This window comes from Lissotriton vulgaris, chromosome 11 (genome assembly GCF_964263255.1).
Source record: "Lissotriton vulgaris chromosome 11, aLisVul1.2, whole genome shotgun sequence".
Taxonomy (NCBI): Eukaryota; Metazoa; Chordata; class Amphibia; order Caudata; family Salamandridae; genus Lissotriton; species Lissotriton vulgaris.
Window position 1 is genome coordinate 437486546 of NC_141699.1, and position 288358 is coordinate 437774903.

The window sequence follows — 288358 nt, forward strand, 5'->3', positions numbered from 1 at the left end:
ACCTGACTTTGTGGACCCTGGACAGATTGTACTAGGTGAAAGTTACCTAGTGACCAATGCAAGCAACTCCACTACTTCCCATAGTGTGGCTGTTGTGAACTTCTCCTGGGGAGGGGTAGATGGCCTAAAGAAAGTTGTTGTGAGTGCAGACCTCCCAGTAGACTGTCTGTTAGGCAATGATCTTGAAAGCTCGGTTTGGTCAGAAGTGGAGTACAGGACTCATGCAGAAATGCTAGGGATTTCAGCTCATGTCCTTGCAGTGACAAGGTCTCAGGCTAAGAAGTGCCTTCCTGAACCAGTGGTGGATCTTGAAACAATAGACCAACCACAACCCAAGAGAAGGAGCAAGAGGGTTAAGGCTGTGCCTTCCCACTTGCCCCAGGCTGAGGATCAAGTTTCACAGGAAACTGATTCTGCAGTCCAAGAGGAGACTGTCTCAGAGGAGCTTGAGCCTGATCAGGTTGAGTTTCTGGGGACAGGGGGACCCTCAAGGGCAGACCTGGGGCAGGCCCAATTAGATTGCCCTTCACTTGAACCCCTCAGACAGCAAGCTGCTGCTGAGGCTGCAGGGAATGCTCAAGGTACCCATAAAGTGTATTGGGATGAAGGGCTCCTTTATTCAGAGGCTAGAGACCCCAAGCCTGGCACAACCAGGAGGTTGGTTATACCTTTGAAGTTTAGGGGCTTCCTTCTTACCTTGGCCCATGATATTCCCCTTGCAGGACACTTAGGCCAGAATAAGACTTGGGACAGGCTTGTTCCACACTTTCACTGGCCTCACATGTCAGAAAATGTCAAGGAGTTTTGTCGCTCCTGTGTCACTTGCCAAGCCAGTGGTAAGTCAGGTGGCACAACAAAGGCCCCCCTGATACCACTACCTGTGGTGGGGGTACCCTTTGAAAGAGTTGGAATAGACATTGTGGGTCCCATGGATCCTCCAACAGCATCTGGGCACAGATTTATACTGGTGGTAGTGGATCATGCCACCAGGTATCCAGAGGCAATTCCCCTGAGGACCACCACAGCTCCTGTGGTGGCAAAAGCCCTCATTGCAGTTTTCTCAAGAGTGGGCTTTCCAAAGGAGGTTCTTTCAGACAGAGGTACCAACTTTATGTCTGGATACTTAAAAGCAATGTGGAAAGAGTGTGGAGTAAACTATAAGTTTACCACACCCTACCATCCACAATGCAATGGGCTTGTTGAAAGGTTCAACAAGACCCTAAAGGGAATGATAAAAGGTTTACCAGAGAAGCTTAGGCGGAAATGGGACATCCTTTTACCCTGCTTGCTCTTTGCTTACAGAGAGGTCCCACAGAAGGGGGTTGGCTACAGCCCTTTTGAACTTTTGTTTGGCCACCCTGTAAGGGGTCCACTGAGTCTGGTGAAGGAAGGATGGGAGTTACCTCTCAAAAAGCCTAAACTAGACATTGTGGACTATGTACTTGGTCTCCGCTCCAGGATGGCTGAATACATGGAGAGAGCATCCAAAAACCTTGAGGCAAGTCAGGAACTACAGAAAGCCTGGCATGACCAAAAGGCTGTTCTGGTTGAGTACCAGCCAGGGCAGAAGGTGTGGGTGTTGGACCCAGTGGGGCCAGCAGCTCTCCAGGACCAATGGACTGGACCCTACCCTATCATTGAAAAGAAGGGAGAAGTCACCTACTTGGTTGACTTTGGTACCCCTAGGAGCCCCCACAGGGTGCTCCATGTAAATCGTTTGAAAGCATTTGTTGACAGGGAGGACATGAGTCTCCTCATGGCCACAGATGGGGAACAGGAGGAAGAGAGTGACCCTCTCCCAGACCTGCTTTCCCAGAACCCTGATGATGGTTCAGTTGATGGAGTAGCCTTGGCAGGCAGCCTCACTGAGCAGCAACAGGTGGACTGCAGACAGGTGTTGCAGGCCCACAGACATTTGTTTTCACTCACACCCAGTCAGACTAACTGGTGCACCCATGAGGTGGACACTGGTGACAATCTGCCTGTGAAGAATAAGATCTACAGGCAACCTGACCATGTCAGGGATTGTATAAAGGCTGAGGTGCAAAAGATTTTGGAGCTTGGAGTGATTGAGCCATCAGAGAGCCCATGGGCTAGCCCAGTGGTCCTTGTGCCAAAACCTCATACCAAAGATGGGAAGAGAGAAATGAGGTTTTGTGTGGACTACAGAGGTCTCAATGCTGTCACTAGGACAGATGCTCATCCCATTCCAAGAGCAGATGAGCTCATTGATAAATTGGCTTCTGCCAAGTTTCTGAGCACATTTGATTTGACAGCTGGCTACTGGCAAATCAGACTAGCTGAAGAGTCAAAAGCCAAAACAGCATTCTCTACCCCTAGTGGACATTATCAGTTTGTGGTGATGCCCTTTGGTTTGAAGAATGCACCTGCCACCTTCCAAAGGTTGGTGAATCAAGTCCTTGCTGGGCTGGATGACTTTTGTGCAGCATATCTAGATGATATTGCTGTCTTTAGCTCCACCTGGGAGGATCACCTGATCCACCTGAAGAAGGTTCTGGAGGCCCTGCAAAAGGCAGGCCTGACTATCAAGGCTACTAAGTGCCAGATAGGGCAGAGCAAGGTTGTGTACTTGGGCCACCTAGTAGGTGGGGGTCAAGTTCAACCACTGGAGAGCAAGATCCAGACCATACAGGACTGGGCTCCTCCAACTACCCAGACACAAGTCAGAGCCTTCTTGGGCCTGACTGGGTATTACAGAAAATTTGTAAAGAACTATGGGTCCATTGTGACACCATTGAATGACTTGACATCCAAGAAGATGCCCAAAAAGGTTCAGTGGACAGTTAGCTGTCAAAAGGCATTTGATGACCTGAAGAAGGCCATGTGCTCTGCACCTATCCTGAAGAGTCCTGACTACTCCAAACAGTTCATTGTACAGACAGATGCTTCTGAGTTGGGGGTGGGAGCTGTGCTTTCACAACTTAATCAAGATGGTCAAGACCAGCCCATTGCTTTTATTAGCAGAAGGCTGACCCCCAGGGAGAAACGTTGGTCAGCTATTGAGAGGGAGGCCTTTGCTGTGGTTTGGGCCCTGAAGAAGTTGAGGCCATACTTGTTTGGTACTCACTTCCTAATTCAGACAGACCATAAGCCCCTCTTGTGGCTAAATCAGATGAAGGGTGAAAATCCCAAACTGCTCAGGTGGTCCATTTCCCTACAGGGGATGGACTTTACAGTGGAGCACCGCCCAGGGACTGACCATGGTAATGCAGATGGTCTCTCCAGGTACTTCCACTTAGAACATGAAGACTTATCTGGTCAAGGTTAAGTTTAATGTCCCTGCGTTTGGGGGGGGGGTTATGTAGGAGAGTAGGGTCTGCTATCCTATGGTCACCCCAATTTTTGCTTTTTGCTTCACTGGTTTTCGACTTACTGAGGCTGTGGGCCTGCTAATCAGACCCCCAGCCTGCTGTTCTCTCTCTAAATTTATAATACATGTGCTATAGGTACATACCACAATTGGAAATGGACTCCTTGTCAGCCCCTGTACCATGCACTATAGGTGCTCAGGGCATAGGTGCCACCAAGGCCTACCAGGGGCTGAAGCATAGCTTTTGCCACCCCTGGCTGGTTCTTAAATTGACACAACTGGCTGATCACTCAGCTGGGGCAAGTGGGTGTAATCACCCCTTGCTTAGATATAGTATACCTATATCTAAACCTATATCTGGACACATATATAGCCTGTAAGCCACTCCTATGGAAGGCCTCATCAATCCTGGAGGCAGAGTGCGTGGTTTTATGTGAGATGGTGCTCTGGCATGAGCTGAGCCTGTCTGCAGCTGTCGGGAACAACTCCCTAAGCTGATCCGGGATAATGCCATACCATATACTCTTAAGCGCCTTATAATCCTCGCGGTTATATAGCAACTTTGGTTTGGCTTTATCAAAACATGTCGTGTAAGGTGTCATATGAATTGGAATACTACCCCCTCGCCAGTTCTGGCGACGGAGGTAGCATTCCACCCTTCTAGAGGGAGAAGACATGTTACTTTACTGAAACGCGGTTGATTTAAAATGAGCCTCAGATCCACAAAATGGATGCCCCTGCCACAGACACGGGTCTGGCCTCCTGCTGCTGACCGAAACCCGGCAGAGGAGGCCTGGACAAAGAGTTTCCTGTCACAGGGCGGTGTCAAACCACCCCAGACAGGAGATAGTGGATTGGAGTAGGGAGGTTTCAAAGAAACCAGACACTGCCTGGGGAGCACAAGGCTGCCCCTTGCAGGATCCGGCCAAACCGGTTCTGGGGCCTCCCAGCCCCTGTCCCAGCGCGGCCAGGATCAAAGGAGAGGGGTGTAACCACCCCCTTCCTGGGTCCCACCCATAGGAGGGGACCTAGCAGGATGTCCAACCCCCCAGATTCGAATAAGAGGGGGAGCAGTCCCAATGGAACTCAGATCATCCTGAAGAAACATAAGAAACGAATTCTGGACCCTTCGACTTTCTGCACAACGTTAGAAGACTGAAGAATCTCCCTTGTGGTCAAGGAGTGACCACCCTGTGCAAACAGGTACCAACCAGCCCTCGACCCTTGCTTTGTTGCAGTTCCCGCCGGAACTCGAGCGACAGAGATCGACGAGATCAAGCTTGCCTGCCTTCTACCTGCCCGATCCACAGTCCCTGCAGAGCTGAGACCCGTGGAGGCGACCGGAAGCGTGGGGCACGCCATCTTGAAAAGGCCACGAGACGCTGACCGTGCAGCCCACGAGTGATCCTCGAAGCTGTACACCGGGGTTTGAGAAGCCCCAGCCCCGAGCTCCACTTGCACCAAAGCTCACCCCTCCACACTCGACGAGTGCTGCGTGGGGCCCTTCTGCTTGTGTGGGCTCGACGCGTTGGCCCGGTCACTTGCCAGCTGGCTTGTGGCCCCTGTGCCGACGAAACTTGAAATACGACTCGCTTTTCTGGTTGCTCCAGATCTGCACCAGCTCCTGTGAAAAGGAGCCCCCACTCTGACCCTCCTGGTCCGAGTGATAAGCAATCTCCCGGTTCCGCGTGGATTGCTTTTGCCAAGTGCTGTTTGCTGCAATCTTGAAGCCGACGGTGCTGACGGTGAGAGCCTACGTGGGACAGATCGTGACCTGCTCCTGGACGTCGCAGATGCCCCAGAGCCCACGTGACAGCGGAGAGAAGCCTATCGACAACCGCCTGATTGCGCCCGACATTGCCTGGTTCCGTCCTGGTTCCACCCTGGTCACTGCTGAGTGACCCAGACTCTGTCCCCTCTGCTTTCAGGTACTTTTCTACTTCGATCCACCCTTGGATCGCACCGGACACTTCTGCTTCACAGCGCCTGCAGCTGCAACAGCTTCAAGCACCAAGAACCTGCGTGTCAGAACCCGACGCCACTTCGACCCTGTGCACCCACGGCCTGTGGGTGAGGTAACATTGCAACGCCGGTGTCTATACACTGGTACACACCTCTAGGGTCTGTGTCTAAAGTTTTGTGTTCCTAGGTTCAGCGGAAGTATCATTTAATTCACTTTAACTAACTTTTACGCACCATTGACAGTGCATTGGTGCGCGCCGCACTTTCCGTGCTGCACCCGTCTCCTGTGGGCTACTCCCGACTTCATCATTGCTAGTCCTGACTGCTCCCAGCGAATCTCTAGGCCCTAGGCCTAACCATTGTTCGATAAGTGTTACTTATACCACTTTTTTAATATATGGTCTGAGTGGCCACCCGCCCTCATCCATAAACGTGCAACTTTATATGTGTAACAGTGCTTGTGATTTAACGCTTGTGCCCCTTTCCTTATAAAGAGTACTGGGGAGTAATTTAGAAATAAATACATATATTTTTATAATATATACTTGTGTGGTGTCCTTTCATTTGATTACAGGATTGTATGTGGTAAAACAGCTCGCTTAACACGACCTCTTAAGTTAAGCCTTTAAGGCTGCTTAGTCCATGCTACCACTAGGATAGCTTGTCTAACAAGGTTGACTTACAACCTGACATCTTTGGGGTTTGTTTGGACTGATACCCAGTGGTTCCAGAATTGGAAACACTACATATCAGGCCAACAGGCCAACTTCTCACAACCCGCATGAATGAATTACACCCTAGACCTAGGTTGACACAGTACGAAGCCCTGGAGGAATGGGAGATTGAGGCTGCAGAGCGAGATAAACCCCGGATGGATAAGGGAGTGAGTAAATGGTATCCGAGGGTTCAAGCACAGACCAAAGAGCAGAAAATGAAACAGTGGAGGCAATCTATGTTGACTGAAGGACTATTTCCTATGATGGGGGTATTAGAAGAGAGAAAAGGAAAATGTAAAGAAAAGACCCATCACCTAATGCCCGTAGGGGACTCAGAAGATGAGCACCTGGAAGATTTGTTAATGAAAAATCCACCTCCCTATGTTGCAGAGTCAGAGCCTGTGCATTCTCCAAATCCCTTTGCAAAATATCCCAGATGTGGGAGGGATAGTGATACAGAGGGAACGGGTACAGACAGTAAAACCAGTGAGGGGGATGGGTTTTGCAGACCTAGATCCACGGTCCCAAATTATCAGCCGTTCGGAGAAGGTCCACCCCGATTGGTCACTCCGACTGCCCCAAGTATTTATCCTCCCTTGGTACCTCAGGTATTGCATGACAATTCTGCAGATAGAGTGTTGCGGGAAAAAGAGAAAGAAGCCCTGGCTAGACAGCGAGAGGATTTAGTTCGAACCATTGCCCAGATACATCCCCATCCTGATTCCCTGACTATTCCAGTAACTATCGGTCCAGCTATCCCACTGTATAGAAATGACCTGGCTAGTCCCCATCCTCCTGTTATCACCCCAATACTGCCTACTCCTAGCATCCCGTCCCCGAGGAAAGAAGTAATCATAGATGAGGATCAGGAGAGTGAGTGTGAATCTGTGGTTCTGATGGATTTGCCCATTAGAGAGCCTAGGACTAGTACCTCGGGGGCTAGAAGCCAGACAAGACCAAAGGAGGTGTTGATTGAAAGTGCATCTGGGGTTAGGAGTGCCACCGTAGTTTCCCCAACAGAATTGGACAGATGGACAAAGGAGCTGGAGAAGGAGACCACTCCCCAACCTAAAGCATTGGAAATATATAAATTAAGAATAGAAATAGAAGAAATGATGGCTGGAAATGTAGGAGTTGAGCGCTTAAGTTCATATAATGAAGAAGAATTACTGTTTATCAGTAAAAATCTTACCCGGAGTGCTAGGTTGCTCCATGAAAGGATAATGGATACAGCCACAGAAATGGGAATTGATGTTAGTCGCTCCAAAATTCTTCAGAAACCCTACAGAGTAGATTTTTCAGACAAAGATTTAGAAAGCTTAAATGTGATGGGAAAACAGATCCAAGTAAAAGAATTATTGAAGCTTTTGCAGAAATGGGGCGAGGTGGGAAAATGGAGAACCCGGTGGGCAAAGAAAAAGGAAGACAGCAGGGCTAAGTCACAGGCTTCAGAATTCGTGTTAAAGGAAGTAACACCAACAGAAAAATTGTGCCCCATGAGAGAGGTCCCGGGAGGGAAGTATGTCCATGTCCCTTGGTCTCGACAGGATATTATGTCATTTACAAATGACTTCCCGAAATTGCGGGAAAAGCCTGTTGATTGGTACAGGCAGGTAGAACGCTTCATAAAAGTTCAGAAGTGTCTGCTGAAAGACCTGGATGGGTTTTTCGACATTGTGGTCCCTGTAGATTTGTGGACCGACTGTAAAATTGAAATTGATTGGCCCAGTGAGGAATTCCCCAGAGATGAGAAAACAGGAGCTCCCGCACCTGAAGTAATGAGGAAATATGAGCAAGTCATACAATACCTCAAGAAAAAGGTGCCCGCAAAGGAGACAGATTGGACCAGAATAGATAGAACCACCCAAGACCGTGATGAAACTGTACATTCCTTTTATGAAAGGTTACTGCAAGTATTCAAGACTTACAGTGGAATCGACAATGTAGACATGAAGGACATGACCCATTTCAGTTACAGATTTGTGCTAGGATTAAGGCCTGAAATTTCACAATGGATTCGAGATAATAAAATCAGTTGGCAGGGAAAGCCCATAGATGATGTCCTGAAATATGCAAAATACTGTGAAGATGAAATCGAAAATAAAAAGAAAGCCCTCAAGGAGAAAGTAATGTGGGCACAGGTGAAATTAGCCGAACAGCAGGAAAAACAGTTAAGTAAATTGACTTCTAGTAATAATGCTCAGAATGCCACTACTGGGGGAGGAGGAAAGCCCCGAGCTAAAATGAGTCGGGAAGAAGCCATGAAAAAGTTTCCGTGCCATGGGTGCGGCCAGATAGGGCATTGGCGAGACGAGTGTCCACACCTGCAGGCCGGTAATGCCCCTGTAAATGGTTTAAATCCACAGGTGCCGAAAGAGGGGACAAGAAAAAACCAGCAACAGGTAAAATTACCTCCAGTACCCCGCGCTCCTAGACAGAATTTTAAGAGTCAGGGTCAGCAGAATGGGAGGGCGGAAGTATGGGAAGTCGAGAGTGAAAGAAACGCAATCATTCCACAGTACTTGTTAAATGATACCTTCCTCTGTGAAGATCAAGATTGACGGGGCCTGAGAGGGGAGGACGAGGAGTGCGTGCTTGGCGCCTCCTTACCGGTAGACCAGACTGGACCATACATTGAAGGAAAGGTTGAGGGAAAAGACGTCACCTTTCTGTTGGACACTGGTGCTACCAGATCTACTGTAAGAACCGTGGATGTTCCTAACCTACCCCTCTCGGGAGAAGCGATCCAAGTAGTGGGCGTCTCAAATCAAATAATAAGTACTCCAGTAACTGAACCAATGGAAGTTTCTATAGGAAATTTCAAAGAAATGCACAGATTTGTGGTCTGTGATTCTAGTCCTGTGAACCTGCTAGGACGTGATTTGTTGTGCAAGATGCATTGTACCATCTATTGCACACCAAAAGGCGTAGAAATTCAGACACCCGATGAAGATGGTTTGTACAAGCTGATGTTAGTCAGACAAGATTCTGATATCAAACCTTTAACAGTTGAGGATTTACCTGAAGAGCTCCAGTTAAGAGTAGTTCCAGAGGTATGGGATTTCACCGGAAAGGATGTAGGTTTAATGGCAAATGTGGACCCAGTTAAAATAGCAATTAAAACAAATGCTGTATACCCCAAAACCAGACAGTACAAAATGAGTGCAGAAGTAAAAGCTGGAGTAGCGACTGAAATTACCCGGCTACTCGAAGCAGAAATAATAGAGGAAGTGATGAGCAGTCCCTGTAATTCACCATTCATTCATTGGGATCAAAAAGCCTAGTGGAAAGTACCGGGTGGTGCAAGATTTACGCAAGGTAAACCAAATTGTTGTGCCTTGCTGCCCTGTTGTGCCCAACCCTGCCGTGATACTATATCAGATTCCCTGGAATGCAGAATGGTTCACTGTCATCGACCTGTGCCATGCATTCTTTTCCATCCCATTGCATCCAGAAAGCAAGTTCCTTTTCAGTTTTGAATTTGACAGTCATATCTATGTCTGGAATCGTGTCCCCCAGGGGTACACCGAAAGTCCATCGATTTTCAACCAGATATTAAAAAAGTGCCTTGAATCCCTAGTGCTGCCAAGAGAGTCTGTTTTGGTGCAGTACATAGATGACCTGTTGGTGGCGTCCAAAACCCAAACTGACTGTGTCACTGACACAATTGCCTTGCTGAATCACCTAGGAAAAGGAGGACATAAAGTGTCACCTGACAAGTTACAATTTTGTAAAAACTCAGTGAAGTATCTGGGGCACCAGATCGAAAAAGGAATCAGGAAAGTTACTACAGAAAGAATCAAAATAATTAAAGCAATGGAACTGCCCAGAACTCAGAAAGAGGTGAGAATGTTCTTGGGAGTCGTGGGTTACTGCAGACAATGGATTGTAGGATTCGCAGCTCTAGCCAGACCCCTGATAAAAATGACAAAGAAAGGCGTAGAAGACCCCGTCAGTTGGGACAGTGAGAGCATGAACGCTTGGGTAACTTTGAGAAACTGTCTATGTTCCGCTCCTGCATTGGGTATGCCTGACTACACCAAGCCTTTTGAGCTATTCTGTGACACAAGAGAGAATTGTGCTCTTTCAGTCCTGACCCAGGAGCACGGACTAATTAAAAGACCAGTGGCCTATTTTTCGGCCACCCTAGATCCGGTGGCTGCTGGATTACCTGGATGCTTGAAAGCAGTTGCTGCTACTTGCGTCAGTCTGGAACAGAGTGAGAACATTGTCATGGGACATCACGTCACCGTATATGTTCCTCATTCTGTTGTCATCCTACTGACTAGAACTAAGACCCAGTACCTCACACCTAGTCGGCTGACTAAGTATGAGAGGATTTTGATTGGTGCCGAAAATGTCACTATTTCCCGGTGCAATGTCCTAAACCCTGCGACTCTGTTACCTATCCCTCTGGATGTAGAAATTGAAGAGGAAGGGGAACATAATTGCATCGATCTAACTGAGTTCAGTACCAAGCCCCGTCCGGACATCCGTGAAATAGCGTTACTTGATGGGGATAAAACAATGTTCGTGGATGGCTCGTGTTTAAGACATGAGAGTGGGAGTCTGAGTGCTGCCTATGCTGTGGTTACATTGACAGAAACCATAGAAGCATCTTACCTGAGCGAGGTGAAATCTGCACAAGTGGCAGAGCTCATCGCGTTAACCAGAGCATGTAAGAGGGGTAAGAACAAAAGAATAACTGTTTACACAGACAGCCAGTACTGTTTCGGGGTTGTTCATGACTTCGGCCAATTGTGGCTGCAAAGAGAATTCATGACGTCCTCAGGCACCCCTATCAGAAATGGAAAGGTGGTGCATAACTTACTGGAAGCTATCCAATTGCCCAAAGAATTGGCTGTGGTCAAGGGTGCGGCCCACAAGTCTGGAAATGATGACGTGACTGCCGGTAATAGGTACGCTGACCAAATTGCACAGTTTTGTGCCCGATACCATATGTCACTCCAAATTGCGTTGTGGGATGGAACCAGCTGCCAACTTATGTTGTTTGAGAATGTGTCAACGTGGGAGGAATTAAAGGATTTGCAACAGGCAACAGACAGACAAGAGAAAGGAAGGTGGGCAGCAGAGGGATGCAAACTGAGAGATGATGGTGTGGTGGTAAACTCGACTGAGGTGCCTGTATTGCCTGACAGCCTGATAGACCCCATGGTCAGAATGATACATGAGCCAACACATATGGGAAGGGACGCCATGTGTCGGGTGTTTGACAAGGTGTTCTGTAATTCAAGGTTCAGGAACCAGGCGGAAAAGCTTTGCCAGAGGTGCCTAGTGTGTCAGCAGTTCAATGCAGGAAAGAGGACTGTGGTAGAACAGAGTAATATCGGAAAGGCAATAGGTCCCTTTGTCAGAATGCAGGCAGACTTCATAACAATGCCTAGATGTAAAGGGTATAGATATATCCTAGTCATAGTTTGCCTATTCTCCAGGTGGGTGGAAGCATATCCAGCGAAGAAAAATGATGCTCTCACCACAGCCAAGTTATTGCTCAGGGAGTTGATACCTAGGTATGGAATTCCAGAGACAATCGAAACGGACCAAGGTGGGCATTTTGCCAACGATGTCCTAGAAGAACTCTGTAAAGCATTCAAAATGAAGCAAAGACTGCACTGTGCCTACCATCCAGAGGCTTCTGGGGTAGTAGAGCAAATAAATGGCACCCTGAAATCCAGACTGGCCAAAATGTGTGATTCCACAAAGATGAACTGGATAGAGGCTTTACCCCTTGTGCTGATGAGTTTGAGAAGTATCCCGAACAGAAAAACTGGCCTAAGTCCCCATGAAGTGTTGATGGGAAGAGTGATGCGACAGGCATGGGTACCCGGACACAAACTGCTAAGCATTTCTGATGATATGGTATTAGAATACTGCAAGCAGCTGGGTGACCAAGTGCGTTCTCTCTCTCAGCAGATTGGAGAGACTGAAGACGAGTGGCCAAAGACTCCGGCACATAAACTGCAACCAGGAGATTGGGTGGCGTTAAAGAAACACACCCGGAGCAGTTGCCTGAAACCCAGGTGGGGAAAGCCGCGACAAGTGATCCTCGTCACTACAACTGCTGTAAAGTGTGCTGGTGTACCGAAGTGGATCCACGCCAGCCACACAAAGCGGGTAACTGGAGAAAACGCGACTGGAGCTGAAGGCAGCGCAGCTGAAGAAGCTTCCGAGGAAGAGAGTCCGGAGCTAGCTGACATCAAACTGCCGAGCACAAGTCGAGACGTTGAATGGTACCCCGCCGACGACCAGGTTCATGACCCAATACGAACCAGGAAATATTCCTACTTAGACAGTGAGTGGGATAGTCCAGGTGAGTTAGAAATAGAGGAAGAAGGTCAGGTCAACGAAAATCACAACACACCTGATCAGGACGTAGGCCAAGCAGGGTCAGATCAAGACATCGAAACTCCTCCTGGAACTCCAGATGTTGGAAAGGGACAGTTAGAAATTAGAGCTGACGTTCATGCAGTAGAAAGCGAAGAGTTCGAAGAGCATGAACAGGAACAGATAGAATTAGATCAAAGTGCTCAGACAACAGAAACAACAGTAACCAGAAATAAAAAGCAAGTACGATTTGAATCTGAGCAGGGACAGACTAGGGACCAGGCCGAAGAGATAGACGAAAGACCTGGAACAAGTCAGACAGGCAGGGAAACAGAGGTGCCACATCAAAAAGTAAAAAGAGTGCACAAAGAAGGCCAAGTTTCCTCAACGACTGGGAGGCACGGAGGCAGAAGTGCACCCCGATACGTCAAGAGACTGAGGCTCAGACTAAAGACAGTCGAAGAAAAACTGAAAGACAGAAAAAGGGCTGAAAGTGAAAGAAAGGCAGCCCAAGGCAAATCGCTAAGAAAGAGCGACAGACTAAAGAAACAGAACCGACTGTATCGGAGCCCTGAGTGGACTTACTTTGTGTTGGAGGAAATAGACGAACCACGAAACAGTGGCAACAGTGACGAAGAGTCCATCGCTGATCGGAGTTCTGACGAAGACCCTCCCTGAAGAGAGCCCGAAGTGAGCCTTTGGTGCAAAGAAACGAAGAGGAGTAGCAAAAGCCACCTGTAAGCTAAAAATGTCTGATCCGAGTGTCTCTGGAAGATCCAGGTGTGGGTGTCTTAAGACCTGTTGTAAAATATGCTTGTGTAGTGTAGCAATGTTAATAGTAATGTGGATAGGACTAACAGTTTTTCTACCTTTTATGATAAGTAAAAATCCCAACTTGTCCCCTACTGAACCCGAAGCAGTAGACGTAGGGGTTGTACAGACTGCAGAAACACCACGAAGCCTAGAAAGACGCGACAAACGAGTAGGACTGACACACACACGACCTAATTTAGAAGCATCAGATGAGGATGGACTACACTTTCACAAAATGAGAAACAAGACGCATCTAAATGTTTTTGCTAACTTGTTAGTGCATTATGTAGAAGCTATGGAAATAGAGGACTGTTATGTCTGCATGAAGCTACCAACTTCAGTGGCTGAAGGCGTGACATATCACCATCTACCTTTAACCTATGGAATTTCCTGTAGTATATTAGCTAGCTTGTTTTATAGGAGCACTTTGCAGTATTATTTTTCCAATGCTGACGTAGTATTTTCTGAACTTCCTATTAGAGGACACTTGAACCTTGTACATACTAAAAGTGACGTGACCCGTTATATGGGAGAATATTTTCTGACTATAGGTAACATAGATTTAGATGAAGCAAGACAAGCTAATCTGACCTGTTCTCTGCAAGAGCAGGAAAAGATGTTCATAAAGATGGCAGACAGAAGGAGAGAAAAGTTTCAGAAGAAGGCAAATGACGAAAAGGATAGAGTCCCTAGGTGGGCTGAGCACATGGATAACACCTCGCCAGGCGAAGCTAGTCCTGCCTTGTTGCTGGATTTTGAACGAAAGGGGAAACTTTGTATCCATAGGGAAAAGACAGAGTACTATAACAATGTATTCATCGGTTCCAGCGAGTGTGAACATAATTACAAGGTAATTGGAGGTTGGGGTTTCAAAAATGGGTCAGAACCTGTGTTTCCCGGAATATATTATATATGTGGGAACAAGGCTTATTTCAAATTGCCGGATCACTGGTATGGAAGCTGCTACTTTGGCATTGTTTTCCCGAAAATATACCATGTGAACAATGCAGCTGGAAGCGATGAAGAAACTAATGGCTTAGTGCGTAGTAAACGTGAAAGTGTAGGTGAAATTATAGGTGATATTTTTAGTGCACTGATACCTGGAATGGGGGTAGTTCTGAACACCCATAGAATCTGCAAATTGTCTACAGTAGTGGACCGGTTATCAACGGACACTGCTGCTGGATTCCTGATGGTCAATACCGAAATGGTTGCGATCAGATCAATGGTTTTGCAAAACCGTCTTGCCCTTGACACCCTATTAGCAAAAGAGGGCGGAGTCTGTAGAATGCTGAAAGCGCAACATTGTTGCACTTACATTCCTGATAAAAGTATCGAACTCAAACAATATGTGAAAAACATAACTAATTTGGAAAAAGAACTCAAACCATTGGAGGTTGACAGTGCCTGGACGAGGCTGACTGGAGGTCTCTCCTCTATAGGTAGTTGGTTTACTAACCTAGGTAGAAATCTTTTGTGGAAAATACTGATGCCAATAGTTGTAATAGGTGTAGTTGTATTGATCATTTTTATCTGTTGCAAATGCCAGAAGTGCAAAAAGAAATATACTGTGAATCAGAGGGGGGTGAAAAGAAATATTGATGACCTAGAATTAGAAGAATTAAAGAGTGCAATTTACAAAAAGGCGAAAAATCACCACTCTCATAGGGAAGCTGAAAGAAAACTCAACAATAAATTTGTTGAAATTCAAATGAGTGATGTGGATGAATGAAAAAAGTTGGCATCTGTTTCCTTCTATGTGGTGATGATAGTAAATATCATCAAAGAGGGGATTGATGGAGCTGGGACTCGCGTGTAAGCGCCCTGCTCTCATACAAAACCCTTGCCTGAACCGTCTAATCACATTAACACTATTGTTCGTCATTTATTAAGTGTTTTCCCAAACACGCGGGTGTCCCCAGGATGCTTGCTTGTATGTCTTTTCTCATACTAACGAAGCTCGCACTAAAAAACGGCTGCTTCGCTGAAATTCAGTCTGCGCATGCGTCGGTCATACCCATGTGATGTGACGCACTCGCATTCTGGAGGGAATTTGTGCTCATGCGCACTGTTGCAAACATGGCCGCTTGTCTCTCACCACGCTCTCCGCTTGCTACCGCTGCTTCAGCCTATCTGTCTTTTCGCACTAAACAGTAATGCTATAGTCATTATAAAATAAGGGATGTTTAGAATTTCATCATGGTATACCGTGTGATCATTTTATGTGTGATATTAATTTGTTCTCGCTTACTTTTCATGTACCGCGTCTTTGTGGGCTGGGGCATACATGAGCGACGCCATGCTGAGGCTCCTCTGAACCCTGTCATGTGACCTGGGAAAAACCTCACTGCGCAGAAGCTAAAACTAGCCAGCTGGCTCCTGAAGCTCGATGCGCCTGGGAACCCATCCCGAAGATGCAGTATTGCACCTTGAACTGTCATACACTGTTGCTATATGCTGTACACTTGTATTGTATTTTGTATTCCTATGCCTGGGAACGTGAACCCGAGGGGCGGGTGTGCAAAATTGAATAGTAATGATGTGAAAGCCGAATTCTAGGAGGTGGTAATGACCGCACCACCTCTCCTGACCAATCATAATGTGGGAAACTGTCATTTGCAACATTAGTGGGTGGTCTGAGGAACCCCAAAACAGTATAACTGCCCTAGTTTAGCTTAGGAAAATTGTCCGACTTGTCCGAGTAGCAGACCTGTCACTGACCCTACGAACTCTATAGGTGCTCAATCTGAAGTGCTGCGGAGCACTCTGTCCATACTTTCCACAAACTCCTAAGGGGTGGAAATAATCCTAAGTGCTGGCGAAGCACTTTGCTGGGAATTCGAAAAACCCAATCGGGGTTACTGGCGGATTACTTGCAGAAAGGGGTAACGCTGGCGTTGCTTCTGAAGCTGTGGGTGTTGGTCGTACCTTGGTGAGCCCAGTCCTGATCCCAAATCCTGAGGGGTATCCTGTCTTTACTGTCCGTGAGCTGTACCTGCTCGCATTCTGGCATTCCTTCCTGAGGGTCCTTGTCCCCGTCCTTTCAACTGACCCGTGGCCTGGGTTAGTCTTCATTCTGAACTAGGTAATTATCAGGCCTTGAGTTTGCGTCTCTCTCTCTCTCTCTCTCCTTCTCGTTTTCCCTCTCTAGTTTCTTAATAAAGCACTCTTGCCTGTGATATTGCTCTATCACCTTGAGAACAAATTATGTGCAATTGTTTTTAGAATTGTTCCACTTCTCTCCCCTCCCTTAGAGAATTATCAAACTGTTATATTGTATTAGTATGTTCCAATTTTTCCCTTTCCTTTAGCGTGATTGCGGTGAACTTAGTAAGAATAGTTTGAACACTTAGGTTAAGTACATGTTCTAGGTCTCAACCCCATCTTATGTTCTAGTATAAAGTTGCAGTGACTAGTTTTGTTCTAAAAATTCCTACCTTTTAGTCTTCCCATATACTCAAATGGTCTTAGCATTAATCTATAGCTATTTTATGGTGTTGATTTTGATGTTAGACGCATTATTCTGCCTATCACTTATTGCCTTGTCATATTCTCTTTGAATTTTTATAAAGCTTTAAACATCCTCAGGTGTCTGTGGTCATTTTACAGGAATTGTGGATAATTATTGTACTGATTATAAAGAGTATCTGATCTCAGGCCTGTCTACTATTTCCCTGTTAGCTCCAGATCTGTCATAAGAATTGTGCCTGTGGTAAGTCAGGTACATGGTAAGCAGAGGTGAAACCAAACCTTAATTACTCATAACAGCGTGCAGGAGGAGAAACCAAGTAATCCTCACCCGGTTCACCCAAATTATTAGTGTGGTATTTGAAAATTTGCACGCCAGGGCCCAGTGCGTGTAAAAAATTTGGTAACCTCGGTGGCCCGGGAAAACTGCGCGCTCTATCAGGTACACTTGACCAGGGTAGGCTTGGATATGTTACTACTCAACACAGTGAGGGTTCTAGAGCAGGTGGAGCAGAAAATAAAAGGGGGAAGCGAGGGGGGAGCTCCAGCCAGTTGGTAAACCGTCAGCAGCATGGCAGAGGCTGCCCAGAGAGATACCAAAAGGGGAGAATAACATTGGTAGACGAGCTGCTCGCACTGTGTCCTTGGGATGCCTCATGGCAGGGACAAAGGGTGAACAAGTGACAGCACACAACCAGAGCCAGAGTAGAAGAGCTGCTCACACAGTGCCCTTGGGATGCCACACGGCAGGGGCACAGGGCGAACAAGTGACAGCACACAACCAGAGCCAGAGTAGAAGAGCTGCTCACACAGTGCCCTTGATGCCACACGGCAGGGGCACAGGGCAAACAAGTGACAGCACACAACCAGAGCCAGAGTAGAAGAGCTGCTCACACAGTGCCCTTGGGATGCCTCTTGGCAGGGACACAGGGCGAACAAGTGACAGCACACAACCAGAGCCAGATTAGAAGAACTGCTCACACAGTGCCCTTGGGATGCCACACGGCAGGGGCACAGGGCGAACAAGTGACAGCACACAACCAGAGCCAGAGTAGAAGAGCTGCTCACACAGTGCCCTTGGGATGCCACACGGCAGGGGCACAGGGCGAACAAGTGACAGCACACAACCAGAGCCAGAGTAGAAGAGCTGCTCACACAGTGCCCTTGGTATGCCTCACGGCAGGGACACAGGGCGAACAAGTGACAGCACACAACCAGAGCCAGAGTAGAAGAACTGCTCACACAGTGCCCTTGGGATGCCACACGGCAGGGGCACAGGGCGAACAAGTGACAGCACACAACCAGAGCCAGAGTAGAAGAGCTGCTCACACAGTGCCCTCGGGATGCCACACTGCAGGGGCACAGGGCGAACAAGTGACAGCACACAACCAGAGCCAGAGTAGAAGAGCTGCTCACACAGTGCCCTTGGGATGCCTCATGGCAGGGACACAGGGCGAACAAGTGACAGCACACAACCAGAGCCAGCGTAGAAGAGCTGCTCACACAGTGCCCTTGGAATGCCTCATGGCAGGGACACAGGGCGAACAAGTGACAACACACAACCAGAGCCAGAATAGAAGAACTGCTCACACAGTGCCCTTGAGATGCCACACGGCAGGCGCACAGGGCGAACAAGTGACAGCACACAACCAGAGCCAGAGTAGAAGAGCTGCTCACACAGTGTCCTTGGGATGCCACACGTCAGGAGCACTGGGGAGCGGGCGAGTGGCCAGCAAGGGTCCAGGGCAAGCAGAATGGCACTTGCAGCCCGGGCCTGACCTAATGGCCACCCACATAGTCACAGTAGAAAGGGAAGGCTAGGCCCCGTAGAATACTGAGACACTTGCGTAAGGGGGCCCTCGCGCAGGGTAGTACTGTCAGCCAGGAACATAGGAAACGATTTGGAGGGCAATGTGTTACATGAATGTAATGTAAAATGATCATGGGTTGCAAATGACCAACAAGTAAATTGCGAGATGTATAATCCATGTTCTACAAATTAAATTGCTGCCTTTTTGATGCACCACAACCAGTTGTCCCGGGAATGATTTATGTGGAGAAAAGGATGCTGTATGACGAGACCAGCTAGGAAGGGGGTGAACTAGCCGCCTAGAAGGGGTGTGAACATTTACAAACGCAGTGGTGAAGTTATCTAGGGTTTGTGGGGTGCAAAGGTTATGTTACAGCAATGTCATCATTATTCCTATGTGTAACTTTCATTTTAAGGGCTATCAGCCTGATTCATGAAAACCGAATTCTGCGATTTTTAAATTGCGATTCACAGCGAATCGCACTTTAGAAATCGCAGACCGGCATTCATCAAAATTAGCGAGAAAATAAAGCGATTCGCACGCAGCCGCAAAAAGCGTTAGCGATTTTTAAAAATCGCAGATACATCGCTATTTCCGTCAAAATCCGTGTAGGAATTGCGATATCGCAAATTGCGAGATCGCTAAATGCGAACTCGCAATTAGCGAGATCGCAAAAACGGGAAGTCGCATTTCGATCACAGTGATGACATCACAACCAGGAAGCAGGCAGTTCCCACCCCCATTCAGAACAGTGAGGCTGATCTCGAGGCTGCATCTCACAGAGCTCCTTCCAGGACACCTCCAAACTTCCAAATCCTTTACTTTTTTGACTGCAGCAATGGCAGAGGATGCAGCACCAGGGCCCAGTGACACCGGGCGCAAGCGGAAGCTCAAATTCTCTGAGCAGAAGTTGGAGCACCTGATTGACGGAGTGGTTGAAAACCACCCAAAACTTTTTGGAAAGGACTCCAGGAGGGTGCCTGAGGCGGAGAATTGCCGACTCTGGCTTGGGATAGCCGCAAAAGTCAACGCTGTGGGCGTGACACACAGGTCACTCGAGGAGCTTAAAAAGAGGTGGTACGACCTCCGAGGTCGTGCCAAGGAGAGGGTGGCAGAGAGGCTGGGCGAGACCCTGGCTACTGGAGGTGGAGATCCTACAGTCCTTCCCAACACCCCCTTGGAGGACCGCGTAGAGGACACACTTGAGCGAGAGGCGTGCACAGGGGTCATCAATCTGGACTCATCCCGACCCACCCAAGACAGCCAAGGTAAGCGGCATGCGACTGCGACCCTGTCCCCTAACAATGGCCATGACCCTATAGCCTCCCATAATCATCCCAAGTCATGCAATCCATGCACATTAGGTCATGCCCAAAAGCATTGTGGGACATGTAGTCTGCCCACAATGTACAAGAACCCCAATGCAGCCAGACATGTCCCAAAGTACGCAATGCCACAGCCAGTCAGGGAATGTCAGCCAGCACGTATGTAGCAACTGCACGTGTGACAGATACATGCAATTAATCTACGTCCACTTCCCCTCACAGGTGGCGCTGACAACAGCAGCGACAGCGACAGGCTGCTCATTGACGAGGCACCAGAGGATGCAGAGGAGGTGCCAACAGCCACACATCCTGCACCATCAGGCGCTGCACCTATCCCGCAGCCAGGGCACCACCATCTGCGCCAGCACCATCAGGCGCTGTACCTTTTCCCGCAGCCATGGCACCACCATCTGCGCCAGCACCATCAGGCGCAGCACCATTGACAACCACAACTCCACCACCAGCGGGACCCTCTACATCTGGTGCTGCTAGTGCGGTGACAGCGCGCTCACCCACTGTGGCCAGCCAGCACAGCAGGCATGGTAGGGATCACCAGCAGAGCACAGCACGCAGCGGCAGGAGGGGATGGCTGTGCGCGTGCCAGGGCTCAGCATAGAGCGCCGGATGCTGCGCATCCATCAGTTGCAGGCACGACGGCAAGGGGCAATACCACTCCAGCTCCACAACATTGGCCGCAATGTCGCAAATGTGTCCGACAGGATAGAGCGCATGACAACTGCCATGGAGGCTAACACTGCGGCCCTCATCTCACAGCGCAACACCGCCCGCCGCCGCCAGCTACTTACGCAGCTATCAGCCTACACCCGCTCAAACTATGTCATTGGGAATGCCACCTCTCAGTTCTCACGACGGTCCCTGGCTATGCAGCAGCAGATGGTGCAATGCTGCGAGGATGTGGCACGAGTCTTGGAGCAGGTCACCAGTGCCGTACTGGCACTACATCCTACTGGGCCAGCCAATGTTGGTGGGGACGACTCCAGTGAGGGCACCTCCAGTGTCAGCAGCCTGTCTGCCTCACAGGTTGGTGTGCTACGCCGCAGCACCAGGCCCACTGCAGGGTCACGTGCCGTTCCAGAGGAAGAGCCAGAGAGGCGATTGGGTGCCGCGCGCCGGAGGCGCACTTTACTTTACTGTACATTGGCAGGGACATGCTGATGATACAAGCATGTCCTGTGTATTGTTTGAAGCAGTATGGCGCAATACTGCTTGCATGTAAAGAATAGCAAAATTACATTATTATTGTGCCTTCAACAATAATATTTATTCTAGCATCGTACATCGGCCTCCTGTCATAATTTCCATTGGCATGCAATTGTGATTTGTTGGGTGAGGGGAGTGGGTGCACTAGAAACTGTTCATTGTGATGTGGTTGCGGCGTCTGTGTCCTTCAGCTGGGTTCTCCCTGAGTGCATGACGCACATGTGCAGGTGGCCGGTCGTCCCCTTCCGACTCACTGCCAGAGATCTCTACAGGTATCCGGCGCTTGGTAGCAATGTTGTGTAGTATTGCACACACAGCCACAATGCGGCAGCACACATCAGGACTGTAGTACATGGCCCCACCAGTCTTGTGCAGTATGCGGAATCTGCTCTTCAGTAGCCCAAATGTCCTCTCAATGCAATTCCTTGTGCGTATGTGTGCTACATTGTAGCGCCGTTGCTGTGGTGTAGCAGGGTTGAGGTATGGGGTGAGGAGGTATTCACGGAGGGCATAGCCACTGTCACCTGAATGAGAGGAGCAGAGGGTGAGTGCCTGTGCAGCGCAGCTACTTCATCGCAGTGTAACATTGTGGGCCAAGTGTACTTACCAAGTAGGTGTCCTTCACCAAAGTCTCCCCTGGCCAGTCGTGTGTGGAGGCCGCAGTGCCGGAATATGAAGGAGTCATGTGTACTCCCCGGGTACTGTGCCACTATGTCCGTGATGTATGTCTTAGCATTGCAGACCATCTGGATGTTGAGGGAGTGGTAGGACTTGCGATTGCAGTACATGTACTCCGTTGCAGCTGGTGGGCAGATGTGGATGTGGGTACAGTCAATGCATCCTATCACATGTGGGAAATGCGCAACATTGTAGAATTGATGCTTGGTCTCATCCAAATCCTGTTGGCTGGTGGGAAATTTGATGTGGTGGTGTAGCTGGGTCAGCATTGCGTCTAGGAAACTCCTTAGGCAGCGGGACATGGTGGGCTGGGATATCCCCCCAGCAGCCGCAACTATCCTCTGGAAGCTACCGGAGGCCAGAAGGTGCAGGCTACACAATACCTGGACATGTGTGGGCACGGCATTGGTCCGCCTTGTTGGGTGCTGCATCAGGGGGTCAAGGTCCTGAATTAGCTTGATGATCATTGGCCCATTCAGGCGGTACTTTGCGTATATTTGCTCTCTGGTTTGGCCCAGCAGGGTGACCCGCTGGCGGAATATCCTGTCCTGGATTCTGCGTCTCCTCTGTGCTGCTCGCTGTAGCCTTCGCCTCCTGACCACCATGTAGAGTCCTGGCATTGTGAGACTCCTTATGCTGATGCTGCATCTCCTTAAGTGTGTTTGGTCAGGCCTGCACCTGTTACTGATTGGGCAACGGATTTTCAATTTTTTTTTTACAATGGCTTTGATGGTTACCACCTGCTTTGGGTTGTCCTTAAATTGCGCCTCGCAAGCAGCGATTTAGTTTTTTTTTGCTATTTGCGATTTTTCATGATTACCGATTGCGATTGTATTGCGAATTCGCTATTTTATTCGCAGAATCCGTGGTTTCTCGCAAATTCCGATCCGCTAATGGTCTACTGCCGGGATTCTGCGAATCTTTTAGCGATTTCGCTATTCTGTGTTTGCGATTTCGCGCTTTTCTTTGAGAATACCGATTTTGTGAATTGCGCTCGCAATAGCATTTTCGCAGCTATTGCGCTTGCAATTTTGCTTCATGAATCAGGCTGTAAATCCCTCGTTTTTTTCTGAATTTTGCATTCCGCAAAATGTGCGAAATGGTCACCATTTCACCGGATGAGAAATTTGATATGAGTTTTGCCCGCAAGAGATGGGTTTGAAAGAAAATGTTTTGCTGTCTTCTGCGGTATCTTGAGTAACTTCTCTAAGAGAGGCCCTCACCAAGAGAGGTCACACAAGATACCAGCCAAAAACATTTTCAGAACTTTACGTAATTTTTATATAATTTTTCCTAAAATTCCCTGAATTATTTACGGTAAAAATAACTCAGATTACCCTTTATTTATAATTTTAAAAATGTATAGGGATGAAGGTTTCGTTACAGCAGATTTTAGGGATGTCACTACCAAGACCCTTTCAGCATCATAGGGTCTTGAAATGTACACATATTGCAAAATGTAAATTGTATTTGGTGGGGAACTACTGGTGAAACAGATGCCAGAGGCCAGAGCCATAAAGAGCAGAGCTTTCATTTCTTTCTTGGAGGTTATGATATAGGCCGGCATCCTTACGTAAAGTGGAATGTTGTTTCATTCGGATGGGAGTGAGGAAGAAAGCTTGTTAGCCTGCCAGTTTTCTCTTTTTGTACTTTTGGAGATTTGATGTATCAATTGGTTGGTGCTACAAGTGATGCAGAAAGAGCAGTGAAAATACCCTTTTAGCCAGGTAGTCTTTTTGTGTGTGAATGGCTTTTTAAATTATATGTATGGGCTAAAGCTTTCATGCAAACTGGGAAGTAGAGACAGCGAATGCTGCACAAGGAACGAGGGGAGATAGGACTGAAGTGTTATTATCCAGTTAAAAAGCATGTAGCTACCTACTAGGTTGCTTTGAGTGGAACATTTGTAGTGTCTGGGCTGCAGCACAGTATGGCGTTGCCACATCGAGGTGGGAGAGTACAATGGCTTGCTGATTGTGTGAAAGGTAGATGGGGCGAAAAGGTTTTACCTTGCAGAGAAGGCTGGTTTGATTCCAGGCCGTGTGGTACTACACTTCGATGCAGAATCGCTTAGAACATTGTTCACTTTGGGGCACTCTGATACTGTTCCCAGCATCATTTAAACATCCTCAGCACAAAATGCTGCCAATCGCCGGCTGAGTAGGTTGTAGCTCACTTTCATGGGACTCAGGTTGTAGCTGTTTTATAGCACTTTTTTACTACTAAATAGATATCTTTAGCTATTAAAAAAAACAAGCGGGCACATTATTGTGCATCCAATGTTTTGGAGGAACAAGTCATAGACACCACATTGCTGCGATGGCATCCGACCTTAGAGAAACTGACTTCGTTGATGTTGCCTTGTGTCAACTTTAGAAGGACTGTTGTGTGTGATCTTATTGATGAACATACTGGCAGCAATACTTTTAAATGTTTTGCATTGTGTTTAAATGTAAATATGACCGAAAATCTTGCCATCAGTGCTTAAAATGGAAAAAATAAGTGCAGGTACCAAGCAAATTGAGCTAGTGTGGCTAGTGAGTTGGACTATGGATGGGGATAGGGGTGGTTTATTATGCAAAGGCACTTCTGCCATCTGCTGAGCATTAATTTTGCTCTTGTATTGCCCTTGTTAGTAGTCTGAGATTTTCCATATGTGCAGATTCCCTCTGCACACGATGCATACCACATACATTGGGGCATATTTACGAGTTCGGGCGCATCTCTGCATATCAGCAGAGATGCACCAGAACAAATGCGTCATGCAAAACTACTCTTGCGTCACGGCAGATGCTCCGTATTTAAAATGCGGCGCGCAGTGACACAAGGGTAGGCAGATGCGTGACGCATCGCGTGACATAAGGGCGGCACATCGCTGGAGTCGCATCGCAAGCGCGACGCAACTCCAGCAATGCGGCAGTCCTTACGCCTGCTTCAAGCAGTAGCGTAGCATCGTCGCAGAAGTGCCTGTGTGAAATCTTGTAGATTTCACGCAGGCACTTTTGCGAGGCGCACAGGCGCCGGAACGCCCACCCTGCGTGGGAACGCCCCCATTGTGGCGCTGGGCTTTATAACGTGACGCAGCTCCCTAGATGCGTCACGTTGTAAATGCCTCGCAGGGGTGGGCCACGTTTACGCCGCTTTTGCGTCACGCAAGTCGGCGTAAACGTGGCGGAAGGGGCTTGTAAATCTGCCCCATTTTACTTAAAAGCCAATTTGCTTCTATGACCCACTAACATATGTATGCAGCAGAAGGAAGGTAAATGTGTTATGACACACGACTAGAAGGTCAAAGCTCCTAGCGTCATAGTGGGTTGGGTGAAATCGATTGACTGGACATTGATGATATCTGCGGAATGTCTGTCGGTTATCATTCCCCTGGGAATGGGGCGCAAGAGCCAGTGCCCATGTATAGTGTGAAATGACATAAACCTCACAAACTTGAAGGGAATTGTAAAGTAACCACAGCAAGTGTGTCTGGTCAACTGATAGGAAGTGAGGGGGAAAGTTTCTATATGGCCCCTTTTGGGATGCCTCGGGAATTTACACAAGACTGGGCTAGAGCCTTGGGTGGACAGGAAGCATCTACAGTTACCATCCCCAGTATAACCAAATTCCACTCCTGGAATCTGGCCAGTATTGAACCTAAGCTAAGCTGGGTGACACAGTGTGAGACCGGTTCATGGATAGACATGATATCTGTCTCTTTCAGGGGACCTGGAGCACAACCTCGGTCACCAGGAATGGGTACTCCACCTTCTGCATTGACACCACCCAGTCACCCAGGGGAAGACCGTTAGGAGGTTTAGTGATATGGGTTGGGGCAAACCTCCATTGCGTAGTAAGCGAACTACCACTTAAGTCCCAGGATGTGCTGGCAGTTAGGGTGGACTTTCATTGTGCTATCTTATTAGTGTTGTTTAAGGAATGCTGTCAGGTGGTGAACAGGAATGAAGAAACCAAAGCCATAAGCACACTGAAGGATTTCCTCTCAGAGTATAAGGGTAAAGGGATATTCATGGTATTCATGGTAGAGGGTGATTTTAATCTGAATCTGACAGGTGACCTGGATACTACAATGAAAATACCTCACATAGATCTTCCTATAGTGAAATGGACCCCTAGGAAACCACCGTTATTGGCACTTTCCTTAAAATGGTAGATTTAGGTCGGATGGGAAAGGCATCCATACGCACAATCGACCTGGCCACTCTAGTTTGAGCATGGTGGCGTGACTGTCAGGCACTGTGGTAGCTCCAGCTCCACAAGATTCTATGACGCCTGCCCTAGATGGCACTTGGGACTGGGACTGGAGGAGTCACGCATTGTTGGGAGACAAGACTGTGATCAGTGTGTGCCTACAGATGGTCACACTGTAATTGTCAAAGCTTTGAAATATTCTTTAGGGTCCGATATACATCTCTCTTTTGCGTTTGTACGTTTGTGCAGAACTGGAGATACACTTGCTGTGGTGCCAACTAACTTTTGCGTGCAAAAATATTTAGCTCCGAAAAGTAGATGCATGTATACCATAAAATGGCAGCTGCACACTGACATAATTTACCATGTTGCTCAATACGTAATTTTGGAAAATTATTCACAATGGGCAATTAACCATGACTGGTAGTGTTGCAGCCGGGATTTCTGTGGAGTTAAGAAGTTAAAGGTTCTGCTCGAAGTATCCTCCGACTCCATGCCTTCCCTAATAGTTTGTCTTAAGAGTGGTCAGTAAATCAAAAGTGCCATGAAAAGATGTTGAATAAACTGGTTGATTGCCTTCTTTTCTACCTGTAAGTAGCACACACCTCCGGCTGGCACACATAAGAAATGAGCCCATAGAGTAGACTTAGGTAAAGCTCTTTAATAGTGCCATTTGTGCTTGTAAAGTATTGTAATCGTACCTTGATATGTATTAACCCCTTGGCTTCGGGCGTTTTCACCCGCTGTGCAGGGAGGAGGGGGGCCGCGCGTGACGCTGCCGTGCTTGTGACGAGCTCAGCTCATCATGAGGCACAGTGGAGCTGCACTCATGACGAGCTGACACTTTCTGGCGAGCAAAATCAAGCAATGAAGACGAGAGAAACATACAAGTATCAGACATTGTACCCATTTGTGCAACGTGATTGTCGAATCATATGTTTTGAGCTGAATGATTTGAGCACCTGCACTTCATATTTTACAAATTAAGCACTGCAAATTAGCTCCTTAGAATGCCAGGAAGCTAATATATGTAATCTTTTGTTTTTATAGCCATAAACAAAGCAAGCACCAAAAACAGGATCTCCACTCACCATGGAAAAGATTATCAGGTAAGTGTTGGTTAACAAATACACATCACTTGCTTAAAAAAAACGTTACCGCATTAATAGGGTACGCTGTTTCTTAAAAACATCTCTGCTTCTCAAAATGTATTTGTAGGAAATCAGAAACAAGAAGAGGTTAAGGATATGCTGTAAACAGCACCCGACAACAACAGCAGCAATGGAGAGCAGAATGTCCAACGCGGTAGGAGTGAAGCATCGGCAACCCAGAAGGACTACTAATTGTCAAAGATCGAGACGGACGAGCGGGGTCCAACCAGGAAATCGCCGAAATGCCCGTGGACCCAGAAGGATACAGGTAAGTAAGGCAGGAGTAAGGAGGGGCGAGGCGTAAGGACTTGAATGAAGCGGACCTAAGAGTGAAGCACGTTCGTACAGATCTCAGTTTCTTTTATTGCAGCTTGACTCTGCCTTGTGCACAAGAGCGACTAGGAGCGGACCAAGGAGCGGACCAAGCATGAGTGGCAGAAGAAATGGATTGGCTAATTGGTAAAAAAATTAAATATTCAGTGCCTCATTTATGAGAAATGACGCATCGCTGCGTCACTTCTCAGTGCGCACTCCTAGCGACATAACTGATGCGTCATATTTAATGTATGACGCACCATGTCGCAAGGAGTTACAGATACGTCAGTATTTGTGACGTATCTATGAGCGCAAAAGTGACGCATTGCTGGAGTGTGTCACAAAAGTGACGCAACTCCAGCAATGCGTCCTTTCACATGGGGCAGGGCCTGCGTCAGCCTTACGCCTGCTGTGAGGCAGGTTCAAGATTTTGACGCAACGGCGTCCTAGAAGTGACGCAGTGAAATCTCATAGATTTCACTGCGTCACTTCTACAAGGCTTTTCCCCATATACATTATACCTGTCGCAGGTATAATGTAGTGCAGGGGTTTACAAAGTGACGCATCTGTTTAGTTGCGTCTCTTTGTAAATAGTGCGCAACAGGAGGTATGTTTTACGCCGCCAATGCATCACAAAAAGAGACGCATGGGAAGGGCAAAACTGACGCAAGGCCTCATAAATGAGGCCCTCAGTGTTTCTGTTCTGTGAAATATGGAGAGCAGCACAGATTAAGAGAACAAAAAATATGTCCCTCCCCATGCCTATGAATGTATGGCAGTGCTGGAGGTGAGACACTTGCTTGTCAGGCCGGCTGCATTAAAGCACCTGCTTTTCAGAGGCAGAAGCTGGAGTACAGTGATACAGAGGCACAGAAGGGTAAGTGTGACAGGAGTGGTAGCAGCAGGAAAGAGGGACAGCAGGATAAAAGGGCAGCGAAGGAGGATAGAAACAGTAACAGACAAAAGGGGTAAGGATGAGCAAGGAAGCAGTGACAAGAGATATGAAAGAGATACATAACTCCCATGGTTCCCTGGTCCATACATAGGTTGCTGGTACAGTCCAGGTTTTTTCTTTGTATTCTAGGACATGTAGTATTGGCTTCATGATTGGCTAAACCAGCCCACAAGTCCCACAATGCAAAGAAAAACCCTGGGCTGGAGCAGCTAGTTATGTATGGATCAGGGAAACGTGGCAGGCCTGCAAATAGGAATCCTAAACCCATATGCGTACACACACAACAAGCAAGACATTTGGCAATAGCACAACAAGCTTCAGCCACACATAAACAGCAGATGTTCAGGTTTCTCTCACTGAGGCAGTATCAGGGTTAGATTCACTGTAAGAAGAACATTGTCAGCAACAGTGCAAATTTCACTCATAAACCACAGGTACAGCAGCAACAAAGCTTCTCTCTACACACACCCACAACATACCACACACACCCCCAGTAAAAACAGAAAAGGTAAGGTATTGATAATTGTCCAATTTTTAATGCTTTTATATTAATTATAATGTACAGAAAGTCAACAGAATTACATTGTTTCAGTAAATTTCCTTTTAGCTGACACAAGAAAATTAGAGGAGACCGACCTAAATTATATTACCTTTAGGGAGACTTGATAGCAAAACGTTTGAAGAGCACTGCCCTAGTACCAATCGTCAAGGGCGACAAGGTTTGTTGTTACCCCCATCCTAACTTGCCGAAGAGTAGGGAGAGCTATTTTTGTTCACACTCCATGTGATGGCCAAGGCCTTGAGGGAAATTGTGCATTCACTGCCGTGCCCAGCTGCAGGTAGGGGACATTTTGACTTAGAGGAATGTTCTGAGGAAGATCAGACATGTTCTATGACCCTAATCACATTTGTGAGTCGTGAAAAAGGACTCTGTGGCTGTTGTCACCAGCTCAACCTCTCTTTTTATTTTTAAAAACCTTTATTGTGCAAAAAGAAGCATACAAATACGGGCCTACAACCAATCAGGCCGGCCACGACACATTATGAACGCACATGAGTCAACATTGAAGTTCCCCAGCAGTCACCCAGTAGTATACAGGCAAGCAAACATTAAAGCCGAATGTGACCGCTGGAAGCAGGATTAAGTAAGGTTAATTTTATAAATAATAGGAAGTATAGCAGAATCAGTTGCAGCTTCCGACATCCGAATTCCCATGGCGGGCTAATTGTAAAGCATCAATACAGAGGGCCATTGATAAAAGAAAGTAATAGCAGCAATTGACAGGAATCAACTTATAGTCGCCCCGTTGCAAATCAGTTCCTACCACAACCCGTCACACACCCGTCACCGCCTGAATGCGTGCTGACACAAATCAAAGGTATCAGAACAACAACGTAGAGGTAGCCATCTACTATACTAACCCAAATAAAGAGAAAAAGAGGGGAGGGGGAGAGAAGAGAATATCAGGAAGAGGGAAGAGGGAAGGAAAGAACGCAGCGCCACTGCACGCGCCCCACGGCGAACAAAGCACGTAGGACCAGGAGGACCCGCTATCGAGCAAGGCATGGAAGACATGATACATGTGCAGTCCATATCGTGGAAGCGGGAAAATCTTCCCCTTCACTACCAGCAAACACTCCATGGCAGACGCGCGCAGACACAGCGTCTCGAAAAAGGGATACAAAAGAGCCATAGAACTAAAGAAAAAAAACTAACAATATAAAGACCCCGTCCCTCCCACACCACCCTGCACCCCTGCAAAAGGCTACGGCCTACCCCCTCAGCAGCGTGCCTGTCGCCCTAAATAGAACCCGAAATATAGAAGAATCAGAAAGGAAAAAGAACACTACAGACAAAAGAGAAAAAAAAAGAGGGAAAGGGATCCAGTGGGAGAGGAGATCTGCAATCGGTCATTCAGCTCCTACCCCCCGCCTTAACACAACTAAGACCCACAGCGAAGCGAGAAAGACACAACCTCAAATATCAGGAACAGGAGAAGGAATCGGCCATTTTGTCACAGCTGCGGGTAGTCCCCATCTTCATACATTAACCAGTAGTCCGCCGAGGCAATACTGTCTCACCCCTGTCCTCTCCTGATCATAGCCTCCATGCGCAATAAAGTGGTAAGCAACAAGCAGTTCGGCATGGAGTGCACCCAGAAGCGAAGCAGGGCAGGCAAAGGGCGCGATCCAGAGGACCCCAGTCTCAAACAGCAAAGCAAGCAGTGGCTGCGGCAGACCAGACTGTCGAATGACAACATCAGGAGCAGCAAACAAACTAGGTGCGGTCCCGCCGCCCAAAATAGCGAGGTGACCCCCGCGGGGCAGCCGCGGGACCTCACCAAAGCAGGTTGAGTCGAACATCCTCCGAGCTTCGCAGTAAGACTGACATGGACGGGCCCCGACGTGGGGCCCTCACTCATGTTCGCCACAGTCGAAGCCTCTTGGGGATTCAGAGTTGCAGACCCACTGTCTCGCAAATGCACGGCGGCAGCAGTCCTCACAGCAGCCAAGGGGGGCAAAGTAGTACACACCATCAGTCGAGCCGCACTCATCGGGGATGGGCCAGCAGGCATGGCGGCTGAACCGCTATCTTGCATAGCAGCGTCGAAGGCCATGGCCGCACGCAAAGAACATAGGGCGACAAACACATCACCAACCGTGGGCTCACGCCCACAATCCTCAGCCATCGTGTATTTTGACAAACCAGGTTCACCGCCCCAAGCAGGTCCGGGACCCGGGGCGCCGGCCGCCATTTTGCCAGTGCAGCAGGGACTCACCGCTCCTCAACCTCTGGACCAGGCCTTCGAATAGGGCCCACCGGAGTCTCCTCGAGCCCCAGTAATGGCAATCTTGGTGCAGAAAGATGGGCCACCAAAATACAGGGGTCGCCGGCGCAACCGTCCCACGGGCGCCACCCGCCGAGTCCGGGCGAAGGGCTTCAAGATGGCCGGACAAGGCAACAAAGGGGGGACAAGCCTCCTGTACGGTCCACCCCCATCCGAGGCGGGCCGCGCCCCACCACAGAGCCCCCGGGCCACCAGACTGGGCCAGGTCAGTCATCACCGGCACAACCGCACAACGGCCTCTTCAGCCGACCCCTCTCCTCCACCGGGGGCCGGCGTCAACACCTCACTCCGGCCGACCGTCACAGGCGAGTCCCCGGCCTGCACGCCGCGGAGGCTCCGGAACAAGCAAGGGCACAACTTCAGATCCGCGGCACCCAGGAGCCCCCGGGACAGACGGTAAGTGCGAGCAATGCGTCACCTTCCCATGTGTTGCCGAATGTGTCTTCTCGGGGCAGGATGAGGTACAGGATATGCGTTTCAGGCAGGAAGGTTGACGGAGCCGAGCTACAGTGCGGCCATCACGGTCGCGAGCTTGGCTCCTCCCCCCCCAGCTCAACCTCTCTTACATCCAAAAAAGAATGATAGTGACCTGTTTTCAACTGCAATTAGGGCACATATCTCCTCTTCGATCCTCTTCTACAACATGTTTTGAGAGTGAAGAAGGCCAGGACACTTGGCAACTGCTCTAGTGTCTTGTTTTTATTGCTACCTAGGAACACAGCTTTCATTTGTATCTTCAAGCATATGGGATAGTGCCCAATTCACAATCGTGAATAAGACACAGTAGCAACTGACCATTGACTTTGTGTCTTGTTTACCATTGCAAATAAAGGCACCATGGCTATTGTCACCTTTTAGAAAGGTGTGGGTGAAGGAGAATCAGACAAACGCAAAGAGACGATGGACAGAGTGCTGAAACTTTTCAGACACTCACCTCCCGACCCAGATCTGGGTTGGATCCGCCATTGTTCTTTAGCTCACTTTCAGAGTTCAGACCCAGCAGTATGCAAATTAGTCTTGACCTTGTGCCTCATGGGAACAGTCCAGCCTGAAATGCCATGCCAGGTCTTCCCTGGAATGGAAACCAGCATTCTAGCATCGGTTTTGGGGTAACACCCCTCATCAGCCAGGCTAGCTCAAATCCAGTGGCAAAGTTAGCAAGGCACCCACGTCTGGGCATACCCTTCCAACTAAAGGCGAACAAAGCAAACACAAAGAGATGATCGACGGAGAACTGAAACTTTTCAGACACTCACCCCCAATCACAGATCTGGGTTGAATCCATCATCGTTCTTTAGATCACTTCACCACCCCAGTTCAGACCCAGCTATATGAAAATCAGTCTTGACCCTGTGCCTCATGGGAATAGTTCGGCCTGAGCTGCCAAGCCAGGTCTTCCTTGGGCCAGAAACGAGCCTCCTGGGAACGGTTTTGGGGTAACACCCCTCGACTGCCAGGCTTATTTTAATCCACTGGCAAACAAAGCAAGATACAAACGTCTGGGCATACCCTGTCAACTTAGGATGAGCAAAACAAACTCAAAGAGGTAATGGACGGAGTGCAGAAACTTTTCAGACAACACCCCCAGTAACAGATCTGAGTTGAATCCGTCATCGTTCTTTAGCTCACTTTGCTACTAGGCCTAGGTGATAAATATCATTCCACTTGTGGAATTTACGGAATTTAGGTAATTTTGCGTTCCGTGGAGAATGCAGAATTGCCAAAAATTCCAAGATCCGGGGCTTCGCGTAATTTTTTGCTTGTTCGTGCTTTCAACATGCTTGTTTGTGAGATATTGCTCCTGGAGCACGCAAACAGCGTTCGCAAAAAGGAAAAAAGCATCGCAAACGGGTGGAAAAAGCAATTCCACATGTTCGTGGAACTTTTGCGTGCTTGCTGAGATTTTTTACCGTTTCGCAGAGCTATGCGTAACGCGACTATGCAAATTCTGCCCACCCCTAATGGTGAGTGAGGATTTTCCCAGAGTGTCAGTAGCACACCCATTGGGTGTATCCTCTGGACAGAAAGGTCAGGCATTCTTTTCCGGGTATGAGACCAAGAAAAACTTTGGAAAGCTTGCACCAGTCATCTCGGCTTTAAAGATACTGGGGAAAAGTTACAGAGGGAGCAAGGCTGTACAACATTCGGTCACTGTTGGACAGAAATCTTTAGCAGGGACTTTTGATCACCCTTCACTGTGGGGCCAGGATCCCCATACCTCGGTGCCTCTGACACCATTTTGTTACCTCTGGATACCACCGTCTCATTACCCCTCAAATGTTCCCTTCTGATACTCCAGGTTTGGTAGTGTACCAACCATGTTTCAATCCTTTGATTGACCACAAACACCCTTCCTTTCTGTCCTCCATTCACATTCCATCAGTAACACAGCTGCTTCTGTTACTGTGATGTTTTTGATGCACATTGATTGGGTTGTATACAGGCACTTACCGCTCTGTACTGCCCCTCACAGCACACGTAGACTACATTTCTTTAAATCATAAATACATGTTCTGCATAAAATAAAGGCCTGGACTTACCTCTGTGGATTATTCTCCCATAAGGAGGACAAGTAAATTGAAGAGCATGCCAAACTCTCCACAGGCGCTGCCAATCAATGCACTGCTGCCTATTTGCATGCCATGATTATTCTCTATGACCCATCCAACCAAATGCCACAGGTACCCTCGCCCTGCCCCATTCATCTGCTCCACTGCCCTCTATATTTAGCAAGTGTTAGTGCTCTCAGATTTCATGGAGGGAAACTATACTGTTTGTTTGCAATAAAAAATCCCCAAGGGTCCCTATGACATGCCACACAGAGGGGAGGAGAGGCAGCAAAATCTTGGGGAGCCCCACCTGCAAAAATATCACCACATGCTCCTTGTTGTACCTTGCAATACCATAACCGCAGTACGATTGTACAGTGCCCCCATGTGTTTGGTCATTTAAAATGTCACAAACCTGTTCACCCCAATAAAGCCATCTCTAGCCCCTATCCTTTTTGGGGTGCACCCCATAATGGAGGAGGGGAGCACTTAAATCTAAGGATAGCCCCCCAAAATTTCCCAGAAGCAATGTCATTCTGTGCCCCATCGCCCTTCATAGTGCACCCCCAAACCCTTTTAATACTGCTCCCCAAAATGTGATTACCCCTGAAATCATAGAGTGTAAGGGGGTGCAATTAAAACAAATATTGGGGTTCCCCACCATAAGTCCTGATCTTTTTAATCAACCCATCTGTGAGCAGCAAACACTACATGAGTGCCCATCTTTGCCCCATTCTCTCTTCCCCTGACTTGCTGAGTGCCCCAGCCCCCCCTACATCTACAACCCCTTCTTAGTCACTTGGGCCCCTACCACCACCCCTTGCTCTCTCCTACACCTTTTCCGCTGCATTCTGACTCCTCCCACCCAATCAGCCTAGGCCCCTCCTCACATGCTACCCCTTTTTACCTGTAACTGTTCCCGACTCTTGCTCGCATCACAACCATTTTAATTACCGACCACTCTGCAATGCACAATTCGCCTGGGGTGACATCACTCTTACGATACACACACATGTTTTACTTACCAATTGGCCCGGCAGGCCCCTCTCTAATATATCTGTGCTGCACCACCATCAGTCACATGGTGCCTAAACAGGGATTTGAACCCTGGTTGTCTGGTTGGACGTCAGGAACTTACCCACTGGACCACACTTTCTTCCATGTCAGTAACCTATCAAATTGTCCCTATTTCATGGTCATACTTTTCATGTGCAATGGAAGCCACAGGCAATGTCACCAGGGCCTGTGTGTCGCTTATATTTACTACTGTAAAGGTACAGACCACCACGGAGCTATAGCTCAGTGCAAGTCTTGTGCCTTTGGTGGCAAAGTATCTCACAGGATAGGGGTTCAAATCCTGACAAAGCTCTCAACATATCCTTAGGGGGTAAAATTTCAAATTGTGCTTTTAATTTCATTTGCTAAGTTTATTTTCACTTTGAAAAATAAAGGAGAAAAGTGGCCAATCTTTTTGGCATGTGTGGCGCCCCAAAATGTAAAATATTTTCCCTTGTGACCTCCCACTAACCCCCTTTTTCTTAAGTAGGGGCAATAGAGGAAAAACCTTATGTTTCTTTATCAATGTGTTCATTCTTTGCCCTTTAAATTTGGTGTATTTTAGAGCACAAATGTGGCCTCGGGGAAAACTGAGCACAAGAATGCGAGGAAGGTGCTACACTGAGAATCAAATAAATTGGATGGTGGTGATTTTTCATTTTGGTGTGATCCGATATCTTAAATCAGGGGTTTAGTGTCTTTGAGGTTGGCTAGGAATAAAGGTAATTTACAAGCTCTGGCTAATTAAATTATGGGTAAAGTTTGAGGCAAGTTAAACTCCCTTTATTATGTGCAACAAGAAGCTAGATAGGTTGTTTTTTTCAAGAGACAGAAAAGGGCATAGTCAGTCCTTTGCTCTAGCAGGTCTGCATCATGCCTGCTGCAGCAGTTGAGGTACTGGAGCATCACAGCGCTGGGCTGGGCTGGGCTGGGCTTGGCTTGGGTTTAAACATCCTCTTCCTTCCTTTGAACGAAACCCTAAAAGCCCGTGTTCTATATAGAGGACGACTGCAGGCCTTTTGGGACCCTGCTAAATGAGGGTGATGTCCCCAAGTGCGGCCTTTGAGTGCAAAATCCTTAAGCTAAGATAGGTTGCTTTTGAATTCGGCTGAAGATCTAATGTTGGCAGCAGCATCACGGCACAAGCTGGCGACTGTCTCAGAAGAAGGTATGCATGGGAGGACATTATTTGCATAGGACAGCCCTCTTCTCAGTCACAAAATTATGCTGCAGTTGCCATGTAGCGTTACTAGAGGGCAGCAGTAGGAACATAAAAGCACACTGAGACTTTTCTTCTGCTTGCTGACATACCTCTTGATCATGTTTGTCTTGCAGGGCCTACCGAGTGGAGGTCTGTGATGACTGAGTAAATGATTCATGAGGACTGGCCGGCCTATATTTATGGTGAAAGGGGAAGGTTTGGTAGGTAAAGAGCAAGATGAAAGTGTCTAAGCATACATGTTTGCTGAGTGATTGAGCGAGTGTGTCATCTCTCTTTGAAGGGACACGTGCGAGAGGAACAGCAGCTTCATAGTACTCAGTTAGGAGAGGAAGCATAGATGAATATTTCTCTCAAATAAAAGCACTTGTACCGCCTCAAAGCTGACAAGTGCGATATGATGTTTTGCAGGTGTAAGTATTTGCCATGTAGGGTGCATAAATATGCCTGGTATTGCTACCCCATTTCAGACATTGATATATGCAAATCAGTCTTGAACCTGTTCCTTATGGAAACAGTCCAGCCCGAACTGCCAAGTCGGGCCTTCTCTCGACTTGAAACAAGCATCTTGGGACCGGTTTTGGGGTAACACCCATCATCAGCCAGGCTAGCTTGAATATAGTGGCAGAGTGAGCAAGGGACCCACGTCAGGCATACCCTGCCAACTTACGGCAAACAAATTAAACATTAAGAGAGGATGGACGGAGAACTGAAACTTTTCAGACACTCACCCCCTGTCACTGATCTGGGTTGAATCCAACATCATTCTTTAGCTCACTCCGCCACCCCAGGTGAATCAGAATAGGTGACAACTGCCTTGGTACTTTGTTTGCTATCATGCAATAGAGAAACAAAATCTGTTTTTTAAAGGTACACATTTCGCCCTCCATCCTTGGATAGATTGTTAACTATCTCCATGTTAAGAGTTTAAAAAATCGGTACAGATAGCTATTGAAAGAGATTGATAATCATTTCCCCCTGTGTGATTTAGCTCTGTTATAGGCCAGAGTTCCATAAAAGCAAGGAATCTGGTTAAAACCACAGAAAGAATCCAGCAAGATTAGGTAAGGGTTATTGAAGGTTGGAGTATAGTGCCTTCCAAACAGAACCTCAAAATGCATAAAATAAATTTGCTATAAATTAGTAAAATATCAAGCAAAATGAGAAGACTAAGCTGTACAAATGTATATAAAACTTCATAAAAGTGGAGAAAACGTGAACCCCCTGCACGCAATGTTGAAACTACACATAAATTAACTCTCATTACAGTTACCCTCTTAATATTAATTTGGAATCAAACAGGATTTCCAAACAGATCAGAATCAGGATGCATGCAGCAATACCTGGGACAAATCATCTTGGCTAGAAAAATTTGTCAGGACAAAAAGGACTGGAAACACCAAATAACATGCAATGTTATACTAGAATAAAACCATATCCCCCATTTCGTGAGCAGTTTATCCAATATAATTTATACCCCCATGTCATACAACACCCTTGCATCACTGAAAAGTGTGTTATATCTAATACCGGTTGTAGTATTGGCGCATCACCATTGTAGCAGGTCTCATAACTGAAGTGGCAGCATTCAGGTTGAGAGCTGGCCAGCCAATCACATTGCTCCCTTTATAGGTATTGTTGCCAGCCCACACTGTGAGCATTCTTAATGTCACTCTCGGGTGCTGTGAGACCCTCTGGACACTGATGGATCAGAAAATGTATTTTCCCTGAAAGATAGAGTGTACCTTTCTTTTTATTTATTTTTTATTGGATGAGTTGACTCTTCTTTGAGCAAAATTAAAAGGCATACATTGGACAACTGTCTGTGAACCAGAAGAAGCTGTGGACATCAGTGGGAGAATGAAGCTACTTTTCCCAGTCTTTTAGATAAGATACAGCTCCTGACCCCACAGCAATCTGTAATTCTGTGAGAGGCCATTATTACCCAAACATGCAGGGCAATAATGGCTACTAATTACCCTTGATTCATAATGGGCCCTCACTTGCAGCTCGGGTCATAATTGTAGGCGTAGGTAATTAATAACTATTATTGCTGCAGGTGCAGGCAATAATGGTGAATCTAGAAGGGCATTTAACAAGCATGCAAAGAAATCTACACATCACGTGGACAATATGATATGCTATGAGCAAACAATAAAGTGCACTGTCAAAAAATGTGCAAATGGCAACTGCATTTACATATCACTCTGACAACTTACTAAATGAATCAATGAAAGTGTCACACAATGAGTTACATTCACACTTAGTACCATATGTTTGCCACATTTCGCTCATCATAGAGGGTATGGAAGCTAATTTACAACCTCAAGTTTAATATTTCCCTTATGAAAACAGGTGCTGAAAAGAGCCTTTTTAAATGTTTACCTGGGCGGTGCTTAAGGAGTGTTTCTTCTTCTAAATGCAAATTGTAACCAATCCATGTATATTAATAACTTGAATGCACTAAACTCCTTTGACTTTACATGTGTTTTTGCTAATGTCCAAAATAGGATACTTTTGAACTGCTATATATGTTGTAGCATGATGATTTCCAGTGTGATGTAGAATTTCATAAGGAGTATATCAGTGGCTGGAATTACCAATACTGGCTGGTATTCAAACAATTACCAATTAAAACCCGGAGAATGCAAAAGAACTGTGCAGAACCCATTTGTCCGGCTGGTATTCCACATGAAATGTCTGATTCCAATGTGTTTAACACAGACACTTAACTCCTGCTCTGATCAGGTCGGTGGGGGGACTCCTGACACCGGGTGGGAGAAGGAAAGCATTGCATTCTCATTTATCCCCTCTGCGCTTTGGCAGAGGGTCTCATGGGGCTGGGAAACAGGTGCAGACTCCAATGCAGCTCTTTCCCAAAGTGATTTTACGGACTGCAAATTCTGGCCAATAAAATCAGGTTCGGTGTTCCCACACCCAGAAAATCTAAGTTTGATAACAACAGCTCACTCATAATTTTGCAGAGGAATTCCACACAGGAACTACGCTGAGAATAACCCAGAGCCGTAGAGTTGAGCACAGTACAACTTTGACAGTGGCCCTTCTCATTTTCAAGAGGCACCCCACTTTCACCTCCTCAATCAGGGCTAAAGTTTATAATGAAGCTGCAATGGAAACTTGGTAACAAAAACAGGGGTACAGGGATATATAGCCAGACACGTGACCTTCTAAAGTAGTCCCTATTGGTATTATAATAAGAAAAACGTCTCAAAAGGAGGTAGAACTTCGCATTGGTCACATTTTAACTTGTATCTCCACTTCTTTTTACTCTTTGTGTTTTTTCTTAGAGCCACAATACTTCATGTATTTTCATTTCTTGAAAATTCTTTTTTTAGCACCATGGTGTATTTTATTATTATTATTTCCCATATTGTGTGTATTACTTACAGTCTTGAGAAACGGGGTGTCCTCTGTGTGTTTTTCGATCAAACATGAAAGAATTTTCGTGAAATGAAAATACATGGACTATTGTGACTCTATGAAAAAATAAATAGCAAAAATAAGTGAAGCTACTGATTGAATAGTGACCAATGAGACGCTGTACCAGCGGTAACACTGGAATGGAATCATGTCAGGTGATCTCCCAGTCCCCTGTCAAAAGGGACATTATTTTTACTTGGATGACTAAACAATAAAGTGAAACGTGGAATACTTGAATAAATCTCCCCCACTGATAATTACCTGAGTGCATTCCCGTTCATTTATTTATTTATATATTTATGTATGTGTTTTTTAAAATTTTATTATTATTATCATTTTAGAATGCTGCACTGTCAGGCCCATCACAAATGTTTAGTTTGTTTTGCAATCAGTTGTTGTCAGTCTGCCTGAGAGAGGACTGACAATATGCAACACAATATGGCATCACCCTCGGCACCCCCAATGGCAGTCTCAGCATAAATGCTATGTTTTGAGAGTATTGGGTGCAAACTTCTCTTTTTGCCATTTGAGTAGGTCGGGCACTTACTGTTAAGAAAAAAATGTACGGCTTCAGTTCACTTAATTGTCTAATGCAGTCAATCTAGTGCTTTTCACCGTCTGTAGAGTCAGCAAACGTGGGTTAAGGCGCTTTATTTGACGATGCTCAGTAATATAAAGAAATACTACGCATTTAACACCTATATATAATAAAGTTTCTGCAACCGCACATATAACTAGCATTTTACAAGCCAATAAAGAGATTCATAACCTTATAGAATATGCTATCATTGGCTTTATAATGTCATAAAAAGAATAATAAAACTGTGGAAAGCTGCCTGCCAATGCTTATATCTATTTTTGTCTCATGATGATACAGACATGCCTCATATGTGGCAGATTATTTCCCAACACAACACACCTTTCAGAAGCAGCAGCTTAACATGGATTTTCCCTCGTCTATCTACCCCAATGTTAATTATTATTATGACCTAAAAAAGGAAAGCGCCCAGACAAGCATGCTCATCTGCCCAGAGTTCAGAGACTTGTGAATACATTTTATTATTTAAAAATGTTACACATATGAATACGAATACATTTTTTTCTCAATAGCAGGATAACAGACTGAGACGACCATGCCATACTTCAAACATTTGATATGTGGCTAAAAGGCAGAGTGTTGCAGCAGAAGCATCAATGGGGATTACCTCAATCTACATCATTTGGTTCAACGGAAGAAAAATAAGACTGCAAGGTCCAGAATGCATTGGGGTACTACACAAAAGTCCACTGATGGAAGCATTGTCTGTGATGACCCGGAGGGAGGTGATGATGCTAATCATCCCACTGGGTTATTGTACAGCAAAACTTATTGCTCTCTACTGTCTGATGTGTACCTTGATCTCATCTCCTTCACCTTTGCTCACTCACTGCTCCTCCTTTGTGCAGGTCTTTCTTTGGGACTTAAACCAAAAACGTGTGGCTCACATTTCTGAATTGGATATTTTGTGCAGCAATGCAGAGGTTGTAATAGAGCAGAAGAGGGTGAAGGAGTATACTAGGACTATGCAGTGAGGGCAACATGACATTCAAAAGAGGCACACAGCACAAATGATGGTCTGCGGAGCATGGATACCAGTGAGACTAATTTTACTGAAAGAATGGAAAGTGATTGTAGTTCAGGGTAAGGTGCATTTCCTTCAAAATGTATTTTTTAAATGTGCCTTTCATATACAGGTTCCCACTCCCTGGACCTTCTCCAGGTTAATGTCTGGGTTGGCAATTTGTTTTGCAAGAAAAGGCAAATGGCTGGGGCTATTGCTCTAGGACAGGAGAGATTTTTATCTTGAGAACTGAAAGACTCTTGCAATGGTGCAGGAAGAGTCTTATGCTGGTCCAAGAGAGCGTCTGGCTCTGGAACAGGAAATATACACTGTATGAGGGGTGAGTGTGATATTGAAGTCAGGGAGAGTTTCATACTAGGAATAGAGGTCCTGGCACCGGGGTTCAGTACGAAAGTTGGAAACTGAGAAAGCAAAACACAATGAGGACATGTGGAATGCATGGGAATTAATGGGAATTATACTGAGACAGGAGAAGGTCTGATGCTGATATAGCAAAACTCTTCCACTGTACCGGGCACACACTGCCAAGAGAAACATTTTACACTAGAACAGGAAGACCCTGATTTTAGACATATGCATATAAGTGGAAGGACTTCTGGACAGAATCTTATGGCTTAACACTGTAGGAAAATTAGAAAATCAAGCTGCCAGAACCACATAACAATAAGTACAAAACAACATAACATTGCATATAAAATATTCAAAGATGAATATCGAAAATGTGCATTTGGCTCTTTCGAGGACTTTGTATACATTAGCCTGGAAATGAAAGACAGTCTCTTGAGTTACAGACCGCTGCAAGAGACCCACATACCCAGAGATTGGGTGCTGCACTGTTGAAGTGCTGGGAACCTCTCAAGAATGTATTCAGATATATTATATACTGCAGCGAATGCCTCTAGTGCAGAACCGCCTGCTTGGCAAGGTAAATGCTGTCTATCTTCATTTGCAGATGCTCTACTGCATTCATTTCATGTACAGTTTTTTACTTTCATTTCCATTGTATAAAACAATAATTACATACAATGGGCAGAGTATGCCAAAACATGTCAGTACATGGATAAGAGCATCCAATGTATGTGTAGATAAGTGTATGCAGCGAGACGAAAGGAACATCAGGTGTATTTACACACACACATTGAGTATAAGATGCATATACAAAAGAAGACTTTTTTTTCTTTCTGTACTAGAGATGATGAAAATATATTTAAATCATATTCCTCCTGATTACTATATACATACAGTCCATCCTGTTTTATTTACATAAATACAGCTAGTTATCTTGTTACATGTCAGAGAGGTAATTTATCAAAGATCAAATGGATAGTGAACTCTAAAATCTCCCTTGTTCACGCCCTTGTCAATGCACAATCGAAATCATATTATCATAAACACACCTTGAGCTTCAATGCAGTTTCTCTCACGCCACTTCAGTGCTACATACCGTCAAGGGCAGTGGCACAATAACTATTCCCAGTAAGCCGTACAATTCGGTTTAGCCCAACCATGTTATACTCAATGCTAAGGAAACTTTAAAGCAGCCTTGAAACCAGCCTTGCTCATCTCATCATATACATACATTGAATGGGACCGCTCTTCATAAGGAATAAAATCACCAAACACATTCATCATAGGAACCTCCACTCTAGGGTGGCACCTTGCCTCAAAATCCCAAGATACAAGAATATTGTATAGTAGGTTTGGGGGAGGAAAGTTTCTGGGCATAGGTCCTCGCCTCTGGTCCCGGTCGGTCTCGGACAGTCGCAGACAGTCTTGCCTTTGTCGCGCCTTCGTCGCGACATTGGCGCGACCGCTGAGCATGACCGCTGCGAGTCAAGACCATGGCTCTTAAATAACAGCAGTGGTCGGCCGGCGTGCCAGGACTGAAAGGCTGACCTCTGTCAGCGCGCGGCAATTAAAGAAGGCCACCAGGGACGAAGCGTGTCCCGAAAAAGATGTACTAGTTCCCGTAATTCAGCCCCCAAATGCAATGCCATTATGAGTTCCAGAGTAGCATGGTACTCACCGAAAAATGCGCTTCAACTCCTTATTAGGGGTACCAAGCACTATCTAAATGCAAACCTTTTTGCCCTCTTCTATCCCCCTGATATCCTTCTCAATCCAAATAACTAACTAAATTCCACCACTCAAATTAATTTAATTTTTCACTATACTAATTCACCACTAATCCTTCATGGGTTCCCGAGTAGCATGATAATCGCCGAAAAAGCACTTTAACACCCCATCAGGGGTAACAAGCACTATATATATATATATATATATATATATATATATTCTAATTGAGAAAGGCGGTGGCCGAAGCGCGTCTTACGAGAGTGTTTGTCCAATAAACAGATATTGGAATTGTCCCCGTGAGTGCTGCGTGCTTTTTGCATCAGAGCCTTTGTCTGACTGTGACCAGCGTGGCACTGTCACCCGCTATCAAGAGCACCCGGTTGTGAGTGAAAGAGAGCATACGGACTAGTGAGCTTCAAAAAAAAAAACGAAATATATATATATATATATATATATATATATATATATATATATATATATATATATATATATATATATATATATATATGCAAACCTTTGTCTCTCTTCTATCCCTCTGCTACTTTTCTCAATCCAAATGACTGACTATCATCCACCACTCAAATTACTTTCATATTTCACTATACCAATATATCACTAATCCTTTAATGGGTTCCAGAGTAGCGTGCTACTCTCCAAAAAAGCACTTCAACAACCCATCGTGTGTAACAATCTCTATATAAATGCAAATCTTTTTCCCTCTTCTATCCTTTCACTATCCTTCTCAATCCAAATAACTGATTAATACCCACCACTCAAATTACTTTCATATTTCACTATACCAATTCACCACTAATCCTTATGGGTTCCGGAGTAGCATGCTACTTGCCAAGAAAGTCCTTCAACACCCCATTAGGAACACCAAGCGCTATATAAATGCAAACCTTTTTTCCCTCTTCTAGCCCTCCGCTATAATTCTCAATCCAAATAACTGACTAATATCTACCACTCAAAAAATTACTTTTATATTTCACTATAGTAATTCACCACTAATCCTTTATGGATTCCAGAGTAGCGTGCTACTCTCTGAAAAAAGCACTTCAACACCCCATCAGAGGTAACTAGCGCTATATAAATACAAACCTTTTTTCCTTCTTGTAGTCCTCCGCTATCCTTCTGAATCCAAATAACTGACTAACCTATCCACCGCTCAAATTACTTTCATATTTCACTATACTAATTCTACACCAATCCTTTAAGGGACCTGGAGAAATGTGCTACTTGCCGAAAAAGTGCTTCGACGCCTTGTCTGGGGTATGAAGTGCTATATAAATGCAATTACAATTACAAAATATTCTGGGGCAGGTATTAAATCTGTCCTCATAATGGTTGGCACCTCAGCAGTCTGAACACTGTATTCACTTTCCCATACATGTTGTATATAAAATTATTGATGGGTGTCTGTGAGTTATGGGTATGCTTCTCACAAAGAGCTCTGAGTGACATCAAATAGACAATAGTAAGGAAACTTGAGTTTCCTGTGATGTCACTCCGAAACCTGAGCTGAAAAACATCCCGTAACTCAGTCACCTGTCCTGAAACCCATGTGTATTTTAAACTGTACCTCAGGCACTCTACCTGCACACTCTTTCATTTTTCTGTACTCCAAAATGTATGCCGGGCTCTGCAGTCACAAGAAAGTGCGGCAATCATATTCTCGCTCATGCTGAGCCGTAGGGAGTGTGACTCAAAACATATGGACATAGTTGAAATGCTGAGTAATAATGCAGAATTGTCAACCAAGGTCTTTCATTTAGGTAATCTGTAAATTTGTCCAAGCTAATCCTCAATTTTCAGCCCACAGCATCTTAGTATTTTGAGTCCATATATATTATGGTTTAAATTAAGCAATACCTCCCAGAATGCAAAGTGCTGCTGACTAAAAAGTAGGAAATTTGCTCAAGGCGCCACACATCTGATGTACTTATGTTGCAACTGAAATGCCCCCTGAATGTTAAACAGGTCTGTACCTTTGCTCCAAATGCCTGTGAAAATGACATTCTAACTTTCCTTTTCTTTGGCTTGGCTAGAAGACAAATATATTGTGTGCACTGACGCCTAGTCCTGTACAGGATGATTTTGAGGCCCAGAACCAATTCTGTGATGTAGACCTGTACCGAGCATAATCCTTTTCATGAAATGGGACAAGTGATCATGTTTTGGGTGGTTAACAAGAAACCGTGGTGTTAGCATAACATTATTTGTGGATTACAGTACTGAACTGACCTTGTACTGACATTTCTCGTGCAGGTTGTGTGTGTGTCCTCATAGTGCCCACACCGCCATCGCTCACTCCACATGCACCCAATACATTTACCCAAGAAGACTCAAGAGACATAATTGTGGGGAACGGTGGTGCAGGTTTATTTGCATACAAATAGCAGATAGGTGGGTCAACTTACAGGCGATCCAAGACGGCAGCCCCTCGCTGACCCGCCTGCCTAATTAGCCAATTTGCACGGTAAGTCGATGCTCTTGACGGTGCAATACTTTAATAGTTCTCGTTTACTCCCGCCCCCCCTGTCGGGGCGGAGCGATGAGGCACACCCCCGGTCGGTTTAGGCCCCCCGACCGCCCGAAGGACTAACGGGGCGCCGACGTTGTTTACTGGAACCCCCTCGGCTCCAGGTTCTTGGCTCGGGCACCCCTACTGTGCCAGGCAGAGGTATTGCTGTCTCCTTCTGCCGCAGAGGTACCCTTACTGTCCATCTGCTTCCAGATCGCCCTGTGACTCCGCCTGCAACACAAAACAGACCATTAATTGTTCACACCAACCTGCTGCTCTGCCGCTGGGTCTGGGCCAGGGTGGGAACAGCGCAGAGTAGCCAGGACGAAGCGCGGCGGAAAGAGGAAGGACAGAACCAGGCTGGCCTACATAAAGGCCCTAGGACCGCCCACCACCTAACTTGCTCGCCCTGCATTGGCCACCTCCAAAAGGGGGCGTTTTGCTCGCGAGGCATGTGTCACTAAGACGCTGTCTCGCGTTATCTCCCCTTCGTGTCGCGCGGCCAGCGGCATAGCATGGGCAAACCCTACAGAACCGTACTGGGAACACAAAGCAGCCGTGCCATTTCAGCTGGACCGGCCTCAAGGGGCTGGGGGAATGCAAATGAGAACCACAGCTGCAGCTTTTGTTACAGGGAGGCACTGCTGCAAATCTGCCTCCCTGTAACAAAAGAAGACCCCACCGCTCCAACACCGCCCCCCACCCTTCCAGCCCACCGGGAAAACGCCCGGTGCCCGCTAAGGCGAGTCCGGCTCTGAAGCCCTAACAGAATCAGACTTGTGAGAACAGGTTCGTTAGGAGGACCGGTCCCCGTAGTGTGTTTAACCCCTTCGCTGTGGGGGTTAATCCCTCGCTGTGCTGGGGGGAGGGGGGCGCACACAGCGCCCGCATGCACATGACGGGCTGAGCTCGTCATGAGCTACGGCGCTCCTGTGCTCATGACGAGCTCAGCTCGTCACAGGTGTATTGCCTCCCGTGGAACGCTCAGCACAGCGGGGGAATTCTCTCCGCGCCTGAGCGTTCAATGGGCCATGACGAGCTGAGCTCGTCATGAGCACCAGAGCGCCGTGGCTCATGAAGAGCTCAGCTCGTCATGAGCATTCAATGTGTTAAGTAGTGTCAAGCGAGTGTGTCAAAAACAAAAAGTGCAGATATATTTGCCTCATTCTGCTTTATAACCTACACTACTATCAAAGCGCCTTCGGAATTAGAATAGTAAATACATACTTCATTACAGTCAATGCTGGGTAGTCATAAATGTTATGTTTTGTGTGTGTGTATGTGTGTGTTTGTGTGAGAGAGAGTGTGTCACACTTATTATGGGGAATAAGGGTGTGTCAGTCAGCAGGGACTTTCTAGACAAGGCTGACCTTTTGTCTTTCCTTGATGACTGCAATGCATTACCTGTGATCACCTACCACTGTTAGATCCACTTACTGTGTTACCGCAAGGATAATGTAATAATATGGAGTCTATACATTGACAGTATCTTTGATAAATGGTGGAGATCTGAGGATGAACTAAAAGGTTTCAATGAATGGTTAAACCACCCATCACTCAACCTGAAATTCACTATGATCAATAACTGCCATCAAGTGAACTATTTGGACCCATTGATTAAGTCACAAAGTGGCAGACTTATTATGGGACTTTATTGCAAACCCACAGACAAAAACACCCTCTTGCACTTTAAAAGTAGCCAACCTAGGAACCCTAAGTGAAAATCTTCCTTTTGGACTGTTTCTGGGGATATGCAGAAACTGTAACAATAGGGAAGAGTACTTCCATAATAGCCACATGATGTGCCAAAAATTGATGGCGAGGTGGTATCCGAAGAAGCTTGGTATACTTCAAGGAACTCTCTCTTGACAGGAGAGAAACAGATCAGACTTCACCTTTTTGACATGGGCATTACATATGACCTTAATGCCAATACGATAAAGAAAATCATCTGAAAATTACTGTCAGAGGCCAACTGCCCTGATCCCTGTGTTTCCTTTAAAAAAAGGAAAGAAATGGGGGCATGGCTTGACCGCCAAAGATGGCAAATGCAAACCCTTAAGCTACGCCGACCACCTCACCATTAATCAGACCCAATCTGGTGTATTCCTGCAGGAAGCGAACTGCTGTGCGATGGGCCGAAGCCAAAGAACAGCACTTGCAGTCCCTCTTGGCCAACTTTGAAAGGCGCATGGAGGTTACCCAGCTTGATCCGCGGCCCACCTCTTCACTCTGTTCACAACAATGAACTTTGTTCTGAGATATATTAGCTTGGTGAAGCTGCTATGTACTGACCTCAGGGTGCAGGTCAAGAAGGGGGGAAAAGTGACAATGGTGCCCCCTTTCCCCAATACCCGGTGCACTGGCAATTGAAGCCTTGTTGGAGTGTATTAGGGTGGACATGCAGATACAGGGATTTCAGTGGAGCCTGGGCATGTTGAATGAGATTTCACTATACAGCGACAATTACCTGTCACACCCATCCTGATCAGGTCTGCATGATTTTAAAATCCTGCAAATTTTCAGAGAATACTCCAGTTTGCAACTCAAAGTCACTAAATCCTCATATGCACAGTGGGGGTTGACCAGGGGTATCAACCTGTGCCACGGGCCTGGCAATATACACTGAGGGTTTCCAGTATCTGAGGGTCTTCATCACGGAAGATAGCAGGGGAGCATGGGAGGAGGATCACCAACCTCACTGTTACAAATTACATTTGGACTTTGACTTTTGGTCCACACTCCCACTCTCACTTATGGGAAGATCAGCAATAGATACATTGGTAGGCCCCCGTCGTATACTATGCCAGTTGCAAAACTACTGATACCCAGTCCCACAGACATTCTTCATGCATCACAAAAAGACACTGCAGAGCTTCCTTTGGAATCGGCGACCTCCCAGAAAAGCACTGGCCAAGTGCAACAAGTTGACCTTCGACTGGGACTTGGCCACCCCAGAACTGGTCTCCTACTAAAGCGTGGAACACCTTGTTGTGATGAACGAGTGGTGGTTTGGGGAATGAGAACCCATCTGATGCATCAGAAAATTGGGTGACAAGCACCGCAATCACTCACTACCTATATGGAGGGCCCGTCCCACTAACGCTTCCCACAGTGACAAAGATGGTTTACCAGTTTTGGTGAGGTGCATTACATGAACTGAGGTGGAATAAATGGCTTGGGGAGGAAACCCTGCTATGGGCTGGGTACTGGACCCTGGAGGGATTCATGCAGTGAGACCAACTTGACATCACTACCCTGGAAGACATCATGAGGTGAAGGACCATTAAGTCCTTTTCAACTCTACACACAGAGTACACACTTCCCAAAACTCAATTTTTCCCAATATCTACAAATTAGAATGCAGTCTTGGCCTTCACTACCAATCTGAAGGAACTGCTAGAGTTTATCTCAATGGAAGCCCAGGTGCGGCTCAACATGCCCTCCTTTAGACATAAACTGTCCTTTAACTTCAAATCGTTGATGAGTCTCACACTGGACTCTTTCCCAGACTTACGTGCCTCATGGATGAAGGACCTTACCCATACAGACGATGACAACTGGTGGGAAGCCTTTAGTTCTCCTGGGGAAAAAAGCCATATCCACACAATTACGATTTAAGGATCTGCACAGAGTATATCTCACATGCCACAGTCTTTTGCGCGTGGGTGTGACCATGTCCCCCAACGGCCCTGCGTTAAACTTCCTATCAATGGGAATCATACACACAGTTTAGGGATGCCCTGCCCTTAACACTTTCTGGGCAGGCGTTGGGACCTCATTTGATGGACACTTGGGATGGCCCCTGCATCGGCCCTCAGGCTGGTGCTGCTGCATGTCACAGAGGGTATTGTGGGCAATAGGTATAAAAGAGCCCTACTGTGAGTGGGACTGATAATTGCGAAAATGGGCATAGCTAGATATTGGAAATCAACAACGGCCCCATCACTGGAAGAATGCAAAAGCGGGCCTAGATGGGTGCATGGCCTTGGACAAGCCAATCTACGTGGTCAGGGGTTGTCCACAGAAGTATGAGAAGATCTGTGGGGAGTGGGCCCATCACCGTGTGGTCCAACTCAAGCTACACCCTAAGGGTTTCGAGTCCCTTGACACTGTGAGGCAGGCTTACAACACAAGCTGAGGGGGTCAGGGGCGGTCCTATCAGCACAGGAAGGGAACCGGAAGCAGACCGAGCAGCGGGAAAGAGACTGAACGCAACAGTTGGGATACCCTATTTGCAACAGACTTCATCCCTTTTCAGCCTTATTATCTTTGTATTATTTGGGAGTGGACTAGAATTGTAATAATGCTTGGCTCTATGGACATTGTTACGTTTTTGTTTATTTTAGGTGTCTGAAAGACCAATCAATTATGTTATACAAATAGGAAAGAGTATTAGGCAGCATATAATCCATGCAGCTCGCAATACCACCTGGGGGTTTAAGAGAACAATTGAATCTACCCCCTATCAATTATAGTTGTGGAGCTTTCACCGGACATCAGTTAACTATGAACTCAAAAGAAATTACCATCAACATGATCACCATTCCCCAGAAACAACATCGTAATAGTAACAGTTAAAATGTAGTACATTACCTTTTATTTACCTGTAATAAGTTCTATGTTTGACTGACAAGCCAACCAGTTAAAAGCTGCATACTGCATCACAGATCTAGGCTCAGGTGTAAGACCTATGGCGCCCCACTTACAGTACACAGTACAATACTGTGAAATCCACCAGCTTATTGAAAATCATATCAAATGGTCAGTAATGTTTAGGGCAACAGAAATGAAAGGGTGGGTGGAGTGAAAATACACGCCTAAGAATGAAGGCCAGATTCTAGGAAAAACGTACAGCTGTGGTGTTTGGGGAGATTTTGAACAATGATATTTAATACCACTGCTCCGTTTGTCATGTACTTTCTTCTGACCATCCATGATGTATTGTGTGCCCATTACCGTTGGCACACTTTCAGGAATAGCTCAGAGAGTGGCAGTAACATGCATTGACATTCAGGGGTTGTAATAACATGATGCAATGATTCCATTACTATATTTGCAGAATGTATTCAGTGTATATGGTGCATAGGCTTTCTTATTCTTTCTTTCTTTCAAATTGTGAGTCATGTGCACTTCTATTTTGGTCTGTAATGACTTCACTGGAGGTAATTTCTGTCAGGGTGTATTGGGTCCGGGTCTTTCCTGAGGAGGTATCCACAAAGAGTTTTGGGCTGGCTAGCTGGTTGCCTTTTTTGCATGACTTGTATATTTATACTACAGGTAGACTTACAACAGTTCTAATATATTCCCAGAGATTTCTTTGGCACCTGACATTGTTGCATCCTGAAGATGCCTTTACTCATTGGTCGAAACGTGTCAACCTTGTTTTGTAGAAATAAGATATATGTTATAAAAAAATGAAAGAGGACATTGTCTGGAGGATATCTTTTGGAGAAACTGATTTTCGTGTACATCTATGATGAGTTGTTGTGTGACCTGGAGACGGGCCACAAAACAACATGACATAGTGGAAGAATGTGCCAACAGAAGTTTGTTTTGAATTAACTATTGATAAATAAATACATTATTAAAAGTCTGTAGTTTGATGAATAATGTCTCCAACATTCTTGTTTTGTTGACACATGAAATAGAAGGATGGGCAGTTTGGGGTGCAACATGGTGCAATATGGTATAAGTTGAAATAATAGTGCCAAATTATACGGTTGGATCAATCAGACAGATTACACTATTGTTGACCAAATAACATACAAATCGTTCCTATCAGAGATTCTTTTTTTTGATATGTTGCGTTATGTCCAGGTTCTCTTAGGATACTTCCCAGAGAACAGGCAACATGCAGCCTGGAAGGAAAGACTGGCTGTCTGTGTCTTCCAGGCAATACATGTAAACCTGCAGGTTAGGGAGCGTAATGATTGCAAGTGTAAAATCTTTTGCTCAAAAGATGCAGAAAACTGGCCTACGGGTTACCAAACCTGATAATTTCTCGCACAGCCTAAAATGTGAACTTGCACCAGTGCCCTATTCCTGCCTAAAATCTCTTTGTAATGTTGCTAGAGCTCTGTCATTGAGGTGGCGGACATTGTAGAAACTGTATTGAAATCCTATGGTTGTTGCAGAAATTGTATCATTTGTCTAGAGCCCTCTAGTTGCTTTTGTAGAACCCTATAATAGAACCTGAATAATGTGTGCAGTATTTCATTTTTCTGTAGAATTAAAATGCTTATTTTTTTGCTAAGACAGCTCCAGAGGTTTGTGCATTTATGCCTCTGCACTATACCCATTATAAGCCTTTTAATGCTTTCTCTCACTACCCGGAAAGTCAAGTGCATGAGGAGTGTATTGGTCACAGTTTGCAGCGCCATAGTACGAGGTGCATAAGGACATCAGAGGCAAGGAACTTCAAAGAGCACAGACGAGGTCCAGTATCCCTTCCTTCCCTTTTGTACCCTGACCAGGTTCCCAGCCTATCAACAGCAGCTTGTAGTGTGCCAGCAAGACATTATTAGGGTGCACACTCATATCATGGTTACATCTGTATCCTCAGCGATACAACTGATCCTGGGCCATGCACGATCTCTAATGCAAGTCCACAATATAATGATCTTAAATAGCAAAGGCAAAATAGGCAACGTACCCATATTTCGGCAGCATTACTAGCCCACAGAACATCCCTTTCAAAACCGAGCAACTCTCTGACAGAGTTTTTTGCACAGTGAGCATTATTTATTTAGGAACACTTCAGAATATTTGAGCAGCACTCTAGAAATTTCGAGCACCATGTTCAATTATTGGATTTTTCCTGGAAAACTATGACAGCACACTCATAATTTTAACAGAAAATAAAATAGGAGATTTTCTTCTACTCTACTGTAATCTAATTAATCTGATGGGACTTTATTTTCTGACAAAAGTGGTGCGGTAAGAATAATGAACACATAGGGGCTCATTAGGATGACGGGCAGACTTTGTCCGCCCGCCATCCTGTCGGAATTCGGGACCGCCCGCCATTGGGGTGGGGGTACCGTGGGGGGTATTAGGATGTGCCCGCGACAGTGGCGGGCACATCCTGCATTTATAGCATTGTGGCGGGCGGTGCTCTCTGCACCGCCCGCCACAATGCTATAAATGCATTAATGCATTTGCATAAACAAAGCGGCAAGCACCGTGCGGTGCCTGCTGCTTTGTTTATACAAATAAAGGGGGGGAACCACAGGTACCCCCGTGTGCAGCCCCCACCTCTCCTTCACTCTGGGGGCCTGCAGGGGGCCCCCAGAGCGAAGACCGCATTCCTTTCTGTGGTGGCATCGCCGCCACGGAAAGGCATCTCCCTAAGCCGATTGTAATATGGCTGGCGGTGTCTAATAGACACCGCCACCATATTAATCCTTTTCCACCCCGGCCGCAAGGCGACCGGGGCAGAAAAGCGGCAGCGGTCTTTCCATCCGCCGAGGTCCCCCCCGCCATACTAATATGGCGAGGGAATTTGAATGTGGATGTCGGGCAGATTGCCCCCGCCACCTGGGGGAAGCTACCGCCAGCCTGGCGGGGGCAATCCGCCCGACATCCTAATGGGCCCTATAGTTTCAGGTACAGCTTTACCTGAGGCACAAACATCTCTCTGAAAAGTAACACCTTACACTAATTTAATGGTGCTCAATTTACAAACCTTGGAATGGAAAAAGGCTGGCTCTTGTGACATAAGGATCACTGAATATCTCAGTAGTGAGATTTCAACTCACTGAGCCATCCTAATGATGCGGGCTATTGTGGCAGATGCAGACATACTAGACAAGTCTGTTAATACCCCTTTAGAACGATCTCTGAAACTGCTAGGATATTTCTATCAATATATTTTTGGTAGAGACCATCCCCAAAAGAAAACATAGGGGTGTGTGAAATTTGTGTAATTTGCTTTCCCCCAATTATGTGAAATTTGGGGGAAACTATGTTAAAATATATTTAATTACCAGAAATGCACATCTGGCATTTAGTAGTTTATTTTAGAACAAAATGAGTCCTTATATACGTTTTTGACATGAAAAATAGTTTTGCGCAAAAAAAAGCCCCAAAAACACTTTTACCACAAACAAAACCCCCTCGTATTCTGGTTTCTTCACATTGTTCCAGCACCATTATGCTATGGTCTTGCAGAAAACAGAGGTTTAACTATGCAATTTGATGTAATGCATAATTTGGCGGATTTCATATAGCAAGAATAACACAGAATTCCCAAAATTATGCAAATTACAGTGACAGAATTTGAATTTCACCCTAGCATCCCCAAAACCCTTGCAAAGAGTTTGAGTGGCTCATTGCAGTATGGGAATGAAGATTATACCCCAACCGTCACAATTACAATATGAATTGCGATTCTCATATTAACATGACTAGAGAATCTGGATTTAATTAAATCACGGAGGCTGACATTATGCATTATTCCTTTAATGCGGTTCAAGCAGCCGCATACATCACAATAGTAAAGTTCCAAAACAGAATAAAGGCAACACATAAAAGGCATGAGCAGCAACAATCTGCCTCGTCTAAATGTGGAATAAAATAAGTTCATAAAAAACTTGAAAGGTCAGAGGAAAAAATGTCAGGACAATCTTCAGATGAACCAGCAGAAAACGTCGGAAGAATGAAGAAACGACTCCAAAGGAGATACAACTGGCAATTAAGGATTACCTGAAAAGAGAAGGAAAAATGCATAATGTCAGCCTCTGGTCTTGTAATGAAATCACCATTTGCACTGCTAATTTCACCACAGTATGTAACCAAAGCACATGTACATGTCACTTTCCGGAGCTGCACACATTTGGCGAAGAGAGAGCCGAAATGAGTGTCCAGGATTTGTTTGCCACTTAGCGACTAGGTACAGTTTTTTCCATTGAGCATGTATCTTAAGACCTAGCACGTAGGTGACACCTCACCATGTGTATCATTCTTATATAAAAAGAACAAATACTTAAAAGGCACTGCACATGAGAATATATCAAGGTCAGAATATCATCTGCCATAGATATTGTGCATTAAATATCGTATACAAAAATATTGCCTCATGGAGTTAATAGAATATCTACACCAATTGGAACGATATTTTGAAAATAAATATTTAGAATAGCGCGTTTATATTTTGAGAGCAACAAATTTAATAAACCGTACCTACCTTGCCACAATTGAAGGTCATATTTACAATATTTTTGCATAGGGTATCACCACAAGCCTTCTAGCTGCACTGCCCAACATCAAAAGAAAAGGGCAGGAATGCGCTGTATCTACAAGATATGGCTCATTCCTATCTTTTCTGCTTGCATTGGTGCACAAACTGCAGCCGAGCGCCAATGCAGGGACCATTGCACCATGGTGTCTGTATTGTGGGCATGATTGTTTTTCTGCAGGAAGGGACACCTCCCTGAATAAAAATAATCAAAAGAGGCTTTTTTCTTGTTCTAGGAGAAAATTTGAAATGTAAAGATTTCTCCTCATTACGCCTGCTTTTAGTTTTGGCGCTGCCCCAGGTTCATGCTATGTTGAAAATCAGGGGGCAGTGTCAAAAAACATGGGTGTTGCATGGAAACATCTGCATCAACACCCATTGAACTCCCCTTCCACACAGAGTAATGCATTGCCTTATTCAATATTTACAAGGAGATGAAAAGCCACACAGGTTGGGTTTGCATGGCCTTGTAAATATGGGCTGGTACACTGGGCCTCCGGAGAGTCACAAAAGTGGTGTTCTGGCAGCATGAAAAAGTGCAGCTGGGGTATTGTAAATATGCCGCATTAGTGTCTAGAGGACCAGGAGTTTGCATTACTTCCCTTTATACGTCCTTCCAATCAATGTCATAATAATGTCTTCAATGACATCAGCTGTAGGCTGCACATGAGTGCCTCTAGAGCGGAACTGCCTGTATGTCTTAGAAAATGTTAGGCTTCTTGGTAAATTGCTTCATTTGAAGATGCTCGATTGCATTCATTCATGTTAGTCCTATTGTATATTCCTATTCATTGTACAAACATATAATCACAGGCATAACATAAGAATTGTGTCAAAACATTTCAATACTTTAGCAAGTAAAGATAATTACATATAACAAGTATGAGGAAACACTGCTGTATTTACACACATGCTGTGTATAAAAGAGGCGCCGTGAACGGATTATGTTGTGTAGAAATGAATATTGGAAACTGCTAAATAACATTGCAAATTATATGCAATTTCATTATTCTATAGAATAAAAACCATTGCCTTTATGCTGCTAATTGCAGGTAAATGTTTGCGACATTACAGAAATGTGATTTACCAAAGTTTTAGTAGATGATGAGATTTCAGAACTCACTAAGAAGACGCAGTATTTGGATGCGGAAAAATGGACGGTGTTCACTACTGCATTTTCACTATCTTGTTTTTTTGTCCTCTTTCCGCCATAAGTTTATTATTATTATTATTATTATTAAATTTGTTTTGTAACACGTGCAGCTACCCAAAAAGGGTTTCCCGGCGCCTAGCACACAAATTGCTAGAAAAGGAGCAGTAAAGAACCATTTGCTACTAAAAGAGCCAAGTTTTAAGATTTCTTTGAAAGCTGAAATAGGACGGGTCATTCTTTAAGGACACCGGAAGAGAATTCCAGATTTTGGGGCCAAGACAAGAAAAGGAGCAGCCACCCATTCTTGCAAGTTTAAATCTGGGAATCACGAAGTGTCTGTGGGCTGTAGAGCGCACGAGACGAGAAGGAATGTAAGGATGGATGAGCTCTTGCAGATACGCTGGTGCCACATCTTGTTTGATTTTAAAGATGTAACACAGGGCTTTAAATTTAATTCTTTGATCAATTCGAAGCCAGTGAAGGTCACGTAAATACGGCAAGATGGAAGCCTGTCTATGAATTTGACAAAGAAGGCGTACTGCAGAGTTCTGAACTACCTGTAGCTTTCTCAGTACCGTTAGGCAGCTACCGAGATAATGATGCACAGATTACGGATGTGGGTGACAGGTAGGGGAAAGGAACCCATTTCGTGAGGCCAATGGTGAGGGCCCCATAGGTCCTTGTGCTTACCCAGGATAAGGACCTCAGTCTTATCCCCATTTCACTTCAAAAAGTTAAGGTGCATCCACTCTGTCACTTGCGGTAGGCCACACTGAAGGGCAGATGTCGTAGCGTTTTTAGTAGTGGAAAGCGAAAAGACAATCTGCGTATCATCCGCATACGAATATAGGGAAAGACCCGCCTCTTCCACAATCTCTGCCAGAGGTCTGACATAGAAGTTGAAGAGCAGGGGGCTTAAAATGGATCCCTGTGGGACTCCATGTGCTGATACACAGATCTTGGATGATGCCTTAGCAGAAAAGACTTGAAATGTGCGACCATCAAGGAATGAAGAAAACCAGATAGGGCAGTGCGGTCCAGCCAAAGAGACCTAAGGGCGTTAAGCAAGATGTTATGCGACACAGTGTTGAATGCGGCAGTCAAATCTAATAGAATGAGTGCCGAAGTTTCCCCTTGATCTAGATGCTGGTGCAGTTTCTCAGTAACTCCAAGCAGAGCGGTTTCAGTTGAAAAGTTGGCTCTGAACCCAGATTGCAAATAATGAACTTTGTCTGTATGTTGTGTCAGTTGAGTATTGATATATTTCCCCAAAATTTTGGAGAAGGACGGAAGCAGAGATAAAGGTCTAAAGTTAGATAGCACAGATGGATCTGCTCCAGCCTTTTTCAACAAAGGGATGACCATGGCTCGCTTCCACTCGGGGGGTACCAAGGCCTCCCGCATAGAGGCGTTAGGAAGATCGATGAGGACGCCTTTAGATGTGGCAGAGAACTGACAAAGAACGTTAATAGGCAAAGGATCAAGAGGAGACCCAGATTTAATACTGTTTAAACAATTTTGGAAAGACGCCTCTTCAAATGGGTGCCAGGAAGAAATCTTGGCTATCTGGTCACAATTACTGTGATGTGTAGGGTCAAATACAGAAGCCATACTACACAAGAAAGGGGAAGGAGCAGAGAGTGACTTGTAAATAAGTTCAACCTTCTGACGCGCTGAACCACAGAGACCTTGCCGTAAGGTGAATGGCCAAAGTTAATTGCCTACCTGTTGCCCGCTTGGGAGGACACCCTGCTCATTCCTGCCAGTACCACCGCTGTGAGGGGAACGGCTATTGATCATCTGCGCCAGCAGCCCCCCCATGCCTACAACTCCCAGGGGGCTGCGTGAGGCACATTCGTCATGCGTCAGCGGAGGGCGCGGGAGGCACAGCCCTCCCGTAGCGCTGGACGTGCACGGGCGAGCCCGGGCGCTGCCCAGGCCAAAGGCCAAGGGCAGCCGTCGGCAACTCATCGGCGACCGGAGGAGGTTGGGCTTGGCCGCCCCCTTTCACCTGGACTCTGCCAATTGTAAGGACCTTTAAGGACCTGGTTAGTGATATTTAGCTAATTTTATTTTTTGTGGACTTTGTTTATTTTACCAATGGCCACTAAACGTAAAATAATTGGGCAGAGGGTTGGGGTGGTGTGGCAGGGACCCTGGATGCTTTTTCAACCAGGTCTGAATCTGTCTTGCAGCATGAAAGACTTCTAACGGAGAAAAGACTCTCTTTGGGCTTGTCGATGGAGCATAAAAGATCATCCCTAGGGGCTATCAGTAAGGCCAAATCCCCAGTAGTAGTTCTTCAATCTATAAATTGTGCAGGCACAGACCAGCTTGATGAAGGGACGGCTAGTACTGTCGCCACTGAATTTAACTCTGAGGTGGATATAGTTAAGGTGGCAAACTCGAGTGACTCAAGTGGACTGGCTACAGGCCACTCTCTAAAACTGGTTGATACTTTGTATACAGTACCGATGAGCCCAACAATATTGGTTTTAAATTAATCACGGCTCTCTAATACTGCCACTATTCTTCCATTAGATATGCATGATGATTTGAATAGAGCAACTAGCCCTGGTATGTCATCTAGGTTGCGTAGACAAAGGCCAACCTTGGGGAGTAAGGCAGAAGATCAACAGGCAAAAAAGAAAGCTCATCCTCTTATGAGGAATTCTAAGGCGAAGAAAACAGGGGGGGTAGCTCATGTGACAAAACCAGAATGCGAGCTAGTAACTCAAACAGTTAAAAAAAATCAGTGAGTACACAGACTGAGGCAGATTATGCACCACATACTCTATGGATAGAGGAAATAATTGGAAAGTTAGAGAACACAATATAAAACTCTCCTTAGAATTTGGGCTTAAAGCAAGGTTGGATGAAGTAGAGGACCGTATGAGAGTGAATCTATGTCAGTTAGAAAACAAGATTGAGCAGCTGAGTATTTTAATGGGGCACACCGGAAGGAGTAATGTCCCCATATGCTCAACTGCTCAGGAGGGAGGTGCCCAAACACAACTCCAACTACAACACCATGGGGAGGGTGGAATTTCTACTGACAAGGATAAAAGAGATGGGATGGATAATATGCACAGAGATGCCCGCCGGGCAAAATCAAACAATATTGTCTATCATACGGAGGGGTATAATAAGGGCGGGTATCAGGGTACTCATGGCACTCAAGGGAGCTCAACAAGAAGATTGCAAGTACAAACAGTCCCCGAAAGCTCAAGCACTTACCCTGATAGGACAATAATACATAGCCCAAAAGGCACGGATTTAATACCTAATACTGACGTCCTACATTTATCACCTGCATCTTGCCCCTATGTATTAGTGTTAACTGGAGTCCCGACCCTAAGAAGAGAACAAAAAGAAACTTGGACCACTTTACGGAATAAAGTAGTGGATTGGTTAACAGAATTCAAATGATTTCATCCAGCAAATATTGAAGATATCCTTATGGTCCGTAGAGTTGTATGGCTGGGGGATTTCCCAAAGAATATCAGCGGAGATTGAGTGGTGATGCATTTTAGATGCCCACAGTTGGTTAGGAGAATATTAAAGTCCCGAGAAGAGTCCACCCCCCAAAATACGTGTATTGATATCCTCCCACTGGGTTATTTTTATAAACCATCTGTTGGAATTACTACTAATAATCTGGTCCCCCTTGTTCCATTAACAAATAGATTTGAAGGATTATCTTCTTTAGACGACCAAGATTGACTATGCAGTTCAATTATTTCTGCAATTTCCCAGGCAAATTGTCCCGTGGTACCTGGACAACCTCAAAACGCACTGAGCATATCTACTCTACAGGGGACAAATGATTTACTCATCAAGGGGGTTTAGAGGTTGCCTCGATTTTGCAAGCTCCTAGTTCAGAGCTATATTCAGGGTACCCTGAGGACACTAATGTACTAGTTGAACTGGATGAGAATATGGGTTCTGAACAACATTCAATTATAGAATTGAGCAGGAACTTGGAAGTGAAGCTCATCTCCTGGAATATAGCAGGCTTAAATAGGAATCTAATTGATATGATATGGAATGATTATATAGAACAGAGTGATATAATTCTCTTACAGGAGACATGGTCACTGGAAACCCCTCACAGAATGGGCTTTAAAACAATCAGTATGAATGCTAGCCCCTCTGTTAGGGGAAGGCCATCGGGGGGGTCAAGTAATTTGGATAAGGATTACCCTCGAAATAGATATCATTCCATTGTATATTCAGTCGCAGGATCTGGTGGGTGTTAAAATTATTACACAAGATGGTATAGGATTATATGTAATTAATATTTATAACAGGCCAAATGCAGCCAGTAAAGAATTGTTGGTAATAGAGCACCTTGATTCTTTTTTAGACACACTAGGGCCCATGTCGCGGATAATTGTCGGTGGCGATTTCAATTGTAAATTTGAACCCATGTTGGGTTTTGATAATCTTTTCGAAGAACAAGATATGGCAAATAATATTCCGGCCATAGAAAGTAACAAAGAGGTAAAGTGCACTGTTGCAGCGGCGGATATTTTGAAGCTCACAGCAGGCCATGATCTTAGAGCATGTAACGGGCGCCTGCCCTCGGATAGATCAAATGTATACACATTCTTCCGAGGTAGCTCACGGAGCCAGATAGATTTTATACTGGTGTCAATAAACTTCTAGCAATATGCCATTGATTTTAAAATTGACCCCAGAACGGAAAGCGATCACCACCCCTTACAATTATCACTAGAATCCCAAATCTTTATATCCATTCCAGTGGGGACCGAAGGGAATGATACAGCTGTCTGTGAGCTCATAATAAGTAATAACAGACGAGCTGTAAAGTGGCCCCATATTCTAGCTAAAAATCCAGTGATGACAAACATTTATAATTCTTTTGCTTATACTATTACACCACTACTAGATTTCTCAGTAGGGGAAAACAGAGTATTAGACTTACATAATAACTTGGTAGACGCTCTGACCCCGATCATAAGTAATACATTCAGAGAGAGGAACGGAGGAGGTAATCACCAGAGCGGGTGGGAAACTCCTCTACAATAAAGATTGTAGAGTAGCTAAGACCACTCTAATTCAGGCAATTAAATGTAAAAATATATTGGAAATAAGGACAAAGAGGCAGAACTACAATAGAATGCTCGTAGAAGCCACAAAAAAACCTGGGATGAGGATATTTGGACTGATTTAATAAATGCAGCTAAGTCCAAAGTCCAGGCTGCCTTCTGAAGATTAATTGCCAAACGAAACGTTTGTACTCTGATACTACTGGGGATCAGGTTGTAAAAAATAAAGATTTGGAATCTGCAGCAAAGGCCTCTAATATGCATTTGAGCTTAAAAGAGACTATAAAAGCAATAGAGGCCATTAAACCGGGAAAAGCTTCTGGACCCGATAAAATCCCTGGAGACTTACTGAAGCACGACATGGAAGTCTGGGGTCCATATATAGCATTTTTATGTAATTCAATAGTTGCGGGTACCCCAATTCCTGAAACATGGAAATGGGCAGAGATTGTGACAATTTTTAAAAAGGGCAATCGTTATGATCCAGCAAATTATCGCCCAATTAGTTGAATTGATATTTTACAAAAAGTTTTTGCTAGGCATATTTTAAATAGACTGTCAGAGTGGATAGAAGAAGCAAACATATTATCAAAGTACCAAGCGGGGTTTATAATCAAAACTTGTACCATTGATCAAGTTTTTAGATTCACATGTATTTGTTGAAAATATATTAATTTAAGGAAGGAAAACTTATATATTGCCTTCGTAGATTTAAGGGCAGCTTTTGATCTGGTTCCCCGGGTCCTATTATGAGACCTGTTAAAACGTACCAGGGTGCCGGAAGAGTTACTTGTGCAACTAATTAGGCTCCATGAAGGGAATTATGCAAGAGTAAGATGGGGGCCGAGGGGGGAACTAACTAAGGCAATACCAGTGAGAAGGGGTGTACGACAGGGGTGCGTGTTGGCTCCCACGCTCTTCTCATTGTATGTAAACCACATCCCTAAATATTTGGAAAGCTGCAAACATGATTCTTCACAGCTAGGGGGCGAAGCGGTTTCAGCATTATTATTTGCTGACGACACAATTTTAATCCCGCAAACCCCCAAGGGATTGCAATGCTTAGTGGATTCTTTTAATACGTATTGCACTTTGAAGGGCCTTGAAATCAACTCAAGCAATACCAAATACATGTCAATAAACCCACATAAATCATTTAAGAAGAATTTAGTATTAAATAACCCAAAACTGGAATATGTGCAAAGCTTTAACTATTTAGAGATTACTCTGGATACTAAACTGTCCTGGAAGGAGCAGTTGGAAAAGAATAGGATAACTTTGGTCCAAAATTCCCTGTCGATAATGAAATATTGAAAAAACATGGGGCCAGTGCTTCTAAGGCAGTTTCTCCTGCTTTGTAAGTATTTAAGTTTAAAGCCCAATCAGCATCGCTCTATGGAGCAGAGATATGGGGACCATATTGCAAAAAGAACTTTGAACGGGGAGAAAATAACTTCTTCTGGAAACTATTAAATCTCCCGATTAGAACACCATTAATCCCAGTAGTTATGGATCTTAATATCAAACGCACTGATTATCATGCAACATTAAGACCATTACAATTTTGGGTTAGGATTAGGTCAACCCATGAGCTGTTACATTATAGAGAAGGCCTAGAGTAGATTATGAAGATCGACCAAAGTAAGGACATCCTTTGGTTCAAACACGTGGTATCATGGATGAAGAAGCTAGGCTTATCCCATTATTGGGAGGAACCATTACAGCTGACCCCTATTTGTAAGAAACTATTAAAGTCCTCTTTTTGGACCTATGTAAACAACAGTGTGTTACATGGTTTCTCTGTTGGGCCTTTAACCCTGACATTTATAGCCTTTAAAGATGCTGCTCAGTTTGAACCCTTCTTGGATGAGATACGTCCCCAGCTAGCGAAATCTTTGTTTTTGAAGTTTAGATATGGGGTTTTGCAGACAAATGTAAACACATCTAGATGGGGCAAAAATAAGGAGGACAGTAGCCATGACTGGTGCTCCTTATGTACAAAAGAGGTCAAGGAAAATGATGTACATATATTCTTCTTCTGCCCTGTATACGAAATAGCAAGAAAAAGATGGATTAGGTCTCTCTGTAGAAATGTGGGTTTTAGAAGCTGCAGTGAAGCTGAACGCATATTGAAGACAGACACATCACAACTGGTTTTCTTCAGCATAAGCAGGTTTTTATTTAATGTATATTTAATAAGGAACAAAGCAGGGGTAAAACTCTAGTGCTAAAGACTTATATGCTCCTATTAAATATTCCACAAAATAGTATTGCACTTGCACTTTTCAAATTGGTTGTGTTCCTTGTGATTTATGTTTCTCTTCTCCCTGACAGTATTCCATGTAGTTTTTGAATGGATGAATTTTAGGATGGTATATAATATCTTTTTTCTTTTAAAAATGCCCAGCTTTTAGATGTTTTTTAACATATTTATGATATAGATAGGTTTTATTGGCATATTTGGAATGGATCATATAAACTGTATAGCAATTAATGACCTTGTTGTTGTGCCGCAACTCTTGGATTAACTTTGGATATTGTTAAATTGTATTTTAAATTGTATCTTTTATGGTTGCAACTGACCGAAAAAAAAGATTTGAATTGAATTGAAATTGAATAAAGAAGTCAGCAATGTTGTTACATTGATTTTCATCAAGGACAGTTTATACCCAACTCTAGATGTTGGCCATGTTCTCTTCCTCTCAGAGAACTGACTGTATGCAATTGCTGAATAGTTCATACTGTTGTGTTGGCTGACTCTTATTACAGCTGTGTTAAGCTATAATCATTCGATAGGTATGGTTCACTTACCAGGCTATAAAGGGGTTCTTCGCACTCTCAACTGTGTTGATCTAATGGGCCAAAACTAGTTGACTAACATAATGCACTAAGTTAATCAATTCGGACGCCAACTGAGCTATAGGTAAAATCAATTTTCTACAAATTTCTCTTCTTGCTTAAAAGATCAGGAAGAAAATCAGGCTCTGCTGATTCTTGCTCCATTTATCACACAATAAATCTCTCCCAATTAAAATTATGCTGCAGCTTACATTGGAAATAATATAGTTGAATCGTCTGAAGTTGGGTAGAGAGAGCCAGCATGCACAGGGCCAACCGTGCCTTCCTCCAATCCGCTTCATCAAGTCATATGGTGCGTTTGCAATTAATGATAGATAAACCTGGGAGTTTGCACCACTAGCAATGTGACTCCTCCACAACTTGGCCTCCAAGGGAATACATTCTGGTATCTCAGTGTCCTGAGGCATGTTAGCCAGGAGTGTGTGGCGTCACTGCAGATATTTATTGAATTGAACAGTGTTAGATTAAGCTCACAGTGATCCTGCAGTTCTTGGAGGAGCAAAATATGTTTTCCCGCATATATATCTCTGAGGACCGCAATGCCAATCATGTCCCATTTATAAAAGCTATCCATGCCCTCTGGGTGGTGGAGTGTGGAAGAGCCAGAGCCCCCTCCACAGCAGAGTCATCCCCGTCAATGTACCGTTCCAGTCTAAATATCACAATGTGGAATTCCAGCGAAGGAAAATCACACGAGTGATATCAGGTAGGCTGCCCGGTATTGAAGTTCCATACAGCATATCCATAATGTGATCAAAGCTCAAAGAGGAAAGTTCCCATCAGTATTTTAGATCATCCCACCCACTGCTAAGCCACTCACTGACCACAATCAATAGGAAGGCCATATAGTAACATTTGAGGTCCACCATCCCCAGCCCACCTCCATAGGTAGGCTGTTGACCTTTGGGAAATGCTTTATGGAATCATCTGCCCGACCAAAGAAAGGAGTGGAGGATGGAATTAAGCATGTGGAACCAGCTCATCGGAATTGAGAGTGGTAAATGCTGAAATATGGAGAAGAAGTGGTGGAGAATCATCACTTTAAAAAGAACAACATAATCCATCACATGTAAGGGAAGCCGCAACCACTTCTGTATGTCATTTTTTTTATTTTGGACACCAGCGAAGTCAAATTAAGGTGCCTCGTGAGTTTAGGAAGCAGGGAGAAATTAAACCTGAGGTACTTGAAGTAGAGATGTCGCAACAAGATACTGGATTGCTAGAGATGGATGCCATCGTCAACTATGATCGGAACCAACAAAGGCTCGTAAGTGTTCACCTGGAGGCTGGAGGCCTCTCCAAATAAAGTAAGGAGTTAAAGACAATGGGGTCCCGAGATGGGGAGATCAGCCGAGTACAACAGAACATCATCAGAATAAAAAGCAAAGCTCTCCTCTGGTCCTTCCTCCCGCAACCGCCTGCTAAACTGGCATTGCAGGAGATAAACAGTGCAAGGGACTCAATTGTGAGGGCAAACAATATTGGAGTCAGCTCTGGCGCATACCCCACTGGAAAGTGAGCCATTGACCCACACGTGGGCATAGTGAAATCACTGATACAACATTGACTCCAAAAACATTGCACTACAAAAATATCCAGACATCAATATTGTATGCAGAAATATCGATACACAATACACCAAACAGAAATGACACTAACATTGATACAAAAATATTGTCTAAAAAAATCTAGATGACAAAAATATCGACGACAAAAATAAAGAAAACAAAATATTGATAACATTAAAATAACATTAAATGCTTCGAAAACATTGATATTAACAATATCAACAACACAAACATCGATAACATGCATATAAACGTTATCAAAAATTATATTTAAACATACAAAATACCATTTGCAACAATATAATAAAATAAAATATACAAAATATTTTAAACAAGAAATTATTACAAAACAATGCAGTTCATTAAATAAATAAAAAATCCTAAAACAAATAAATAAACAAACAATACAACATTACAAATATATCACCACTACTGAAAATAAACAAACACAAGCATTTATCAATATCAAAAATATTCCACATTTATCTACGTATAAATTTGAATAACAATTAACAAAACAAATCAAACAATAAATAAACATAATAAATGTGAAACTAATAAAATGGTAACAGCTAAAAAATTCAAAAAAAAACTATCATAACAAATAAATTTAAACTACAACAACATAAACCAATTGAAAACTCTAACTAATTATATAAACACTATGAAACCTATCAATTAATTAACCTAAAATTTGCCATATTACGGACAACCATGGAGAAAGACCAAACTACACATACAACTATTCCGAAAATCCCTCAATAAAGATAAGCACAAAACTTTGTAGCTAAATAAATATATTTTATCCTAAAAATAACTATAACATGTTTTCCTTTACGTATCACAGATTTAAAATCACGAAAATTCCACCTAGAAAATTGATCACAAAGATTTATGAACACAAACAATTATAAAATCAACATTATAAGAAATATATAAGAAAGCAAATATATGACTTAACCAACAAATAAAGTAAACTATTTCAAAGTAATTAATTCAATAAGAAATAAAAAATAGCTAACAAATATTTTTTTCTTAAAAGCTTTTACAGAAATCAACAAAACCACGACATCAATAAAAGACACTTCATCAACTAAAAAAATTTAATATATTTTTTATTTACAAATAAAAAAATAGAGACTTAATAATAAAAATGATCCAATTAACCAATACTATAACATTTTCTTTTATGTTTCACTGATTATACTTAACAATAATGCCACCTCAAAAACTCAAAACAAATATAAAATTTGAAAACAAGTATAAAATAAACATTAAAAAAATATAATACTATGGGGGTCATTACAATTGCAGTGAATACGCCACCGGCTGCCTGCCGGTGGCTGATTCACCACAATCTTGCGGCCAAAATGCGCCCGTCAGATTGAGATGGTGGGTGGTGTGCGTGGTGGATGGGAAGTCTGTCCACCATGGGTCCGATAGCAGCAATCATAACAATTGTCTGTTGGACCGCAATGCATCTGTAGTGCCTGCCCCGCACTGTCTGTCATATTACGATGCTGCCTTCCTGCCAGCATTTCTATGGCAGTGAAACTGCCATGTAAAGGCTGGTGGGTATGTACTTTGGGGCCCTGTTGTGGGCCCCCTTTGTGCCAGGGGAGATTTATTTAGCCCTGGGGAGGCACCTAAGGTACCCCCTACATTTCCCTGCAGCAGGTGGCAGGCGCCATGTAATCCCTGCCACTTAGTGCAGGGAAATGCAAACAGCGCATTTAGGACATTGCGGCGGGTGCTGCAGTCAGAAGTTCCCATCACAATGTTAGAGAAACCCGATGCAACCACCACAGGGTCGGTCACATCATAATCTCATGTGCGAGACCGCCACATTATAGGCGGCGGGCCTCAATCTCCGTAACGATGGCAGATGGACTTAAGTCCATCCGCCATCGTAATTGCCAGTCCGTCCGCTATCGTAATCACCCCCTAAGTATATAAATTAACCAACAAATAGAGCTACCTATTAAAAAAGGATCATTAAAAAGAACAAATATCAATGACAAATACTTTGCTCTTCATAGCTTCTACAAACTACAAAATACAACATGAACAAAAAGCTTCTCTGACTAAAATTAGTTAGTATTTTTTTCTCAACTAAATAAAATTAAAAACGAAATAAAGTAAATAACATAATTAAATATAACATTTTAATAAAAGAAGTAAAATGTTGGTTTTCAACCAATAGAAAAAAGACAGTGAATAAACATCAACAATTAATAAAATATACATCAAGAAAATGAAATCAAAACAATTGTAAGTGTACGTTCAAATATAATAATAATGGAAACATATTTACTATTCAAAACTGTGTAATTACCAAATATATATAAACATATATTCACAGATTCCCAAAAAATGGCAGAAGGAGCAAAATTCATAACTTCAGAAAAGAGAAAACTACTTCTGTGCTACATGGGCTACACCTATACGCAAGAAAAAATAACTGGAAACAAAACACATTGGAAGCACAGCATATATTACTCCAATTGTCACCATGGGAGAGCCACTTCAGTAGAAACTAATGTAGTTAATATCAGAGAACACAACCATCCACCCAATGTGACTGAAATTGAAGTCAGAGATGCCCTAGAAAAAACAAGAGAATCAAGTACCAGCTCCAAACAGACCAGTACCCAAATACTCAAAAATGTGTTAACTAGGGTACCTGAACATGTCACAGGACGACTTACATCTATCCCCACTCTGAAAAGATTAATAGCCAGAACTAAAAGAGCTACAGTTCAAACACACCCACCCCAAGACTTTTGCAGATATAGAAATATTACTAGAATATACCATCACCCTCAAAGATAAAACAATTCCTTCTTCATGACAATAAAAGTAATGGAAAAAATGATCATCTTTGCCACCAACTACAATTTACAAAAACTAAAAAGCTGTGAAACATGGATGAGGGATGGCACATTCAAAGTTTGTTCTAACCCTTTTTATCATTATATACCATCCAGGGCAAATATAAAGACACTAACATGTCCTTCATATACGCACTATTCCCTAATAAAGAAAACACCACCTACATAAAGCTCTTTGAGCAAGCAATGATTCAATCAATGAAAATATACCAACACACTGCAATACAAGGTTGCTTATCACCACTTTAACCAAAGTATCTCGAGACACCTACAAAAATCTACTTTAAGTATATATTACGCCACAATATCAACTTTGCCTACCAAGTGAAAAAATTAATAGCCATGGCCTATGTACCAACAACTGAAGTAACCAACCATTACAACATACTTCTTGAAAGCCCTTTCTATCAAGCAAACAAAACTAAACTAACTCCCTTCCTAGACTACTTTCAAGACATTTAGGTGTGAAGGCTACATACGTCAGGGCACCGTAGACAACCCAAGTTCCAAATCCCCTAGTGGAACGTCTACAATAGCAGTCTAGCTCAAAAAGCTAAAACCAACAACGCAGTGAAAGGATGGCATGCCTTCTAAGCCACAATAGGACGGGGACAACCAACTCTACATGAAGCTATTGAAGCTATCAAAATGAACAGAGCTATGAAGAGCTACGACTAGAGCAACTCCCTAACTAAAATCTGCCCTAAACTCAGTAAACAAATTAAAACAATGTATGAATACCTACAGCTTAAAACTCAACTATTTCCAAACACAACATGGCTAGAATACATAGACATGATAGCTAAGTCCATACTTTAAATAAAATACAGTGCTGAACATCATAAACATTTTAAATGACAAAACACCCGATTACGATGCCTGTCGGAAAAGGCTTCCGACCGCCGCACTCGCAGCAAAAATCTACCCACATGACCATCGGCATCTCTGTCGGTCAAATTACGATGCAATGGATGGAAAATCCCACCACGTGGACGGAACTCACAAATGGCCATACGCCATGCCCGGAAAAGTTGCAAATATGACCGCTGCAGACTGGGAAATCAGTTCAAGGGACTGAAAAGGCTGCTCCTGTCGTAGAATGACCGCACAGCCAATTATGATGAAACCGCGGAGATGGAGGACGGAGCATTGCATTCCGATTCCCTTGCTCGCGCATAGACCAAATGAATGGCAGTAGTAACAAACTGAACAGTGATGCACAAAGTGTGCCTGCACTCGACACTGCCCTCAATCACATTGCACACGCAACAATGAAACACCTCAAATGTCCATTGGCAATGAAAGCCATGCCCAGCATGGATAAACACCTGGAGGACATCACTCATTTGGACACACCCACATACAACAGCATAAAACCAATACCTTCCTGGACCAGCATCCTTTGCACACCAGAAGCTGACACAGAAAGGCAGGACAGGTGAGAAAAAACAAGGACCCCCTGGGTATCAGTAATACACAGACTCCTAGGGCAGGGTAATAACCAATGTGGGTAAAAAATCCTAGGCCATCAACTAAGTACGTGAACAATTAGTCTAGAACCAGTGGAGAAAAGAAATGTCGAATATGAAGTGTATATTAAAAAATATATATTTAATTAACATCGATAAAAATCATATAGAGACTCAAACACACTGAACATTGACTTTGTTGTAAATCCGATCCCACATTGCCACAAGGATAGGAGTGTACTGTTGGACTGTGGAATCCCACCATTGTGTGTTCTACCCAAACCATCCATGTACCATCACTTTCAACTTTAACCCTCTCCTGTCACTCATTTATAAATAAACACAAATCACACCTGTATGCCTTTGTGTCAAGAGGAATATTTATCATAGTAAGTAGCATGAGACGTGAATGTGACAATCCGTTGAAAGAGTAGAGGAACCTGGAACCACACAAGAAAAAGAAAATGATTTGACATATGATGGCAGTACAGCAAAAGCACTGCATTAGGCAACACTGTACAAGATGCATAACAGTTAACACAGGCCAACACCATCAACATGGACAGAAGGGGGGTGGGAGCACACAACTTCACCTCCCAGCACAGTTTACCACTCAGCATCTTGGTAAATGCACTGCAGTTGAGATGCTTACTTCTTTTTCCATGGAGGTGAGTCACCACGGCTGGATGCAGGTTAGTTCTGTCAATCCCTAGACGCATGTGTTGCACAAAATTATACCATTGAGATCGGTATCTGCTGAGAAAGATGCCACAATACACTAATGTCTCTGTACCTCTCACTGCCCAGTTCAAGTGAAACACTCAAAGTTACATTGCAAGTAAGCATTTTTACCGAACTGCATTCACCAGAATGCCAAGGGGTGAACTGTGCTGGGAGATGAAGTAGTGTGCTCCCATCCCCTTAATACCATCAATATGGATATGATGTAGGTTGTTACAACACACACAGTGATGATCAATGAATCCCACAAGAGCCAGCATCAAAACACATCCTGTCATGTGGCCAAAGGTGACATTGTCACATTCACAAACTCAAGTACAGTTACACAGGACATTTCAGGGGTCATGTCCAGCCTTTTTGCATTTGTTACCCCATGAACAACAGTCACTGATGACATACCCATGCCAAATCTCCTTCGCAACGGAAGTTATCTTATCCTGCATTACCACAACTGCTGCAGTTTACGGGAAGGCATCCCGTAAATAGGAACATTTGCACTACATATTCCTTGCTGTAGCAAAGTTATCTTTACTTCCCCATATGTGGTGTTGGTTGTGCAAGGAAAGCAGACTTCAATTAGTGATGCAGGCTCAATGTGCTTTTGTTTGAACACGTAGTCACTCCCCCATCAGGCCGTGAGACCTTAGAATTCCAGGTGCCTCGACCATCCCGCGCAATTCCCTATCTGCGAGACACAACTCTCCCACTTGTTTTTGGGCTACTGACACAACAAATACCAATAGCGTCTGATACTGAGGACCTTGCATATATTTTCTGCTTGTAGGCTCTGGCCTTGTCACTTCATTGCACACTATTAGTGGAGCCCTACGGGTGTTACTCCTCATATTTACCGACTGCATTTGGCGGTTTCACATCAACCCTTTGCTAGTACTGCTATTTGTTGGTTTTCCAGCTCCTCTCACGCAATGGCAGCCCGTCTTGTGGTGCTGATCAACGCCATTCAGTTACAACTGTACCAAGAACGGATGCAACTCGTCTTTGGATTATACCATTTTAGGCTGACCTTCCACTATGCCTGTTTCACATTCGTGCAACCTGTGTTCTACTGTCACCGATGCCCCTTTCAATTGGCCATGGATCTCTGCCTTCGCAACACATCTCTTGCTGATCTGGATTATGACCTGTGGGTGAGTCCTTTGTTGGCCTGCGACCAGGACCAGGATAGCCGTTTAGGGAATGTCTTTCAACATGTGTGACAGGTTGCCTTCTGCACTTGTGCGTTTGCTCAACAGTTCCTGTGCCATGCCCACATCCAGCCACTTCCATCTTGCCATGAAATGCTCCTTTTGTCCGCGTGGTGTGAAGAGCACATCTGTTCTTTCATGCTACTGGATTGGATGGGTTGGTTTTTGCTGAAGCTGATTTGGACCACCAATAGCTCCCACCACATTTGGGATGCCTCCAAGATCAAAGAAATCCCCCTTCACAGCTGGCAATTCATCCCGCCTTGGAAAGTGTACATAGCTGACCTTGTACAGTATCATTGCTGACAGGACGTCACGCAACACCATGCTTAACATAGACTGTGACATCCCACCGGCACTGGACACAGTGCACTGGAAAGAACCAGTGGGGAAGAAATGCAGTGCAGCCATCACTTTCACTGTAGCAGACAATGCAGAAGGATATGTTCGCTTTGGCTCCAAATGGGGCTCCAAATGAGCGCATAGCTCTTGCAGTGTGAGGCGATCCAAAATAAATTTCCTGATGATGTTGATGTCCTCCATCATTGCCAGGTGTGAGACAGGTCAAAAGATAGGTGGTCTCCTCCAACCTACACTGTCAGGGTACACAAGCATGAGATGAGTCAAAGATAAGAGATGTGGTACACAGCTTAAGCGAAGACTAACACAAGCACAACATTGCCTTGAATCTTGGACACGTGACAAGCACAAGTGACATGCATACACTTTTCTTCACCCATTCGACATACTCACTACTTCAACATCCATAGTAGCTCGATGTGTATGGCATATAGTATACTGCTACATCAAGGTTGGTCTGCCCTGTGGTTGATGCCACAGCACTTCTTATTTGCAGCATCTATGCAGATTTGCATGTGGCTGCTGTCACTGCACAGCCTCAGACTTCAGAATTCAGTCCCACAATGCACAACGACATTTCGGAATGAGGGCAGTGAGTGTCAGCTGGACAATGATACATGTATATTCAGCACGGTGGGGAGACAAATGTGAACATTATGGGGTCAGTACATCGTGACTTTGTGGTGATTTTGCGTGACAGACATTGCCATGTTCACCTTCATAAGTTATATAAACACATGGATTGCGTGTACATGCATACATGGATTACGTGTACATGCGCAAATGGCTGTGAATGACAGATGATGTCATCCAGGCAATGATTTTTTGCTACACATGTGCACTCCTATGACGTGTGTGAGACATTTACAGGCAATATCAGCTGGGCACACGACATGCCACACCAGTACATGTGTTGTAAGTACTAGGGATTACCAGTGTGTCTGAGTTGCAGAAAATGGACACCTCGATTTATCAGCCTACATCACTGGCCCCTAAGAAAACAGGCCATGGCCAAGGGTTCACTAAGCACATAGCAAGAGATCTACAGGCAGTGTTAACAGGTCGTTAGTTTCATTACACTACATTGGTACAGTGAGAGAGCCCTTTGGTCTTTTCTACTCCTTTACTCATTTAAAGCTGTGCTGGCCATGAGGCATGACAAAGAATGTCATTTCACTCTCCTTTTCTTGGACAAGCCATGTGTGTGCAGACTTGAATCAAAGGTCACACTCTATGAATCCTTCACTGGGTGCACACATCACTTTCCGGTGATGTTTTGGGGTGTGTGATGCAATTTGCAAGGTGACAATGCAAATGCAGGCGCGGTAGCTGGCGTCCACAGCGTAAACTTGCATTGGCCCCAATTGAGTGATGCAGGATTGCAGACTGCGCTTCCTGGCCGACGCGGTGTGGCACCTTCTATGTGAATGCGCCATCTGCCAATGGGAGCCACCAGCTTATTACATTTTTGAATGTCGCGGGGTGCGTGCTTTGTATCTGCGGGGCACATTATTGGCCCCACTTGCCTTCAGGAGCCCTGAGGGTGTCGCTCATGTGGATTGGGTGGGTCTCGCACATTGCAGTTCGCAGGTTGCCTCATACATAGTGGGGCGTGGGGCCGGCCCGGCCTGCATGCTTGCTCGGAGTTGTAGTTGTACAGGGGTTGCATGTGTGGAGGTGTTTTGAACGTACCTCTGCTACAGGGTGCTACGGTGTTGGAACTGGCCCTTCTTGCAGGGTCATCTCCCTTATTTTTCCTGACCCGTGGCTGTTGGCAATAGGACTCTGCGCACTTTACCACTGCTGATCAGTGCTAAAGTGCATATGCTCTCTGTGTAAATTGTTATTGTGATTGGATCTACATGATTGGCATATTTGTATCACTAAGAAGTCCCTAGTAAAGTGCACTCGGTGTACCAGGGCTGGTGATGACAAATGCTACTAGTGGGTCTGCAGCACTGATTGTGCCACCCACATGAGTAGCCCCAAAATGGTGTCTCAGGCCTGCCACTGCAGTGCCTGTGTGCAGTCTGTGAACTGCCATGTCCTCCTGGTCAGTGTCCCAACTGATCAGGCCTAACTCTTCCCTTTTTGTGCACATTGGTTTCCACCGCAACTGTAAAAAACTATGAAATAGTATTACCAAGGGAGTCTCCCCCCCCCCTATTTTTTAAGCAGGTTCTGCATGAAAATATTTTACAGGATACAGAGTGTTTATACCAGAGTCTTGAAAAAGATGGATCTATAAGGTTTTCTCCATCGAAACGCGTTGACGCTATATTTGTATACACAATCTGTTTAGGGGGCAGTGGTGCCTAAAAAGCTAATTATAAATTGCTTAACTCCATGCCCTGAATATGACATTATAACAGATGTGTAAACTGTTAAGACTGAGTTGTTTTGTCTAACTCTTTTTCACTATTTTTATACCTTCATGCACACTGTGATTTATAATTTATTGTTTCTTGTGATTTTATGAATTTTTGTGATACCAATTGCATTGTTTGACGGGATATTTCCGTATTTTCAACCTGATAAATCCTGTATTGTGAATAATAAATATATGTCATATATTTTTTACTGAGTAGTAGAGCGATTTCCCTTTTATATATGGCTGAGTTTTGAAATGTGTGGCTAGGAATGAATGAACACAAGAGTGGATTAGGGTGACTGTATCCCTAAGCCGGGTTCTCTGTTAAGAAATTTACCTAAGGGAAACTTTCTTTATTCACTGACATATGTGAACCAACAGAAATTTCAGTCCGCAACCGGAGAAACACTGACGTTCCGATCACGTACAAATCACAATGCCGCAAACAGCCCATCACACCGCAGCAGAGAACCCAGCCACCAAGAGATGGCGGAAGCACTACTGCAGAGAGCTCAACTCAACTCCCGGTATCCTCTGTGTGGTCCTGACCGATGTGGATCCAGCTCTTCAAGCTTTGCCGCTGATTTACCTCATCCACTCCCAGCAAATAAGAGACCACCGCGGACAATGCCACAGGTACGCAAAAACACAACTCTGCATACAACCACAACACCCAACTCCTGTGCTGACATACGGTTCCTGTCCACTTCAGGAACTCTGGTGGGGACAGGTGTACTCACACATGTCCTACCTGATAGAAACCCACACCTTCGCATCCCGGTCACCCATCAACCGCAAAATCACTGCAATCTCCCCGGAAAGTCACAGCAACGGTGAAGACTCAGGAAACCTGTGCACAATGTAGTAGGCAGGGGCAGCAGCAGGCATGGGCAGTCTACTCAGAATCTGGGCTCTACCCTCACCCTTCCCACAGGACGCATCACACACCCTTTTGGGCACATGCTGTGTGCCCCTCCTGTGCCCCCCCTACAAAATTAATCAGCCAGGTACAGCCAGACCTCACACCTCTCTCATCAAAGGACAAGGGAGATTGATTGGGAAGGTGGGGGTAAAGAGGAACACCCTGCACAGAAGCTCAGGGGCTGGACAACCCTCCTCCTCACACCTACCTTCCACTCATGTAACTCAAACTGAGTATAATTATAAAATGAAGACTCACATTGCATATGAACATCCACTGAACTGTTCACACTGCCTGTCAAGTCCCTCAGAAAGACACCACACTGACACTCTGACACATACTCATAACGTAGGTCAGCAGCAATGGTGAACAATAAATGTGCTAACCAAAAGTGAACTGGACAGTGCTGGAAAGCCATGGAGCAAGCCACATAGCATGTGTACATCACATGCAAGAGGAGGAACATATCACACCAACCTTACGCCCTCAAATCAGACATGGGTGGCACAGTGAGTGAAATTAAACCAAAGTGACCTCTGTCCAACAACTCAGGGATCCATCAAGGCAAGCCATGCATAGGCACAGGAATGATAGGAAGTGTCAGAAGTCATACAGTGACCAGCCATACATCTGTGTCAACTTACTTGACATGTGTATGTTATCAGCACAACACACATGGCTCACTGTCACACTCCCTGACTGTCAAACACAAGTAGGACCTTCACACATGCCCCTCACCTACACACATCACACCTGCAACAATAAACACCTGTGTGAAACACACATAATGGTGCAAATAATGTCCTGTGAGTTCACTGACAACAAATCACACTTCCTGTATTGCATCTACTAATATCAGACTCACACTCAGGGATGCCTGAACCAATGCTGACACAAACAAAATAGCCAAACACAAATTTCACAAGCAACATCCACAGAAATCCATCAAGCCCAGCCATGTGCAGCCAAACAGTGGAAAGGCAATGTGACCCTAGACAGAACAGGAATACACAACATTATCACTCAGGACTAAAGAACAGACACCATACCCAAAAACAAACAAGAATAGCCACCTCACAAGGCAATCATGAACACGAACTGGGATCAAGGGGACAATTCAGCTAACACACACACACACACATACACACCACACCAGTCATCAAGTGAACATGGTGTCAAAGTGTACCACAAGCTTGCACATGTACAATCTTTAAAAGTGACAGACCCAAAATATGAGGACAAACCACTAGTGTGCACTCAAAGCAAGTTAATGGACATGAATCCACATTGCTGCATGTGACATACACACAAGAAATGCACACTACACATGCAACACACATATGAATGTATTACAATGCACAAACTACTCAAACACAATGTCATGCAAATAGAACAACACACACATTGCACCTGCCAGCAGAAAGAGCCAACACAGGCCAAACACTGCATACATCCACAAGAACAACAGGACAGAGGCAAATACCAATCCATCACATAGCAAACTCAGCTGGACATCAGGGGCATGCACACCAAGCAAGTACAAGGCAACATACACTGACAGCACTGCATGCACACCAAACAGTGTGTTCACAACTACAAAACCAGTAGCACACATATCTGAGTGCCCCACCATGAATTCCCACAACACAAAACATCAAAGCACAAAGATAACATCACACTCAGGAACGGTAGCAGTACCTCAGCAAACACACATCCATGTTAGCCTTCACCCACAGTTGCACATCTTATAGAAACCCAGATGCAAACAACATGACTAGAGGACTGGGATGCTCAAACACATGCATTGCACATGAGCTACCATGACTGCAAACCAGTAGAAGAAAATATCATAAAACTAATGTGAAACTGTCCTGAGTGGCAAATTGGTCCTGTACACAGATCATCCACACACAGCATAGTGTCACAATATGAAGTGGTGGGGAGGCTCACACACTGGCAAGCCATGGCGTGGAAGACATGAGATTGAAGTGGTGTGTACTTCACTAGTGGACAGGTGAGGAGTGCACAGTCCACAAACACATATTGGAGTAACGCACAATGTGTAGAGTTAAGAAACACATATAGGGGATGGTATGACTTCACATACCGTACTGGAGCCAAAAGTGGGCCGTGACAGCAATGCATGAGAAAACTCACAAATAATGTCAGTGTGGCTGAGCAGGTCTGCACAGTGAACACAGACAGAAACAAGACACATGGCTCCTCAACAAAACACAACACAGACTTGGCAATCACACAATCTGCATACTCAAAACTGACAGTGACAACAAGTAGGTGTCTTCCAGGAGTGCAAGGACACACCAGCACACTGCACAGTGCCCAACCTACAACCTCTGCATGTGCCCACAATCTGAAGCACGTGGCTGACAATTTAAACAAACAGGCACTCATCACCTGGATTGTACATATGTGTACTTGGCATTGCAGGGGCACACACACATCAACACTACTGAAAATAACAGCCCATTTACACTGTATGACTATTCAAGTTCACATGTTCAAATGTACCCATGTGACTATGAAGACATGCCTACACAAGATGACCACACATCAACACTGTTATTCACACATCAAGAGAGATCACACAGATATGATGGACCCTGGCCACCCCGCAAGTAATCCTGTGGATAGAATTCATCTCTGTTGTGGTATTGCATCCTAACATGACATGTGTACAATTTAGCAAACCTGACCATAGATTGATTAGGATAACAGTAGATCATCACAAACAACCATAAGCCTCAGAGTCAATAAGAAAAAAAGTGCCTGTCACCTCTGTGAAAGTATGAAAAATTAAAACTAGCAATTGGCAATGTTAATGTGGCATCCAGAATGTGTATCACATGCAACAATTCCCATACATAAAACATTTTATTTAGCAAGGACATTGACAAAGCAGACAACAGGAGTAACTGTCTTTATTACAGATAGGCATCAAAAGTACCAAACAGCAAGGCCATTGGCCAGTAAAATTCAAAGTATGTACATGTGTGCATGAGAAACTGCAAAGGGAATGGGCATCCAAAGTGATAAACAGCAAGGCCATTGGTCAGTCCATAGTTCTGGTGTGCACATATGTGCATGAGAAAGTGCAAAGGGAAGGGGCAACCAAAGGGACAACCAGCAAGACCATTGGCCAGAACAAGTTCAAAGTATGTATTTGCATGAGAAACTGCACATGGAATGGGCTTTCAAAGTGCCAAACAGCAAGGCCATTGGCCAGAACAAGTTCAAAGTATGTACATGTGTGCATGCCAAACTACACAGGAAATGGGAAACACTGTCCACTGCCATGTGAATCTCCCCAGCTCAGGGGATACAGATGGGCGGTCCAGGTACTGCTGTGGGATAGATGGTGTTGGGAGGGGGACTTTGCCTCAGGACTGGCTATCAGTTGAACTGGGAGGTGGCTGATTGTCGGGGCCAGTTGGAGGACTGGACCTGGGAGGGAGAAGACCGGCTAAAGTAGAGGCATCAGTGGCCATGGGAGCCTGAGGGCTGCTTGCACTGGGTGGTGTGGTGGCACGGGGAGGTGGAGACATGCTGCCGTGAGACACAGTGTGTGAGGGTGAATGTTGATGGCTGGGTCTCAACTTCGTGGGGATTCAATACCGAACAATTGTCTTGGCAGCAGTGGGAAGTGGTGAGGGCACAACAGACGCACTCTCCACCAAAGGTGGATCAGGTGCAGGTGGCTCTCCCAGTGGGGATTTGGTGGATCTGGTGGTATGCTTAGTGTATCCTTGCCTTTTCCCCTCCATTCTTTTTTGTCCAGGTAATCCCCCCACTTTGCTCTACTGTCCCAGCTTCACAGGGATGTGGGTGGGAGTTGACATTGTGGGTGAATCTGTCTTAGAGAGGTGTTTGTGCTGAGTCTTTGCAGGCACCAGTCTCACAACAGACAGCGGAACTATTTGTTTGTCTTTCGGAGCAGGTGTGGGGATGGGAGTGTCCTTGGATGGGGGTGATTTGGTGGAATGTGAGGTTGAGGTATGCTTCTTGGCCTGATGCCCCCCAGTGTCATGTGAAGGGCTTTTGCCTTTGCACTCCTGTATGCCTGTTTTGTGTTTTGGGGATGGTGTCTCTGCTCTGGGTCGCTTGGAGTGCTACTGTTGTGTGCTGCATGTGGAGGACTTGGCGCCTGAGGGCTGTGATGTGTGGGCACTCTCATCAGGTGGTGCCACTGGCAGGGTGGTTGCTGAAGGGACAGGAGCTGGACTGGGAGCCTGTGACAGCTGAATGGCTGCCGTCCCTGTGGAGGATAAATACTGGACAGTTCTGTGTAGCCCACCCACATCATAATGAATACCCCCCATGAAGGCAACTACCTGTGCCAACTTATTGTCATGATCCTGGAAGGCATTTAGTAGAGCAGCTTAACCCACACACAGCTGGTGCAAAAGGTCCACCGCCTCCACACTGAGGGCAGCAGGGGAGACAGGAGCAGGAGCAGCGGTGCCTGGGGGAAGGACACTCTACCCTTCCTAGGGCTGTGGGCACGGACAGCACTAGTGGTAGCAGCCGGGAGGGTGCACACTGAACGATGTGTGGTGGAAGAAGAAGAAGGTTTTGAACTTCCTGTGCCTGCCAACATCGAGGAGTCACCGCTGAAGTCTGATGATGTTGAGGTTGGTGTTTTCAGGAGTGTTTTTCCAGGGCACTCCTGTCCCCCTCCCAGTGTTAATGAGCTCATGTGTAGTAGTAGTGGCATGAGCTTCACCACTGGTGTCCATCCCCTGTCCTTCTGTGCCTTCGGTCGATGCTGCAATAGACAGATACGTACGTTCAGTATAGTGCCATACTCACAGGCATCATATGCAAACAGTAGAAAATCAGAAAATGATAGCCCCTGTTGCCCACCACCATGAGCAGTCTGGATGTGCAACCTTTATGCAATACTCAGAAGATGCATGGAAACATGCATAGTAGACATTAATGACCCATGTGACATTGACAGAGCCAAATAGATGGCCTGGGTCTCCTTGTAGCCTAACATACTGATCTCTGTAAGCATATCTATGTGCCTGTAGGGGAGATAGATATACATCTCAACATGTTGTCTCTGTCACATATGTAGTCACTTTAATGAAACAACACAGATACTGACTCCCAAATATCCTTTTGTTATGGACATGAGCTACTGATACCCACCATGTTGTGCTTTGAAGGACAACTACAGTTGCACATTGGTGTCAGATGTGTAGTTATCACAATTTCCAAGTTAAGCACTGCACACATCTACAAAAGCACACTAAGATGATGCACACTGTTGTTTACTGCCTGGTGATGTCTATGACATCCATAATGCAGCAGATGTCAGAAGGCCACAACTCATCTTGCAATGTCAAGGGCCTTTGTATTAAACACATGAGCAAGCATATGTGGCGAAAATGCATGACAGCTACACTCACTTACAAGCCATTGCATCACACTAGAAACATCACTGAGCTCTGCACTGCCTCAGGGTTGAGATATATGCAGTCACTTGCACCCAAGTCACCCTTCGCAGAATACTCATTCCCAACTTGCTGCTGATGGGCCCTCAAATGTCCACCCAGCTCTGACTGTCTTACTGCCAAGATGCGGGCCATTAGTGGTGTCATGCTCCTGCTTGCCAACATTCCAGTCCGAGGGAGCATCCCCAGCGTCATCTCTGCCACATCTTTGCTCAGCCAGCAGATGACATCCCACCTCTTGTGACATTGTGTGTGGCATCGGTTGGAGACACCCAGAGCCTGCACCTTGCATGCAATGGCCCTCCATATGGCCTTACACTGGTGGACTTTAAGTTGCAGGCATGGGAAATAAGCATGGGCGAATTTTGCGAATTCGCGATTCGCGAATTTGTGGATTTGCATTTCGCGATCCGCAAAATTCGCGAATTTGTGCGAATTTGCGGATTTTTTTATTTTTGAGTGTTCGCGGGGTGCTTGGCGTGTTCGCGGGGTGCTTTGCGTGTTAGCAGGTTTTTTTTGTGCGAGACCGCGATGTGCCCTCTGGTTCATCACTGCCACCCTCTCGTTTTTTGTGCCCTTCTGCCCTCTGCCCCACTCGTTTTTGTGCCCTTCTGCCCTCTTCCCCACTCATTTTTGTGCCATTCTGCCCTCTGCCCCACTGGTAGTTGTGCCCTTGTGCCCCTTGCCCCACTCGTTTTTGTGCCATTCTGCCCTCTGCCCCACTGGTTGTTGTGCCCTTGTGCCCCTTGCCCCACTCGTTTTTGTGCCATTCTGCCCTCTGCTCCACTCGTTGTTGTGCCCTTGTGCCCCTTGCCCCACTCGTTTTTGTGCCATTCTGCCCTCTGCCCCACTCGTTGTTGTGCTCTTGTGCCCCTTGCCCCACTCGTTTTTGTGCCATTCTGCCCTCTGCCCCACTCGTTGTTGTGCCCTTCTGCCCTCTGCCCCACTCGTTGTTGTGGCCTTCTGCCCTCTGCCCCACTCGTTGCTGTGCCCTTCTGCCCTCTGCCCCACTCTGTGACCTTCTGCCCTGTGCCCCACTCCTGTTTTATTTTAGAATGGCGCCGGCAAGCTGCCAGCGCCATTCTAAAATAGTTACTAAGTTAGCTTCATCAGGAAGCACTAATAGATAAAATAAAGCAGGTGCTCAAGCCTGTGTAAATAAGGCTACACACCCTATTAACATGAAGTCAGCATGCAAGGCAATAGATCACACATATATATTACGCAGTATCACACCAACATTTGTATAATGTTTTACTGAAGAAGGACTGTAGAAATGTCCATGTTGCCATCCTCCCCAAATACTAAAGTGCAATATTTACCTGGCCATGTATGGAGCATGGTTTTAGGAAAATGAGGATGCGTGGACATTAACTTGCACTCACAAACACATACTGCTGCAGAGCAACATCATGTGAGCACTGTGAGCACTCTCAAACTGTCACTCTGAAACACTTACCACTACATCTGGAGCACGGTATAACTTCCCATACAGTGAAAGCACCTCATCCACCAGGACCTCCACCACTGTGGTGAAGGGATGGGCCCTGATGTTCTCAGTTCCCGCCATCTCTGTGGCCAGGAGAGCGCAGCAGCAGCAGTTGGGGAAGAAGGATGGCAGGCAGCAGTGTCTGGATGCAGTGGAAATGTGTGGCTCTCTCACAGACATATATAACCTACTGAGGTTGATTCAGTGGTACTCCTGCTGCCATTGGTGTTCCAGGTCAGCTTGTTTCAAATGTAGCCAATGACCAGGACCGCGGTGGAGGTGCATGCCTACCGTGATTTTCAAATGTGTAATTTACTACTGGGATCGTGGTTCCCATTGGTTGAAAAGGCATTGACGGTGTCACACCGCGGGGCCCAGGCGGTCACTACCGCAATCGTGCATCTTTAAATTGTACCCAAAGACCAGGCCAGCGGTAGTGGAGCATGCCTACTGTGGGTTTCAAATTTGAAATTCATTACCGCGATCGCGGTTCCCATTGGCTGAAGGGCATGGGCTTTGGAGGTGTCACACTGCTGGGCCCAGGCAGTTGCTACTGAAATTGTGCATCTTTCAATTGTACCCAATGACCTGGCCCGCGGTAGCGGAGCACGTCTACCGCGGGTTTTACATTTGTAATTCACCACCCTGATCGCGGTTCCCATTGGCTGAAAGGGCATGGGCATTGGCGGTGTCACATCGCGGGCCCAGGCAGTCAGAACCGCAATCATGCTTCTTTCAATTGTATCCAATGACCCGGCCTGTGATAGCGGAGCATGCCTACCCTGGGTTTTAAATGTGTAATTCACTACCGGAGTCATGGTTCAGATTGGCTGCAATGGCATGGGCACTGGCGGTGGCACATCACGGGATCCAGGCAGTTGCTACCGCAATCCTGCCTCTTTCAATTGTAACCAATGACCTGGCTCGTGGTAGCAGAGCACGCCTACTGTGGGTTTCAAATGTGCAATTCACAACTGCGATCGCGGTTCACATTGGCTGAAAGGGCATGGGCATTGGCGGTCTCACACTGCGGGGCCCAGGCAGTCGCTACCGCGAATGGGCATTTTTCAATTGGTGTCAATGACCGTGATTGCGGTGGCTGTGCATGCATACATCACCTATGGACACATCATGCTGTAGCAATGGCAATGGCCAGTTCTCTTCATTGAACATGTAGACACTTACAATGAAACATGTCACCAGATTGTTAAATCCAATGCTAGTGTGACATTGAACTCTCTGATGACTACACATGCCATGCCAGTGCACAGAATTACATGCATTGGCATGTACTTTCTCACATGTCACATATCATATTTGTGTGCATGTCCACAGATCTGTTGTGTTATGGACTCTCAAATTTGTAAACATGTCAATGTGTGAGATGGCTGATCAACCCACAGTAATGATGGACTGTCTACATAATGTGCCAATTTCACTGAGTTGATTGCTGAACTCATTTTGATAGTTGATCTTTATACACACACTGTGCTCATTGTGATGTTAATGTGTGCTCTGTCCGACATACCCAAGAAGGTGTTCCAGGTACATCAGCTACATAGAAGGCAGCAGTATTGCTGTTTCAAACATCTGCTGTGTCAACTACTCTCATGGCTGGTGACACATGATGTCAGATTGTATCATTTTTCATTCATATAGTCTGAATCTGTTTTGGGGGTACTCTGTATATACATACTGAACACATGTACAACTACTTGAGATCCAGTTGTCTCTGCATATGACTTGCGCTGTAAGCTGTTGCTTCAGTCTAGTCATTGTTGGCACTGTGTCAGTCAAGACGTAAGATGTTGGACACATCTCATAGGGGAATTGAATTGACATGGGTCCACTTTTATTTTATGTAGGAGACAACCAAATGTGCATTGTCCATTCACATTGCTGGGGGACATGGAGGATGAGGACATCATACGTAAAGTCCGTTTGGATCGACCTACCCTTCAAGAACTATGTGGTTGGTTGGAGCCCCATCTGAGGCCTTGCAGAACCTATCCAACTTCTTTGACACCAACATAGTGATGGCAGCCCTGTATTTCATTGCAACTGGTTTGTTCAAGTACACGGTGTCCAGCGCAGGTGGGATGTCTCAACAAATGTTCAGCATGGTGCTACGTGACGTCCTGTCCGCAATGATGACATACAAGGACCGCTACATACATTTTCCCAAAAGACATGAATTGGCAGCTGTGAGGGGTGATTGTTATGACCTTGCCCTTATACCTAATGTTGTGGGCACCATCGACTGCACACATGTTGGCCTGGTTCCACCACAGGCATGTAAGCACATATACAGGAACAGGAAACATTTCCATTCCATAAATGGGCAAGTAGTATGCCAAGCGGATATGATTATCTCCCATGTCTGTGGCAAATTCCCTGGTTCTGCACATGACTCCTGCATACTGCGTAACAGCATCATCCCACAATTGATGGCAAATCTGCATCCGGACGTGAGTAGATTGTTGGTGAGTACGCAGAGTGAAGTAGTGTACTGTATGTGTGACATGCTGTCCTCAGCTACTGTTATATTACAAAATTGGTCTGTGTATCTGACACCTAGGTGACTCTGCATATCCCAAACGGCCTTGCTTGCTGAGCCCACTGAGGGATCCCAGGACCCCGGGTGAAGTAGGCTACAATGATGACACCCCTTGTGGAGGAGCGTTCTTTTGGGCTTCTGAAGTCGAGATTCCTGTGTCTGGACAAGAGCGGAGGTGCACTATTCTACTCTCTCCAAAAGGTGTGTCAGATCGTAGTTGCATGCTACATGCTCCACAACCTGGCCTTGCGCAAAGAGATCCCCCTGCTCCTGGACGATGAGGAGAAGCAGATGGACACCCCTACAAACACACACATGTCCAGTGACAACAATAGTCAATGATAGTCAACAGCTCATCAGCAACTACTTCCCTTGAGAGTGAGTGACATTGTACAACAGTGACATTGTCTGCTGTCTTTGATGGTAGTGACAGGGCCTAGAAGACCTTTTTGACTCCTGCCTGGTGTTGGCTCTGTGCTGATGGCTGATGTTTGTGGCACAGGGTAGTAATGACCAGCCACATGATGTTTATCTTGATATTTTTTTCTCATTATAATATGTGAGAGTTTGTGTACCTTGACAACTAGTGTTGTGTACTGGCTGTGATGCCATCACCTGACAAGTAAGTGTCGTTCCCTTGTGTCTTTCTAGGTCCCTTCACCCTCTCAATGCCTTGTCACAATCCAAGCTTCTGGTACATTTGAACATACTGTGATGAACATGGAGCAGGCACAAAGACATAAGTGTGTAAAGAGTGTTTATTTTCAATGAGTATTTGTGACAGACATGTGATGTTTCACAAAATGGTGCTAAGTGAATTAATGATTTGTCAGTGATGGTAAATGAGACAATAGAGTAGTCACCGCATTGATGTAGAGACTCAGGCCAAACAGACACCTGCCATCAACATGGAAGTGTTGGTAAGGATAGTCAACAACGTCAGTGGCAAAGGGAACAGAGGTGCCATCATGGCTGGCCCTCCGACTGGCGTTTGGATGGTGCTTTGCCACGTGATCCTCCTGTGGTGTTTCTCGGACAGCCCCTTTTGTGTTTTTCAGGGGGGCACTGCTGCGGGCTCAGCTGTGTCTGAGGAGTTTTCCTGTTGCAGCTCACCCTCTCTGTGGCCGCAGCTGAGGTGGTGGAAGTATCATCCTGAGGGCCACTGGTGGGGGGTTAAGCTTTCCTTTGGGCCACATGACTCTCCCTCAGAACACCCACGAGCTGGCCCAAGAGGTCCACAATTTGGCCCATAGAGTGTCCATGGACCTCAGCAGCAGGCAGAGCTCACACACTTCTTCCAAAACCTGGCCCATTTGTCCCTGTGTCTGCTCATATGCCCCAAGGACTCTGGCGATGTTGGCCAGGGTTTCTGTCCCAGTGTCCTCTTGAAATTGTCCCCCAGTTGCCCTTCCACCTGCCTTGCTGTCCCAGACCTCTGACATTGCCACTCAATGCACCCGCAGACTCTCCCTGCCCTCCTCTTATTGTGTGATGGTGGTGGGAACCACTGAGGCAGGGAGAGTGTTGCAGGCACACAGGTCGTTGCAGGAGGGGTCAGAGCTGTTGTTGTTGCTGAGAAGGTGGTGGTGGGGACAGTGAGGGCCTGGGACGTGGTACGCCCTGGCAGTCCAGATGGGCCAAGTCTCCTCATCTGGGAAACGCAGCGAGTTTGCATCCTAGAGTTTATGTTCTGGGGGGAGGCTGGCTCTGCAGGTCGGTTTTATCATCTGCAGCAGTTGCATGTGGATCTCCTGTTGAACAGAGGTGAAATGGTCATTGAAGTATACCCCTTAAGCTTGGTGTTGGACGTTTGGATGTTACATGTGATACACCACACAGTTTACATTGATATCACTTTGTAACTTTGCAAGGTACTGCGCATCATGACATGATGTGGAGGTACCTACATTACTTGTCCATGGTGTGACATGCAAATAGATACCATGTTGCACTTACAGATTTTGTGATTTCAAGGCCATATCATCTAATGACTTTCAGCACATCAACTGTATGTGATGCATCTTTTTGATTTGCTCTGCATGGAAGACGTTTAATCTGAACAAGAACTAGCCACTGTAATCTTATGCATACCTTTTAGGCCTGGTCAGTAAATTCCGTTCCGCTCACGGAATTTGGGTAATTTTGCGTTCCGCGGAGAATGGAAAATTGCCCAAAATTCAGCGTTCCCCGACTTCGCAACAGTTTTTTGCTTGTTTGCGTTCAAAAATGCGTGTTCGCGAGATATTTCCTCCCGAGCACACAAACAGCGATTGCAAACAGTAAAAAAGCAACAAGCAATTCCGCATGTTCGCGGAAATTATGCACATTCGCAGAGGTTTTTTACCGTTTTGCGGAGATTTGCGTAATGCAAATTACGCAAATTCTGCCCACCCCTAATACCTTTGTCATATCTTGTATTTTACTTTCTTTTACCAACTGAAATTGCATGTTTGGTGTTCATGTGGGCCTTTATGCTCTGACACAATGGCACTTACACATAGCATTCTGTGCTGTGCATGATTGGGCCTCGAATTTCTTCCACATGGGACTTGTTGAGTCAACGTTTAATATCTGTGACACTTACATACGCTTTGCTGTCTGCACACTGAAAGTGGCTTTTGGATCTATGCCAAGTTGAGTGACATGTGAAGGCTGGTGCGGTCATATGGCTCCATGCCTTTTGGGAGGGATGGCAGGGTGCATGCACTGTCTACCTGCCTGTTCTGTGACACAGTGGAGGGAAATTCCTGCCACTTGGTTCTGGGTGTAGGGGGTGTACCATCCTGCTTAGTTGTGGGACAAGGAGGCCTGGTGTGAGTTGGAGTGCTGGCTGCCTGTACATACACACCCCTCCCTGTTAAGATGGCTTCCTACCTGTAAGTTTGAAGAGACCAATTCAATGGCTGCTACATGGTTGTGGGTGTGGGGAGTGCTCCATCCTGATGGGCTGTGGGACAAGCGTGCCTGGTGGGGGTTGTATTGCTGGCTTCCAACCCACAAACACCCCTCCCTATTAAGATGGCTACCTACCTGTATGTTTAAAGGGAGCAATGCAAGGCTGCCACATGGATGTGGGTGTGTGGAGGGTTTCATCCTGTTGGGCTGTGGGACAAGGGTGCCTGGTGGGAGTTGTAGTGCTGGCTTCCCACCCACAAACACCCCTCCCTGTTAGGATGGCTATCTCCATGTGAAGTGGAACAGAGGAAGGAAATAGGTTACACATGGCTTTTGGATGGGGGAGTGTTCCATCCGGCTCAGGGGTGGGACAAGAGTGTAAAAGATGGCTACCTACCTGTAAGTTTGTAGAGAGCAATGTAATATCTGCTACATGGTTCTGGCTGGGGGTGAGTGTTCCATCCTGCTCAGCTGTGGGACAAGGGTGCCTGTTGGGAGTTGTAGTGCTGGCTTCCCGTCCAAAAACACCCCTTCCTGTTAGGCTGGCTACCTACCTGTAAGATTGAAGGGATCAATGCAATGTCTGCCAAATGGTTCTGGCTGGGGGGGGAGTGTTCCATCCTGCTCAGCTTTCGGGACAAGGGTACCTGTTGGGAGTTGTAGTGCTGGATTCCCACCCACAATCACCCCTCCCTGTTAAGATGGCTACCCACCTGTAGGTTTAAAGGGAGCACTGCAATGCTGCCAAGTGGATGTGGGTGTGGGGAGGGTTCCATCCTGTTGGGCTGTGGGACAAGGGTGCCTGGTGGGAGTTGTAGTGCTAACTTCCCACCCACCAACACCCCTCCCTGTTAGGATGGCTATCTCCATGTGAAGTGGAACAGAGGAAGGAAATAGGTTACACATGGATTTTGGATGGGGGAGTGTTCCATCCTGCTCAGGGGTGGGACAAGAGTGTAAAAGATGGCTACCTACCTGTAAGTTTGAAGAGAGCTATGTAATATCTGCCACATGGTTCTGGCTGGGGGAGTGACTGCCATCCTGCTCAGCTGTGGGACAAGGGTGCCTGTTGGGAATTGTAGTGCTGGCTTCCCATCCACAAATACACCCTTCCTTTTAGGATGGCTACCTGCCTGTAAGATTGAAGGGATCAATGCAATGTCTGCCACATGGTCTGGCTGGGGGGGAGTGTTCCATCCTGCTCAGCTGTGGGACAGGAGTGCCAGGTGGGAGTTGTTGTGCTGGCTGCCTGTACACATGCCCCTTGGGAATGTTACTTTCTACCTTTGGGGTGATTCAGAGGAAGGAAATGTTAGACCTGTGAAACATGTGTTGAGAAGAGTGTGGTGCACATGAGTGGATTTGGGCTTAGGAGGTGTAGCTTTGTAGCTGTGCAAGACAGTACATAGCAGTGTAATGGTAGACGTTTGTTGGTACTTACCAGCCTCCACTCCCCAGCTATTCCTGTGAGATTCTCTGGATGCAGTATGGCAAGCATCTTTTCCTCCCATTCGGTGAATGTCAGTGGTGGAATGGGAGGGCCACCGCCAGTCCTCTGAGCCAGCTCATGGTTCTTGTTGGCATGCTCTTTCACCCTGGTCTTGATGTCATGCCACCTCTTCCTGACTTCCTTCTGGGTGCCCGGGGGCCCTACTGCATTCACTTTGATGCCCACATTTGATTTTTAGTAGCTAATGGTGTGTGTTGGATCATGTTTCCAAACAAATGTGGTTCTACTCTGATTACCTCATCTACCATCACTGACAACTCATTGTCAGTGAATTTGGGGATTTTTTTCTTCTGTGACATGGTGTGTGATGTGCAAATGTGGGAAAAGTGCAGTTGTGAAGGTGGTAGTGGTGATGTGTGTGGTGTGTGTGAAGTTGTGAGGGTGTGATGTGTGCAGATTTGCCTCTCCTTTGTGCTGTGGAGTTAGGCCCTTCAGTTGTGGAGTTGTGCAAAGGATTCTTGTCAGGGAAGGGGCTGGTCTTTTACTCAGCTATATGGGTGGGTCAAAATGGAGTATTGCTGTCAGGTGTGTTTTGTGGGTTGACCTGGGATTTGTATATTTTAGTTGCCAAGGGAATGTGTCATTGGGGTGTGTTTTTGAGGCTGGGCCACATTTTCACCTACTCCAGGCAGTCCCAGCAGAGTTTCGCGTGATCCATCCGCCGCAGTCATATTTTTCTGGCGGATCATCATCAATTTTCCTGCCAGTTTTCCAGCGGTGCCTGGGACGGTTAATTTTCGCTGCCACAGGGGTCAGAATGATTTTCCGACTGCCATCCTCATTGACCCAATAAAACTCTACACTACCAAAACAACACCTAACTACACAATAAATGAACAAATAATACCCTAACAAACCTAACTACACTACTACTACTTCTCCCCTACCCCAAAACTACCTAAAAAGTCAATCAAATCAAACCAACGAAACAGACCTCCTAACCACGAGGTTCCATCTTCCAAAATGACCTAAAAACGAAACAGAGAGACAGAAAAGTGAAGAAATCAGAAATGGCCGCATAATAAAAAGGAAAAAAATGTTTACTCCCCACAAAGTAGAATGGAGAAATATAAAAAACAAAAATGTAAATGTATATTTTGTAATAATTGTAAAAAAAAAATGTGTTGAAAAAATATACAAAAAAATATAAAATATATATTAATATTTTTCTTTAAAAAATAAAATATTAAATATATTAAAATGTATGTTTATTTCATATACTGTAAATCTACAAAAATATATAAAATTGTTTAATTATAAAATATATGTTAACAATATATTTGTTAGAAAATAGTAAATTAGTTATTATATTAAATAATATTTTATTGAAATAATAGTCAATATACTAAATAATAAATTATATAAAATATAAATGTGTAAAATATATAATATATCCATACTGATAATATAAAGAGAGAGCCCAAACCTTTGAGGTGGGTAATCTCAGGAACCACAGCACCAATCACAACACCCAATACAGCGTTGGAAAGGGCAGTTGCAGCAGAAGGACATAGGCTATACAGACGCCCACTATATACATTTAAAAGGTAAAAGAACCGTGCCAGCAAAGTAGTCCCTTGTGGGCGTGCCTGCGTTGTGCTGTGGGCGTGTGCTGGGGGCATGTGCTGGGGGCGTGACAAACACTGGGGGGCGTGTGGTACGTTTCACCCTTCATGCCAAGTCTCATATTGTGTGCTAATCCCACCCTGCTCCCTTTAAATACCCCTGCACCCCATGATCATAACCCACCCTTACTCCTTAACCCCTTGCATGCTGATGACAGAACGGTTCCGTCATCAGCTACGGGTGAGCTGTGCTGATGACGGAACCGTTCCGTCATGACTCCGCCCGCGCAAGGCGGAGTCAGCACAGGCGGAAAATACGCCCCACACGCAAGGGGTTAAAATACCCCAACACCCTTAAACACTATCCCATCTTAACCCTATAAATATACCCTGTACCCCAAAACCCAAACCTAGCCCCAAACCCTAAAAATACCCCTATACCGAAAACCCAAACCTAGCCCTGAACCCTATAAATACCCCTGTACCTCAAAACCCAAACCTACCCCTGAACCCTAAAAATACCCCTGTACCCCGAAACCCAAACCTAGCCCTGAACCCTAAAAATACCACTGTACCCCAAAACCCAAACCTACCCCTGAACCCTAAAATACCCCTGTACCCCAAAACAGAAACCTAGCCCTGAACCCTTAAAATACCCCTGTACCCCAAAACCCAAACCTACCCCTAAAGCCTAAAAATACCCCTGTACCTCAAAACCCAAACCTAGCCCTGAACTCTAAAAATACCCCTATACCCCAAAACCCAAACCTACCCCTGAACCCTAAAAAACCTCTGTACCCCAAAACCCAAACCTAGCCCTGAACCCTAAAAATACCCCTGTACCCCAAAACCCAAACTTAGCCCTGAACCCTTAAAATACCTGTGTACCCCAAAGCCCAAAACTACCCCTGAACCCTAAAAATACCCCTAAACCCCAAAACCCAAAACTATATCTGAACCCTTAAAATACCTCTGTACCCCAAAACCCAAAACTACCCCTGAACCCTAAAAATACCCCTGTACCCCAAAACCCAAACCTAGCCCTGAACCCTAAAAATACCACTGTACCCCAAAACCATCCCTGAACCCTAAAATACCCCTGTACCCCAAAACACAAACCTAGCCCTGAACCCTTAAAATATCCCTGTACCCCAAAACCCAAACCTACCCCTGAACCCTAAAAATACCCCTGTACCCCAAAACCCAAACCTAGCCCTGAACCCTAAAATACCTCTGTACCCCAAAACCCAAACCTAGCCCTGAACCCTAAAAATACCCCTGTACCCCAAAACCCAAACCTAGCCCTGAACCCTTAAAATACCCCTGTATCCCAAAACCCAAACCTACCCCATAACCTTAAAAATACCCCTATACCCCAAAACCCAAAACTATATCTGAACCCTTAAAATACCCCTGTACCCCAAAACCCAAACCTACCCCTGAACCCTAAAAATACCCCTATACCCCAAAACCCAAACCTAGCCCTGAACCCTAAAAATACCCCTGTACCCCAAAACCCATACCTATCCCTAAACCCTAAAACTACCCCTGTACCCGATAACCCAAAACTATATCTGAACCCTTAAAACACCCCAAAACATATACCTCAGTACCCCAAAACATATACCCCTATACCCATACTTACCTTATCCAAACATTAAAATAAAACATGCTTTTACCATTCATGCATTTACAACGAATTTCGTTGTAAATGTATGCGTAGTAAAAGCATATAAAATGTAATGCCATGCGTTATAATGGCATTGCGGAATCATGGTACTTTCGTAATGAAAGTATGCGGAGTGATGGTATGCGGAAAGAAAGTTGCGGAAAAATCGGTGTTTACCCTCCCCCGGTAAGTACATTGGTGGCACAGCGGCCCACATCTCCAGCAACATACTCATATTTTTTCACCACCCATTTGAAAAATGCACAGGTCTCTCTCATTGATGGCCAGCACCAACATACACTTTTAGACACACCTCCCGCCACAAGTTCTAGAATTGCGAACTTTAGAGCTGGGGAGCTACGTTCGAATCTCGGCATCAGCTCAACATCCTGTGATTCCAGGCAAATCGCTTTTTCTCCCCGTGCCTACCACAAATGAATGTGTTCTTCTGTAATGTAAATTGTGCTCATGCCATGTTGTCGAGTTTGCGCTATATAATATTGCAAAGAAATATAAAGTAGGGAAACTCGAGTTCACACACTACTGAACGCTCACTCTTAAGTGCATCAGCAGTGCACTGTGAATCGGAGCGTTTCACAGGCCTGTCACAGATAAGAAATGCTATCAAAATGAAATCCTACAAAACAATATACTACTGGCCGGCAGCAATTCATACCCGGACAACGTCGGGAAGGGCTGCTATCAACAATGAAATCATAAACCAAGGACTTATAGAAATTGAAGACTCACTGTATCTATTAAGCGAGAAGTCCTTACAAGATTTCAGCCTGCCGCCAGCGGTTCGAACTAACCTAACTGGATACCCCAATATCGCTACCGCACACAATATTCCAGAGCTAAATAACTACCTTGCTCAACACTTGCCTAACTTAGTTCCCGGTCAACAACTCGCCTACAACACCATAGTTGATAGTGTTGAAAAGAAGCAAGGCAAACTTTTGTTCATAGACACCCCGGTGGCACAGGAAAGACTTACCTAATCAACCTCATACTTGCCAAAGTTCGATCTTCTGGGAATTTGGCTCTAGCTGTTGCTTCATCTAGAATAGCTGCCACTTTGCTAACAGCTGGGAAAACAGCACATTCTACCTTTGAACTGCCTCTAATAGTTTCCCTTGAAAGGGATTCAATATGCTCTATTCGGAAAAACGGACCTCTTATCATGTGGGACGAATGTACAATGATACTAAAACCATTGCTGCCTAGCCTTTTTTTACCCGGACAACGTCGGGACGGGCCGCTAGTAATTCTATAAAAACAACAAAATTATATAATATGTTAAAAAAAAATGTAAAAACAAATGTATAAAAATGTTTATTTTTGTAATAAAAAATATTAAACAATAAAAGTGAAACTGTTTATAATTGAAAAAACTAAACAGATATTTATTTACTATTACATTACTATTTTTCAAAAAAATTTAAACATTTTCAAAAATGTTAATAAAATATGTATGTACAAAAATATTGTTATTTTGCAATTGTACATCAAACTATATATTACAAATATATTATAGATTCTAATACATTTTGAACAACATCAAAATATCTGAATTATTGTGTTCATATTCTAAAAAACTGTACAACAAAAGCAAATTAAACCAATTTAAAAAAATTAAAAATGCATGTAACAATTAAGCATATTTAAATTAAAAATAAACATACATATCATTTCTTATTTCAATATACATGTAAACTATCAAATAAAATGAATAATAAACAATATAAAAATAACTATTCCTAACTCCAAATCCAACTAAACTCAGAGAAAGTGCTGTATAATTAACCCCAAAAAAGTACTATTCCAACTCAAAAACCAACTAAACTCTACGAAAGTGCTGGATAATAACCGCAAAAAAAGCACTATTCCGACTCCAAAACCAAATAAACTCAGTGAAAAACTACTGAGACATTGCAGGGAAGCATCTGATTTGTGCTTCAGTAATAATTCAGCCCAAGTTCTAGCAAGGGCTGTGCAGTTTGTTAACATTATTTTAACTGCACTGCATTATGCCCAGCACTAAGAGAAGACAAGCACAAACGGACGTTAATGAAAGTTAACTCTCAGTAACAAGCATTGTGACATTTTGTTATTGTCTCACATATTATATACTCCACCTTTTGGACTAATCGGCTAATTGGGATATATTGCCATCAACTTGAAATGCTGCTTTTGGAATTGACACTTTTCATATTGCCAGATTTTATGAATATGTATACAATTTTTTGTCTTTGAAATTGTATTAAGTATTACTATGAAGTTGTATGTTATGGTTTTAATTAACTGTATAATAAATATATGATATAATCATATTACTATGTAAGTGCTGGATAATAAACCAGAATGAATTACTGTATCAACTCAAAAACCAACTAAACTTAGGGAAAGTGCTGGATAATAACCCCCAAAATTACTATTTCAACTCCAAAACCAAATAAACTCAGGAAAATTGCTGGATAAGAAACCAAAATAAATTGCTATTCTAACTCCAAAACCAAATACAGACAGGGAAAGTGATGGATAGTGAACCCCCCAAAAAATCTATTCCAACTTCAAAACCAACTAAAGACATAGAATGTGCTGGATAATTAAGCCCAAAAAATTACTATTCCAACTCCAAAACAAAATAAAAAAATCTACATAAAATAAAATAAAAGGTATAGAAAAATTAAAAATATTTTTAAACAAGAACGATTTTTTTTAATGTATATTTCATAAACACATTTTTTAATTTGACAAAATAAAAACAAAACTGCACAAAATTGTTTAAATAATAAATTATAAAAAATATTTCTTACCAATTAAAAGAATGTACAAAATCATTATTAAAATTTGAGTCCACATTGCAAATGTTTAAAAAAAAAAAATCTCTAAATAACAAATGCATTTTAATATTTAAATTCTAAATAATCCTCTTAAAAAAAATTGGGCCTAAACATTTTTAATAGAAAATTTACAAATAATAAACCAATCATATATTCTAATAAAAAAATGTATCTAATTAAATCATTAAAAAATATTATAATAATTGTACAATACAATTAATGTAATACAAAAACAATTCCTGTTTTTACATTTTAAAATAAAAAAATGTTGTTAAATATTTCGTTATTTCTATTTATTTTTATAAAAATCTATTTTTTAACATTCTAAAATTACTCCCCACCCTTATCCCCTATAAAATCAACATCCTGCTACTTTATTTTAGAAACAATTACATTAAAAAATGTAAAATAAATATTTTTAAATTATCCCCCACCCGTATCCCCAATAAACACAACATCCCACTCCTAGAATGCATCAAAAATTTGAAAAATATGTAAAAGGTAATCAATTATTTTTAAATTACTCCCAACCCTTATTCCATATAAACCCATTATTCCGCTCCTCAAACTTTATTATAAAACAATAAATACAAACATTTTAACATAAAAAATAAATTACAAAATATGAAATAACTAATACGACATAACAAAAATAGTTGATATAATCAACAACTATATATTTGCCATCGATATTGATAAAATCGATATTTCTACATTACATGAAAATCAATATTTTTAACTACGAAAAAACATACCTCGATATTTTGCACCATTGATATTCTTTACTTGATATTCAAGTAAATCGATATTTCAACGTCGATACTCTCTGCACCAGCATAGGGCTTAAGATAGAGGGCACGATAAGGCACCTCATATACTTCCCCAAACCCGCTCACTCATGGACAGCCTCAAGAACGGCAAGGACTAATTCACTGTGTTAAATGCCATCTCAAAATATTGGAGAAGCAGCTCCATGGGAATATGGGACGCACCCATCCTGGAGGTTGCCCCTTGGACCCTTCGGATGTAGTGTCTCAAACTGTGCCCAGGCATGAAGCTTCATTGATCGCTATGGATCAAGTATGACAAGGAGGGTAAAAGCTGATTGGCCAGGATTTTAGCATAGAGCTTAATATCAGTATCAATCAATGAGATAGGCATGTATGAGGGGCTGCTCTCAGGGGGGTGTCCTGGTTTGGGAAGAACTACAATTGAAGCACAGTCTATTTCCAGGAGTAAATGCACTCTGTTTGGCCACGTCAGACTAAAGTTTAAACAGGAAAGGGATCAATTCAATACGGAACCCCCGGCAGTACCCAACGGGGAATATCTCAAGTCCGGGCATTTTACTGGCCAGCAGAGATGGCAGAGAAAACTTCCTCTTCATTATGGGGTGCATAAACTCTCGGCTATGGAGAGCGGTTTTAGGTTGTGGAATGTCACGGAAAAGCAGATGTGTGATCTCGTGGGAGGGACAGGGTCCGCAAGCATAAAGGTCCTGATAGAAGGATGCAAAAGTCTGTAGAAAATCAGGGGTCCGACCGTCTGCATCCATCATTTGGGGTACGATGTAAGATATGGTGTTGTGGGTGGCGTGTCAATTGAGTAGATACCCAGACTGATCATGGTGCTCATAAATGTTAGGCGTTTTCATCCGCCAACACTGGTGGGTGTCTTCGAGAGCCATAGTTGACCTCTGGACGACTAAAATCACTATTCATGATAGGGGCCGCGTGGCTAGGGATCTGACACTCCAGATTATGAACCTGAGTCAGCAACACCAAAGGTCAGAGTAATAGGGGCCAGGTCCCATATCCTCCTTGTAAGGATGGCCATGCAGTGCACCTATCACACATCTGTGGCTGGCAGTGGGAAAAGATCAATGCAAGAGTCTATTTTGTATTTGGCAAAGGTGTGAGGAAATACTCGATCCCGAGGGTACCGAACTCTCCAGACGTCAAAGAGACACAGTGCATCTATCCAATCAGAGAGTTGACATGCCCGGGAGACACTCCACTAGGTAAGGGGACCGGATGCAGCCAGATCAGGGTTAGGCACTGCATTAAAGTCACCACCAAGAATGGAGACACCCATTGGCAAACTTGCAAGCAGAGCGGTCGGCGTGGAGAACGTCCCAGCAGGAGTTTGATTGGGTAGGTAAACTGAAAGGAATTTGAAGCGGTGGCCCTTTAGAAGACCCTTTGCAGTAACTTAATGCCCCATGGGTCTATATGTGAGTTAGAAACTACCAAAGGAAACCCCGTATTAAGTAGAATGACAACATCTTGTGCACCCCACTGAGCCCAGCATGGAACAATCAGTCATACTCATATGTTTGGAGAAAGGTACATTGGGATCCTAGCAGAAGAGTCTCCTGAACCAGGATGACTGCTGGTTGAAAGCATTTAAAAAGCACAGGATAGCTGTGCATTTGATGAGATCCAGGAGCCCGTACACATTCCAGGACATGAGCCTAAAGTAGGGCATTGTTGACTGCAGTGATTATGTGAGGTGAACTGAGGTAAGTCCGGGATTAGAGCAGGTGTGCATAATTGTGAGGTGGGTTGCGGGGCTTGGTGGGTCATGACCGGAGTGAAATGCAAGCAGTGGTAAACATAATGCAAACTGTTGGACTTGGCCCTTTTTGCAGGGTCATCCCTCAACTTTTTGCCTTCCTACTATATTTTTTCTGACCTGTTGTTGGCTATTTTATGACTCTGGGCACTTTACCACTGCTGATCAGTGCTAAATTGCATATACTCTCCCTATTGTAAATTAATATATCAATTAGTGATTCCATGATTGACTGGTTTGGTTTACCTGTCAGACCCTAGTACAGTGCACCAGGAGTGCCCAGGGCTTGTAAACCAAATGCTGTTGGTGGGCTTGCAGCACTGCTTGTGCCACCCACAGAAGCAGCCTGTTAAGGTGTGTCTAAGGTTTGCCATTGCAGAGTCTGTGTGCAGTCTGGTACAATCATGTTGACTGGGCAAGTACACCCACTTGCCAGTCCCTAAACCTTCCCTTTTCTTCAGACACCCCTATGGTAGGCCCAAGGAAGGGCAGGGTGCATTGTAAGCATAAGGTAGGACATGCCCTGGTGTGTGTGTCATGTCTTAATAGTGATTTACAGCCATTTTCGTTTTTCACTATTGCAAGGCTACCTGTTCTCCATAGGCCAGAATGGGCAGTTAGATTATTACATCTTATAATCCTAACTGACACAGGGAACATGGTAGAAATTTGAGTTTTGTATGCCTGAACACAGAGTGATAAAATACATCTTTTATTTATTTATTTTAAAAGTTTTATATAGCGCTGGCTACACCCAGAGGTATCAGAGCGCTTTCCATGAACAGGATAGAATACGGCAAACATGGTATAAAAAGCATGATAACAAAGTAAAAAGCAACAAAATTACAAAATTAAGGAGGGATGAAACAGGAGTTGAAGCAAAATAATACTAAGAAAATAGGTACAGTGGATTACAGGATGAGGGCCAAATATTACAGAGACAAATAAGGAATAGTGAAATGACATCAGGAGTCAGGCACAGGTTTGGATCCCCAGTAGTAGTTAAGGAGTTGGGTTTTGAGGTCTTTTTGGAAGCTGGCGTACGAGGGGTTACAGCACATGTTTTTCGGGAGGGAGTTCCAGATAGTAGAGGCATTTCCAGAGAAGGAGTGAGATTGTGTAGTTTTCTTTTTGTGCAGAGGAGGGATTAGGAGGAGGGCGTTGGAGCTTCTCAGAGGACGAGTGGTACCAGCGATAAGGAGTTTCTTGGAGAGGTGCTGCAGAGTGTTTTGGTGGAGTGCTTTATGAGTAATGCAGGCCGTTTTGTAAGTTGATCTTCCTTCAAAAGGGAGCCATTTAAGCGATTTCAGAGCTGAGGAGATATGATTGAAGCGTTTGCAGTCTGTGATCAGCCTGGCTGCAAGGTTGAGAACAGCTTTAATAGGGGCAAGGTGGACCTTGGGGTTCCGTTGAGGATGGCGTTGCCATAGTCAATACGTGAAAGAACCAGTGATTGAACTGCAAGTTTAAAGTCATCGATGGGTAAGAATGGTTTAATTTTCTTGAGGTGACGGAGAGTGAAGAGTGCTCCTTTGGCAGAGTTTTTGATGTGAACATTAAGGGTGAGGGTGTTGTCGATAGTAATGCCAAGAGATTTGACGGAGTTGGACAGTGTGAGTGAGCAGTTGAGTACATTAAATGCTGAGATCCACGATTGACTGGGGAGACGGTTCTTTTTAGGGGCGGAAAGGATGATTGCAGTTTTATTTGGGTTTAGTTTGAGATGATGTGACTGGAACCAGGATTGAATCTTGTGAAGGGAGTTGTTCAGGTGTAAGATGTCAGCGTGAGTTTTAATCTTGTAGTAGATTTGGGTGTCATCAGCGTATAGGTGGTAGTTGATGCCTGCTTGTTTAAGAATGAGAGTGAGGGGTTCCACAAAGAGGTTAAAGAGGGAAGGAGAGATGATAGAACCTTGGGGGACTCCAAGGGAGGCAGGAGAGGGGTTAGATAGACAATTCAAATTTTTATTTGCTGAGTTCGGTGTTGAAGGTATGAGGTGAACCTTTTGAGGACAGTGTTGTTAAGGCCGAAGCGGGTCATAAGAACATTGAGTAAGGCTGAATGGTTGACTGTATCGAACGCTGCGGAGAGATCAAGGGGGATAAGAAGGGAGGTCTCGCCATTATCAAGAGATTGATGGATGTCATCAATGACATTGAGCTTTGTCGTTTCGGTGCTGCAGCCTCTCCTGAAGCCAGACTGATGGGGGTCGAGTAGGTTCAAGTTTTCGATGTGTTTGTCAAGTTGTAGTAGGATACATTTCTCAAGGACCTTTGAGAGAAGGGGGAGGTTGGTGATAGGGCGGAGATTGTTTAGGTCATTTGGGTCAGCATTTGGATTTTTAATTATGGGCGAGATTTGGCCACGTTGAAGGGAGGTGGGGACAGAGCCCGTGGAGAGTGAGGTGTTGATAAATTTTTTCCAGAATGGGGCGATGATGTGTTTAAGGGTGGGGACAAGATTGGAGGGTACATGGTCTTTTGTGTAGGAGGGCGGTTTAGGATTGCCGAATATTTTGAGGACTTCTAGCTCTGTGACGGGGAGGAAATTGAACAAGGATGCATTTTTCTTTAGTTGTGAGTTAGGGGGGGTTGGTTGCCGGGGAAGTGGTAGGAGGGAGTGTAGAGAAGAGGGAGGTGAGAGGGGTCATAAGGGAGTGGGTTGGAGGGTGGTTTTGTGGGAGGGAAGGATTGATCAATTTTTGCAATTTTGTCCGAGAAGAAATGGGCAATTTCATCACATCTGGCTGAGGAGGCTGTCATATTAGGAGGTGCTGGGGAGGTTTGATTACGAATTATATTGAAGAGTTCCCTGGGTCTGTTTTTGGCACGATCTAGTTGAGTGCGGAAGAAGGATGCCTTTTGCTTGAAGATGTGCTTTTTGTGTGTGGTTCTAGCACGTCTAAGTTGAGCCAGATGGGAGGGAGAGGGTTGGTGTCTCCAGGTTCTCTCTGCTAGTCTGAGTGCACTTCTTTCATTATTTAACTCAGTATTAAACCAAGAGTTTGAGGGGGTGTTTCTTTGGGTTTTGAGTTTAGGCGGGGCCAGTTCGTCAAGAATACCAGTGACAGTATTGTTGAAGAGTTCAGTGGGCTCCTTTGCATTTTGTGAGTCTGGAATGGGAAGGAGTTGAGCTTGGAGTTTAGATTGGAGAGCATCTGGGGGGATACTTTTTAGGTTCCTTGTTAATTTCTTAGGTCTGTTAACTTTAGAGGCGGGAAAGCTTGCCGAGGTATCTATGGTGAACAGCATAAGGTGGTGGTCAGACCAGTCAATGGGGATGATATTGGTCACGGATGTCAGATCGTCATTAGACAGAATGACATCAAGTATGGAACCTTTGGAGTGTGTTGGGGATACGCAAAGTTGTTTGAGTTCACTGATCTCAAGGAGAGTACTGAGGAGGGAGATATTGGGGTCATTGGTTTCGTTCCAGTGGAGGTTGAGATCCCCAAGAAAAATATTTTTTGAGTTTGATAATGCAGATTTCGTCAGGAGCTCAGAGAAGTCCTCAAAGAAGGGGTGTGGTGGACCCGGGGGGCGATAGATGTTGTGTAGGCGAATTGGGAGGGAGTTTTGGGTTGATAGTTCTGCTTCTAGGTATTCGCAGGAGGAGTAGCCTGGGTTAGTAATGAGGGATAACTGGAAATCATTTTTGAAGATAATGGCGAGACCACCCTCCACTCTGATTGGTCTGTATTTTCTAAGAATAGAGTAACCAGGAGTGGAGAGTCGGTCGTGTATGCTCGCCGAGTGGTCATTTAGCCAGGTTTCTGTGAGGAATGCGATATCAATGGATTCACTCAAGATTGTTTCTGAAATTTCCGTGGCGTGTAAAACAGCGGATCAGCAGTTGACAAGCATGCCCTTCAGTGGTGTGGGGTTGTATATGGAGAGTGGGCACGAGGGGATCAATGTGAGTTGGGGTGGTGGTCTGGGGGAAGAGAGGGAGGAAGGGGTTCTATTAGTACCTATAATAACAGGGATTGGGGTGTGGGGGAGTGGGGGGTTTGTGGTTGGTACATTAGGAAGGTAGTAGTATAATAGGTTGGCAATGTCAGACGGGGAGAGATGGTAGAGGTGCGGCGAGGTCTGTGTGTATCGCGGCAGAGAGGGAGTGATTTCCAACTGTTGTGTGTGGTGTGAGGGATTTTTGAGGGAGGGTGGGCGGGGGTTTTATGGTGGGAGAGGGTTTTGGTGCTGAGGTGGATAAAATCTTTCCTGAGTTGGGCCAGTTCAGTAGTTACGTTAACAAGGTCACGTTAAATGTTTTGTAGGCTTTGGGCAATAAAGGAGAGGAGAGAAGTCGAGAAGGCACGGTCTGAGTTATTTGCGGAGGGTAGATTTATGTGAGAGGGGGAGATGGGGTTGAAGACGTGTGGTAGAAGGTGATGGGGCTGGGAATTTGAGGGGTTCGGTAGTCAAATTAGATCGGTCAAGTTTGGTGTTATGTAGGTTCGGAGGCATATGCTTCCGGGGATTGATAGAGGGGGCGTAGGAGAAAAGAGGAATATGGCCTGGGGAATGAGGGTGGTCTTGAATAGTTGCAGAAGGTGGCATGTTGACTGGGTGGTGAGATTGGGTGGTAGGTGAGGAGTGAGGGGTGTTGGAGCTGTTAATTGTCAGTGGAGGGGTTAGGTTGTTTGGGGGACATAGGGTTACCGGTGAAGCGGGTGATTGAGGGGAGAGGGCAGTTGAGTACGTGAGTGGTTGGACTGGGGGAGGGTGTTTGGTGGGTTGTGGGGAGGTGGGGTCATGGGAGAGGAGTGGTAAGTGGGTGATTAGGAGTGGGTAGGTGAGGAGTGAGGGGTGACAGAGCTGTTAGGTGTCGGTGGAAGTGTGAGGTTGTTTGGGGGGCATAGAATTTCAGGTGAAGCGGTTGATTGAGGGGAGGGTGCGGAGGAGTACGTGAGTGGTTGGGCCAGGGGGAGGGCGTTTGGCGAGTCGAGGGGATGTGGGGTCATGGGAGGGGAGTGGTAGGTGGGGTATTGAGAGTGGGGGCTATCATTTCTGAAGGAGGAGTCCGAAGAGAAGGAGTTCATGGGGGTAGGAGGAGAGAGGGAGATACAAGGGGGATGTGAGGTATGTGATTGGGGATGGGGGATGTCATTATCAGTAGAGAGGTCCCAGGAGGGAGATAGTGAAGTCCATTGTTGGGTGACGGTGTAAATTGGGTGGTTAAGAGTGGGGGTGGAGCAGGGAGGGAGGGGTGAGGTGTTAGGGGTGCTATTCGTTTGGGGAGGTGGAGTGTTAGGTGCCGAGTGGTCGAGGAGGAGGGACATAGTGCTGATGTGGAGTTCGAAGATGGAGAGATGGGATGGCATGGCTTATATGAGGATGTTACCTGTTTTGTATAAGCAGATATTAACATCACCATGAAAGGCTGGGGAGGGAGTGGTGGATAGTTTGGATCCATGTGGAATTTTGGTGATTTTAATTGGGAGGTGTTGAAGGACGATGCTCTTCCATTTGGAGGGGCGTTTAGAGTAAAAGATGTAGTTGGTGATGATGGGGGAGGTGAGGCTGATGTAGTTGTCAACAATGAGTGTTTCTGGGTTACGGATAAGTAGTTTATGTTTGAAGTTTTTCTAGCATGTTTGGAGAGACTGGAGGGGTAGAGAATGATACAGGAGTTGGGGCCATGTTTGGCGAGAGTATGGTCCGGGGGTTGATGGATGGTGGTGTGAGGAGGCATGTTGGGAGGATGAGGGAGGAGGACAGAGTGAAGACACAGAAGTTAATGAGATGAGGGTAAAAGGGGGGAAGGGGTTTGGAACTCCAAAAAAGTGGGGGGCAGGGGGGACGTTGGAAGAGGAAAGGTAGAGCAGGATCCGGATTTAGGGTAGGCAAGTAAGGAATTAGAAACCAAAAACTGTGGGGTGCGGGGGTGCTTGGAGAGAGAAAAATAGAGGCAGGAACAGTAAGTAGTGTAAGCAAGGGAGGAGTTGAAGAAATCAGGCGTAAATTCGAGAGCAACAACAGGTTACATCGCTAAAATGGAGCCAATAACATAGTTAAAATAACACAATAAATATGCTGATATTAATAGTGGAGAAATATAGGGGGTAGATTTAAACAAATGAGGAAAATTGAAATCAGAGGTAGATACATCAGACAGGTTAACTCATGCAGATTTAAACAAATGAGGAAAATTTAAATCAGGGGTAGATACAACAGAAAGGTTAACTCAAGCACAAATACCCACTATTCAGACGTAGAAAATAACAAACTGCTTACCCACGCTCCCCTAACCACAGTGCAGGCAGAGGTGGAAAGCAAGGGTGTATATCAAGCGTAGTTCAGACATTGGAATAACATACTGTTTAGTTAGATGAGGGAATTGTCCTAGGCTCCAACTGGGAGCTTGGAGAAGCTCGATTAGGGTCTAATTGGGCTAGGCGGAGGTCGCCATTTTGGGGCTTAATGGAGGCAGAGACACTTGAAGATTTGTTGAGGAAAAGCAGGCAGAGGAGCAGGGCAATCAACTACCGGGTGCCATGAGGACACATAGAGGAGGGGAGGCACTGGAATCAGCTGAGCGGTAGAAAACGGAATCAAGGACGACAAGTGGCACGGGTCAACGTGCAGATTTCAGGAGGGCACGTCAACACTCTGCAGCCGCGTCTGTGGAATCAATCATGTTTACTTTAAAAAAATAAACAGAATCAACGTTAACTCTCGGCAGCCGGGGTCAGACGGGTCAATCAATGTTTACTTTCAGATCATCAACAAAAGCAGTCAAGAGCTGTGTGGAGCAACCCGATCTCATCGACCGGGTACTGACAGGATTTTCACCGACGGTGGGATGAGCCAAGGCAGCTCGTAGGTCGAGGAGGCAGTGCTGGTGGCCCAAATCAGCAGGAGAAACCCGCCCAGCCAGACAAGAAATGAGTCGGGATAAGAGCCAACTACGGGATGGGTCTGAGTCGCCTGATTCACTGAAGCAGTGTAAGCAGGGACAAAAGGCTGGAGGTTAAGCTGTTCCAGACTGGGCGGCATGTTGGAGGGCGGTTCAGTAGCGTGTACATCGAGTCATCGTGGATCACAGTAGGCGCCTCATGGAGCATGTCGTAGCCCAGACCAGAGGATCGGGGGCCTCAGGATTTGTCTGCGACCCAGAGCAAACCGTCTTGTTCTGCTGGTCAACCGCCAGACATATCACGAAGGCAAAAGGCGGATAGGAGGGTCCGGAGCATGCTCAGCAGGTCCTGCGTCATCACAGACGGTGGGGAAAAGATTGATGCATCCATCCACCTACCCAGATCTGCTGCACGGATCAACGGGTCAGCCTTCGGGCAAGTCCAGGCAGGCAACAAGCAAAGGGGCGGATCTGGAGCTGGCCCACCAGGAAGTCGCGGATCGCAGCATATGGTGAGAGGCTTAACGAAAAACACTCTGTATTTTTTAAAATTGTTTTTATTTCCGTTGTTCCATATAGTATTCAGTTCCGATTGGTAAGGTTCAGATGGTCCGGCAATACAGGGAAAAATTACAGATTTTGTAGTCCTTAAGCCGGGAGCTCTTGCAAGGAGCTCCTACATGGCAGCCATCTTGGCCATCTTGGTTTTAACATTCTATGTTGGAAAATACCACTTTTAGAAAGTAGGTATTTTCTTATCTAACTAGCCAAGCCTGCCTCTGCTAGGTTGTGTATTCCTTGTCTGGAGTTTGATTGACAGGGCTGGGGGATTCCAGGAGACAGGTGGGTGGGAGGAGTTGCACCTGGGACCTGAATAGGACTGTGCCTGCCCCCCACAGTGCTGGCTCCACCTCCTGCGGTGCGTCTGATGTCTCTGCCCTGCACTGTGAAATTAGAGAAAGAGTCATGTCAACAGAGTGCTCCAGGGCTGTGCCTTTCCTCCACAATCCTGGCTCCACCTCCTGTGGGGTGTCTGATGTTTCTGAGCTGCACTGTGAAAGGAAAGAAGGAGTCAAGTAAACAGAGTGCTCCAGAACTGTTTTGGACTGGGTAAAGGCCCCTCTGCCCTCACGGGTCAAAGGATTTTTGGGGTATAAGTATTAGGACCCTGATCCCAAGAACTTAGATCACTTTTGGATAAACAAGAAGAATGCTTTGCTGCGGAGAGTAACCTGAAGAAACTGAGGAGAGACTATCCCTAAGCTGAAGTGCTGATTGGGGGATTGTCCTGCAGTTGTTGCCTGACTGCCAAAGAAAGAAGAGAGGATGCCAAAGAAAGAAGAGGAACTTGTGTACTTTTACCAACTCGTGTAAGGATCTCTAAGGGCTTGGAACAGAGCATGCCTCCTGCTGAAGTCTCAGGGACAACAGACTTCACCCACCAGCTCCTCAAGACTTCTCCTGAAGTGCCTGCAGTTGTGTTGGACTTTTTTGGGGACTTGCGTGTCGCAAGTCCCCAAAACGAGTCGGCTCTAATCCCGACTCGTTTCTTGTCTGGAAGCGCGACTCAAGATCGAGAAGCGTGTCGCAGAACTGCCACTGCCGCTTCACAACACGAAGCGCCTCGCATCGCCGGAGAAGAGGATCAACGTCACAGAAGATGACGCCGCATCACTGGAAAGAGTGTCGCAGGGCCTGTCACGGGTCGCATCGTTGTGGAAGCATCTCGCATCGCCAGGAGAGAGGATCGGCGACGCAGCAGATGCCACCACATCACTGGGAATCGTGTCGCAGGGCCTGTCGTGGCTCGCATCGTATCAAGCATCTCGCATCGCCGGAGAAGAGGATCGACGTTGCAGCAGATGCTGCTACATCACCAGTAAGCATGTCGCATCAAGGCGAAAGCACCATCTTTATTTCTTGGCACCGGATCTTTGCAACACTTTCGTTGCCCTGTGTGTCGCATCTTAAGGTACATTGACTCAAAGTGTCGCATTTTAAGAACTAAAGAGAACTAAGCTAAAACTACCATTTTAAGTACAGTATTGTGGATTTTTGTTGTTTGTGGTCTTGTGATAAGTCTATATAAGGAATACTTATTTTTGATATAAAACCTATGTGGTGTCCATTTGTAGTTTTGTCACTTGATTACTGTATGTGTTCACAAATGCTTTTAACACTGCCTCTGAGATAAGCTTGTCTGCTCGTGCCAAGCTACCAAGGGGGTGAGCAGGGGTTATTTGAGGAGTGTACCCCCTTACCCTGACTAGAGGCAAGCGTCCCTATTTGTCACAAGTACCTACCTGTGACAACTAGAGACCCCCAAATCTAATACAAACCAACAAAACCCCTCAGACAACAAACCATTCTCCAAATTCCTCCACCTCCCACCACCCCATACTTCCACCCCTGAATATGTGGCCTAATGGACCTCAACAAAGATTAAGTAAACAGCACAAAAAGAAATCAAAAACACAAAATGAGGCATACAGTGGGACAGGAAACCCAACAGACTCCAGTCTAGTAGGGCACTCTGCCACAGAAAGTCATAGTAGGTGCCAGAGACAGACCCAGCTGCTGTGGGAGACAGCCACCAGCTCATACAGCACCAAGATCAAAGAGGTAGGCTTAAACAGAGTCTATTTGAGAGAACTCTCTCTCATGGGTACGTGTTGATGAGGCCCCTGTCTGGCAGCCTTCAGCTCCCACTGTCTTGGATGTAGAGGTTCTGAGCCAAGTCTGAGCCTGAAGAATCCCTTCGGCCATTATCACAGGTGAGAGGTTTGTTGAAATGGGTCTACCATTTCCTCTGAGGCCTCGGGCGGCTGGCAGTGCCCCAGTGAGGTGTGCCACATGGGCCCGTTCAACCCATTTCCAAGCCTGCTCAGGAGTCTCAAACGAAAATGACAGAGTTAAAGAGGGCTTTAAGCTTTGTTAGTAAGAGGAGCGTGTATTGGAGGTTTAATGCCCAGGGTTTTTGGTTGACCGCTGTAAAGGAGTAGCTGTGCTGCTAGACAACACTAGAATAGTCAGGAAAAGCACAATACTTGTGTTTTGGAAACAAAGCTTACACTTCCCTTGGGCCTCCCTGAGCATCATCTCGGTCACAAAAGTTAAGGATACAAGCATTCAAAGGCCACACTGGGACTCGGGGGGGGGGTGCTTGACCAAGGATCTGTGGATTGCTCCACAATAATCCATGGGGCTAGAGAACAGAGTCTGGGACCATCGAGCGAAACCAATCCTCTAGGAACTATGCTTTGTAGAGTGCATAGGAACCCTCCAGAAAGCCCACTACTTGCAGATAATGTGTGCAAGGGCTTCTCTCAACATCCTCCTCCCAGTCTTCCACTGTCACCGTCGAGGTTAGGAGTCTGGCCACTTGCCACTTTGTTATGTTCACCAGTTAGACCCAGGTAGCTAAGCAGCTTATTTCTTACATTGTCCAATTTTTCAGCAGTAACCTTATGCACATATTTGCGTGTGCAACAATGTTGAATTCGTTTCCATGAAACTAACCTTGTTCAGACACCTAGGGGTCTATTATGATGGTAGGGGGAGGCACCACCGCGGGGCTGGCTCTGGCGGAAAATGCATTTCTCTGCACGCCAGCAGCGGACCTCACTCCCGCCATATTACAATGGCCAAAGAAAGCCCATTTCCTGTCCGCCGCAGTGCGACGCGAATCGCAATCAAAATGCGCCCCCTACCGCGGCGGTGGGTGCCAATGGAGACCCACCACCGTGCAGAATGACATCCCGTCCGCTGTACAAATCAGGATGCCCCAAACATCCAGTTGCACCGCAGGAGAGAAACTGCCCAACCAGCGACGGCGGAAGCATGACACCTTAGTGCAAAACCAGAGTCCCGGTCCCTTCCACACGGTCCCGACTGCAATGGACTCAGCTCTTCCTGGTGCTGTATCTGATACATTACCAGCAACTCATGTAACATTGCAGACGACATGGCAGGTACGCAAAAACACAATCCCACACACAACCACAACACACAATTCCTGGGATGATATGGTGTTCATGGCCACACCAGACACCCTGGTGGGGACAGGAACACATCCAAAAGTGTACCCACACATGTCCTACCTGACAAAAAATCACCCCTCTGCATACTGGTCACCCATCTTCCACAAAATCACAGCAAAGTCCCTGGTCACGTCACGGCAGCAATAGAGCAGCGTGAAAACATGTGCACAATGCAGTAGGCAGGGCCAGCGCCAGGCATGGGCAGTACACAAAGACCACAGGGCCACACCTCCACTCTCCATACACTAGGCCCCCCAACATGAAGGGACATGCCATGTGCCCCTCCTGTCCTACCCCATGCACAATAACCAGCCTGGTGAACCGACACTCTGCGCCACAAACCAAACAACAAGGGAGACAACCACAGCAGGTGTGGCTGCAGAGCAACACACAGCATAGAAGCACAGGGCCAGTGCAACCCACACTCCACAACAACACCACACTCATGGCAAGGAAACTGAGTCCAAGCTCAAAATGAATACACACACACAGATAATGAACAACCACTCAACTAGACACACATCCTTCCACGTCACACAGACATACCCACCCTGCCACACAGCCACATACACAGACCACATGTCAGCAGCAATGGAGGACAGCACATAGGAAAGCTAAAGTGAGGTGCACACAAATGGAAGGCCAAGGAGCTAACCACCAAGCATGTGTACAGAACCTGCAAGACAAGGAACATATAACAACACCCTTAGCACATCAAATCACACATGGCTGGCACAGTGAGTGAAGTCTAACCACAGTCACCTCATGCAACAACTCATGGAGACAGCAAGGCAACCCATGTATAGGCAAAGGGATGAAAGGAAGTCATTGAGTAAACATCCACACGTCTGTATCCAACTACTTAACAGGAGTATGTCTGCAGCACAACACACAGGGCCAATTGCAACACTCCATAACTGTCAAACACAAGTAGGATCCTTCACCCAATACCACCCCATCACACCTGCAGCACACAGCACCAGTGTCAAACACACAGAAAGGTGCCAATAATGTCCAGTCAATACACTGACAAACAATCACACTCCACAAACATCACACACAGGGATGCCTGAGCCAATGATTGCACAAAACAACAGCCAAACACATAACTCAACAAAAACACACAGAGAACCACAACAAGACCAGACATTACCTGTGCAGCAAAACTGTGGAAATGTAATAGGAGCACAGACACAACAGGAATGCACAATCTCATCAGTCAGAAACAATGCACAGACAACATAACACAGACAAGAAGTGCACCATCACAAAACAATCATGGACACAAACTGGGAGCAATGGGCCTACAATGACACACAGATAGACATACCACACCACCCATCAAGTCAACATGGTGTCACAGTGTACCACATGCCTGCACATGCACAGAAATGACAAGAGACAGCCCAAACATGAACGAGAAAACAGCAAGGACACACCTAACACAAGCACAGGAACTGGAACAGACCTGAGTTCATGTGACAGGCACACAATTAAGGCACAACACACTGGGCAACACACATCTGAATGAAACACAACACACCAACCAAACACACACAATGACATGCACATAGAATACCACACACAGAGCATCTGTCAGCTGCAAGAGACTTCACAGCCCAAACACTGCACACTGCACATAGCCACATCAAACACACAACAGATGCGCATGCTAAGAAATCACATTACAAACACAGCAGGGCATCAGGGGATACACACCAGGCAAGGACAAGGAAACATACACTCACAGCACTGCATGCACACCAAGCAGTGTGTGCACAACAAACATACCTGTTCCACACATATATGTGTGACACACCATGAACACCCACAACAACAATCAAAACAGCACACAGACAACACCACACCAGGAAGTTAAGCAGTCCCTCAGCAAACACACATACAGCTAACCCAACACCCACAGATGCACAAGTCTGGGACCCCAAAGTGGATAAAACATGATGAGAGGAAACAAGCCATTGGCAATGTTGAAGTGGCATATAGTGCATGTGTCACAGTAAATCATACCCACACAGAAAACCTTTTATTTAGCAAGGACACTGACAAGGCAGACAACAGGAGTAACTGTTTTTATTCACATATGACACAGATAAGCACAAAAAGTAGACTAGAGCAAGGCCAGTGGCCAGGACAAAGTGCAGTTGAGGTACATGAGATCCAGCATGGACAAAGGCCAAACAGCAGTGAACAACAAGGCCAGTGGCCAAAATAAAGTGCAGTTGAGGTACATGAGATCCAGCAAAGGTAGGAGCCAAACAGCAGTGAACAACAAGGCCAGTGGCCAGGACAAAGTGCAGTTGAGGTACATGAGATCCAGCACAGGCAAGGGCCAAACAGCAGTGAACAACAAGGACAGTGGCCAGGACAAAGTGCAGTTGAGGTACATGAGGTCCAGCTAAGCATGGCCGAATTTTGAGAATTCGCGGTTCGTGAATTCACGCAAAATCGCAAAAGATAATCCGCGAAGTCGCGGATTTCCCCACAAAATCACAGATTTTTTTACGATTTGCGCCATACTTAACTGGAGTACTTTCGACTGGCTAATCAGTAAGTGCTTCTCGTTGGGTAAATGTATAGTGCTTTTCCTACACTACAGCTGCGTAAAGGGCCAGAAGAGTTGCCTCCAGTGACCATGTGTGTGTAACTTTGCCATCGCGCTGGCCGGGGTCCCTCGAGTGAGCTGTCCATCATAGTGTGTAAAGGGTGGGAAGACGGTGCACACCGCTAGTGTGAGTGGTGGGGCCAAACGGGGGGGGGGCTTCTATGTGAGTTCACATGCCTCTTGTGTGTGTATAAAAGGTCAGACACCGATCAGAGCAGCAGATGACGGGAAAGAAGCTCCTGGTCACGGGGATTGCGCCTGTGAAAGTCAAGGATGCAAAGGCATCCATCAAGCATCATAGCTTATTTTCGACGGTAGATATGGGGAGAATGCACACCTGCCCAGCCTTGACAAAGCGCACATTTATTTTGGGCTGATTAACTTTGCCATCACGCCGAAAGGCTCTGGGGTCCCTCGAATTAGCTGTTCATCATAGTGTGTAAAGGGCGGGAAGACGGTGCACACCGCTAGTGTGAGTGGCAGGCCAAACGGGGGGGGGGGCTTCTATGCGAGTTCACATGCCTCTTGTGTGTGTATAAAAGGTCAGACACAGATCAGAGCAGCAGATGACGAGAAAGAAGCTCCTGGTCACGGGGATTGCGCCTGTGAAAGTCAAGGAGGCAAAGGCCTCCATCATAGCTAATTTTCGACGGTAGATTTGGGGGGAACGCACACCTGCTGAGCCTCGAAAAAGCGCACATTTTGTTTGAGCTGATTAAGGAGTTACTGAATTTGAGCTTCAACTTGGGCACCTGCTTTCATTATTTGTATCTGTAAGTGCTTCCTGTTGAGGTTTAATTTTTGTGACAGGAGCCTCGTTGTCTACTTATAACTATTCTCTGACCCTGCTTCGAGGGTCAGAGTAGGGTCAGAGAATAGTTGCAAGTAGGCAACGAGGCGCCACTCAGGAAGCACTTACAGGGTTACAGCAGGTGCCCAAGTTGAAGTTAATTTCTTTGTAACCCTTTTGTAAATGGTTACAAAGAAATTAACTTCAACTTGTGCACCTGCTGCTGTAACCCTGTAAGTGCTTCCATGAAAATTCGCCCCGCTCGCGAATTCGCGCATTTTCTGCAATTTCGCGAGATTCGCGGATTGCGATATCGCGGAAAATCCGCAAATTCCGCAAGCGGAACGAATTTTCTGCCCACACTTAGGTCCAGCACAGGTAAGGGCCAAACAGCAGGGAACAACAAGGAAAGTGGCCATACAAAATAAAGAGGATAGCACTCCTATAAAGCAATAGTTGTAAGATTAGGAGCAAAGTTAAGTAGCCCCCAGTAAGTAAGACTCTAGTATTTGTAGAGTAAACACAAAAACAAGTTATAAGATAACATTCAATGGCAATGATAGAGTTCTAGGATATAGTCCAATTGTTTTTGTTTTCAAACTTTATTCTTGTGATTCCAAAGCACAGGTTATTCCAGCAGGATTAAACATCACCAACACGTGTTTCGTCCTACACAAGGACTTTTTCAAGGCTGGAAAATTACAAAAAGATATATATATATATACAATGTAATAATTCATATTACTTAAAATATATACATCTCATAAAATAATTGCAGTTAAAAACTTTATATACAGTAGGTGTATTATGTTAGCTAACTTTGCCCGTTATGTCAGACTAAATATTAACACAGCGGGCAGGACCGGATCTCAAAAAGACATATCCTCTAAAGTCAGCCAGAAAACACAATACCATCTATACATACAGACATCAACACAATATAATAATCAGTCCTGTAAAGGGGATATCTTTGACAAAGAAAGGAATCCCTGTAGGGCTTTGCAAAATTAGACGTGACATTTGACATATAAGAAAATTTGCAGACATGTGCATAAAATTCTCCTATGGGGCTAAGCAAATTATGCTTTGGTTTTATGCATAAAGTACTATAGGAAATATATAAGTAAAAAGAGACTTACCTAATAGTTGGGTGAGCTAAATTATCCAATGGATGTCCAGAATGAAGTCATAGGCCAAAGTTGAGTAGAGAAAAAGTAGGATTTCAGAGAAAAGAAGAGGTATCATAAGTGTTGAAGTTTGGGAGTCTATAGTGAAAGAGACTGACGCTAGTGTCCAAAGCACTCTGCTGTTAATGACCAAAACAATATAAGGTATCATAGGCAAAAAGTATGGCAACGCTGACACAATTCAAAAACCAAAGGGCCGGGAAACCTGTGGGGTTGACATTGTGAGAATGTATACACCCATGTAAGGTCTAGAGCTAGGTAACTGAGAATGCAAAGCTGCCACAAAGACACAATGATAAAAGAAGTGTACAGCTACTAGATAATTAGAATAGGTACCGGACTTTATGAAATCTACAAAAGCGTCCATGAACTTGTTTGCAATCAAACTCACCTAAATGTAAACGGTGAAGATTATCAATGTATGGTAACATTCAGCAACTTTCGGTCCAAAGAGACGGTATAAGAGGTCACATGAGACCTAGCTAGTACGCTGTGGAAAAAGGAAAGCGAGTAGGTCATACATGATTCTCACCAAAGTAGAGAGCACATGTGATTCTCGCAAGGGTAGGGAACAGCTGCGCATGCAAACGCACAATTAAAACAGCCCACTCAGAAGTACACAATATTCATGCCAACAACAGTATGGCTCTATTTAAAAAGCTAATTGAGAGTAGTGAAACCGCTAATTTGAGGCTGATAGTATCAAGTAAATAACACACAGATGAAGTCGCCTGCTCAATAGTATACAACCTTTGGGAATCACTATACAACAGTATGGCTATATCGAAAAAGTTAATGCCGTTGATACAAGGCATACGGTATAGCATATTGAGGAGAGTGGCAGTTAAGGCCAATACAGTTACTACAATACGGGGAAGGAATGCAGGTATAGCAATATAATCACAACTCACCGAACTGCACAATTGAGCAGAAGTTGTATACCGGTCAGGTTCTCATAGCTGAACACACAAGCATGGACCGTAGGGGATTCAGTAATTTAAAACGACAACCATGATAAGTTGGGACGCTACAAAAGATAAGTATCATAATAGATTAGAAGTCGGTAATTGGGCTACTGTAGAGAAAACCTAATGCACAGGAAACGGTAGCTCGCCGCTGGTATGCACTTACCCTAAGTTTAGGACCGTTACATGACCTCAAGCAAACAGTATCTGGAGCGCGAAGCGGTGGGTAGCGGCACGCGGCATTATAAGCAGTCGCCGCTAAAGTGAAACCGCCACTACACCCACGTGTGGAGACCGGTCATGGACACAAAGAACAGACTAGTTCGCGTCAAAATAAAACAATGTAGGAAACGCGGCTTCCATCTTGGAATGTCTTCAGAGATGATCGAAAGTTAGCGTGGATGAACCAAAACTGTATAGTATTGGAAGGTCAAAGAGATAGTTTGGACACGAGCATAGGTCATGGTATACTCCCATGGATATTGTATAAAGTAAGGTGAAAGTGCAGAAAATATAGAGGAGTATATATTACAAAAAAGTGAAGAAGACTACAAGTAGAGACTCATAAGGTAAAGCTGCACATAAGCGAGTAATATGTACAATAAAAGAATTTTTTGAAACAATTTCAGCATCATAAACAACATTGAAACTTAAGGATGTAATATTTTCAGAGAACAGACAAGTAGTAGCTATTCTTTTAAAAAGACGTGAAGCTCACGGTCAACATTGAGACCCATGTCCACAGCTCGCAATTTGATTAACCATTGAGATTCACATTTCCTCAAGGCATTTGTTCTGTCCCCACCTCTGGGGTTTGCCTTTACTTCCATAATGCCATGAAATTTTACTGCAATGATTTCTGAGCCCGCATGTACAGTGTTATAGTGGACTGCCAGGGGATAAGTTTTGTTATGATTGCGGATAGCTCGTATATGTTCCTGTATTCTCTCTTTCAAAGGTCTTGTAGAACTGCCTACATAAATAAGACCACACTGACATACTATGCAATAAACACAAAATTTGGTATTGCAATTGATAAAGTCATTGATCTGATACGTGTGGAGAGAGTTGTATTTGAAGCTCTTTTTTTTGTCATCAGCAAATTGGCATATGCAACACTGGGTGCATTTGTAAAAACCCTTGGGTTTATCAGGAAGCCACTTGTTGTCGGTAGACACTGGTTCTTTGATTATGGACGGACTTAGTCGATTCCTAAGAGTTTGTCCTCGTTTATAAACGATTCTAGGTTTGTTGGTAAGATAGGTGTCTAGATCTGGGTCCATTCTCAAAATGTTCCAATGTTTGTTGATTCTCTTGTAGACCTGGCTACTGTGGGAATTAAATTGTGTGATAAAGGCTACCTTATCCGAGTGATTGTTTTCATTTTTACTTTTTTTCTTGTTTTTTCGTTTCAAAGTCTCAGATCTGGCCACCTTATTAATGCGCATATGAGCCTTGTCTAATATTGCCGTATCATAGCCTCTCACTGTAAAGCGTGCTTTAAGGTTATTTACTTCATGTTGGAAATCTGTGTCGCGACTACAGTTGCGACGTAATCTGGTCATCTCACCAAAAGGTATTGCCATAATTTGTGATTTGGGATGGGCGCTGCTGGCATGTAGCACAGCGTTGCAGGCAGTATTTTTACGAAACAGTTTGCTTTCCAACCTGTTGTTGTTAACAAACAGAGTTATGTCCAAAAAATCCACACTGCTCTTGCTATGCTGTGAAGTGAAGCTGAGGTTGTATGTGTTGTCATTAATGTACGTAACAAATTGGTTAAGCGATGTTTCGTCCCCTCCCCAGATAAGGAAAATATCATCTATATATCTACACCAAAAAATGATGTGATTAGATAGATCAGGGGGACCGTTTTTCCAGATATGGAATTCTTCAAAGAATCCCATATATATGTTGGCAAACGAGGGCGAAAATTTTGCCCCCATAGCTATACCAGAGTGTTGATGAAACCACTTCTTATTATGAGTGAAGTAGTTGTTATTAAGAGCAAAACGGGTGAACTCCAATATCATTTCAGTATGGTAATATAGGGTAGCATCACGTTTGGATAGAAAATATGTAAGAGCCTCCATGCCTCTAGCCACTGGAATACTGGTATAAAGAGCACAGACGTCTAGTGTTACCAATAGGGCATCATCTGTCCACAAAAGGTCCTCTAATTTATTAAGGAGGTCCTTAGTATCCTCTATATAGGAGGGTAGGTTGCGTACAATGGGTTGTAATGTGAGATCTATGTACTCAGAAATATGTTCTGTAACACAGCCAATACCCGATATTATGGGTCGGCCAGGTGGTTTGGTGATGCTCTTGTGTATTTTAGGAAGAATGTAAATATAGGCTGCCATGGGATTAGGATTGTAGAGATACTTGAGTTCTGCATCCGATAATACTCCCATGCTGTGCCAATATTTTAGCATTTTCTCCAAACAGTGATTGACTCTAAAAGTAGGATTGGCTGTAATGTGAATGTAGGCTGTAGTGTCCATAAGTTGTCTGTCTATTTCAGAGAGGTAATCGACTTTATCCATGAGGACAATGTTGCCTCCTTTATCTGCCTCTTTTAAGACCACGTTGTCGTAGCTACACAGTTGTTTAAGAGCTTTCCTTTCCTGAGTTTTGATGTTATCAACTAATGTGGTAGAGGTCCATTTGAATTTGTTTTCTAGTTTGTATAGTTCCTTAGTTACTTCCCTGAAGAAACAATCAATCAAGTTATCATGCGGTAGTTGTGGTGTAAAGATAGATTTGTTTTTTAAACCACTATTAAGGTTAAGGTTATCATCAATACCCAAGTCTGTCATGATGTCATGTATATCAGGAGGGTTGTCAATACTGTCATCTAGTTCTAACAACATTTGTACATTTTGCATGTCTTGAATAGATTGACCACTTTCAGCAACAGTATATACAGGAATAGGTGACAATTTTTTGTTTACATCAAAAAACTTTTTTAATTTCAGTCTTCTGGTGAATTTAAACAAATCGACATGTAGAGAAACAAAATCTGGTTTAATCATTGGACAAAAATTTAAACCTTTTTTCAGAATATTTTCTTCTGTGCTGGTCAACGTAATAGAAGACAGATTAATTATGGACACATCATTGGTTTCACCGGGACATGGTACAGTTTGACTGATGTCAATAACATCAGTGTTTACATCTACTTTCTCTGCACACGTGAGGCTGATCTTGTCACCCTTTTGCTCTCGTCTGTTCCTGTTCTTTCTCCCACCTCTTCTGGTTCGTTTCCTGTGTTTTTTCGGCTGTATGTTGATTTGGTCGCCTTTCGGAACCATTCTAGTTCCAATAAAAAAGCCGAACCAGTGTTACCCACATCAGGGGTTGTGGTGTTTAGTGAGATCTCACTTCTGGTTTCACTGAAACCACTAGCAACGCTGGAAAGGTCTGAATTACTGGCTGACATAGTGGTGTCAGTTCTTTTCTCTGTCAGGGAAGATGTCCCTCCTCTTGGCTTCACTTCGTCAAATTTCTTTGCGAAGGTAAAGATTCTGCCATTACGATAGTCATTCTCATCCCTTTTTAGTTTTCTGAATTTCTTGTTTCTGATGTAAATCTGATGAGCATTAAGTATACCTTTGAGAACAGTGTAATTCTTTTCTGTATTTTCAGGTAAATTGAGTGACTTTATCTCCTCTTCCATTGTCTCAATTTCACTCAAAAGTTTAGTTCGTTTACGCTCCGCATGTCGGATGAGGATGTCAATCATTCCGAATGAAGAGCCAGATATAAGTTTTTCCCACTCACTGAGGAGATCAGGATCAAGATCTTCAAAGGTCGGGAAAATTATCACACGTAGGCCCCAAGGAATTTGTTTTAGTTCTATATATTTCTTTAGGGTGGCTATATCCCACCATCTGGATAGTTCTGCTTTTCGGAGTCTTTCAAGTTTAACAAACAGCTGTTTTAAGCCAACCGGTTTGTCTTCTACAGTGATAGTTTGTTTAGATTGAGATCCCTTCTCATGGAAAATATCATTGAACAATTTGTCTCTATCATCTGAAAAATTTGCCATATCTACTTATTGCGTAATTGACAATGTTCTGAATCTGTGATCAATTTTACACAGTTCACGTGTACAGAGAAAGAGATGGTGCAAGACTCACTTAAATATTAGAAACAAAGCAAAGGCGGTAGTGTTCCCAAAAGGGAAATGTCTGCACAACACCTATATAAACAGTTATTCTTTGTCTTATGTTAAGTACACATTGTATCAAAAGAGAAGTCATTTTCTAGGGTGCTATATAACCTCAAGGCACCTACCACCTAAAGATGCCGTCAGTGCACACTATACAGTGTGTCACAAGAGCCAAACAAAATAAAGAGGATAGCACTCCTATAAAGCAATAGTTGTAAGATTAGGAGCAAAGTTAAGTAGCCCCCAGTAAGTAAGACTCTAGTATTTGTAGAGTAAACACAAAAACAAGTTATAAGATAACATTCAATGGCAATGATAGAGTTCTAGGATATAGTCCAATTGTTTTTGTTTTCAAACTTTATTCTTGTGATTCCAAAGCACAGGTTATTCCAGCAGGATTAAACATCACCAACACGTGTTTCGTCCTACACAAGGACTTTTTCATCATAGTGTGTAAAGGGCGGGAAGACGGTGCACACCGCTAGTGTGAGTGGCAGGCCAAACGGGGGGGGGGCTTCTATGCGAGTTCACATGCCTCTTGTGTGTGTATAAAAGGTCAGACACAGATCAGAGCAGCAGATGATGAGAAAGAAGCTCCTGGTCACGGGGATTGCGCCCGTGAAAGTCAAGGAGGCAAAGGCCTCCATCATAGCTAATTTTCGACGGTAGATTTGGGGGGAACGCACACCTGCTGAGCCTCGAAAAAGCGCACATTTTGTTTGAGCTGATTAAGGAGTTACTGAATTTGAGCTTCAACTTGGGCACCTGCTTTCATTATTTGTATCTGTAAGTGCTTCCTGTTGAGGTTTAATTTTTGTGACAGGAGCCTCGTTGTCTACTTATAACTATTCTCTGACCCTGCTTCGAGGGTCAGAGTAGGGTCAGAGAATAGTTGCAAGTAGGCAACGAGGCGCCACTCAGGAAGCACTTACAGGGTTACAGCAGGTGCCCAAGTTGAAGTTAATTTCTTTGTAACCCTTTTGTAAATGGTTACAAAGAAATTAACTTCAACTTGTGCACCTGCTGCTGTAACCCTGTAAGTGCTTCCATGAAAATTCGCCCCGCTCGCGAATTCGCGCATTTTCTGCAATTTCGCGAGATTCGCGGATTGCGAAATCGCGGAAAATCCGCAAATTCCGCAAGCGGAACGAATTTTCTGCCCACACTTAGGTCCAGCACAGGTAAGGGCCAAACAGCAGGGAACAACAAGGCCAGTGGCCATGACACAGTGCTGAGTAAGAACATGAGAAGCTGCACAGGTAAGGGCCAAACAGCAGGGAACAACAAGGCCAATGGCCAGTCCAAAGTGCAGAGTATGTCCATGAGAAGCCGCACAGGTAAGGGCCACACATCAGGGCCAGTGGCCAGTCCAATGTTCAGAGAAGTTACATATGATCCAGCACAGGCAAGTGAAAAACAGCCGGTAACAGCAAGGCCAGTGGACAGGACAAAGTGCGGAGTAAGCACAGGTGAAGCTGCATGGGTAAGGGCCAAATAGCGCGGAACAACAAGGCCAGTTGCCAGCCAAGGTTCAGAGTATGTCCATGAGAAGCTGCACAGGTAAGTGGCACAAATCAAGGTCAGTGGCCAGTCCAATGTTCAGAGTAGTGACATGAGATCCGGCACAGGCAAGTTGCAAACAGCAGGAAACAACAAGGCGAGGGGATAGGACAAAGTGCAGAGTAAGTACATGAGAAGCTGCACAAGGAATATGTGTGACTGTAGGGAGAGCTCGTGGGAGGCTTCGTAGGCGCCATCAGCTCGACGGAACGAGGGACACGCCCACTTTGCGGACACGCCCCCTTGCAAGCACATAAATAGAACGCTGATATCAGCGCGACCACTGATAGCCGTAACCTCCTGAGGCACAGCCGGGAGATAGGTGTTGTTGATTATTAGAACGGAATAATTTTAAAACTGCACGTAATTGTTTTTAAAAGCGCACGCTCTACCTGCCTTGTATTCCACCTGGAAAGCTTACCCAGCAGCGGTTGACACGCTGAGAGGGAGAGCTCGTGGGAGGCTTCGTAGGCGCCATCAGCTCGACGGAACGAGGGACACGCCCACTTTGCGGACACGCCCCCTTGCAAGCACATAAATAGAACGCTGATATCAGCGCGACCACTGATAGCCGTAACCTCCTGAGGCACAGCCGGGAGATAGGTGTTGTTGATTATTAGAACGGAATAATTTTAAAACTGCACGTAATTGTTTTTAAAAGCGCACGCTCTACCTGCCTTGTATTCCACCTGGAAAGCTTACCCAGCAGCGGTTGACACGCTGAGAGGGAGAGCTCGTGGGAGGCTTCGTAGGCGCCATCAGCTCGACGGAACGAGGGACACGCCCACTTTGCGGACACACCCCCCTCCCTCTGACCTATAATAATGTGTATGTACCGGAGGCGCAGCGGACGAGCGCAGCGGGCGCGACGAATGCGCGGCGAAGGCGCGCATAAGGCAAGCTCGTCTGCGCTCGTCTGCGCTTGTCCGGGCCTAGGGCCAGCCCCCCTACTCCTCTCCCCTCAGTACCCCTGCAGTATAGCCCTGACACCTTGCACAGCCTTAGGACATCCACTAGCAAGGGATGCCTACACAGATTTCAAGCTGATGCCCTACCCCCTACCTGCCCCAATTGTAACCTCCACCTTAAGCCCAAAACAACACCTGAACTGCTATATGACTACCGCATGTACCTGTTGAACTGCCGCTCCCTCCCAAAACATAGGGTTGAAATTTCTCTCCTAATAGAGGAACTTTCACCTGACATACTGTTTTTAACAGAAACCTGGCTAACTCCTGACGCTGAGCCAGCGATTCTGGAAGCCCTCCCCTCAGGCTTTCAAATCTCTCACCAAGATCGGCCTAAAGGGAGAGGAGGAGGTCTAGCGATAATTTATAAAGATCAATTTCGCTGCCGTGTAGCAGCCGAATCCATCCCGGACTGCGAGAGTATCACTTTCCATGTGGAACTCTCACCTAACAAATGCCTTTCCGGCACGCTTATTTACCGCCCTCCCGGCCCCCCGAATCAGTTCCACGTCTGCTTACCCTCAAACATAGCCGAACGCCTTAATCCCTCATCTAACTTTACCGTTTTAGGTGATTTTAATTTCCATTTCGACTCGGATTTAGACCACATAGCCACTACTCTAACAGAAGACCTCGCAGCTCTACAATTGACCCAAAAGTTACCTCCCCCACCCATGTTAAGGGTCATCTGCTTGACCCGGTTTTTAGCAACTGTATCGGCCTTACAACAGGATCACCCATCCACTTGCCTTGGACCGATCATTTTTTGATCCCTATCAGCTGGTCTGCACTGAAACCCTCTAAATTGACACCGACCACGAGACTCACAAGAGCTTGGTCTCACCTCGCAATTGACAAATGGACTAATTTACTTGCTGAGAATCCCCCCCTAATCAAAGATAACCCTAACCTTGCTAATCTGGCTTATTCTAATTGGATCACTCAGTCTCTAGACGCAGCTCTCCCCAAAAAGAAAATCACACTAAAACGACTTCAAAAAACTGCCCCATGGTATACTGAAGATCTCAGAGCCAAGAAACGCTGCTGTAGGCAGTCTGAAAGAAGCTGGCGAGCTGATTATTCCTTAGAAAAAAAAAATCTCTATCATGAAGCCATCAGGGAATACAAAATGTTGATAAAATCGACCCAAGCCGCTTACTTTTCGGAGAAAATCTCCCTTGCTAAATCCAAACCTAAGGAAATTTTTAAGATCATAAAAAAACTGACCAAACAGCCCCCCTGTGATCAGGCAGATAAGTCCACTACCCATTGTAACGACGTCGCTGAATTCTTTCATCAAAAAATAAATACCATTTACTCTGCTTTCCCACCGAACAACCTCACCCCCTCGGCTCCTACCTGTCCCCCCATGACTCCCACTCTTCACTCACCTACATTAACACATTTTCCCCCACTAGAGCTAGCTACTCTTGAGCCCCTAGCACGGAGTGTAAAATCTGGTTCCCCCAACGACCCAGCACCTCCAGACATAATAATGGCAGCATCTCAAACTACTCTGCCTATAATTAAGGACATCCTAAACGCCTCCATTTCATCTAGTGTGGTCCCGACTGCCTGGAAGCAGGCTATGGTCAGAGCCCTAGTGAAGAAGCCCAACCTGGACCCTAATGATCTGAGTAATTATCGCCCCATATCCCTGCTCCCTTGGATCAGCAAGATTCTGGAAAAATATATCAATAAACAACTAATCACTTTTCTGGAAGATCACCAACTACTGGACCCGACCCAGACGGGCTTCAGACCCAAGCATGGGACCGAGACCGCACTCCTTATGGTCACTGAGGAAGCGAGAAAGATCTTGGATCAAGGAGGATCAGTGGCAGTGATCCTCCTTGATCTCAGCGCGGCCTTTGACACGGTTAGCCATAACACTCTGCTATATCGCATGTCCCAGGTTGGGATTGAAGACAAAGCCTTGTCCTGGTTCAAATCTTTCCTCCAAGACAGATCCTTCTGTGTGTTTGAAGACGACTCTGTCTCTGCCAGCAGACCGTTGAAATGTGGAGTCCCTCAGGGATCATCTCTAAGCCCTGCACTTTTTAACCTGTACATGAGGCCACTGGCTGACGTCGTCCGTCCGTATGGGATTAAGATCATTTCCTACGTGGACGATACGCAGCTGGTGGTCTCCATGACTCAGGAAGCCACTCCATCGGCTCCAGGCGGGCTTAGAGAGTGCCTTGAGGAAGTGAAGACCTGGATGTCCCTTTCTTCGTTAAAACTGAATGGGGACAAAACGGAGCTGATGCTCCTGGGCTCCCCAGACCCCAGCATTCCCCCCTCTTTATGGCCACCCAGCCTGGGCCCCCCACCTACTCCCAAAAACAGCATCAAAAGCCTCGGAGTGTGGCTGGACAGATCCCTGTCCTTTAATACGCAGTCCGCAAAACTTTCGGCCACCTGCTTTGGCATCATGAAAATGCTGAAAAGAATCCTCCCCCTCCTTCCCTGGGATGCCAAACAAACTGCCATTCAAGGCTTAATTCAATCGCGACTCGACTTTAACAACATACTTTATCTTGGTGCCCCCGAATCCACCCTCAGAAGGCTCCAGATAGTTCAAAACTGCGCAGCACGCATTCTATTAGACCTTCCCCGCAGACAGTCAGTGAGAGCAGGCCTGATTACCCTCCACTGGCTACCGGTGCGACAGAGGGTCCTGTTTAAAGCCATGTGCACTGCACACCAGGCCTTCTGGAACACTGGCCCTAAAATTACCCAAGACTTAATCACCCATTATGTGCCCAACAGAAGCCTCCGCTCCAGTCAAACATTTCTTGCAAAAACCCCCAAAATAAAAAGATCCAGATCCGGAGGCAGGACCTTCTCCTATAACGGTGCTAGAGCCTGGAACGCCCTTCCACTGCTCCTTAGAGCTAATTCTAACCTCTCAACCTTCCGCAGACAACTAAAGACCCATTTATTTCACTCAGTCTAGCTAATCTCATCCCTAATTCTTCCTCTAAGCCTGCTGTAGGTATTCGGTTCTCCTAGCGCTTGGACGCCTCCGGGCAGCAATTCGCGCTATACAAATGTACATCCTATCCTATCCTATCCTACTCTGCCATGGTCAGCAACACAGTCAGGGAGGTAACAATGGATAGTCCAGGCACTGCTGAGGGCGAGACAGGTGAGTGAGGAGACTTCCACTCAGACTTGGCAGCCAGGTTGACTGTGAGGTGGCTGTGTGTCGGGGACAGTTGGAGGACTGGACCAGGGAGAGAGGGTCCCAGCTGAGGTGGAGACATCTGTGGCCTGGGAAGCCAGAGGGCTGCTTGGACCAGGTGGTGTAGTGGTACTTGGTGGTGGAGTCATGCTGCCGTGAGACACAGTGTGGGTGGGAGATTGTGGAGGGGTGCCTTTCCACTTCATGGGGACTCGAAATGACTTCCTTATCTTGGGATTAATGTGAAGTGGTGTGGACACAACAGACACACTCACCACCAAAGCTGCATCAGGTGCAGACAGTGGCCCTCCCTCTGGGGAAATGCTGGAACCAGCAGAATGCTTGGCCTGTCCTTGCCTTTGGCCCCCCGTCCCCTGTTTACCAGGTTTACCCCCTATAGTGCCCCCTTTTCCCTCCTTCAAAGGGCTTTGGATGGGAGCTTGAGGTCATGGGTGAATCTGCCTTGGAGCTCCTCTTATGTGTGCTCTTAGCAGGCACCACCTTCTCAGTGGGCACGGAAACTGTCAGCTTGTCTTTGTAATATGCTTTTGGGACAGGAGAGTACTGGGCTGGGGATGCCTCTGAGGCATGCGAACCTGAGGCCTTCTTCTTTGCTTTGTGGCTCTTGGTGTCGCCTGATGGGCGTTTGTCTTTGCGCTCTGGGATGGATTTATTTTTCTGAGTGAATGGTGTCTGCACCCTGGACAGCTTGGGCTGCTGCTGCTGTGTGCTGCATGTGCTGTATCTTGCCCTGGAGGTCTATGGAGTGTGGTCACTATCGTCAGATGTGGCCACTGGCGGGGGGGGGGGCAAAGGGACTGGAGCTGGACTCTGAGATTGTGTCAGTTGAATGGCTGTCGTTACTGTGGAGGACAAAGACTGGACATTCTGGTGTAGCCCACCCACATCTGAATGAATGCCCTCCATGAAAGCAACCACCTGTGCCAACTTTTTGTCATGGTCTACAAAGGCATTGAGGAGAGCTGTCTGGCCCACACACAGCTGGTGCATAAGGTCCACAGACTCAGCACTGATGACAGCAGGGGGGACAGGGGCAGGGCGGCAGTGCCTGGGGTGAAGGACACTCTTCACTTTTCACTGGTGCGAACACGGGCAGCAACAGTGGAAGTAGTTGGGAGGGTGGGCACTGTACTCTGTGTAGTGGAAGAGAAGGAAGAGTCCCCGTTCCCTGTGCCCGCAAACATAGATGCCTCACCACTGGCACCTGATGACGTTGAGCTCTGTGTCTCTGGCTGTGATTCCTCAAGCAGACTCCTGTCCTCCTTCGAGGCTCTGGTGACATCTGGTCAATGTGCTCATATGCAGCAGTTATGCTTGATGCCTCACCACTGGTGTCCGTCCCATGTCCTTCTGTGCCCCTGGGAGATGCTGCATGAGAGAGAAAGATGTAGGGTCAGTTCATTGGCATCAACAGAACGTTCATATGCAAGCAAAGCATCACTAAAGTTGATGAAATCTCTATGTTGCACACCACCCTGTGCAAAAACATTGCGTGACCTCAATTTTTAAGACAAATTTTGTGTGTCAACACAGCAAAATATCCTGCCAGTGGCTGCGTTCAACCTGACACACAAATAGCTCTGAACACACCTAGGACCCTGATGGGGGCAAAGATGTACCCCACCACATGCTGCCAATATCATATCTTGTTGGAGCAGAAGGGAACAACACAGATACAGACTACAACTTAACAGTCCACAATGGCCATGAGCATACGCCATCCACCATGTTGTACTTTGGTGCACAACTACTGTTGCACATTGGTGTCAGATGTCTAAGCCTCACCATTCTGAGGTCAGGCAATGCACTCATTGATGAAAGCACACGCAGATCATACACACTGCAGTGCCCTTACATGGGATTCCCCAGAGTATCCCAATGCAGACGATACCTGAAGCCCACGACTCAGAATGAAATGTCAATGCCCATTACTACAACAAAATCAGGAAGTACAAGTAGGGCAAATGCATGACAGCTGCACCCAACACAGAGGCCACTTACAAGCCACTACATCACACTACCAACATCACATAGCCAAGCGCTGGCCCAGGCTGTGAACACATGCAGCCACTCACAGCCAGAGTCACCCTTCCAAGAATACTCACCCCTAGCTTGCTGCTGATGCTCCTTCAAACGTGCAACCCGCTCAGGCTGTGTCACAACCAATATGCGGGCCATTAGTGGTGTCATGCTCTGACGCACCAACGTGCCAGTCTGGGGGAGCAGCCCCAGGGTCATCTCTGCCACGTTCTTGCTGAGCCGGCAGATGTAATCCCACTCTTGTGACAGTGGGTGCGCCATCATTCTGAGACACCCAGAGCCCGCACCTTGCATGCAATGGCCCTCCACACGGCCTTATGCTGGTGAGCTTTGAGCTACAGGCATGCGAGACAAGAGGGGGAAAAATATGTCACACACTGTTATGTACCAATATCTATCAGTACATTGAGCATGACAATAACTCAGCCCAAATGCACAGATATGTCTAACAGATACAATACAGCATCTCACATAGTACATTAGCATGGGAGAATCACATGTACATGCACGCAGGTATGAGGGTGGTCACAGTACCTGCCCATCGCATACACATGCAGGATGCCAGCACCGGTCACTATGTGTAGGCTGCCCATATCTACTGTGCACAGTTTTTTAGTTGAGCAACGCATACAGTACAGATCAATATATGTTTGGGGGTTAACTCACTGTGTCCAACACTGAGCAGCACGCAATGTCCTTGTCCTGTGAATGGCTCACTGTGTCATGGATGTCACATTGAGTATATGATCTCACAAACCGACACCCTTCTCACAAGGTTTGTCATGTGCAATCAACAGGGCTGAGATGGCTCATTGATGGAGAGTCCCCCAAAATTCACACATGTAACACTCAGTGATGTCTACTTGTCAGATTGGGCAGTGACTGTTCAGGCCAGGTGGGCTCCCACTGAGGGCCAACATGGGGCATCAGAAATGTCACATGAAGGGACAAATTGAGAGTGGAAATAGTGCCTACACATGCCAGTCAGTACACATGCTGGTGGAAGTGGAGGGTGCTGCTCACAATAGTACGCCAATCTGCTGTGTCATAGGTGAATGCCCATCAATAGCATCACCATTGGGTAATGAAGTCCTGAGGATATCGCTGAACTGGAGATGATGTACAAGTAGGAGCCAGACACAATCCCATCACTACCCTCTGTAAAGAAACCCCAGCTAAGTCCACAGACGGGCCTGTGAGTAACATCAGGGACACACACAGCCATTCACATAAGCAATCACTGCCCTGACTCCTGCATTACCAACTTGCTGCATCACTGTATGGCTGAAAAGGCAATACATGTCCCTCCAATCTTGATGTGCAGGCAGGGACGCGTGTGAAATAGGATACACACCCCTTTCCCCAAGACCCAGCATGCTAAGCACTGCATGGCACAACCCCACACTCTCAGGCTCATACGGTGTTGTATAGCGTGTTAGGACCCTAGTGTAATTTTCTAGATTCATGCCCTTATATAGGTATAAAATACCGTATCCTAATATAGGCATTGAAATCAGAACCATATTAAGACATAGCTCAAGTAGTCCTAATACGGCTTGGCTACTTTCACTAGTTCCGAAAATCCACAACAATTTCTTGGAAAAACCTGCCTTCAGCAGTCAGGGACTTCCCCCTGCATGAATATTAATGTATCCAAGAACTCATGGAGTTTTCAGAGAATTAAGTCTCTGATGACGTTATTATGTCTAATCTTACGTCAAACTCGGCACCTTCAAGGTATAAATATGCCCACACTTGTCCAAACAAACACACGGTGGTTTAGAGCAGTTCGACTATTTACTTGCCTGACGCCATGCTGCTGCAAGTGCCGAAGGTAGTCGACCCTCCAGCTGACGCACTGAGAGACGCTGTACTTTCTCCAGCTGAGAAATCCAGCTCCAGTGTTTCCAGGCTACCCTTGCGGGTTGCTGGGAAATTGAGTCCTGAGAGAGAGATACAAGACCTCCTTCATTCTAAACCAAGGTACGGAGCTGATTAGACCCTAAGAGAATTGTTGGAATAGATTCTTGGCAACCGAATACTAAACTTAAGCTACATCTCACTTACTTCTTCCCTTGTATTAGACCTAGGTTAGGTACACCGGGGTAGGCGTATTTTAGAAGCACCAGTTGAGTACTTTTAGTCATTATTTGTCACTGTATGTATTTTATGCATTTAAGGTATTCTATGGCTTAGAAACCATATTATGCTTTAACCATATTATTTTATAATACTCCTCGTACTGTACGCCCTGTACTTTTCCGCAAGTATAACGATTGCAGCAGTTCATTTCTTATGCTTGAGAAAGAAGACTGTTCAATATAAACCCTTTTATTGAAAACGCCCGTCTCTCTATTACTCTGCACCTCTGGTGAAACGAAGCATGCACGATTGACTGAGTGAAATAACTATCTATTCTTTCCCCAACTCTACAGATACATTTCTTATTCTTTGGAAACAAAGTTGTCATGTTTATGCGGTTATCAGAAACTAATCCCTTCTTGTGTATTTGAAAAAAGTTTCTAGTGATCTCTGAGCTAGCTGGCACACCCATAATTAAGTCTAGTATATTCAGTAGAGACCTAGTCGACTTCAGTCATACGTCTAAACTACAGGATACACTATTCCAAAGCACAGAGCCTATTGGGATATAGGAACTACACTACAATGGCAGCAGATCAACTTCATGTGTGCCCCACACTGCACTCTCACTCCCACTCTGAAACACTTACCATGACATTTGGAGCACCATATAGCCTTGGATACTCTGTGAGCACCTCTTCAACTAGGACCTCCAGCTGCTCGCTGGGGAAGGGACTGGCACGGATCTTCTCAGTCCTCAACATCACTGTGGCCAGGAGACAGCAGCAGCAGTTGGTGGTGAGGGGTCTCAGGCAGCAGTCCCTGGAGACAGGTGCAGCAGCAGCAGTTGGTGGTGAGGGGTCTCAGGCAGCAGTCCCTGGAGACAGGTGCAGCAGTGGCAGTTGGTGGTGAGCGGTCTCAGGCAGCAGTCCCTGGGGACAAGAGCAGCAGCTGCAGTTCGTGGTGAGGGGACTCAGGCAGCAGTCCCTGGAGACAGGTGCAGCAGCAGCAGTTGGTGGTAAGTGGTCTTCTGCAGCAGTCCCTGGAGACAGAAGTCTCAGGCAGCAGTCCCTGGAGACAGGAGCAGCAACAGCAGTTGGTGGTGAGGGGTCTCAGGCAGCAGACATATATAGCCACTGGGGTCATTTCAGTGGTTCTAAGCTGCTGCACTTGGTGTTCCAGGTCAGCCTTTTTCAAATGCTGCCAATGACCGGCTTCGCCTATCGCGATTTTCAAAATTGCATTAGGCTACCGCGATTGCGGTTCCCATTGGTACTAAGGGCATGTTCCATGGTGGTGACACACCGCAGGGGCCAGGCGGGCGCTTCCGTGGTGGTGCATCTTTCAATTGCAGCCAATGACCAGCTTTGTGGTGGTGGAGCACGCCTACCGCAATTTTTAAAATTGCATTAGGCTACCGCTACTGCAGTTCCCATTGGCTGTAAGGGCATGGTCCATACTGGGGACACACCTCTGGGGCCAGGCGGTAGCTTCCGCGATTTTGGTGCCATACAATGATATGGGTAACCGGGATTTGGGTGGTGGAGCATGCCAACCACCATTTGAGGTTGTGCATTTGCCTATCACTACCGCAATCGTGTGTTGGGCATTGTTGGTGACATACTGCTGGGGCCAGGCGATAGCTTCCGCCATTTGGGTGCCATACATTGACATGGGTAACTGGGATTTTGGTGGTGGAGGATACCAACCACCATTTGAGGTTGTGCATATGCCTATCACTACCGTGATGGTGTGTTGGGCATTGTTGGTGACTCACCGCTGGGGCCAGGCGGTGGCTTCCGCCATTTGGGTGCCATATATTAAACCTGGGTGACCGAGATTTGGGTGTCAGAGCATGCCAACCGCCATTTGAGATTGGGCATATGCCTATCACTACTGCAATCATGTGTTGAGCATTGTTGGTTACACACTGCTGGGGCCAGGCGGTAGCTTCTGCCATTTGGGTGCCATACATTGACATGGGGACCGGGATTTGAGTGGCAGAGCATGCCAAACGCCATTTGAGATTGTGTATATGCCTATCACTACCGTACTCGTGTGTTGGGCATTGTTGGTGACACACCGCTGGGGTCAGCTAGTAGCTTCTGCCTTTTGGGTGCCATACATTGACATGGGAAACCGGGATGTTGGGTGGCGGAGCATGCCAGCCGCCATTTGAGATTGGGCATATGCCTATCACTACCACAATCATGCGTTGGGCATTGTTGGTGACACACCGTTGGGGCCAGGCACTAGCTACCCCCATTTGGGTGCCATACATTGACATGGGTGACCGGGATTCGGGTGGTGGAGCATGCCAACCACCATTTGAGATTGGGCATATTCCTATCACTACTGCAATTGTGTGTTGGGCATTGTTGGTGACACACCGCTGGGGCCAGGTGGTAGCTTCGGCCATTTGAGTGCCATACATTGACATGGGTGACCGGGATTTGGGTGGCGGAGCACTCTGACAGCACCTGCTGTGCACAGCATCATGCTGTGTTAATGTCCAATGGGCAGTTCTCAACAGTGCACAGTGACCACATGATTAATGGCACATCATTGTGCACACAATCCCAATGGAACGTTTACCCCACTGCTGACTACACATGCCATGTTTGTGTATGTCATTTTGGACATTTGAATGTCCTTCCTCACTTGTCACTTGTGGTATTGATGTGCATGTACACAGAACGGTGTTGTGATGAACTCTCCAATGTGTACACATGTTATTGTCTGAAAGTGCAGAGGAAATCACAGTGATGTATGTCTCAGTGAACAATGTGCAGAATTGACAGTCACATTTTCATGGACCATGCACATACTTGTCAATAAATGCACAGTCTTGGGTCATTGTGTTGTTGATGTGTGCCATGTTCAACTTACGCCTGAAGGTGTGGCAGGTACAGCTGCAAGTTATGGGACAGCAGTGTGGCTGTTTCACACATATGCTGAATGACATAAACTCAGGCCTCATCATCCTAGATGTGGCCATATCCCTTTGTGCATTCTTATAGTCAGTTGTTGTTTTAGAGGTATTTGCAGTGTGGAAGGGGACAACTGTACGAGTAGTGTAGCTGAAGGTAACCCTACATGTAAGCTGGTCTGTACCTCAAATGTGATGACAGTCATTGTTGACGTAGTATCAGTCAAAACGTAAGATGTTGTACTCATTCATTCAATGAATCTTTCTTTCTGCCAATCAAAGCCATAAAAGATATTCATAACAGTTAAAAAAGTACAAAATACAGAAGCAGAAAGTTTTTCTTACTATGTGCTAACAGATTGGCAACAATAATAAATCACAATTAAAAAGATAAAATCAAGTAAGTATAACAATTATTGTGCATACATAAAAGCAGCTGTGCCACATGTATGTACAAATTTAATCAGTTGTCAGTAAGAACCTGCGCTTGTGCCACATTGCTTCCAAATATTTTGCTACGGCAAATACAATCGAGATAGTTAAATCAGTTTTAAAAATCCTATAGGTTTGCATACACTGCTTTAGCCCCAAGTTTATGCAGAGAGGTATGAGCTACTACCTTCTTGGCTTTTTGTACACTGGGCAAAAAAACAATATGTGCAAGTCATTCTCGAGTTCAAATTTACAACCAGGACAGTTTTTTGGGGAGGACGGGCACCACATGCTAGTAAAAGCTCTAATTGAAAGGGTGCCATACCTCCATTGTAAGTACAATTTCCTGGTTAAAATATGGAAAATATCATCTAAAACATGGTATACACCTGTTACAACGCAACTTTTACAACTACCTACTATTACAACGCAACTTTTACAACGCATACCATTACAACGCATTGCGCTGGGGGGTGCTCTAGGATAGGGAATAAGTATAATTTACTATCCAACACCTTCCCTAGTGTCCACGGGGACTGGAGTTAGAATAGTAAATTATACTTACCACTATCCAGCACCTCAAAGCGCTATGCGTTGTAATGGTATGCGTTGTAATGGTCGCGTTGTAATAGTAGGTAGTTGTAATGGTATGCGTTGTAACATGGTACATCCCTAAAACATACTCAAAGGAGTGGAAGTGTTTGACTTTAAGAAAAGACTCAGTTAGGGTGCCTATTTGTGGGATGCGCATGACAGTTGAGAATTTACTATCATAATATACATTTGCCAAATACTTCAGTGACACTGTTTTACAAACTGACTCAGGGTCAGACCACATTAGTGGTAATCCTAGGTTCCCACATTCTTGTTTTATGTACTTTAGCCATGGGATTTTCCCCACATTGGGTAGACTTAGGATTTCTGCTAGTTCCTGCCTGTAGTTTAGAAGCTCTGGTGTGCTCCAGAGCTTCCGCCAGAATGTTAATGGCTTCATGCCCAGTTCCTCATCTATTGCCCTGATACCCAAATCCAGTCTCAAGGGTAGCAGAGGAGCACTGGAGGGCAAAGTCAGCAACTGTCTCAAGAATATATTTTCTACGGTGACAATCTCTGGTCTGCACAAGTGGTCCCAGAGTTCGCCGCCATAGGTTACTGCGCCCCTTGCCTGCATTTTGTATATCTCCAGGGGTGGGCAGATGGGTTTAATAGTTAATTTATTTGCAAGCTTAAGGATTCCCCCAGCCAACTGGGCCAGTTTAAGTTGGGCTTTAATTTGGTGGGGAGCCCAGGTCATCGACTCATTTATAGTTACCCCCAGATATTCAAAGGTGCGAACCCTTTCCAATCTGTTGGTGCCTATGGAAGGATTTGGGCGTGTAGTATTTGGGGGGTTAAAAATCATGTATTTGGTCTTGAGGGCATTTATCTCTAGGCCCCGTTCTAAACAAAATGCCTCAAAACCGTCTAGCACACGTTGAATCCCCATTAGGGATTTGGACAGCAGCAGGGTGTCATCTGCGAACATGATCGCAGGCACCCTGCTGCCCGCAAGCTTGGGTGCGTCATTGTCCAAAACCCCATTCAGGTGGGCGATTACCCCATTGACAAAGAGGCAGAACAGGGTTGGCGCTAAGACACAACCCTGTCTTACCCCTCTGTCAACGGGGAATCATGATGATAACGATCCATTCTTTCCACACCTGACCCTTGCAAAATTCTCCTCATGGAGCTGCATTATTATGTTCAGGAGTGGGGGTGGGATGCCCAACTCCAAGAGTACAGACCAGAATTTCCCATGGGACCAAATCAAAGGCCGCACAGAGGTCCACAAAGACTGTATACAGGCTACCGCCCTCCACCCAGATGGTTTTCCAATGTATCATGGTAAGGCGAAAAATTTGAACCAGCGTTGAAGTGTTTTTTCTGAACCCTGTCTGGTAGGGACTCAGGATTGAATAATCATCAATCCATTCCTGAAGGCGATCTAAAATCAAGAAAAAAGAAAAATTTTGGGGACACATCGATAAGGCTGATAGGCCTGTAGTTGGCTGGGAATAGGGGAGAGCCCTTCTTGAAGATAGGGACAATCTCTGCTCCCAGCCAAATACAGGGTATCCCCATTGTTGACGTAGTATCAGTTAAAACGTAAGATGTTATACACATCTCATGGTGTATTGCATTGACATGTGTCTACTTTCATCTCAACTCAGAGGAGACAGAATCTGCACTGTCCCTTCACAGTGCTGGTAGAGATAGAGGATGAGGAGGTCATCCGCAAATTTCGTCTTGATCGACCCACCCTACAAAACCTATGTGCTTTGTTGGAGCCCCACCTGCAGCCTCGCAGTACATATCCGACTGCTTTCACCCCAACATCTAAGGTGCTGGCGTCCCTGCATTTTTTTGCCACTGGATCATACCAGCGCATGGCGTCCAGCGCAGGTGGGATGTCGCAACCTATGTTCAGCATGGTGCTGCATGTTGTCCTGTCCGCTATGATGATCTACAAGGAGAGTTATATCCATTTCCCCAGGGGGAGTGAATTGGCGGATGTGAAGAGAGATTTTTATGCCCTTGGACACATCCCCCATGTTGTTGGTGCCACTGATTGTACCCATGTTGGGCTTGTTCCACCACAGGCACATGAGCACATCTACAGGGATCATAAACATTTCCACTCCATAAATGTGCAAGTGGTGTGCCAGGTGGATATGATCATCTCCCTTGTGTGTGTCAAATTTCCAGGCTCAGCCCATGACTTATACATCCTGCATAACAGCGTTGTACAACAGCTTATGGGTAATCTGCTTCCTGGGTGTGCATGGATTGTGGGTGAGTATGCATAGCTAAATAGAGAGCTGTGTGTGGGTCATGCTGTCTTCTGCCACAGTAACATTACAAGGTTTCCGTGTGTTTCTCACACCTAGGTGACTCTGCATGTCCCAGCCGTCCTTGCTAGCTGAGCCCACTGCGGATTCCCAGGACATCAGCCAAAGTCTGCTACAATGATGCCCATGGGAGGACATGTTGTGTGGTGGAGCGTACTTTTGGCCTCCTGAAGTCACAATTTCGCTACCTGGACAAGAGCGGAGGTGCACTGATGTACTTGCCCAGGAAGGTGTGTCAGATTGTAGTGGCATGCTGCACGCTCTACAACCTTGCCACTCACAAGGAGATCCCCCTGCTCCTGGATGCTGATGAGATGCCATGGCCCCGCCTGCAAACCAACCTGTGTCCAGTGACGACGATAGTGGAGAGTAGGAGGGTGTCGACCTGCGTCAACAGTACATCACCCGCTACTTCACTTGAAGGTGCGTGACCTTGTACAATGGTCCTATTGTCTGATGATGTTGCTGTTGTTGTCAAGGTGTATGTGAGCTTTGTGACTGCAGCCGGTTGTTGACTCAGTGGTAGCTGGCAATGTTTCTGGGACAGGGTATTTTGGTTCATCTACAGGATGTGTATTTTGGCACTGTTGCTCATTGTGATGTGTGCATGATGGATTGGTTTGATGGTAAGTGTTGTTTGATGTCTGTGATGCCACACCGAGAGAAGAAAATGTTGTTCTGTGGTGTTTTCCTATGTCCCATCAGCCTCTCCTTGCCTACATACATTCATTGCTCCTGGTAGATTGTAATCATGGTAAAGACTGCACATCCTGGAATAAACACAGAGCAGAGACATGAGAGGGGGGACATTTACATTGAGGTGATAGTGAAGCAGTGAGTTGACAGTTATGGTAAATGAGAGAATCAATTAGTCACCACATTGATGTAGGGACCCAGTCCAACAGAGGCAGTGTGGGTAAGGACAGTCCAATAAAGTCAATGCAGTATTGAATAGGGTTGCCATCATGGCTGGCTCCAGGACTGGCATTTGGCAGGTGCTTTCCCACCAGATACTCCCTGGGATTTCTTAGGATGGCCCCTTTGTTATTTGTTAGGGGGGACTCTGCTGCGGGACCGGTGGGGTCTGAGGACTCACCGCTCTCTGTGGCCGCAGGGGAAGATGGTGAACTTTCATCCTGCAGCCCACCAGAGGGAGGTGGAGGTGTTGGTTGTGGCGCAGGCCGGTCCCTCAGTACCACCAAAATCTGTCCCAAAAGGTCCACAACTTGGCCCATGTGTGTGTCCATGGACCTCACCAGCAGGAGGAACTTGCATGAATCTTCGTCAGCCGAGCCCATTTGTCCCTGGGCCTGTTCATAGGCCCCAAGGACTCCGGTGATGTTGTCCAGGGCTTCGGTCCCAGTGTTAGGTTGCTTTTGACATAACCTTGCCCTCCCACCTACCCTGCTGCTGCGGACCTGTTGCCTCACCACTGAAGGCACTCGCATCCTCTGCCTGCCTTTCTCAGTTGGTGGTGTGGGGTGGTCATCTTCTGGGACATGGAGGGTCTTGCAGGCATCACTGGTGGTGGTGGAGTGCGCACAGGCCGTTGCAGCAGGGGTCTACGGATGAGGTGGTATTGCAGCAGATGTGGTGGGTGGGAAGATGGGGTCCTGGGACCTGTTGCACCCTGGCATACCAGATGAGCCAGATTCAAGCTCCTCATACTCTAAAACCCAGGAGTCAACATCCAAGAGTCCATGTTCCGGGGGTGACTGGCTCTGCAGGTTGCTGGAGTTGTCCTCTGCTGTCAGTTCTTGGTCACTTGTGGGACAGAGAGGAAATGGTCATTGAGGTGCACCCCTCAGGCTTGGTGTTAGAAGTATCTTATTCACAGGTCATACACCACACATTATACTAGTTTGTACATTGTTTGTATGCACAGTACTGTGCATCCTGACATGATGTTGCAGTACACGCATTACTTGGCCATGGTGTAATGTGTAAAGACATACTATGCACCACTTGCATATTTTGTGGCTACAGGGACATGTTGTCATCTAATGACTAGCGCCACAATGAATAAATGTGAAGCATCTGTGTTGATTACTCTGCCTGGTAGATATTACATCTGAGCATGGACTGCCCATTGTTAACTCATGCATACCTTTGTCAGGACATGTGCAAATCTCCATTTTTTAATACAGGCCATGCTTGCTTTGTTTTCATATTGTCCTTGCTACTCTGCCCCCATGGCACTTACACATGGCTTTCAGGGCTGTCCATGATTGTGCACAAACTTTCTTCAAAATGGTAATTAGTGATTCACACTCTGGTTGCTGTAACAGTTACATTCGCGTAGCCGTCTGAACACTGTAAGTGGGAATTGGATCTGTGTGAAGTTTTGTGGGGTGTGAGGGCTGGTGTTGTCATATGGCACCATGCTTTTTGAGAGGAATGGCTGGGTGGTGTTCTGCTTTCACATTTGGGTTGGATTTGTAACACAACTCTCTATGTGTGTGGTGGTGGGCTCCATCCTGCTCAGGGGGGACAAGAGATCATAAGATGGCTACCTACCTGTATGTTTGTAGTGATACAATGGCTGCCACATGCATCTGGGTGGGAGGGAGTGCTCCATCTTGATGGGCTGTGAAACAAGGGGGCATGGTGGGAGTAGTAGTGAAGGCCTTCCAGCCACAAACAGAACAACCTTGGGAAATGGCTACCCACCTGTTAGTTTGTTTGTAGTGATACAATGGCTGCACAATGCATCTGGGTGGAAGGGAGTGCTCCATCTTGATGGGTGGGGAAGCAAGGGGGCACAGTGGGAGTAGTAGTGCAGGCCTCCGAACCACAAACAGAACACCTCAGGATATGGCTACCTACCTGTTAGTTGTTTGTAGTGATACAATGGCTGCCACATGCATCTAGGTGGGAGGGAGTTCTCCATCTTGAAGGGCTGGGGAATAAGGGGACATGGCGGGAGTATTAGTGCAGGCCTCCTAGCCACAAACAGAACAACCTTGGAAAATGGCTACCTACCTGTTAGTTTGCTTGTAGTGATACAATGGCTTCCAAATGCTTCTGGGGGGAGTGCTCCATCCTGCTCGGGGGTGGGACAGGGTTACCTGGTGGGAGTTGTAGTGCAGGCCTCCCGGCCCCAAACAGCCCTCCCAGGGAAGATGGCTACATACCTGTTAGGTGAGCCATACAATGGCTAACACATGCTTCTGTGGGTGGAGAGTGCTATATCCTGCTCAGGGGTGGGACAGGGCGGCCTGGTAGGAGTTGTAGTGCTGGACTCCCACCAACCCACACCCCTCCCTGTAAAGATGGCTACCTTCCTGTAAGTTTGTTTCTAGTGATACAATGGCTAACACATGCTTCTTTGTGTGGGGAGCGCTACATCCTGCTCAGGCGTATGTCAGGGGGGCCTGGTGGGAGTTGTAGTGCTGGCCTCTGACCTACCCACACCTCTCCCTGTTAAGATGGCTACCTGCCTGTAAGTTTGTTTGTAGTGATACAATGGCTGACATATGCTTCTGTGGGTGGGGAGTGCTACATCCTGCTGAGGGGTGGGACAAGGGCCATGCTGGGAGTTGTAGTGCGGTTTGCCTGGACACATGCATTCCTGTAAATGTTGGCTACCTTTGTGGTGATTCAGATGTAGTGAATGTTACATCTGTGGGACATGTGTTGGGTTTGTTGTACATTTGGATATATTTGGGCTTCTGAGATGTGGCTTTGTAGTTGTGCTGGACAGTACATATCTGTGTGATGGTCTACATGTGTTTGTACTTACCAGCCTGCACTCCACAGGCTCTTCCTGTGAGACTCTCTGGATGCAGTATGGAAAGCACCTTCTCCTCCCATGCAGTGAATATTTTGGGTGCAATGGCAGGGCCACCACCAGTCCTCTGAGCCAGCTCTCGGTTCTTGCTCCTCTTCTCTTTGACAACCCTCTTCAAGTCATGCCACCGCTTCATGATTTCCTTTTTTGATCGCGGGGTGGTCCCTACTGCATTGACCTTATCGACTACCCTTGCCCACATTTGTGCTCATGTGGCTAATGGTGTCTATTGGACCAGGATACCAAACACTTGTGGTTCTACTCTGATTATCTCATCTACCATGACTGTCAACTCACTCTGTGATTTGTCTCTATTTAGTACTAGTAAAGTTAGGACTCCTAACTTTCAGACTCCTAAATGCCTTCGGTGAATACCAAAAGTCTTAAAATTAAGATTTTTCTCAACTTTACTACTACTAAATTGGGAAAAATCCTAATTTTAAGACTTTCAGTATTCACAGAAGGCATTTAGAAGTCCTAAAGGTAGGAGTCCCAACTTTACTACTACTAAACTGAGAAAAGTCCTAACTTTAGGACTTTCGGTATTCACAGAAAACATTTAGGAGTCCTAAAGTTAGGACTCCTAATGTCTGTGAATACCGAAATGAGTAAGTGCCTTCTGTGAATACCAAACTGAGTAAGTGTCTTCTGTGAATACCAAAATGAGTAAGTGCCTTCTGTGAATACAAAAATGGTAGTAAGTTTAGGATTTTGTCTTAAGTTAGTTCTCTGAATGGGGCCCTCTGACATTATGTTTAGTAACATAAAAGGGGAGGCAGCAGCTATGGGTATAGGCCAATGCCAGCTGAAGTTAGAATTGCCTAAGATTATCGAAGAAACATGTGGTTCACTAGATAGAGATAATCTGGGAGCCAGACCTGGGAAATGAATAGCTAAGAACAATTCTGAAAAGGATAACTCTAAGCAAGCTCCTGATTCTTCAAAGACGAAATGGGATAATAAACAAAAGACGGTCACAGGATTAGGTCTCCTGAACAGGAACACACTGGGAGAAAATAAAATATGAGAAACCATGACAATATTAGGAAGTCTGACAGATATCAGGATACTGATACATGTTCCCCTCATTCCTTTCAAAAGTCATCCAAAAATTATTTGGAAAGAGACGGACGGTCAGAGGACAGATCGGAAGAGTGATTTAAGCCAAAAAGGGAGACACATTGCACTTCGGATTACATCATTAAACAGGAAGACAAACAAAAGACTCCTAAACACAATTTAAAAAAGAGAGAGCTAGCGGGGATTAAAATTTGAAATGCCCAGGCTACTGAGGATTCAGGTTCTGAACGGGAAATCGGCAGTGATAATGCTAGACTGCAAAGCAGAAGTCACGATATCTCATCAGAACCTGTTGGGTATCTGGTGGCAGTGGCTTTTAGTGAGCATATCATGGTGGAAACATCTGATACAGGGGTAACTGCCCCTTATCAGTTATATGAAATAAGGCTTCAGATGGAGGGGGACATACCCAGGTACATGAAGGGTTTCCTATGGGAGAACCTGACAAATGGTTCTGATATTCTTTTGGCAGAAAAGGATTGGCCGCCGGATTTCGTAGTGGATTTCCCAATTGGGAAAAAAAGTTACTCAAGCTGCTTTCTCTGAGCTCATACCAGAATAAGTACAAAAAACATGCGCGTAGGAGTGGGCAGTATCTCTTGCACTTTACCACAATCATGTTGGGTGGGATGAGATGTCACTTCATCACGAAATCCCATTAAAATCAATTCCTGAACCATAGAGACAATTCTCATTAAAGCATGAAGCAAAAAAACAAGTCAGGTAGATCCTGGATGAACTTAAGTACCAGGGTGTGATTGCGAACTGGATCTTGAATAAGCCCTTGTTTCTGGTAATAAAACACTGATAACTCATACTGTCTAGTTTTAGCTTACAGACATTCGAACACATCCATACATGCATTTGCAGTACAATATGCACATAGTGCCGCACTGATAAATAACATGGTGCGTAAAAAATACAAGACAACAATGCACATCTCCAATGTATTTTTCTTTTAAAATATAGTGCATGGAAGCAGGTATTTGACAGCATTCTCAGAGCTAGGTTCTTTTTTAATTATTTTTATTTATTTTTGCAAAATACATGAGACAGTCGGGTTGAGTCACTGTAGTACAAAAACAGTCATAGTGGCTACATTCATATCAAACAGAAAAATACTGGAATAAAGTCAAAACAAGGTTGGTAATACTGTGACATCCATAATACCAGAAAGAGAAACTGAAAAAAACAGAATGCAAGCAGTCATAAATCCTAGCATACATTGTGGAACGTTTAGAGTTAAACACTTGAATCATAAAAGATCAAATACCCCGCGTAGGACAGGGGTTCATATTTCAGGCTCAAGATACTGCGAAACTGCACCCCGTATCTGTTCACCGAGCTTCTTCTTTCGAGGGTCTTTGAGAGCAGACATACTATACTCCATGTTATATACTGAGAAAAACCGTGCCCTCCATACCTCGAAAGAAGGCGTCTCTTGTTGCAACCAAAAAGAGGCTATACATTGTCTATAAACCGCTGTCACTAAGAATATTAAATTAGCCTGTTGCGTTGATATTCCTATCCCCGCCAGTCCCATTTCTACACCTAGGAGAATCTGTGTCGCGGATAGCTGAATTGGATTGCCCATAATCTCTGATATACATTTTTCGATCTGCGTCAGTAAACATGCTAAAGCTGGGCACCCAAAAAAGATATGAACGTCATCTGCCGATGAAGATCCACTGCGGAAGCATTTCCCAATCAGATCCCCATGCCATTTTGTAACCTTGTCGGGTGTATAGTATAAATTAAAGAGAGATTTAAAATGCTGCACAGCTAATTTTGCAGAAAGGAATAAATTTTTAGCCATCCCCAAAGAAATTTCTATTTGTATATCCTGCCTACCCAATCTAATCCCCCATTTGGCATTTTGTTGTTCGATATCATTAACCATAATACTTAGCATACCTCCATATAACACACCTATACTTGCACCTTTCATATTATCTTCAATCAAGGGGTTTGACCGGAAGATGACTCCACTATTAACCAAATAGTTCCTAATCTGCAAATACTTAACAAAATTCTCCCTAGGAAGGTGATACTGCTTCCGTAATTGTTCAAAAGATTTAAGACCACCATAAAAATAGAGGTCTCCCACCACATTTATTCCCTTCGACCTCCAACTATACACCACACGGTCCCACAGATCTACTGGCAAAAATATTGAGGATGCCAATGGTGTATACCATGAAATGTTCTTGATGCCAAACATACCCCTTAATATTCTCCAAACCTTATATGCGGCTTCCAAAGTCTTAAACCTCGTGCGCTTGTAATAACTCCACTCTAGGTACAGGAACAGACAGTTTTTGGCTTTTACCCCCAATAGCATCTGATATATGGATGGACATTCGGCAATATCCGTCGGACCTGCCCCTGTTAATAAGATGTTCATACCTTGAATCATACAGGCATAGTAATATAATGAAAAGTCTGGCACTGCCCAACCACCTAGAACTTCCAGAGGGACACATCTGAAGAAATACAACATTTTCGGGAGTATCATCATTTTTAATAAACTGCATCGGCCTACCAGGGAGAGATGCAAACATTCCGCCCTATCTAACTGTTTCTTTACTCCCGACAGAAGAGACTCCCAATTTGATTTGACCAGGGCAGTTGTAGAGGCCCTAAGCTTAACCCCCAAGTATGTAACCTCTTGACAAACCCTTGCGTCAGTATACTTTGGTATGTTGAGGCATAGCAGCTGTGTTTTAACCGTATTCAATTTGTACCCAGAAGCCGCGCCAAACTCTGAAGCTAGATGTTCAATCGCCTGCATCGCTATAGCTGGCTTCGAGGTAACGACAGTCACATCGTCCGCGTAAGCGAGAACCTTAAACTGGTAAGTTTGTATAATCAATGGAGAGATCGTGGTATTGGTTTTCATCATTCTTAAAACGCTTCAATATATAATGAAAATAAAAGAGGAGAACAGGGGCAACCTTGCCTGGTGCCCCTCTCTATTCGAACTGCCACCGAGTCCAGTCCCATGGTGCTAATCCGGGTTACTAGTTGGCTATACAATGTCTGCAGTGCTTTAATAAATTCAGGGCCAAAGCCAGACGCTTCATGACATCCCATAAGAAGCACCATGAGACCCGGTCGAAAGCCTTCTCGGCATCTAATAAAATTAAACATAGTGGCTCCCTAGTTACATTAACATTATCAAAAAAAGTTACCACACGGTTGACATGGTTCGCCGTACCGCTCTGTGGAATAAACCCATGTTGTATAGTAGAAACAAGTCCAGAGATAACAGAGGACAGCCTGTTGGCCATGATCTTCGAATAAATCTTCCCATCCGCATTTAAAAGCGAGATGGGACGATAAGAGCCGGGTAGATTTGCCGGTTTATCTTTTTTATGGAAAACAACTATGAATGCTTCATTCCAAGTTTTAGGGGGAGCGCCTTCATGAGCCATTCTCATTGTTGCTAGCAGATCTATCTTTAAAACGGGGAAGAAGGTTTTCTAAATTTCCAAAGGTAGCTTGTCTGGGCCTGCTGCCTTGCCCCTTGCCAGCCCATTTACAGCTAGTTCCAATTCCTCTAACGAAATAGGAGCTTCCAGCCCTTCCATCTCTTCTGCAGGGAGATCTGGCGTACAGTATTGGCTGATGAGAGTAGCCGTGCCAACCTCATCATACTCATCACTTTGGTATAATGCCTCATAAAATTGACGAAACACCTCCAAAATACCATTTTCATCTCCAACAGAATCCCCATTCGAGTCTAAAATGTTATCTATCCGTTGGGCTGCCCCCTTCAATCTTAATTTTTGGGCGAGACATCTGCCACATGCCTCGCCATATTCGTAATGAATTTGTTATTTGATGAAGAATTGTTTTGCAGTATCCTGGGACCAAATCAGATTTAACCTTGCTTTGAGCCGAGCCACCGCCGTAATCAGATCAGTTATATCAATGCCAACCTGGATGCCCTGTGTAAGTACTTCCACTGCCTTTATCAACTCCTGGTATAACTCCTGGAATTTAGCTGTCTGTTTTTTTTGATTATATAAACTAAAGTTCAAAGCTTCCCCACGGAAGGCAACCTTGAAACTATCCCAGACACAACCCACACTACTACTCCCACGATTAATATCAAAAAAAGAAGTGATCCATTGTTTCATGTACTCAATAAATTGCTGCTCTAATAGTAATTTACGGTCGAAGGAAAATCCCCTTGGCCTTGTGACTGCTACTATGCCGGTTATAGAGATGACTACCGGCCCATGATCAGATGTAATTCTCGGGTACACCTGTATCACAGCCTGATTTAACAACAGTTGAGGAGTAAAAAAATAATCCAACCAGACTAGCTTCCTGTGGGGAAAAGAAAAGAAAGTATATCCTGGAGCCACCCCCTTAAAAAAGCCCAAACGTCCACCAACCCATATGCGATCGTTAGTGCCTGCAATGCTTTAAAGACTCGCGGTTTCCTACCACTATATCTCATTGGGAAACATCCTTTACAACGCAACTTTTACCACGCAGTGCTTTTACATCGCAACTTTTACAACGCAAACAATTACAACACATTGCGCTGGGGGGCGCTCTAGGATAGGGAATAGATTTAATTTACTATCCAACACCTTCCCTACTATCCACGGGGACTGGAGTTGGAATAGTAAATTAAACTGTTCACTATCCAGCACCCCTCAACACTATGCGTTGTAAAGGCATGCGTTGTAAAACTTGCGATGTAAAAGCATGCAATGTAAAAGCATGCGTTGTGATGTCATACATCCTATCTCATCTGTTCATTACTTAGGATATTAGGTACTAAATTTATGTTAAAATCCTCGCACAGGATCAGTGGTGTGGGCCACGTCGATAACTCCACATTTAAGAACTCGAGAGTGGTAGCTTCATCTAGGTTTGCCCCATAGATTGCACAAATCGTTAATATTGTAGGGCCAACAAGGCATTCTGCAATTGCCCACCTTCCTAATCCATCAGTTAGAATTCTGCCCGTGTTACCTATGTGTTTTTTCCCCGAGAATTGCTACTCCTCTAGCCGTACCGGAGTATTTAGTACAGGCTATTAAATTAGATCCCAGCTCTTGAAGCAAATACCGCTTGGACCATACTATATGGGTCTCCCGAAGACACATTATATTGCAGTAGAGGGCTCGTAACTCCTGTGCCACACGCCACCTTTTATCCACTGAATTCAGTCCCCTCACGTTCAATGTACCTATCCTGATACCCCTGCCCACCATTTAACTATCTCTGGATTCCTTCCCCTCGTCCACAAGTTGCCTGAAAAAAAAACACTGACTGCCCAAAATAGACTCCTTTCCGTCCTGTACTCATGCATTATTTTCCTTTTCACCCCCTCCCTCTGCCCTCCCCCCATCCCCCAACTCCACCCCTCCCCTCTAAACCCACACCACCCATTGAGAGGCTTAAGGACCATGTCCTCAGCGATGTTGAAGTGCTTTTCCCTTGACCCCATGTTTGATTCCCCTGCCCCCCCCCCCTCTGTCTCTCTCTCCCCTTACAGTCCGCTTGACAGCCTGACTTCAGGCTCTAAAAAAAATAAAGTGGAACAGATTCCACTCCCCTCTCTTCATATCACTTCAGAAAACTCCATTGGACATAACTTCCATATAACCCCGTAGCTCAATGATCTAAATTTGCAAATTTCAATGCATCTTGACGAACCAGCATTCACCTGAGTTTTGGGAAAACAAGCTGAAAAAAAAGAGGACCAAAAACAGAGAAAAAAGAAGTAGAAGGAGGAGAAGCTATGAGAGAGATGACCCCTATAGTCTAGGAACAAAGTCACAAAAACAATTACGCTTTCCACCCCGTGCTAAACCCAAATATACATACAATTAACATACTCATTAGTTTAATCAAATGTCCTTTAGCTTTTCAGGCTCGGACTTCTCAGGCTTTTATCCATTTCCTTCAGATAGTCCTGTGCAACCGTCCCGGATGTAAAATATCTGGTTTGGCCTCTGAACATGATCTTCAACTTGGATGGATTTAGCAAAAAGACCTGGGCCCCTTTTGCTTGAAGAGGTGCAATTAGTTTCCGAAGTTGCCAGCGTTTGTGCACCATTGCAGGGCAAAAATCCGGGCGCACAAAAACTCACACCCCATGCCTTTTCGTTTTTTCTCGGGGCGCTCTAGATCATATAGCGCCTCTCGTAACAGATAGTTATTAAGGCATATTAGAATTGCCCTAGGATATGAGTTCTGATCTTTCCCACACTTCTGTGCCACAAATGGGAACCTGTGCGCCCTAATCACTTCCGTTTCCCAGTTCCAAGTATTAAGTTCAGGGAAGGCTTCCTTGAAAAGCTGGATGATGAATTTCCGTGGATCAGCACCTTCCTTCACCTCGTCAACCAAGCACACGCAGGTTGTTACGTCGAGCACGGTTCTCTAAATCCGTAAGTTTCCAATCATTGTCTGATTTACATTTTTACAGAATCTCAATGGCTGCTTGCTGCTTTACTAAACAATCCTCTGCAGAGGAAACTCTCTCTTCCACCTCTTCCACACTGGTGGTAACTTCTGCACAGGTTTTAACTAGGCGTTGCACTGTATTTTGGAGTTTCCTTACTGCCCCTTGTGTGCGTAAGCCTTCCGCTTTGGTTTCGCTGCGGTGTGCCATTATACTCTTGTAAATTAAGCCAAGCGTAATAGAGTCCCCTTCAAAATCCTCGTCCAAATTAGACTGAGCTAGTGGGGGACTCTGCTCATGCCCTGATGCTTCTCCCACCTCCACCACCTTTCTTACTGTTTCATGGGACAGTGATAGTTCGAAATCCTCACCTTCTTCCTCATCCGGCACATCCCCCCAGTCACCTGGATTGCTGAAACTATCCTCATCCTGTTCCTTGTCTGATACGGTCGTTAGATCAGACATTGAGTAGAACTTTCAGTTCGATCCAGCATACTCCGATTCACTGCCTTTCTCAATTGCTACATCAGTGCATGGCCCTGGCATTGTACTACTATCTTCTGTTATGGCGACTCCATTACTGCCATTCACTGCTGAGGCTTCTATTAAAATCCTATGATCACCTTCTTGATCAGCTAGAGCCAGAGCCAGCGATGTTTCAGAAGAGACACTCACAGTTTCCTGTATCGCTTCACGTTGGGCTCCAGAACCTACTCGAGCTTTATGAGCTTCCCCAATCGCAGCCTCAGCCAATTTTTACTTTATTCCTTGTTTTTTATTGAAGATTGCCGGTACAGTCCGTTGCTTTACTGGAGTATCCTGAATTGGCTGCACTATCTTACTCTGGCTAAGACTCAGTTGGGTACCCTGCCTCTTTGAGGCCGCCAAATTCACCTGTTGAATATTGCTGTCTCAGGGCACCGGGGCAATATTATCTGCGCTGCCATTACCATTGCCGCTGTTGTTAACATTAGAGCGAGTGCCTGTGTGAATACCTGCCATAGTATTATCGCTGTTATTAGTGCTATTGACAGAGCTATGCTGCACACTCACAACGGCAGGTTCAGTCCCCCCTCCAGCGGGAATGCTCGCAGGTGCTCCCCCACGGTTCCTTACACCACCCTGGCCTTTCGGTGCCATTGCCTATGCCGGGTGTCCACAAATGTCCAATCCAAGTCAGGTCACAAGAGTCACAAGAGTGAGGCGATAGCGCTGTCGAACTAGCTTACAGCCTTGCAGAAAAAGATTTCGCTTCACTTACTTCTCCACAGCTCTCACTGTCCCCAATTTTCTGCCGGAGGGCCCAGGTCTAGGTCAGAGCCGATGGAGATCTGGGGGGAGGCAGAGGCAACAGCTAACAGCCTGCCTCGCTGAACCCAGCGGTTCGAGTGAAACGCATGGAGACACCTCCCCAATCGAAATCCGGTGCAGCTGTAGCCTGTCGAGGCGGCGTCTGGCAGTTCTTGAGCGGTCAGGTCAGTCAGAGCAATCAGAGCAGGACAGCCACCTCAAGCACCAGGAACCTATGAGAGCGGTTAGCCCCCTGCTTGTGCCCCCCCTCAGGTTGTTTCACCGATGTCAAAGAGGAGCTTCACAGCATTTACTGGGCAGGAGCACAATTGTAACGGGGTAACAGGGAATCAAACAGAGCCTAGGAGAGTGCACCTCACACAGCCACAGTTGCGGCCACCATCTTGCCCCGATTTCCACCCTCAGAGCTAGGTTCTTAATGCCAATTTTGTCAAATACTCCAGGGGTATTAGAATAGTCCTGCGTTGTTTTTAGCCAGGGTAATAGAGTTACTTCAGAATTTTTATTAGGAGGCATTGTCTAATGTAGATGACATCTATCTGATGGTTGATGAATTAATGGAACACTTGGCTAGAATGAACCACCTAATCTTTGGGTTTCCTCACCTGGGTTACAAACTCCTCTTCAAAAAATTAAAAATTGCCCACCTCAGTGTTCTATTACTAGTGTACAAGTTGTTAAGTGAAGAAAAAAGACTGGCAGCACAGTTTTTATAAAAATGTGCACTGCTCCAACCTCCAACGACTCTGAACAGACTACAATACATCATTGGATTTTTTCGCAGGACATACATTTTGGACTACACAGAAAGGGAGAAACCTTTCTACAACATAATTAGACCTACATTTTCAGTACATCTTTGGACACAGGAAAATACAGATATTCTCAGTTCTTTCCAAGCTGACATTATAGCTTCTAAACATTTACATACACATGTTAACACAACTAACCTGGTGATCTACGTAGTTGCTGCACCAACCGGGTACATATATATCACTTTCAATGAAGGCGATTCAATCCCTATTGCATACAAATCGCGTTTGCACATGAACGCTGAAATGTGTTTTGCACCAACTAAGAAGATACTTACAGCGGTAAAGACTTCTGTAGTCTGAGAGAGATCACTGGTGCAGTCGAAACAAATAATTGCTGTGACCCTTGTACCGACCCTAGAGGCCTTTACAAAAGCAAGCATCCAAAATGCTAAAGCATTAAGTTCACAATGGATTCAATGGGCTAACACTCTCACTGCAACAGATTTAGATTATACACAAGAATTTCTGCAGTTTGAACAAGAATATCCTCTGCCAAATTAATTGATGCCTCTAGATCGATACAAATGCATAATTTATACTGGTGGTTCCACCCAGCCAGCCGTAGGAACGAAACAGTAATATTCGGCGGCATGCACAATTGTAAAAGGGCACATGTATGACAGAAAGTTCTGCCCTAGAAATTGGGGACTATATGGAGCACCTGGTGGAACTGGAAGCTCTGATACTGCACTTCAAAACACAGATTGTGAATTCCAACTAGGCCTGGGCAGTAAATTCCGTTCCGCTCGTGGAATTTGCGGAATTTGGGTAATTTCGCATTCCGCGGAGAGTGCGAAATTGCCCAAACTTTTGCATTCCGCGACTTCGCAAGATGTTTTGCTTGTTCGCGTTCTCAAAATGAGTGTTCACAAGATATTTCCCCCAGCACGCAAACAGCGATTGCGAACAGTAAGAAAGCATCGCGAAGAACCAATTCCGCGTGTTTGTGTAATTTCTGCATGTTCGCAGACATTTTTTACCGTTTTGCAGAGATTTGCGTAACGTGATTACGCAAATTCCGCCCACCCCTAATTCCCACACTAATTGTATTGAATTCATTTCACTGTGTCCAGTCCTATAATGACTATTTACATCATTGGGGCCAGAATGGATTCAGGGATTCAAAAGCTTACATAGTAAAGCACAAGATGCTTTGGGAACAGGTGGCAAAGCTGAAAGGAGGCCAGCCACGGGCTCATGCTATTCATACATTGAGTCCTTAACGTGTTGCATTCACGTTGAAAGGGATTTAATGGCAGTTGAAGCCTTGAAGGCAACAGTTCGTACTGTGCAGTTGCTGCAAAAACCCCAAACTTGCTCAAATACAAGGATTGACGGGACAACTATGGTGGCAGTTAAAGACATGCACAATGGAACAGCCCAACCCAAGCTTTTCACCCAATTACTCCTACAAGTTAGACACACAAACTATTCTGTATGCTCTAATTCCAGGAGTGGCAGATAGAGTTATACCAAACATTGATCGCAGATTAGGATCAATAGTAGCTGCATACGAGGGACTGAGTTCTGCTCACGCAGGGATTACTGGTACAGTTTCATTACTAAAGCATTGCTATTGGTGGCCCGTCTTACTAAACAGACCAAAGACATAGGGCCCGATGTAGGTAAATCTCATTTACCGACTCTATATTCTAGATTCGGTAAATGAGATGTAGGAAATAATTCGGTAATTTTTACCGAATCGGTATGATTCGGTATTTACGGAATCGGTATTTACCGATTCGGTAATTGCCATTGATTCCTATGGGCCTTGAGGCCCATAGAAATCAATGTCAATTACCGAATCGGTAAATACCGATTCGGTAAAATTACAGAATTGTCAAGGGGGACAGGGTATCACTTTGACACCCTGTTGCACCCCTGATTCTGGCTTGTGGCACACATACATCCTTGGCTTGTGGCGCACATACATGCCCTTAGGGCATGTATGTGTGCCACATGGCACAGGTGTACATGCACAGATGTGCATGTACACTGGAATCTTTTATTTACCACGAAATAATATTTTGTGGTAAATAACGAATTCTTAAGGGCCTGTGGCACTGTTTTCAGTGCCACCTACATCTATATTTACCGATTGGGTAAATTTACTGATTTGGTATTTTACGGAATCGGTAAATTTACCGAATCGGTAAATTTACTGATTCTGTAAATTTTAGGCCCCCTACATATCAAACACCAAATACCAGTCGGTAACGTCCGAAATCGGCCGTTACCGACCGGTATTTGGTGTCCTACATCTGGCCCTTTGTCCTTAAATGTGGCATCTGCTAGCAGGTGAAAGACTCCACCATAGCACGTTCAGCACAGTCACCTCTACTGATCTCAGACAAGCCTTTGGCTTGTGTTTATTTGGACAACTGTGACCCTTACAATTAGATGGGGGTTACAAGTGCATCTTGGTGGCAGTGGATTCATGCGCCAGATACTGGGCACAGTGCTCGGCTGACACTCAAACTGTTATGAAGGATTTGTGAGTCTTGATCAGGACACAAGCATATGGCACTTTACATTCCAACCAAGGTCCAGCGTCTAGCTCTCAGGCTTACAAACAATCCATGTGTAATATGGGTGTGGCCTTGCAGTACTCCTCCCCCTACCATCCAGAGGGAAATTTGGTTGTTGATAGGAAGAACTGTGACTTAAAGCAATCCTTAACAGCTAGGGTACTAGGCTTGGCTCGCAGTTGAGTCAATCACCTATATGGTGTCCAGAGGGCACTTATCAACATGCCTTGAAAATCCCTAGGGGGTTATTCACCTGATGAACTCCTGTTTGGTGTAAGACTGTGGGTACCAGACCTCGATAGTGTCAGCACAGTGGTGGCTGAAACACCATTTAACATCAATTAATTTTTGGCTGTTTTTATTAGGATCCAAGAACCCGTGTCAAAGCGCTTTTTGTACAGTATATACAACGAGCTGTGGAAAATGTCTCAATACTAGGTTGCTGTAAGATTGCCCAAGATCAACAGGGGTTAACTTAGAAAGGCTTTGGCTGTGGTTGACAAAGGTATGACCACATTATCATAAAGGATTTCTACACTGGGAAATATAGTGTCTTCTGCAATTGACATTGTACAGCAAGACATATCTATTTTACAACATGGAGAGTCACAATTACAGATAAGAATGGCACACAGAGATGCAAAATATACCTTGTTGCACATTGAAAAATTAGACCAATTACCTTTCACCATGGCTGAGACACCATCCACTGACTGTATAACCTATGGTTATATCACACTACTGGTCACGATGTTCCAATTCCAATACCAACAGATAGGCAGATATGAAGCGCTAGGGGAAGGGTTTGTGAATGGGTATTGGGAATTACCATTCAGGTTTGGATGCTGGAATGGGGACACAGATGTTTTCCTTAGCAGTTCAGACTGTGAGGATGCTTTAAGCGGTTCTTAGTCTGCACTGGCATTTCTCTCCGCTGGGCCTTCAATGCTTCAGTGGCAAACTTGTCTTGTTATCTTTAGGGTTCTCGAGCTGCCGTGATTAATCCAGTGTGCAGACTGCTCTCCAGTTGGAGCTATTTGATCCTGAATGATCAAAGTTGCTGCGGAATCAAACTGGCCAGCGCTAATCTAGCGACAGTTAATTCCATGGTGACTTGCTGTACACAAGTACTGTTTCAACCTGCCCACAGTTAGGGAGGCAGTTCTATGGCCTTCAATAAATGTTTCCAATATACAGTTTGATTCTCTGAGTGAACTGAAAGCCATATTTTTTCAAAAGGATGTGGCCTTAACTTCGGCTAAAGAGACGTTGGATCTCCAGTTAGCAAGGTCATCGTCTGAGATATAGACACTACTCCCCACTAACTTCCCGCTGAATTCTGTGAAGCTGGTCAACAGCATCTTTAACATGTTTGAAATACAGGGAATAGTGCACTTTTTTAAATGTATTTGCTCTGGTTTCGTTAGCACCTTTCAGGCGATTTTCAGAGTTATACCATCTTTCATACACTTTATGTTGGGACGCGTTTTTTGAAGGGCTTCCGCTTGTCCTGCTACTTGTAGCGGGAATTCTGATTTAAATTGTTCTACTCTGCAATGGAAGTCCGAGTTTAACCCGGAATTCGAGACAGCACTGCTGGGGCTGCGTTGCCATGAGCACATGGTATACTGCTTTGGCATACCTTGACTTCAAGAACAGAACGAGCATTGGTTCTTATCCTTCAGGCCTGTTTGGCTTGATTGTATACAACCTGTCTTTCACTGTTTGCTTAGCAGCCACGAATGTACTCTGGATGTATGTCTTGGATCAGAATTGGTTTCGCCACTAGACATTGAAATACTGATGGACTCCCATGTGTATTGATCTCCCCAGCATATTCCATTGACGATTAATGCATTCTTAGAGCTACCAGGGGATGTTTCAGCTCCTAGTGATGTGAACAGTGGCTCTGCGGATCACGTATGGTTAACAACACCTTCAGAAACAGCTGCTGTGGGAATTGTATGGAATCACTTTTACTCCTCAAACCGGCTTAGAGGAGCGCTTCTGGGATCGTTGTCTGCGGTTGAGGGAAACAGCAATGTTGCGTCCGCCACTCGCAACACATTAAACAAAATTGGCTTTTAAGAACAATTTGGCCTGTTTTTAGAAAAACTAACTTAAACATCTTTTGGTTTTATTTTCTCTTCTAGGCACCATGACTTTTCGAGTGCTTGGGTTTTCAAACAGTATATTAACTCTTAAGGCTTTTATGAAGTTTGCTTTTAGATGATTTCATATCAGCTTGAAGTTTTTTTTTAGCTTACATATAATCATGAGATGCAGACATTATAGAATGATTCTAGATAGCTTTTAGATATTTCAAAGAGTCATTTTTTAACATACTTAAATGTTCTGCTAGCCTCATAGATAGCTTTTATCTATTGATCCTTACTATGAGGAGTAGGTGTTATACGCCTGTGTAGTGAAGCAGCTTATTTCTTACATTGTCCTATTTTTTAAGCAGTTACCTTTTGCACATATTTGCATGCACAACAATGCTGGGTTAGTTTTCCTGAAACTAGCTTTGTTTACACATCTACCTTCACACAACATTATCACAATGCCCTGAACATCATGTACAAGGTCTCTTTTTCCACTATATACAAATATCATCTCTTTCTTCATCCACAGGGCCTCAGGGCTATCTACGTATCCATAACATTGCTATTCTATACGCACATTGCAAGGCTGCTTTCCCTTATACAAGATTAGCATCCCGATAGATAAGAAGAGGAGGCACTGCAGTTAACACCAGTTCATGATGAGAATTTGCCACAGAGTGGTCTTGACATCTCGAGTGGGGTGTCCAGTTTGTGACCAAGAATGAGTCGTTCATTTTCTTCCACCAGGCAATGGGGTTGGATTGTCCCTTAGAGGGATTCTTGCCTCTACACCTGCACACACTCTAGGTAAACTTAGAGTAGGGTTTTCATTGTAGGAGTATGTTAGACTACTGCCTTGTTTTATATGTCTGCATACATACATTGGTTTAGCATTCTGGTAGAACTATATCTACTTTTCACGCTTTTGGTGCTTGTAATCACAGTTACCTGTTTCTGTCTATTAATCATTGCAGCACATGTGCTCTTTACAAGAATAATGTTAGTTCAATAAATATATTGAATACGTCCCACTGTTTAGCGCATTGACACGCTCATGGGTGAGTAGCGCGCTTTGTAAACCCCTGATTGATTGATTGACTGTTATTGTCTGTATACTTCTCTGAGAACAAGTGAACACGAGTGACTGAGCGAAAGGTTCAGTATTGTTTCTACGATCCCTGAGGGGTCAGAGTTGTCAGGTTCAGTGGTTGCCAGAAACCATGGTAGGTTAGGGGGGCTTACGATGGCACTGTGAGCTAGCTGGTCAATAGGTCAACATATCCTGTGGGGGGTTTCAAGAATCAGTTTTGACCAAGCCCCTAGTTTATATTGTCCAAACAATGCGCATATCCTACGGATTAGTGGGAACTACATGACAACTTCAGGATGGACACCTCGTCTTCCACAGAGGACACCCAATGTTCGGCCTCGCCGACACTGACAGCTACATTAAGGAGATCTTGGTGGAGGAGCATTGAGTCCATCTGGACTTCATCAACCCTGTTCTCCAGGACTATTTTTGAGTCTGGTACGGTCTTAAGAATAATGACCAAATCGGGCTTGACTAGTCCCAAAGAGTCTGCTACTTCATAGTCCTCCCCAGAGTCCCCAGGCTTCGTCTGCCTTGTAGTGAAGCGAATCCATTTTTGTCTGGGCCGGGGCAGGTGATAGGGCTTTACCTATGTTAAACTGTGAGAAATCAAGTCAGCTTTGTAGAACCCCTACCAGCCTCCTTACCATTAGCTAGCACGAGCATGCCGAGTGAGGTAGGCATCTGAACACATGGGATACAGTTGCTGGCAGAGTTAGGATGAAATGAAGAGATGACCCCATGCCTGCTTGGCTGAAAGCAGCATGAGCAGCCAGATCGCAGCCAAGAGTGAGATGATCTTTGAATGGGCCAGTCACCAAAATACCCAAGCCAGGTATGGTAAAGCCACCAGTCAGGGTTCAGGCCCCTTGATGACTTGAAAGTTCATGGACCAGGAGCATCACTCCCTTATGGGCCCTCACAGAATCTGGCCAGAAGGGGATCCCCACACTTGGGAGAGACCATAGGGGCCCGTCACTGGCCAGTCAGCTGAAGGTGAGAGTCAAGTAGGCCTTCGGGGATGTGGCAAACCCCCATAGAGTGTCCCAGGGGGGCAGTGGAGGTCACAACAGTGGAGGAAACATCTTTGTCTCCCAGTACCTGGACAGTCACAGATGCAGTGCCGTGAAGACAGTAAAGAGGGAGGCGGGGAGCCCCTCTGGGGGCAGCCCAACCCCCTGAATGAGTAGGCTGCCGTTCCAAGGTTCAGAGACCCCCTCTAACCCATTGGCACTCAAACTGGCTTGTGGGGCAAAATGGAGGTGCACCTCGCACGCTCCTGCAATTGCGAGTGACATTCCCCAGTGTCCGCATTGACCATGCCCAGGACCCATAATTTAAGACCTGCAAGAAGAACCTTCAGTCTCACCCATTTGAAAAACTTTGGGTCCCCAAAATTAAAATAAACCTTTTCAAATCCTATGTGTAATAGCATAGCCATATACATGCACCACATTTAAGATTAATATGGTTTACTGGTTAAGACCCAAAAATTCTTCGACTTGAAAGGGTAACAATATATCTTGAAGAGCCAAGCCCCCTTGTTTTAGCTTCATTGTAAGCTTTTTCCATGATAAATTTCCCTGTGGGTGATCAGATGAGATTGCTTAACCTTCTTTGTAATTTCCTGATCCCCTTTTACATGAAAATGTTAAAGGAATGGTTTTAAACATAATGGCTACTTTAGTCCTCCTGATGATATTTGCTCTCCTATAGATACTTATTTGCAGATTCTGCCATCTACTCAACATAGCCTCTCATTGAAAGCCTTAGCCAGTTTTTTCCCAGAAGATCACAAAGGTTCTGCACTATCAGAATCTCTAAATGCGTAATGTGTTTTTTAACTGATAAACAGAGTTTGTGCTTGCTAATGTCAGGATCTCTATTTTCTCTCTATTTTTTGAGCACCCATGTATTCTCCGAAACTCCTCAGAGTGCTGTATACTGAATTATATGATCTGCTAATAATGTGATTTTGATTATTTGACTCGGAACTTCAAACAGAAGCAGATACTTATCTAACTGTATCATTTGATCAAAAGGCTCAATGTATAAATCAAAATGTATTGGTGAAATTTGGCACCCCTGACTAGTGCCTCTAGAAATCAAAAAGGTTACAGTGAGGTCTCCATTAATTATTTTCTTTGCTACAGGGGCCATATATATGGCTTGTATTGTCTTAATAACATTTCTATTAAATCCCAAATTCTTCAATTCTCCAAATATACCCAATTTACTCATTCTAATGCCTTTGAAGCACCTACAGTTGCAACCAGTTGTCAGGGGGACGTTGAAGCTCTCCGCCACATCTGCGGTGCCTGTATGAAGACGTGTCAATTTATGGATCCGCCTGCCTGGAATTAAACCCTTCTGATCAGGATGGATAATTGTGTGTATAATATTCTGCAACTTCTTAGCTAAGATTCCTATAAGATTTTATAGTCACAGCTTAGTAATTAGAAGGGTTTATGGGAACCCACCTTTTTAAGATCTTACCTAGTTGGAAAATCATAATGACTTTAGCTTCAAGAGTTTTCCACAGAAGAGCCAGCTCATTAACTAGTAAATTCTTTATTGCTCGGTTAATTAAAACCATTACAATGTGTAACATTCTGCGACATTTAGAACAACTTTTAGGAAATGCGAAAGGAATAATAAATAGGTAAAGGGGAGGGGAAGAGAGTTTAAAAGACGAGTATGAAAACTGTGTTACAAAAAGGCTGTCACTGGTTTCAGTGAACTTTGCTGAAGCACAAATGTGTCTTTCAAACAGCGTTCTTAGGTCTCGATGAGGATCGGGCCTATGGCTGTGGGCCTAACTTTTTTCACAAAACTGTCCAGAAATTTTACTGATCGGCAGATCAGTTGAGGGTCCGCTGAACATAGAATCTGGACTATCGCGGATCGACAGGTGCGGACTCCTTGCTCGTTAAATTTGTCTTTAAGCCAGTGCCGCCGACCTTGATACATGGCGGGACACATGCAAACTATGTGTATAAGGTCTTGTTTACCTGCACCACAAAGATCGCATTCCGTTGTTTCTTGCGGTCTCCATTTAGGTTGATCTAGTTTTGTGGGCAGAATGCCCAGCCGTAAGTGGAGGAATTTGCGTTTGAGTGTCAACGAGAATGCGGTGTCTAGGTAAGGTGCTGGGGCAGGTCTCAAGTACAATTTAATAGTCATCCAGGCGTGGTTTCGGGTGCTAAAAGTTATTATGCCAGTGAGGAACGAGTGTTTCTTAGCAATCCTTTTAACCACCTGGTTAAATGAAGGAACTGGCAGTTTTGTTTCCCACAAGGTTTCCAGCTCGGTTTCCTCTAGTGAAAGTTTTAGGTACTTGGAGTAGTCAGACTTCGGGCTAGTCTGGATTGCTTCCCAGAGAGCGCCGTTCATTGTTTTCTCCTTGTTCCTCCAGACATTGTACCAAAATTTGATGGCTTCATATTTTTTCAGTAAGACTTGAGATTGTAGTCCGAATTCGAGACTAACCTGCGCTGGAGAAGAACTATTTGGTAGCACAAAAACCCGTTTGTAGACTTTAGTTTGTATTTTGTCCAGGAGGGTGGCACTTTTCCCGTGGTGCAAGACGCTGCCGTATGCTATTTTGGGCAGTAATTTTGCTTTCATTGCGATTAGCAAAGGGGATACGAGAGGACCCTTTAGCTTGGTTGCAGGTCTAGTGAAGGCATGCAGTAGGGTTGCCCCCTTGTTTTCTACGACTTTAAAGTGCTCTTGGAAATTTAGGTGCTTATCTAGGTGTACCCCCAGGTATTTGTACCTGTTTACGGCTTCCAGATGATCGTTATTTATTCGGAAGGTTGGCTGATTTTTGCAACGTAGTGTTATGAGCAAAGTCTTTGTTTCCCTGATGTTTATTGTTAGCAGGTTCCTTTTTGTGTAGCTAGACAGGTCGTGTAGCAGGCGTTGAAGGCCGATTCTTGTCTGGCTCAACAGTTGTAACAACCGGATTTTCGGACCAGATAGAATCAGCTCACCAAGACACCACCAACCCAGCCGAAACGTAACCACCTCCCTCCTCAGGACCTACTTACCAAGGCACCTGGGTACCTACCTGAGGATGGGGAATTAGCAATATACAAGCTCATATCATCAAAAACACCACTAAATCTATAGGATTACTAGGAATACTCACTATTTACTAAGGAATTTCATATTCCACACCACACTCATACCTTATAGTCTCGCGGCAACTTAGGCCCAGACTATTCTACCCTCCTCCTCACAGTGAAGGGGGCAGTTCTGATCATTTACCATTACACACTGACCTCAATCAGTGCTCACGCAAGCCACAATCCTGTGGGTATACACATTGACCACAATCAATGTTCTCATTAATGCCACTCTCTCTCTAGCAGCAATATCACTGCACACCGTATCCTTCCGGTGCTCTCACAAGCCACAATCATGTGGGTATACACATTGATCACAATCAATGCTCTCACTAATGCCACTCTCTCTAGCGGCAATCTCTGTCCTATAAATACCTTCAGCTCTCTCTCTGTTGGGAAGTTTCTCTATATGTATCTAATATCTACTGGGGAGGTCTCATACACAATTGTTATATTTTATGTGGTAGATAGACAGTTCAATCCTCTCACACAAGATTGGCCGAATTACGATATGCAAAGGTTATTCTCTGATTCAAGTGCTCCCTGCTCCCTTGCTCAGTTACCACTTACCCGGACGGGAAACACATCCGTCCACATAACAGCACCTGACTAGAAGAAAGGTTAACTGTGTCATATGAAATAACAATTACACAATGGTTCACTAAGAACTGGGGTCCCTTTATTACACAATACCAAATTATAACGACAACATAATACTGCAATATAACATATAGCCTGAAAAGCAAAGAAAATAACTAGAATGTGTGTGTGCACACTAATAAGAAAGGGTCGACGTCACCTTATAAGTACGAAGTCTGGACTCAGTTGTCATCTGGGTTCCCTTCTCGTCTGTGCCTTGGCTCATCATAGGATCACCCCTGCAGTCACGGATACACGTCTGCACCGCTATGCTCTGTCTCCTCTGCTCCCCTCCAAGTCACTGGAACCTCCCTCTTATTCTCTGTTTCGTCTGCTGCACTCTCGCTGTTCTGCACTACTCCTCTCTCCTCTCGAACACGGACTATCTTCACCTTCCAACTTCGATCTTATAAATCAGTTTCTGCCGCTCTAGTATTCGTTCGCTCCGCTAACTTCTTCACTCTGCAAGCTCTGATCTCAGGGTCAAAGCTCACCAGCTGCTCCAACTAAAATAACTTCAATCTTTCTGAGAGATTATCAGCCTTCGGTCTTTTTCGGACTTCAAAATGGCGACTGTCTGCTTTAAGTTGCTTAACTGCAATAATGCTAACGACTAGCTGCCGTCTACTAACTGACTGAATGACTAACTCACTCTCCGTGCTTTCGCTAATATAGAACCTTGTTCATGCATGGAAATTTCCAGCCAGTAACCTGCCGCCCCCCAAATTCTTGTACCACCTCGTGCCAAGGACACGTTCTAAGCCGGCCGGTCTGATGTTATGTCTTCGACACGAAGAAAAATACAATCTTTCAATAAGGACCAGCCTGAGCCGGTCCTCTCCAAGCGAATAACACCTTATAACTAAAACATTCCATTTGACCTAAAAGCGTCTCAAGCAGCCGAGGCAGAAAGAAAGATGGAGTCTCTCTCGTTCGAGGCCTACAAGGCCCGAAATAAGCATAACTCTGTCAGAAATATACTAATAGCTTTACAAAAGGACGGAATAATACTAATACTAAGGAATCTATCCCCTAACATAAACTTATAGGCCCTAGAATAAAAAAAAGAATAGAGAATTATATCAAACACCTTGTAAATAGGCCAGGTCTGAGGTTCTAATCCCTCTATTAGAATGATAGTAGGCTAAAGTCACCTTCACTCAAAAAGGGGGACAAAAACCCGGTCAGAGCAACAGTACTGTGGATCCTCCTTGTAGATGGCTTGCGGAACTACGTTTGGGCCTGGGGCGCTGTCTTGTCGACTTTTTCCGATTATTTTTGAAATACTTTGTATGTCAACTTGCCTGAGGCATAGTGCAGTTGTTCCGGAAGCCTTTGCACAGTTCCCTTGGTGAGCTTGGGCGGTGTCTTCCCGCTCGTGGTTTTCTGTTGTTTCCATATTCAGGGCTGTGGCTGTGCTCGAGTTGTTGATTGAGAATGTGTCCGTTATATGTTTGGACCATTCCGACTCGGTTATGCAGGCCATGCTTGTTGGTTGGGCTGTCCGATTTACGGAATTAACTTGTAGCCAGAAGGCCCGCGAGTCCGCTCTCTTTATATTGTGCAGTAGTTTGGACCAGAACTCATTATGGAGTTTTTGTTTTTCGATCCATATTGATTTCTTATATTGGGTCCTGGCCTTGCGTACTGCTGCCCAGACACTGGCATGTTGGGTTTGGCCACGTGCTTGGTGTGTTAATTTATTCAGATGCCTTTTTAATAGTAGTACTGATCTATTGAGTATGATGTTAGGTTTAAAAGAAATTCTTGTTTTATTGGTTAAGTTTGTCCTTGGAAGTTGCTTCAAGTAGTTATTCCAGGTGTCTGGGCTCAGGGCGTTCTCTGTCAGGAATTCTTCTAATAAGTTTTTGGCGTTGTTTGCTATCCGAGGGAGAGATTCACTTGTCCACTTGAGCCGCTTCAGGTTGATGGTTGTGACGTTACCTGGTAGCATAAGAGCAGGTGCGTGTTTAGGTATGTCCGTCATGATCTCAAAATATTGTTTAGAATGGTCGCTGTCCAAGGTGCAGATGATGTGGAAGTCTTGTATTCGGAGAAGCAGGGGTAGTGTGACAATTGTGTAGTCCAGTACAGAGCAGGAGTTGTGGCCTATGTAGGTCATGGAAGGGGGGTTGTCTTAATGGGTTCTTCCGTTTAATGCTCTTAGGCCAAGGTTTTCAAGGTCCCACCTGAGTTGTTGGCCCTCCTTGTCGTTCTTCCTTGCCTGTGGGATCGCTTGCGGTGAAACATTCCAGATTTTGTTTGCGGCATTGATGTTGACCTCGTCCTCCGGTTCTTGCAGAAGGTTTGAATTGAAGTCACCCGTGAGAATTATCTCCCAATCAGGGTGTTCCAAACGCGTATTTGAGATCACAGAAGCAATACGTTGGAACAGTATTTTTTTAAGAGATGTTTTTGGGTTTGCGTATATATTTATTAGGATCAGCGTTCTGGTAGTGACCATTGTTGTGCTCTCTAATTTTAAGATTTGCATGTCCGTAGTTGAGTCATGCAGTTGTGTTGTTCTGATCTTTAGAGCTGTTGATAAATAGACGGAAAGGCCCCCACGGGCTCGCCCAAAACGCTGTAAGCGAGTCGCACTTACGTGATAACATAGATGGCCTGGTATGTGGATTGGATCAATTAGCCACGTTTCCTGTAACGCTATTATTGCGTATTGGTCCCAAGCCGCGGCTTTGCCGTTTTTGTTCACAATTTCTTTAGCACCCGCAATGTTCCAGGAGAGGATTTTTATGACGTGGCCTTCAGTGTTGACTGATGTGTCGGGCGTTCAATTTGAAAGTGACAATTGCGGTTTTGGGTGCTCAAAGGCTGAGATTTCAGCTCCCCTAGCTCCTTGAAGGACTGAGCGCGCTGGTTGGTTCCTCAGTACTAGGTTTGCACTCTTGGTGTGCCTTCTTAGGAGCGGGGACGGATATGCTGGCTTGACCATTTCCTTCAAAAGAATTCCCCATTCCTTAAATTTGGCTGTTTCTGAAAGGATGTGGGTCGCTATTCCCACCTCCCTCCATGTCGTGACTGTGCATTCTTTCTTTAACTCGTCGTTCATGGTTATAAACTCAACCGACACGAGGTCAGCTGAAGTAAGATAACCAAGGCTGGGGATAGCTGATGTTAAGCGAAGTATGTTCCTACGGTTTAGGTAGTCTTGTAGGCCTTGTTGGTCATATTCAGGAATGAAAAGAAGTTTCCCCACGTTGGGGGCATCCTCCTTGTCCATTAGTGGATTGTCACAAGTTCTAATGATTTGGCGTTGGATCATTCGATTATGGCTTCCAGAGTCTTTCACGCTAATGGTGTGGCAATTTCCAAGAGGGGGGTGAACGGCGTTCAGGGATTGCTTGTGTGGGATGCTTAATGGCTTTTCTTCGTATTCTGAGCTTGTCGCGTGCCTTGTTGCTGGTAAGCAATCATTTACGCTAACCAGATTCACCGAACGGCGACTTTCCCTGACTTCCCTACCTGTTTCGGGTTAGCACCCTTTTTGTCAGTTGGGACGGTTACTTTAATGAGGTCAAGGTTACTCCTGATCGCATTTGTTGCCACGTGTCGTTCGGGTTCATTGGGCACGCTGGAAATGGTGATAAAAATTGGAGGTGCTGGGTCATTAGTGGCTGTCTTTTTTGCAACTTCTCTGTTGGGCCTTTGTTTTCCCAACTTATCAGTAGTTGGTTCTTTCTCAATTGTTTTGAACTGATTGAGCTTGTTCTGTGAGCTTGGAATCTGTTTGGGGAAAGATTCGAGTTTTCCCCATACGGATGGATTAGTTACGGGTGGCTTGTTAGACTGACCATCAGGAGTGTCTTCTTGGTCGGTGATGACGTTTGATCCTGTCAAATCACAGAGCTCTGTGCCCGGAGAGTTTCCTGTACCCAAGGCTTTAGGCGGGGTAACTCCTGCTGGGTGTGGTGTTCTTTTTGGCGAATTCTTCTGAGGGTGCGTGTTGTGGGGTCTATTTTGACGGCGTGTGCCTCAGTTATTACCGATGTCCTCTGGTCCATGGTATTTTTGACTTTCGGGGTCGTCGTCTGAGGTGAGTCAGGGATTATGGCGCTCCTGATTTTTGCTTTGGCTTGGTCGAAGATGGGGAAGTTTGATGTTGTCTGCTTATGATCAAGTTCGCTCCTGGGACGTTGGTTTCTATTTTTTCTAGCCCTTTTTTTCTGACGTTTGGTGAGTCTTGTCCCGAAGTCAAGGTCAGGGGGTTGGTCGGCGGTGGGAGGTTTAAAGCTGCTCCGCTGGTTGGTCACGGCGGTGTCAAGTTTTGGATTTGACTTTTCTGGGCGATTAACTATGGTAAAGGATGGATTGATGCGTTTGTTGTTTCCTTCTATCAGCTGTTGGCGGGGGACAGCTGTGTTGGCTGTCTCTATGTTCTTGGGCCTGCTTGCGTTGCTTGCTTGAATCTCTTTGTGATCGAAGGAGAACAAATCGTCACTGAGTTGAATACTGGCGGCGGTTAGGTTGGTCTGCTTACATTCCTGCAGGATGTCCTTCAGAATAAGTGGCAAGTCCTGGAGCTTTTCCAATATGGGATGACAAGTACAGGGGGGCATTGGCTTACTTAGGGAGACTTGTTCTGTTAGGAGATTAAATGTGCCTGCCATTGCGTCAAGTTTTTTGTTTATGCCAGCTATATGTTCCGCTATTGTGCCCATGAGGTATATTTGTACATCTAGTTTGTCCGACTGCATGTTTAAGGTTTTTATCGATGTTTCCAGTATGTGACCCAGCGCCTGGTGTAGCGTGAGTATGGAATCTATTTGCTTTGTACGTCTGTTTCAACTTCTGGTTGTGTGCTATGTTCTTTGTTATGGGTAGTAGCCGGTTCCGGGTCGGTCTGACCGCTTGACAATGTTGTGTGTTTTTTCGATTCGTGAGTTAACTGTTTGGTGTTGCGATTTCTTTTGATGATTGCAATGTCTGGTGCCAAGGAACTTGAAATTTCTAATATGGACACTGACTTTGAGTTGTCCTTGCCGCAGTTTCTTGCGTGTGTAAGTAATGCATTTTCTTGTGTCGGTTCTTGTGCCGGTTTTGTTCCACTGAGGGTCATTACCTGGTTAGTGCTCAGAGGACCTGTAATTGGTGAAATGGGTAAGATTACTGTCTGTGTGTCCTGAATCGTTATTACCGAATCGTCCAGTGCAGCAAGTAGTGATTTGTCGTTTATGTTGGGTTGCTCCGTATCACTTCCGGTTGTGTTAGTGGGCGGGCAATCCCTGTGCCTTGTGGACTTGTCGTTGGTGGCTGTTGTGGATATTTCGGGGTTCCATGCCTGATTTGAGTCTATTATATGTAATGTAATGTAATGTATAGGCATTTATATAGCGCACTACTTACCCGGAGGGTCCCAAGGTGCTTCGACCGCTGCGAAACCCTTCCTGGCTTCCCTGAGAGATGGTCCCTTAATGGGTATCTCCAGGGTGAGACCAGGCATCCCGGCGGTCTGTTGGGGCCGTTAGTGAAGATGAGGCAAGCTAATGCCCAGAGTTGCCGAGTGTGATCGCTGATCAGAGTGGGCACCGAGGCGAGAGAATTATCGAGTCCGCTGACCCTGGTCCAGAAACCTGCCACGCCGGGGATCGAACCCTGGTCCCGGGCCGTCCTCTGCTCTTGGGTCTGCCGCCTCTAACCAGTGAGCCACACTACTTCACTTTATTATATTAGCTGTCCTCGGTTTTAGATTTTCGTTTGAGCGTGGAACTGTTCTGGGGGTTGAATGATTGTTAGGGTGAACCTTGTCTGCTGGGTCGCTCAGATGAATTTTAAGAAGGTTGACCCTTTTACTAACTGTTCGCTGGTTATTAAGCGTGACAAAGTTGGGTTCCTGGTTTTTTGATGTTGCATTACGAGTGCGACCTTCAAGCAAGATGTCCAGAGCTGTGTTTGAGTCTCTCGTTGTTGCATTTTTTTCCTCTGCATAGGTTCCTGCTACTGGTTTGTGCGTGTTGTTGTCCCTGTGAACTAAGGCATGGCATTGCATTATGCGTTTTGTTGACTCGTAAGCTTGTTCCGTACAGTTGTGAGCCTGCTCTGTTCCGTACGATGTTGTGGGTATGACTGGTTGGCCTGGTTGGGCTACCGACGATTCCTTTTCCTCTGTCGTTATACTACAGATATTTGGAGTCATTGGCTTCTGTAAGCCATTTGGGGTTGTCGGCGTTGAGTAGATTACTGATATCGGGTCCTTCATGAATGTGAATTTCCCAGAGGGTTTTGCTGTTCCGAAGATTGAGTAGGTGGGGGATATTAGATTGGGGGGTTGGTCGACTGGCTGGGCGTGGGCAGGCGATTTGGTCTTAGCCTTGGCCTTCTTCCTGATGTTTCTTGGTGGGTTTGCTCTCGGCCTGCCCGATCTCATCTTTCCACTCCATTGGACCTGTAAGGTCTGTTGTGTTGTTTTGTCAATTAGTTGTTGTTTTTCTTATTGTTTCTCGTGTTTTCTCGCCGCCGGTTCGAGTGCTGGCTGGAGTACTGGCTGGAGTCAGTGGCGGCCTGTGCCTTTATCGACACTGGGACTCTTGGTCCCTACCTGTCCTGCTTGCCTTGTCTCGGCGGGGTACGTGTCGGGTGGAGTGCGAAACCTTCTCCTGTCTATTGTTTGCTTTATCCTTCTGTTTTGGCTGTTTAGGGCTTGTCGCTGTTGTCGTTTCCGCTGATTATGTAGCGGTGGTTAAGATGATTAAGATGAGGGAAGCGGCGTTTGGGGTGTATGCAGGAGTGTTGTTGTCACAGCGCTTCTCCTCTGTTTCTGCTTCCAGCGCTCACACTGCCTGCTGACAAGACGTTGTTTGGGAGTGTGTGCAGGAGTGTTGTTATCACAGCGCTATTCCCTTTCCAGTGCTCACACTACCTGCTGCCGCTGGCCCACAGGCCCGCACTCCCGCACTCCCTCAGTCAAGGGGCTTGATTAATCAGCGGTAGGCTTGGTGATGACTGCCTCCGGTGTCCCCGGGGGGTTACTGGCCAACTAAACTGATCCACTAAACAGGGCTCTGCCAGCCCGCCGAGTCAAGCCGCTGCAATCTCTAACTGTAGCCCCTAGCTGCGGGGCAATGTTGATAGCCTGCACCTACTGCCGACCACCGGGGCTGCGGCGGGTAGGCGGGCAGGCAGCAGGTAGGAAATGGCAGGTGATCGCCGTCTTTAACTTCCCTTCCCTCTTCGTTAATTTGGCGGTCTCCCGTGGGCCCCCGCAGCTTCCCGCAGCTTCCCGCGGTGCCCGCGGCCACAGCCGCCTCCGCCTCCTACCTCCTCGATCTCTCGGCTCGTTCGGGTCAGTCGGGCCGCTCGCTCGCCCTCTGGACCTTTTCACGGGAGGAGAGCGCGTCGGGGTTCCTCTCGGCGCAGTGTGTGGCGTCCTCTGTCTGTTAGCTGCTCCGCTCGCCCGCCACTGCTCACCACTGACCTCTACTGGCCGCTGTTCCGCGGATGCAGTCGAAGCTCATTAACTAGCTGCTGCTTATGAAGTTCTGCAGGTATTCCATCTGGACCCCTCGACTGGATTTCTAATTTCTTCCACTGTAATTTCTACCTGAAGTTCAGCAATTTGTTAATCTAAAAGGGATGGAAATATTTTATCACAAAAACCCTCGTTTATTTTGAAAGGGGCAAGGTCATTATCTTCCCTATAAACTGCAATACGATTGCCTAACCTCCTGGCTTATATTTCCTCTTTTGTGTTACAAACTCTTCCAGTGCCTGACTCAAAAAAGAGAATCAATGTATTTTTTACCTAAATCTACATTAGTCTTTCAGGCTAGCGCGGCATCGCCAATTTACCTATACTTAAAGTGGTGCAACTCACTGACTTTCCACTTATCTTGCATCATTTTCTCTAAGGTGATCATATACTCATATACTCATTCTGTAGATATTCTAACTCTGTCCTTAAAAAGGAATTTGTCCGAGGCCACTCCATTACTTCTGCATGTAATTCTCTTTCTTTCTGGGTGATTGTCGTGGAAAGTTAGTTTTCCTGATCCAGGGTCCCTGAATATGTGAAATCTTTGTGATACACCTCCTTAAGTAAGCCTATTGTTGTTTCAGAACATAGCGCAGCGAGCAATACCTGCAAGAAATCCCTTGTTATCCTCCTTAAATCATCCATGACACACCCATTGAGAAGGAGAATCCAATTTAACGTCCAAATCGCTTGAGTCTTAACCAGTGGTGTAGTCAAGATGATTGAAACAGCAGAGGGGTCCGAGATTGTTGCTGAGAAGTGGGTTACCAACTTCTCTAACTGAATAATATGTTATGTTAAATTAATTTATTGCACGCACAGCTACTCATGAGTATCCGGCCGTGAGTCTAGTGAGGTGCGGTAGTGGGCTTCAGATGAAAAGATGTGTTTTCAATTGTTTTTTGAAAACCACTGGATCCTGGATAGTGCGCAGAGCCAGCTGAAGAGCATTCCACGCAGTAGTTGCCTTAACTGAATAGGAGCTCCCACCCATCCTCTGTCGCTTAAAATGTGGGACTCAGGCAAGGAATAGAGTTGCGGAGCGCAAAGACTGCGCAGGGGCATAAAAAGAAACCCAGCTCTGCAGATAAAGAGGACCACATCCATGAAGTGCGCGATGGGCCATAATCAATAGCTTGAATTTCACTCTGGCTGCTAAAGGCAGCCAGTGATATAAACACAGCTGTTTATGGACACTGTCCCTGGCTGACAGACCTGAAAACAATATGACTGCGGTATTCTGGACCACCTGTAGCTTCTTCAACAGGTAGCCCAGGATGCCAGCGAAGAGGGCATTGTCATAATCCAGCCGGGACATGATCAGCACACACTTAATCGTTGCCTCGCCGCAGCTGACAGAAGAGGAAAAAAAACTTCTAAAGGATTTGAGCAAACCGAAGCAGCCACCGGCCAGTTTCCTAATGTGTGCTGCAAAGGAAAGCTCTTCGTCAAACCAGACCCCAAGATTTTTTGCCGGTTTCCCCGTGGTGGTCGGACATGGGTAATCGGGAGGTCAAAGCTGCTCTCTGAAATTCGAAGGAAAAGTGCCAAATAACAGAATCTCTGTTTTCCCTTCCTTGCATTTGAGCTGTGCATCCGCCATCCAGTTAAAAACTGAGGCTAAGCAGTGTTGGGAATGAGATACGGAGTCCGCCCCTTTATCCCAGGTGAAGAACAACTGGGTGTCGTCCACATGCGCCATCACCTTATCCCCCAACTTCTCTGCTAAATATATCAGATGAGTCATATAGTTGTTCAATAGGAGGGGACTAAGGGCAAACCCCTGCGGGACACCTGTTGAAACCACCTGAGGGGAGGAAGAAAATGGTGGAATCCAGATCTGCTCGAACCGACATTCCAAAAAGGAGCAGAGCCATTCCCACACAGTGCTTGACAACCCAATCCTGGCCAGACGAGACAGAAGCAATGGGTGCCGGACCGTGTCGAAGTCAGCAGAAAGGTCGAGCAAAATAAGTGCTGCCCTCCCGCCCGCGTCCAAACAGTCCTGTATAGCCTATAATAATAGATTTATTTATGTAAAATAATAGATTAGGGAATGATGGCCATCCTTTTCTCTATAATATGCACAGCCTCTCTGGTATCCTGATCTCTTGTACCAAATATCGACTAATCCTAAATCTACCATCATGTGTTTTAACTTAATCCTCACGTTTGCCATACTTGAGTAACTATATTTCAATGTTCTATTGCTTTCCTTGTCCAGTATAACTTTAAAATTCCCACCCCACAAAGCACGGAGAGACGCATTTTTTTAAGTGTACTGCTAAAATCCATAGATATAATGGATTGCCACAGTTAGGGCCGTATTGTCCTGTGCAGGTCCAATCCAAAGAACCAATCCTGAGGGTATGAATTTACCATCACCCCAAACTTCCCGTTTTATACTTAGCTACTCTTATCTCAAAGCTCCTTTTGAGAATGAATGCCACCCCTTTGTATTGCCTCTCTCCTCTGAGGTAATAATATATTATACCTGAGTGCATTTTTTAAACACAATTTACAGCCTGGCCTTTCTATATGCTTTTCCTGGAGTATAATAATCTGTGCTTTTAAATGCTTTAAACATTCCAAAACCAATCTTTGTTTTTTTCTGCCTTTTGAACCATTAAGCTTCAATGTAATTGTCTCAACTGAGGTCCTCATTTCTACATAACGTTGCCTCCACCCTTTCTGCGTCTCATTAGGGCTAAGCCTTTTTCATCTTATGCATCACCCCAATTTAAATACAGAAACTCTGGGGACCAACTGGGTGCCTATAAGATTTTACATTTTTTTTCCTTTGGGCTCTCCAACCCTCCCAACTATACATGGCACCAACTTCTCGCCATAAGTTGATTTCTTAAATACCTACAAAAACGAATTAAAAAAAGAAAAAACTAAACTTGAACATTAATGGCTGGCCAACATCTATTTACCCCCAAGCTTCATCCCCATCTTACACTTTCCACAAATTCAGAGCTGACTTGACTTTTTTTAATTAATTTGTCTGCCCCCCTGAAGTTGCACATCTCATTCCTCCACAACAATTATCACTTCCAACACCGCAGGAAACTTGAACTGAACTGTAGCCCCCAGGCCTCTAAGCTCTCCCATTTTCTCTACCAGCTCCCATTGACGCTACGTGGTTGTATGATGCAACCACAAATTTCCCAACCTTGCATTCCTAAACAACACAGTCTGAATAAAAAACGCGTCTTAACCACGTATTCCTTTACCACGCATGCCTTTACCACACATTATTGTAGTCAAGGCATGTAAGGTAAAAGGGCATGCGTGGTAAAAATTCGTCCCCCCTGGCCCCCACCCTAAGTTATAAATTACCCCCTGACTTGAGGTGCAAATACCCTACCATCTGCCAAACCCCACGCAGTTCCCTCCTGATGCATAAAACCCTGTCCCTTAACCTGACCCTGCCCAGCCCTGACCCTGCCGTAAAAACTGCCCTGTCTTCCCCTAAACCCTAAAAACTACCCGACTACCCATTCCCCTCCCCCTGTTGTGAGGCCTAATACCCTGACCTAAAGTTAAAAGAACTACCCCAACACTCACCATACCTAAAAACTACTCTGACCCCCAGCCCTGAAAACTACCTGTGATCCCAGCCCTGAAATCTTGCACCACCCCAACCCTGAAAACTAACCCCACCCGCCAGCACTGAAAACTACTCCCAAACCCCAAGCCCAGGAAACTACCCCCAACTCACCCCAGCCCACAAACCTATCCCTGCCCAACCCCCAGCCCATAAAAATACCCCCAGTCCATCCCCACCCCAGAAAACTACCCCAAACCCAACCTACAAAACTAACTGACCCACCTCAATCCACAAAACTACCCTGACCCACAAAACTACCTCCAACCCACCCTCCAGTCCACAACTACCCCGAACCACACCCACCCCACAAAAAACCTCGACCCAGCCCACAAAACTTCCTGACCAACCCCTCATCCCACAAAACTATCCTAGCCCCCCAGCCCACAAAAGTACCCAACCCACCACCCCAGCCCCACTTACCTCACAGCGGAACTCTCCCTGCTTCTATCCAATGCAGCCCGTAGCCCAAAAAAGGTTCCCAACCCACCTTCTAGCCCACAAATCCCCCCGACCCACCCACAGCCCTCAAAACAACCCTTAACCACCCCACACAACATTCCTGACCCCCCCCAGCCACAAAAGTACCCCAATCCAGCCCACAAAACATCTTCCCACCCCCAGCCCAAAATATATTTCCGACCCAGCCAACAAAACATTCCTGACTCACCCCAGCACACAAAACAATCCCAACCCCCCTCCCAGCCCACAACGCAACCCGCCCCACCTACCCACAACAGTACCCTCGACCCAGCCCCACTTACCTCACATCTCCCTGCTTCCATACGTTCCGCAGCTAGACCACGCATATGCCTTAACCACACACATGCGTGGTGAAGGCATATGCATGGTTAAGGCATGCGTGGTAGGGCTTGTGGAGTCAGAACACTTGTGTTTTAGACCGAGGTGTGCCAACTGTTTCCCCGTTGAGCTGTGACTCTGCCTACATCTGACTTGATTGAATGAGAAAAGGTGTCATATGATACTGATCTCAACTTTAAGACAGCAGAGAGGATTTGCTCTTTTAGGTTATAAGTCTGAAAATTCACCAGTATCTTCCTAGGTGACTTACGATTTGGATTGCACTTAAAGGGGTCTCCTTTAATTCTATGAATTTTTTCCTGCAAGTTAATGTTTGGCCTGCCCCTGAAGAATACTTCCCTTAAAATCTTATTGGTAGATACCTCTATATCAGAACCTTCAACTTCCTCTGGGATCTTTAGTTTCACCAAATGTTTCCTCCTAGACTGGATCTTGAGTCTCTTGATATCGTCCCTTTTCTATTCTGCTGCCTCAGTCCATCAATTTCTTTTGCGTTCTTGGACAGCCCATGATTTGTCTGGTCCATCCTCTAGTCCAAGAGTTCCCCCAAAAGCATCCGACACACATCCTGGATTTCTCTTTGATTTGGCATTGAATACTCAAATTTACGCATGATCTCATATTTAAGATCAAGAAAGAGCTCTGCCACAGAGTCACCCTTCTTTAGCATGAAATTCAGCAAGGCCTGGTGTATGTTCAGCCTCAATACTCCCACTAGAGTCCTGTTAGCACTGAGAACACAGTTGATGCCAGGCTTGAGACTGTTGAGGACCAAAATGAAAGCATCAACTAACACCTCATATCTATTAATAGAGGGAGAAGTAAGAAGTACTGCCAGTAAGTGTTCCCCTTCAAAAACAACAACAACATTAACAGCATCATCGCTTACCATTGGGGAAACTTTGTCCATATGGGCACCACTTGACTGAGCCTCATGCTGCAGCAGACTTTTTTTCAATAATCATAAAGAAAGAGTTTAAAGAGGAAGTAGGCCTCTTTTAAAAACTATTTAGCCACGCTTCTTGCACCAAATCTTTCCTGCACACAGTCTTAGTATGCTCTTTTGGTGAGTTCTATATAAGCCTTTTTGTCACAAAATTGTGTAAAAGTGTGGCAGGGGCATTGTAAATATGCTCCTGGGTGTCTAGAGGCCACGGAGTTTGCATTACTGCGCTTTACACGTCCTTCCAGTCAATCTTATAAAAATGTCTTCAATGGCATCAGCTGTAGGCTGCACATAAGTGCCTCTAGAGCAGAACTGCCTTTATGTCTTAGAAAACATTAGTCTTATTGGTAAATTGCTTCATTTGAAGCTTTTCGATTGCATTCATTCCTGATAGTCCTATTGTAGGTTCCTTTTTAATGTAAAAACATATAATCACAGGCATAAAATAAGAATTGTGTCAAAAATGTCAATGCTTAAGCAAGTAAAGATAATTACATATAACAAGAACAAAGAAACACTGCTGTATTTACACACATGCTGTGTTTGGAAGAGGCACTGCAAACGGAATATGTTGTGTGCAAATGAATATTGGAAACTTGTAAATAGCATTGCAAATTATATTCAATTTAATTATTCTATAAAATAAAAACGATTGCCTGTATGCTGCTACTTGCAGGTAATTGTTTGTGACATTACAGACTTTTAATTTAGCTAAGTTTTAGTAGCTGAAGAATTTTCAGAACTCACTGAGAAGATGCAGTATTTGGATGCGGGAAAATTGGCTGTGTTCCCTATTATGGTTTCACACTTTGTTTTTCATTGTCTTCATTCCACCTGTCAGTTTATACCAACTCTAGATGTTGACCATGTTCTCTTCCTCCCGGAGAATTGACTGCATGCTCTTGCTGAAAAGTTCACACTGTTTTGGGGGCTGAGCCTTATTATAGCTGTGTTAAGCTCTAATCCTTGGACAGTTATGGTTCACTTGCCAGGGTGTAAAGCTGTTCCAATAGAGCTTCAGGTAAAATCATTTTTTTTACAAATTTCTCTTCTTACGAATAAGATCAGGAAGAAGATCAGGCTCTGTTGATTCTTGCTCCATTTATCACCCAATAAATCTCTCCCAATTAAAATTAGGCTGTGGCTCACATTGAATTCAAGTCTCATCATTTCCTTCTGGACCTTACTTCTTTCCAGAAAGCATGAAAATGAGACCCGCTACAAACGTGCTTATGGTCGGCTACTGGCCAACTTCACCTCCTACGTCTTGGGATCCTTGCATGAATTTGGCCCATCTCCTAGGCATCAAGTAGGTTCTATGAAGAGTAAAGAACTTATATAATTTTCATTTTTTAGTGTTAAAAAAATTATGCTATGAGATACGTACCTCAATTCTTTTTTCACAAGCTCTCCCAAGTCTTTTTCCTATAGATAATGTGGATCTGCAAGTTTCTTATCCTCTGCTGTGATGATATACCAATACGATATGGAGACTTTTTTCATAAATTGACTTTTGTCCGCCAGAATGCCCTCATGCTCTCTATAATTAACCTCTGCAAACCTTTGAGATGCTAACCATGAACAAAACTGAAGATATTTTAATTTCAAGATTTTTCCTTTAGATAAATCAAAGATTATCTGCCAGGCAAGAAAAGCAACATCATTCCCCAATTCGCCCCTAGAACTGCAATTCCATTTTTTTTAAACTACAAAGTAAAGTACAAACACATTCACATTTCACTTCAACAATATATCCAGCCATGAACAAGTCCCATCCCCAGTCCATAGTACTCCCCACCCACAGCCCCATATCCTGTCTTGCTTCTGTGTACAACCTCGGGTAATGTATTCAGACTTCTCAAGTTGAGCACACCAGTCCACTCTCACACGCCCTTCTGCCAGGATAGGGGTGCTGGGGGAGTTCCATCATCGAGCAATGTCCGTCTTAGCCATCAATGTGGTGACACCCACAAATGTGTGGTCAGCCCATCTCGTGAACCATTCCTAGCCTCCTTCCAAACCGCTTCATCAAGTCATGCAGAGCGATCGTAATGAGTGATGGATAGACCTTGGAGATGGCGCCTCTAGCAATGCGACTCATCCACCACTTCTGGATTAAATTCCAATATCTCAGTGTTCTGAGGGATATTAGCCAGGAGTGCATGGCGTAGCTGCAGATATTGATGGAATTGAACTGTGTTAGATTAGGCTCACGGCGATCCTGCAGTTCTTAGAAGAACAAAATATGTTTCCCTCCTCAACATCTCCATGGACCACAATGCCCATCATGTCCCATTTATAAAAGCTATCAATGCCCTCTGTGTGGTGGAGCCAGCGCCCCCTCCATAAGGGCGTCATCCCCATCAATATACCGTTCCATGCGATAAATGGCAACACAGAGTGCCAGCAAAAGAAAATCACTTCAGTGATACCAAGTAGGCTGCCGGGTATTGAAGAGCCATACAGTATCTCCATAATGTGTAAGCCGTACAGTATATCCATAATGTGTAAGCCAGTCATTGACCGCGAGCAAAAGGGAGGCCAGATAGTTACATCGGAGGTCCAGCATCCCTAACTCACCTTCATAGGGAGGCAATTGGCCATTCGGAAGCAACCGCCCAATCAAAGAAAGGAGTGGAGAGTGGAATTAAGCATGCGGAGCCAGCTCACAGGAATTTGGAGTGGGAAATGCTGAAATATGTAGAGGAAGTGAGGGAGAATCATAATTTTGAAAAGAATGACATAGACTATCACATGTGGCAGAAGCTGCAACAACCTCTGGATGTCGCTTTTTATTTTGGGCACCAGCAGAGTCAAATTGGGGTGCTTTGTGAGGCCAGGAAGCAGGGAGATATGAAACCCGAGGTACTTGAAGGAGAGACGTTGCAACAAGATAAAGAATTGACAGAGATAGGTACCAGTGTAGCCTCTGATTGGAACTACTAAAGACTTGGATGTGTTATCCTGGAGGATGGAGGCCTCTGTAAATAAGATAAGAAATTCTAGACAATGGGGGCAGAGGTGGTGCAGTCAGCCGAGTACAACAGAAGATCATCAGAATAAAGAGCGATGTCCTCCTCTGGCCCTCCGTCCCATGACTACACGCTATGCTGGCCATCGCAGGGGATGAGCAGTGCTAGGGGCTTGATCGTTCGAGCAAACAGTATTGAGAACAGGGGATAGCCCCGGCACATACCCAGACAGATAGGGAAACGATCTGACAGTGAGCCGTTGACCTAGACGTGGCATAGGGATTATGACAGAGGGCCCCAATAGGGCATCTCATGTACTTGCCCAGACCCGCTTGTTCAAGGACAGCCTCAAGAAAGGACCAATCCACCATTTTAAAGACCTTCTCAAAATATTGGAGAAGCAGCACCATGGAAGAATGGGATGCACCCAACCTGTAGACTGCCACTTTGACCCTTTAGCTGCAGTGTCTCAAGCTGTGCCCAGACATAGAGCCTCATTGATCACTATGTATCAAGTATGGCAAGGGGGAGTTAAAGGCGGTATGCCAGGATTTTAGCATAGAGCTTAATTTTGGTGTTAATCAATGAGATAGATGTGTATTAGGTTCACTTCTTAGGAAGGTGTCCTGTAATTAGAAGAACTACAATTGAAGCAAGGTCTGTTTCTAGGGGGAATGCACTCTGTTTTGCCACATCAGTTTAAACTTTCAACAGGAACGGGATCAACTCAATACGGAACCACCAGTAGTACTCAATGGAGAATCTGTCAGGTCCGGGCATTTTGCCGGCCAGCAAAGTGGGCAGAGAAAACTTCCTTTTCAGTGATCGGTTCATCCAACTTTCAGGCGAGGGAGTGAGGATCGTAGTAGCAGAATATCACACAAAAGCAGACATTTGACCTCCGGATGGGACGGGTCTGCAAGCATAACGATCCTGATAGAAGGATGCAAAAGTCTGCAGAAAATCAGGGGTCCGGGACAGATGCTGACCATCTGCTTTTGTCATTTGGGACATGATATAAGAGATAGTGTTGTGAGTGGTGAGCCAATTGGGGAGCTACCTGGACACATCGCTTGGCTCATAATTGTTAGGAGTTCTCACCCGTCAACACAGGCAGGTGTCTCCAAGAGCAGGGTGCATATTTGGCCCTAGCTGACCAAAGTTGCTGTACGTCATCAGGGGCCCTTGGCCAGGGATCGGACGCTCCAGGTTAAGTACCTCAGCCTCGAGGGCATGATTTGTGCTACCTGCTCCTGTCTACCTCTGCACACAAGCCCCTATGCCAGGCCTCGAATCACCACTTTTCTGGCCTTTAATAGAGTGGCCGCCGATACAACCAATCCCTGATTGGTCTCAAAGTATGGCTGTATATCTGTTGCAAGAGAGTTCTCAAATTGGAGGAGATATCAGGCATTAAGACGCCATATGGGGCTCAAAGTCTGGTCTCAGAACTATAGGTCAGTGTAATAGGGGCATGATCCAATATCCCCCTTGGAATGATGGCCATGCCATCCACCTGTCACACATCTTTGGCTGGCATTAGGAAAAGATCAATGCGAGTGTCTATTTTGTGGTCCTGAGGGTGCCAGGCTCCCTAGACATCACAGAGACCCAACGTATCTATCCGAGCAGAGAGTTGATGTGCATGGGAAATACACCCCTGGTTAATGGGACTGCATTCATCCAGATCAGGATTAGTCACTGCATTAAAGTCCTCACCAAGAATGGAGACACCCATTGGCAAACCTGCTTGCAGAGCAGTCAGCGAAAAGAACGTCCCATCAGGGGCTTTATTGGGTAGGTAAAATGAGAGGAAATTGTAGTGGTGGCCCTCTAGAAGGCCCTTTGCTGCAACATAAAAAGAGGCCCTAATATCCGATCATGGTGAGCTCTACAAGAAGTCTCCTAACTTAGAGATAACGCACGCTTTTGAAAACCTGTGAATGTGACCTTTTTAGCACCCAAAGATCAACCAAAAATTGATTGAGATAACTATTATAATTGCCCGAGGGTCTATATGTGAGTTAGAAACTATCAAAGGAAATTCTGTTTGATCAGGATGGATAATTGTGTGTATAGTATTCAACAACATCTTTGCTAAGTTTCCTGCAAGATTTTATAGTCACACTTTAGTAATGAGAAGTGTTTATAGGAATCCACCTTCTTATGATCTTCACCTAGTTGGAAAATCATAATTTAATTAGCTTCATTCTATTTAAAAGAGACAGGAGTGTTTTATCCAACAACCACTCTATGATTTTAAAGGGTCAGGGTCATTGTTTTTCCTATAAACTGAAACAAGATTGTCTAACATCCTGACTGTCATCTCCTCTTTTGTGTTACAAACTCTTCCAGTGTCTGACTCAAATCATAATAAGCTTTATTTGATTAAATAAGTTAAATTACAAAAGCACCTTATATAAAAACAATCACAACATCTTACAAGTACATTGTCATAGTTAATCTAAACCAATCAAATTGGGTTGATAAAAAGACCAGTTCCATCAATCACATTGTTTTCCTACTTCTGATCACACCCTTCGAATATGTAGTTAGGTGGCTAATAAGCACTTCATATAAACACAGTATAATATTTACAAAAAAACCATATGCCTAGTAGATTGAGTAGATATATCATCACATGGGCATGGAAATAGATATCTCAGCCAATCATTCATGTTAGGGAAGGATGTTAGTCTATATAAGATACCTAAACAAAAACTGGTCAATAGCATCCTATCATATCCCCCTTTTACGGTTACAAGATAAGGTTGCACACCTGATTGTAATATTAGTGATTGATTTTCTTTGACTGTAGGTTTTAATATTTCGATGGAAAATCTATTGGTTTCCAAAAGCTCTAAACAATCAATCTTTAGTGATTTTCTTGAGATTGTGATATAATAACCGGATCATCGAAATATTCGGGGTGCCCAAGAACCACCATAAAATTTTTAACATATTTGATCCAGGGAATATAAAACACCCTTTGTAATTTAAGACAGTCATGTAGCACGCCCCAATTAAAACCAGTAAAGGTGGTTGACCACATCTTATTCCATAGCAGAATTGGTTGAATCTTAATTAAGTCTGGCATGTATGGCAACCCAAGTTACGCATGACAGATATGTCCCAGTACTGTTAGTAAAAATCTCAGGAAAACATTCTCAATTAACTGTAAAGGTTGTGGGTCATCGTAGCCCCAAATGCCAGTGCCATACATGGCATTTGAGACACATTTCGCGTTATAGATATTTATAGTTCTGCAATTGGTCATTTGCTTAATAAAATTCACTAATCCTTCATTCGCTTAATAAAATTCACTAATGTTGCTGTTGCTTTTGCAAATATCAATTTTCTGGATAATATAGCATGTGACCAGGAGTCCTTTCTTTCAAAGAGAATCCACAAATATGAAAAGCATTTGATGAATTCAACCTTCTTGTTATTGATAAAGATATCTTGACATTTTACACTGTGATTTCCACATTTCATGACATATGTTTTAGTAGTGTTTACATGGAGAACTAAGTTAGACATACAGATTGAGAAACTGGAAACGACTCTTTGCAGCCCTAGTTGTGTATGGGACATTAGAACAGCCTCGTCCGCATACAACAATGCTGGAATTGGACGATTACCAATATATGGGAAATCTTGTCATTCGCTGGTTAAAACTGGCCCTAGGCCATTAATACGCAAAGTAAAAATAATAGGGGCTAACACACACCCTTGCCTCACCCCCTTCCTGACTGATAACTTAGCAGTACACTCTCCTAGACCTCCGTATCAGACCCTGGTGTGCGGATCTTGATATAACTGCCTCAAGAAGTTTATTAGTTGCGTTTCCACACCCATGTCTTCTAAGATGTTCCAAAGTTTATATAGACTAATGCAATCAAATGCCGAACTAACCTCCACAAATGCCAGGAAAAGATTTCCACGTTTAGTTTGCGTATATTTACCCCAGATGATGTTTAAGTTTGGCCCTTGTTCAATAGTACCAAGGCCTTGTCGAAAACAATATTGCAGTTCCGAGATAACACCAAGGTCCTCAGCCCACGTCTCTAATCTATTTAATAAAATTCGGCTGGACACTTTTACAAACGGATCAAAAAGTGAAATCGGATGATAGCCGGTGTGATTGTTATTCTCTCCCTTTTTAAAAATGGGGACCAGACTTGATGCTGACCAGGACGGAATAAAACCTTATTTTCAACAGGCTTTCAAGACCGATGTTAATAATGGGCTCCAGAGTAAAGGATTGGATTTATATAAATCAACTGGCACGCCATCTGGGCCTAGAACTTTGCCTCCCGCGCTTACCTTTATCACGTGGATGACTTCATCCACAGTGATATCAATCTCTTTTGGGATAAAATGTGATTGTTCGATCACGGGGCTTGACTAGAAGTAACAGGCGATAACATACAGGCACTATCATTATACAAGTGTAAAAAGTGATCCACCCATTGGTCCTATCTGATAGTTATCTCAATTCTTGGTTGATCTTTGGGTGCTAAAAAGGGCGCATTCACAGCTTTTCAAAAGCGTGCGTTATCTCTAAGTTGGGAGACTTCTTGTAGAGCTCGCCATGATCTGATCTTAGGGCCTCTTTTCGTTCTTTGAGGGCACGTCTTTATGCCATTCTGGCCACCTTAATTTCAGGCTGATCTCTACCAGGTTTATGTAATGCGTTGCTCAAGACCACATGGGATTCAGAACAATTTCTGTCAAACCAACCCAGCTTTCTGAAATGAGGTTTTATATTTTTCACAGATAGATTCCTCTTGATTTCAGAGGATATTACTAAAAAATAATTCAAAATATCAGAGTTCGCAGCAGTCTCATCGAGACAGACTGCAAAGTCTGATTTACAGTTGTTGAGAAGTGACTAGGTGAATACTAACGGGTCCATCCTAGACCAGCAGATTGAATACCCCTTGCTTTTATTTAAAGCAATATCCTGCACAGGATGTTTGGATTGGCCTTTTGTGTTTAGTACATTGATTGGAAGATCAAAGGTGATGCTTATAGGAAAATGGTCACTAAATGCAACAGGTTGGGTTACGAAATTATGTAATCTGCTAGCATATCTATTTGAGACAAATACGTAATCAATAATAGAACACATCTCTCGACCATTAAAAGTACAACTAAATGGGACTGTAGGGGAACAAAATTCATTAGCAAAGCCCAAATCAGAAGAAAACTTGATGGTATTTCAATGGTCCCCAAGTGATGAGTGAAAGAAGTGGACAACATCAATTCCATTATCGGGCATTAGACCACATATACCTCCTGTAGCATGAGGACATGGGGCTTAGTTGAAGCACCCCAAAATCCCACACATATCCTTATTCATTTTGTACTGCATAGTATGCATATCCTTCTGTAAATTTCTCAAAGTCACCTCAACCTGGTCTTTTGGTACGTTGTTATAAAAATTCAGGACAGTTCAGTGCATATTGTAGATATGAAGCATCAACACCTGGTAAAAAGTGGCTGAAATCACAAGTTCTATCGCTTTGACATTTACTCTGTGGGAAACAAATGTGTATGAACCGCCCTTATACCTCCCATGAGATGACAATACCGCCAGTGTGTGAAATAATTTATAACCATTGATATACAAAGTACCCTCAGCCCAGGTTTCTTGCAGGCATAAAAAAATCAAAAGCCTTTCCAAAATCTAGCCATAAAGGGTTTGAAAGTTTAGCATTCAGGCCTGCCACATTCCAAAATAATACTTCACATGTTGGTATCCTCCCATGGCCGTAGTTACTGACCTCTTTACTTATGTTGTCACTTACTATACTATGGTGATGTTCTACTGGTATCAGTATGTTCTGACTATGAGCAGACATAGTTATATCATTGATTGAATTTGTGTCAACAGACGGGGATTCTGTGGTATGATGGAGGGTTAATTCAATAGTAGTATTATGCAGAACCAAAACCTTATTTGGAGTTACACGGTTGACTGGTGTTTCAAGGCAATCCATGTCCTCCAAAGAGGGCAGTTTGTAAAAACGGTTCTGCGTCAGAATGCTATAAATATTGAGGTATTTGTATTCATCTGATTATATTAGATTGTTGATAAAAATATCCAAGGGGAAGTACATTAATATCCATAGTCATGGTGTATTTATTGCTGGCTCTAGTAAGGATCTCTTTTTTTATTTTTTTATTTTAAAGAGTTTTATATAGTGCAAACTTGACCCGAAGGTATCGGGTATCAGAGCACTTTACATAGCACAAGTTGCGTTACATGAGGACCCCTTTTTTTTATTAGGCGCGGGGAGATTAGGTGATTTGCCCAGAATCACAGGAGGTTCAGCGTCATTGCCGAGACTGGAACTCAGTTTCCCAGATTATAGGTCGACCACCCTAGCTGTTAGGCCAACTCCTCTCCCCCAAGACAGGCCCGTCTTGGCCCGGTCTTGGCCCAAGCCAAGCCCGGCACGCCTCGCGCGCGACCCGCGCTGCGAGACGCTATAGCGTCTTTAATAGTGCTCCTATGCTCTGTTTCCGGTGCTGCTTCTGTGGGCCCCTCCTTCAGAGGCCAAGAACCAGGGAGCTATCGCAAAGTGCTCAGTGCAGGCGCCAAGGGCAGGAACCACACGAAAAAGTGCTGTGCAATCAGCAGTCTAAAAGCGCGACACGTGCTGCGGCACTCTTCAGGATCTTTATTAGCGTTCCTAAGCTCTGTCTCCGGTGCTGCTATTGTTGGCCCCTCCCTCACAGGGCAAGAACCAGTGAGTGATAGCAAAGTGCTCAGTGCAGGCGCCAAGGGCAGGGACCAAAGGAAAAATAGCGGTGCAATCAGCAGTTTAAAAGCACGACCTGTCTCAACAAGGCAATCAGAGGACATATTATCAAGGGACGGTGTTAAAATTATTGCCGTTTTAGCGGCAGGAAACTGCCGCTAAAATGGCGATAATGGGCTTGATAATATGCCGTACAGAATTCCAATAGAAGTCCATGTTAACTCCAGAACATGGGCTTCTATTGGAATTATCAAGGGCATATTATCAAGCCCATTATCGCCGCTTTAGTGGCAGTTCCTGCCGATAAAGCCAAGATAATTTTAACACCGTTCCTTGATAAGATGCCCCAATGAATTTTTAATGTGTATCTACATTGGCCTTTCAGGCTAGCAGGTGATCGCTAATTTCCCTATAATTAAAGTGGTGCAATTCCACTTATCTTGCAACATTTTCTGTAAGTTGATTTTATACTCATTCTGTAGATTTTCTAACTCTGGCCTTAAAGAGGAATTTCCCAAACACGACTCCATTGCTTCTGCATGTAATACTCATTTATTCTGGGTAATTATTGTGGAAAGTTAATTTTTCTGATCGCGGATCCCTGAAAATGTGAAATCGTTGTGATACACCTCCTTAAATGAGCCTTATTGCTGTTCCGGAACATAGCATAGCTAGCAGTACAAGCATTGTTATAAATGAAATCACTTGTTATCCTCCGTTTATCTTTCATGCCACACCCATCGAGAAGGAGAATCCAATTTAACTTCCAACTCGCTAAAGTCTTAACCAGTTCTGTCGTTAAGATGATTGAAACAGCAGAGTGGTACAAGATTGTTGCTGGAAAGTGGGTTACTGACTGCACTAACTGAATTATAGATTTATTAAAGTGAAAGTAATCAATTGGGGGTTGATGTCCATCCGATTTTGCTATACTAGGGGGCCGATTCCGATCTCGGTCAGAAGGGCACCGAATCGGGTTCAGCATTCGGAGGCTGAATTTCCGTCAGAGTCGTACACGGGTTCGGAAGTACAATGCGAACAAGTGAAAAATCTCCATCCGAATTGTTTCCGGGTCCAAACCGCTCCGTACGACTCTGTCACAAGCAAACCATGGGATGCAATGGAGACATTTCATGACCGAGCTAGTACGATGCTCGATTCGGAGAGCCAGATCGAGTCGGGTGTCCGGCTCGCAATAGCTCCCGGAGTTGGTCTTCGGGGGTTCGCGTCGGACCCCCCGTCACCCGCAGCGCTACGACTCGGACAGCCCAACACAGGCATGTATGGTGCGAATGGCACTGACGCGTACCCACTGTAGGGGGGCGCCCTTGCACGAGACATAACCATTTAGTCAATGGGAGCCCATGTACCCGTCGTACGACCTGCTCCCATTGACTTCTATGGGAGTCTGACCTAACCGAGTCAGACAGCATACGCCTGCATCGTACTAGCTTGGTCAGACTGCAGTAGTCCGGATCGGTCGGAAAACACCCCGGATCCGGCTCGGTCAGAGTGCTTTCCGACCCAGATCGGAATCAGCCCCTATGTATGGCCTTTCTGACTTCCTGATATCTTGCGCCAAATATCGACTAATCCTAAATGTACCATTGCATGTTTTAACTTAATTCTCATTTTTTGCCCTACTTGGGTAATTACATTTCAATAGTCTATCAATTTCCTTGTCCACAATAACTTTAAAATCCCCACCCCACCAACATGGAGCAGCTCATTCTCTAAATGTAATTCTAAAATACCCAACTATAATGGATCACCACAATTAGTGTTGCAGTACCCTGCGCAGGTCCATCATGGCGATCGGATGAATGGTGTAGTAATGCATAAAGGACAAACAGACATACTTTCGTTTTTATATATATATATAGATGATATAGGTTGGTGGCACCTCAATGTAAAAATGAGAACCTCAGTCAAGACAATTACATTGAATGTTAATGGTTTAAAAGGCATGAAACAACAAAGATTGGTTCTGGATTTTGTAAGGGATTTAAATGCTCAGATTATTATACTTCAGGAAACGCAAGTAGAAATACCAGGCTGTAAATGGTGTTTTAAAACCTGCATTCAAATACAATATATTATCAGTTCAGAGCAGAGAAACAATACAATGGGGGTGGCCTTAATTATCAAAAGGTTTTTTGGGATAAGAGTAATTGAGCATAAAACTGGTAGTTTGGGGGGGATGGATAATTGATACCCCCGGTATTGCTTCTTTGGAATGGACCTGCGCAGGGTCTTTACGAATCAACCAAAAGGAAAATAGAAAGCGACTAAGGGCAAAAACTATTGGCCCTGAGGTATCTACTTTTAAATTCTTGAACGCAGTCTGATGCTGCCTAGCACCAAGATTTAGGCATAAAGGTCGAATCAATCTCCTGCGCAGCTGCCGGTACTTAGTGCAAAAGAAAAGGATGTGTTCTTCAGTTTCATTGATTTTGCGGCAAGCCGGGCAAAGATCTGGAGCTAGGCCAGTCGCCTCTTTCCCGGAAATTTCAGTATCAGATTGCCATATCTAAACCTAATATACAAGCTCTTAGCAAAGGGGGGTGAAATCAGGTCAAGAAAGGGTTCAAACAAAGGGCTAAATTTGATACTTAAGAAGTTAGATGTTAACTGTCCACTTCTTTAGTTATTAATGGAATTTTCCCCTACTACACTCCAGTTTGTGGCTTTGAGGGTCAGAATATATCTCATTTAGTGGCCCTTTCTGGGTTCTCCCACAAGACCATCAGGTTCAGTAGTTTACACCACTTGGCAATATGTCTGAACCAGGGTAGTTGTTTTGCCCCGTTATATGCTACGACCTCCCGCAATGAGTTACGATAATCAGTTAATTGTGGAGTGGTCCATAGGCACAGCCAATAAATTAGTGGTCTCAGGGCTGCTAGGTCACCTATTCAATTTTAACCCAAGATTGTAAAAAAGTGGAGTAAGTAGTGTAGTGACAGGTAGCGTTATGAGAGCCCTTACAAAATTGTTGTCGCAGATCGTTAAGTTGTTTACAGAAATAAAACCCCACATCTCCGCTCCATAGAGGGCACCACTTTGGATTTTCGCACGATAAATTTCAAGGGCCGGTGAGAGGGGTTGGGTATATGATTGTTTTAAAAATCTTAATATTGATTTAGATCTTTGGCATAGTATTAGAGAGCTCTTCCTCAACTGATAATCCCAACTAAGCATCTCATTTAAGCCTATGCCTAAGTAATCAAAACTTTTTACCCGCTCCATTGGTTTGTGTAAAATCTTAACCTCTTGTATACCGCCCAAACATTTCCGAACACCATATATTTACTTTTAGAGGTGTTCAGTTCCAGTTTCCTCTCTTTGCAAACAGCACAGAAATGTATCCAGTAATGCCTGTAGTCCCCTGGGAGTTGTAGATATCAATAAAGAGGCGACAGCAAAGAGCAGAATGGGGACTTTTATATCGTTCATCGAAGGGGCATCGTTCTTACAATGCATTAAATAGCTAACCACATCATTGATGTAAAAGGAGAACAGTGTGGTGGCGAGAACACACCCTTGCCGCACCCCATGGGAAATCTGAATCCCCTCTGTCAGTTCCCCATTTTTGCCCCACCTGATCTGGGCATAGTTATCCTTGTGCAATCTAGAAATCATAGACACCAAATTTCCCGGGGCTCCCTAATCAAGCATGGTCTTCCACAGCAGATTACGCCGAACCAAATCAAATGCGGCCCGCACTTCCACAAATGCCACGTAAAGCTTCCTAAGTAGCACGTACTTCCAAGTCAGCAGAGAAAACCTGAAGGCCTGGTCACAAGTGCTAATTTTTGCACGAAAGCCCGCTTGAGCAGGGGAGAATTCCATATTAACATCCATCTAATCTTAGAGTTTGTCTAAAACTTTCCTGGCAAAAATCTTCTGGAGATTATCGATTAGACTAATAGGTCTATTGTTGGAGGGAATAGCAAGATCGCCCTTTTTGAAAATGGTTGTTACCTCTGCCCCCTCCAGGTTTCAGGGATATCCCCACCAGCCAGTATACAGTTAGACAAAAGGCTAATGTATGTTCCCCATATCTTGGGTTCGGATTTGTACAGAACCCCTGGTATCAGATCGGGTCCTGGGGCTTTGCCTACTTTTAATTTATTGATTGCAGACAAAGTATCCTCTAGGCTAAAAAGTAGAGGAGGATTATTTTTATGTATGATCTTGTTAAAAGCAGTGTTAACTACGAATGGGGCAGCCTGATCAGTGTGTGAGTCCATAGTAGCCGCATTGTCGGAATATAAACGTGAAAAATGTTCCACCCAAACTTCCTGTTGAAATTGATGGTTATTAGGTGTAGGATTTTCCGCATTGCCCCTAGATACAACAAGCCAAAACATGCAGCAATCTCTGGCATGAGCTGCTAAAACCAGATTGTTCCAATTTATATCAGCATGTTCACGCTTTGCTGAGTGCTACTCTGTAGGTGTTTCGGGCAGAAATTATATCCAATCTAGAACACTCCCTAACTGCTCCTTGTAATGCCTTTTTGGCTTTTTTACATTCATTGTTAAACCAATTGCAATCCCTTACTCTAGAGCGTCTTCCAGCACAACTCTGTTTTAAAAAAACTGATTGTAGGCCTTGAAGAGTTCTTTATGTGCTGAGATAACATACGGGACATCAATTACGTCAATGCTATCCTTGTAGTTACTCAAGTTAGTTCAAGAAGCAACAATAAAATCATAGATTCTAGCATGGAGGCCCTGGTCAGCTTGAACTTTCGGCCATGTGACTCGTCGACGATTATTGGTGGGGCTTGGCTCTCTTGATTTAGAAATCTGGTGGTGAACATCCCTATCCAGTTAGAGAAGCACTCTGTAATGAAATGTTTGAGTAGCGTTTGCCATTTTTACTAGCAACCACATTAGGGATGCCCCATATCTCGTCCTCCTCTTCGAGAGAGGCACTCAGTAAAGCAGCGGGCTCAAACGCACTGTTAAAATTCCCGGTAACTATAATTTTGAATTTCGCTTGATAGCTCTCTACTAAAGTATCTAATAGGGAAACTACTACGGACTCGCTATGGAAAGGTTCTGACCTTGCATAAACATTTAGCACTGCCAGAACTAAACCATACAGGAAGGTAAGCTGACTGCCCATAATATCAAGTGAATCTATTAAGAGTTCCTTGTATCTGCAGGCTAGAGTGTTTTTAACCAAAATTAACAGACTGCCACTAGCCCTACCTGACGTTTTGGGTGGCAGAGCATCCACACAATATGAGGTGTAGCCATTAATATGCACCTTGTCAACGGCCCACGTTTCTTGAAAAGCACAAATATCAATGTTGCCTAAAGGAATAAACCAATCGGGATCTCGGAGTTTCAAGTGTATCCCTGCTAGGTTCCAAGATAGTAATGTTAAACTATCATTTGTCCTGTTTACACCAACAGGAACACCCTCAAGAGCATCCACTACATCATCGATTGTATAAGCCATTCTATCCTCCGAGGACATGTTCAGGAAATATACAGCTGGTTGTCCAATATGAGGAATATCATCTTGTGGCTCTTGGATTACAACACTATCAGTGCTCAGATGATTTACAGCTAACACAACAGCGTGTGTGTCAGGAATATATGCAAGCTCCTGATGCGAGCTACCAGTAATAGATTGAGCAATTCGGCCCCCATTGTCTCCCTAGACTTACTAATCCTTAAATCTTCCTCACTAATGTTGGGGTGTACTTCTGGTAAATTACCCCATGTCATAGCTACATTCTCCAAACTTCCACTATCCTGTCTGTTAGAACTGGTTATTTCTGGTAGGTTAAGGCTGACGCCAAAGCCAGGCAGAAACCACCATTCTAGTCAGGGCAAGGGAGTCACACGCCAAGATAACCCCTGCTCACCCCCTTGGTAGCATAGCACGAGCAGACAGGCCTATCCTGGAGGCAATGTGTACAGCATTTGCGCACGCACACAACAGCAACAACATCCTAGGCACACCACAAAAGGAACTCCACACAAGGTTATATAAAAATAACTTTTATATTGTCAAAACACGTCAGATAGTACTGACACAATATACATTGTGTCAACTGGCACAGGCAATATTCACAAGGGATTATTTACACCTGGACAGGGCCACGTGGGCCACTGTCAGAATCAGCACTTAGTAGAAATAGCCCTTCTAGAACATTGAATATAGGATATAAAATCACTGTAGCACAAATTAGCAAATATAGCACACAGCCAGTAATGTAGTGTAATGTAATGTAATGATGATACTTGTAAAGCGCACTGTTACCCCATCTCGGGGTGTCCTGGCGCTGAAGACCGCTGGGGAACCCGTCCTGGCTTTCCCTGTGAGATGGTCCCTTCTGGGTATCTCCAAGGTGAAACCAGGCATCCCCGGCGTCTGTGGGGGGCCGTTGTAGAGCTGAGGCAAGCTTAATGCCCAGAGTTGCCGAGTGTGATCCCTGGTTAGAGTAGGCACCGAGGCAAGAATTATCGAGTCCGTTGACCCTGGTCCACAACCCTGCCGCGTCTGGAATTGAACCCTGGTCCCAGGCCATTCTCTGCTTCCGGGTCCGCCGCCTCTAACCAGTGAGCCACACCACTCCACTGGTAACAGGTAAGTACCACCTACGCAACCCTAACCACCTTAGGAGAAAGTCACGCAGGGAACCAGGACCTCACTAGGACCACCTGTACTAGAAAGAACAACCACCTAAGTATCACAATACAATTAGGGGTATAATCAAGAATGCATTACACGTGATGCATCACAACATTCAGAGGTGTAGGGAAGGAAAACACATGATGCATAAAACATATATTCAGCGGTGTAAGAACATGGCACATGATGCATCAAAAACACATTCAGAGGTGCAGGGAAGGAAGATACATGATGCATAAACCAACACGTTCAGAGGTGTAAGAACAAGGAAGACACATCATGCATAAAAACATTCAGAGGTGCCAGAACATAACTCAATAGCGCAAAAACACATGATGCATGAAAACACATTCAGAGGTGAAATAAAACCATACAAATGCGCAAAACCTACATAAGCCACCACCTGTGGCAGTCCCTAGGCCAACTAGCCTTGTTGGGGCTAGGACGCCCTGTGTCCCAATGTCAGGGTCCTAAACGGTGCAGCTGCCCACTAATTGCCGGGCAGCTGGGAATCAATTATGATGGGGCCACGTGGAAGCCACGCAGGCTCTGAACAACTGGTCGCCCCTGAGCCTCTCTGGGCTCCACGCAAAGAAATGCGGCCACGAACCCCTCTGGGCTCCTAACGCCAATGGGCCGGTCTGAGCCTCTCAGGGCTCAACAAATATGGCCCCACGAGCCTCTCTGGGCTCGTACACGAAGTGTCGCCTTTTGGAGACTCTCAGGGCTCTAAATCAAATATGCCCCCCTCGAGCTTCTCGGGGCTCGTCAACACATGGGGCCGCTTGAGCCTCCCAGGGCTCAATCACCATCCTGCCTCCGGACGCGGGAGTCCCTCTCGGGGGACTCCTAGGCCCCACTAGTTGGAGAGCGCACACTGGGGGGGTGGGCACCGGCAATGTGCCCACACGCCCCCCTCTGCTGCCAACACCACAAATGCCCCACTCACCGGCTCTGATATGCCTCCGGTCTCCCTCGGGTGTCTCCTCTGGCCTCCTGTGCCACGTGGTGGAGCCCCACCCTTCACAGGGGCTCCTCGTCAGCGCGGCTGTCTCAGTGGCGTCTCCCTTCGGTGCGGGGCTCTCCCAGTCTCACGGGAGCCCGCGCCATCTCCCGCCGTACTTCTTCTCTCTCCTCGGGCTGCTCCTGCGAGGGCGGGACCTCCGGCCAGGCCGCGCTCGCAATTGACCGGCCGGCCAACCACTTCAGGGTCGTCGCAGGCAGCTTCTAGAAGTGGCACTTCTACACTAGACACAATCATGCCACATATATCATTGCGCAGCATTCAATCTCACGAGTTCGCACATACCAAACTCGACCCTGCACTCCCCACACATCAGGAACTACCATGGGCATACATATTCCCCTTTCATTCCTATGGGAGGGCAGGTCACTCTCACCACAAACGCAGAGAGCTCACGCACTTTACACTGTAACACAGTGAAAAAGTGCGCAGAGGCCTAAAATCACCAACACCAGGTCACAGAAACAGGCTAGGAAAAAGCAAAAAGTTTCGAGGTGAACCTGCCAAAAGGGCCGGGTCCAACACCGTCTCCAACCTTTATACCTCTTATTAGTACTAAGTCTTGTTCATCTTATGCATCACCCCAAAATACAAATAGAAACACTGGGGATAAACAATGTCTTTAAGATTTTTTCCGCATGTGATTTCCACCTTGTACCTCTATCCGGAGGAATCCTCCAAACTACATATGGCACCAATTTCTCACCATAAGGCCTTCACTAGGGACGATTTCTATATACCCACAAAAACTAATCAAAGAATAGAAAAAAATTAAACTTAAACATTAATGACTGGCCAGCATCTAATCACCCCCAAGCTTAATCTCATTTTTTCACTTTCCACAACTACAGTGCTAACCTTATTTTTTTCATTCATTTATTTGCCCTCGAAGTTGTACATTTAATTCCTCCACATCACTTATCACTTTCAACATAGAAGGAAACTTATACTGAACCATAGCCCCCAGACCTCTGAGGTCCTCCATTTTCTCTTCCAATTCCCATTGCCAATGCTCTGTGATTCTCCCTACATCTGACCTGATCTAATAAGAAAAGGTGTCAAATGACAGTGATCTCAACTTTAAGACAGCAGAGAGAATATGATCCTTTAGGGTATAAGTGAGAAAATTCACCAGTATCTTCCTAGGTAACTTACAATTTGGATTGCGCTTAAAGGGCCCATACCGCCAAGGTACACGCTACACGGTCCTGACGAATGCCCACGTAATTCTTACACTTATAAAGGGCAGAAACATGTTGACCCCACTTTAAGTGGAAACTCCCATCATAATCTATGGTAGTTCTTCCACACATACCTTTTTTAACCATGTCTAAACTGACCAGTAAATAAATCATTTTGGTTGGTACAGTATTAGACAATTTTAACATCACTTTTCACATCACTGTCACCAAATCCAGCTCCGCAGTAATCTGGCGTTGTAGCACACCAGGGAGGCAATCGGCTTCTCCTGGTGGGCCCGATGATGAAGCATGTCACCAACTAGGTTGGTGAGTGAGGGCTTCCCCCAACACCCTTGAAGGTTTCCAATGTGTCTACAAGAGGGTATCTTTCTATAGTCCTTTTTCACAGTCTTTGCCTCTGTGTTTCTACACAGACACCATTCCAAATATGTTCACTGGTTCAGTGGAGAAGTGTGGCTCACTGGTTAGAAGAGGCAGACCTGGAAGCAGAGGTCAGTCCGGGACCAGGGTTCAATTCCCGGCTCGGCGGGGTCTTGAGTCCTAAAATGTCCATAGACTCGACAATTCTCGCTCCTGTGCCTACTCAATTCACGGGTTCACACTCTGCGACTCTGGGCAATAGCTTGCTTAATCTCTACAACGGCCCCTTGCGGCGGGATGCCTGGCTTTCACCTTGCGGATACCCCGCTGGGGTTATCTCACAGGGGAATACCAGGATGGGTTCCCTAATCAAGCTCTTAGAAACCGGTTGGTGATTTGCGCTATATAAATTCCTGTTCATTTACATTTACATTTACACTACACTACTTACAGTCCTTCCCAGGTAGAGGTATGGGAATCATCTGCTTTGTGGATGTGAAAGTGTTTCTAATTTTAGATGCCATCCTTATTACTGCTAGAATGTATGAGGCTGGTCCACTGTCACCACCGTTGGAAGGTGGCACTTTGTGTCTGCGGTGGGTCAGGTAGTTTGGGCAGCAGACCCCTGTGCGGCCGCCCTATGGCACACATGGAGAGGGGGCGGATTTCCGGTGTGGAAATTTACATGGCAAGCAGGTCTCCGGTTGGGGGCCTGGTACGAGACTGAGACTAGGCTTGCATGACAGGTGATTAGCTGGTTCCCCGCAGATTGCCTCTGGTCCTGAGTAGCAGTGGTGAGAGGTCCGCTGTGCTGGTGGGGCAGCCCATAAGACCTGAACCCATTCAGAAGGAGTCAAGTTGATGCCAGATGAGGTCTCAGGCAAGAGCCCGGGCACGAGTCTAAGAAGGGGCCTGCACGACAGATAATGGACACTTACCATGAGGTGATCCCGGAGAGCTGAGCAGTAGCAATGAAAGGTCAGTGACACTGGCCTGGTAGGTATGTGGGACTGGGATCAACACGAAGGAGGTCATTGGACCACAGCCTCCGATGGTTGGCAGGAGCGGTGGAGGAGGCAGCAAGGGGACCAAGATGGGAGCTGCCACAGGCCCGTGCAGAGTGGGACTGTCCTGAACCGCTACACCCTGAAACTAAAATTAGGACTGGAAGTCATGTATTGATGAGGGGCCCAACCCTGGACGTGAAACCCCAGGGAGGTGTGGGGTCAATTACCAGAGATAGTGATTGTCGCCTGGAGTTGCAATCGGTGGCTGGTGGGGGGCCCGGCATTATCCTCACTGAAGTGCCAAGAGGACTGTGGGTGATGGGGTCATCGGCCCGCAAACAGATGTCATAGACACCGGCAGAGTATAGTTCTGGGGGGCAGGCTGCCTAAGGCACTGTGAAGTGATGCCCCTGGAAGATCACCCAGGTGAACTTCAACCCGGGTGAACTACAACTACTTCTTCTCGAGAAAAATCCACTGGATTTCTGGACTATTGACCCCTAGGTGAATGACCACTATGGTGAAGGACAAGGGAAGCCATGTTGCAGAGGCCAACAAGATTCTGAACTAAGCGCAGCCTATGCCCCCGGGTCCTGGGCCACAGGAGACAAATATTGTGGACTGCGGCAAAGAGGTGATGAGGACCGCAGAGCCACCCCCCTCCTTTGTAGATGTATTGGTGGCAATTCAAACTACCCGGGATGACGTGTTGCACAGAATTGACTCTGTGGTCATTGAGGTCAATTTGCTGTGCTGTGACCTGCTTAAAGTATTGAAAAGAGTGACCACCACCGAACAAAAACGTGAATACACTGCAAACAGAGGTCCTCGCTCTCAGGGAAACTGTCCCCGAGCTCCAAAAATGGGTGGTGAAACTCGAAGAACGGGCGGAGGACTCTGAAGGAAGGTCAAGTAGGAACAACCTACACTTCATAGGCAGAGAGTTCTTTGGCTGAGTTGTTCTTATAAGAATGGAGTGTGACTTTCCTAGCTCCCAGGAGGCTCTCAACATTTTTTAATGTTGAAAGAATGCACATGGCGCTGGTCCTCCTGCACAAACCTAAAGCGACGTCCAGGCCTATCATTGCCCAGCTTTTCATCTATTGGGATCGCAATGCTATCCTGCAAAACACACGCACCAAAGGACTGTTGCTTTTTAAGGTCTGCCTCATTTCAATCTATCCTGGCTATGCAGACGATATCAAGAACAATGAAAAATGTTCCTCGAGGTCAAGTGACGGCTCTTGGACCTTAATCTAAAATACAGCCTCCTCTTCTCAGCTAAAATGCGAGTAGATTGTAAGGGAAAAACCTTGGGGCATATTAGCAAGAACCTCTTTAAAATTATCGCTGTTTTAGCGGCAGGAAACTGTCGCTAAAACGGCGATAATGGGCTTGCTAATATGCGTTATAGAATTCCAAGAGAAGCCGAGGTTAGATGTGCAGGACATCTAACCTGGGCTTCTATTGGAATTCTATAACTTATATTAGCAAGCCCATTATACTTTTAACAAGGTTCTTGCTAATATTCCCCTTTGTTCTTTCTATGTTGGTGGAGGAGGTGAGCAACTGGCTGGATTCCCAGGGATAGCCGAGTTCTTGTTTGGTGCCCTCACTTGAATCATCCCATTCAACAGGGTCGGGCAGGTCCGCCCATGATCGAAGGCAACTGCAACACTGGATATCACGAAACAAAGGAGGGAGCCTGGGATGGATCTAGGTCTGTCCAGGTGGGATGCTGCAGGCCTCTGAGCCAGACTTGGACAGAGCAACACAGAACCAGGTGGTGGATCGAAGCTTGCCTGAGGGTGTGGACAATTAACGCAGTGACACATGGAAGCACCTGGGCAGCCCGGACTAGTGAACTGTCAGGACTTGACTTGCCATTGGGAGGATGAGCTGAAATGTTATTGGAGGGGGGCTGTTATAGAAGGAGCTGTATAGGGGGTCTACTCCTCCACGTATAGGGAACATTATCGATGGGGGGGCTTCCCACCCAGAGGTTGATAATGGAGGGGGGATCTGGAGGTCTCGGCCTCATACCCAGTCAGTTACTCAACCACTAGCGTCGCACAAAGTTACTATATCTCACAGCAATAGACAATACTGTGACAAACCACAAACTGAAGACTATGGTGACGTTGGTGTTTGTTTTCTTTTGCTTGGGGTTAAGAGGTCTCATGGTGCGGCACACCCAATTCCTTGCTCTCTATGAAAGTGGGGTGGAGTGGTTGGCGGTATAGCCCAAGGGAAGAGAGGATGTTGGGTTTGATCATGATGTATTTTAAAAAAAGGTTCAATTGTTTCTACTGCCTCTGTGTCGAGTTGTAATGATTGCATTGCTGCAAAAATCTCATTGGGTAACTGGGATGCAAGGGGTGGAATGGAGGGAAAGGAAGATACTGTAATTGCTTCATGACTCATGACTTCCTCCATAAAAGAGCTGATCAATTGGAATGTCAAAGGTAAAGCAGTATTTGAGAAACACAGACAAGTATTGGCCTATCTGAAAAGCTATGGGCAGTGACAGCATGCCTGCAAGAGACACATGTCTGAGGGGGTCTCACTGCCTTGTATGCGGTGGAAATGGAGAGGGCAGCTTTATGCTACCTCTCACTCAGGCTTTGCGTGAAAGGGCCTCATATGGGTGGCTCTAGGGGTCCCTTTTAGTACCTACATCATGTGGCAGATCCAGAAGGGAGGTATGTTATTCTACACTGGAGGGACGAAAAATATGTATCCTTAATCTATACGCCCCTAATATTGAATGCCTAGCAGTCTTTCCAGCAGTGCTGGCAGCAGCAACCCCCTACATAGGTGCTGCAATAATCATGGCAGGCGACGTTAACTGCATGCTGGACAGACAGGGGCGTAACACAAGCCCCCGCAACCCCCGCGTTGCGGGGGGCCACTCACTGACTTGATTGACTGAGTGAGTTTAAAAAATATGGACGTCCCAGGCGGGGCGGGGCGGGCGGGGCCCCGTGAGGGGCGAGGCTGGCAGCGGTGTGGGGCCCCGGCCGGGGCCCATGAGGCAGGCTGGCAGTGTATCAGTCCCGGCCGGGGCCTCGTGAGGGCGAGGCTGGCAACGGTGCGGGGCCCAGGCTGGGGTCCATGAGGCAGGCTGCAAAGTGGCCGGGGCCCGGGCGGGGGCCCCCCTGTGGCTGGCAGATGGTGCGGGCCCGGACGGGGCTCGTGTGTGGCTGGCAGGCTGAGCAGAATTACTGGAGTAAAGTGGAGCACGACGTTGGGCCGGGCCCTGGCGGGGGCCAGCCCGGGCCCTGTGAGGCTGGCAGCAGGATGGTGGTGCAGGCCCCTGGCCGGGGCCCGGGGTCCGTGTGCGTGGCTGGCAGGCTGGCTGAGCAGAGTTGAGCACGTCCGTCGGGCTGGGCCCCTTCGGGGGCCCGGGGCCCCGTGAGGCTGGCAGCAGGATGGTGCGGGGCCCCGGCCAGGGCCTGTGTGGCTGGCAGTGGCTGCACTGCAGTGCTGAGGCAGCTGAGCACTGCAGAGGTGAGCACGAATGGTGCGTGGTCCCGGCCGGGTGGCCTGGAGTGTGTGTGTGACTGAGACTGGATGCCACAATTGCCATTAGCCATTGCAGGATATCTCGCTGCAAAAATATCGTAACCCCAACGAAATATCGTCAAGAAAAGCACATACAGCCAAGTATGGATTTGCTGTTTTTAACCTCACATCTATGTACCTCAAAAAAATAAACATATAGTTAATGTACTTATTTGTGGAATTAAGTAAACCTACAACAGTAACATGTAGATTATAACCAGACTACTACCCCGTAACAAAGCAAGGCAATTGAAACAAACACATATAGAAGCGCATAGGTCTTCTGAGAAGCAGTGTGTATAAAAGCGCTACACTGGACCAGTCATTTTTGACTGCTCGGTCGCTCCTTTGATTTCCCTCTTGCTGTGACCTGAGGTGCAGGCCTGCGCGGGGCCACTGTGAGTAGTCTTAATGGTGGTGGTGGGTGGATGTGGATCAATGGCGGCACGCTGGGCAGCCAGGGTTGTTTACTTTACTCCTCTGACTCTGGTGACTTTCACTTTCCTTTCCGCGGCCTTCCGGCACGCTTATGCGTGCTGCGGGGGCACTGGGCAGTGGGGGGGCTGGCTCACTGACCAATGGCCTCATAACATTTGTCAGGGGGGCAGGGACAACACATGCGCATTGCGCAGGTCATGACGATGACACACACACGCAAATAAGCGCGTTACCGTTATAGTGTGTAAGGTGTGGCATCAGGGGCGCGGAGCAGAAGACAAAGAAAGGAAAAGAAATCTGAACTTAAGCCCCACGTTGCTGACCGTTGACGGACGCTCGTCGCTCAGGACTGAGGACTCATCATCAGGTACACTCAGTCATATTATACTCCGAGTTTATCACAACAACAGACAGCGAACACTAACAGCCACGCAAAAAAGTACAACATGCCTGTTTACAAACGTAAATAGTCCAATTTTGACTGGCCGTAAACTAGTTGCTTTTTTCACACTTATGTCATCTCTTGTCGAATGAGGGAAGAAGATTGACCCCAGAGCGTATTCAAGCGATTGCTCAAGTGACTGTGCCATCCACACAGAGAGAGGTGCGTGCGAATAAAAGAAGGACTCAGCATCTTACTAGTGCGCGTTTGTCAGGTTACGAGTTGACGCTTTTGGCTAGTCATGTGCACATTAATCGGTGCAACACATTGAATCCAGCTACATTGTTGCCGATTTCTGTAGAGACAGATGCTCAGGAACAGCATGATTGTTTTCTCCGGATAGAGGAGGAAACAAAGGGTAGAGTTGATCTGAAAGATACTCCTCTTGCAAATCCAGATGGTACCCTATGGGTAGATGATTCATGCTTTAAGCTTCCGAATGGCGATACGACTGCAGCGTATGCGGTTACGACTTTGCACACGATTGTTGAAACTGCACTATTGCACAGAATTCAGCTCAAGCAGCAGAGTTGATTGCATTGACGAGAGCGTGTGTGTTGTCGAAAGGAAAGAGAGTGAATGTGTATACTAATAGCCAATATGCATTTGGTGTGGAGAGAGAGAGGGTTTCTTACTTCTCATGGTACGAAAATTCAGCATGGACAATTAGTGAATGAACTTCTTGAGTCACTTACTTTTCCGACACAAGTTGCGATTGTGAAGTGCAGTGCACATAGGAAAGTTACGGATGATGTTGGTCGTGGCAATGCGTTTGCGGATGAAGCAGCGAGAGAAACGGCGAAAGATGTGATGAGTTGTATGTATGTTCCAGGTCCTGCTAGATGGGTTATGGCAAGAGGAATGTGTGAAGACACAATAGAAAGTGTGAAATCGATTCAGGCAGAAGCTACTGAGAAAGAATTGAATGTGTGGAGAGAGACTACGGGAATGTTGGATTCGACTGGCTGTTGGGTTGAGTAGTCGGAGCACCAGCGATGGTTGTTACCTGATGCGTATGTGCTCCCAGTGATTACGATGGCTCATGGATTGGCTCATATCAGTTCAAAAGGGATATGTTGGCTCTGGTATGGCAAAATGCTGGAATTTCTAAATGTGCTGAGAATCTGGTTAAAAACTGCATGATTTGCTTTATGCATAATCCTGGCAAGGGAACCCCAACTCCAGCTGGTCATTTTGCTCCTCCAACGTATCCGTTTGAGGTGTTGCAGCTGAACTTTGTTCACATGGAAAGATGCAACAACCTAAAGTATGTCCTTGTGGTTGTTTGTGCCTACCCCCTCAAGGATAATACTGCTTTATCTACAGCCAAGGTTTTGCTCAAGGTATAATTCCCTAGGTATGGTTTGCCGAGAATGGTATGGAGTGACAACGGAAGTGAATTTGTGGGTCAGATTATGAAGAAAGTGTGTGCAGGTTTGGGAATCAAACAGAAATTTCATGCTGCGAATCACCCCCAGTCAGCTGGTTTGGTTGAGTGCTACAATGGCACTCTTAAGCTTAAATTGGCCAAGATACAAGCAGCACTGGCCTTACATGGCCCGATGCTTTGCCGTTGGCACTTTTGTCAACGAGGACAACAGTACATTCTCGTGTGGGACTTAGCCCATACGCAATTGTTTTTGGTCGCCCAGCGAATGTTTGGAGTGTGCCGAGGCCGAATGAATATAGCGACATCGAGTATCCTATGTTGGTTGATTACTTACATGACTTGACTGCTAAATTGTGTGTTCTTCACCAGCAGGTGCACAATACTTTACCTTCAGCTTCTGTGGATGCAGGTCATTCGATTCAACCTGGTGACTGGACTCTAGTACGGAATTTCCAGAGGGCAAAGAATCTGGAACCGAGGTGGAAGGGTCGATTCCAGGTGTTACTGACTACTAGGACTGCTGTCAAGGTGTGTGGCAAGAAATATTGGGTGCATGCCACCCATTGTAAAAGGATACCTTTGCCCTTACCATATGACCAATGGGTCAGAGATGGTGTTGCTGATTCCGAGACTGAAAGGGTCCCGAGGTTTGTGCCTTTTAGTGATGCATGTTTGAAATGGACTCAGTCGGAACGTGCGGATGACGAAGTTCTTCAAGAAGCTGTGCCATTTCATTTGAGACTTGATACTACCCAACCAGAGTTGCTTTTCAAGGATCAGACGGTGTCTGGTAAAGAACGCTATAATCTGAGGTCTAACATGGACAAATAAAAATTTGAGTTTTTTTGAGAACTATACTCTTTCAGACAAGAAACTTTTTTGTTCAATTTTTCTTTTTTGAGCTACCATTCGAGCTCAGCTGCAGGGTCACGGTATAAGTTCTTAAGGGGTGATCCGCGTATTGACACAAGGTCTGCGGTTCTAAGGACGTCTAGGACGCCTGGACGCACACTTAAGTGAAGAGGGAAAATTGCTGTGAGCCGCACGTTAGAGGATGGAGTTTTTTGTAACTGAGAGAGTTGTTGATAAAATGGATTTTAAGATGAGATTTTGTACATTAATACGTAGCAAATGTTTTATAATATTGTGTTCTTTTATGTTTTTAAGTATCACATTAGCTTGTGTGGGTTGGATTGTTTATGCTACACCATTGAACTCTGCACCCACCTCCCAACCTGTGCTTTCCTTTACTACTGTTTCTGCGCACCAATTTTACACGTTGCCTGAACATGAACAGACAAGGAGGTCAGAATTTGTTAACAATTCGTTTATACAGCTGTTGCATCAGCATCAGTTGGTAGTAAATACCACTAATTGCTGGGTTTGTGGTCTTATGCCTCATACGACAGATAGAGGTATGCCTTATTTGGTTTTGCCATTTTCTTTCAATGGGTCTGTATGGGCTTTTCAGACTATGTTTATCGATGCAAATGAGGTATATCCCTTACGTTCCGTGAAAGACAATCTGAGAAATAGTGCCTTGATAAAGGGAATAGTGGATATGATTTGAGATATTGATGCATATAATGCTATCCCTAAGGATGAGGTGCAGGCTTATGTTGGTTGTAACGTGACTGGATACAGTAATAGCTTGACAGAGAAGGAGAGACGAAAAAGGTCTCCCCCGATTTGGATTGTACCACATCGAGGCCACTTTTGTTTGCAAGGTAGTGGTCGGAATCCGAGAGCTCAGCTAGTAAAGAGTGTGTGTGCTCACACCTATGTTTCTACATCTCAGACTTCTCCTCTGTTCGTGCCAGCTAAAGGCATGTATTTTGTTTGTCACGACAGAGCCTACACATGGTTGCCACCTGATTTTTCGGGAACTTGTTATGTAGCGTTTTTGCTTCCCCCTACATACACTGCTACTCCGGACTATCATAGGACAAGATATGGTAGAGGTGTCTTCGATCAGGAAGATACCGCAGCACAGGAAGTAGGAGACTTTTTCAAGGGTTTCCTACCGTTTTGGGGTCCTATGGCTAATAGCAGGAATATACGACAACTTACGAGAGTGGTTGAGGCCACTATAAATGAGACTGCAGGTGCCCTTAGTAATGTTACAGCTGAGCTTCAAGTGGATCGTCCTATGACATTACAAAACCGTATGGTTTTAGACATTATACTTGCAGATAGAGGAGGGGTATGCAAATTGATCCAATCTAGTTGCTGTGTTTTCATACCAGACAATGCCCCTACAGTATACCAAGCCATCTCTAGACTGCATAAGGTTTCCGAGTCTATTCATGTGGATGAAGGAGACTGGTCATTGACTGGATGGTTTTGGGGGCTACTGTCCAAATGCGGATGGAAGATTCTGATGTTTTTTTGGTATGGTTTTAGCTATTCTCTTCTCTTGTGGTCTTTGCATCCAGTGTGGTCCCACCGTTTGTAGTCTTTGTGCTACCTTGTGTGTGCGGAGGCCTGTCTCGAGAGAATAGTGGGATGATGCTCCAGCAACACCTTGATGATCTGATGAATATTGATATAGACCTAGATTCAGATTAACGTGAGTTTGGGTTATTGCCTACGTAATGGCAAAAGGAGGGTCTGAGGTTCTGTGAAATTCTGTCTTGTCTCGTGAGGTTATGGTTCCGTCATGATTTTGGTGATGTTGTACCGTATTCAGTAATTGCGGCAAATATGGAGTGAATTTGTTGTGTTAACTATCAAGTTCATTACGTATTCAGAGACTTTGTTTCGAATATGGGTTCCATTTTGTTCGTGCCTCCATTTTGTGTTGCCATCACGTAGGCCCGTGGGCCCGTAGAGGTAACCGAACGAACGAAGTTGCATGGGCTTCGCTGTTCATGCACTTATTAACTAGGCCTTTTCTTGACTCTAAGGTGAACTGTAAGAAACTGACCCCTTCACTTGAAACTGACCTCGCTAAGCCAATTTCCTTGGTTGATCATTGTCTGAGATTGCCAATCAATGTTCAGGACATCGTTAACTTTTAGGTTCTTTACACCTGCCTTATCTTGCTCGCTATCTGTCATTGTTTCTTTCCTATGCTCTTTCATTGTGCATTCAATTATGGGTTTGTCCGGCTTGTGGAGATTGGATTTGGGACATTCCTAATAATTAACTTGTGGGTTGGGGCAATGTAAACTGAGGTTTTTGCTATGTGATACCTTGCTTGAGAATGTACCCTATTGGCTAGAATTTTGCGCAGTGGGTGTGCATTCGTAATGTGAATTTTGGCATAAAAAGGGATGTCTTGCCTTACAAAATTGAACAGTCTCCTGAGTTGTACACCGTGTTGTATTTCTAGGACTTCTGTTACTAGCTACAGCTAATAAATTTGGTCTTTGACGCCACCCAGAAGTATTCCGTGTCTCTGTATACCAAGACAGGTGAATCCGAAGTCTTTGGGCGTGCCCCTGGCGCCGCTGGGTTTAAAACCCGGTTCTTCAGTTGTTGCTGTTATGTTGATCATTTCAGTTATTGTTGCATGCTAATCAGGCTAATTCAGGCATCACATAACTGTGCAGTAGTTACAACTAAAACAGTAAAATTATGTACAATTGTAGCAAGTACATACAGTCTCTGGCCCTGATTAGGAGTCGGTCATTGTGTTTTCAGCACCTGAGCAAACCCCAGTTTGTGCTTGGGTGGAATCCTCAGTTTGGTGTTAGTTACTGCACCCAGTAATTATTGAGTGCTCACCCTTCATGAAATTTTGGCATGGCAAACTTCCTGAAATGTAACAGAGGGAAACAGTATACTTTTGACCATAACATGGGGATTTTAAAGCACTCTCTCTCAAATACTTGCAATAGTTGCCATTTATAGCACTCAATAAACTACAAGCCCCATGGTGTCCTATTTTGGAAATAGCTCCTACTCTCCTCACACATTTGGAATCGGGGCCTCCCTGTGCTCAGGATCAGTGTAATTAACTTGCACATCCCCCCATGGAAGGGTTACCCTTTTCTGGAGTAAGTCCCCAGCCATTTCCAGAGACAGACGTGTTCTTAGATGAGTTTGTGAATGTCAACTAACTCACAGATTTGTGGGTGGTCATAAACTCCCAAAGAAAACCAAGCTTAAACATCCCCCTCTCCATGAATTAGACTTTCTCAAGTGGAGTTTTCCACAATCATGGTGCACCCTTTTAACCCTCTACTTCTCATTAGACTGATGTGTTGCCAGTTTAGTTTTTCACCCAATATTCCTTGCAAATTCACTTTTCACACTGTTATTTTTATTCTGCAAGTACCAACTTCCTTACCACTCAGGACTGGCTGAAAGCAGCCCCCCTAACTTGAGGCCAGTGAATAGCTGTGAAATAACCCTTTCTGTGACAGGCTAACATAAAATGTTGTCATCATTAAAGGCATATTGAATAACTAATAATATTATATTTCATTTGGCTGCTTCGAAACACAAAAGATGAATAATAGGTGTAAAACGAGATCCTTTGAACAAGGATGAGGAACTAGCCAGTATCTGCATCGCCAGCTCTGACGTGATGTGAACCAGCGAGAAGATTGGGCGATGGATGGATGGATGGACGACTGAGTGGATGGATGGAAGGGTGGATGGATGGATGAAGGGGTGGGTGGATGGATGGATGGATGGAGGGGTGGGTGGATGGATTAGTGGATAGATGGAGGGTTGGGTGGATGGATGAATGGAGTGGGGGGTGGATGGATGAGTGGATGGATGGAGGGGTGGGTGGATGGATGAGTGGATGGATGGAGGGGTGGGTGGATGGAGGGGTGGGTGAATGGATGAGTGGATGGATGGATGGGTGGGTGGATGGGTGGGGTACTAGGTAGGGCAAAGTTGGGCAAGGTAGGGCAAAGTAGTACATGGTGGGCCACACCGCCGGGGGTAGGCAAGGTGGGGCGCGTCATGGTGGGCCGCGCTGCGGGGGGCCCTCCATGTGCTTTGCAGGGGGGCCCCCTCAAGGTCCGTTACGCCACTGTGGACAGGACAGTAGACCGAGAACCTCCCATGCACTACCAAACCCTAAATGACTGGAACTCTAAAGGAGATCTTGCTGGGCATGCAATTGTGTGACGTATGGAAGGTTTGTTACCCTACTAAGAGTTGGTTTTCATGTCATACACCAGTACTTTTAGCAAGTTACATTTCTGTTTTCTCTCATGTTAGCTTTCTCTCGAGGTGGAAGGAATAACATATCTACCCAGATATCCTGCCTTGTTAAGTTTCGGGTAGCCCGGGAATGCACTGCAATACCCTTATGGTGTGTTAGGGCAGAGGTGCTGTTGGATCCCCCCTTTGCAGCCGTGGCTTCGGACACCCTGACCCGTTACTTCGAGGAGAATTGGGGGTTGACCTCCACCCAGGCACTCAAGTGGGAGGTCATAAAGGTTGTCCTGCGGGGGTCTGCATAAAAATAAAATATGGGGTGAGATGGCAGTTGGAGAAAGACATAAAACTACAGAAACAAAAGCTGGTAAGTCAAGAGAGAGCTTCCAACAGCCCCTCCATGTTATTGAGGAGTGTTGTACTGTCTAAGAGGCTCTATTAGAGAGCTGGCGTAGGTTAGAAACATTTACACCTATTGCATACTGACAACGCCTGCATATGGAGAGAGACAAAATGGGAGCGCTGCTTGCCTGACTTGTGAAACGAGAGACACTTGTGACACCTATACTACAAATTTAAGGGGGCAAGGAGGAAACAATATATACTCAACAATTGATCCTTAAGGTCCTTTGTGCATATCTCACCAAACTGTAGGGAAACTAATGTCCCCACTGCAAGAGAAATTTTTTCAAGAATTCCTAGCCACTGTGGAGTTGCCACGGTTGGATCTGGTGGTGGTGGCCGCCCGATTACTATTGAGGATTTACTGGTGGTCATTTGGCGTCTCAAATCAGCTAAGAGCACTGGGAATGATGACCTCCTGGCAGATTTGAATCAATAGTTTGGTCCTTTGCAGGCCGACTGCCTTTTGGAGGTTTATAATGTGGCACTGGAAGCACAATCTCTGCTGGCCTTTATGTGGGAAGTGGAGGTAGCTACGATTCCCAGTTCTTATTGGTCAATCTCGTTTTTGACCCTGGATGTGAAAATCCTGAGTGGAATTCACATGGCTCAACTCTTCCCACATATGCTCTGCCTTATACACATATATCAGGCCAAATTAATTCCAAGGTGTAGAACCACTCATAACTTACGGCACTTGCCACATGTCTGGCATGCTCCGTGTCTCAAGGAGGCTGACTATGCCCTGCCACTGCTCGACATAGAACATGCCTTTGACTCTGTGGAATGGTCATGTATCTGGTCGGTTGTGCAATGGCTAGGAGTAGGCTTGGGTTTCCTAAAATGGTTTTAACTGCTCTATACTGCCCCCTTTGTCTGTATACAGACTAGGAGACTAATATTTAATGCATTTGAGCTGGGCCTGGGCACCCGTCAGGGGTGCTCCTTGTCAGCGCTCTTTTTCGTGGCTGCTACAGAGCTGCTGGCTGCTGCCCAGCGGAGATAGATGACTACCTGGGGGATACTTCTCGGGAGAACCCAGTATGTTGCCTCCCAGTATGGGGACAATACCCCAGTGTATGTTTGACAACTGGAACAGTTGGTGCTTATCCTCCTCAACGTGCTGCAGAGGTTTGGGGCCATCTTGGAGCTCCATATAAACCAGGGGAAATCTAAGCTAGCTCCACTGGGGAGGTTGAAATTGGGATTGATGTATTCGCTGCCTAGGGTGGGACTCCCTTGAGCATCTGAGGGGTCTAGGTACCTGTGTGGTGCCATTCAATACTTTGGTGTATATTTCAATTGCATACCTGTGACAAATTCAAATGTAAAATTTTCCCTGCCTGGCGTTTTTGATTTTCAAAGTCATGTCTCTCTCTGTTGGATCTGAAAGTAGGCCTGCAAGCATGGGATTTGAGCTGGCTAACATGGAGTTCCACACTGTGTCCCGACTCAAGTACTTCTGCAAGGAGTTTGAACTTCCTGCCATGAGAATCACCAGCAAGGTGGAGTTGCAAATGGCACTGAGGGCCTGGGCAAAAGCCACCTACAGCAAAAGGAAAAGATTTGACTCCTAGAATAGAACTCCCTGCCATGGCAGAGAGCAGCTTTTCCTCCCATGGCCTGTCCCCCAGAGGAACTGGTGGAGAGGAGGGAGTAGAGGGAATTCAAGATGCAAATGGCCAAATTGGAAATGGAGAAGAAAAGGCTGAAAGAGCCTTGGAAGAAAAACATTTTTTACTGGCTCATGAACTGAGTCTGAAAGAGCTGGACATCAAAACCAGACCGACATATTTCAGCAGTGATGGTTGCAGCAAATGCTCAGTGTCGGAGGGAGACAAAAGAGCTTGCATTCCAAAGGATTTTGGTGCATAGTTATGCGGTGGGATCCAATTTAAACAAATGGTTTTATGCCTAAGAGGTAACCCTGTGGCTCCACAAGGTCCCAGAAGAGCATTGGGCCTGTCTGCGGAAACACATGCCTACTGTGGTGGGGTACACACTTCTAACACTAGAGGTTGGGGGCAAAACCAGGTACCCTCACATGAAAGTCATTTTGATCTCAAAGTTTGGGTTGACTGCTGAAAAGTACAGGCAAAGGCTCAGGGGCAGCCAGCAGCTCCTCAACCATTCATGTGTAGATGTTGGAGATTACTCTAGCAAGAAACTGAATGGTTAATTGTAGGGCACCAAAAATTAATGATCACACTGTTGTTCAATTTGACTATGAAGCCTGCTTAGGAGGTGGACCCCTCGGCTAGCACCAGAGTGTCCAAAAAGGTATTGCCAGGGTGGGTGACAGACCAGAAATGTTGGTCTGGGTTCCAACCAGAAGAAAGAGGGGGGAGTAAAATAAAATATAAGGAATTCTCTAAAGGTCCCCAAACTAATTTTCAAGGCAAGAGTGGTTACAAGTCTTAGTCTGATCCTAAGAAAAGGGGTTCCTTGATAATCAGACAGGAATGATTAATCCCCAATGTACTGAGTGCTACAAATATGGGCACTCCAAGGGTGACTCCAATGTCCCACGAGGACACAGACCCTCACCAGTGGACAGACACCTTGGTTGGTGAGTGTAGCACTCAGGGAGGAGGTAGTCCCAGTTAGCTTTGAGGAATAGATAGAGTTAACCCAAGTGTCCCTGTGGGATATGGAGATGGTGGCAAAAGCCTTTATGCCTGCCAATCCTTTCAAGTACAGGCAGTGGCTCACCATCAATGGTCAACGGGTGGAGGCTCTGAGAGAGACAGGAGCCAATATGGCTGTGTCCTCAAACCAGGTCCTCATTACCACATTTGTCCAAGTCATAATCAACAAGAATCATGAGGGACTTCTACCAGTGGTTCTGGTTTCCCTTGAGTGGGGGAGGGGGCTCCAGGTTCTCTCTACGTAGCTGTAAGCCCTGACATGCCTGTAGATTGACAGTTAGGCAATGAGAGTGAGCACTCTACTTAGGGGGAGGTAGAGCTCAGGTCACACTTGAAGATGTTGGTATTGCCTTACTGGGTCTGGATTACTACATGGTCCGTGACTGCTTGTGGAGGAAGTAAGGGGCATCTGGAGCCTGGACCAAGGGCCTGTTGTATTTCTATCTAGGACCCTAATTCGATATTCCAGATTCATGCCCTTGTGCGGTTATAATCAATAATATCCTTACAAAGGCATACGAATCGTATCTATATTCAGTAATAGCCCATGCAGTCCAAAGCACAGCACGGCTACTCCCATCGACTCCTAGAAAGCACAACGGGTTCTTTAAACAAACCAAGCCTCCAGCAGCCCGGGAAATTCCCCCTCTGCTTTTGTCATGATTTGAACAAGAACTCCTGGAGTCCAGCAAGAACTGTTAGTTCTTAGTGACGTCTTATGTCCAACCTTACGTCAAACCCGGCACCTTTCAGGTATAAAATACCAACAGTTGCCTTAAGCAAACATACAGTGGTTTGGAGCAGAGCGGCTATCTACTTCCCCGAGAGCCCAGCTGATGCGAGAGCCCAGGGAAGCCGCCCCTCCCATTTGACGCGCTGGAGAAGCTACTTTTTCTCACGCCGAGAAAATCAAGCTCCGGTGTTCCCGAGTCACCCTTGCGGGTTGCTGCAAGTTCGAGTCCTGAAGAAAGAGATACCAGACCTCCCACATTCTATTACTAAGGTACGGACTGACTAAACCCTTAATAAGAATTCTTGAATCAGATCCTTGGCAAAAAACAATCTTAACCAACTTAACTTAAACTGCTACTTACTTACTCCTTCCCAAGTATTAGGCTTAGGTCAGGTACATAGGGGTAGGCGTAGTTAGAAGCACAAGTTGAGTACGTTAGTCAATGGTTTTATGTATGTATATATATTTTATCTATTTTAAAGTATCATATGGCTAAGAAACCATATCTATGCTTTTACAGTATAATTTCATAATACTACTTTACTTCATAATAATTATTACAATTGTGGCAATTAATTTCTCTTGCATGAGAAAGAAGACTGCTCAATAAAATAACACCTTTTATTGAAAACGCCCGTCTCTCTATTTCTCTGCACTCTGGTGAAACTAAGTATCCACGATTGACTGAGTGAAATAGCTGCCTATTGTTTTCACACGACTCTAGAGATACACTCTATTCTGAGGGAGCAAAGTTGTCACGTTTGTACGGTTGTCAGAAGCTAATCCCTTCTTGTCTAATCTGGAGAGTTAACTCTTTCCTGAACATTTGAGAAAGTTTCTAGTGACCTCTGAGCTAGCTGGCGAAACTAATTAAGTGTAATATAGTCAGTAGAGACCTAGTTGACCTCAGTCCTACGTCTCCACTGCTGTTTATATTACTCCAATGCGCAGAGCCTATTGGGAATATAGGAACTACACTACAGGCCCAGACAGGTGCCAAGGGAGAAATGGGCAGGGGGGTGGGAAATCAGCCCCTGAAGTTCCTACAGTTGACATTAATGGGACACCAAAAGAGGAGGCCAATAAGCAAACCTGGGAGGACTTTGCTGCCCTGGGTGGCCTGCCTACGCTTGCTAATTGGCAAATTGAAGGTGGTCCATCAGGGAGGAATTCTACCAGATACCGAAAGAGTACCTCACTCTAGAGTACTTGAGGTCTCAAGCCAAAGCCCAGGCAGCAGGTGACAGCTCTGGGCATAACCGGATCGATTAGGAGAATTACCTCCTCTATTGTGAGCCTAAGGCTCCCCTTCTGGGGCAGCCTGTGTGCTGGTTGTCTCCCTTGTATACCCCTGTCAAAACATCTCGGGCAAGACAAGACCTTTGCACAAAAGCACAAAACTCCTTTGATCCCATAACCTGTCATTCGCACTCTCTTTTAAGGGGTTGACATTAAAATCATTGGAACCTTGAACCCCAAGTCTGCATTAGGCAACAGGTTTGTCCTGGTCTTGGTGGACCATGTCACCTGCTATGCAGAGGCAAGAGACTGCACCTGTGGTGGCCAACACACTGATTGGGATTTTTACCCGTTGGGGTTCCCCAAGGAGGTAGTGTCTGACTGATGGACTAACTGCATGTCAGCGTAAATTAAATATATGTGGGATGAGTGTGGGGTACAAGTTCACCATACCCTACCACACCCAAACCAATGGTCTTGTGGTGAGATTCAACAAGACCTTGAAAGTCATGATAATGAGCCTCCCTGAGCACATGGGGCATAAGTGAGATGTTCTCCTTCCATGCCTTCTGTTTGCCTACAGGGAGGTACCACAGAAAGAAGCAGGTTTGAGCCCCTTTCAACTCTATGGCCACCCTGTGAGGGTACCTCTGAGTCTGAACCTTGTGTGGGAGGGGGTGGGGGAAAGCCCCCAGTAAACCTACCCAGGATGTGGTCATCTACATGCTGGTCCTATACAACCAGATGCACTATTTCTAGAAAAAGACGTAAAGCAACCTTGAGGTCAGCCAAGAGGTTATGAAGTTCTGGTATGACCAGAAGGATACTCTGTTGGAGTTTAAACCTGGCCAGAAAGTTTATATCATGGAGCCTGTGTAGCCCAGAGCTCTCCAGGAAGACTGGTTGAGCACATACAAGGTGCAAGGGCAAAAGTATACTCCAGCTAACTGCTGGATCTCTAGACTCCCAGAAACACCTTAAGGGTCCTCCATGTGAATCGGCTGAAACTACTCTTCGAATGGTCCGAAGTGAGCATGCCCTTGGTGGTAGATGAGAGAGGAGAAGACGAGGCTGAGCCTCTCCCTTACTTCTTATCTTCCCATGAACATTGTGGAAGAGGTGTGGCGCAGCGGCCAGGGTGCCTGACTCCGGACCACAAGGTTCACGGTTTGATCCCTGGCTCTTGGGGGCAGGTTAACCCAGCACCATGCGACTCTGGGCAATAGTTTGCTTAATCTTCCCGACAGCCCCCAGCATCGGGACACCTCAGTCGGAGGTAGCTGTGCGCTTTACAAATGCTGGCATTATGTGCCAGTGGAGGGTATCAACCTCTCTTCTACCCTGACCCCAGAGCTGCAAAGCAACTGTTACCTCTCACTGGGGGAGTTTGCGTTATGGTTCTCTCTCACCCATGGACTCACACACCTATGAATCCATGATGTGGACATTGTGTACAGCCCACCTATGAAGAACACAATTTACAGGTTGTCAGACAGGGTGAGGGCCAGTACCACGGAAGAGGTCTCTAATTTGCTGGCATTAGTGTGATTGAGCCTCCCCAACAGTCCCTGATCCAACCCTGTGGTGCTGGGATTGAAGGCTGTCTCACCAGGTGCCACAGCAGCACTTAGGTTCTGTGTGGACTTCTGTGGGGTCACTGTTATCACAAAAACTGAAATGCAGCCCCTCAAGGCCGAGATTGACGCTATTATGGCCTGGCAACCATCTAAAACACAGAATGAACTGAGAGCCTTCCTCTGACTGACAGGATACTACAGAGGGTTTGTTAAGGGATGTGGCACTATTGTTTCCCCTCTAACAGAGCGTACTTCGATGTAACAGCCCAGATTGGTGTAGGACGGAGGCCTGTCAGAAAGTATTTAATACCTTCAAGGAGGCCTTGTGTAGAGCACCCTTACTCAAGGCTCTTGACTTCTCCAAATCATTTATAGTGGCGACTGAAGCTTCAGAGCATGGCATAGGGGTGGTCTTAGCACAGTTGAATTTAGTGGGTCTGGACCAACAGGTAGCCTTCATTAGCAGGAGGTTACTTTCATGGGAACAGAGGTGGAGTGCAATTGAAAGAGAAGTTTTTGCTGTGGTCTTGGGCCTGAAGAAGTTGAGACCTTACCTCTTTTGGACTCATTTCCTTTTTCAGACTGACCACAGGCCTCTGAGATGGCTCATGCAGATGAGGAGGAAAAATCTCAAACTGTTGAGATGGCCCATCTCTTTACAGGGAATGGACTACGGTGGTGCACCATCTGGGGGTCAGACCATGACAATGCTGATGTTCTCTCCAGGTTCTTCGACCTTAGTGAAGAGAACTCCGAGGGGTTGGATAGTTCTTGTCACTTTCAGCTGGGGGAAACACATGTTAGACCTGACAGCCTTAGGGGTGGTCTTCCCCCCAACTTTTTACTTTCCTCCTCCATTTTTCTGACCTTTTTTTGCAGGAAATAGGACTCTGTACACCTTAACTCTGCTAACCAGTGCAATAGTGCTTGTGGTCTCTCCCCTAAAAATATTGGAAAATGTAATGTATTTAAAAGTCCATTGTAAAATGCACACCTGTGCCCAGTACCTGTGAATTAAATGCTACTAGTGGGCCTGCAGCACTGTTTGGGCCACTCACTTAAGTAGCACCCTATCATGTATCAAGCCTGCCATTGCAGAGCCTGTGTTTGCAGTTAACATTGTCATGTCATCCTGGCAAAATTAACCTTTTTGCCATGCCCAAACATTTCCTTTTTATGCATATAAATAACCCCTTCATGTAAGTCCTGGACAATTCAGAGGGTAGAGTGCAATGTATTTAAAAGGCAGGATATGTACTTTTACGTTTTACATGTCCTGGTAGTGAAGCATTCTCAAATTAGTTTTTCACCACAGCAGGCCTTTTGTCTCACATATGATAACATTGGGAATACCTTATACATTTTATAAGAGTAATTTCCAAATGGGAAGATATAAGTAATTCAAGTTTGGTGTTTCTGGAATACTAATTTAAAATCCTAATATATGGTTGAGTCGGATTTTAAATAGCAATTCTGAAAATGCTACTTTTATATAGTTGTCATTTTCTTGCTGTAGCCATTTTGTGCCTGTAGCCAGTCTCTGATCACAAGTGTGGTTGGCAAATTGAGTGTTTTGTATTCCTCCTGGACAGCCACATGCACAGTAGGCGCTTAGGTGTGTCTCAATGGGCCATCGCTGGCAGGATGGGAGTGAGGAACTAGACACAGCCTCAATTACACCTGAAAAGGCTGTGTCCTGGCCACACAAACAACAGCATACCCCCTGTAGTGAGTTTGGAACCAGGGCAGGAAAGGAGGACCTCTGTTCACCTCAAAGACATGTCTTCGAAGTCTCTCCCACTTCAAAGGCATCATTTGGTGTAAGTACTAGACCTCGGACACCACTAAGTCGGTACAATTCTGGACCTGTGGATACTCTGCCGGGAAGAAGAGCTGCTATGCTGCTGCTGGACTGCCACTCTACTGGACTGTGCTCTGCTGGACTCCTGCTTAGCTGTGCAGATCTTCTGCCTGCTACCCGCTTGCCTGGGTGAAATGGTCCGGACCCGCATCACTTAACTCCAGAATACAAAGTGACTCCAAGGGCCAGCTGGCTGGCTTCTGGCATATAACAGGCTTTCAACCCCCTTCACCTGGACTCTGCCATCTGTGCGTCTAACCTGCGAAGTGGTGACACCCTAGTCCTAGACCCTTGGAAGTGGGCCTAAGGTGTTTGCCTGTGAAAGCAGTGTATCTTCTCTGCTGAGCAACGCATCCCTGAGCAGAACAAATGCATCTCTCCAGCTGAGTGGCGCATCCCGAGCCAAACCATCACATCACTGCTGCAGTGTGGATCAGCTCCATTGTAAAAGACTTGCATCGCTGCTGTCTCCTGCATCTTCGGGCCAATGCATCGCCTTTACTACTGCAGCTGCGCGAGGCTTTTCCTGGCACAACCTCCTTGCATCCCTCATCGACAGCAGTCTCTTCAACACCACCGAAATCAATACATCGTCTCTTCTGCTTTTCGCATCCTTGGCAGTGGACTTTGCCTCACATGTTCCATCAACATGATCACTGACGCAAGAGGACCTACCATACCAGCCTTGCCGCATCTCAGAACCGACACATTGCCTCTACTGCACCATGCCTCTTTAATGGAGATCAACTCACCACTCAGTAACCAGGATTTAAGGTACTTTTTATCAGCGGGCCAAACTGGGTCCCTGTAACTGGCCCACGCTCCATCGAGTTCAGACATCCTCAATAGCGCATTGTGCTTTACGAGCTATTTTTCACTATACATTTTAAAAATCAATATCTCCAGTTCTACTAATTAGATTTGTGTTGTTTTGTTCCTGTTTTACTTATTAAAATCAGAGCTCTTTTGGTTTGTAATCATTTTACGTAGTGTTTTGACTATTTTACTATTTGAACTATTGCACAAATACCTTAAACGCAGCCTCTAAGTTAAGCCTGACTATTCTGCACCAAGCTGCCAGATGGTGAGCACAGGATAATTTAGGGTTTGCCTGACTCTTACCCTGACTAAGATTGCAGTTGCTGCTTGCCCAAGGCTTATACCCCAGTCAACCAACAACCCAGTTTCTAACAGGGGGTTATAAGGCAGTGATGGGCTAGACCAGATCTCCACTGTGTCGACTGCATGCAGATGCTCTTACAGATCCAGAATTTTCTCATTAATTTGTTGAAACACTTCAGAACTTTTTTGACATAAACGAAAACACAGCAAGTAACAGGGTGATAGAATTGGGTGCTAGGAAAGGTGTGATGTGGGGGGCAAGTATGACGCACATCGGTGGGGTTAAAAATGACCTAGAACGTATGTTGAAAGCCCAGGAAATATAATTGATAGAGTTAGAGCTTTCACTGCTTGCTAGCCCACAGTATATGTCCAGGTGGGTAGCCCAAAAGACCCTGCTTTACAGGTAGACCAAACTTCCAATAGCTATATAGGTTCTGGGGCTAAATCCAGATGGTTATTGGCATGGCTGGTTCAAACTGAGAAGTTATGGTACCCCATCTTACAGCTGTGAGATAAGCAGGAGAGACTCATACAAACACAGGCGGGGATTAGCAGCATAATCTCTCACCACATCCAAGAGCTATACTCACGAATTCAAACGGTGAATGTACTACATTGCTGAATATATCGCAGACCTCCAGCTTGGCCAACAAACCTCAGAACAGGGGGAGGGATTGAGGACCCCCCCAAGTAAGGTGGAAATTTGAACGGTGTTAGATCTGTCATCCTAAGGGTTGTTTTTCCCCCAATATTTTGCCTTTGGCCTCTCATTTTTGCTGATTTTTTTTTGGCCTAAGGACTCTGAGCACTTTACCACTGCTAACCACTGCTAAAGTACATGTGCTTCTCCCCTAAACATGATGACATTGGTGTATACCCAGGGCTGGTGTTTCAAATGCTACTAGTGTACTGCAGCACTGATTGTGCCTCCCTTAGAACTGTACTTTCAAACGTGTCTCAGGCCTGCCACTTCATTTCATGTCTGTGCAGGTTACCACCATTTTGACTTGGCATTTAAAACAACTTGCCAAGCCTTTTATTACATATAAGTCACCTTTAAGTTAGGCCCTCATGAACCCTAGAGCCAGGGTGCCATGTGAGTAAAAGATAGGACATGTGCTTGTATGTTTTGCATGTCCTGGTAGTAACAAACAGCTTGTATGTTTTGCATGTCCTGGTAGTAACAAACAGCCTGTCTCATTTTTCCCTACTGCCAGGCCAACCTCGCTCATAGGTCAGCTTTGGAAATTCCTTCATACACTTTTGAGCTGTAATTCCTGATCAGAGAGGAGTGGCTTTTCACGTTTCTAATGAATGGAATGGTAATGCTAAATCCTCCTTACTGGTGACTTTGGATTTAACATTACTGTTTTAGAAATGCCGATTTTAGAAAGTTGACATTTCTCTGTACTTACTGCTCTTTGAGCCTGATGGCCTGTTTCCAATAAACGTCTAGGTTGGGTGACAAGTACACTTTGTGCATTCCCTCTAGACAGCCCAAAGCACAAAAAGGTGAAGCTCATCTGCATTCTGAGCACTAATCTGCATTCTGATGGGTCTTCCTGGGCAGGAGAAGATGCGCTGGCTGATGCTTATTCTTCAATCGGTTGTCTCCTTTCCACACACAAAGCACTGATTTAGCCCCTAGCGTAAGCCTGGCAGAAGGGACTGGGTTGAGAGGAATCCTTGTGCACTTCAGAGGGTTTCTTTGAAGTAGGTGTAAGTACTGGGTCTTTGACTCCCTAAAATCAGACACTTCTGGATCTTGAACTGAACCTCTGTTAGAAGGACTGCTGTCCTGCTTAAAGGTCTCAACTAGATTGCTTTTCTGGAAGGACTGTTTTCTGCTTGTTGTCCTGCTGCCTGCTGTTCCTGACTTTGCTGAAGGAGATCTAGACTCTGCCTTACCTCCAAGTGATTTCAAAGGGCTTGCTGACTTGCTTCCTGTTTTACTAAATCTTAGGGACACAAAAGACTTCCTGAACTTCTGTCGGTGCTTCTGGACTCTGCCTTCTGCAAGCCCTAAGCTTGCCTGAGTTGCCCTCTTCAAGTTCTGAGCCTGAGAAGTGGGTTCTGTAGCTGTTTTGCAACAAAATGTATGCATCGTTACCACTGATCGGAATGGATAAAGTGCCCTTCGACGCAGTGCGGATCCAGAAAGAACCCGTGCTGCTTGACGATGACACAGGACCTGACTGCGAGATTCAATGATGACAGTGCATTGATCCAAGAACCTGGCCATGAGGCTCAAGTTCGATGCATTAAACCAACTGTGTGAGTCAGAACAGACCTAATGCCATCACTGTGTTGAGAAGATCAACACATTTCATTGCTTGTGACCAAGAAAAGTACTTTGTTCACCGGGGTCTGCGTGGGTCCTGTAGCCAGCCTGTGCTTCCACAAGGTCAGCTTGAACTTTGAATTTTGCCCTGTCCAGCATGACCTACAGTAAAATATTTAGAGCCACTTGTTTCTATGCACTTTTCTGCATTTAGGGGCTTATTAGGATTGCGGATTTTCCGCATCCTCTGGGCCGGCGGAAGCCACCGCCGGCCCGGAGGATGCGGAAAATCCGCAGCGGACCCACCAAAGACCCACCGCCACATTAGGATGGCTGGTGGGTCCTGGTTTCCGTCCGCAGCTTTTCCGCCGCGGCTGGCTTACAACCGCGGTGGAAAAGCACTAATATGGTGACGGTGTCTTTCAGACACCGTCAGCCAGATTAGGATGGGCTCTGATACATGCTTTTCCGAGACGGCTTTTCCGCCGTGGAAAAGCATGTGTAACTTCACTGCGGGGGCCCGTTGCGGGCCCCCTAGGTGAAGGGGGGGTAGGGGGTGCACATGGGGGGTACCTATGGTACCCCCCTGCATTTGTATGCAGAAAGCGGCAGGCACCGCGCGGTGCCTGCCACTTTCTACATACAAATGCAATGTGTGCATTTTTAACATTTCTGCGGGTGCAGCTTGAAGCCGCACCCGCCGCAATGTTAAAAATAGAGGATGTGACCGCCAGGGTGGCGGTCACATCCTAATTGCACAGGAGGGAACTCTGCATGCCATGCGGAGGTTCCCTCCTACTCTGGGGTTGCGTCCGTCCGCGATCCTAATGGGCTCCTTAATCTTTAAAAATTCAAATGTCCACTTCTACTTATTGGATTTTTGTGGTTTTTGTCTTAATTTGCTCAGAGAAATATTCTCTATTTTTCTAAACCTTTGTGGATCTTTTTGCAGTGTAGTCATTTTAATTATGTGTCTTTCTTTAACAAATGCTTTACCCATTGCCTCAGTAGATAAGCCTGGCTGCTCTGTGTCAAGTTACCAGAAGGTGAGCATAGGTTATCTTATTGTGTATCTAGTTACCCTGACTAAAGTGATGGTTCCTGGCTGGAAGGGTGCATACCTCAGACAGCCAGAAATCCCATTTCTAACATTGGTGATCAGCTGTGAGGACAGAACTTGTGTTTGTGCAATATCATACAGTAACTCATTGTTCACTACAACTGTATACTTAGACCACTCCTAGCCTTTTTCAATTCTACCTGTTCTAACACCTTTTGAAATTTTCAAAGTCCTTTTGCCCAAGTCCCATATTTCACTGCAATGTCTGTGGTCCTACCTGGCAATATAGATTCGAGCTGCCCAACCACAAAGCATACATAGTGACTCAGCTCAAGGGGTTCTACCAGGAGAAAGGGGTGTTCTACAAGGGAGGTACCAAGAAGGCAGAGTTTCAGAAAGCCATGAAAGCATGGGCAGAGGACCACCCGGAAGCAGAAGTGCATGAGAAGGGATCTGTGTCTGAGGAATGATCAGAGTAGGCATCAACAGATGGTCTCGACACGCGGCCTACAGAGGGGGAGAGCACTTTCCACCAAAGTCCACTCTAGAGTAGGCAACTCTGTGTCTTTAAGGAGCCTGTTCTCAGAGGAGCTGATGAACAGGAAGGGTGGAGAGGAAATTAAGGTTAGAGCTTGCCAATATAAAGAAGGACAAGGAGCAGACCTTGCTAAGCTTCAGAAGGAGCAGGTTCTTGAGCATAAAAGGCTAGCCCTGGAGGAAAGGAAGATGCCCATGGGCTAAACCTCAGAGAGGTGGATATTAGAACCCTCCAAGTGGGGTCCAGCAATATTGGTGGCAGCATACCTGCAGTGTCTGCACATCAGTCTTGATTCCATTCCATAAAAGATATGGCCCTAGTTACAATGTGGGGGATGCCATAGATATGCTTGCCAGTCTATGAAGTGACCCTCCAAGCGGAGATTGCTTTCATCCCATCAGCAAAGTGTTCATTCATATGGAAAGGTCTCTGTCAAAAGAGCTCAGAAGTTGAGTATCATCAACATATAAAAGAGGTGTAAGTCCGTATGCCCTGATAGCTTATGCAAGGGAGGTTATGCATATGATAAATAGCGCAGGGCGGAGACATGAGCACTGAGGCACTCTCTTGTTGATCTCTATGGTACACAATCTGAACGGACCCAGATTGATGGTTTGAGTTTGTTGAGATAGGAAACCCGTGAACCATTGTAGAGCTGTGCCATGGATGTCTATCTCCTCCAGTCTCTGGAGCAGTCTTGGGTGAGATACCATATGGAAATCTACTAATAAGACAAGCAGCACTTGCAGTGAGTTTTATTTTGAGAGAATTTTATATAGTCTGTGACCACTATAAGCGCAGTTCAATGCTGTGCATAGGTCTAAACCCGGGATGGGAGGAGTCTAGTATCCTTTTGGACTCAGGAAACACCTTAACTTGTCTAATAATGTGTCCTTCCAATAGTTTACTCATGAAGGGGAGAAGCAAAGTAGGGTAATAATTTGATAGGTCCGATGCTGTAAGATTTGCCTTCTTACGAAAAGGAATGACCTGGATGGCTTTCCATTGTGCCGGAATCTTACTCAAGCTTATTGAAAGATTTTTTAATGAGCAGATAGCCGGGGCAAGCTGATTAGACAGAGTAGATACAATCTTATCTGGAATAATATCTAGTGGGAACCCTGATTTCACTGCCTTCAAGGCTTTACAAACAGAATCTGGCCTGCGAAGAAACAGATTCTCTGGGAAGCGAGTGTTAGAAGCCTTCAAAAGAGAGCAAATGGATTCAGAACTTATAAGGTAATCAGGCTAGGCAAGTTAATATAGATCTGATTGACTTTGTCTTCCAAGTGGTCTGCAACGGCATCACACAAAGCTTGTGAAGGTAAGGTATCTGTTGAGAAAGCCTGTGGGTTGATGAAATAATTGAGGACTTTATACAGCTCTTTGGGGAAGTCCCTAGCCTGTCCAAGTTGCATTGAAATACACGCTTTGCATGCTTTCCTAATATTGCCATGGCACAGTGCTAAGGATTTTTTATAAACCTCTCTATCACAGGGGTTATGCGCTTGTTGCCTTCGTCTCTCCAGTTTTTTGCACTGGGCTTTTTCCCTGCGCAAGTCTGGAGTATACATGGGGGCATGTGGATCATATCTAGATGAAAGTGGTACTTTCATCTGGGCTAGATTGTTAATAACTGTTTATAAAGAAGTGGGATACTTCACTGGCGCCTCTTCCACATCTACAGCTTCCTCTATGACAGGAGTAGTAAATTCTTTTGAGAAAGCATCTGGTGTGACTTTACACCTTTGTCTCCTTAGATTTGGCTTAGGTTTGTTTTAGGTACAAAAGCTGTTGCCATTTGAAATCCAATTAGTGAATGATCTGTCCACAGGAGGGGACAAGGGGGCCCACGGGACTCCAGGTGGGAATTAGTAGAAATCAAATCCAAGGTGTGGCCTGCAGTATGTGTGGAACCTTTGACAATTTGATTAAAAGACCTAACGTGGACAGGTCCCAGTAAAATAACGTTTTTTGATGCCAGCGCATGAATAGTAATAAGTTCCATGAGCTTGTGACTAAAATCTCCTGTAGGAACCGGGGGGGAGGGGGTGATATGGAATGGCTCCTTTCTTTTTTTAAAGTTTGAATTTATTAAAAAACAAAAAAGGAAAACAGAAAATGAAGAAACAGCAAAAATGATAAGCCATGCCAGTTAAACAATAAAAATACATAGAGTGATAAGAAGAGTACAATGCATATAAAAACACAGAAAAAATTCAATTTAACTATGCGCAAACAGAAGCATAGGCAATACTTAATAATAAAGAAAATATACAATAATCCAATCAAAGATAAAAGGTAATTGGTTAGAGAAAAAGGTAAAAGGCATTGGGGGAATCAAGGCGGTTTCTGTACCTCATCAGATCTAGTGCGAGAGGCAGCGGTCGAGGAAGCAACCAAAGATAAATAAGTAGGCATAGGGAGCCAAAGGAGATCTCTTTTGATTGCTAGGGAAATGGGAGAAACATAATTAGTGTCAAGTCGGTGGTGAAAACAAACCTCATTCCACCATGAGCGAAAGGTGACATTATTAGCTTGTTTCCAATTGGAATTTATGAGATGAAAGGCTATAGCTATCAAAAGATCTATCAGTATGTAGTGATGTGAATATTGAGGATAGATGGGGGAGAGGGAACCCAGAAAAATGTGTGTAATAGAAAAGGGAATGTGACATTAATTTTTTTTTGATTTAAGACCAAACAAGTTTCCAAAACTGAAATATATGAAGGCATTCAAATAACATGTGTTTTAAATCAGCATTTGGGTATGAGAACGTCCAACAAGAAGAGGGAGTTTCAGAAGAATAGGTCGATAAAATCAATGGAGTAAATAAAATCCGATTATAAATGAAAAAAAGGGTTTGTGTAGTATTAGCAGCTCTAGAGGTTTTATGAAGTTTGGACAAAATCTTGTCCCAAAAAGGAACTGACCACTCCTGTGAAAAATTAAATCTTTCTCCCAGGCTAACTCAATCTTAGTTTTGGGTCTGTCCAAAGAAAGATGGAGAGATTTATAGAGAAAAGAAGCAGAAGGAGAGTGGGCTAATGCAGAAGATATCATGTTCTCCTGTCTCTTGTCTGCGGAGTCTCTGGCGGCGTTCGTGGAAGCAGCGGGCAGAGTAGGCGGAGTAGCGCTGGAGTGCTGGAGGCAGAATTCAGGGTGGAGCTCGGAAGCAGCACGAAACGGGGCAAACGAAGCAAACGGAGCCAACGGAGGCTCCGGAGTTCCGAGAGTGGATCAGGGGAGCAGCAGCAGTTGCTGGGAAAAATGGCCCCAAAGGTAAATGCAGGGGGGAAGCAACCCTGAAAAAAAAGACTGGCAACGAGCACGCAAATGCCCCCGGAGCAACAAATGGAAATACCAGCGCAGGAGCGGTGATTGAGACCAAGGGAAAAGTGAAGGTACAAACACCCTCTCAAGTCGCTGAAAAGAAAAGCAAACCACCTGCAGCCAGGACCCGACAAGCTGTCGCAAACAACAGCATTGCAGAGATTTTCACCCGTGGCGGTACGGAGAAGGGGGCCAAAGTAGCAGAGGCTGAGGCAGAGGCTATGAAAAGTGGGGAATGTGAGGTTGTTCATCAAACGGAGGCCACTGGTAGCATTCCTGATGGTTTAGCAGATGCAGGGTGCATAGAGGCCAACACAGAAAATCAATCCTCCTTGCATAACAAAGGTACCCCTGGCCTTACTCCAGGATCTAAAGGCACTCCTCATGGAGTGGATGTTAATATCTTAAGCTCAGACCTGGCTACTTCATCCCAAAATACTGGCTCCTAGGGTGCGGGTGATGAAGAGGAGAATGTTAGCCGAGTAGACGACACCCTAGTGCTCATAACAAAGCCGACTAAGAACTATAAGATTCAGGACATGGGCATTCCTTTCGAGGGGGACAGCGGAAACTCTAATCCTCCAGTGAACATAGCCCCTGAAATAGAAAGGGAGAAGGCTCCCAGCGAGTGTTTTTTTTCAGTGACAAAGGAGGCTGACTGGTCGGAAGAAGAGGAAGAACATAGCTCCGACATAGATGAGAGCAATCCCGAATCAGAAAGTGATCCAGAGGAGGACCATCCGTCAACTGCAGTTAAATCTGTTGCCCCTCTGAAAGGCCACGAACAGCCCCAAAGAGGTCTGATCTGGGACCACTCATCTATAACAATGTTACAAGGGAGCCCCAGTCATGAATCAAATCAAGAATCTACCCAGCTGTCAATGTTGGAATCAATTCATCAGGAGATTATTGCACATCGGGAAGAGACCAGGTAGGACAACCGCTAGGCCCAAGCGACGATGAGGAAGATGAAGGGCGTAGTAAGGAAACTATCTAAAGCATGCGTCAATGTGGGGGATAGAGTGTCGAATCTGGAGGAGAGGGTGGTTTCAACAGAAGCAGAGGCTGCCCCTGCCACCAGCAAGGTTGAATCGTACGGAGCCCAAGCCTTGGACATTCAATGGAAGCTAGAAGACTAAGAAAATAGGCTCAGGAGGAACAACTTAAGGGTTTTGGGGATACCTGAGGGCACGGAAGGGTCGGATGCAAGGGCTTATGTCATCAAGCTTTTTGAGCTAGCTTTCCCTGAACTGTCCAGTTGATGTTGGGCCACTGAAATTCAGAGGGCGCATCGAACCCCCTTTAAGATACGCCGGAATGCGTGAGAAGGAGACAAACCCAGGGCAACTTTGTCCTGAGGCAATCTATTGCTGAAAAGGCAAGACCGGATGCTAAAAGAACGAGTGAGGGGGTCTCATTTTTTGTCAGACCGGACTTTTGTCACACTACGGTCAAAAGGCGCTGGAGACTACGACAACTGATCAAGCCCTTTCAGGACAAGAAAATGCAGGCATACCTCATAAACCCTGCTCAGCTTAAAATAATTCATGAAGGGAGGACACAATACTTTGCGTCAGAAATTAAGGCGCGGGAGTATTTAGGCACTGTGGATAAATAATCTGGCTCTGCATAAACTCTTCTCTCTCGCTACTGTTTCTTTTTCTATCTAGCTTTTCATTAATTCAGTCTCTGAATATCTTTTTAGGGTGTGTAGTGGTCCATAAGTATATGCATAAGTATAAGTATTGGGCACGTGGTATGAAGTCTTAGAGGCGCTGTAAGGGCTTGCTGATCACTCTTTTTTTTTAATAAAGTTTATGAGGCTGTGGGAATCTAGCGGTAATTAATGAAGTCCTCACTGCTATACTGCACCCATCATATGCACAGACTTAGTCTGAGCGCCTCACAAGGGAGGGTGCATGGTTCAGGGGGTGTTAGGGGGTTGAGGGCGGGGGGTGGTAGAGTGAAGGGGGAAGTGGTAGGGTGATGGGGCATGGGTGTTTGTGGGGGGGTGCAATTGAAAACAAAATGAGAGTTTGTGACATCAAGGTAATTGTAAAAGCGAAACAAGATCTGCATTCTAAATATGTATCCAGCATGTTCACTGGTCGGATGAAGAGAAGACAATTTTTAAGACAGAAGTATGCCTAAGCTTAGGATTTGCTCTCTGAATATAGGTGGGTTAAATGATTGGAAAAAAGGGGTAGACTGGAGAAATTTGTTAAATCGATAGGGGTCGAAATCCTTTGTATACAAGAGACCCACTTACTTTGGAAGAAAAAGCATTAGTTAAATTTAAAAGGGTTCGAGACTCTTTCATTCTCCTCCCAAACGTCTACTATTAGGGGGGTGGCTATTATAAGTAAGGTGGGTTTGGGGGGAGCCAAACGATTTAAGGCGGACTCTACGGGCAGGTGGGCATTATGTGAAATGAATCTGGGCATCACCCTCTGTTGCATTTATGGGGCCAACAGTGACGATCCTCAAACCTTCTATCGCATGGAGAAGGAACTAGCGGGCTGGCCAGCCCCCATAGTAGTTTGCGGGGATTTGAATATTTCAGAAAACTTCGGGGGGGGAACCACATACACCGGACGTAAACCTCGGGTATATCGGGCAGTATGCTCAATGATGCAATCACACGGGCTGAGGGATGTGTAGGGGAGCGTCGAACCAGGGGACTCTGGGTTCACATATTTCTCACACCCTTTTCAGAAATACTCCAGGCTTGACTATTTCATGATATCCGCCACTGAATTGAATATGGTTAAAATCTGTAAATTGCCCATGATAATATCAGACCACAATCCTCTAATATTAATAATGGTTATTAATAGGCCGGCTAAAAAAGCAAGACCCTGGACCTTTGATAGGAAACTTCTATCAGATAGTACTTATGTGGCACACATCAAGAATTGGTCTCAGGCTTTCTTTGACACAAATAGATTTAGTGCATCGTGAAATGTAATCTGGGACAGTTATAAAGCTACTTTAAGGGGGGAAACCACCAGTTATACTACTCAGAAGTGGAAAATTATCAATCTAGAGAGAGAACAACTAATGCGTAAACTGTCTGATGCTGAGGGTCAGCACAGAAAGGATATATCCCAGGGGAGGCAGGGTATAGAAAGTCTAGAGAGAGTGAGTTCCATCAAAGCCGAGATACAGAAACAACTAGCCAAAAAAGCAGCCGCAAAATATCAGACACAAAGAACTAGTCTGTATGAAACAGGGGAACAAGCAGAGAGGGCACTTGCACTCCGTATTAGACAGGTCGCTTCTAAGAACATTATCACACATATAGAAGAGCAGGGTCGGAGCTATGAGGAGGCGATGGAAATTCTAAATGTCTTCAGAAGGTATTACCAAGACCTATATCAGGAGGAGTCAGTCACAGAGGGTCCTGAGACAGAGTGGACAGGTATGGGAACTAAAGTGGGTCAGGACACAGGGAAATTCTCGAACAGGCCATTACCTCAGATGAATTGTCGTAGGCCTTATAAAATCTGGCATCAGGGAAGGCTGCGGGTCCCGACGGCCTACCCCTCGAGATATATAAATGTGTATTTGATGAAACATCCCCACTCCTTTTGGATCTGTTTAATGGTATCATAAATACGGGTGCAATACCGGAGTCATGGATGTGTACTAACATTGTGGTGTTCCACAAAAAGAGTAAACCCAAGGAAAATCCAGGCTCTTACAGGCCCATTTATTTGATAAACGCGGATAATAAACTATACGCTAAGATCTTGGCTACCCGCTTGGGGCGGATCATTGGGGCCTTGGTCTCTCCCTGGCAGCATGGATTCATCCCTGGTAGGGGTACTACGGACCATATCGGAAGGGCAATTACGCTGTTTGATATCCATGCTGCCGGGGAGGGGGGTCGCAATGGTCCTTCTCGATGCGGAGAAAGCTTTTGACCGCGTTAGGTGGGGTTTCCTGTGGAGTATGCTCGAGGAGAGGGGGTTTGGCCCAAGATTTCGGAAGGCTATTCAGGCAATATATTCCACCCTGACTGCTAAGATTCAAATGATGAGTGAGAGCTCAGGGAAGGTCTGTATACCAAGGGGGACGAGGCAGGGGTGCCCCTGCTCACCCATTCTATTTGCGCTATACATAGACCCGTTAATACGCCAGATAATTAACAGCAGCGCAATAAAACCGGTCGTTACGAAAGGAATCCAAACAAAAATCCTCACATATGCCGACGATCTGGCTGTTATCACTATCGACCCCGAGGCGGCCATGCAGGAAGTGGATCATAAATAAGGGTGCAAAACCGGAGTCATGGATGTGTACTAACATTGTGGTGTTCCACAAAAAGGGTAAACCCAAGGAAAATCCAGGCTCTTACAGGCCCATTTCTTTGATAAACGCGGATAATAAACTATACGCTAAAATCTTGACTACCCGCTTGAGGCAGATCATTGGGGCCTTGGTCTCTCCCTGGCAGCATGGATTCATCCCTGGTAGGGGTACTACAGACCATATCAGAAGGGCAATTACGCTGTTCAATATCCATGCCGCCGGGGAGGGGGGGTTGCAATGGTCCTCCTCGATGCGGAGAAAGCTTTTGACCGCGTTAGGTGGGGTTACCTGTGGAGTGTGCTCGAGGAGAGGGGGTTTGGCCCAAGATTTCGGAAGGCTATTCAGGCAATGTATTCCACCCCGACTGCTAAGATTCAAATGATGGGTGAGAGCTCAGGGAAGATCTGTATAAAAAGGGGGTCGAGGCAGGGGTGCCCCTGCTCACCCATTCTATTTGCGCTATACATAGCCCCTTTAATACGCCAGATAATGAACAGCACCGCAATAAAACCGGTAGTTACGAAAAGATTCCAAACAAAAATCTTCGCATATGCCGACGATCTGGCTGTTATCACTATCGACCCGGAGGCGGCCATGCGGGAAGTGGTGGGTATTACAAGCCTATTTGGAAGATACTCAGGTTATCGTCTAAATGAGGCAAAGACCCAAGTGTTGTGTTCAAAGAACATAATCAAATTAGACACAAGATTTGTTGACTCGGTGGTGTACCTGGGGGTAACGATCAATGCACAGCCGGAGAACATCATTAGAGATAACTTTACTCCCCTTGTGAAATCTATGGAGACGGACTTAAAAAGAATGGACACATTGCATCTTTCAATAATAGAGCGGGCCAATGTTATTAAAATGACCATATTCCCTAAGATTCTATATAAAATCAGGGCGATTCCTTTTAAAATAGAGGAAAAACTTATTAAGGAAATTGAAGCCATTTTCATGAATTTCCTGTGGCAATATGGAAGGATCAGAAGATCTAGTAAATAGATGTCCCTGCCACAGGAAAGGGGAGGCCTGGGATTGCCGAACCTTAGGTATTACCATTGGTCTTGTCTCCTTACGCAGATGGCTATATTATTCGAGCCGGTAGATATCCCCAATAGACAAGGCGCTATCCCTTCTATTTTTCAGTTGGCACTTGGCAGGGAGGCAACCGGGGTATTATTAAGAAGAACAGAAAGAAGGTACTACAAAAAATCAGGATACAAACTATTGGAAGGTACATGGGGGGTCTGGGTGACAGTTCAGACATCTCTTGGAATTCCTAGATACAATCATCATACTCCACTCTGGAATTCTGGTCTCTTCCCTAATATGTGTGATGACGGGTTCTGGAGATATTGGGAGCGACAGGGTATTCTGACATTAGGGCAAATAATGGTAAGGGATGAGTGTATATCTCTGGAAGATCTGAAGCAGCAGTATTCTCTGCAGGGAAGCCAAGATTATAAGTATGTTCAGCTGGTTAATACGATTAAATCAAAGAGGCCTCGTATTAATCTTGATAAGAGGTGTGCCCTATTGGACTATTTGAAGGGGGTGGTCGTAAAATCAAGGGAGTATACAGGCTATTTATGGAGGGATCTCTCGATGACATGGTTAAGGCAGGTTGGGCCTCTAAATTGGATGATCCTGATATTGATCTGGACAGAGCCATATCAATGGATAAAAGATTTTTACGCTATTCTAATTTAAGAGCGCAGCATTTTAAAACGTTATTTAATTTATACTACACTCCCTCCAAGCTATACGACTGGGGCAAGAGGGCGGATAACAACTGTCCCAGATGCTCTAAAGGACCTGCTGATATCATCCACATGTTTCATCAGTGCGAGAAACTTGAACCAATTAAAATGGAGATCGAGGTATTCTGGGAGGGGCTGCTAGATGTTAAAATAGATCTATCCCCAACATTGATGATTGCAGGATGTGACAGCAAATTGAACTTAAATATCGAGATTGAAGCTTTAGTCTTTATTTCAACAGCAGTACTTCGTATATTAATTTCAGCCGCTTGGAAAGATACTGAGGCCCCAACCTTTCAAATGTTATGCAGGTTGTTAGGAAGGCATAATGTTGAAGCAGCACTTTATGAACTCAAGGGTAAAAAACAAGAGAAATGGGGCTGAAGATCTGGGCACCTGTAGCCGCTTGGAGGGCCACTAGACTATAGTGGGTATACATGATGACAGTAATGTCTTAGGATATCTGATATTGCTCATGACCCTTGCTCTATCTCAATCTTCATGTACAATAGTATTCTGTAGTACTATCTCTCCCGATATTCTATATACCATGTTTTATTATATATCCCTTTGGCTCAATGTATGTGGTTTAGTAATTAACCAGTCAATGGTACTCATTTCTATTTTATCAGATTTTAATTAATGGGATCTGGTAAATTGATTTTGTAATTTTCTATTTCTTAACATTGCTGGATGATTGTATTTATAATGAATTCTGTATTATTGAATGATTTGTATAGTGTCTTTTACATTGTTTTTCATGAACTCTCAATAAAAAAAAAGAAATGTAGAGAGAAAAGAAGTAGAAGGAGAGTGGGCTAATGCAGAAGATATAGGTTGAGATACAGTGGGTATATCATTAGTAATACATAAGGATTGAAGGTATTGAATAAGAATGGGACAAAGTAAATTATTTTGCGAACGAGCAGATGAAGTTAAGGAAAACTGAGATTGAAGATCAGAAAAGGAAAGTGGCTGATCATGGGAAATAAGTTGAGATATCCAGCATAGGCCTTTGGAATGCCAAGTCTTCCAGAATATTGAACGATTATGGATCGTGAGCTGTTTATTATGCCAAATAGGCTGTAAATGAGTGGAACAGATAGAGGGGTAAGAGGAGGGTAGAAAAGGGATAAGAAGATTACGAGAGTGGGAGACATTAGGATTACGGAGAGAGATCATATTGGAAGTAAAGGATAAGATTTCGCAGAATTCAAAGGGAGTGATAACTGAAGATTCTATCTTAAGCCAGAGAGGAGGATGAAAAGGAAGATCAGTCGAAAGCCAACGGGAAGCCTGTTTCAAGGAGAAAGCATGATGATAAGATTTAAAATCAGGGAAACGAAGTACACCATTAGATTTATCCTTCTTCAGGGAAGCAAGAGCTAAACGGGATCGTTTACCTTTCCATAAGAACTTAAGTAGAGTAGAATCAATCTTTTTAAAATAGTAGTCAGGAATACGAATAGGAATCATGGTAATAATGTATAATATAAGTGGCAATAGCATAATTTTAATCGAATCGAGGCGGCCCCACCAACATAGAAAAAGAGGATTCCATCGGGTAATGGCAGTCCTCAATTTTTTGGCTATATAATCAAAGTTTATTTTAAGAGTATCAGATAAAAGAGGAGCAAACCAAATTCCTAAGTATTTGATCTTAAGAGGTTGCCAAGAAAAAACTGAATTTTCGAAAAGATGTTTTTGGAAAAAAGGATTTAAGGGCAAGATTTCGCACTTGTCAACATTAAGACGATAACCAGAAACTGCGGAAAAAGAAGAAACTTGCTGAAGGAAGAAAGGGAGAGAGGATTACGGATCGGAAAATTATAAAACAATGTCATCAGCATAAACTGAAAGCTTAATTTGTTGGGAACCAAAATGAAAACCAGAGATATTAGCATCTAGTCGGATCTTGGTGAGAAAGGGTTCTAAGGCTAAAATAAATAATAAAGGAGATAATGGACAGCCTTGGCGGACCCCTCTTTGTAGAGCAAAATAATCTGAAACCATACATTAACAAAAATTGACGCCTGAGGGCCAGAATATAGTAAGGAAATAAAAGAAATAGGGAAGCCTGCCCATTTGAGAGCATTAAACATAAAATACCAGCCAATCCTGTTGAAGGCTTTCTCAGCATCTAGGGAAGTAGCGGCTAGAGGATGATTGAGCGAGGGGCCTTACTTAGAATATTAAAAAAGACACGTGAATTATCAGAGGAAAGCCGTCCTTTAACAAACCCTGATTGTTCAGGGTCGATTAAAACAGGCAAAAGTGGATCCATTCTAAGAGCGAGAATTTTGGCAAAAATCTTATATTCAGTATTTACTAGAGAAATAGGTTGGTAGTTCTTGCATAAAGAATGATCTTTATCATCTTTAGGAATTAAACAAATCAGAGCTTCCTGAAAAGTACCTCGTGAGGAGCCTGAGTCCAAAAAGGATTGAAATAAAAGTAAAAGATTAGGTAAGAGAAGTGAAGAAAAATGATTGTAGAATTCAATGGTAAATCCATCAGGACCAGGGGCCTTCCCTTGACGTAACACCGAAACAGCATGAGAGACTTCTGCAAGTGATATGTCAGATATCAAAGAAGTAAAATCACCGTGATTGGAAGCAGGAAATGGAATAGACTGGAAGTAGGAAAGAAGATCAGTTGGGTTCGGAATGTTTTCCGGAGTATAAAGATTTTTGTAGAAAGCAAAAAATTCATTTAAAATATCTTTATCCTTAAATGATGAAACTCCAGTAGATCCTTGAATAGGTTCAACTTTTGTTCGTTCTTTCCGGATTTTCAAATAATTGGCTAGTAGTTTCCCCATCTTATTTTGACGGGAATTACACTTTAATAAAAAGTTTGAAGCTGCATCCGTGGTCAATTTATTGAAAGTAAATTTAGCATCAATAAGGTCTTTAAGAGAGGATTCAGTGTTGGAGTGGTAATACGTATATTCAAGTTGTTTAATTTTGTTAAGAAGATGGGCAGATTGAGCTTCCAAAAACGTTTTCTTATTTGAAACAAAATTGATGATAAAACCCCTAGCAGCTGCTTTGAAAGAGTCCCACACCATAACAAAAGAGGAGTCGGGGGTATGATTATTCTTAATAAACTCTGTGGCAAAAGCATTACATTTTGTACAAAAATTGGGATCAAGGAGTAAAGAGTTATTAAATTTCCATCTACCCGAGTGAGGAGAAAAGGGGATGAGGTCAATATCAACAAGGAAGGGAGCGTGATCTGAGATTAAAATATCAGAGTTTATGGCATGTTGAGCTAAAGGCTTGCTAAGAAAAAGATAGTCAATACGGGATTGGGAGTGATGGTTAGGGGAGTAATAACTATATTCTTGAAGGTCAGAGTGACATGTCTACTAAGGCTTTGTGATGTATATAAGAAGTGAATTGATAGTGCATTTTAGATGGAGAAAAGTTAACTTTGGAGTGTCTATCCATAATGGGATCAATAATTGGGTTACAATCACCACCAAAAATAAGGTAATCATCAGAAAGCGAATACAACTTTTCAGAAATAGTAGGCCAAAAAGACTTATCAATACCAGTAGGAGCATAAACAATGAAAATAACAATAGGAATCCTGTCTATAAGTAATTTAACCATCACCCAACGACCATTAATATCACATTCCTGAGAAACAATAGAAACATTTAACTTTTTATGGCACGAAAACACAACTCCATTTTTCTTACCCGCAGCAGGAGAGTTGAAAACATGTCCCACCCAGCATCTCTTGAGTTTCAAAGCTTCGGTTTCTGAAAGATGGGATTCTTGGAGTAGTGCCACATCAGTTTTTAGCTTAGCTAGGTGAGAAAGTACCCGCTGCAGGTAGTAACCCGAAATGTGATTCGTTAAGAAAAGATGAACAAAGACTATACTTACCAGAACAAGAAGAAAAAAACAATTTAAATAAAAAATGCAAGTAGAAGAGAAGTAGTATAAAGGAAAATGGAAGAATAGAACAGGAAGGAATGCAGAGGGAAAAGATGGCAGAACAGCAAAAGAAAGGAGAAGAAGATAGAGATAAAGAAGACAGTACAAGTCAAATACAGATGACTGAAAAAACATAACTACAGATACAAAACACCAAATGGTGGTGACGACGCCAGAAGATGACAACAACAGCAGCATGAGCAGAGATCACCGAACATCCACTGAATCACATCAGTACATCACATATAAAGGGGACACATCGGGCTGGGTAGAGATAAGCAATACCTGTTTAGAGAAAAAAGAGAATTAATACAAGTACAAAAAATGTTGGAAACAGGAAGGAAACATAATACATATGTTATACAACAATTCAAAGAAATAAACATAAAAACGATCAATGGGAGAAATCAAGGCAATAAAACGATTTCAAGGATAAGTCATGGAGACAGATTAAACCATGCATGAAAAACAAATTAAACATTTCTTGAGGTGTCCATAACATCAGTTCCATGAAGACGCAGGAACTCCTGCAAGACCGCAGGATCTTTATAAATCGTAGTCTTTTCTTTGTAGGTAACCTTGAAAAGGCAGGGATGAAGCAATCCAAATCTGGCGTTTAGAGCACGTAACTGAGGCCGCATATCTAGAAACCTTTTCTGACGATCAGCTGTTGTTTTAGCCACATCCTGTTAGAGATATAAACAATGACCTTCCCACAAAATCTGTTTATTTGATTTAGCGGCTGACAAAACTTGCAGAAGATCAGTGTATTGTAGAAACAGCAGAATGACGTCTCGAGGTTTGCTGGATAACTTCTGACCAAAACGGTGTGCTCTTTGAATGTTGAAGGATGAAGAAGCAGGTAGGTCCAACATTTTTGGCAGAAATGATTTAAAAAATGCAGTTGTGTTAGACCCCTCAATATGTTCTGCAAGACCATAAAGTCGAAGGTTATTCCTGCGATTACGATTTTCCAAGTCCTCCGCCTGTCTTTTAAGGAGTGATATGTCCGCTTTCTTTGAAGATATGCGGGAACATGAGGCCTGAAGAGACTCTGTAGATTGTTCCTCAAGGAGAACGCGGGAATCTAGCGAAGACCATTTGTCATGTAAAAATTGTAAAGTTTTAGTGGTCTCTTCCATGAACGGCTTAAGAGCACAAATTTTCTCCAAAAATAAATCCATCAAAGCTGTGGTCGAAGAGGTTCCAGGGGAAGGAGGATCTTTCTTCAAGCATTTGGAAGCCGCTGTTGATGGAAGCTTGCTTGAGGGAATCATGTTAGGAATTGATCCAGATGAAGTATCAGATTTCGAAGGAGGGACGTCCTCCATATCTTGTAGAGTAGAATCTGAGTCAGGGCAGGTAATAGGTTTAATAGAAGCAGAAAGTTTGAGGTTCCTCAGTTTCCCCATAAAAGTAAGTTGAGAATATTGCGGAAAAGGAAATAAAAATTCCAGTGACACAGATAATAATCTGAAGGAAAAAAGGGATCGAAGTATTTGAGCAACCCAAGAAAAATACAAATAGGATGCTCAAAATGCATCATAGAAATGTATCTGGCAAGTGATAATCCTCAAAATAGAGCCACAACTTGTATTAGTCCTGTGCATTGAGCAGGAACATTGAAAAACAGTTGAAAATGGCGGCCATGTAGAATTACAGTTAAAAGAGGATGCAAAGGAGAAGAAAAAATATTCACGGGCGCCATTAAACAGATGTTAGAGTAGCTAGCCGCAGAAAAAAGCCTCCGATAAAAATACAGGTCAGTGCAGCAACCTGGAGGATATTTCTGAGGAGACTGTCACTGTCATTACAAGATAAGCAGATAGACAAAATGGCGGCATGGTGCGCCAAATTTATGGCTCAGAGATTCCCAAAAAAGAATAACAAGCAGTGCATCGTGCTCACCGGATCTTGAAAAGCAGGAAAATGGTACCGCAAGTCCAAAGCAGCATCCACTATTGGGAGTCGGAGCTCCGTAACTACGCCGCTATCTTTTGCGGCGCGCTAGCCATGCCCCCAGAATGGCTCCTTTCTAACTAACCCGGGGAGAGAGTTCTACCTCAAAGACATATCTCTGACCATTCCTCACAAAGGGTCTCTGTGAAGGAGATTTCAGAGAGTCTTTACAAATAATTGGTATTCCCCCACCCATTCTGCCTTCCCTATCCTATCTCAAATCGCAGTAAAGATTTGGAAGTTCTAATGCAATGGAGAGAGCAGTGGAAGGTCCTAGCCAGGTCTCTGTAAGAAATCCGGATTCAGGTAATGTGGAGGTTACCATGTCCCAGATTTGAATTGCATATTTGGGTAATGATCTAACATTGCAAAGGAATCCCTTCCAGATCTCTGAGGACAGAGATAGAGGGTCAGCAGGGGCATAAAAAGGTGGGTCATACCCTGGGGTTAGGGACTCATTAGGTAGGGTCACAGGGTGTTTTCCTCTATAGTTCAGCGTAAGGCTTTGAAAAGGACAATTTAAACAAGTTAAAGGGCCTTTCAAGGAGAGATGGAAAGCTACCTATGTAGCAGGGTTCATAGGTAGTTAAGCTCTTAGCTTGGTTACCTATACAGATAAGTTCCTCCGCCAAATATGTAATTTTAATTACACTAACAGTTTCCAGGGTGAGGGTAGCATGGGTCCTGGCTCCTGTCACTGGTCGGGCACGGAGGGGCCCAGACGGGCTTGCCTTTGGTTCATCTTTGGCACGCCCGCTGCATGCGTCCACTGTGTGTCAGCACCAACATCTGACCTAAATAGGAGGCAGGGAGTGCAGCTAGACTGATAACCCCTGTAGTCCTAAACTAGAAACCAGAAGTAAGGAGATTCTCACGCTCTCTCCACAGCAAACGGAAACATTTGTGGTGGAACAGAGAGTTAGGGGTAGGCAGTAAGTGCAGTTCAAAAGCAGCCTAACCATGTGTAGCTTACAAATAGAATGAGGGGAAGTGTTAAAAAAGTGATGAAAAATACATTAAAAACAATGCAGTCGAGTAAGATTGCTACCACTTGCCTACGGTCTGTCCGAACTATAGGGCTCATTATGATGGCGTAACAATCGCCACCGCCGAGCCAGCAGTGGCGACCATTACGCCATCGTAACGTGAACTACCCCAGCCATATTATGATGGTGGGGTATCGCAGCGGACGTAAAGTCCATCCACAACTTTTCCGCTGGTCGGCAATCGTTCCGATTGCCGGCCGGACAGTGCTGGGCCAGTAATATGGTGGCGGTGCCCAGCAGGCACCGCCAGCCATATTACGATGTGGGTTTCATACAGGCCCTTCCATGGCAGCGCCATGGAAGGGCTGGCCGGGATTGGCTTTGGGGGCCCAGTGCGGGCCCCCCGGGGCTTCCACTGGGGGGTACCCATGGTACTCCCCTGCAGTTTCCTGCAGCAGGTGGTAGGCACCGCATGGTGCCTGCCACATGGTGCAGGGAAATGCCAGGCATGCGTTTTTGACATCGCGCCGCAATGTTGAAATGCGGAATGTAACCACCAGGGTGACGTTCGCATCCTAATTCGCGGTGCGGAACCGCCGCATGTCTGGTGGCCGGTACCAACACCACGACGATGGCAGGCGGACTCACGTCCACCCGCTATCCTAATAGGCCCCTAAATACCACAGAGAATGACACCGACAATAGAGAGCTACATTCTCAATTTCCTCCCGAATGGAAAAAAACAAGAGTGCATAAAGGCTAAATCTTCAAATTAGGTGCACTGCTGGCCAAACGATGTATGGTCATACACTGGGCTAGTCCTAGGGCACCTACAACTGAAGCCTGGAGGGTGGACCTGATAGAATGGGCCACAGCTGAAGAGACACACATGACAATGGTGCGATGAGATGATAAACTTATAGATGATATGGGAACATGGGACGAGATGATACAGGCACTTTTATAACCTCTGGGGACCAGATCCGCTTGAATTGATAAATGACACTTGACCCTAGTGCTCTAGCAAGAACCTTACATTGCTAACCTCCTAAATGCAGTTAGGGAGTAGGTGTGGAGTGGGGGCAACGAGGAGAGCGGGCCAAGCGGTTGTAGGAGGGAACGCCTATAAAGCAAATACACTGGTGAGATGGATTAAGGGGAGGGGGCCTAGAGAGGCAGTGGAACCCAGGAAGGGAAAATTGAGTGAACGTCCGGCAAATTCGTCTGATCATATTATTGGTGTTGCCTAGTCATGTAGCAGTGACTCAATGTGGGAGACTACACACACCATGGGACACCTCCCTACTTTGGGTGGGGTTGACAACTATGAAACTATAATGAATGAAGGACAGGGATGGTACTGAGGATCCAGCACATTGTTATGAGCCAATAAATTCCCCACTGTTGATTATACTAAATCCATAAAAGTATTTTTTTTTAAAACAAGCTTCTAAATCCCACCTTTTGCAGGTAGAAAACAGGAAAAAGCATATTAAAGATAAGAAGCTACCCGTTCATTAATTCATAAATGTACAAATATTCACCATTGTCTGGTTTGCAATTAAAAACTCCCATTTCAGGCTTTCACATACTGTGCAGCTCATTCCAGGAAATTGCCCCAGAAAAAGCGCTGTCAGAATCAGGCTCTAGCAAATATCACATGAAAGGTTATGTATTAAGTAAATCTGCCGCCTTTCACTTCACAATGTTTTAACATGCCTTTAACTACCTCACATTCCATTTTATTTGGCATTAAACATTAATATACTAATTAAATATAGAACCAGCAGAAGGAGAAAAGAGCTACGATTCTCTGGCTATGATTTGACTGAATGTGTTATCTGTCTTACACTGAAGTGTTCTGTTGCCTAAAACTGCTCACTCTTTTTAAGTGCCTTTGCTTGCATTCCTGGTGATGGTTGTTTGTCAGACTGTGGACTACAGGACTACATAAATATTGAATATTGTAGCACAAATATCTCCAAATAAAAAATAATCGACAGATGATTATATTAGTACTGATTTGCGATTTTTATATTTACGTCTATGTAGCTGAAGATGTATATATTAACAAGAATATACATATATGTGAAGCTACCTACATATAGATACAGGTCTATATTGGCATTCGACATTTTTAGTAAAGTAATTTTGTGGCATGATATTTAAAGCTCGATGTTTATGGTACCATACTGGACGAACTGCAATGTGAAAACCCAGGTACAATCTGGCCAAGATAGCTGCAAGTCATTAACTGCACGAAAGTGAAAATGCATCTATACTCATAAATTGCATGAGCAATGCACCCACAATGCCATGGGCCCTTACAGAATCCACATGCAAAACATCTGAAATCTGCATAATATCTTCATGGACAGGCTATCTGTAATGAGTGTTGATAAGCACTTTTGTGTACTGCACTATGAAATTGCAAAACTAGTGGTGTCTGGTCCATCACTGCGGTTACAGCACTTCAGTTTTGGTAGAAGCATGACTCTGTAATAGAGTAACGGGGCAATGAAATATCAAGCATTACAAGTAGGCAGTGCATACTGACCTGAAGTTACTGTAGCCGGAGGGTGTCACATAGACCTGTGGGGGTCATCGCAAGGAATGGCATAGAACAGAGGAATAGCACATAAGGCAGGGGCTCATAAATGTACGCCACTCTTCTTTCTGTGAAACAGATGAAGCCTTACAAGTATGCACCACATAGCTTTGATATAACTCCAATAATAGCAGTGCACAGTGAAGATATCTAAGCTCCCCATTGGTCTGTCACTAAGCAATGGTATCTAAGGGGGCTGACACTCCCATGTAGATATTGACTGGGGTCAGGGCAATGACCTTTTAGAATAAATACTCTACTACGAGCAGTATCTTCCTGGGATAAGCTTCTCTTCAATAATATTTGAGGTGTACTTCACAGAATTATCCATTAGATGGTGTTTTGACATAGTACTTACTAAAGAAACTTTTACAAGAAGAATTAAGGGTGCATTCTGTTTGGTGATAAAGTTCTGCCTTTTTTTCAGAATGAAATGCATAACTATAAATTGTCACCCGCTGTGGGTTGCACCACCAGAGATCAAATAATACAAATGTCAATAAAGAATATCCAAGAAATGTTATATCTTGTTTTGTTTCTTCTTTATTCAATTTTCTTTTAGGCAGTCAACGCGTTTCGTTCAAAAGAACTTCACCAGGGCTGTAAAAACATTTAAAAACATTACATATAATACTATCCATACATAAAATCTATAATTTCCAGTCATAATATTTACATTCATACGACAGAAGTACATAATTCTTCAAGATGGGTCTCTAATCCTATGTACCTTTTACATGGTTAACAATTGCCTCTTGGGAGCAACAGGGGCGGTGGGAGTGCACACCATAGGAGCTAATAGCTGTGCATCGGACACACAATTGCACAATTGAGACGGGTGGGCCTAAGGCCAGTAGAGAGGTGCGGCACACTCAAAATTTCCTTTTGTGTGTTGAGTTGAGTTGCTCAGGAAGCGGGTCATATATAACTATAACTTGTGTCCTAAAGTAACTGTAACTCACGCCCCGCCCATGCACAATTATGTCATAAATTATGTCATTTCAAAATTTACAGTGATTTTATCAACAATATAATTGAACATGTATCGAGTGATGTAAGTTGTGAGGTAATTAGGAGTTTCTTGAGATAACAATAATTGGTGAATTTCAGTGGTTGTCTTATTTTAAAATAGTATGTTTTAACTGATCTTCACCTAACTCAAATGTCTTTTTTAACCGTTGTTTTTTTCTTCGAATGTCCATGGATTTTTTTAAATGTGTGACTATAACTGTCCTTTTAACCTTTGGTGTCACTGTGAAATTCATTGCTTTTTTATCATAATGTAGGATGTCCATCGCAATGCATGGCATGAGGTTGCGTGCACAACCACTGCTCCTCACATACTTGGCTATATCATGTACCAATTTAAAAGGTGTAATTTTAAGTAAAGCGGACCTAATGGCTATGTTAAAGGCTAAAAAAAACAAAATAATTGTTTCAGGACCTATTGACTTTATCAATGAGTCAGCACATTAAGATATATAAAACAAACCTATTGACTTTGTCAAATCATCACTAATACCCATAATCAAATGTACACTTAATTAATTCATACATTGCAATGCTTAATTATAGCGATTGTGAAAAATGTTTTTATTAAGCCTTTAAAAAAAGAATGTTTTGAGGGTTTTTTAAATTTTTTTTTACCTTTGTCCAGGCCACAAATTGCAACAGTAAAGCCAACCACTATAGGTCTATGCAGTCCAGATGAACAGCATAAAACTACCGGTCAGAGTGTATTAAAAAATATGGTAAACTCTTCTGGGGTCATGGATTTAATGACCCAGGAAATGTACTGTTTTTTTTTTAATGTTGATGGGGACTGCTGCCCAGCAAGAAAATCCAAGCATAAAAATCAATAATTTTATGATGTGCTCCTTGCTGGAGCAGTGAATATTAAAGGAGGGGCTTCTGCTGCTCATTTATTATTCTTTTAGGTTTTTAAAGGTAATTTTGGCCATCCCGGATTCCACCGGGGACACCTACATGTTTAATTTCCAGGGGCCGGGCACTTTTTACACTTTTGGTGGGTGCTCCAATGTCCACCCAGCTCAGAACAACTGGGGTTGGCTCTATTCAGTAAGGCTGAGCCTGGTAATCAGAACAACAGAACGAAAATGCCAATACTGATACTCTGTTCTAAGACAGTCAATTCTCAACCAAAAGAAGACAATTTATGGTGAATTTTATTGCCCTGTTTTGTGTCCTTATCTTTTTCATTGTGTATATAAATTGTATTGTGCACTGACAATATGAATTGAAAGTTAAAATAAATATACTTTCAAAAATTCGTTTTGCAAAATAAAAAACAGCTATTAAATAGCATTTCCCAATTTTGATCAGGAGTCTTCTTTTGGTTGAGAATTGACTGTCTTAGAACAGAGTATCAGTATTGGCATTTTCGTTCTGTTGTTCTAATGTCTACCCAGGGCACCCATAAGCCATCTTTTGTTGGGAGTCAGGTGTGAATCTCAGGGCCCCTGCGGCCCCAGCCAGTTCCTCAGCAGCACCATGTTGGGTGCTGTTTGGAGAAGGCTCACTAACCTCTCACTCCTCCCCTTCTTTGTTTTATCATCATCTTGTGATGGAGTTTCTGGGGCCTGTTCACGGCTCCTCAATTATAATGTAGCTGCCCTGTAGGCTTGAGAAGTGGAGCCATTTGCACCCATACCGGTATTTAGAATCTATCGGCCCCAGAAAATAAGATGCACAATGATATTAGTGACCCTGGGTAGATGGGTTACTGTGGCATCCTAGAAGCTTAAGGAGAGGGCCGCATGTCACTCCTCTTAAAATATGAATGTGAGGGTCCACAGTTTCTGGCCCACCCTGGGGTGGGATCTTCTTAAAGGCAGGAGACTGCTTTTTTTTATCTGAGCCACAGATTCATAGGTCCTCAGAGACGACAAATACAAAAATGCAGCTTTTGGCTCTAGGTGGACTCTCTTGGGGACCTTCCAACCAGGCCTGAGGGAGCAGGGTATCCCTGCCCTGCCCCTTCATATTCTTTTTAGCATATTTTTCTTGGACAGGGGACTAAGTCCCTAAGTACTCATATGGCTACTCCCACATCTTTGTTGTTGTGGTGGCTGCCAACCTGACCCTCCGCAGGGATAAATATGCAAGGTTTTTGAGCCTTGATGTCTCAAAGACTACCAAACAAATTCACACAAATCACAAAAAAGAACATATTTCAAGTACCTTAGCACATGTAAAATTCAATACAATCTTATTCAGACATAAGTAAAATACAAAACAAGTGATGGATCTTATTCTTTTTTTTCTTCTTGTTTAATCAGACATCCCGAAGTTCTGAGTCCTTGTTTTCCAAGCCAAGCCAACACGTGTTTCGTTGCTTCTTGTACACATTAGAACATGCGACTTGTTCACGGCTGTACGTATGGTCATGGGTATATTTCTTTCATGTGGCGATAATTCCAAGCCACATGGTCGCGTGGCATGTTATACGTGAATCCCTGAAGGATGCGGTGACAATATTAAATGGCCAAATACCAGCAATCAAAATCTATTGATCCTTTGGCAGACGCCAAATTCCCGTTGCCTCTCTCCCATGCCAGGTGTCCAAGATCTAACTTTCTGTCAGATTTGAGGTAATTCCGTTCAGTCATTTTGGCTGTAGCTGTAGCTGTAGGCTGTAGCTGTGTCTAATTTTCCTGTATAAAAATATAAAGGAGAAATCATCTTTTGTAAACCCCTTTTTTTTCGCCCCCACTTGACTGATCACCCTAAACTCTCCAGTTAGGATCCTAGGTGGAAGAAAGATTTTTGGAAACGTTTCACGCATATTTGTCAAATGGTGCCAAAGTTATAAACAAACCCAAAAATGCTTTTTGTATGGAAACGTGGTCCTAACCATAACTAATCAGTGGTGACAGAATGCCCTGCTTATAACTTCACATATGACATCACTCATGATATGTTCTATGATATAAATGATAATGTTACCGTGGGATTTTTGATCTCTTATCTGATTGCTATAGATCTAGATCCCAACTCAGGTCGACTGAACCTTTGTTACCTGTCATAGAGTAAAAAGCAATCCACTACTAGGTTAATCAGCTCAAAACGTTACACGACTCTGAAGAACCACTTACCACGAATAAGTTTTAAAGTTTTATTATAAAGCCAAAGATAACTGGAGATACAAACATCTCAATATAAGGTTCAAAAGATATACTGGCATCAATACAAACATGAATTCTCTAAAGGCTCTTAGGCGACAGAAGAATATCACCAAGACTAATTCAAAGATCAGCAAGTTTGCAAGAATAGACACAAGTTGTAACTTGAGTGTTATTTACAAAAGGAAGAAAAATCCAGATTAGACTGTCCCTACACTAGAGTTAGTGACATCCCTACTTAGCAGGATCTTAACCTAAAAAGGTGTCAGCCGTGGTGACTTCCAAAGAAGTTCACTCACTTTTCCTTAGTCTCTGTTGTAAATCTGTGCATCGCAGTCATGCCCTCTCTGCCTACCCATCCGCTCTCTAAGGTTCCTCAGGCCATCTGCTCTAACTCCACCCAAGGGTGCTGTCCCTAATACAAAATCACAATTACAGTTGAAACGCCCCTCAGAGACGCCCCTCACGTACACCTCTCACGTGGTGTCGGTTCTGGCTTTTTCCATGCTGATACTCCTCTGGGTTCCTTGTTAGCGTTGACCTTACTTCTCAGGCTCTTCTCCGGCAAGACGGTACCCCCCAGGAAATTCCTGAAGCCTCCTCCAGGCCTGTGCCTGTCTCCCAGAACAGAGCTCTATTCATCACTCTCTTGATTGGAACCCCCTCACACCTGCAAACAGACACCCATGAAGTGGGCCCCAAATTCCGGCCTCCAGCTTATCTAACAAGTCGTAAACCTTCGAGCATGGTCCACAATTTATGATTAACACGACCTGATTTTAACTAGCACATGCAGATCAAAAGAAACGACTTATCTCTCCAGGCCCACTAGAATTACATGAAACAGGCCTGTGCACTCTATGAACCTTAATTTCTCAGCCTAAAACAGTATTCTAACTTATTACACACTGATTATAGGAAAACACTTCTATAAAACATATATATTCAGTCTATGATCGATAATACTTTGAATTATAACGACAGTAATCCATCTTATGTGAAAATGTAAAAGCACTTTTCTTTCTTAATGCAATTCCATGAGGCCTACACGTTTCTACGTTTGGCAGCATTACATTCTCTTCTGTAACAGCTACATAACATGGAAATTAATAACATTCTAACATCTCTAAACATTACTACATTAGTTTTTCACACTGATATATGCATTCTATATTACTTAAACACTCTTATATGTATGCACTCTATAAATTCGACACTCTTATATGTTCCTTTAACTAGACTTATGCAATGTGCTTGTAAATATGGTGCACTTCTACATTTTACTCAAATTGCGCTCTCTCAGTTCCCCCCTTTGATGACCTTCAGAGGTCATCACCATCACAACACCATCCCTGAAGGAATGAATTGAATCAAACAGAACTCGTTGCAACGCTCCCTCGCTTTATCATTTCTAGAGCCCTCAGACTCCTGTACTGGTTATCCTGCATCGCAGCTAACCTCTGCTCCTGTTCTCTCATGGATCTTTGCAACCTATTTGATCTATACCATTGATACAGCCTCACTAATCCCCACAATGTGATTACGCAAATCACTATTATGATGATAGGTTTCAGTATGTACCAAATGAAACTCTTCCCTAGATTGGCAAACCAACCTCCAACTTTACCCATTCCATGACCCACTTTTTCACACACATTCACCTTTGTCAGATCCTCAATCTCATCATGAATTTCAGTGATATTCTGTATATACTTCTCAAGAGGTTTTGAATTGTTTGGAATGTAAGTGCAACATTCCTGGACCTTCAAAGCCTTACAGACTCCGCCCTCTTTGGCTAACAGAATGTCTAGAGCAAGTCGGTTCTGAAGAATCATTGCCCTTATCGATTGCATCTCTCCCTCTACCAGCATTAATGATCTAGCAGTACTGGCAGATAATCTATCTACAACTGTTGCCAATCTCCTGATCTTAACATCATTCAGAATTAACCCTAGAAGAGGGAACATAGCACCAAATACGTCTCCAACTACCTCATCATTGCTTATATCCCTTCTCCCTCTTACTTGAGTTCTTCCCTCTATGATTTCTAGATCCTTAGCATGATATATTTTGGGGAAGACAATGGCTAAATAACATGATCCGTACCAATTATCCGGCAGTTTCACGTATGCATTTCTTCCACATACAAAATATACATTCGGGATCACCTGCATTCCTTTCAAGAAATCCTTTGTATAGTACTCTGTTTGGAAAGCATGTTCACAACTTACTTCTCCCACAAACACATTCTCATAGTAGGTTTTACCCCTGTATATACATAGTTTCCGTCTTTGCACTCGATCTAAAGCTATTGGACCGTTACTACCCTTCCTTTTGTGTGACTTTTCCTCCTTGGTCCAATCTGTTTTCCATTGGCCTGAAGCCTTTAGGATCTTCTGCCTCCTGTATCGATCATCCACCTGCCCTATAAACTTTTTCTCAATTTCTGACACTTTGCAAGTTAAATTATTTCTTCGGGCATAAGAAGTATCTAGCGTTTTCCAAGGAATGAAAAATTTCCTTAATCGATCTTCACTCTTGTAGTAGTCCCATTTATTCATATGCTTGTAGGCTGGGACCTCTGGTAAAACAGCGTCAAAGTTTGAAAAATAATACTCAAAGCTATCGCGTTCATAAAATATACTAAGCAACAAACTACATGTAATTCCATACGTCAATGGAAGATGATGATACCTAATACCTTCGTCTACAGAGGCTGGCAATTGCATGCAGACGTAACAGTCTTTTGCATCCATGGCATCAATGTATTCATACAGTAATTTAGCATATGCGTTTGACTTGAAATTTCCCTGTGATTCATCTACGTGCAACCTACGAGCTTCTGCCTCCAGCAAAGCTTTATCTTTCTCTGTATTGTCCCCCTTTTTACCAGCAGTAGTAGGTTTCAATGTTACTACAACCTTTGCTTCATTTGTTGCCTTTTCTTCATTTTCATGTCCCACTATATATGATACGGTAACTACTAGAACTATAAGAAGAATTACTCCCGCTAAAAGTGTGCCTACTATGCATTTTGCTTTGCGGTTCGGGTTGCCGGCCTCCATGATCTCAAGACAGTGTAGTTCTAAATTTTCTGCCACAACACAAAGTCTCTTTCCTTTGCTCCTTCAACAATGTTTTCTTTGCTTATTCGGCCTTTTCGAACCACACCTGGAAGCTGACAATCCTTATTGCGAAATCAGTCCTTTGAATTATAGCAACAGACAACCCTAGCCCTTCTCCATCTACTAAATGAAAGAGTCCCTAAATTTCTTCTTCTTCCCCTTGGCGCTAGGTTATCTTCTCAATCTTCTTTATTTACAAAGTCTTTAGGTGGTGTCCACAATCATGCGTGTTCCAGCAGCTCTAATCACGTATTCCAAAAGTTCTAAGCGAAGAATGATCTCCTCGAGTGCTGGTACCGTTGAACCAAAAGTTGGAAATTCTACTCTGTTTAAAACCAGTTCTCTTATTCTGCTCAGGTAAGGAGGATTGGGGACAGTGAGTGTCAGCAACCCTTCAGCCTCAACTCCGGGTACCAACAACGCCACTTCCAACGTTATGATTGGGTCAGTACTGGTCACTGTCACTTCCCTCACCCTCCCGGATCTCCGTGCACAAGACATCTGCTGCCAGGTAGGTCCACTCAGGAGTGGCGTATCTTCTGCAGGGCACGCGCACCCTCCTTGACCTTCTAGGACTCTCCTGCTCTTGATTCTGTGCACCTTCGTCCAGATCTGAGTCTTCGGATATAGGAGCAAGGGTTCTTCCTGGAGTTGGCTTCAAGCTCGGCCTCTTCTTCCCTTCAGGCCAACTAGCTTCTCCACGCCTTGTTCTCCTATTTCTTGTCCTCACACTCGATTCTTGATCACTTGTGGTTTGATCAGTGTCTGAACCGTATTCACAGCAACTTTCTCCTTCTGTGGCAACGTCAGTTTCACTGTCGTCCTGTCTTTCTTCCGCTTGATCTGACGCGCTCCCAGCTTCCTCCGACACCCCCACAGCTTGACTGGTCCCCTCTATTGATTCTTCGGCCACAGCTGGATTTTCATCCGCGAGAGGAGCTGTTTCTTCCAGGGGTGCTGGAACTCTTCGAGTGTGGGAGGCGTGTATCCAGTTTGGCAGCCCTCCACGTTTGACAACAGTATTCGTTGTCAGGATTATTTGGTAGGGTCCTCTCCAGCGCACATCTAGGCAGTTCTTCCGGACGTGTTTCTTCACCACCACCCAATCACCAGGGCACAGGTCGTGGCATAGGTCTCTGGAAGATGGAATTTCAGCCGCCCGCACCTGAAGAGACACAGAATGAATGACATCAGAAAGTCCCTTGCAATAATCCAGGATCAGATCATCTGTGATATTCAACAAAGCTGCAGTTGGAACAGATGGAAGCCTCATTGCCCTCCCCATTAGAACCTCGTGTGGGGAGAGACCTGTTCTCCTGTCTGGTGTGCTACGTATACTCATTAGTACCAATGGTAGGGCATCAGGCCAGCTTAAGGATGTCGATGAACACACTTTGGCAATTCGGGACTTTATCGTCCCATTAATCTGCTCCACAATTTCCGAAGCCTCTGGTCGATAGCTACAGTGCAACTTCTGATCAATATTTAATGCAGAGCAAAGCATCTTCACAACTTCACTGTTGAAATGTGTTCCTCTATCTGATTCCAAAGAGGCCGGCACCCCGAAGCGCGGTATCAACTCTCTAAGCAACAACTTTGCTACTGTGAGTGTGTCGCACCTGCGTGTAGGGTATGCCTCGACCCACCTGGAAAATATACATACAACCACCAGAACATACCTGAGACGGTTGCATTTTGGCATCTCAATAAAGTCTAATTGCATCCTGTTGAAAGTCCCACCAGACCTCCCAATGTGACTCAATGTAACTGGTGTCCTTTTCCCTACGTTCAATTGCTGACATGTTACACACCTCTGACACACTGCTTCTGCGGCTACTCTAAACTTGGGGTTGTACCAAGTCTGCCTAAATACCCGCAGCATGGCATCTCTTCCTAAATGTACTGGACCATGAATCTGTCTAGCCATTGGACTCACTAACTCATTTGGTAATACTGCCCTTCCATCTGCTGAAATCCACAAATCCATTTCACTTTTTGCGCAACCTGCAGTTTCCCATGTCTTTTTCTCAAAATCTGATGCGTTCTCTTGCATGCCTTTTAAATCATCCCAGGTATCAACTGTTTCTAGCATCATGTTTAACTCTGTCCTTTCCTGTGTCCCACCCACTTCCACTTCCGTGAAAGAGTATCCTTGCTCTGCGCAGTAGCGAGCAACCTCATCGGCGTACCTGTTTCCTTGGGACACAAAATCTGTATTTTTGGTATGGGCTACGCATTTGACAACGGCAATTGCTGCCGGACCTTGTAATGCTTCTAACAATAGTCGCACAAACTCCCCATTTCGAATAGGCGAACCTGAGGAGGTCATGTAACCCCTCTGAGACCACATTCGCCCGAAGTCATGAACTACACCGAAACCATATTGGCTATCTGTGTAAATGGTGACTCGAATTTTCCTACCTGCTAAACAGGCACGTGTCAATGCAATGATTTCAGCTACCTGAGCGGAGTGTACTCCTTCCAGGCAAGCGGCTTCCACAACTCCAGTAATGGTGCAAACAGCATAAGCTGCTCTCAACTGACAAGTATTGTCTCTTACACATGAGCCATCAACGAAGAAAATTTCATCAGGGTCAGTCAACGGCTCATCCACAATATCTGGTCTTGGCTTGGTGCATAGTTCAGTCACATCAAGGCAATCGTGATCTTCACATTCTTCGTCTTCTATATCATTAGGAAGTGGCATCAAAGTGGCAGGATTCAAAACAGAGCACCTCTTAAGGGTCACGTTCTCCGCAGCAAGAATAACTTGCTCGTAGCGCGTGAGCCTATTATTGGTCAAGTGCTGTGTCTTGGTCCTGGTCATCAACAATTCTACAGAATGAGGTACATACACCACTAATTGGTGTCCCATTACAATACTTTCACACCTCTCAATGCTGACACCCGTTGCAGCAACGGATTTGAGACATCCGGGCAACGCTGCGGCTACAGGGTCTAAAGTAGCCGAGAAATATGCAACTGGTCTACGGGCATTTCCATGAATTTGTGCTAAGACTGACAAAGCACAACCTTCTCTTTCGCAACAGTAAAGTAAAAATGGTTTTTCGTAATCTGGCATTCCCAAAGCTGGAGCACGACACAAGTCCTCTCTCAGCTGTAGGAATGACATCAAACATTCCTTGTCCCATGGTACCGGATCACTCACCTCCTTGTGCGTCAGTTTTTGTAAGGGTTTTGCCTTCAGGGAAAAGTTAGCTATCCACTGTCGGCAATAACCAGCCATTCCTAGGAACATCCTGACCTCTCTTTGTGTCGTAGGCGAATTCATCTTCATGATCGCCTCTATCCTGTCTGTGACACCTTCCGTTTTCCTTTTTCAATTCGGTGACCCAACTACTGTACTTCTGTCAGACAGTACTGTAATTTGCTCGGAGACACCTTATGTCCATTTTCAGCTAAATGGTTCAACAAGGTGATGGTGTCTATTTTGCAAGCTTCCTCTGTTTCTGACGCCACAAGTAGGTCGTCTATGTACTGAACTAGAACCGAGTTCTGTGGCAGTACTAGACTTTCAAGATTTTTCTTCAACAGCTGGTTGAAAATCGATGGGCTTTCTGTATACCCCTGTGGGATACGACACCATGTTAAGACGCGATTTTCCAGCTTAAATGCGAAAAGAAACTGGCTCTCCTCATCTAATGGAATTGAAAAGAAAGCCTGGCAAAGGTCTATCACTGTGAACCACTCGGCTTGGAATGGTATCTGAAACAATATCACTGATGGATTCGGTACCACTGGACAACATGAGACAACTATGTTGTTAACCTTTCGGAGATCCTGAACTATTCTGAATTTCCCACTAGGTTTCTGCAAACCCATAATCGGGGAGTTACATGGACTACCCACGATTTCCTTCAGTATTCCCTGCTTAATCATGGAGTCGATCACGGGCTTTATTCCTGCAATCGTCTCCGGGGTCAATTTATATTGAGGCGTTCTTGGATATTCAACATTTGGTTTTATCATGATTTTTACTGGTTCTACTCCTTTAATCAATCCTATCTCTTCTCCAGTGAAATCCCAAACTTCAGATGACACAGTACCTCTTAAGTCCCAAGGGAGCTCTTCCACCGTCAGGGTAGGATACAGCTCTACGCATACTTTTGAATTTGCAACCTTAAAGGTGGCATCATCGTCGTTGGTCTGTACCTCTACTCCCTGAGGCGTGCAATATATTGTACAATTTAGTTTGCACAATAAGTCTCTTCCTAACAGACACACAGGGCTAGAATCGCATACTACAAATTGATGTTCATCGCTGTATTTCCCTATTCTCACTAGCACTGGTTCCGTCAAAGGGTTAGTCATTCTCCTATTTGCGACTCCTACCACTTGAATGGTTTCCCCCGACATTGGCAGGTCCGGGACCACTGCTGATCTCAAAGTTGATCGAGTAGCTCCGGTATCTACTAAGAATGTCGTAGGACACCCTGCCACCTCAGCCTCAACAAACGGTCCCCTTTGGTCCACCTCTAGAACTGCCCCGAGGGTACAGTCCTCCTCTCTACTCACTCGCCATCCAGTTAGTGGATCAACGTAGTAACACTCTTCTCCTCCTACTAAAAGAGGCATTTGTCTATAGATCTTGCCCCCAGTCGTAATCCTTGGTGGTTGCGGGAACTGGGCTCGAGGAGCCGAAGCCCCCCCTTTGACCACCTTACCCTTTGGTACTGTCACCCCTTGTACTGGAATGGTCTGAACTTCTTCCTCCTCTACTTCCAGTTCTCCGTTTTCAGGGTTATAGGGACACTCGCGTTTCCAATGTCCCACCTGGTGACACTGGTGACACTTTGTCGTCCTTTTCAAGGTAGCAAGGTCTACTCTAGGTCTCGGATTTTCCTCATTGTCCCGATTCTGATTATTTGATCTCCTTCCAATCGTCCCTGTTCCCTGTTTCTGCTGTCCACTCTTTCCAGCCGACTGCATCTGAACCTTCATCAACTTCTCCTTAAGTTTCTTTGCTTTGGAATCTATTTCATCGCTGCAATACCTTGCGTATCTCAAAATTTCAACCAATGGTTTGTTTTGCAAGCAAATTAAATGTTGCTGAATCATCAAACAAATCACAGGTCTCAACCCCAAAACGAATTTCGATACAAACTGTCCTATGTCTTTGGGATCCATTACATCTAATCCACTGTATTGTTTGAATGTTTTCAGCAATCGCTCATAAAATTCATGGACTGTCTCTTTGGGTTCCTGTCTAGTTCGGTCTATTTTCACCCAATCTATATCCTGCGGTGGCACCTTCTCTTTCAGCCATGTCATTACCCTTTCATATTTTTCCATTACTCTTTCTGACGGTCCATTAGTATGAGCATTTCTTTCTGGTTCTGCTGTGGGCCATTCGACACTAACTTTGCATGCTGTCCACAAGTCTCCTGGGACCACAATATCAAACAAGGTGTTCAAATCAATCCACAGTACTTTAGATATTTTCACAAATCTCTCTACCTGCTTGTACCACTCTACAGGATTCTCTCTTAACTTTGGAAATAAATTTGTAAATGCAGCCAAATCTCCTCTACTCCATGGCACATGTACATAACTCCCATTCGCTATTTCTCGCAAAGGGTATGCCTCCATCCGCAGTGGCCCTCCCTCCGGGGACATCACAATTGTGCTCCGCCTGACAGTTCCTTTCTTGGACCACCTTTCTTCCCATTTATCCAGATCTCTCCATGTCCTTATTCCTGTGATCAGTTCCCTAATGTGTGTTTTTAATCTAATTGTCCTCCTCTCATCGAGGTCCTGATCTGAATAATGCAACCTATGGTTACCCTGTAATGCCTTTGTTCTCGACAAGTCTACCATATACTTGTCTGCCAGTTCATATAATTTCTCGTGAATTGCACTCGCCTTCCGAGTAATATCCTTTGCTATAAACAGCACCTCATCTGGCTCATACATGTCAATCCTTTCTAAAGGCAACGTACCATCTATTATCTCGTCCAGGTCAGATTTTAAACTGGTCACATCGAGCCTTTTTGCCTTTATCACAGCTTTCAGTGTGTTGTCTCTAGAGAGCCCATCTACGTCTCTCCCATCGCAGCTCTGAGTCCTAAGTCTGGTCTCAGGCGTGTTATGGGGAGTCCTCCCATGCTCCCATCTCTCCAGGTCCCATGCAGTTCCATCCCCTCTTGGTGTATTGTGAAACACTGCTCGATTCCCCATAATCCCACATCTTCCATTCTGCCTGGTGTCTCTAGGTGTATGATGAGACACTCCATTATTCCCCATGCTTTCGCAACTCCCCTGCTGTTCATGATCGCTCGATGCAGGGCAAGGCCCTTCACGGCTCCCCATGTTCCCGCGATCCCGCTCCTGTCCATGATCCCTTGACGCATGGTGAGACACCTCGCGGCTCCCCATGTTCCCGCGATTCCAATGCTGTCTGATATCGCCAGGTGCATGGTGAGTGCACTTAAAGCTATCCCTGTACTCTTGCGTCTTTCGGTCTCTCTCACTATGAATGAGATGAGACATCCCTCCACTCTCTGTACTTCTACCTTCTTGCTCCTGCCTACTTCCACTGTGGATATGACGGGTAACTCCTCTATTCTCCTGACTCTTACCGTCCCACTCCTGACCGCTTTCGCTAGCCCCACCGTGAGACAATGTCCCATTGTCTTGACTTCCCCATTCAGCTTCCGCTCTTGACCTGTTACTCTGTGTCCCTGTGTCAGCATCCCATTCTCTCAAGTCAGCTCTCAACTCCTTAAAGGATTTCGGCCGTGGTCCTCTCAGATCCATCGGTCCTCTCTGACCCCCCTGATCTGTTATGGGATCCACTGCTGAATTGAATGGGGTGCTCCATTCTCTTGGTCCTGGCAATTGCCTTCGGGCATTTGTCATGTTGTTCCTTCTTTCCATTTCTGCTCTTTCTCTGTCTAACCGTACCTGTTCCTCCTCTCGCACCTTCTCTGGGTTATAAATCGATACTATAGGACCTACGGTAACGGGTACTTGAAGAGCATCTGGCAATTGGTAGGACTCAGCACACTCCGTTTCTGGCACCCTCTGCACCACAAACCTTCCGACTACTCTCTGTGCTGGACTAGGGTGAGGTGTTTCCTCACCTTTGGTGGGTTCCCAATCCGTTATAGGGAGTGGTCTAATCTCCCCTAAGCCAACCCTATCTTCCCTTGAGAGCTCGATACCTTCCATCTCTCTATTGTACGGAGGCGGTCTATCTATCAACAACCTATTTATTAGGCTATCCTCTGTCTCGCTCTCATCATCCTCCTCTGGGGGTCTCTTGTCTCCTGTAACCTCTATCACTGGGTACAACTTATCCACTTCAATAGCCTGTACTCTCCATTTCTTGGCTTCCGCATCCCATTTGGCATCTTGTACTGCTCTTACCGATCGTCTCACTCTTTCTTGACGTCTGTTCTGGTTCCTGTCATGCGCCGCCCTAATCCACGCATTAAGGGCTTCAAACTGTGGGGGTCTAGGCAAAGGTCTCAATGAAGACATAACTGCTTTTAGCTGGTGCAACACTTCTAATCTAAACGTTCCATATTTCGGAAACGTCAGTTCCTCGTTCCCTTCTGTAATCTTACTCCAAGTGGTAAGCCACAGTATAGTATGTAACCCAACATTCGTAGCCATATAATGAGCTGGTGTACCCTCTGGCGGGGCCTCTTCCCCGTAATACGATTCTCTCCTTTTTCTTTTAAAGATCGCTCTAAAACATTTAAAACACTTCATGTTCGAAATCTACAAGATTTTCCTATTTCCCTGCGTTCGTTTACTTCCTGATGACAATCCACCAATCCCAGCGCGGTTCTTGCTAACCGGCCTATCCCAGCGCGGTTTCACACCAACCGGCCTATCACAGCGCGGTTCGCGTCAACCGGCCTATCACAGCGCGGCTTCACACCAACCGGCCTATCACAGCGCAGCTCTCTCTCTGACGTCACTCTTCCCCCTTCGCAGCAGTTCCCCTCCTTTCTCAGCTCGTCTCCCGGTCATGCATGTGTCCCATTCATACCCTCAAAAATGATTACTTCCGACCAAGCGATCACTTTACTTGACTGTACGCCCACAGTCTAACTGTAATTGTCACCTTAACTGACGAAATGTCTTTCCGCGAACGGCCATACAGACGCCTTAACTGATAGGTTACTTACACACGGTAACTTCCGACCAGCGTCCGTTACCCATACACTCACTCTTGCATTCCCCCTATCACGGTCCTGCGGCGATCAATGGTACCTCATGACCCCCTTTACAATGGTCGACAATTACTCTGGATGTCCGATACACCCGAACCACTTAAGCTCTTCTCTGATCTTAAGATTTTTACCAGGTTGCGCGCGCTCACAACCCTGCCTCAATCACACTACAGGCATTCAACTCCGCATGACATTACAACACAAATACAACACAAAACACCGCAATCTGACAACGCATGACCCTTGTTATACTCACTCTCGACCGACTCTGCTGCTTTTCTCTCGCACCGTCAGCACCTTCTTCGGCAGGCGATTCTTCTGCTGCTTGTCTCTCGATCTCTAGGGGCCTCGGGGTAAACTTAACCTAGTCTAGATCACCTTCCTCTAGAAGGCAACCATCCTAATCTGCTACCAACTGTTACCGTGGGATTTTTGATCTCTTATCTGATTGCTATAGATCTAGATCCCAACTCAGGTCGACTGAACCTTTGTTACCTGTCATAGAGTAAAAAACAATCCACTACTAGGTTAATCAGCTCAAAACTTTACACGACTCTGAAGAACCACTTACCAAGAATAAGTTTTAAAGTTTTATTATAAAGCCAAAGATAACTGGAGATACAAACATCTCAATATAAGGTTCAAAAGATATACTGGCATCAATACAAACATGAATCCTCTAAAGGCTCTTAGGCGACAGAAGAATATCACCAAGACTAATTCAAAGATCAGCAAGTTTGCAAGAATAGACACAAGTTGTAACTTGAGTGTCATTTACAAAAGGAAGAAAAATCCAGATTAGACTGTCCCTACACTAGACTAAGTGACATCCCTACTTAGCAGGATCTTAACCTAAAAAGGTGTCAGCCGTGGTGACTTCCAAAGAAGTTCACTCACTTTTCCCTAGTCTCTGTTGTAAATCTGTGCATCGCAGTCATGCCCTCTCTGCCTACCCATCCGCTCTCTAAGGTTCCTCAGGCCATCTGCTCTAACTCCACCCAAGGGTGCTGTCCCTAATACAAAATCACAATTACAGTTGAAATGCCCCTCAGAGACGCCCCTCACGTACACCTCTCACGTGGTGTCGGTTCTGGCTTTTTCCATGCTGATACTCCTCTGGGCTCCTTGTTAGCGTTGACCTTGCTTCTCAGGCTCTTCTCCGGCAAGACGGTACCCCCCAGGAAATTCCTGAAGCCTCCTCCAGGCCTGTGCCTGTCTCCCAGAACAGAGCTCTATTCATCACTCTCTTGATTGGAACCCCCTCACACCTGCAAACAGACACCCATGAAGTGGGCCCCAAATTCCGGCCTCCAGCTTATCTAACAAGTCGTAAACCTTCGAGCATGGTCCACAATTTATGCTTACCACAACCTGATTTTAACTAGCACATGCAGATCAAAAGAAACGACTTATCTCTCCAGGCCCACTAGAATTACATGAAACAGGCCTGTGCACTCTATGAACCTTAATTTCTCAGCCTAAAACAGTATTCTAACTTATTACACACTGATTATAGGAAAACACTTCTATAAAACATATATATTCAGTCTATGATCGATAATACTTTGAATTATAACGACAGTAATCCATCTTATGTGAAAATGTAAAAGCACTTTTCTTTCTTAATGCAATTCCATGAGGCCTACACGTTTCTACGTTTGGCAGCATTACATTCTCTTCTGTAACAGCTACATAACATGGAAATTAATAACATTCTAACATCTCTAAACATTACTACATTAGTTTTTCACACTGATATATGCATTCTATATTACTTAAACACTCTTATATGTATGCACTCTATAAATTCGACACTCTTATATGTTCCTTTAACTAGACTTATGCAATGTGCTTGTAAATATGGTGCACTTCTACATTTTACTCAAATTGCACTCTCTCAATAACATCACTAATGATATCTGAAATTACATAATTGATGACATCGCTGTAAATGGGCGGGCTGCAATTTGCTCCTCCCATGGGCCAGATCCCTGTAAATTCATGAACACTTGATTTCATATAGGTTCTATCCTCCTCACACTGTGTGGAAGTAAGTTGTTTCTCCCTGCCTGACAATATGACTGAGTTTCAAACCTCACGTGGGATTTCAGATGAACTAGTTTTACTGACAAATGTATCAATTTCTTTACTTTTGCACTCTATTTTATCCCTGGTGGATAGCCATGCGAAAGCTTGTTAAGATGTTAAATTATGTACTTGCCAACCAGAACCTGACTAAGCTGTAATACTCTGCATCACTGTATGCTTTAAATAATTCTAGAAAGGCAACTGGGCCAGCCATGCTGTTTATAGGTAGGGGCATTCAGATTCGGGATGTCAAATTAATGAGGGTGCAAGTGGAACTAAGACTTCTCTGTGGAATAGTGGGGCATATTATCAAGCCTGGGCGATGAAATTATCGCCGCTTTATCGGCAGGAAACTGCAGATAAAGTGGCAACAATGGGCTTGATAATAGGCTCTATGGAATTCCAATCAAAGCTCATGTTAGATGTCCTCCACATTTAACATGAGCTTCGATTGGAATTCCATAGAGCATATTATCAAGCCCATTATCGCCACTTTATCTGCAGTTTCCTGCCGATAAAGCGGCGATAATTTTATCGCCCAGGCTTGATAATATGCCACATTGTGTCTAATTGGTGACTTAATTATTTGAGGAGTTACAAGTGGGCCCAGTAAGGTTTGAACTAGCTGTTATCATTACAGAACCCTATTCACAAAGACAGATAGATAGATAGACAGACAGAAAGATAGATTTGTTATTGTTTCAAGTTACTGAAAACCATCAAAATATAAAAATCATATTCTACTTAAAAACAAAACAACAGTGCAAAACCATACTATAACTTCTTCAATTAATACATTTAGTATCCCACAACAGCCATGATTAGCTGGCATCACAATGAACTCAATTGCGAGCTTGAGCCACTGAAGTACAAGGTGCAATGTGAAACATTAAAGTGATCAGTACACACTTCAAGCCCAAGGCTAAAAGGGGCTGCGTGCTGTTTTGAGGTCAAATGAATATCAAGTGAGGTGACCTACATTTGGACAGACAGACAAAATAGATTAAAATCGAATTCCATTGTATCCTGCAAATAGAAATTCCAGTAAAATTGAGGTGGAGACAACAACTCAATCCTTACATGAGAGGTTTACAAGGCTTTCAGGGCTTCTGTAGAGGGACAAATTGTCAATGAACAGACTATTATTGAAAAAGTGCATCATGAAATACAAATGGCGAGCATCTCTACAGCACATCTGTTGACGAAAATGCATTTTTAACCTTAGATTGAATAAAGTGCCACTGCAACCAATTTGGCAAAATGCATTATAACTGTACTCTGTCGGTCGGATTCTTTAGCGGTGCAGGGCAAGGAATACGAAGTCACCCCCAGCAAATTAAGCTTTGTCAAGTGACCGGTGCAATTATTTATTTATTTATTTATTTATTTTTGCAATTTTTAAAGCGCTACAATTACCCGTGGGTGTCTCGGCGCTGGGGGCTAGAAGCTGATACCGGTGATTAGATCTCTAGGCAGAGGTTAGATTGATTATAGTTAATCATGTCGTTGAGAGAACAGCCAAGTCTTTAGTTGCTTTCTGAAGACAATCAGAGATGGTCTGGTTTTTATATTAAGAGGGAGGGAGTTCCATAATTTAGCAGCAGCTATAATAAAACATCTGTCTCCCCAGTTAACTTTCCTTGTTCTGGGTATCTGCAGCAGATGAGCCTTGTTGGAACGAAGCGTTCTGGGAGTTGCCAAAGGCTTAAAGGAACTTCTAAGGAATTTGGGTCCCGAGTTGTTTATTGCCTTGTAGACAATACAAAGGGCCTTGAACTTCGTGCGACTTCTGACTGGAAGCCAGTGCAATTGGTCCAGATGTCCAGAGACAGAGCTGTATTTAGGAATGGCCAGTAAGACTCTGGCGGAAGCATTTTGTATCATTTGTAATTTGGAAATAACCTTTTTTTGTGCATTGAGGAAGAGGGCATTGCAGTAGTCAGTACGTGAAAACACTAGTGTAGATATAAGTGTTTTTCCTGTAGTTATAGGAAGATATGGAAGAAGTTTCTTTATTTTCCTTAAGATGTTAAAAGATGATGATACTACAGCGTTCACGTGGTGATGGAACAGGAGTTGTCATCGAATATTACTCCCAAATTTCTGACTTTGCTGACTGGTTGAGGTGGAGTTCCCAGTTCCTCTGGCCACCATAAGGGGGACCACAAAGGTTGAATACTTCCAAAGAGCATGACCTCCGTCTTAGATGAATTAAGTTGTAAGCAGTTGGAGGCCATCCAACTACTAATGGCTCTCATACCGTCCTTGAAGTTTGCTGCAACATTGAGTCCATTTTTATGTATGGATAGTACCAACTGAGTATCGTCGGCGTAAGTTGTTAGGTTGATGTTATACTCTTTTATTACCCTCGCTAAGTCCGAAACATAGATATTAAAAAGGGTCGGACTTAGCGAGGAACCCTGAGGGACTCCACACGGAAGGCTGAAAGTAGGTGAAGTGAAAGTACCTAACTTGACTGCCTGCTTGCGGTCAGCCAGGAAGGATGTGATAAGATCTCTGGCTCTATGTTTAATACCGATGGCCTCGACACGGCCGATCAGAGTAGAGTGATCGACCGTGTCGAAAGCCGCCGACAAGTCCAACAAAATCAGGACAGCCTGTCCACCCTTGTCCATTGTGGCCCTTATTTCATCTGCCGCCTTGATCAAGGCAGTCTCTGTTCCGTGACCTTGTCGGAAGCCGAACTGGGTATCATCTAACAGGTCGTTAGTTTGAATATAGTCAGACAGTTGTTTGTTCATGACAGATTCAAAGATCTTAGCTGGGAACGGCAGTGAAGCAATAGGACGGTAGCTGGAAGGCAGTGAGGGGTCCAGGGAAGGTTTTTTGAGGAGTGGCCTGATTATGGTGTTTTTCCAAATAGTAGGGTAAGAACCTGTAGAAAACATAATATTGCAGATATGTGTCAGTGGTTTAGTAATGATGTCTGGAATAGTGTTGAGTATGGAAGGGTGGCAAGGGTCCAGTGGAGAGCCAGATTTAATTGACTGAATTAATTTATAAATGTATAGTGGGTTTATCCTGGTGAATTCCGTTAAAGCTGTCGAGGTGAAATTTATCTGAGTGTTAGAAGAATCAGTAATGTCAGAATTTGGGGTAAAATCTTTGAATATAGATGTGACCTTTTCAGAGAAGAAATCAGCCAGTATATTGCAAAGAGTTTGAGATGTTTCGGTAGGAGGGTTGGGTGGTTCGGCGAGGTGGTTTACAACTTCAAACAGTTTCTTCATGCTGCTTCTAGCTTGATCTATTTGAGTAGTGTAATAGATGTTTTTTTCTGTAGCTATGCTCTGCTTGTAATTATGAAGTGCAGCTTTATATGTTGCTTTGTCTGATAGGTTGTAGTGTTTGCGCCAATGGCGCTCAATATTACGACAATGTTGTCGTTGAAGTCCAAGATTTTCAGTAAACCATGGGGCCGAAGGGGTCTTCCTATTATGTTTGGATGTTCTGGATGGAGCTAATGTAGAAAAAGCCCCTTCCAGAATAGAAGTGTATGTGGTGGCTGCAATATTAGAGTCAGTTACCATGTCTATACCCATGAAAGCATCAGTAAGAGTCTGTGTAAGTTGATTATAATCTAGATTTTTCCTGTCTCTAGTGGTTAGATGAGGGTTCTGAAATGTATTTTTAAGTGCTATTGATTTAGTTTGAATATCAAATAGAATGGCAAAATGGTCAGACCACGTTAAGGGAAGTATTTTATTCATGATAATATAGGGGTTGTTAGTGAAAATGCCATCAAGCGTGTGTCCTGCTTTGTGTGTTGGAGCTGTTATCAGTTGTTCAAGGTCTACAGAAAGAAGGTCATTAATAAGCTGGTCAGTGTCTCTATCTGACAGGGATTCGAGATGAAAATTAAAATCTCCCAGAACAGTAAAGTGTTTGTGGTCTGCGGCTAACTCACTCAGTTGATGGAGTTGTGAGAGAAAAATCGAACGAGAGCCTGGAGGTCGATACAAAAGAGTGCCTGTGAATGTTTGGTTAGTAGTAAGAGTGACCGTAAAGGCAAGCGCCTCACAGCTCCTATGTTTTAAATCAATAGCTTTGACGCGGAGGCTGTTGCGATATATTATTGCAATCCCTCCGCCTTTATGGGCAGAGATGCGGTCCTGCCTATGGACACAATAATCTTCTGGCATGGCGGCCTTGAAATCAGGTCCTGATGCATCGTCTCCCAAAGTTTCGGTAAGAAATAGGAGGTCAATAACGTAAGTGTTAAGTAACTCTAGTATGTCAATTCTATGGCAAGGAAGTGAGCGGGTGTTAACTAGTGCAGCATGTATCAGTTTCTGAGGTTTTGAAATTGGAGTTACCGATTTGTTATTTGTACACAGAGTGCATAGAAATGGCCCTCCAATAGGATCAGCTAGTAAGCATATAGGGGGAACATGCGCCTTCTGTAAAGTGTTGTTTAAGTTGTGAAGTTCATTTGCAGTATAAACTAACCTTGATGACGCCAGAGATGTAAAGGGGGTGGCCCTGGGCTCGGTCCAGGCTCGGACGGGCGCAGACGGGCTTGGCTTAGGCGCGGCTTCGGCGCGCATCCGGCGCGCCCGCTGCGCCAGCCCGTTGCGCCGTCTGGCCGGAAAACACATTTTATAGTGTGTGAGGAGGGTGGGAGGGCGGCGCGACTAGAGCGCACCCCCAGCCCTACCTAAGATGGCGCCCACCGCCGCAAACAGCAGTTCCCAAAAGACGGCTGGGCGAGGCAGGGCAAAGGAAATACAGCGTGAGAGAAGGTGTCAGTGTGCCTGTTTCAATTCCCCAGCTAAAATCACTATTTAGAACCCCCAATTAAAATTTCAAAATAAAACGCAATTTTTGCCGTTTTTCACACAAAATCATCAGTACATATGCCAAAGAGTAAAAGCCAGTAAAATCGCTCGCAGCCCTAGTGTCTCTCGCTAGGGAGAGCTCTAGAAATTAGATCTAGTGGTCAATGATGCCACTGGGCCTAAACTGAGGTGAAAGTTTATGGTTTAGATAAAATGAGGTGCTGCTGCAGCTTCATGCGAAAATCCATTGTGGCTGTGGTCTGAGTATCTGTTTTTGAAGGCAAAGAGCCGAGTATCAACGAGAGGTCAAGCTAGAATGCGTCTGCATGGGCCGCAGAGAGACCCCATTGCAGCCTCACCTGCCTGCATGAGATGTCGTCACTTCAAACTTAGAAAGAAGGATCGGAACAATTCTCCTGCTTAACAGCTCTCTGGCAGTAGCTTCAGTGCTTCACTAAGGAATTTCGCACATCCTACTGATAGCTGCAAATCCACACCACTCAGACACGCGGTGATGGCTGAGTTGCATTGTCTAGGCTGAGTATGCGGATCCGCGATTTTAGCCAATAGCGTCTTACATTTTTTTGGGCTGGGCACCCACATATTACATGGAGCAGACTTTCCTTCTTACAATTACGTAAGTGGCAGTTGTGTTCCGTTGATCTGATTAAAAAAACACAAATGTGTGGCCTTTTAGGAGAATTACACCACACCTCAGCCTCAGATCTTTTTAATGGATCATTTCATGGGGCTGGCTAAATATGCTGCTTTCCCCAGCTCTTGGCAAAGAGACTCACGTGCACTGGCATGGGCTTTTTGAGATGAAAAAGCTCTTGTTTGTCATCCATTCCAGATTGTACCTTCGCCGTTTTAACCAACAATTTTGCAGTGAGCTTCAGGGTTAAGCTGATTGTTATACATATTCCGTGCAGCAAGAGATTTCATTGGCTCCCCCAGCTAGGGTTCCCACATTAATTTTTTGTCTTGGATATCACACCATATCATTATTTGGCACTCTGGAGGTGCAGCCATTAGCTTCATATAATAACTCAAAAGCGGGCACGCAACATATTAGATTGCTTATGGAGACTAAAGTCCAGCTGTATCTGTGAAGATGGTGCAGCATCCCGGAGATTGAAAAGATGTCTATAACATCTTGTTTGCACTTTGTCCAGCCAGGAAGAAATGTGATCTGTAAAAATCAATGAGCCATACGTGAGCGTTGGCATGAGTTTGGCATTCATTATTTTACAGATGTCCGTTAAATCAGGACTGCTCATCATAGAGACCAATTTTTTTAAGTTCATTGTCACTGATAAAGCAAAATCCTTTAAGCCACACACGTGTGACATGGGAACCACGCTGGGTAAAGTAGATGCCTAGATATTTGAGGCACGTCACTTGTTTTAGGACCTCATCGTTAATTTTAATTTTTTATTTCGAAGCACGCCTGCTTCGGATTCCACAAACCATGAATTTTGTTTTGGCAAAATTTACTTTTTTGTTTTTTTCTGCAGAATTAAGACCCAGGGCTGCCAATGATCACTGCAGACGTAAAAAATGTGATTGAATAGTACAGTATCATTAGCATACTGAAGGCACCGTATGTGGGAGCTGGCAAATTTTACTGGAAAAGTGCTTGTGGACATCAGAGCTTTGTTTAGGTCTGTCAAATAAAGTTTGAGCAACAGTGGAACAAGGATACAGCCTTATTTTACTCCTAAGGAGGTGCTGAATTTGTGGGCTAAGACTTTATTAGATGTAATTTGTACTTTTACACAGGTTCCTCTGTATAGACTTCCAATAGCTCTTAATAGATTTCATGAGCTACCTCACTTCGCCAGCTTCTACCTCCGTCCACTTTGTCGAAAGTTATATTAAATTCGCTCAAAGCTACATGGAGTGGAGTGGCCTTTTTGCTGTTAGCAGTTTGATCAAAGAAGAGAAGATCATCAGGTTATCTTTGGTGCATTGCCCGCGCCTTAAACTCGATTGAGTGATGGGTATTAGGGTTTTAGTATTGGACCACTACTCTAACTCGTTGTTTAAGATTTTTGCGAAACATTTGCCATCCACATCTAGTAGGGCGATGAGCCCAAAGTTAAATGGATTCTCCCACAGAGCCCTATTTACAAAGGTAAATTCAGTTGTAAACATATATTTATGACCGAATGTAACATTTTCATACCTACCTACCAGGAAATTACAGAGGGATTCATAGCAGATGTAATCTAATTTACAAGAGCACACCTCTCCAGCACAACCAATGAGATCTCTGCAGTTGGACATCCCTCTCAAGTGGAGGGAAGAGGACATTCCAAGGCGTGAATTTCCTTGTTAATTTAAAAATGCCCACTAACATGTAGTTAATAAGCATCCCCAAACTCTGAACTTAACCTTTCTCAAATAGGAAATAAATGGAGATTTAATACAACCCAGGAAGGTCACAGAACATCTATAATTGAGATCTGGCCTTCAATTAAAATGCTTTTGTTGCTTTCCATAAGATATAAGACAGAGACCTACGGAAAACAGTAGCAATCATGGACCAAATGGACTAGATCTGAATTCTTTTAGGAAACAAAAAACTCTGTAATATATGCTGAACTGGTAACCTTCACCTCAAATTCCCCCGGACACACACAGAGAATAAAGACTCAGGCGGTTCAAGGTAATTTCTACTGTCAGCTTCAACATGAGACATTTTGTTACTGACTATGTTATTTCTCTGTAATTTCAGCAAAGGCGTCATTTACTGTATCCTCAAGTGCACATAAATACAGTGTATGGCATGTGCATACGTCCCAGGGATAAGTGTGGTATGCAACGCTCTATTTCCTTCTAAGCGGTATGCTCTTAACGTGCACTTAAATGCTGATGAAAATCTGAGAGCCACGCTTTTTGCTCGTATGGAGGAGCATTGTTTTCGAGAAGCCAGGGGCGACGCCGGCTAATGCTTGAACGTGCTGGTACTTTCAGCTTGGCCATGCAGAGTCAAAAATATCATGCACAGCGATCTATGTAGCAATTTCCCTTAAAAACATTTGCCATTAAATATTTTGTGTTTAAATTCTACCTACGAGCTCTCTCCAGGAGGAGCTGTTCAGAAGTCCCTGTACGCACAGGCACAACTTATTCATCTTTTCCACATGGTGTTCGATAAACTGTGAAGCAAGGAATTGAGGGGCATATTATCAAAGACCGGTGTTAAAATTATCGCCGTTTTAACGGTAGGAAACTGCCGATAAAACGGCGATAATGGGCTTGATAATGCGCTCTTGTTAATTCCCATGGAAGCCCATGTTCTGGTGTTAACATGGGTTTCTATGGGAATTAACAAGAGCGTATTATCAAGCCCATTATCGCCGTTTTATCAGCAGTTTCCTGCAAATAAAACAGCGATAATTTTTAGCACGGTCCTTGATAATATGCCCCTCTGTAACTTAGAGGTTGCCAAACATCCTAACTCTGACCTGCAAAATGGAGGTGCTGCGGTATAAGAAAAAGGAAAGTAACGTGTTTTAAGAGGGGTACCCGAATTATCAGATTCTACGGAATTGTGTTTGCATAACATTCAAAGAACGGCTCTAGACCCCAGGTATTTTTCATTCAATGACCCTATTTAATTAGCATCCTTGTTGTCATAAGTTAATCAGGGCAAAGTTAGGGGGACGGAGCGTTACACCTAATAGACTTATCCATGTTAGCTCTGTAATAATGTTAATACATGACACTCTTATGGGCATATTAACAAGGGCCATATCTCCGCTTTTTTGGCTTTAAAAGACAAAAAAGCGGAGATAATAATATCTCCCTATTACCAATGCGCTGCTAACATGCATTAGCATTGCATCTCTAATGAGATGCAAAGTAGGTGTTCCATGCCAAAACTAATAGGAAAATATCGCCAACTGTCCTTTGCCATATTTACAAGACGGCCCAGGACACACGTAGCGTTACAAAAAGCTGCACTAACCGCTGTTTTCGCCAGGAACTAAAGTCTAAGAAAATCCTGACTTGCCTCTTTGTTACATAGGATGTGGATTGTACGGCTCAATCCACACATCCCTATTAACAAGGATTCCCTTTACACTGCCAGTGTTCTGCCAATAAACCCATATTTTGCCGCTATTGCCGGATTTTTGATCGCCATGGAGATATGCATTGATAATAACGCGATATCTCAGCGATTGAATCCAGCGATTGAATCCAGCGATAGCCAGCGTTAAGCAAAGTCGCGCTAAGCAGGAAATGGGTTTCCTTGATAATATGCCCCTTTGTCACACTCACAGAGGTAGACCAGAAGTGATTCACCCACGGCTACAATTAGTTTTGTGGTCTGATTTTGATTGTCCTTTGTTATACATTAGACAAATGTGTATAACGGAACCCAACAGCTATTCTTCTATGCTAGACATCTATTCTTATCTTTCCACAATGATAAGACGTTTTGTCTCCTAGTTACTTGCTCCCTACGCCTACAAAAACGCATTAAAAAAGTTGTCTGTGAGCTTAACATACAATGGTCCTCATGTTGAGGGTTCTGGTTATTACATGGTTTTGAGGGCTCAGATTGTAAATCCAGTACATTTCAAATACTGGGAGCTGGAGTTTACAGTGAGGACCGGTGCTTACTTTGAGACACTGGTTGCAGGTGGAGCCCACCGGCACTCATTTTTGGGACGATGACTTACATTTCCTCAACAAACTTTGATCCAAGAGCAAGAGTGTGAAAAACACAAACGCAGAAAAGAAGAAGGGGAAGATAGACAGGAAAACACTGACAAATGCAAAAGGGAGGGATGAAAAATAGAACACGAAAGAGGGTGCTAAAGAGGCAGGGGATGTCTGTTGGGTGATTAAAGAGGCATGCATGAGGTGAAATCGACTATGCAGCGTTGACATTCAGCACCCCAAAACTGGATAGATCCCGCTGCAGGCTTCTAAGCAATGTCGGGCCCGACACTTATTCCTTTACATATTAATAATTGGGATGCGCAAAAAATGTGCCCCTTTTCGATTTATGTACCGCGGAATGGAGAATAAATTGCTACCAGCACATGCTGTTGCTCATTCAGTTGTGCACAACCAGCACATAATCACTGTTTTCTAGCATGGTGTTCGATAGGTTTTTCTGGCAAACATCGGGCAGACACAAAGCTTTTGTGTGCACAATTTGCACCCAAACAGGAGTCTGTGTGTGCCAGAGGCTGAATCCAGAGGTTTGTTGGCCTCTTATAATGGTCATTTATTGATGACATGTTTCAACCAACTGACAAGCTAACTTATTACGTTCTTATGCTTTTAAATGTCTAGAATTGACTTTCTCTTTGTGTAATGGATTATTACTTAAAAAAGTATGAAATGCGTTTTACATATAGTGAATAACACATATCTGACATTCGGTGAATTGTTTAAGTCTTCTTCATCTGGTTGTGTTTTCTACTTTTCCCAGAAGAAGCAGAGTGAAACATAATCCGAGCTGATTGCAATTCACAAGCTGCTCTGGCGGTGTTTTACTTTAATGTGAACAACATATGGAAACTGACAGTTTGACCCCTTTTTGTCAGAAAGAGTTGCTACCATTGTTTATGTGGCTGTACATAATAACTTGCACTCCTCTATGCACCCTATCAATAGCTAATGTATAAAGCCGTGTAGCTTCGACTTCCCCGAGTTTTTTGTTAAATAATGGAGATGGAGACATTTATTGTTTCGGTTTTATAAATATTTTTGCTTTCTGTTTGTAGACATTCACAGTTTTGATTTGAATTCCAAATGACTATTTCTACTGCACCAAAATGAAGATTCCACATTTTTGGGGGTCATGTTTATTCACTTTGGGCCAGATTTAAAAGTCGGTCACATGACACAATAAAGCAAAACAACTTGCTGGGCTGCGTGTAAAGGAGAGTGCAGGAATGTGGCACGTTTACCATTATGTAGCACTTTTCGTCTCTCTGCCTGCATTGATGCACAATTAGCTGGCAAGTGTCAATGTAGGCACCCTTGCACCATTGTGAAAGGATGCCTGCATTGCAGACAGGATTGTTTTTGAGCAGGAAGGGGCACCTTCTTGCACAAAAACAAACCTATGAGGCCTTTTCGTCTTCTGCAGCACACTTAGCAAGAGGAAACAGCCAGGAGAAATAAAGATATTTCCCTTTGTTGTACCTCCCTTGGGAAGGTGTAGCATTTAAACACTTTCCCAGATTTACCAGTCTTGGTATATCTGGGATTGTTCCAAAATCCATCGGTGGATGAGTGGGAACACCCAAAAAAAACATGCATTTCCAGCACATAGTAAAGTAAGGCAGAAACCTGCACTGCCTTATGTTACCCCAGATTTACCAAGCAACTCTGGGGCACACAAGGAAGGATTGCGTTGCTTGGTAAATTTGACGTTAGTAGTGTGTTGCCTTTGGCGACACCATGGTTGACACAAGGGCAACACAATACTATGATAAACCAGGCCCTAAATTTGGGGAAGGAGAAAATATGTGTAGGGGCTCTATTGGTACTCAGTCTTTAAAGATTATTTCATAAAACTAGCTCCTACTTGCTTTAAACATTATTTTATAAAAACTAGCTCATACTTGGGAGAAAAACATCAACATCTACTCACAGATTTTGCTCTGTGTGTCCGAAATGCCGCTGTCAGTGTTGACTAGAGCCATGGCTAATATATTATTTTTTCATACTATTGAGGATTGCTGTTGCATGTGTTTTTATTCTACAGGTATTATTACTCTGTTTTACTCTATGTAATTCTCCTATTAAGTGACCAGTCACATATGTCTGTCTTTTAACTATACTTTCTTTTTACCAATGTAACCATATAAAAGCTTATGCACTTTGTCCCATTCTATTAGTGGTGAGAACTAATTAATGAACCTATTTACTGGTGCTGTACACTATACCAGAGAAACAAGAGACCACTCATGCTGCATTTTTGTACTTCAAATGTTTACAAATGCGCAAAAAGTTGCATTTTTTGTATGCTATTTCTGGCCTGTCCATCTCTTTTTTTTGGTTTCCAGTTGGCAGAGGTATGTACCCTGTCCAAGCAGGAACCACAACCCTAGTCAGTGTAAGTCAGAGATGCACCCTTAATTAACCTGTGCTCACCCTCTAGTAGATTGCCGCAGAGCTTTCAGGCTTAACTTAAAAGGCAATGTGCAAAGTATTTGTTCAACACAATATAGTAAAACTGTGAAAACACCACACAAACTTTACCCACACCAGATGTGGAAAATAGACCACAACTTAATGAACAAAACAAGACCAAAACAAGGAACATCCAATAAGTAGAACTTGAGATATTCAGTTTTAAATACTTAGGTGAAAATACCACATAAAAGCACAAAGTGTCAACTGTGTTTATCGGGTCACACCAGATTGGGACAAAGTCACAGGTTCAGGCCACACAGGGACAGAGCATGGGCTGCCTACAAGGACCCACCTGCAGCCACGGAATACAGTACATTAAATCCTGGTGCTTGGTCTGTGTGTTGTTGATTTACAAGGCTTTGCTTCATCCGGCGTCAGTTCCTAGAAGGACCACAGAAGGCAGAGTAACTCAGGCCCACTTACAGGGATCCAGGACTCAGGTGGCACCCCTTGGAAGGGTAGCCTCACAGATGGCAGAGTCCAGGTGAGGGAGCAGGTTGGTTGGAAGTCTTTTGTGACCCTGAGACTTCCGAAAACAGAAGACTAATCAGTCGGCCCTTAGACTCACTCTGTGTTCTGGGGTGTAGAGATGCAGGTTCAGTCCTTCTCATTCCCAGGCAAGGGGGCAGCAGGCAGCAGGTGACCACAGCAAAGCAGGAGTCCATCAGAGCAGCATTTGATCCGACCATCAATTGGGTATCTTTTGTTTGACCTTCACCAACAGCAAGAAATATGAAACTGTAATAATTGTAACAGAAATATTGCAGATTTTATTACAAATGTCACTACTTATAATAATAATAATTGTAATGCTATGACAGTAATAATGTTAATGATGCAAAAACCATCACTACTTGCGAAATAATAAATCTACTTAACAACATTAACTCATTCCCAGGCATCTGTTCTACTTTGTTCAAACCCATTACTCCATTCTAACACACCAGGTTTGGTTTTCTGAACAACACATATATCTGTTGGAGATCGGAAGGATTGCACTGCGTGTGACATAGGCAGGCTTGGAAAACGTTGCTCCACCACTACATTTTGACATACATTCTCAAGAATCATATCAAACACATAAAATGCAGCTTTTTTGCATTTCAATTCTTTATTCGGATTTTCAAAAACAGACAAGTATGGCTTCAAGTTTCACAGATAACAAAACTCCTGTGTGTATCAAGAACAAGTTTGAAAAAGAACACAAACAAGTATAAAATAGTTATCCTCATAACGGCTATGGAACGTTCTGCTCCAGTGCTGGACGTTCTATTGCAGCTATGAGGCTCGAACATTCAACGGCCGACGGCAGCACTCCTGAGGTAGTGGTGCCGTCGGCCGCCGAACGTTCGAAGCACTTAAGAGGTTAAGAATGTAAAAAATGGCAACATAGATAATTGTTGCACAGAGACAAAAGTAGAACGGGAGTACATCCTCAGGCCAGCTTTAGCACCTGTGGCACCTTGTGCGACAATGTTTGTTGGCACCCCCCCAGTGACCACCTCCGCCACGATTTCCCTCACTATCACCAGTTGACAGTGCCCCTCAAGTCTCCATAACCACTGTCTCTTAGATTCATTTATTTTTATAGTGCCAGTCATACAAGTTTATGATGTCAGAACCCTGCATCAAACACGAATTGCACAGAGACAATCAATCATCGGTGTGTAAATCAGTATTTAGGAAATGTTACATAAGACAGAGACCTACAAAGAGTAGAATTCACATTTAATCCAAACTGGTAGGCAGTATCGTTTAAGAGTCCTTAAACTGGAAAAGCACACATTCTGAATTTAAAATGTAACACCATTGTTAGGGTTTTTTTAAGGATAAGAATTGATTTCTACCCAAATGAACCCCTTTTGCAATATTAGGGCAACAAAAGACTGGGCAAAAAAATATATAGCTCTAATATTTTCCTTGCATTTTGCATGCAGCTCTTTGATGGCAGTTAATAGCTCGCTGCTCAATATTAGGATTTTAACTGATAAACTGCAAGTAACAAAAGGATCTCTGAAAAAAGCGGTAACCCATTTACCTATTTATATTATATGCACTTTTTGATGTGAATGGGACACGTTCTTTGCAGCAGGCGTATTAACCCTCTGCGCTATGATGAGTCAAAACTTTCACCAGACAAAGCTCCGGTCTCTCTCCAGAAATAACATTATTCACTGGAGTTGTCATATTTATTGATGCCTGACAAATTGCTGGGACCAATGTATGGGGCATCAGGTTCTTTTAAAACGATGAACATTGCGCCCCAAGTTAGCGCCCGGTGCGGTGGCACTGATCACAACACCCTGGAGCCGGTTTGACAGCTCCAACACATCTACCGATGACAACTGCTCTATGGAGGCTGCATACTGAATCACCACGATGGGTAGAACAAGAAGCCCCTCTGGAAGCCCTGCATTGGAACATTTGCCTTCCCCCACCATCCCATCCTTCCCTACTGCGATAGGAACAAAATGTAGCCTTAACTTTTAATCATTTTCGGCTGTTCTGATTTGTCCTGATTTGAGCTTTGAGAAGTAATAACTTACACAGTAGTCAGTCATTTACCCCTGGGGCACAAAATGTAGCTTTTTTAGTCCTAATGTTCTTTCATCTTGATGACCTTTCAATCAGGTGTTTATCAAAGCACTGTATAGGCAGATGTGGTACCAAAAAATAAAACATGCCACAAGAGCCTCGATACTGGATTAATCGCCATTCTTTGCCCACCCTGTAATTATCGTTACTGTGGTCCCGGGGCAGGAATTAAAGTGTATAATACGTTTTTGGGGGCATAACATGCTGTACCCGATGTTTGTGCGTCGATTATAGAATATTTTCCCTTGGTCTCATGCAAGCAGATTTCCGCTGATTTTAGAAACCGATATATATATCTCACACTGAAAAACGAATACCTGCAATTATGACGGGCCCATTACCAGGCCAATCGGAATTTATGGACGGCTCGTAATAAGGCCAAGCCAACTTTTCCTCTGCTTGTCTCCGAAACCCATGGAAATACTACCCTGAAATCCTTTCGTTATAGCCAGTATCATACCAGTCTTTCTTCTCCAATCAGACTGCTATAAAGAGAAACCAATAAACAAGTTTAGCTTGGTAGAGGCCCATCGATTAGAAAAGGATATACCTGTAGATAGGGCGCGCGTTCAATCGTTGGCACAAATAGCAATTTCAAGTTTGTGCAATCAGTTGTCAAACTTTCTAAACGCAGAAAATGTATAATTCTGAACATAATGCAAAGCGACCAGCATGGGTACACTTGCATTAGACTCACAAGCTTTCCAAATCCATAATTTACCAGCAGCGCTCTCCTATTTCATCATCTTTTACATATGGATTACAGAGGTTGCAGGCTTGTGTTTTATTTTGTGGAGAGTCAACCCCAAAGAAACCTTTCTTTTTGTCATGAACGAACCTCTAGGATTGGGTAAGTTGCATTCATCAGCCAGTTTTTTAACCCCTTCATTGCGGCGGCAATTCCGCCGCAGTGCTAGGAGGGAGGGGGACCACGCAGCGCTCCCATGCTCGTGATGGAACCGCTTTGTCACGAGTCTCGGGCGCGCTGTGCTTGTGACGGAGCGGTTCCGTCAAGGCCCTGCCCGCTCACTAGAACACTCAGCGCAGGCGCGAAATCCGCGCTGCACAGAGGCTCCGAGCGGGCCGTGACGGAACCACTCCGTCACCAGCACAGCGCGACCGAGGCTGGTGACGGAGCGGTTCCGTCACCAGCATGGGAGGGGTTAATATGGTATGGAGACTAAGGAATACATTTCTGAGACCATGACATCCTAGGGAATGTTGCCTTGCATGGGTCCTAATGTTTTGTGGCCTTAGGTTAAGTGAACAAAGAAAAGATTCTTAGAATGTATCCAGTCATTCTTAAAACTTCTTTAGGAGCTGTGCTCCACTGACACTATAGGTTCTACCAACAATATGCATTAGCAATGTACCAACGTTTGCAGCAACTCTACTAATATATAAGTAGTGTTTTGTGAATTAATTATGACAGAACCCTTTTCCCTCCTGATGAACTCCATAGAGCTATGGCGTAATGAATAGAGTGTATTGATTTGAAGGCTGCTTTAGAATGTTGAATTTGCAGTTACATGCAGTTGAATATAGAAGGGTATTACTGAGCTCTGTATGTGGCATAGTCATTGGCAGGTGCCCTGGCTGAGAAGACTCTACAAATAGTGATGAGATAGGGAAAAACTAGGCTGATGATAGACAGTACTCTCTCAGTTTGTCATGGTCCAAGCAAATGGCTCATGCCTGCCACATGTGCCATAATCTTAGTACAGAATCAATGTCGCTCCAGCCACTGTTAAGCAGTTGAAAACAAAACAATTCAAAGAGAAAATACACGTTGTTAGTCGAGAAACTGTTGGTCAGGCCATACATAAAGGTACCACACTACTATGCAACATAGAGCTTTACCTAGTGCGGAGTGATAACGCTGCACTTACAAGTGATGCCAAGCAGAGATCAACCTGGTGTCAAAAAGTTCAAAGCATCAGACAAGCGCAAGATAAAGCTGTGATTGCAAGTGCTGCTAGGAACAGATCAACCAGGTGTTAAGAAAAGTACAAAGCCACACAGACAAGTGAACAAGAACACTGTGGTTGGAAGAAGAAAATCCCATACTATATATATACTTATCAGAGCCTTGAAAAAAAGAAGAGTTCTATGACTACAGCAGTGGGTGAAGAGATCCAAGAAGAAGCACAAGGGTTGTGCTTACTGAGCTATCCAATACCTCAAGTGGCTCACCATCAATGCTGCTGGGCGGTTTCTCAGAACAATGCCAAAGTTCCCTGAGAAAGTGATGGGCACCAATGGAAACCAAGAGAGAGGTCACCATTCTACTGACTGTCCAAGATGACCTAGAGGTCAACCCATCAGAGCGCCTTAGACATGATGCGGAAGATCCAGGTCCTTGCGGATGGTATGTCAGAGAGAAATCTACCAGAGTCAGCTTCCCCCACACATTTGTACAATGCTGGAGCTTTCTTATAACCACCATCACCATTTGCTACCACCAAAATGCAAAATATTGGCGATAAATGGACTATGTGGATAAAGACATTTGACAATTTCATTGATGCATTTGAAAATACTGATAACAAAACGATTATTACATACATCAAAAATATAGCTGAGGATGGCATAAAGGAAGTCACAAAGAAAATATCACAATCTGATTAATAAAGCAAATACCATCAGTGTAAAAATGTCATCCTTGTTGCCCTGATCACCCCCATTATTTTTGCTTGGTGCTAGTGGTACAATAATAATAATAATAATCTTTATTCGGTTTTTTAGCAATTGCAAAACCATAAAAGATGTCATTGAATACAAACATTTGCAGTAAAAAAGGTACAATTAAAAATACAGTTTAAGAAAGTGAAGATGCCAGCAGTTTACGTGGAATATGAGTTAGTCCTTTGTTTCTACAGATTATTTCTGTGCCTCATTATGCACTTTAAAAAATTTAATACGTGATACACGGTGGCTTCAGAGTCCAAAGATTGAAGTGCCAACATGGCTGGACGACATTGTCTAAAACCCCATTTTTTTAATAGAGGGATAAGCCATATTTTTCGGTGGGTGTGGAAGAACTTGCAAAACAGTATTGTGTGTATGGTAGACTGTTGGGAAAGATCGTCGCATGGGCACGAGTCCATCTGAGTATTCCAGTTATTTTTTTCCGGAAATGTCACTAATCTGAAAAAAAGATTCAGTCTGAACCTTGTTAGGAGCATCTTTTCATAAGCGGTGATCTCTAAGGTCAAATATAGCTGAATTTTTGGAGACTGCTGTATCATAATTGCGTGCAGAACAGATTTTTTTGCAATCAAGGAGGACAGTCTCAGGGATTCCAGGTGGCTCAATGCAGTTTGCTTCAGTTCCTTTTTGGATATCTCTTTTAGGGTTTCTGGTTTATAGTAATATTGTTGTAAGCCCAGGTCGGAAAAAAAGTGTCTTACATAGGAGAGCCAAGCTATTTTATTGGCGTGGTCCAACTCGATAGTATCCTGTAGGATGGTTTTAGTCAGGCTGTTTTTTTCCGACAGCCAGACTCGCCTCCAGAGCATAAGGGGTTGTATTTTAATTAGGTCTTCAATATATGAGATTCCCAATTCTATATGTGAGGCGTAGGTGGAAGTGCCTCGTGGTGTTGATAGAAGGAATCTCATGAAGACATTTTCCTCTTTTTGTATAGAGCCAATAGATGTATGTCCCCAGATCCCTGCGCCGTATAGTGCGATGGCTTGGCATTTCGCAGCATATATCTGCAGCAATTCTACTGGAGGTCTTTTTCCGAGCTTGTTTGAAAATTTCATCAGCGCCATAATCGCTCGTTTGAATAGATGTCTCCTGGCCTCTACTGCCGCTTTCCAGTTTAGGGCGTCATCTATCATAATACCTAAGTAGGGGTATTGTGAGGTCTTTTCAATTTTTTGGTCTTTCAGAAAGATGGGCTTCGTTGCTTTTCTTGGTCCGCCGACTACCATGACAAAGGTTTTTTTAACATTAATATGCAAGTCCAAATCACCCATAAAATCTGCATATTTAGTTAAAGATTTCTGCAGTTCTATGGGGGTGCGAGCTAAAATGACTGCATCGTCCGCATAAAGTAGTGCGGGGATCAAGCGATCTTTTGCTCTTGGGAGGTCCCTCCCCCCTCTCAGCATGGTCTCTTCAAGGCCGTTGGTATAGAGAGAGAAGAGAAAGGGGGCCAGGACACAGCCTTGCCTCACTCCCCGCTCTACTCTGAATGGTGCCGTCAGTTCTCCTCTTGTCCCATACCTCACTCTCACCGTGGCTTCACTGTAAAGCTCCCTTAAGAAGTCCAAGAGAGGAGGATCTACCCCCATTTCGCTCAGCAGTGACCAAAGCTTAGCATGCGAAACGCAATCGAATGCGGAGGACAGATCCACATATGCCATATAAATGGCACCAGGTTTAGCGTGGGTATATTTAGATGTTATCAGGCTTAGATTTAGAGCCTGTTCGACCGTACCAAAGCCCTCCCTGAAGCCGAACTGTAGGTCCGAGAGGATGTTTTTGTCTTCTACCCATAGTTGTAGCTTTTCAAGGAGGACTCTGCCAACTACTTTGCCCAGAGAGTCGAGGAGCGAGATTGGTCGATAACACTTAGTGCCTTGTCGGTCCCCCTTCTTGAAGATTGGGACCATGATGGAAGATGACCATGAATCTAGGAGACCGAGTTTCATTGTTGCTATACAGACTCTTGTAATTATTGGTACCCAAAGGTCGGGGAGATGTTTAAATAGGTCGACTGGGACCCCGTCAGGGCCGGGGGCTTTCCCACATTTGCTTGAAGATAGCGCCATTTCAAAGTCCTGCAGATCAACCTCCAATGATATTGGATAGATTACTGGGTTAATGTTAGACTGGGGTGCTTTGCTGTTGGGTGTCAATTTAAAGATTTTCGAAAAGTGGTTCACCCACGTGTCCTCGTCAATGGCCACTTCTATTTTTGGGCCATTGGAGTCGATTAGCGAGGGGGATTTAACTATTTTCCAGAATGCCTGGCTGTCTTTCAAAAGTGCACTCTTGTGCAGGGCATTCCACAAGGATTGTTTTAGTTCTTTTTTCCTTGTTTTTCTAGTGGTGTTATACTCCCGTCGAAGAGCTTGAATGTTTGATTTGTCTCTGTTTGGGTTTCCGAGAGCTTTCCTCAAACTAGTCTGCGCTTTGGTGCAGTCTCGGTTGAACCAACCTTTAAAATTTTTCTTGTTTTGATTACAAGTTTTGGTTAACAATTTTTTGACTTGTTCTATTATTACATTAACATTTTCCAAGATTTGAGTCGGCTCCGCATGAAGATCGAGGCAGGTCAAAATGTTATTATAGGCAGATGTTACTAACCGTTTTGTAAGAATATTGGGGTCCACTTTTTCCCACTTTATTGTAAATCCGTTACTTTTACCCAGTTCAAGCCTATTCTGTGTTAGCGTGTTTGCTATGTTCGCCATCAATGTTCTTGGTTGATTTGTTTGAAGATTTAAGGTTAGAGCGGAGTGATCACTGATGTTGTTTTCCAAAATTTTGAAGTTGTTGATTTGATCTTTCAAGCCTTCTGCAACTATTACGTAGTCCACGGTGGTCTCGTGGCCCCTTCCTCTGTAAGTGGGTTCTAATTTATTGGTTGTCTGTTGGATGGGATTTATGATTTGCAAGTCCAGATCGGAAAGTATTTTATTCATGGCTGGCCCCACTCCTGAATGGATAAAGTGGACTAGGGGGTTGTCATGTTCATCCACCATTCCACAGGTGTCGGTGTTGGGGCAGGGATGTAGGTTAAAATCACCTCCCCATATTACATGGGCATTATCCATTTTCTGTTTGGGATGACAGTGTTCAATTATGTTTTCTTGAATTAGGGAAAGAACGTTCAAGAAATTGTCATCCTCTAGGTTGTTATATATGTTAAATATAGTGATGGAGAGTTTTTTCCCAATTGTAAGGGTGAGGATCTGGAAGTTCGGTAGTAGATCTGCCTTGAAGATCTTCATGTCTGCGATTGTATTTGCCAGGTAGATTACCAGTCCCCCTTTAGGTCTACCTGAAATACTGGGAAGGGCGGGAGATGTAAATGTCCTATACCCCGCAAGGTGAAGGGGCGTCGTTGCCCAGGTTTCTTGTAGGCAGATGATTTGAGTGTCCTTCAAGAAACCGGCGGCCGAACCATCCTCAATTTTGCTTCGGAGGCCAGCCACATTCCAAAAGATCATAGAAAGCTGAGTGGATGTGTAATCTAGAGCTACATTATTCATTTGTAAGGGGGGTGGGGTCGTACTGCATTATTTGTGAGGGCTCCGGGGATTTGATTGTTGGTCAATCGACCATTTCCAGGCCGCTAAACCGGTTCGTGGTCGGTATGCCTAGCCAACTCTGCCCATTGGTGGGGTCTCCATAGTTGGGTCCGTATGGATGATGGGGTGGTCTCTCCCACTGCTCCCAGTTTCTAAATCTATTTTGTGGGCCCATAGTCTGCCATGGTACTTCTCTCTGCTGGTGTTTCTGATTTACTGACCACCAGGAGTTGTCGGGGTCGCTATGTCGCGGTGGTAGATTTGGACCAGCGACATCTAACTCCCACGGCTGCGGGATTGGTTTCCGCCAGATGTTGTCAGTATTACGTGTATAATTGTTGTTATTATACCTTTTTGGGTAGAAGTAGGACAAAGATCTTGTTGCAATCCCCCCTGAGGAGTTGTTATATTCCCAGGAGCAGATGTACTCAGCTATGCTGGGGTCCTCGAACGTGATTACTATACAATCTGCCCGGATGTTTTTTTTCTTGTATCCTCCCCACGAGGTCCGGCATACTGATGCTATTCTGCTTTTCCAAGGTGGCGGGACGGGGCGGTTTGTATTCAACCAATACTGGACTTTGTTCTTTAATGACCAGTTGGGTTCCGTCCCCTCACCTGTAAGTTCGGGGACCCCCGTCATGACTACAACGTATGGAGATGCCTCAGGTGGCAAATTTAAGGTAGGTCTTTGATCGGTAGTCCCTCTCGGGGCACCTTTTGTTTTTGGTGGAATTGTATTTGTTGTGGCAGGGGTTTTAGGAGCAGGAGTGTTTATGATTGGGGTGTTTACTGTTGATGTCGGTTGGGAGCTAGTTTGTGAAGGGATGGTCAGAGGCTTGGGAATTGGTTTTTGTGCAATGGGAGGGTTTATTTCTGTCGGGAGTTTTACTGTAGTTTGTTTTTTGGTCTGTGGGGGGGGGTAGGGTTACAGGTTTCCTAAGTACAGGAAGTGTGGTCGTAGGATTTGGGGCTGGTTTAGAATGAGGTTGTGAGAGAATAGGTTTAAGAGAGCCGGAGATTTTTGTTAATTGGCTCTCAATATTGCTCAGTCTAGTTTCTAGAGGGCGGATGTAGGAATTTAGGAGGGAGGCTATCTCCTTAATTAGCCACGCTGATTCTCTTTCTCTACCTAATTGGTGTGGGCTTGGGGGATCTGGGATTGAGGAATCTTGAAGGTCATGTGGTAAGTGATGTATTATTACAACATTATTAGTTGGGGGAACAGAGTGGTGGGGTAACACTGCCGGGTTTGTATCACCGACCAAAACTGGATGCTCAGTCGCTTTGGTGTTTTCGGTGTGATCTGGATTTTTCCTGGCTTTCCTTTTCTTTATAGCTCCCTCCCGCCTCCCTCTCCTTTGCCTTATTTCTTCAGGTGTTGGGTCTGGGAAGATATCAGGGGTTTTTTCGAGGTCGCTCTCTGTAAGGATTACAGAGAGTTGAGATGCTGAAAGGTCTACGTTATTTGGAAGGCTGAGTCTATTTACGGTCGTCGTGGTTTGGGTTGGGGCTGACTGTAGTTCAGGGGTTCTTGCGGTTGCTAATAATCCCATTGAGGATCGACGTGCGATTGCAAGTTCGGTTGAAACTCTCCCCTCAATTAGACTTATACTCTGGTCAATGAATGTGTTTGCTTTGGCCAGGAAGTCATCCATTGGACCTAATAGTTTTTCTCCTATCCCGTTCTTTTTAAGTTTTTTCTGCTTGCTAGATCTCGTGTTCATTTTCCAATGGATGTTTGTTAAGAGATCTTTCTGCGTTGCCTATCGGGTTATAGGAGAGGTCGGAGTAATGATGAATACCTGTACTAGGTTGACCAAGGTGTAGTACTTAGGGGGGTGGGCCGGACCGGACTCTCACGTACTCGAACGGCCTCAAACGGCCCGCTCTTTGCCCGGTCTTCGCCCCGGGCTGCGACCCGCGCGCGTTCCGCGATGCGCGTTCCAGAGATCGTTTTTAAGATGTATGCTGTTGTAGGGGCGTGTCACTGTGAGGGGGCGCCGCACTCACGGGAAGAGGACCAGCTGGAGTTGGTGTATGCTGGTCCTCGCAGTCCCGGGGCCGGCGCCTCACCCTCCTCTGCGGACACGCGGTGATCTCCGGCTTCCAAGCCGATCCTTCTGCACAGCCAAGGGGTCTTTATGCTACTCCTGTAGTGCAGACAAATCAAAGCAGGCAGGAATCAAAGCAGGATTCTAAACAGCAGTGCTGTCAAGTCACGAGTGGCACCCGCGAAGCGGGTGCCGCGAGAAGTTGAAGGGCTCGGCTGGGGGCGTGTCACTGTGAGGGGGCGCGGCACTCACGGGAAGAGGACCAGCTGGAGTTGGTGTATGCTGGTCCTCGCAGTCCCGGGGCCGGCGCCTCACCCTCCTCTGCGGACACGCGGTGATCTCCGGCTTCCAAGCCGATCCTTCTGCACAGCCAAGGGGTCTTTATGCTACTCCTGTAGCGCGGACAAAGCAAAGCAGGCAGGAATCAAAGCAGGATTCTAAACAGCAGCGCTGTCAAGTCACGAGTGGTACAAGTCCTATCCAACCGCTGCCACCAGTGCTAGAAATGGGGTGTCTAGTTGGCAATCGGTATGCACCGTATGCACCATGTCCAAAAAGGGAGCCGCACTCTAGTAAGGGTAATGGGGTCACACAGCTAAGCTAACCCCTGCTCACCCCCTTGGTAGCTTGGCACGAGTAGTTAGGCTTGTCACTTTTCAAAGGTTCAATAAGTCTTAATACATAGAAATCAATGGATGCAGGTGTTTTAGCACAAAGTACCTGAGATGCATCAAAAACAAAGACAATGCAGGTCGCAGGGGAGGTGAGGCACCGGAAAACACAGTGATGCATCAGTTCCTTACTACTCAGAGGAGTTGATGAATTAATTCCGTATTGGCGGAGGAGGTGATGCAGCAGTTCCTTACTGCAGAGGAGATGATGCATCAGTTCCTTACTGATAGGCAGATGAGGTGGTGCTTCAAAATCCTTGCCTACAGGGGAGGTGATGTGTGGATTTCTTGATTGTTGGGAAATTGATGCATTGGGGTCCAGGCATGCAGCCTTGGTTCCTTACTGTGGTGCGGTGTTGATGAAGAACCGGTGCCCAAGGACAATGTGTAAAAAATTTGGATGCACTGCATTGATGCAGCAACAGCAAGGCAGGTGGTGCATCTTTTCCACAGCAGCAACAGAGCAACAGGAGAAGTGTCGGAGTCGGTAAGGTTGCCACGGACGCCGATGACACAGAGGTCAGGACTCATGCTGTGACAGTATTTCAGCTGCTCTACATCAATTCTTCTGCTACACATTACTGATGAATCGATCTTGAGCCGTGGTGCATCGATAAAACAGACTCTGGGAGCCGATGAGTGGGTTTTCTTTTTAGATCCCAGATTCTACTTTTAAGCTCCCTGGTGCTGGATTTGGCACCACTAGCAAGTCAGAACTCTAAGCAGAAGAGCCCAGGCACTGGTAAGTGAAATCTTTGATGGGCCTGCGACTTCTTAACAGGAGGCAAGCACACAAAAGCCCTTGGAGAAACTTGGAAGCAGAATACAGAAAGCAAAGTACAGTCCTTTCACTCTCAGGACAGAAGCAGCAAGCAGCAGGCCAGCACAACAAAGAAACAGGCAGAGTATAAGCCCCTCCCACAGCATCAAACTCTTCATCCTGGCTGAATGTCCTATAGGTCATAGGTGTTCTGATTTGAGAGTGTCAGAGGTCCAATACTTACACCCTTTTCTGCCTTTGAAGTAGGCAAACTTCAAAGGAAAGTCTTTGTAGTACACAATACCCTGCCTTTTCCTGATCGGACTCCGGGCACACTACATGGGGGTGTAGACAGCTGTGTGTGAGGACAGGCACAGCCCTATTCACGTGTCAGTGACAACTCCTCCCACCACTATAGCTCAGGAAGGCCCATCGTGTGGTAATGGCCCATCAGGATATGCAAGGAACACCTCAGCTCCTTTTGTGTGACTATCTAGGGTGAATACTCAATTGACTAACTGACATCCCAACCCAGACATGGATTCTACAGACAGGCAGAGGCACAGAACGGTTAAGGAAGAAAACACCCACTTTCTAAAAGTGGCATTTTCAAGTACGCAAATTAAAAACAAATTTCAACAAAATATGTACTTTTAAATTGTTAGTTCAGAGGGCCCAAAATCCAAATCTCTATCTGCTCCCAATTAATTACACTTAAGAGATATTTCAAGGCAATCCCCATGTTACCTGTAAAAGTAAAAAACGAATTGGGCATATTTCACTATTAAGACATATAAAACACAACAAAACATATCCTACCTTTTAAATAACCTGCATTTTGACCATAGGGCTGCTTTGGGCCTAGCATAGGGGTAACATATATGCAGTAAAACAGAAGGGTTAAGCCATGCAAGTGGGTGAACATTCCAGGTGGAAACAACAGTTTAACACAGCACTCACAGACATTGCAGTGGTAGGTCTGACACATGTTCGCAGGTCTACTCATTTGGGTGGCATCATCAATGCTGCAGGCCCACTAGTCGTGATTTACAGGCCCTGGGCTCACTTGGTACAATTTGCCAGGGGCTTACTAGTAAACCAAATATAGCAATCTATACTAATATAATAAAGAGAGAGCCCAAACCTTTGAGGCGGCTAATCTCAGGAACCACAGCCCCAATCTCAACACCCAATACAGCGTTGGAAAGGGTAGTTGCAGCAGAAGGACATAGGCTATGCAGACGCCCACCATATACATTTAAAAGGTAAAAGAACCGTGCCAGCAAAGTAGTCCCTTGTGGGCGTGTCTGCGTTGTGCTGTGGGTGTGTGCTGGGGGCATGTGGTATGTTCCGCCCTTCATGCCATGTCTCATATCGTGTGCTGTGGCCGTGTGCTGGGGGCATGGGCGTGTGCGGGGCGTGGGATTACGTAAAAAAAAGTGAGCATTGTGCCCAATATTTCATTGTTTTTTCCTCCTAGGCTCTGTACATACCAGCTCTGGGTGTCTACCCTGCTCCCTTTAAATACCCCTGCACCCCATAATCATAACCCACCCTTACTCTTTAAAATACCCCAACACCCTTAAACACTAACCCATCTTAAAAATATTAATATATCCTGTACCCAAAAACCCAAACCTATCCCTAAACCCTAAAAATACCCCTATACCCCAAAACCCAAACTTAGCCCTGAACCCTATAAATACCCCTGTACCTCAAAACCCAAACCTACCCCACAACCCTAAAAATACCCCTGTACCCCAGAACCCAAACCTAGCTCTGAACCCTAAAAATACCCCCGTACCCCAAAATCCAAACCTACTCCTGAACCCTAAAATACCCCTGTACCCCAAAACACAAACCTAGCCCTGAACCCTTAAAAGACCCCTGTATACCAAAACCCAAACCTACCCCTGAACCCTAAAAATACCCCTGTACCCCCAAACCCAAACCTAGCCCTGAACCATAAAAATAACCCTGTACCCCAAAACCCAAACCTACCCCTGAACCCTAAAAATACTCCTGTACCCTAAAACCCAAACCTAGCCGTGAACCCTAAAAATACCCCTCTACCCCAAAATCCAAACCTAGCCCTGAACTCTTAAAATACCCCTTTACCCCCAAACCCAAACCTACTCCTGAACCCTAAAATACCCCTGTACCCCAAAACACAAACCTAGCCCTGAACCCTTAAAAGACCCCTGTATACCAAAACCCAAACCTTCCCCTGAACCCTAAAAATACCCCTGTACCCCCAAACCCAAACCTAGCCCTGAACCATAAAAATAACCCTGTACCCCAAAACCCAAACCTACCCCTGAACCCTAAAAATACCCCTGTACCCTAAAACCCAAACCTAGCCGTGAACCCTAAAAATAACCCTCTACCTCAAAATCCAAACCTAGCCCTGAACTCTTAAAATACCCCTTTACCCCCAAACCCAAACCTACCCCTGAACCCTAAAAATACCCCTGTACCCCAAAACCCATACCTATCCCTAAACCCTACAACTACCCCTGTACCCCATAACCCAAAACTATATCTGAACCCTTAAAATACCCAAACCCCCCAAAACATATACCTCGGTACCCCAAAACATATACTCCTATACCCATAATTACCTTATCCAAAAAAACATGCTTTTACCATTCATGCATTTACAACAAATTTCGTTGTAAATGTATGCGTGGTAAAAGCATATAAAATGTAATGCCATGCGTTATAATGGCATTGCGGAGTCATGGTACTTTCGTAATGAAAGTATGCGGAGTGATGGTATGCAGAAAGAAAGTTGCGGAATAATGGGTGTTTACCCTCCCCCGGTAAGTACATTGGTGGCACGGCAGCCCACATCTCCAGCAACATGCTCATATTTTTTCACCACCGATTTGAAAAATGCACAGTTCTCTCTCATTGATGGCGAGCACCAACATACACTTTTAGACACACCTCCCGCCACAAGTTCTAGAATTGCAAACTTTAGAGCTGGGGAGCTACGTTCGAATCTCGGCATCAGCTGAACATCCTGTGATTCCAGGCAAATCGCTTTGTCTCCCCGTGCCTACCACAAAGGAATGTGTTCTTCTGTAATGTAAATTGTGCTCATGCCATGTTGTCGAGTTTGCGCTATATAATATTGCAAGGAAAAATAAAGTAGGGAAACTTGAGTTCACACACTACTGAACGCGCACTCTTAAGTGCATCAGCAGTGCACTGTGAATCGGAGCGTTTCACAGGCATGTCACAGATAAGAAATGCTATCAAAACGAAATCCTATAAAATAATATGCTACTGGCCGGCAGCAATTCATACCCGGACACCGTCGGGACGGGCTGCTAGTCATAGACACTCTAAACACGAATACAATTTTCAGAGAGCATATGGACTTTAGCACTGGTGGGCAGTCCTAACAGCAACACAAGTAGGTCAGAAAAAATACAGGAGGAAGGCAATCAGTTTGGGGATAACCCCGCAAAAAGGGCAAGGTTAAACAAGGTGTAATTTTAAGTGGTACTGACAGCCTATTTGTAAGACCCTAGCATATAATAGGGCATGTAGGTTTAGAGGTCCAGTAGACTTAATGCACTTGAATGAGCACTACTGTGTTGTCGGTTGTCATTTTAAAGGCAGCACTGCCTTTCAGGGCCCCTTTACATTAAAATTATATGCAAATTTGACTTTGGATCAAAGGGTACTTCCAATGTTTCAAACTACCTTATTATTACATGTAAGTTGCCCCTAAGGTCTCCCCCAGGTGCCCCAGTGGCAGGGTGCCTTGTAAGTATAAGCAGGGACATTATAAAAGATGCTTTATGGGCCCTGCTGAGGAAAAAACTGCCAATTCCATTTTCTTCATTGTAGTTATTTACTCCAAAGGATAAAACTGTAATATTTTATTTAACTATAAATATTGATAGGAGCCGTGTAAATATAGTTCAAAATATCCAATCAATAGTTGAGATAAATCCAACAACTTGCCACTGTTAGATTTATAATAACTATTGCAGAAAATACATTATAAAAATTGTTTTACAAAATGCTTTTTTTAAAAAAATTGTTTTATGAATGGATTATCCTTTGAATACATTGTACAATTTTTATACACTATTGAAATTGTTTTTTGATCTCATTTTATCAATTTCTGTGATTTATTATGCATGTGGTTATGGTTTGTTCATAAGGGCAGTGAGCACTTTCTTTACTATTCAGTAGACGTTTTTTCTCAATTCATTGGCAAGTTACGGACTTCACTACATTTCTACTTTTCACTACTCCTTGTCCCAGATTGGATCTAAAACGAGACCTCCCTGTCTTTTGAGAACTGTTCAGAGGCTGGCCATACTGCTTTTATGAGGTCTGAAATTCCCTGTCAGGTGGAACAATAGCTTTCCTGTGGGTGGAGATTTGCAATCTGCAGAGCAGATGGGAGGGAGTGGGATAGTGTTGCTTAACTGGTCTTCAAAGGCAGAATGACACTTTAGAACAGGACAGGCCAAGCCCCACATCCTGCAAACTCAGCCACACAGTACCGGAAAACATCCTTTACAACGGAACCGTTTCAACGCTGTACCGTTGCAAAAGCAGGATTTACAACGAAAGTCGTTACAACGACTTTCGCTGGAGGGCGCTCTAGGATAGGGCATAGTTTAATTTACTATCCAACACCTTCCCTACTATCCACGGGGACTGAAGTTGGAATAGTAAATTAAACTATTCGCTATCCAGCGCCCCCCAACGCAAGTCATTGTAACGACTTGCGTTGTTAAACCTGTGTCGTAAAGGTATGCGCTGCAGCGGTACGCGTTGTACCGTCATACATCCCACAGTAGCCCCAGTAATTAGAATATGGAAAAGGTTGGAAAGGGAATGTTTAAGCAAACATAGCCACACCAGTAGGTTGGCAAAGCCTGATCCAGCTCCCCTGGAGAGATTTCCTCCATGTTGGATTTTGATAAAATGGTGCTTTCTTGTTTCTAGAATATGCCACACCTGGGTGGCATCCTGCATCAGATTGCTCAGGGGTGCCCATCTGCTTGATGCCCAGTAACTGTGAATAAATATGGGATAGCTGCAGAGCCCCTTAGATCTGCTGCCTGAAGAGACAAGAAAGAGGGACTGAAGAGACAAGAAATCAGGGCTCCATTGCAGTCAGCCTCAAACTTTGACTTTGTCCCGGTCAAGCAGGACCAGATGTCCCAAAGATGCGCTATATGTTTTTAAGTACTAGAAAGTAAAGGGTTCATTCCTTAAAATGTCATATCTACGGTTCCCTAAATTGGATTTTTGTGGTTTTGGTGTCTATATGTTCCTAAAATTATAACCTATCATTTTAAATTGGAGTTGGATATTTATTGTGTGTTGTGTCTTAAGTATTTAATGTATTGGTAATTTTAAATTCTATAGACACCTGTCCCCTAAGGTAAGCCTGCCTGCTCATTGCAGAACCCACCAACCGACAATACCAACACCAACGCCGCAGCCCACAACCTCACATAGTGGATCACCTACTGCGCTAACGCCCTTGCACCACTGAAGACCCCTCCAGACAAGCCAGGAAACAGGAGAGCCACATGGTTCACCGACGACCTTAAGATTCGAAGAAATCCTGCCGTACCCTCGAGAAAGCCTGGCGCCACGAACAGACGACAGTTAACCTGACAGCTCTCAAGAACGCCACGTGCAAGCACCACTAGTTGATCCGCACCACCAAAAGGACATCATTCAAAGAGCGGCTGGACGCCAACATACACAACAGCAATGAACACTTCAGCATCATTAAAGAGCTCTCCAATCCCAGCGCCAGCAACAACAACATCACACCGTCGCAAGACCTCTGCAACTCCCTCGCCACGTTCTTCCACCGAAAGATCGCCAATATACACAACAGCTTCGGCGCCCAGACCCCACCTCAAACCACCGAATCAACACCCCACACCACCACCTTCAACGCTTGGACCCCCATCAGCACTGAAGACACCACCCACGTGATGAACATCATCCACTCCAGCTCACCCTCCAACCCATGCCCTCACCACATCTTCAACAAAGCCGACACCATCATCACACCCCAACTCCGGAACGTCATAAACAACTCCTTTACATCTGCCACCTTCCCAGATAGCTGGAAGCACGCAGAAATCCATGCCCTACTGAAGAAACCCACAGCGGACCCCAAAGACCTCAAGAACCTCCGCCCCAACTCTCTTCTCCCCTACCCAGCAAAAGTCATCAAAAAGACTGTCAATACACAACTGACTGCTTTCCTTGAGGCAAACGGTTCCCTCGACCCATCCCAGTCCGGATTCCGAGCTAACCACAGCACTGAGACAGCCCTCATCGCAGCCACCGACGACATCAGGACCCTGCTCGACAGCGGGGAAACTGCCGCTCTCATCCTCCTAGACCTCTCTGCCGCCTTCGACACCATCTGCCATCGCACCCTAATAACCCACCTCCACAACATGGGGATCTGAGGATAGGCCCTGGACTTGATCACCTCGTTCCTCTCCGACAAAACCCAGCGAGTCCGCCTCCCCCCCTTCCGCTCCGCGACAACCAAGATCATCTGCGGCGTACCCCAAGGCTCCTCACTCAGCCCTACCCTCTTCAACATCTACATGAGCCCCCTCGCTGCCATCGCACACAAACACAACCTCAACATCATCTCCTATGCCGACGACACCCAGCTGATATTCTCCCTCACCAAAGACCCCGCCACCGCCAGAATCAGCTTCCAGGAAGCTCAGCCGCCTGAAACTGAACTCAGACAAGACGGAAGTCCTCATCCTAGATCCATCCCCTGTTCTACACGCCAACCCGCCAGCTCCGCTCCGCTAGCCTCGCCCTCGCCGCCATCCCTCGGATTCGCAGAGCCACCACCGGAGGAAGATCATTCTCCTACCAGGCTGCCAAGACGTGGAACTCCCTCCCTGCCCACCTACGACTGACCCAGGACCACCTCACCTTCAGGAGACACCTCAAAACCTGGCTATTCGAGCAGTAGCAGCACCCCCCCCCTCCCTTTAGCACCTTGAGACCCGCAGGGGTGAGTAGAGTGCTGTATAAATGTACTGATTGATTGATTGATTGATTGCTAGCTACCAAGGGTCGAGCAAGGCATTCAATTATCGAAACCCTAACTGAACCTTTTATTGTGTTTGTGGCCTCATTGCTCGTGATAAGTCACTACATATCACTACTAATAATCCACTTTCATACAATCAGATTAAAGAAACCTTAAATCTTAAATTCAATCCAATGCCCAATGTTGACGATGAAAGATAGATTTTCAGTCAAGAACGATAAAAAGTTGGCAGAGCTATCAATGAAGTTGTAGAAATACTTGACACACTCATCAAATACTGTAAGCTCAATTAATCTAATAATGAAGGAGCCATATGCCTTAAGGTAATTGATGGAAGTTTGAACAATTCATTCAGATGGCAAATGCCGAGTTTAAGTTTAAGTTTAGAATAAGTGTTAATGGCTGCTAGAGCTGAAGAGTATGCAGATCAACAACCTGCTGACCTGGAGGCCGGAGGTGACCAGAATGAATCAGTCATGAGTCTGAAAGGCAAGAAGAGGCAAAGTATGAAGGACACAAGCTGATTTCTACACATTAAAAGAAGTTATGTTTTAGATGTGGATTTTCATTTCCGCATGAGGACAAATATGCCGCCATTGGGCAGACATGTAATGGCTGTGGGAAAGAGAACCATTGCATGATGGTATGCAAAGCAAATGCAAAAACAAGTGTGTCATAGCATGTAGACAAAATGGCCACCGGAGTGTTCCAGAACCAACCGACACTGCACACCCACAAGGCCCAGCTGAAGTGTCAGGTATGACAAAGTGACACAGAACTGAGTTGATTGTCATCTAAATCATCATCAAACAGTTGATCCATTTCAGTATCAAGTGAAAGTGAAGAAGATGGTTGTCCCATGTTGATGTTTACCTCAGAAAAGCATGCACATGTTGGACTGGCCGCACATGAAGAAAAATGTCAGTTAAAGAACTGTTGACATGACAAAGCACCATGTCATTTAAACATTGTCACAAAATTACAATGAAAGTAAATGGTTTTTCAATACCTGACATCATTGACAGTGGAGCATCCATAAACATTATACCGGAGGAGAAATATAATTAATTGCATTCCTTACCAACACTTTATGCAGCTGAAAACCAAAGTTTATACCTGGGCTGCTTCAACCCACTTAAAGAGTCATGGTTTGCCAGAAACTGGGGTCTCTAGTTGGCAGAGGTAGATACCTTTGTCCAAATAAGGACCCCTGCTTCTAGTCAGGGTAAGGGAGATACACTCCTAATATAACCCCTGCTCACCATCTTGGTTGCTTGGCATGAGCAGACAGGCTTATCTCAGAGGCAGTGTGTTAAGCATTGATGAAAACATACAGCAATACAGTAAAAACACTACAAATGGACACCACACCAGTTTAGAAAAATAAGTAATCTTTATCTAAACCAAAACGAGGCCAAACGGCAAAAAATCCACAATACAGTATTAAAATATGGCTTTCCAAATGGTAGAAATAATTCAGTTCCATGCAAGTTGTAAATGCAACACATTTCTCACAAAGTACCTTGGATGTGTTACGCAATGCAAACAAAGTGGCCACAGGGAAGGTGAAGCGTCAGTTCCTTACACTCAGGGGAGCTGATGCGTCAGTTCGTTACTGCAGCGCCGGGGAGGTGATGGTTCAGTTCCTTACTGCAGGGGAGGTGATGCATTGATTCCTTACTGCGTTGAGAGTTTATACATCTGCTTCATACTGCAGCCCCCAACGATGCTACAGTCTTGGTGCTGTGATGCGCTGATTTGGTACGATGTGTGGTTTCCGCACAACAGTCTTGCTTCGTAATCAGTGAGGCGAATTAGGACTTCATAGATCGTTGCACCCAATGCGTCGTGCTGCGATTTCTCAAGCTGCGGCAGGCGCTGAGATGGTCACTTCGGCAGTGTGACGGAAACAGGTACGGATGCTTCATGCTTCTTTGATGTTGCGTCGATTTTCCAGCTCCCAGAGACAAACAGTCTGCAGAGGTCCTAAACAGCAGCAGGTATCTCTTTGCAGGTTGGAAATCACAATTAGAAAATTATGGGAAGCTGGTGGGGAAGTCTTTGTGTCCCTGAGACTTCAGAACAGGAGGCAAGCTCAGTTTCAAGCCCTTGCAGATTTTCCTCAAGATGACAAAGCAAACAGCGAAGTCATTTTCTCCTTTCCTTTGCAGCAAGCAGCAACTGCAGGCCAACCCCCTGACAGCAAATAGCACAGGGACAGTATTCCTCTTGGAAAGATCGTCACCCCTTTTGGGATCAAGCTTTTAACCTATGCTGACGACACCCAATTGGTCGTCTCTCTAAGTCAGCAAGATCAATCCCTCACCAACCTCCAAAACTGTCTAATCGACTTAACGAAATGGATGAACCTCTCCCACCTCAAGTTAAATAAAGACAAGACAGAGATAATGATCCTAGGCAACCATGCACTGTACCAACCTAAAGCCCTGTGGCCGTCCTGCATGGGCCCTCCACCTAATCCAAAACAAGAAATCAAGAGCCTGGGAATATGGTTGGACGAAGGCCTCAATTTCTCCACCCAGGCACGGAAAACGGCTGGTGTATGCCATGGCCTCTTACGATCTGTGAGGAAAATTCTACCTCTACTTCCACCACAATCCCAACGACTGTTGATCCAAGGGTTTGTGATGTCACGCCTGGACTACGGCAACGCCCTCTATCTAGGGGCCCCTAAAAAGGTAATATCTAAACTGCAGACAGTACAAAACGCTGCCACCCGCCTTCTTACAGGAGCCCCCGTCGCTGTACAGCCAAACCTGCCTTAAATGCCTTGCATTGGCTGCCTATTCAGGAGAGAATACACTTTAAGGCACTATGCACGACATATAAAATCCTGCATGGTAAGGCTCCACCAATCTTACAAAATCTTATCATACCTCACAACACCAAGAGAACGCTTCGATCATCTAACCTCAATCTGGCATTCGTTCCAAGAGTCAAGAAAGCTCGCTCTGGCGGCCGACTATTTGCATACAATGCCTCCAAATTGTGGAACACTCTGCCTCCAAACATTAGAGCCCAACCTAACCTTCTTTCATTTCGCAGAGCCCTCAAGACATGGCTGTTCCCGTAAGGCTCCCACTGATTCAGGTTCCAATCATTAGCGCTGGGACGCCCACGGGCAGCCATGCGCTCTACAAATCTGTTAAAAAAGAAAAAAATTCCTCCTCAGATTATCCGGCTCGTCTCCTTGGCAAAGGTTTCTCTTGATTCCCAGAAGTGATCTAAAAGTCTGGGCCCTACTTTTTATACACACAAATCCTCTGTTCTCTGAAGGCAGGGCGTGTCTGTACCCAGCCAAAACCAGTTCTGTCCTCAGTGGTGCAGCTTCCTGGCAGGAGGTGGAGACAGCATTGTTGAAGGCAGACCAGGCCCATTCTGGTGAAAAGGAAATCTCCTCCCCTTATTCTAAATGCAGGCCAGGTCTATTCAGCCCAGTTCTGACTCATCAGACCTCTGTAGCCGTAGCCCCTCTCCAGCCCCTGTCATCCAGAAGCTAGACGTGCAATACACAAACCTAGCAGAGGCACACTGGATGGTTAGGCAAGAAAATACCTACTTTCTAAAAGTGTTTTTTCAAACGCAGAATGTAAAAAGTCACCCTCACTAAAAGATACATTTTAACATTCTCAGTTCAGGCATACTAAGCTTTACTTTTCCACCTTGTTCCTCAGCCAGTTATGCTTCTAAAATGTTCTAAACAAACTCCCCATTCTGTCCTTTGGGAACAGGTAGCCTTGTAATAGTGAAAACCGAAATTGGCAGTAATTCACTATCAGGGCATGCCACACACATCAGGGCATGTCCTACCTTTAACATATAATGCACCTTGCCCGCAGGGGTCCCTTGGGCCTACCTTAAGGGTGACTAATATGTAGAAAAGGGAAGGTTTAGGGACTAGAAAGTGTGTGCATTCGCCAAGTCGACATGGCAGTCCCTGACTGCACACTGGGTCTGCAATGGCAGGCCAGAGTTACATTTTACAGACTGCTTCTGTGGGTGTCACAATCAGTGCTGCAGCCCCCTAGCAGCATTTGATCTACAGGCCCAGGGCACACTCAGTGCACTACACTAGGGTAAAATATGCCAATCATGGAATCACCAATTCATAAAGAGCATATGCACTTTATTACTGAACAGCAGTGGTAAAGTGGTCAGAGTCATAAAACCAACAAAAACAGGTCAGAAAAGATACAGAAGGAAGGCAAAAGGTTCTGGTATGACCCTGCAAAAAGGGCCAGGTCCAACACAGTTCATTTGTAATGATTATGAAACACAAGAGAATGAAGGTGCAAGCACCTATCCATGTGCTGCAAGCCACAGCGTCAAGTGCCTGTCTACTCAACTTCAGCACAGCTGCTGATATGGGACTGATTTCCATGAACTACAAAATGAGAGCTCACCATGAAATAGTGAGTCAGTTCCCTTTGTTGTTTCATGGTTTGGGAAAGCTTAAGACTATGAA